This window comes from Chaetodon auriga, chromosome 3, assembly GCF_051107435.1.
Source record: "Chaetodon auriga isolate fChaAug3 chromosome 3, fChaAug3.hap1, whole genome shotgun sequence".
Classification (NCBI taxonomy): Eukaryota; Metazoa; Chordata; class Actinopteri; order Chaetodontiformes; family Chaetodontidae; genus Chaetodon; species Chaetodon auriga.
The window spans coordinates 13,772,487-14,060,844 of NC_135076.1; the positions used below are offsets into that span (position 1 = coordinate 13,772,487).

General features: G+C 41.4%; 12 protein-coding genes, 1 long non-coding RNA gene and 2 pseudogenes across 17 annotated transcripts; 13 read left to right on the plus strand and 2 right to left on the minus strand.

Annotated features, from left to right (window-relative positions):
• Positions 1–2,792: 2,792 nt before the first annotated feature.
• On the minus strand, positions 2,793–5,587 carry LOC143318684 (uncharacterized). Its single transcript, XR_013077023.1, has 3 exons — positions 5,510–5,587; positions 3,238–3,290; positions 2,793–3,154 (listed from the first exon to the last, which is right to left on the minus strand). It is a non-coding gene; the product is annotated as an uncharacterized LOC143318684 (long non-coding RNA).
• Positions 5,588–16,357: 10,770 nt separating this feature from the next.
• Positions 16,358–50,422, plus strand: mast3b (microtubule associated serine/threonine kinase 3b). 2 transcript variants are annotated; one of them, XM_076725182.1, is made up of 28 exons: positions 16,358–16,670; positions 19,360–19,449; positions 27,242–27,330; positions 29,832–29,904; positions 32,198–32,218; positions 32,521–32,599; positions 33,719–33,876; positions 35,487–35,562; positions 35,930–36,139; positions 38,257–38,358; positions 39,331–39,463; positions 39,832–39,899; positions 40,432–40,523; positions 41,184–41,392; positions 41,577–41,715; positions 41,810–41,942; positions 42,065–42,230; positions 42,480–42,581; positions 42,945–43,067; positions 43,224–43,336; positions 43,454–43,620; positions 43,849–43,970; positions 44,097–44,297; positions 44,633–44,856; positions 45,054–45,176; positions 45,304–45,440; positions 45,908–46,092; positions 46,272–50,422. In XM_076725182.1, exons 1-28 carry the CDS (start codon positions 16,624–16,626, stop codon positions 47,222–47,224), a joined length of 4,335 nt encoding a protein of 1,444 aa, XP_076581297.1. In that variant the 5' UTR covers positions 16,358–16,623; the 3' UTR covers positions 47,225–50,422. The 2 variants fall into 2 exon arrangements, with proteins under 2 accessions (XP_076581297.1, XP_076581306.1); XM_076725191.1 differs by lacking the exons at positions 16,358–16,670; positions 19,360–19,449 and adding an exon at positions 23,610–24,041.
• Positions 50,423–51,088: 666 nt separating this feature from the next.
• ndufa7 (NADH:ubiquinone oxidoreductase subunit A7) lies at positions 51,089–54,507 on the plus strand. The gene is made up of 4 exons (XM_076722305.1): positions 51,089–51,194; positions 51,473–51,522; positions 53,341–53,478; positions 54,290–54,507. Exons 1-4 carry the CDS (start codon positions 51,144–51,146, stop codon positions 54,375–54,377), a joined length of 327 nt encoding a protein of 108 aa, XP_076578420.1. The 5' UTR covers positions 51,089–51,143; the 3' UTR covers positions 54,378–54,507.
• Positions 54,508–55,240: 733 nt separating this feature from the next.
• LOC143318739 (low-density lipoprotein receptor-related protein 8-like) lies at positions 55,241–75,224 on the plus strand. Its single transcript, XM_076727212.1, has 13 exons — positions 55,241–55,417; positions 56,093–56,218; positions 58,340–58,711; positions 60,696–60,815; positions 61,010–61,135; positions 63,897–64,068; positions 66,157–66,372; positions 67,027–67,145; positions 67,415–67,554; positions 68,062–68,203; positions 68,881–69,078; positions 69,933–70,093; positions 73,250–75,224. The coding sequence occupies exons 1-13, from the start codon at positions 55,333–55,335 to the stop codon at positions 73,283–73,285; spliced, it is 2,013 nt and encodes a 670-aa protein (XP_076583327.1). The 5' UTR covers positions 55,241–55,332; the 3' UTR covers positions 73,286–75,224.
• Positions 75,225–77,761: 2,537 nt separating this feature from the next.
• LOC143318819 (potassium voltage-gated channel subfamily V member 2-like) lies at positions 77,762–84,954 on the plus strand. The gene is made up of 2 exons (XM_076727324.1): positions 77,762–79,285; positions 80,588–84,954. The coding sequence occupies exons 1-2, from the start codon at positions 78,023–78,025 to the stop codon at positions 80,870–80,872; spliced, it is 1,548 nt and encodes a 515-aa protein (XP_076583439.1). The 5' UTR covers positions 77,762–78,022; the 3' UTR covers positions 80,873–84,954.
• Positions 84,955–88,767: 3,813 nt separating this feature from the next.
• LOC143314997 (N-acetyllactosaminide beta-1,3-N-acetylglucosaminyltransferase 3 pseudogene) lies at positions 88,768–97,805 on the plus strand (annotated as a pseudogene). Its single transcript, XR_013075860.1, has 2 exons — positions 88,768–88,852; positions 94,335–97,805. The product of XR_013075860.1 is annotated as an N-acetyllactosaminide beta-1,3-N-acetylglucosaminyltransferase 3 pseudogene (transcript).
• A 2,318-nt stretch (positions 97,806–100,123) lies between these two features.
• On the plus strand, positions 100,124–104,198 carry LOC143318322 (N-acetyllactosaminide beta-1,3-N-acetylglucosaminyltransferase 3-like). The gene is made up of 2 exons (XM_076726530.1): positions 100,124–100,239; positions 101,827–104,198. Exons 1-2 carry the CDS (start codon positions 100,232–100,234, stop codon positions 103,034–103,036), a joined length of 1,218 nt encoding a protein of 405 aa, XP_076582645.1. The 5' UTR covers positions 100,124–100,231; the 3' UTR covers positions 103,037–104,198.
• A 4,026-nt stretch (positions 104,199–108,224) lies between these two features.
• LOC143317994 (N-acetyllactosaminide beta-1,3-N-acetylglucosaminyltransferase 3 pseudogene) lies at positions 108,225–110,405 on the plus strand (annotated as a pseudogene).
• jak3 (Janus kinase 3 (a protein tyrosine kinase, leukocyte)) lies at positions 109,771–125,477 on the minus strand. Of its 2 annotated transcripts, XM_076727095.1 has the most exons (24): positions 125,395–125,477; positions 123,667–123,873; positions 123,388–123,505; positions 122,738–122,855; positions 122,151–122,296; positions 121,703–122,006; positions 121,082–121,201; positions 120,822–120,979; positions 120,624–120,735; positions 120,042–120,222; positions 118,686–118,810; positions 117,657–117,788; positions 117,460–117,547; positions 116,867–116,991; positions 116,489–116,627; positions 115,459–115,610; positions 114,316–114,466; positions 113,640–113,767; positions 113,098–113,287; positions 112,733–112,857; positions 112,106–112,278; positions 111,673–111,790; positions 111,341–111,454; positions 109,771–110,935 (listed from the first exon to the last, which is right to left on the minus strand). In XM_076727095.1, the coding sequence occupies exons 2-24, from the start codon at positions 123,863–123,865 to the stop codon at positions 110,816–110,818; spliced, it is 3,336 nt and encodes a 1,111-aa protein (XP_076583210.1). In that variant the 5' UTR covers positions 123,866–123,873; positions 125,395–125,477; the 3' UTR covers positions 109,771–110,815. The 2 variants fall into 2 exon arrangements, with proteins under 2 accessions (XP_076583210.1, XP_076583211.1); XM_076727096.1 differs by lacking the exons at positions 109,771–110,935; positions 111,341–111,454 and having other exon boundaries at positions 111,782–111,833.
• A 6,607-nt stretch (positions 125,478–132,084) lies between these two features.
• On the plus strand, positions 132,085–142,965 carry slc5a5 (solute carrier family 5 member 5). Its single transcript, XM_076726361.1, has 17 exons — positions 132,085–132,431; positions 135,133–135,553; positions 135,891–135,956; positions 136,173–136,224; positions 136,832–136,899; positions 137,268–137,422; positions 137,849–137,989; positions 138,537–138,666; positions 138,951–139,039; positions 140,039–140,151; positions 140,397–140,467; positions 140,753–140,839; positions 141,083–141,285; positions 141,532–141,629; positions 141,864–141,949; positions 142,396–142,479; positions 142,672–142,965. Exons 2-17 carry the CDS (start codon positions 135,188–135,190, stop codon positions 142,792–142,794), a joined length of 1,932 nt encoding a protein of 643 aa, XP_076582476.1. The 5' UTR covers positions 132,085–132,431; positions 135,133–135,187; the 3' UTR covers positions 142,795–142,965.
• Positions 142,966–151,805: 8,840 nt separating this feature from the next.
• On the plus strand, positions 151,806–157,215 carry cluap1 (clusterin associated protein 1). Of its 2 annotated transcripts, none has more exons than XM_076727316.1 (13): positions 151,806–151,900; positions 152,433–152,506; positions 152,610–152,721; positions 153,101–153,185; positions 153,289–153,468; positions 153,862–153,957; positions 154,366–154,449; positions 154,552–154,685; positions 154,889–155,030; positions 155,443–155,515; positions 155,622–155,732; positions 155,891–155,940; positions 156,834–157,215. In XM_076727316.1, the coding sequence occupies exons 2-13, from the start codon at positions 152,485–152,487 to the stop codon at positions 157,008–157,010; spliced, it is 1,266 nt and encodes a 421-aa protein (XP_076583431.1). In that variant the 5' UTR covers positions 151,806–151,900; positions 152,433–152,484; the 3' UTR covers positions 157,011–157,215. The 2 variants fall into 2 exon arrangements, with proteins under 2 accessions (XP_076583431.1, XP_076583432.1); XM_076727317.1 differs by having other exon boundaries at positions 151,883–151,900; positions 152,438–152,506.
• A 592-nt stretch (positions 157,216–157,807) lies between these two features.
• Positions 157,808–160,097, plus strand: ccdc124 (coiled-coil domain containing 124). Its single transcript, XM_076727276.1, has 5 exons — positions 157,808–157,895; positions 158,520–158,698; positions 159,005–159,203; positions 159,331–159,436; positions 159,523–160,097. Exons 2-5 carry the CDS (start codon positions 158,540–158,542, stop codon positions 159,725–159,727), a joined length of 669 nt encoding a protein of 222 aa, XP_076583391.1. The 5' UTR covers positions 157,808–157,895; positions 158,520–158,539; the 3' UTR covers positions 159,728–160,097.
• A 5,123-nt stretch (positions 160,098–165,220) lies between these two features.
• On the plus strand, positions 165,221–169,607 carry kcnn1b (potassium intermediate/small conductance calcium-activated channel, subfamily N, member 1b). Its single transcript, XM_076726718.1, has 8 exons — positions 165,221–165,308; positions 165,656–165,751; positions 166,122–166,540; positions 166,728–166,869; positions 167,731–167,841; positions 168,067–168,194; positions 168,400–168,469; positions 169,003–169,607. The coding sequence occupies exons 1-8, from the start codon at positions 165,249–165,251 to the stop codon at positions 169,288–169,290; spliced, it is 1,314 nt and encodes a 437-aa protein (XP_076582833.1). The 5' UTR covers positions 165,221–165,248; the 3' UTR covers positions 169,291–169,607.
• A 1,907-nt stretch (positions 169,608–171,514) lies between these two features.
• On the plus strand, positions 171,515–182,093 carry uhrf1 (ubiquitin-like with PHD and ring finger domains 1). Its single transcript, XM_076725266.1, has 17 exons — positions 171,515–171,531; positions 173,498–173,655; positions 173,933–174,199; positions 174,973–175,127; positions 175,405–175,620; positions 176,037–176,152; positions 176,291–176,477; positions 176,680–176,803; positions 177,089–177,196; positions 177,321–177,425; positions 177,565–177,671; positions 177,774–177,936; positions 178,192–178,329; positions 178,839–178,941; positions 179,064–179,209; positions 179,818–179,916; positions 180,222–182,093. The coding sequence occupies exons 2-17, from the start codon at positions 173,503–173,505 to the stop codon at positions 180,366–180,368; spliced, it is 2,334 nt and encodes a 777-aa protein (XP_076581381.1). The 5' UTR covers positions 171,515–171,531; positions 173,498–173,502; the 3' UTR covers positions 180,369–182,093.
• Positions 182,094–182,729: 636 nt separating this feature from the next.
• kdm4b (lysine (K)-specific demethylase 4B) lies at positions 182,730–227,300 on the plus strand. The gene is made up of 22 exons (XM_076725255.1): positions 182,730–182,857; positions 188,215–188,655; positions 188,900–189,075; positions 189,647–189,761; positions 190,159–190,352; positions 197,967–198,016; positions 202,208–202,311; positions 204,118–204,255; positions 210,044–210,240; positions 211,922–212,169; positions 213,205–213,455; positions 213,931–214,051; positions 214,937–215,097; positions 215,263–215,467; positions 217,282–217,358; positions 217,502–217,557; positions 217,836–217,944; positions 220,727–220,915; positions 221,456–221,632; positions 222,225–222,344; positions 223,764–223,856; positions 224,422–227,300. The coding sequence occupies exons 2-22, from the start codon at positions 188,242–188,244 to the stop codon at positions 225,073–225,075; spliced, it is 3,849 nt and encodes a 1,282-aa protein (XP_076581370.1). The 5' UTR covers positions 182,730–182,857; positions 188,215–188,241; the 3' UTR covers positions 225,076–227,300.
• Positions 227,301–288,358: the final 61,058 nt, after the last annotated feature.

Here is a 288,358-nt window from a genome sequence, read left to right on the forward strand (position 1 = left end):
CCACTGTCAGATGACTATAAGAACTATCAAAGTGAAGGAAACTGATGAATTTTACGGGGCTTACCCTCTTCTACATGCCTGGGCTGTGAGAGAAATTGGCTGGCCATTCATTTAGTTATCTCTCTTGCTTTTCCTTATGTGGGGTGCTTATCCAGTTTTATCACGAAATGAAACTGTCTTTACAACTCTGCAAGCTATTACAGATGAGGTAAAGACTTTGTTTAATGTGAATTAATCATTATCACTTCTCAATCGGTCCCAGCAGGGTTGCACTTTGTGTTAACTTGACATCTGTGCTAATAGAGTGCCTAATTTGAAGGCACCCTACTACATGAGTCTACTGTGACAAGCCCAGGTATAAGATACAATATTAGGATATGCTTCACCTCCTCTGTCTTTCAAGGTCTTCATACTTAATCCACGCTTTTTCCCTTCTGAATGAACATTGACAAGTAACATCTGCATAAGAAAGAGCAGCACAGTCATTTATCTTAAATGTATTCTACCGATCCATGATGCCTTTATGTACTCTGTAAAAATTTAGTCTCAATAAATTTCTAATATTTGTGGTTATGGTAATCCCTAAGTACAAAATCCTGAGGTAGACCAGGAAAACAGAAAATCAGGCAGGTTTGGTAAATTCATAACATATGAAACTGGCACAGCCATTCATCAAAGTTAATCTTATATCCCAACAGGGACCCAAAGGTCAAAGGTCTGGTATGGCTGGTGATAAACAGCAAAACATCATCAACATATAAAGCAATCTTATCTGATAACCTGCTATATTGCTGTGACTTCTAATGGCCTCTGGTGCTTTCCATGGCCAGTGCAAAAGTGGGAATATAGGGGCCCCTTGGTGAGTAGATCTATGTAGATAATATATTAAAATAATGAAGTTAACAAAACCTTCCCTAAGGCCTGAATTGAGTTGCTCTCTCAGAGCTCCCCGTTTCCTGGCTGTACTATGAGAAATTATGGTTCCCTTCATGTAGGCTTTGAGTGTATCCCAAAGTGTTGATAGATTTGTGTCTTCATTATCATTGCTTGACAGAAAAAGTTCAATTTGGTCTTTCATAAAGGTCACAAATGAATGATTATTTAAAAATGAAGGATTTAGATGCCAGTGGCATGAGATGGTCTGAGGGTGGGGAAACTGTGATATAAGTGTCTGCATGGTCACATAGAAGTGTTGGTTTTGATCTAACTCTGTCTCATTTGCCTTGAGCCATCAAAGGAAAACACATTTCTTTGTGTGTTTTACTTACATGAGACTCACAGATCAAACACTGATAAACAAAATACATTATTTACACACAAGACATAAAGTTTATTGCAGTATTTTGACATTAATTTCAAAATAATATATGCGCTCAAGAAACAGGTCAGTAGTATGTAAAATGACAACACGTGGCAGGGAAAGAGCCCTGGTAGGCTGGCAGATTTCAAAACTGACTTTTGCTATTTTATCAATAAGGTTTTCAGAGCAGAGAAGAAACATAGATTCTGTGTATGATTGTGTGCCATTGTGGGCACCCACTGAAAAAAACACACATCATCATTTGCTATCATGGCTTGTTATTTTCCTTCCTGGGTAATAACCAAAATCCACACTGAATAACTAGCCTGTTTGTCTGCCACTGATATGTGGGTGAGTTTAATTCTATATAATACATGAATAACACACATTGAAAATATCAATACGTGGGATTGAGAACATCAATCAATACTTTGTCTGACAAATCTATCAAAACATCAGAAAGCACCTGCCAGAAGAGAACTTCAGAGGCCTTGCAGGGGAAAATGGCAGTGAGATAGTGTCAGATTGTGACTGTTTGTGTAAAATGGGTGCAACAGTGTCAAAGTATCAGTATACAGTAAATGGAAAGTCACGTCTGTGATCTGTGGATATACAGTACTGTTGAGCTGGTAACGGATCTCTATAAATAAAAATGTCAAATGTGTCATCTCACTAATGATTCTTAGTTTTGTTTACTTTGAGATAGGAAAGGCGATGAGTCAGAACTATGATAAACGCAAAGATGAAAAACAGATGAAAATGACTAAAATTGAAACTCAATGGGAGCGTGTAAAGCCATCACACCTACTCGCTGAAGGTAAAAATATTCATTAAAAAGGCTTAAAGGACGAGGCTGGCCTTATTCTGTATTTTTCTTATTATTAACAAATGAAAAGACCAAAACATTCAGAGTTAATCTGTCTCTCAGCACTTTCAGACTTCCCTACCCTGTCTGTTGCACTCGACCCCGAGCAGCTGGACACTGTCGAATGCAGTGAATGCTACTCAAACAGGAATAAATTGTGCATTTTGGGGGGTACCACTTTTAGTCGAGCATTTGGGTCTCCGGTATGTATTTACAACAGCAGGATGGTGAATGTGCAACTCAAATTAAACTGCAGAGCCCATGTTCATCATAATGAAGTTCCCCAGTGCAACAGTGTGGCTGGTTGATGTGCAGTGGAGGTCTACAGACACAGAGGAATAAGATATGCCACTTTGGATACACAGGAGTCACTTTTTAGTCGGATGAATTTGTTGTTGGTTTTAGTCTTTTTATGGCAGTTGTTAACGCTAAGAGAAGTACATAATTTCACTAGGCTTTTCTTTAAATTTCTGAAAGAAATAAAGAGAAAACAAAAACCAAAACAAGTCAAGAAGTTCTTACTGTAACATCATGTGTGCTGTTTTGTGGTATGCCGCAGCAGCTGTCAACATTTCAAACCTTGAGACCACTGAGAACAAAGTGACACCTACATACTTGCAGCCCATGCAGAACAGTGATTCTCCTCCACACTCATGTTTGTTATTGCAAGGAGCCCTCAGGCTGGAAGGATTCAGCATTGTTTTATAAAAGATGTTCATCACACTTACTAGATCTGTATTTTTAGATTATATCAGCCACCTAGCATACCTTTACTCAAAGAAAGAAAGATCAGCTGCTTTACATTCAACTGTGCGTCACACTTATCTTTTCTGGGAGATGACAGACTGCATGGGACTGACAGCAGCATACTCTGTATCACTTGGATTAACCTTCAAATCTTCCAGAGGTCTCTTGGGAAAGTCCAGGACACTGTAGATCAGTGAGGATGCAGGCACATCTTCAGATGTCTCAGCTCTTTCCTGCAAAGACTGTCAGGCCGAAGAATTTCTGTAGATGTTTTAAATATTTGCTTTGACATTTATATCTTTAAAGATGAGATAAGTGTTCTTACTTTGACTGTGGGATGAGAGCTTTGTTGTTGTTGTGGTGGTTGTCGTTGTTCATCTGCATAGGAAGCAAAGCAGGTCAAATATTGAATCAGTCAAGCAAATAATCATCTTAACTAGTGCAAGATGTGGATTTGAATTTTTACCACAGATCAACATTGTTGATTTATTATAAGGTCTGAAAATTTAAAGTTAGTCAAAGGGAAAGAGGATCAATTTCGCAATAATTCCTGGATTCAATGTGTGTTTGCCAGGTTTGTTATCAACATGCATCTATAAAGATCTTTGCTAAAACCTCTGCTGAGCGACCATATCTGTCAACATATCGCTGGAGACACTGCAAAGAAGTACTGGCCAAACAGATACTGTAGTTTGTCCAGCACATACTGTAAATAGTACCAGCATGTAATTTCCATAACACCACAAATTATTGTTTTTTTTATTACAAAACAAAGAGTTACAGCGTGGTAATGGTAGGTAGATTTTTCTATTTTGGACACAGCCAGGCTAGCTGTTTCCACATCCTTCCAGTCTTTATGCTAAGATAAGCTAATTGTCTCCTGACTCCAAGTCTAAATAAGAAAAATGCTAACACTAGTCAAGGTATTCATGCATTAACCGGTGCTCAGGTAAATGGATTAACGGCCATTGCAGTAGAAATGCTGAACGATAAGCAGCAAACATTTCTGTGTTGAATTAGGCTGTGATCAGATAAAGGACAGTTTATGCACATCTGGGAGCGTCACACACAGACGCACATGATGCCTGCAGGCGTGCTGGAGTGCAAACTGCATTACGTCATTATGTGATTTGCCGTCCTTCCAGCTGACATGAATCACAGTAGGCTGTTAACACAAATGGACAAGAGAAAGTTTGCATTTGCTCTTGTTTCCCTTCAAGAGGAGGAGGAGGAACCCTTTCCAAAATGCAGGATGTGGGTACATGATATTCTCCTTGGGAAACCTGACCATGGAGAGTTTTATCACTTTGTCTCAGAGCTCCATCTGGATAGCGCCTGTTTCAAAGGCTATTGTCTCTTTACAGTTGAGCAGTTTGACTGGCTTGTGGAGCTTGTGAAACCGATGATTTATACGCAGACAGATGCAGGGACTTTTCCACACAAGATAAATTAGTTGTTCCTCCATCTTGCCCAGATTCAGAAACACCACTTTCTACCGCTCAGATTTTAGTCCCTCCCTTCCGGCAATTTCATTGGCTGTTGATCACAGAGGGACAGTTGACATGCAGTTCACTCTGCCAAAAGTAGCTACAATTTCGACTTGGTGCACACTGTTGTGTTTTAGTGTCGTTCCACATTTTACATGACCCCTCAGCAGGACTTTCAAAACTAATAGGGATGAATGTACTATAAAGAGCATGAAGGTCCATGTATAGAGGTGGCCTTCATGAGCTGGCAGTGCATATAAGGTAAACAGAAGAGCAGAGAACTCTTCTGCAGAAGAGTACATTTTATGTGCACCATCTGTCACTTTGCTGAGTTGTTCATGGGCCTGTTTGAGGAGTGCTGTTTGCGGATAACGGTTGGACGAGGTTAGCATGACATGATACAGCAGTGCACAGTCAGCAAAAGCCTGCATTTGTGTTTCTTGTCTTCATTCCCGTACGTGTACGAGAAATCATGAAGTGTGGTATCTGAGGTCACAGTGGATATCAAAATATTTCAAAGAGGCAATGTTCCTACTCAAAGTAGGCCAGAAAGTTTGTCTCTGAAGTGAAAGTGCCTTGGAGATAGTGAACAAATAATGCACTTTTTTTCCTCCCACCCCTCCATGATAGTAGGCTCACGCATTTGCGTGCATGGAAGGAGGACTTCTTTTAAAAAGCTGTGAGTCATCAGCTGTATCAAAAGGATGTGAAACTGCAGTCTAGTTTGCATTTTTTGAGCATCTAACCACAACAACTGCACATTTTTTTTCCATACAATAACACTTACTCTTCGCACCTTCACTTTGTTAGCTTGAAAAAATGTAAAAAACACAAAAAAAACCTGAAAAACAATCTACTGAGCGTAGCCCAAAACAGATAAAATAACACTGGCCTGTCTCTGGGTTTAAATTAATCCCAGTGATAATTTATATCCGATATTGGATTAAAGTTCATTGGTCTATCTGGTCAAACATTATTATATATTTAGATTTCAAAGAACAGAAAGTACAGAAATAAACTTAAATTCTTATTTTAACTATATTAGACACAACACAATATCCCCAAGAACCATGATTTATCAGTTGTGGCAGAGTATATTTGAGTCCTTACCTTTGGTTCTCACAAGACACCAGATCAAACATGTAAGAAACACAGTCAACAGCACTGCAGGTGAAACCACAAGGACAGTGACGATGTAAGAGGAACTTCCACTGCCTTCAGGTACTGGGACGGTACTCTGCATGGGAGGAACTGTAGGAGTCAAAGGAATTTATGAAAATATACACTCAGTGTCGCCATTGTTACCACAGAATTTCTTTATATCTCAAAGTATGTCTCAAAGTAGACGATGAAGTTAAAGCACAGACACCTTTGACTAACCACCTTAGCAGCAGGCATATGAGTCTATAACCAGCACAGGCACTGACTCACAGCTGAGTGTCATAAAGGCAGCTTTAACTTAAGCTTTAATTAATTGTTATTCTATAGTTTTCTTATTGTCAACAGTTTCCATCAATAGACAAAGAATAACAATGCATTCATCCATCTCTCATTACTGTCTGACTTCCCTTTGGACGCCCATTCCCTCACCCTGAAGATGTAAATCCCTTAAGATGGTCACAAAAATACTTGCTGGTCTCAGCTGGGTACCATAGCATGAATCCATGGATGGCAATGTCATTTTGTTAGTTGGTCAGTCCACCACTTTTGCCCAGACAGAAGCCAAGATGACAAATCTGTCCGACTGGCGATCCCCTGACTTTTCCTGTTTCACTGCTGTGAGGTTGACACTTGTGGTTTTGAGTGAAATTCATAAACCTCCAAAAATAATGAGATCCCCACAGCCTCAGTTGTATTTTGTATTTAGTACTAAGTGGCAAATATAGCTTGTCAGGTATTTCATTTGTTGCAACAAACAGAACAGGTTGTCCATTAATCACAGGTTTGGTGGTTTGATCTCCAGCTCATCCTGAGTGTCCGTGCAAGGCAGCTCTATCAGTGTGTGAGTGTGTGTGTGAATGGGTGAATGAGAGCTAATGTTAACCACTTTGCCCTGCTGAGGTAGAAAACCACTATAAGTGCAGTCCATTCATAACATCTTGATATATATTAATATAGCAATATAATATTATGTATGCCATGATAGAATGAAGCTATATCATACACAGGAAATACTTGTAAGCAGGCTCAATACATTGATGGTTCTGGTCTTTTTGTTGGATTTGTTGACAATAAGAAAAAAAAAAGAGAACACTACCCACCTCATCCTTTAAAAGATTTTGAGCGTGGTCTGGTAAATCATAGGACAGGTAAATATTTACTTTGAAAATGAGACAAAAAGTGGGACAAACAAACAAACAGGGCTTTTTCTCTGTTTGCATATGAAGTGAAGGAGGTGGGCGATTTGTAACTGTGTGATCTGCAGCAAACGAGTACATGTCAGCTAAATTTAGCTAATGTATATGTATAAATCCAACCACTATAATAAAAATGGGATGTCTTTGCAGTCTCAAAAGGTTAGTGTTCTCATGCTGCAGACTTCAAACTGTCCTCCTTTAGTATTGATCTGTACTGGTGTCATTTCCTGGAAGTGTAGCCAATCATAGAGTACCTGTGCTGCTCCTGTCCTCCTCTTGAACGATCAGCTGCACCTTGTTGCTTTCTTGGGGCAGGCCTGACTCGATGAACAAAGTGGCCCAGTACCTTCCACTGTCATTTAGCTTGAGATTTTTAATGTGCCAAAATACAGAACTATTTGTAGGGTAAATGTCAAAAATGCCTCTTTCTTTGCCCTCTATATACTGAGCAATCTTTTTCTGGTCTGTTGCATAAACTCCGAAGTGACTTTTTTTCGTCAGGCTGACGTTAAATGTGAATTGAAGGCTGATGTTGGCACCGACAATCCCAGTGACCTCCGCTCGGCTGGGGACTGTATGGAGACAAAACAAGAGATGAGTCAGAGAATGCAAAAGCAGCATCTAGTAATTACAAAACAGGGCTAAAAAAAACAAGCTAAACTGCAGTGAATGCACACTAGCTGGTGAGATAGCCACTAGCCTACTAGCTTTCTAAAGGTATAAACTTCTTACTGGTTTCAAGCTGTTATCTGGAGTTGATAATATGAAGTTTCATCAACATTGTGGTAAAACAGATTGCTATCATATCTAAATGAGGAAGTGGCTAAATTCATAACAGAGATTAAAAACCTCTCTAAACTCCCATTAAAGCTAACGTAACATTAGCTAAGTGGTGTAACTGCCATTTCAGCTTTTGACTTTAGTAGAATGAATGTGATTTGGTGAGATTAAACCACCTTTAAATGACATTATAGTGTAATAATCATAATAATAAATATAAGTGATGTATTACATGTATTTCAGTGTAAATATTAGCGGCGGCCTAGATGCACAGACACCTACTGTAGCTAAACAGACATTATGAAATGTGAACAGTAAGTGATCAAATGAAGGTTTGTTTTCTTAAACGTAACAACGTAATCAACCTAAAACAGTCATTCCACTGCATGTGAGGACGTACGTCACGGATGTCAGTATGTGCTGTTAAAATGTTAAAAAGTAATGCTCTCACTAACCATGTACACTGTCCTGTCTATAGTTTACTTTTTATGAGCCGGAATTTGTTTTATTTAAAACTGAAGGAGTTAAAGCTATAATTTAAACTACCAGACTTTTCACAGTGTTTCAAACACCTGAAAAAAAGCAATCAAAATAATTTTTCTGTATTACCTGATTTCACATCTCAGTGAGTTTTAATGTAAACGTTTAATAAAATTTCACAAAATGATTGTCGCCTCAATGCAATTATCTCAAACACAAGCATCCAGTTTTAGGAGGAAGACGCTACAAATTAGTGCACTGGACATGTGTTAAGTGCATTTCCCCCATTTTAATTTCCTTTCACACTGGCAAACCAATAACAGACTCCAAAGTCAAACTGAGACCACATCACCTCAGAGAAGACTGACTGTGTGGAACTCCTCAATACCATTCAGTACAGGTAATTCATTAATTGCAGTGGGAAGATTGAGATATCATTAGCGGCATAATAACAAGAACAGACAATATAATTCTAACAGAACAACGAAGAAACACAAAAACAAGTTCAAGAAAACAGTAAAAATAAACCACCAGCAGGTGAAAACCAACAAAACCTCACGTGTCAGAGAGAAAAAAAAAAAAAACAACAGAAGATATCTTACCATTGAATACCATGTGAGCTGCGACGATCAACATTAACTCGACAGGCTTTGTGACGATGTTGTCAATCATGATAGAAGAGCTGTGTTGCTTCAGGCCTGGCGAGCCGGCCCTTGAGTCCTCGAATTTTCTGATTTTTATGAGTCGCCTCGGTAAGCTGAAAGCTCTTTCTACTGAAGTAGCAGTTCGTGTGCCTGAGAAGAGGAAACTGCAGACAGGAACTCAAAAAAACACCGATTTATCTGCTTATAGCATCACAAGCACCTCCTGTAAAGGAAGACTTCGAAGAGGTTCATGGACATGTGGTTCAGACTGAGTAACTCAGCTGAGGAGGCTGTCACTCACATGATGTGTGTAAAGAGCAGATGGTTTCCCTCCTACTTTACTTCGTATTTGTTTGTTAGGAAAGCGAGAGTTGTACGTGTTCTTTCACCAACAGATCGTAGTTGAACTATACAGCAAATCATTCTACTTTATTTTTCTTTTTGAGGTTTGTTTCACATAAATTACGAACAAAAACACATACTTTTCCACATATGCTTAGACGTGTAAATAGTTCCGGTTTTGAGTTTTGAGATATCCGTAAGATTTTTTGGTGACACCCCCGTCAGGTTCAACTTTATCTTTTGTTCTTTAATGAAACCAAGGAAATGGTCACATTGAAAGCAGTGGACTGCAAGCTTTCATTCACATTTCAGTTGTAAGAAGGATAGATAGATAGATAGATAGATGGATAGGCTGGCCCACATGCTAGTAAATCTGTAGTGTTCAGTAGTTTAATGGTCCGCCACTGTTTACCATAAGCCTACGGCAGCAAAGCTCTGAAAGCATTAGTCAGAGCTTCCAGCAGGTTGCCCCTTGAAGCATCAACCAGCTATCAGCGGTCAGTTTATGAGTAGATTTTTGTTTTTTAATAAAACTGCATTTATATCGTTGAAAAAAATTCTAGTTTTTGATGCTGCTGTGAGTCAGTCACACACGTGAGCAACACTTCAACCACAGGAAAGGAAGCCGGCAGCTTTGAAATCTCAATTTGCTGACTTTTAGGCCAAACATTGTCAGCATGTATCATGGGGGGATTTGGTGGGTGGGATGTTTGGTTTCGGTGGTTGATGGAGTTGGTCATTTCTTTGCAGCTCCTGCTCTCGGCCCTCCCACAGTATCACCACATCAAACTCAGTCTGACTTTGTGCAGAGGAAGACCCCAGATCTTAAACCACTAAAGCTGATGCCTCAGCATCTGTCAGTCACAGCCGTGCTGGCAGGCTTCGGCTTCTGGGACAAATCTCTTAACAGCTGAATGTGTCTCAGTTGATTATTTTGTAAATCAGGACCCCTGTGGCTTACGTAGCCAGTTGTTGGTTTTTCAGAACAAAGGACATGTAATATTCTTCTTCTTAAGACTCTTATTTTGACAAGTGATACAAAAGCACTTTGAACCTCATGTGCCACCATAGCTTTGTTTTTATCTCTTCTGCAGGCTTTCTGTACAGCTTGAGCTAACGGCTTTGTTTTCATACACACTACTAGCAGGGTAAAATGTTATCTGCTTATCTGAGATTCTTCACCAGATGAGTTGGAGGTGCAGAAAGTCTTCATCTAAGCAGCTGACTGTGACTGCTCTGTTCAACCATAAGCACTTTGCAATATCAAAAACTGGTTTGAAACAAAAATGCACAGAACAGATAGCTGTTGGTAATAACCTCTGTGACAAAGATGGCTGCATTTCCTGCTTTTTCTTCACAATACAAGCAGTGGTCTACCAGTGGAGAGCTTTTCAGTTAAAGCAGCATCAGCAGGAAAACTGGTTCATGTCAGAAGTTGCTTAACATGTGTGTTTTTTTTTTTTTCTGTGAGAGCGCAGGGAGATGCAGCCAAACATACTTACAGTGTGTTATACCATGTTCATGAAACAGCAGCATTGTTCTCCTCATGTGCAGCTCTCAGCTGTGCAGCACCTGAATTGAAACCCGCTTGTCCATAGGAGGACGGTGCTCATAGGAAAGAGCTTCTTCTCACTTTGAAGTTGTTGTGTGTCTGTTTGTCTTAGTTTAGAGGTAGATTCCCACATTGCGTGCACCCCATCTCTTGTTCTTCCCACTTTGTTCACACGCTATTGTCCGCAGCCTCTCAAGTCCATTTTGAGGGATGTACCAACAAATAAGACTCATCCAAAAGCTCGACTGAACTGTCTTATTTGCTACAATAGAATCCGTGACCCTTTTTAAATCTGGATTGAATCATTTAAAATGCCTGCGTTCAGTATATCATAGAAAGTGTCAAACTTAAACCTGTTTTTATGATAATGAGTAAAACAGATGCTCCTCCGAAGGTTTAACACTCACTGCCTTATAATGACTCAAATGGAGGTCAAAGTGTAGTTTAACTGTGTTTTGTGTCCCGTGTTTCATTCTTACATCCGCCATTCAGGGCCAATATGTCCAATCAGAGTGTTCAAGAGCAATTGATCTGTGTCTGGGATACCAAATCTTGAACACTTTGATACTGATGGGATTATTCCGCTGTCATTATTGTCTTTCAACGCCATCTTGTGGACTTACCAGTATGATGCAAATCACTTGCAAAGCCTTCTGACACGTGACTCACACAAACACACATGCTCACACTCACTTGCTTCCCCTGTGATGTTATTTGCGCCACATCTCTTACACCATGTTGCTGCTGTCACTTCTGATTTCCATATTTTTTTTTTGGTTGTTAAATAAGGTGCCTGTGCGAGTCCTTTTCATCAGCTGTTCGTCTTGCCGTGGTATTCTGATCCTCAGCTCATCCATTTTTCCTCTATGATTTATTCCTTTTCAAGTGAAGTCAAAACATAGAAATCACTCTGCAGCATATTTGCAGCAAATACACAACAGACAAGGTTTCAATGGTTTGTAATAGAGTCAGTGAAGGAATAAATGGAGCCCTCAGGTTATGTGCCTACAGCGCCTCCATCTGAAGACTGGAGCCATTATTCTGTCATCAAGGGAAGCATATTCAGTTCACTGTGTGTGTGAGTGTGTGTGTGTATATATATCGAGCATATATGAGACGTTAACTCACGTGGGGGTGCTGCTTTCCAAAATGGAGGCATCAGCTGTATGGCAGTAAAGGAGGGCATTAACAGATAAACCTGCATATGGATGCTACCGAGCAGTGTAAACAGTATGCTCTCAGGGGCGTGTGACAGGATAGACTGTGGAAGAAAAAGACAGCACACTTATTTTTGGATGGCAAGGTTGCCATGTTTTGTGCATGTGTGTTGTTCCAATTAGATGTATGTGCTGTTATTATGCTTTGTTCAGCATAAACTATTTGCATGCTGTTAATCTACTGTGGTTTGCTTTAAGCATCTTATGCATCTATCACCGGCTATGAGGACGTGCCTTCAATGATTCTTCGAGATTTAATTAAAGGTTGAATCAATGCATGAATAGTTTATCAGCCACAGCTTTAATCTCCAGTTACACAGTCTGCTGTTTTCCTCTCTTTTCCTGCAGCGGCACCAACAGAAACAATGCCTCACCTCACGTTTCTCAGGTGTTGGTGCACAGTGATTCCTGCCTGAGTCCTCTTGCTTATTATTGAAGCCTTTGGTATCTGTGGGTGAGATGTGGGTTGTGTGTAAACCTCAATATGCAATCTGCGGTTTCCTAGAAAACCCTATTCTGAGTTTCTGTGAAAAGGTGTTTGAAAGAGGAACTCACCAAAACATTTTTGTGCTGTACATGTAATCACATATAGATTGTTTCTGGCATATGATGTTGATACAGCTGATTTTTTTTTATCAACAATACACAAAACAGTATAGAATGTTAAAAATTGCTCTTTTGCTAATCTATACTGTCGATTAATACCAACGCAGTCTCACAGCAGTTCATGCAATAGTCATGAAATTTAATCTACAGGGATGTTCTGTTACTTTTCATGACACTCACTCGACTTTCAAACTGATGTAATTCAGTTGAGAGTATCTGTGGCGCCTGCACCACATCCACTGTCATTCTCATTCTGCAGTGAAGTCAGGAGTAATAAACGTGCAATCCGGTTAGACTTCCAAAATAAAGCTTGCTGAGACACATTTCAGATGATGGTCACAGTTTGGTGAAGTGCAGGGAAAGATTATGGTTTGGGTTAAAATAACTACCTTAAAATGAGCAACACTGACTTTTGGTTTTACATGAAGACAGACAGTCTTTAGTCCATGTACACAAATCTATGGATTCAATTTTGTGGCTAACTCTCAAACTGTCCTGATAATGGGCTGCAACACCCAGCGCTCTCTCACAGAGCCTTGGCTGTCGATGCTCCACCAGACTCTCCGTCTTTCCAGCACAAATACAGAGTCTGATAGTAGCTTTTCATGACAGGTTCACTCCAGCTCTAATGGCTGTGCATGCCCCGCTGAGCGGTGGTCAGTCAGTGTCCCCTGAAGGCTGTAACCATGAAAGCTCCTGCAGTCTTTGCTCCCTCACTTTTCTGGTGTCTTTTTAAATAACTGGGAGGGAGGGCTCAGGATTGGAGCAGAATTTGAGGGTGTAATAACATGTTTTCACAGAATCACATTTTAATGTATAATGTATGTATGTATGATGTAACATACAGACAATTTTGTTACTTATATCGTATCAGAAATATGTCATATATAGTACTAACTTGCACTTTGCAGTCATTTACTGTGTTCTCTTCAGTTTCTACTGAAGTGTAACACCGTTTTCTCTGTATTTTTACATGGGTGGTTCAGCAGAGAAGCCAAAATAAAACATGATGTAATGGTAGAAACAGTCCAGTTCACTGGAGGCGGATTAAAGCATGTTCAACCCAAAATCTGACTTGGCTGCCATTTGCTGAGGGACATTTGTTGAAACAGCGTTCAGCTAAGCCTCATCTCACACAGCAGAGATGGAAGGAAGCACAAAGGCTGATGGGTAGGGAAGAGCAGGAAAGCCCTTATCGCCATGGTAACTGAGAAAATGACTCTCCTATGAAATGCTGCTCTGGCAAAACAATTACCATGGATTCAGGGATGGAAACTCCCCTCCTCACCAACGCCACCACCAGTAAACACCACCCGATACCCACTGCCTACTACCTAACAGCATGCACATACAAACACATAGACGTAGCGATCCAGCGACATCGCACTTCAGACAGATGCCGTTTCATGTTAGTCGTCTAACAGACGATTGACCATTCTGTAAAGAGGAAGGAAAAACTAGCTGCCTGGTGATTTCAATGAGCAGGTGCAATATTTAGCTTGTGAGGAAATCAGTTTTGTGTCACATGCTGTTGAGGATATGCAGGTTATCGCTGTTAGTTTCCTTCAAAACAAGACACCAAACCTGGTGTTTATTGACTGAGGCGAGAAATAGGCCATGTGGCTGCTGAATCGTGTTTTTCATGCCAACAATGCTTAAATTAAATAGCTGTTATCAAGGTTTGAGAGCTCGGACTGGTGATGAGTCACTTAATTGTTGAAATATCTGCTGATTGGTTGGTATGTATCTGCCAATCCTGAAGCAGTTATAATCAGCATTTTTGAAAATAATGTATCAGTGTGACAGTTTCAAAGTGGTGACTTGTAGTGATGAGCCTGAAGAGAGTTACCACCTAAATCTGCTGCTCCCCTCTGCTTTGCAGGGTTTTATAACAATTTTCAGCTCATTATTTAACTGTCACTGCTCTCATAGCATTGTTTTCGGTGAAAACCCTCTAAAAGCTCACTGTACACTACCTGCTCAGCACCAAACATCAGACAGACACCGTTGGCGAGTAGCTGGTGAACATATGGACCATTTAAGTGTGAAGCGCTCACGTGGTCCATGTGATTTCTTTGTTATAAAGCACTTTGAGCTGCAATTCCTGTATGAAAGGTGCTACACAAATAAAGTTTATTATTATCATTATTTAACAGCTACAGACTCAGATGTGATATTTCCCCGAGGACTTGGTGGAGACCAAAGCAGAACGAAAAGAGAGTGAATGTTGGATTTATATTCAGGTGGACAGATGCATGAGTTAGATTTATTCTTGACAGGATGTAAAACCCAAGTCATCGGACACTGAAACTCCTCAGCGAAACCAAACTACTAGTTTAAGGATCCCCACAGTAAACAAGCAGCACGGTGAATCCAACAAGTAATATGCTGCATCATGTCAATCATGCTGGAGGAAGACACTGGCCCACTCACGCTGTGTGCGTGTGTGTGTGCGTGCGTGTGCGTGTTTGTGTGTTTTGACACTTTTTGCAGATCAGCTTGGTTTCTGCAGAATGCCTTCATCTCCAATGGCAACCAGTGACGGTGATGACACTAGTGTCTTCCTGGTTGCTAGGGAGCTGGTGATGGTTGGACTGGTTTCTAGTAGCTTGACCAAAGTACAGCGCGCACACACACAGACACACACAGACACACAGACACACACACACACACACACACACACACACACACACATAAAGAGAGAGCGAGAGAGATTGGCTGCTCACAAATTGACTTTCAAGTGTGCAATTACTGGATATCGCCACACACACACGCATACACACACACCTGCAGTATAAGTAGGAGAATTGACTTTCAAGCATGCACTTGCAAACACATACACAACGCAGTCACACACAAACACACTCCTACACGTGCTTAGGAGGTCTACTTTCAAGCATGCTGCAAACATGTGTAAAGACCTCATGTTGCGCGCGCACAGACAGAGGAGCCTCGAATAAGCTACAGATGCTCACAAACGTGATTTAGTTACACATGCATAGTGGCTGCATTCACACACACACACACACACACACACACACACACACACACACACACACACACACCCCTACATAAATACGGTCCATTTACCATAACCATAACCACTACTTGCCTAACCCTTACCCTCACCTTAACTTCAGTCTAATGTAATGATTTACATTATGGGGACCTGCATTTTGTCCCCACAGGTACCTGGTAAGCGAGTCCCCATAATGTGACTGTGTAAACACAAGTATGTCCCCACAACGTGAGTAATACATTATCACACACACACACACACACACACACACACACACACACACACACACACACACACATTCACAGAGTGAGACTCCCTCCCTCCTTGGGGAAATTCACTCTGTCCATGCAATTAATGGCTTCCTACACCACAGTCAGAAAATAAAAGCTTACAAGACAGAGCCTACACACACACACACACACACACACACACACACACACACACACACACAGAGCGCGCGGCAGAGTGAGAAACGCATCCTGTGTGGCAGCTGTCACGGGCTCCAGCGGAGGTATTCCCCAGCCTCATCACGACCAGCCGCCTGCCAGTGTTCACGGCTGCGCGCACAGAGAAAGACTGAATTCACAGATGAAGCTCAAGTCTCACCAAACAACATTAGTGAAAACTTTTATCTTGGCGTCGTGTCACCGTGGTGTTAAAAGATGCTTCATGACAGAAACACACAGATGAGAAACAGTATGGTGAGACATTGTGTCACGCGAACTGACCAAGCCCTGAGTGTCCCCCTTCTTTTGTCATGTGAACCGGAATCATCACGTTTGAGAATTCCTGCTCATCCCCAACGCCAACTTTCCCTCCGTCCTCAACCAGCCTCCCAAATTGATTTAGCCACCCCCCTCCATCACACTCCCCCTTTCCTCCCTCCCTCTCTTCCTCCCTCCCCGCCAGTCACATGGAGGTTCGCGGTGACCCGTCGCTCCCTCGGTTTTGTGGCAGTCGCCCTCCGGTGCGCCTCGGAGACAGACGACAAGCGAAGCGCGCAAAACTGCCGCGGCACCTCATTTGTTTTTAGACGTAACAGCCTTTTATTTCATCTATTCCCACGGAAAATCTCCCCGGAATCCGCTGAAGCCGCTGGTAAACGATACTCTGTTAAACGGGTTATTTTTAGTCACCCACCGCAGCGATGAGTGGCTGGAAGCCGGCTGTGAGACCCAGTGGTGCTGCGCTCTGGTAAATGAAGCCCCCGCTTGGTGTTCAGCGAAAATGAAGTCGAGGCGAGATAAGCTGAAGATCCCCTCTCTGACTCTGGAGTAAGTTCCTCTTTTTATTTGCATCTTATGGCGCAGGTGTGACACCGCAAGCTGTCACGTGAAACTGCTGTATTTTAAAGTTGTGATAGAAAGAGTAAAATAATATTCCTGTACTCATCTAGTCTTCATGGTACCCCAGTGTACTCAAGAGTCAACAGACTTTTACACTGAAAGTGCCTGTTGTTCAAACCCACAACAGGACTATCACTAAAGCTGTGAGACCAAAACAGCCAGATGGAAATGCAAACAGCCCCTTATGGTGTCTCCCTGGGTGATGACATTTGCTTGAGGCTTCATTTTCTAGTTTACAGCTTCATCATAGGCTTTTATTTTGCAGTTTGAAGACAGGACTGCACTTAGCAGATTAGAGAAGTTACAGGTGTCTCATCAGTTGCCTGTTTCTTATGAAAACTAAGTGTTCTCATTTTAACAGTAACACAGCGGCTCAACGCTGCCAGTTTTCCTGTTTGCCTATTAATCTTTAAACTAATTTACTGCACAGTATGTAGAAAAATCCAGTTTCCCAACCTTGAACTGAAACTGTGTTTGCACAAGTCATGGCTGGATAAACTTGGGAACTTGTGAAGAGTTATTTTATTGAATGTTTTTAAAATGTCGGTGGGATTACTTCTTTCAGTTTCTCAGCACTGTTCGGTTTTACAGATCTTTTGCTTTAATCATGCCAAATGTTTCACTCTGCCACAGTGTGAATTCTATCTTCATGATGTTTTGTGTTTTTCCAGCTCTTTTTTTTTAAACCTCACATGAAGTCCTCACTCGATGCCTGCATGAATCACATGCTCCCCCTCACAGCACCAAGGCAGACAAATGGCTTTCAGTCTGTGGGAGAACAGATATTTTATTTCAGTATAATTGCTAACCTGTGAATCCCATCTCCATCAAAGGACATGGCTGCAGTCTTATATCCGCCCACTCTTCCTCCAGAGTGAATGTAAGCTTTTTTTTTGTGGGGAGGGGGGGGAAGGGGCAGTATTTGCTGCCCATTAGATGCTGATCCATAAGGCGTAGGAGCTCCCTGCTCACATGCTCATTCCCTGATCCATCCATCTACCTCCTCCATGGATCATCTCAGTAAAGCATGCGCCTTTTTCGCTTAATTTTGAGGCACTTAGCTGCTCCCGCGCAGTGATACAAGGGGGTTTCGCTCTGGTCATGCAGGGAGGGGTTCAGGGTTTTATTAGTGGCTGTTGACAGGTGGCATCACCAGGCACACATTTGCTTGAAACAAATCTGTGACATATAGGTTTAAGGGTCTTTCACCACCACCACTCCAAAAATGGCAAGCATGGCATAAAATATTTGTTTGCAGTCAGACTTATATGTTGCAGAGAATTGTTCTTCAGTATTCAGGGACACAGCTTTTTAGAAATGGACTTTCTGCCAGCTATTACGGCCTGTTAGAGCATACTTAAGCAAGTAATTTAAATCCTTGTTAGGTGACAATGTCAATCTTTTAATCTGCAACTGAGGCGCTGTAATATATTGGAACAAGCCAATACTTCTGAATACAATTCTCCATTTGCTTGCCATTGTTGTTATAATCCTGCTGCTGTCTTATCACAGCAAGGTTGCAGCTGCGACCGCACACAATTTCATAGTCTCCCTGAATGACCAGAACATCTGAGCAGAAATTCAGTGTGAATGTCACCAATGAGTCAGTCTGAGATTTTCTACTCAGTTTACACTCTGAACCGGAGTGTCCACCAAGTGCCGTTAAAATGGAAATGATGGACGATTACTCACTCGAGCACCGCTGAGTGCTTTGGTTGAGGGGTCTGAGGGAGACACGTCAAGACGAAACACAGCGTAATGAGCTGCATGTGTTGTGTAATTATGAGCCGACACTACAGAATGAGGAGTCTTGGTGCAAGGAGTTGTTTTTCCTACCATCCTCCCTGCATTACTATGACAACACGTTCATTAGTGCTTTGGTAGCCAGTCCTGTGTTTAGCACTGAGAAGCCTCTGCAGCACTGAGACAATAGCGGCGCCGTTGAGCCCACAAGGTAGAGCTTACATCTGAGCACGGAAATCAATAGAAAACTGTTTGGGCGCTGGGTCAGCATCAAGGAGTTTTAGACCTTAGGATGGCTGAGCATGCATATCTTGATGCAAAAATAGTGTGGTAAGATAAGAAAAAGTAACAAAGCACAGTGTGAGGGTGTTTTTCTGTAGGGCGCACAGGAACCCAAAGCGTATTGCTCTTGGGAATCCTGGGAATTTGAAGAACATGGTCCTTGTTGAGTTTCATCGTTATCAACATCATAGCAAACAGTGTCTTGAGAGATGTCAGACACTTCCTAACACTGTTAAAGGTTGCATTAGATGTTCGGCAAACAAGTGCTGCACGATGAAACTTCCCCTCGGCTGTGTTGACATCCAGCTGCCAGCTTCCTGTGGTGTAAGAGCTCATGAGAGGTTAGAAGTCAGCTAATCGGATACACCCAGTGTTGCATCCAACCACCCTGTAACAAACAATGCTAATGGAGAGGCAGCAGCATCACCCTGCAGAGACTTGGTGAGCGGCTGGCTGTTGACGTCAGCCAATGAGATGCAGGCATCGACCTTGAACACTCGACCGAAGCTCTGCTGCTGAAAGATGAGGGACGCCGGTGTGCTGAGGTGCTGAGTCAGCGCACTAATCCATGCGAACATGTCTTGCCTTGCAGTTTGTCGCCCACTTGCCAGAGCCCCACCCTCCTGAGCCCATGCAGCCCCTGCAGCCCCTGCAGCCCTTTACAAACCCTTCATCCCTGGAGGTAAGACCGGTCACACGCAGACTGTTTCTATGGACTGAATATGTCACAGTAAGTGGATTTAATAAAGATGGACACTGTAGTTTATTTTGATTCATTCCAACATACACCATCCTGCTACCACAAATACCCACCAGAGCACCAAGTGTTTATTCTTCTGAAAATAGTCCCCAACAAACTATTTACTCCCGTTTGAGTCACATTGGCTAAAACCCACAATGGCCAGCTGAAATTCTTAAAAAATGAAGCAATAAATTGTTGTCAATCTTATTTTCTTGGGACTTATTGGCAATAACAAAAGTATGTTTCTGGCCTTGTTCCTCTCACCCCGTTTGTTCTTGGTCTGTGCTGGTGAATGTCCACTAATTCCTGCTGCTATCAGCAGGAGAATGCCACACTATTTGTAACGTTACAAAAAAATGAAGTGATAAGACATTATTATTATTATTATTATTATTATTATTATTATTATTATTATTATTCTACATTTTTTATTGTGGTTCTTTGGTAAAAAATATTGAAATGAAACGTAAACTTTGAAACAGCGAACAGTCTCACCACAAGAACTATTTAGTCGCTGTCCTGGTGCTCTCAGTCGTATCACACAATCTTGTCATTTGAACTTAGATGATTTCATGTCAACAGGGACAAACTCCATCCGCTGAAGAAGACAGTGTGATATGACTGAAAGCTCCAGCACAGCTGTCAAATGGAGCTTACAGCATTACCCCATTAAAAAAGTGTGAAATATACATGGAAATATGGAATGAATACGAGTTGTTTTCCGTACGTTGAGGTGCTTCTGTTTCACCAGTGAAGACTTATCATTTATTAGTTGTCTCTCAGTCTATGTGGGTTGCTTGGCAACGGTGCTGGGTGCTGTGGAGGAAGGCAACACAGCAAACAGAGGCGGCTGCATCCAGCATGTTTCTGGATGCGTGAGCAGCGCTAGGCTGTCACACTGCACACCGTGCAGTAATGAATCCCATTCTGTCCACAGAAGCGCTAATGGGAATGCAAAAGTCTCTCAGAAGCGATGACAATGAATTCCTTAACACAACTCACTTTACACACAGTCTAAGTGATCTGGTGCCACATTATGGCAGGTGGCACATTTGTTGGCATCATTCTTCACAGCATTTTGCAGTGTTTACCATCCAGACACATGTTCATTCTCTTGCATCAGATTCTGTTTTTGTATGCAAGTAAATTGCCTCCCTTCATCAACTTTTGATTCTGAGACACTGAATATGGAAAGGTTGTCTTGCTGGCATGGATGTGTTTACAACATACGTGTTTACATCAGCATTCATGTTAAGGGTGTAGGGAGAGTGCAATATGTATTAATATATATAGTATTATATTAACAACATGACAATACAGTAAAAATGCACAACATTGGAAAAACATTTCCACAGTTTAGCAGCCATGACCAAAGCCGAGAACTGATGACTTCTTTGGATTATGGTTGATATACGTCTGTAGCAGATTACCATGATTTTACCTTACCATGCAGATGTGATTGCAGATGTGAGAAGAATTTTGAACTGAGTTCTAAATTTGATAGGAAGCCAGTGGAGGACTACAAGAGGGACTTACAATAACCAAAGTGAGATCAAAAAAGCAGGAAAAATCATTCCCATCTGAATTTGGGGTACAATGAGCCATATGTTTGCAAAATAGGAGCCTAGACATTTAGGCCTGGTCAAAACTGACGCTGAAATAGCTCCAGTTAAAAGTGAGCAAGGATAAGTCTGACCAGGAGGAGAAAGAGTGAAGGTTTGTTTAGGCAGGACAGGATTATGGTTTGTGTTTGTAAAGATATCAGGGAACTGTTGATGGCAGAGACCACACAAGGATGAACAGACCCAAGAACATTTTTAACTGTGAATTTGTTATAACCAGAGGACTAGAAAATTCATTAGTCCTGAGACACTGGGAAAAACAAGCTCTCAAGGACTGTTGCAGTGAAGAGGACAGAATTAGGGTAGCGAACGGATCATTCGACAGAACGGACACTATGATGGTATTGTTTATAGCATCAAATAAGGTTTATCTGTACTAAAAATGAAGATCCAGATGTGAAAAGATTCCAATCCTGTTTGATTCCACAAATGTGCAGCTTTTTCATTACAATCATCATACATACAGCACACATACAGCTCTCCTCACACAATAAATACATCTGTATATAGAGAGCATAATGTATAATACTTTTAATTTAGGTATTCCTATTTTTTTTATGTATCTGCATCAGTTCCTAAAGTGAGAGGCTTCATTATGACAACTTTTTGGAATTGACCTTTACTTTAAAATATTGTATCTTTATATATTACTTTTGTTCTGATATTATTATTCTATTCTATTATTATTAAAATGCGTAATTACATCCTGGGCTACAAACAGTATAATCACTAGAGGTAGGATATGCAGTGGAATATACCACTCTTTCAAAGTTTTGCCAGGATTCATCCTTTATCAGACTCCTGGTGGTATAACCCAACAGCATTTTATGCTGCATTAAGGTTCTGTAGGAAATTACCAAGACAGTGTGAGTGGCCGAAAAGGTAAACCTGAAGAGTGTTTCTATAGCAATGGCTCTATTATTAACTTTGACCAAATAGTCTGCAGTCAATCAAACATTGTATCAGGGGTTGTACTATAACCTCGATGGTAATGTGAGTGTGCACAGGTTGCTGTATACATGACATATATTGCTTTTTTCAAGATGTACGAATTGCTCTCAACACATTATTTATGCTTCATTTGGCCAAAAAGTTAAATACAATAACAAAATCCTTTGAGCGATGTCTCAAAACAGGTAACATCCAATATATATTTGAACAAGACTGCTGCTGGTGCAGATGGATGACATCGACTGATTGTGCTTATTGTGTGAAGATTTCACATCCAGTTCATTCAGAAGAGTTCAGACGGTGAAATTCACACAACCTATTGCTTACATATTCATCACAGGATTGCATCGCAGTTTTTCATTATTCATTCAATTTCTGAGATTAACAGTTGTATAAATGTGCGGAGGGGTAGCCATACTTATCACCCATGGTGTGAATCTGCTGAAGAAAACGATAAAGATAAGATAAGTTAGAGCAGAGCTATGATCATCTCCACCACGCAGCTGTGGTATATTGTCCAACGAATGAAGTCTATAAATAGTCAAGATGTTAAGTAGAGAAAAAGTTTCTGGCTGTATTCAGCTTTTAGTTGTTTTGTAGCACTTGTGCGATGTAGGAGTCACTGAGGCGTGGAGCTTAGTTTCACTCCTACAGTCTTTAGCAGCTTCAGTTCTTTGGTCTGCCCTCCTTTGCAGAGCGATGAGAGCTGGAACAAAACATGTTAATGTCTTAAACTGCTGGAAAGCAAACTGAAAACCACCCCACTGTTGCTTCCAAACATTCAGTAAATAACTCAGGTAAAGCTGAAACAATTGATTAATTGATCAGTTGATAAATGCATGGACAGTAAAATGTGTCTTTGCATGATATTTTTCATTGTTGTATGTCTGAATGATGGTAATGTTGCACTGCTCTATTTTTGAAAAGCCTTTTAAAATCTACCTGGAGACAACAGAGACTAACTCTGTTTTTTTTCTTGTTAATAAATGAACATCCTAATTAACTTATACAGTTACAGTAGTCCCAAACCTTATGACACTATGGCCAAAGTGTTTGCAGGTTTACGCTATAACCAAAGACTACACATTACATATATGTCCTATTTTAATGTTGTAAGTAATTCTTTCATCCTAATTATTGTTCTCTATGTATTCTTTGGGGTCCATGGTCCATTTTAGTCTATATATATAAATATATTCAATCAAAAGCACAAGTCATTTATCAAGTAGAAATGCCAAACATTTGAGCCAGCTTTTCAAACGTGAAGAGTTGTTGCTTTTTCTATTTGGTTTTAAAACCTTAGAAATGTACTATCATCAGGATTTTGACTGTTGGTGAGGCAAAACAACCAACTGGCGCTTGTTATGGTAAATTGTAATGACCATTTTGTCTTAGATATTTCCTGTCACCATACAGACTAATTGGTTTATTTAGCAGATTTTTTTTTTTTACTTTTATTTTTTGCAGCAGCGAGCAGGCGGAGGTAACGAGCAGCACTTGAACGCAGCATTAGGCTCGCGCCTGCTCACATTGATTCACACGCAGCCAAGCAGCGTCTGTTCGGTCAAACTAAAGTGTTACCGTTGCTGTGTGAACGGTATTACACACCAAACAAACCGACATGGAGGCGATGTTTCGCTGACAGGACCGCGGGCACAGAGCCCATCGGAGGATGTAACGACAGCCCCCGAACCGCCGGGACCGCACGAGGCAGACGACCTCGGTGTGAATACAAAAGGAACCGCCGAGGAGGAGAGACGATGGTGGGGAGAGCAGCGGTAGCAGCAGCAGGGCGAGCGGGTTTCTCATCGAGCCCAGCTTCAGTTTTCTGAAATCACCATTAACTTTGTAATATACAAGAAAGTCCTCCAGCATGTCGGATCCCAGTCACTGGTCTGCGGTGCCGAGCCAGAACAAGTCCCATTTTGTTCCAGGAGCGTTGCTGAAGCGCTCGAAAAGGTAGTTATGAAGAGTTGGAAAAGGCTACGGAGGTTAAGCTAGTTTAGCACTTTATTTTGATCTTTTGTGGTGTTGGAGATGCTGTCACGGTTAACTTTATGACTCTCGGCTGCTCTTCGTGTAACGTTACACTCACACGTCTGTCTCAGTGTTCACGCGTTCACAGGCACGTTATGTCCAGCAGAAGCTAACTTAGCTCCTCTCAGAAAGCCGATTGCTCTGTCGCTCGTAGACGTTAATCCCGTGTTTGTGTTGATACGCGGCTTTTGTCCAGAAAATAACAGCAGCTCACACACTCAGTTGTCAGTTTTTGCTCTTAAATGAATAGAAATGAATGCATATCAGACATGATGTACAGCGCGGATGAACCAGTGAAAGTTACAGACACAAAAACGTCTTTTTTGTTTGCACTTCTGTTTGTATTTGGTGACTATCGTTGTGATGATGATGGTGATGATGATAGTGATGGTGATGATAACTGACTGCAGGTCACAGTTAAGCGTTTGTCTTAATTACTGATGGCTGGAGATAAAACCTGCAGCTGTTGACTCTCTGGTGGATGCCACTACACCGAATGAGCTGATTCCTGTCCTGTTTATTGATTGTTGATTTGTCCGTGAATTATCCTTTCGATTTGTATTATATAAAATGTCGGAAGTAAATGAAAAATGGCCATTACAATCTCCCAGAGGCCAGGTGCTTAGAGAGCTGGTTTTGTCCGACTGGCAGCCCAAAGCATGACGGTTTTAATGTGCAATCATTTAAAGGAGAGAAAATCAGCAAATACTCACATTTGAGAAACTGGAAACTGCAAATATTTGACACTTTTGGGGTTATTTTATTGATTAATCTGCACATTAGTTTCTAGATTACTGTCATGGTCTATAAAACGTTCATCACGATTTCCCAGAGCCGAGGTCTTCAGATTCCAGTCGAAAAGCTTAAAGATATTCAGTTTGCGGCTATAAAACAGAGAAAAACAGCAAATATTCTCATTGCACGAGACAATGTTTGACCTTTTTGCCTCGAAAATGGCAGACTATTCATCGATTATCAAAAAAGTTTGCTCGTGTTCAGGCAGTCTAATAATCAATTCATTGACTCGTCACTGGGACGGTTGTGGACTTTACACCCTGGTGTCACAGTAAAAGCTGCTCAGTTGAATGTTATTGGTCAAAGTTTTCCCCCTTCTTTTCAGAACCAGAGGGTTATTTAGCAGTCCCTCCCTTTACTCACACAGACACACACACACACACACACACACACACACAGACTTGGACATCTGTGGCTCAAGCTGCGCCTGCTGTTGCTGTCTGTGCACACAGTCCCTTCAGCCTTGAATCTGTTGACGGGAGGTTTCCTCTTCATGTTTTGGCTCTCATCAGTTCTCTCTCCTCAGCGGACTCAGCCATGCTGGTGTGTCACGCATCTGCCTGCAGATTAGAGTAGTAGTTACGTAAACATTTCTCAAGGCAGAGCTGCTCTGAGTGAGGGCGGAAATAATCTCATGGGTTGAGTTAAATCTCAGTGGGCAGAGACAAAGAAATCTCAGTTCTTCTAGCGAAGTATCTGAAGCCTCATCTGTACCAGACTGTGAAGTTTGCGTTTTTGGTTCTTGCAGAAAGTGCAGGTGTTCAAAGGATTTTCAGAAACTTAAGTTCTGCTTGCGGTTGACAGCATCATCCTGTCCATCACATGAATGCATCGCTCTTCACAGCTCAAAATGTCAATGTAGTAAAGTTGAAACGAACTTTGTGAGCTTTGGATGGCCAGCAGAGACGGTCTCCTACGCATGTGTTTGATGGATATGCTAGAAGCAGATATTATGAAGCCTTGCGTTCAGCTACTGTCTGAAAAACCTTCCAGTATCTATTGAGTAGATCTGAAACAGGCTGTAACTATTTTGGTAATCGATGAACAGTTTGGAATTTTTCTGGCGGAAATAGTGAAAGATGCTGCACGTTCTCAGGTTCCAGTGTCTGTAACAACAGTGTTTCTTGCTTTTCACATTCACACATTTGAAGATGTCACCTTGGCCTCTGGCGAATTGGAATTTTATTGACCAAGTGATTGATCAAAAACATCATTGATGAAAATAATCGTTCGCAGCCTGCAGCCCTAAAATTCAGCCGAAAAAAAGAAGGTACTGAAATTTCTACATCTTCACCAAAGACAGTAACGCTTCTCTGGTTTTATCAAACCTGTGTCAGTAAGGATCACCGTGCACACGCTTGTTGGTGCAGTTCAACCAGCAAAATCTGTCCATGAGAAACCAAACTGTTTCTGCTCTTTTGGAAACTGGTCTGCAGGTTACATTTGTGCTGTAACAGTGCAGAACAAAAGTTTTAAAGAGTTAAAAAACTAAAATACAAAAAAACGAAAATTATGATCAACTTAATTACAAGTAAATTAAAGCATCAATGAAATCATATAAACTCTTAAAACTAATTTAAAAAGTGCAGATAGGATGAGGATAGCAAACAGTATTACGCAGCAAACTGGACATCCCTGCCTGTTTCCACCACTCCCAGTTTGTACCCATCTTACCGGTTTGCCCACAAACACAGATGTGTTTTGGTGTTATTCAGCCTTATTGTGTGCAACAGAACAGTGACAGTTTAGTGGATCACAGTCTGCTGCTTCAGAGGTCAGTTGTCTTCTTAATCTGCCCAGTGCTGCACTGTCATTAAATGTCTTTTGTGTCCTCGAGCTGCTGCTGAACACACTCACAAACACGCACTTACTGTATATTTAAATACATGCTGATGGATTGCATGACAAAATGACTATACTCTGCGTAAAGGAATACACCAGGTTGTTTTATTTCTAGATTGTCTTATCGTTCAGCTTAACCGATTAAAAGCAAGACCAGAATCATCCATGTGCTCCCAGTAAATCCTCTCCGTCAGTGCTCGGTGCTAACATCTTAGCAGTGCCACAGTGCTCTAAGTGATAGTTTTAGGTTGTTAATATTGATTTAGAGGTGAGAAGATGTAGACATTTAGCAGGAACCTGCTTGGGAAGAACAATTGGACAAGAAGACAGTGTTATGCACAAAGATTAGAATGACTGATAATGAATACAACAGAAACACTGCAACCCATATGGCCGAATAACCTGACAGAAGTTGTGATTGAGGTGCAGATGAGTGATGTGTGTTGAGGTTGGCAGTCTGTTGACTTTCACTCTTTGTGCTCCAGCTGTCGCAGCAGCAACAGGAAGAGCCTCGGTGTCGGGACGCCATCACCCACGCTGTCCCGGCCGCTCTCCCCGCTCTCACTCCACACTGGTAAGATCTGTTATGAAATTTGGAAACTTTCAATCCCAACAAGTCCTGACAGGAGCACTGCAACTGAACACACGATAGCATTGACTCTGCAGTGTAATGCAGTGTCATCAAGCAACTTGCTGCACTGACCAATCAAATGGATGCATGTGCACAAAGCAGCTGAACTACCTTGTAGCGTTGTGCTCATTTCCATTTCATCAAGCGTTGAGACAAAGGAGAAAATTATTGCTGTGCTGATAACCACAGTTTCCTCCAAATGGTATAAACTGCAGTATGGTTTCTCTGCATTTAATTAAGCTTTAAACTTGACTTCCTGGTTTGTATTGCAGCTGTGCCCCGTGGAAACTTTTCCACACCGATGCAGCCTGTTGTTTTCTGATTCCAGCTCCTGTAATTTAAAACCATCTTTGCTCTCCTGCATGCTCATACTGTGTAAGGACAGATTCAGATATTATAAATATGAGTCCAGATGACTCCAAAGTTTAAATGGTGTCAGTCTCACTTGACCAACCACTGGAAATGAATTGGCAGTATGGAAACACTGAATTTCACTCTGTTTGATTAATGACATCTAAGGAAGTTGCAAATGAACACGTCACTGTTCAGTGTGCAGCTTAAGTATCAGCTCCGCTCACGTTAAGGTTTATAAGCTGGAGGGCACCTTGTGCTGCCACACTAATACAAGATTAAGCCTGTTCAACCAACCTGTAAGCTGCACCATAGCTAGTATCTGGTTGGCACTGCAGAATGTTTGGACATATTCAGATGACCTGCAGCACACTTAACTGAAGGGAGCACACGAAGAGAGGGAATGCAATGGATGTACTGCAGATGGGACATTATTTTTTATGCAGAAAATAAAGGTGAAATTAAGACTGAATAAAGAAATGAAATGCTTTATTTTCATAATTCAACCAGACAAACAAACAGTGTTCATTCCCCAATGAATCCTAAATTCTTGTGGCAAACACTGTGATGGTTGATGATGGTATAAAATACAACAAATTGCCGTAAAGTTCCCTTCCAGGCATTGATTAAACCTCTCATCTTAGCCCTGTTCATCAAAATCACATATTTTATAAGTTTGTTGATAATATGATAAAAAACAGCCTCATATTGGCTTCGATGTGACTCTACAACTTTGCCTTCATGTAGTATGTGGAGATCTGGTCCCCACCTCTGTCTCCACCCACCCCTCTGCTGCTCAAACACACAAACCTCATCCGAGACTTAACTCTCTGACAAATTCATTTGAATAATGTTTGCCACAACTTTCTTTGTCAACACCCCCCAAGCCATGTAAAATGTCCTGTCAACATTTGACATGAATCAGCATGTAACTTGGCAGATTGCCATTTTGACACACTGCAGATTTGTTTGGATACAGTCAGCGGATAAGACACGGTGAAGTAGACTTACCGGTTGACCAACATGTTGGCTTCTCCTCGCTGAGTCCCTGGATAACTGGATGGAACAGTGTCAGGCTTCAGTGTAAGCTGGCCACAGTTTGGCTCTTGGACTGTCAGATCCTTTGATTTTACATGGAAGCTCACCATTTCACCTGTCTGCCATCATTTTTAAAAAGTGAAACTTACCTACCAAAATACCAATACATAGCTACACCCAGCTTCACCCTGGACAACCCTCCTTTCACCTGAGCCCCACCCTGTAAAGTGATGGGATTAATTTCTAAGGTGTGTGATGTGTGAAACACTGGCTGTCTGAATCTATGATGGTGAGACTGTCATCCACTGCAGTTCCAACGTGGACATGCTCAGTCATGGCGCTGACGACACGTCTTATGTATAAAAATGACTGTATGGACATGTTAACGAGGCCAAAAAATAACTGACACCGACTGACACTTAACATTTTGAGGCTAATACTGATATTAATCTCTGGGAGTTAACTAACAATGTATCTGCCGATTTTGCAATTTGTTTAATTTGAGGCAAATGGTTTCTAAATGGTTGGCGTCCTTCTGCTTTGTGAATCAACAATAGTAAGACCGTGTATAACCCCTTAATGCCATGAAGCAGCTGCACTCTATGAAAAGAGTTTTGCTCGAGAGCTCCTCATACCCGCAGTCTGTGGATGTGATCCCTTTTGAACTCAATCACGCCGAGGATTATCTATTCACTGAGTGCAGTCGGGCTCTAATTGGGTCTCTCTCTTGTGTCCTAATTGGTACTCAACCACTTGCATGTAAACAAACCACAGACTCTGGCGAGACCGAACTGAATGAGGCCTCCCCCTGAATTAAGAATGTTTGTGGATGGGTGCAGCAGTGTTTGGGAAAGTAATACCAAGATGATGTGAGGTGCTGGTTGGTGCCGCGGGGTTTTGCAGTGATTGAGAGTTCCTGCGTAGACACGATGTCATCCTTTTTGGAACATTTCCACTTGTAAATTCAGCCATGTGGTCGTCTCAGTTCTATTTTCATGGGTTTATTATTACAGTTGTGAGTAGTACCCATAGTAACTTTGCCCTTCCTCTTTCAGCGGCGAGCAGCCCTCTAGACAGTCCTCGAAATGTGTCGACCAGCGGCTGCCTCAACTTTCCATTTGCCCGAAGGTACGTCAGCACTGCTGTCTTGAACCCTTTTCCCCTTGGAGTGATATATTTGCTTTGCCACATCTGAAAGACCTCAGATTATTCAATTTAAATGCTTAGTAAAACAGGTAACACTTTCAATTCACAGATCAGGTAATTTTCTCAGAAATCTTTAGAAAGTTTCTTTTTGACAGACTAACTATAGATTAGTTATTAATCATTGGAAACTATATTTTGGATTGTGTGTTTTGCTGTGGACAAACCCCACTTTGCTGCACACACAGCTGACCCGCAGCGTGCTGACAAAAGGGCCTCTCTGTTACCTCTCAGTTTATCTCCAATAAATAGAATAAGCTTTTTGGAAATTAGGTCAAATAAAGTGTTACAGTGAGTTACATAAAGGGATTTTAATGGAAGACTTTCTTTTCGCTGTTTTGCGCGTGAACAAAAGGCTGAAGTTCAGATTCAGTTTTCAGCCAACAGCAGCACTTAGTTTGTTTTCATAACCAAAACTCTTAAAGCGAACGAGAGTGAGGATTTCACGAGCTGAATTTCCTGGTGGCCATTTATTTATTTGTCTGGCATCCCTGCTCAAATAGAATTTCAGAAGACTGTACAAAACTTTTGGACTGAGTTGATCAAATATTAAGATTCTCAGACAGATTTGGGCTGTGCACCACGTTGAGTTACAATTACAGGAACTTCAGTCTCTTTTGATTCCCGACTGTATGTTTGCACACCCTGGATCTTTGTCACGTGAACCCAAATGAACCAAGTACAAATTTACAACCTCACCAATGAAGTAAATCTAATGCGTGATCACACTGTGAGGGTTTCCTGTGAGATTGGGTGTGTGTGCTGGGACAGAGGCAGACGTTCTGGAAGCGGAGGAAAAACAGCAGCAAGGTGACTGAGGCTGACTCAGCCTGGAGCGTTCACACCTCAGGTCTCCTTACATCCTCTGCAGGATGAGTGCAGTTAGATGGAGGGTACCCCCGAAGCCCACTCAAGCATCATTCGACCTGGTTCCTATGGCAACGTGCTTGTCTCGCTCCAGGCATGTGTTGCTTGCGAGTGAGGCAGCACCTTGAAGACACCCAAGAACAGCCATTAGAAACTAATGAGAATGCTGGCATCAGTGTAACGCACACACAGTGGCTTTCTGTCAAGGTCACAGGTAATCTATGAATAAACCTTGAACCTGGCAGTTGTATCGATGAGCGATGTCTGAAGAATTGTCCCATGATGACGTCCAAATTGAAACATGACAATCTCAGTGAACCGTGCAGGGCGAGACGTGCTGAAAAATGACAGTGGCATGATTAGGACTTATGGGTTTAAGAGTGGAGGGTGTAGCACTGTGCTTCATGTTTGGTAGATTCCTTTCTGAGATGTCGGTTCGTAGGAGAGAGTGGGAGAATTCGCTCTTTAGGTGAGGCTTAATCCTCAGTGTAGAGAGTCAAATGAACGCTCCCCCTCTGATTTAGTAAAGCACGTGCAAACCAGGTAGATTTAAAAATAACTTTTATGTTTTAATGTGAATGAAACCCTTCTTTTACTGCGTGGTAAATAGTGTGTTTACATTAGCTGGTGTTCCTTTAGTAAAGCAGGTGCAAGAGGCTACAGTGTTAGAATAGTTAGAATAAAGCTGCCCATTTCTGAGCTCTCTGGCTGATGCTTTCATCGCTTCTAAGGCGCTAAATGTTTTTGATAAATTGCTCCAAATACTGGCTTTTTATTCACAAAGCTTTTATTGCATTTGCAGTGGAGAGATTTTACTCGCCAAATGGAAAATCTGCCTGCATTTGGAGCTTGAATGGGTGCTAATTTCATACTGTGTGTGTGTGTGTGTGTGTGTGTGTGTGTGTGTGTGTGTGTGTCAGAGTCTGAGTAGATCATTGTTGTTAGAATGCAGTTACACCTTTTTAAGCCCTTATTGAAGCCTTAATTTACAAGTACATTTTTCACCTGTGAGTTTCCACTGAGAGTTTCATTGTCTCCCTGCAAGTAACCTTTATTTTATTTATTTTATTTCTGACTGTGTGTTTGCTGCTGCAAAATCCAAAGTGGAGACAAGATCCTTTCTCTGGTCGTGCTTTCAAGTGTTTGTTATGTAAAGTATATCTTCGAATTAATTGAGTTTGCTAGCTGCTCCTCGCATCTAGACAAAATGAAAACTGGCAAGGAAGGCAACATTGTCAGAACCAATCTCTCAACGAAATGCTAAGGGTCACACGATCACTCGCGCAAATATCCCCAAACTCACTGAAACCACTGTCTTTGCCTCTCTCTCTCTCTCTGCTGCTGATCTCAGTCACCTGGCCCGCGCCGACAGGTAGCTTCTTTTCAAATTCTTGCATCGTGTCTGTTTAAAGCTTGTATTTTGTACGTTTGTTTTGTGATGTGAAGATGTTGCTTGATTTGCATAAAGCAAAAACCTGAAGAGCTGCTGTGAATCAAGTGAGGACACGGGAGACAGAGCACCCTATTATATATGATTTGGAAAAAGGATATTAATTTCATGCTCTCGTAGTCACAGGACTCCTCCGTCTGTTATGTAAGGAGTTTCACATATGAAATGCTAACTAATGCCAATACTGCTGAGGCTTATGTAACACGCATGTCTGTTCCTCTCAGAGCTGAGGGCCGGAGATGGTCCCTGGCATCCCTCCCCTCGTCTGGCTATGGAACAAACCCGCCGAGCTCCACTGTCTCTGTAAGTCATCCCAAAACATGGCACTATCCTCCCTGGTCGATATGTGGCGGCCAGGCAATTCTAACACCTCACTCAGCCCAAATAGCACTTTCATGCTAATGCGTGCGAACGCCAAGCCCGAGATGACAAACTGTTAATTGTTTTCCTCCATCATCTGCTTGAGTTAGTCATTCTCCCAGTCTGTGGAACTCAGTGTTAGAAGTAATACACACAGTCTCTGCATGTTAATGAGATAGGAATTAAGTGTGTGTGTGTGTGTGTGTGAGCCTGCTCTCGCTGTTTGAGTTATTAGATCAAATACTTTAAGTGACAGTATTTTATGACAGGTTTTCCACAAAACCTCACATCACATATTTGTCATATTCACAGTTTTGTTGTTTTTTTTTGTTTTTTTTAGTTTTTGAGCTTTGGTAATTATGCTAACTTGGCCTCATCTGATGTTAATTGTGTAGTATTTGAAAAGTATTGTTGAATGACTGTTGAAGGTTTTTGGGATGATAAATGTGATAGAATATTAAATCAAACATCTTACAGAGAATGAAGCTGTAGTTGTATTAGTTTGTCGAATGATGTAACGAAACTGCGTTCAAATGAGCTGTTTGGGGGGGGGGGGGTCTGCTGCCTCTGTGGTGAAAGTCTGCCATGTGCAGCTATTATTAGGACGTTTATTGGGTAGACCCAGGCCCAGGCTCAGAGGTCAGTGGGGACAATGGGGCTCTTCAGTGGCCCTTACTTCCCTCTTTATACTGAGGCATTAAAAAGAGACTTCACAGATGCTGTCCTGCTGACCCTCTTCTGTTCAGGACACATGGGCTGAGAAGTGCAATAGATTGTCGACAGCCTTCACCATGTCCCGTTCAGCTTGAAAGGAGTTTACTCAGTGTCTCAGGCGTATTATCAGTTGGTCGTTGGCCTCTTGTTGGCACAGAGTGCACGATTCTGCTGTCGTCATTAACTAGAAAATAACATAAAGGGATTTTGAGTCGTTGGTTTTTTGAAAATGATTTCTGACTTTTTTTCTGTCGCTGAGGCCTTTTCAGTCTGAAATTCAATAATAGATCACTTGACGGTAAAAATCAGGTGAAATTTGCTTGACTGACAGATTGTTTGCATCTGCAGTCCTCCTCGTCCTCCCAGGAGCGCCTTCACCAGCTCCCCTACCAGCCGACACAAGATGAGCTGCACTTCCTCTTCAAACACTTCCGCAGCACAGACAGTATGACCGACGAGGATGGGCGGCCCACGACGGTCATACGACCTCGATCTCGGAGCCTCAGGTAGCTGATGCTGAATCCACCTTGCATTGGAATAAGTCTTGTCGGCAGCTAGACTGTTTCCTTCTATAATGCTATGTATTAATTTTAGAAAAATGTGCTTGCAAGGTAATTACTGCTCAATATATCAAAGATTTAGATGATTACATTTGTGAAATCAATCATGAAACTCTTGCTTAATGTTTATCCTGTCTGATCACTTGTCCAACCATGAGTCCAAAAACGCTGGGATGCTGTATAAAACATAAGTAAAGCAGAATGTGATCATTTCCTGATTGTTTTTGACTCACACTCAGTGGAGTTGGGGTTGTAAAGGGAATGTGACAGTGAATCGTACCTTTTCAAGTCTCTGTTCTTATGCCATAGATCCACTCTGAGATGGGAAACGTGATAATGGTTTGGTCTCGTATATTCTCATCAAAACCACTTGTTTCACAGTCCAGACTGAACCAAGTCTAAACATCTGTTTTACATTGTTTCTTGGCCTGTCATTAAACTAATGACAGTAATATTTTATACAGATGAAATGCAGTAATCCTGCATAAGGGATTAACTACCTCTTTGTTGTGGAAAACATTTTAGATTAACTTTGGACAGAGATTGCATGTTTTGCTCTGTTCATGAGGACCTTGGTGTCATTATGTACCAGTAGACTTTCAGATGTCATGATGTCTGTGCGTTGGTATGACCAAAACATTTTGCGTCTCAAGTGCCACAGATCGAGTGCACATGCCTGTTGGCTGGCAGGCAGGTGGAGATCTGGCTGCAGAGCTGTGTGGTTTTGACAACTTTTGTCTATTGGTGCTGCTCTGAGCTGTTTGTGCGATGCCTGAATGCTCTGTGTTCTGGCACCATGGTGTGCCGTGCGTGGGCATGCTAGCAAGCAGAGCGCCTCAGGGATCTAGCTGATGAACTGTAGTCGACGGTGGGGGCGGTTTAGGGGGGTGAGGGGCCTGATGCAGAGAGCCACAGTGAACTGCAGCAGTGTGTGCTGGGCAGCAGCCAGCCAGGCTAACAGAGGTGTCTTTCATGACAAAAAATGGCTTAGGGAGCCTGTTTGCATGTGATAGGTTTTCCCTCCATCTGTTCTGTTTGAAGCTTCATCAAGCAAGGTTTTCTGTACAAAATGCACACCTCTTACTGCCTAAATACTGAAGTGGTTTTGCAGTAAATGACTAATCAGGCAGTGTTTCTTGTTTACACGGTTTGACCAGAAGAAACCTCTGCTGTCGATGTAGAAACCTCTAAAAGGAAAACATCAAAACCTGACCGTGAATCCGCTTTGAATGTAGCTTTACCAGCTTAAGAACTACTGAAATCGAATGTTGGCTCACAGTGTTGGTTTGGCAGCTTGGATCAAAAGTACAAGTGTAGATGTTGACCTCAAAAAAACTCTTCCATCAAACCCAAGCTGTGAGGTTCGAGTTGATGTTTGTATGTTTGGGTGGGTTGAGCTGAATTGACTGATGGCCTCGATGACATAACCACTTTCACACGCGTCCTATCTCAGTAGGCCAGAGGAGAGTTGGATTTGATTGTGTATTTGGTAAAAATCAAAATGCATTTGCTGATCAATTCAAGTATACTAATCTATTGTTTTGTCTCTGTTGCAGCCCTGGGCGGTCGACTGTCTCTGTTGATAATGAGATTGTCATGATGAACCATGTTTACAGAGAACGTTTTCCAAAGGTACGCACTAGAAGATTGCAGCAAAGACATGCATGTGCTCATTTCCCAGTTTGTTGAACATGTGTTGTCCCACCATCACAAAAACATTGGTTGTTAATCCACTTGAAAGACGTACTGTAGACATAGTGAAGTGTCTTTACACACAGCATGTTGGACAGTTATTGTTTAAATATCAGAATACTGGATGGAAAACTGAGCTTGGAAAGCCACAAACATCAGCAGGTGGCTAAATGATCACTCGGTCAACAGCATATGAATCCACCCACGGAAATATTACGGACATTTGGTGCCACGCAGAGTAAAAATCCGAATTACTGGTCCCTTTAAATACCCTGACTGTGTGTTTGTGTGCTTGTCCTCCCTGCAGGCCACAGCCCAGATGGAGGAGCGCTTGTTTGAGATTATCACCCACTGCTCTCCAGACAGCTCCCTCCCTTTGGCTGACGGGGTGCTGGGCTTCATCCAGCACCAGTTAGTTGAGCTGGTCAGAGACTGTCTGGACAAGTCCCAGAAAGGCCTGGTTACTTCCCGCTACTTCGCTGAGTTGCAGGAGAAGCTGGAGAAGCTGCTTCACGAGGTGAGGAAACAGCCAGGTGATTTGTGATGGAGAAATCATGTGGGTCAAAATGGCTTTTTTAGTTGCTTTAAGCATCAGCTGATGAGCTACCACACGTGAACTCTTCATCTGGACACTTGGATGTGAGGAAGTTATGAAAGGTGATCGATCGAGCTGCGGCGAAATGTGCATCGAGGCACGTCACTCGATAACTGTCTGATAGCCAAAGGCGCATACAATAGATCTGGTAGTGGAAATTGTCAGAGACGGTGAGAGGTACTTTTTGTCACACATCTTATCTGTGTTGTGATAAAATGTTAGTTTCTATAGCAACCTCTCCCCCTGTTCCTCTGCATGCTGTCAGACAGAAGGCACGGCCGACTCGCTGTACCTCCAGCTGAACTGATAAGTCTGTTCCCATACAGTGGAACAAATGCTGTCTCACACACACACACACACACACGCGCAAACCTGTAGATTCACTCTGTGTGCCAAGGTCATTTTGTTAGCAAGTGTTGGGTAAAATGACACACATACATGTATGAAGTAATGCAAATGACTTTCAGTTTATGACAGCTGTGATGCTTTATTTTAGAGACTTCATCAGAGAAAATCTAAACTAGAAGAACATAGCAACTTAAACAGTTAATCCACCAACCTCAAAAACACCAATATTTTACATATTATCTGCACTACTGCACTACTGCATCTGAAACTGCACAAATTTTTTGCTGTAAATACTTGTTTATATTCTTAGTTCTATTATATTTTTATTATAAAATTATATAATATGTATTATACATTAAAATACATATTATACAACTGTATATGTAGTTAAACTTATGTTTTAACAAACTAGTGTTATTCCTGTTTATATTTTTTTATTACTTTTTTGTATACATTCTGTGCTTGTCTGTATGTTTAATTGCTACTGCAACAAAATAATTTCCCAAATTGGGATCAATAAAGAAGCAGACTAAAGTCTAAAGTGTAAAGATCTGTGGGAATTGAGAACAGCGACAATAAAACGGCTTAACAAAACTTTTACCACTTAACCAGATTCCTACTGACGGCACACTGAGCATGTGAGGACTCTGTGTTTTCAGTCGTATAATACACAGTTGTTTGAGTAATTGGCTTTGTGGCTTTCTTGTAAAAAGACTTTCTTGTCTTTCTCTTCCATATTCTGACATTCACATTGGATTACGGGTCTGGCTTGACCGAGAAAGTTAAAGGAAAAGTTTGACATTTTTGGAGGTGCTCGTTGACAGACTTTGTTGGCTCTTGGCAGAGCCAGGCGAGCTGTTTCCTCCTGTCTCCAGTCATTATGCTAAGCTGAGATAACCGCACTGTAGCCTTATATTTAACAGACGGACAAGAGTAGTATTAGTCTCACCATGGTCCTGGCTGTACGTGACTTGGACACAAATGCGTAGTGCACCATGAAGGCACCGTTTCATTAGTACAGACTGTCCAGTGGTCTGAAAGAGAGGCTGTGGGTGACTCCACCCAGTAATTTTTCTAATTATTCCCTTTGTTTAACGTGATGTCTTCTCTGATGCAACTGTAAAGCAGTGTCTGTGCTCATATTTCTTCTAAAGCCGTCGCCATCTGAACACTTGAACAGACGCTTTTATATATTTGTATTTCCTGTTTTGGTACGAAGCAGTGCTTCTGCTATAATCTTTTTTTTTTTTCAGAGGTGGAGGAGGTGGCACTGGGTGGTGGAAAAGTGTGCCCCATCCTTTTGATCTCTTATTTTCCACTAACACAACTAAGCCCTAATGACAAAGAAGGTTCACATCCTTTTTGCGTAGTTTTTTCCTTTTGTGAACATTTTACAAACAGCATCAAAATGCACAGACATTTCTTATTAATGAAGTGTATTTGAAAACATTTTGTAGACATCAGACAGAGAATTTCAGCATTTTATCATCAAAGATGCAGAGATGCCATCTTTGACACCATGTCTCAAAATATGGTAACATGAAAATAACCATTTCCCTTTTTCTCTTTTACTTTTCTTGTCACTCCATTTTAAGAATTTTGTTGTAACAACACTTGAACAAACTCTAAAGTTGGTCAAGAGTACTGCATCAATAAACTTGGCCCTTTGTTGCCCCTGTTCTGTTCTCCAGGCCTATGAGCGCTCTGAAAGTGAGGAGGTGACCATCATCATCCAGCTGGTCAGGAAGATCCTCATCATAATCTCTCGGCCCGCTCGCCTCCTGGAGTGTCTGGTAAGCTGAGGAAGAGAAAATCTCTTCTTCATCGAAAATGAGATTACTTTGATTGAAATGAGTAGAAATTGGTTCTTCTTAAAGAAGGATTGAAATGAGATTCTGAGATTTGTTTTCTTAGAAAGTGAATGTGTGTCACCAGAACATGAACTGATGATCTCTACAGTATTACTAAACTTTCACTCTTTCCCCTTCAGTTGATAAAGGCTCAGATATCTCAAAACCTCAACCCATGAATCCAAAAATATCCACATGGCTTAATACCACCAGAGCGTAATAACCTCCACCAGGGAGGTTATGTTGTTGGTTCAGTTTGTTTGTTTGTCAGCAGGACTAAAGAAAAACTACTGTCCTGATTTTCATGAAACTTGGTGGAAGGGTTAAACATGGGCCAAGGAAGAGTCTATTCAGTGTTGGAGCATATACACAAAGATTTTTTCACTTTCATTAACATTGTGAAAATGGACATTTGGCCCTGACAGAATAAATACCAGACATCTTAAAATCCAGTTGATAGTCGTGAAGCTCAGTAGTGACAAAACGCCATATCACAGTCCACATTCACAGGTACCAGTAATCCTCTTGGTAATCGACACATGTAGCTGCTCAAACTTTGTACAGAAAGCAGTCTTCATGAGATGAGATGAGATTATGAGGCTTCAGCTTTTGATATAACTCTGTTTATCCACACATGTATAGTCGTGGCACTTGCAGATTTGCGTATTATAGAGGAGTGAACTCTTGGCCTTGGCGGAGGTCTGTGCTTCTTAATTATGTGAGTAAATTGACTGGACTTGAAGCCTCTTGGATGGAAAGCTGGTCATCCTTAAGGCTGCAGTTTTCTACCCTTTGACTTGTACCCGTCATACAGATGAAACACTTGCCTTTTCCTGTTTCCTGCTTTGAGTTCAGTCTGGTAGGATATATTTTTTCAGCAAGTCCACTTTAATGAGACTTGAATGCTGTTCACAGGAGTTTGACCCAGAAGAGTTTTACCACTTACTCGAGGCTGCAGAGGGTCATGCCAAAGTTGGGCAGGGAATCAAGACGGACATCCCGCGGTACATCATCAGCCAGCTGGGTTTGACTCGGGACCCATTAGAAGGTAAAGCTCTGTCATGGAGGGAAGCCTTACGCTCAGCTCACTCTGCAGTGGAGGGAACCCTTGTTCCCTTACACGTGGCTCAGAGTTGATAGCACACCTGGCAGCACAAGCTGTAACAGAAATGAGTTTGTTAATTTATTGTTCTGACTGGGGAAAGTAGTCCTGCAGCCTGAACGGAACCTGAAATTCAGGTTCACTCAGAGTCGGTTTAAAGATTTCGTCCAGCTTGTACCGCCACATAAATATGCTGATGGTGTAGTAGTACATCAGGTTCACTGAAATAGTTCGAGGAGGAAAGGTTAATGGTGAGAGCTGAAGACTCTTTACAGTAACCTTAAACACTGTCTGTCGTGCTCTGTTATTTCTAGACATGGTACAGCTCGAACAGTATGATGCCAGTGCGTCCGTGTCCGTGGAACCCGACGCTCACGTGGAGGTAAACTTTCACTTTTTTCCCAACTACCAGAACGCGCGCACAGTGTTTGAATAGATGCACTCTGAACACATGCCTTCTTCTTCATCTTTTGTTTTAAACTGTTTTCAGCCACCTCTGATTGCTGTGCTCAGTGTGTTTCCAGAGGACACTTTATTTTTCTCTGGTTTCCAGTGACCCATTTTAGTGTGAAAGGAAACCATGGGTATTTAAAATCAGAGAGTTCTTTTTATTTTATTTTTCGCTTGGGCAACAGAAAGCCAAGACATGTTTAAAGTGAAAATAAATCTCAAACTTGCTCTGAAATGGGTCGTATCAAAAGTCAGGCATCAAGTCAGTTCAGTTTTATTTATATTTCGGAGATATGGACAAAAATGTGAAAACCATGAAATCAGGACTACAAGTTCGTCCAGGCCCTTGAATAGTAATTATACTGTAATAAACCAACTAACTATTGATTGCTTCTATGTGTGTCTATATTTTTAATTTGCCCATAAACAGCCACTAGCAAAACATTTCTGCTTCTTCTCTCTAGAGTAAGGCCCCACAGACGCTGACACCAACTCGAAGGAAACCTCTTGAGAGTGACTTTGAAACCATCAAGCTAATCAGTAATGGAGCTTACGGGTAAGAAAGGGCCATTGTTTCAGCTTTCTTTGTTTTGTCTAGGCTTTATTATCAGTTTTCTATTTATTTTTTTTAATGAATTGGTTTAAAAGCTCCAAATACTTCCAAGATTGAAAATAAGTTGAAAGGCAGGAAATATACCACCGATGTTCCTTGAAAATCTGCTGCATTGTGGCCTCAGCGTGTTTATTCATCACATTAAATCATTACAAATGATTCATTACATTGTCCCCCGACAAGGTGTCTTTCAGCTTATTACATGGCAGCATGTGACCTTATTCTGCGAGTACTGGACTTACCCCCACTGCCCCACGTGAGACAGGCAAGAATTTCAGAGAGAAAAATACCAAAATTTCATTCAAATTTCATCCACTTTGCCTGTAAGGGAGGCGGTGGATTGATCGTGACAAAGCAAAGGCAGCTTCATGCAGAGATATCCCACATATGCAGCCGTGGGTTGAATTAGAATAAGGTGAAGGGAATTTTTAATCACAGAAGTAAAAGTTACACTTGTACTTAAAAGTATCTGCAAGTAGTCAGTGAGAAAAACTTCAACCCCTTATCTTTGCCCATGTTTCCGGTGAGGGTAGTTTCCTTGAAGCCTTTTGACTGTTAAGTGTAAAATAGTAGGTCTAATGTGGCTCCTGTGGTTTCTGACAGGGCCGTGTATCTGGTCCGCCACAAGGACACCCGCCAACGGTTTGCCATGAAGAAGATAAATCGTCAGAACCTGGTCCTAAGGAACCAGATCCAGCAGGCTTTCGTGGAGCGAGACATCCTAACTTTTGCAGAGAACCCCTTTGTTGTCTCCATGTTCTGCTCGTTCGAGACGCGACGACACCTCTGCATGGTCATGGAGTATGTGGAAGGTAAAGCAGAGGGACTGCTGTTGGCTGTTTTATATGTATGTTTGCAATTTGGACATTTGTGTCTGTATAATCTGTATAATGGAAATGTACAACTACAAATAAGAGCTGATTATAGATCAGTCCGAGCAGCAGGAATGAAAATGAACACAGTGCTTATGGTTATCTGTATTTCTGTGTCATTAAGGTGGAGATTGTGCCAACCTGCTGAAGAACATGGGCCCACTGCCTGTAGAAATGACAAGGATGTACTTCGCTGAAACAGTCCTGGCCCTGGAGTACCTTCACAACTATGGCATTGTGCATCGGGATCTCAAACCTGACAAGTGAGAACACAAACCAGCTCCCACTTAACGAACTGCTTACGTTGACGATGGATCTATTTATTTATTAATTTTGTACTTGTTCTTCACCCAACAGTTTATTGATTACATCCATGGGCCACATCAAGCTGACAGACTTTGGCCTGTCCAAAATTGGCTTGATGAACATGACCACCAACCTGTACGAGGGCCACATAGAGAAAGACACCAGAGAGTTTGTTGACAAGCAGGTGAGGCTGGTTCAAAACATCTTTTCGCAGTGAGTCAAACAACACTAATTTGGGGCAGCAGTGATAATGGAAGCAGCTGTTTCTGTTCCCCAAAACTTACCTGTGTGGGTGTGCTTGTGCAGGTGTGCGGCACTCCAGAGTACATTGCCCCAGAGGTGATCCTCAGGCAGGGCTATGGGAAGCCAGTGGACTGGTGGGCGATGGGGATCATCCTCTATGAATTCCTGGTCGGCTGTGTTCCGTTCTTTGGAGACACTCCTGAAGAGCTTTTTGGACAAGTTGTCAGTGGTGAGCTCTGAAATGAGTTAAATCTTTGGAGGCAGAGGAGTTAAGTTTACAATCTGTCGCCAAACTTAAAAACCTTGAGCTTGTTTTCATCAGAAACAATGTTTTGTTGTATGCCAATAACAAGATATGGAAATGATTTGCCAGCACAGATTGTATTTGTACAAAAATGGAGCTTAGCTGTTTTTGTTTTCAGAAGCTATGTTATCATTTCATGCTCATCACTCCAGCTTCTCTGTCATGTTTTTTCAGATGACATAATTTGGCCAGAAGGAGACGATGCGTTACCTACTGATGCCCAGGACCTGATCACCCGCCTGCTCAGACAGAGTCCTTTAGACCGACTTGGAACCGGTATTGCTCAGTTTACTGCTGATTAACACATGAGAAAAGCTGCAGATGGCGTTTGATACAGGCTGATACTGAAAAATGAGGGTGTTTTCTCACAATCCTAAAACTCTGTACAAGATTTTGTAGCAGCAGTAGGGAAGTAGGACATAGTTATATTGATTAGTTTTATTAATTGCAAATGTAAATCCAGAATTGAAAGAATGACCCAACAAAAAACGGAATTTAGAAGATAAAGTTGGAGATGCAAATGAGAAACACAAATCAAGTTGATTTTAAGCCTTGTGTCAAATGCAATTTACCTCTTGACTTTTATGAAACTCTTAAAGTCACAAAATGTCAAAAGTCGTGTAAACTGTGTGGTTGTAGGTGGAGCCTCGGAGGTCAAACAGCACCCCTTCTTCCTGGGTTTTGACTGGAATGGACTCCTGAGGCAGAAAGCTGAATTCATCCCCCAGCTGGAGGCGGAGGATGACACCAGCTACTTTGACAGTAGGTTGCAGTTGTGATTATCTTAATTCTAACTGGTGCTGAATTCAGGCTTAAAGAGTGGGGTTTTTTTGTCCCACATTAAAACACATTAGACCAAAATACGGTATCTGCTAGCATACAGCCAACAATTTGAGTGTCTTCTCTTCCTGTTCTCAGCTCGCTCAGAGCGTTACCATCATTTGGCCTCTGATGAGGATGAGGAAACCAATGACGAAGAGTCTTCCTTGGAAATCAGACAGTTTGCCTCCTGGTCACATCGCTTCAGCAAGGTAAGGGCTAAAAGGGGTGGAGGGCCTCTAGCCTGGCTGCTAGATGATACATTACTTCATCTTAAAACTCTTCAACACTCAGCTCAGCTCTCTATTCCACACCCTCTCTCCTTACAGGTTTACAGCAGCACAGAACATCTGGCGACACCATCCAACCTGAGTTTCTCCTCTGACCGCAGCCACAGTGAGGACAAGGAGGACCGCGGGGACGTGGGAGGACTCAGCCCCTCCCCGAGCCCAGCAGAGGGCAGTGTGGAGCGCAGACATGCGGGACGCATGGCCAGGTAGGCACAGGTGTCATATTGAGTATCATAAGCTGCTTTCTTTTTATTGATGATTGAATTGCTGCTGAAAAACCAGCCATAGTAACTGTTAGCCGTCCAATAAGAATCCTCTTGTGTTTGTGTAAATTCAGCAAGCAATCAAAACACTGTGTTTGTGTGCTGTTGTGTGATTACTTGGACTCTTGACTCTCTGATTTACTCCTCCAACTGGTCTTTCTCTGTTTGTAGCCTTCGCCCTCGGGCCTCCTCCAGCTCCTCCCAGTCTGAGAGGAGCACCAGTCCTCTGGTGATGAGCAGCACCCACAGCCTGGAGACCATGCCCCGTTTTGCCCTCTCCACAGATGATGAAGGTAAATCCAGACTGACGATGATGTTTTTGACTTTTCTGTTCACAACATGTGTCAGTGCTTCGATTAGATGCATGAACTTTGAACATTTTTACACGTTGTTTACCTTTTAACCCCTGTTTCCTGCAGCTGAGGTGGTGGTGTCAAACCTCCGCAGGATCAGGATTCGCAGCAACAGCACTGGGGCCAAACACTCATCACCCAAAGAGCCGACCGGCCCCCGACGCTTCGGTAACCAGCTGGAGACTCCGGACAGACAGAGGCTTCCCTGCGGAGGGAAGGTTCCCAAATCAGCCTCTGTGTCAGCCCTGTCTCTCATCATCACTACAGGTGCGTGAAGTTATTATCAACACCTCAGAGTCAAGCAGACGACAGAATTAACGTGACAGTGTGCCACTGGTGTTAAGTGGTACACACAGAAATAGCACCTCCAGATCCAGAACCTAGTGTCACCCTTATGTGTCTGAATAGATAGACTAACAAAATATAAGCATGTAATATCTTCTAATATTTGTAATTATGGAAGTAAAACATGTAAAAATAATTAAAGTAACTGACCAGAGACAAATATTAACAGCTCAGTTTACTATTTACATTTCAATCGTAGCACTCTTGATAAAAAGCCCTTTCTGAGGCAGGAAGCTATGATCCTGTGTTTCCTTTAGACGACTCTGGCGGCCTCCAGCCCAGTCCCATCTCCCCACGCTCCCTGTCCTCCAACCCTTCGTCCCGTGACTCCTCCCCCAGCCGTGACCTGTCACTCAGCCCTGGCAGCCTGAGGCCTCCCATTGTCATTCACACCTCAGGGAAGAAGTACGGCTTCACCCTGCAGGCCATCCGGGTCTACATGGGCGACAGCGACGTCTACACGGTGCATCACATGGTGTCGGTAGGTGTCACCACAAGATTTACAACTGCCGTCCGCCTCACAAGACACGCTGTTTTAATTAGGCCTGAGGTGTTTTAAATGTCATGTCCTTGTCAAGTAATGTGCTTTACTCTGATTACATTAAGCCGGAAGAGAGATATAACAATGGTTATGTAATGCTCAAACGAAACTCACTCGCTGTGTTGCTGTTTTAACAGAGTGTGGAGGAGGACAGCCCAGCTCACCAGGCAGGTCTCCGTGCTGGAGACCTCATCACCCACATGAACGGAGAGTCTGTCCAAGGCCTGGCCCATCCTGAGATGATAGAACTGCTGCTGAAGGTACAGCAACTCACTCAGACTGCTGCGGCAGGTTGTCATCATCTGTTTATTTTGGGATTCACTTCAAGTTGAGTTGTGTCGCCCTTAACACAAATGAATCATTCTTTGCCTCCTATGAAATGTGCAGAGTGGCAGCAAGGTGGCGCTTCAGACCATAGCACTTGAGAACACGTCAATCAAAGTGGGTCCAGCTCGAAAGACCAAACACAAAGGCAAAATGGCTCGTCGCAGCAAGAAGAGCAAGAGGAGAGATAATTATGACAGGTGAAAATCTGAGGTTTGCTTTTCTGTCCGTCCCTTCTGCTCTGCAGTGTTACTCATCGCTTGTTTACTTTTTCAGGTCTGCAGGAAAGCTAACCTGCAAACGTCAGTGCTGTGTCTCCCTCTAGTGTTAGACACTGCTCAGTGAAGTTTAGCAGCAATGTAATATTGCTTTGATTACGTTCACTGCATGGTACAGTCTATTGTACTGGTGAATATTTTTACTCAAAATATATAGGTTTTTATTGTCATTAATCATTTGAAAATGTGTACAGGGATTGGCAAAAGATTAATAGTCAGTACATACAGATCACCAGTATGCACTCTTGTAATACCGAAAATAAAGCAGATAAAGCAGTTCATTTACAAAAAAATCAAGATAAAGCTGATAACAGAAATTCACAATGTCCTAAATGCTGTACTCATAGTGTGACGTAATATCACATATCTGAGTGTTCGTCTTCCTCCAGGCGACGGAGCATCTTGAAGAAACTGTCCAAGCAGAGCACAGTGATGCACAGCAGTCGCAGCTTCTCCTCAGGTCTCCACCACTCTGTTTCCTCCAGCGAAAGTCTCCCAGGCTCCCCAACACACAGCCTCTCCCCTGGCCCCTCAACACCCTGCCGGAGCCCCGCACCCGACCATCAGGCGTTTGGTGAGCTCAGTGTGACTGCAGACGCACTGTTGACTTTAAGATGTGAAAACAGGCGGCACTCGAGGCTTTATGGTTGCATTATGGATAGTGCTGTTGTGAGCTTCTGTGTGTAAATATGGTCAGATGTTGAGGTTTTCTTGTGATGTGCAATATTTGAAAGTTTTTCCTCTCCTTCCCAGACAATATCTCCCCTCAGAGCACGTCTCCTTGCTCCAGTTCTCCCAGTTCCCCCGCTGCACACATCCGGCCCAGCTCTCTCCACGGCCTGGGCTCTAAACTCAGCACGCAGCGCTACACCAAGGTGGGCCGCCGGAAGTCAACCAGCAACATTCCCCCCTCGCCCCTGGCCTGCAACTCCTCTTCAGCCTCCACCCAGCCTCTTTCTCCACAGCGCTCTCCCTCTCCGCTCTCTGGCTTTGCCAAAACCCTTCACACCTACCATGGCAAAACCCTGTCCCCGCCCACCATCGTTAGACACATTGTCCGGCCCCGCAGCGCCGAGCCACCTCGATCTCCTCTGCTGAAGAGGGTACAGTCAGCCGAGAAGCTGTCTGGTGTGTATCATGCTGATAAGAAGTCATACGCCCCCCGAAGGCACACTCTAGAAGTGCCCTTTTACGGTGAGGGGGACCTGCTGGGTGACTCGGAGGCAGAGGGCGCCTGCGGAGGCTCCTACATTGGTGCCGATCACAGCAGGCTGGGGGGATACATCGGCCAGAGGATGAGGGATTCTGGGATTGAACGATCGGAGCAGCTGGTCGTGATGCGAAAACTCAACCTGTCAGAGCGGCGGGACTCTTTTAAGAAACAGGAGGCGGTGCAGGAGGTGAGCTTTGATGAGCCAGAGGAGAAAACCAACACCACCGTTACAGTAACAACCACAACCCCAGGAGCCCAAACACAACACGAGCAGCAGCAGCAGCACAGGATGGCCTGGATGCTCACGCAACCCCAAACCAGCGAGGATGTGGAGCAGGAGGTTCCAGTGGTGAGGAGGTTCACACTGGTGCCCCAGATCGCCGTGCAGGGATCAACGGAGAGTGAGCAGGATGAGTGGGAGCCGTGTTCAGACGGAGAGGAGACCAGCCAGAAGCCTGAGCAGGAGGTGGGCGTCACCTCATCTCAGGCGTAGCAGGCAGGACGTCCTCTTGCCGACTGCAGTCAGGCAGCAGAGCCCAGCTCCGCCGGTCCTCAGGTTGGTCGTTCAACAGAGAGCAACGCAGAGGAGACTCCACAAAAAGGGCATCTGAGAAAGTGACAACTCACAACTACACTCACTTCAACTGCCCGTATTTTTTTTTTTCTTTCAAAAGTTGTGAACTCATTTACCAACTTGTCTGGCTGAGAGCAAGTGGACAAGATTTTACTTGAATTTTGTAATTGTAAATATTTGCCTCAAGACATTGCAGATGTTTTGGTCTTATTTATTACATTTGTAAACTATGATGAGTTCGTAACAGGGAAAGAGGGAAGTTCTCATTGGTTGAATAGCCAAGGCTCAGCATTTTTGTATCCATGAAATGTGGTTTTATGTCTTTTGACTGGATTGTCTTTTTCTTAATAAATGTCTATTTTTTAAATAGTCACCGCACAGAGTAGTTTGATAACGCTGGGTATAATTGTTGAAGGACCAAAAGGTGCGAGAAGCCATTTTAGAAGCTGAAGTTGTGGTTCATTTTTTTTTTCTCCTTCTTGCTGTCAGTTTAGATCTGAACAATGCAGCTTCCAATAAGTGTGATACTGCGACTATCTCGATCTCCATAAACCTCACAATGATCTCTGGTTCACACTGTGAGCAGCATGGCTGATGTGTGATTTTCTGATCAATAGTCAGCCAGACTCCTCTGTGGTGTTTACAGTATACAGCTACAGTATTGATGTTTTTGCTGCTTTGCTTCAGCCTACAATAGCACCGCATCCTGGACAAAAGTGGCAAAGCCATCAAGCACTACTTCGCATGCAGCAAGTTTGAAAGTTTCTCTTCACTTCGAAGCTTTGCACAGTTTTAATTCTAACAATTTGCAAAACTATTGTTCATGAAACGAGTAGGGACAGAAGACGTGCTGAACTGTGCTCGTCTTATAGGAGACGGACGTGAACAGATTAGCTGTGTGGCCCAAGTTTCTCTGAAACCTTCCTCAATAGAAGTACTTCCATTGACTTGTTGGTCATGTTCCTTGCAGTGTGAATTCACGGTCACGACATCGTTCTCCTTACATGTGGAAGCAGTCAGTGCAGGGTCATTTTGCACGCTGACGCTGTAAGAGGAAGACTTTAAAGTACAATCATAAAGCTGATTTGAACGGGGTATTATGTGCCATGATGTCAGTGCAGTTTCCTCTAAGCCATATCTCTGACAACAAATGTCCGTTGAAATCATTTGTATAGTTTGGAATCTCAACCCATACTTTCTACCCCAAGTGTGTGTGTGTGTGTGTTTTTATGCACTGTTGTCTTGACAACCTCTCATGAAAAATGAAGTTCTCACATCTGTAAACATCTGTAAACACTGACTCAGCGTTGTGCTGTAATAACATGTTGTACCCAACGTGTACGGGAAGAACGAAGAGCAGCTAAGTCAAAGTCGATGTCGATGTTTTCTTCTTCGGAGCCTGGAGGGAAAATCTCTCAGTGTAAAACATTTTGGTATTTATTTTTTGGTCTCTTCTTACTTGTAGTAACAAGACATGTTGCACCTGGGAATGTGTTGGATCCTCATGAGTCTGTTTTTTTTTCCTGAAACTGTAGCTTTGATTTTTTTTTTTTCCCCCTCACCCCTACATGAGCATGTAAGCGATGCCACGCGTAAAAGTCCTACTTCTTCTACTGTGTAGTGATGTTTACATCCAGGGGAAACGTGCACTAATGTATTTTACCGTGAATGTTAAAGGTCAACTGAAAATGGCAGAGGGAAACTCGTACATCGAATCCAAACCCAGGGCTTCTTTGAACAAATGTTTGATGTCTTTGTATTGTACAAATATTGATGTTTATTTTGATAATGAGGATGTATAATTCCAAATGTGTTGAAGGACATGATATGCACAATGACAATTTCAGGCGCCAGGATTTTGGGAAGTCTGCCTTGAGGGAATGGGCTGTTTTTACAAAAATAGGTAACAGTGTTTTACACCCGGTACAGACTGGATGTGCGTCACGGTTTTTCCACTACAGAGACAGATTTTTGATGTTAACCGTCTTATCCATGGTGGCCGGTCCTGTATTTTGTACCAACTTTCTCTTGAGTCGTCACTTTATAAGATGGGAATTGTTGATGTGTTAAATCCTTCTTCCTCCTTGAAAACTAATGTCATGATGACCTTTACAGGATGCCGTTGTCGTGTCAGCGCGGTGAGATAATGTGTCGCTAAACGGCTCGGTTGTTTTTGCAGTCTGACAGAATTGTTTACATTGAACAAACATGCTTTGAACTGTACAGACATTTTGTATCCTGTGGCTGTATATGATGAAACTCCCCTCTTTGATACAATGAAAGAAAACAGCACTCAGACATATCTGGTTTTGCTTTGTTCTTTTGAAACTGTTCATAAAGAGTAATTTAGCACCAAGCTGAGACGCGTTCAGTGCTTTACATGCACTTAAACTTACTGGTTTATCGTCAGCTTTTTGAAAATACCTGCTTTCATAGATGTCACGTAAAGGAGCAACCTAGTTTTCAGGATGAAAGGAAACCAGGTTAACGGCTTGATTTCTGCTGGAAAACCCTGATTTCTTAGCCATGTGCACACTTAACCTGATTTGCAATGTTTCTATTTTCACATGTGCATATTTGCATGAAAATTATGTCATACAGGGAAAGTAATGCTGCAGAGGGATGAGTAAAACAGTATGAATGTAGAAGTGCATTCATTCTTTATGAAATTTATACAGTCAGATTTGCACAATAAGAGACAACTTGTACTCTAAACTGTACTGTAAACAGGCTTCATGGTAAAATAATAGATCACTAACACAGAAAATATGATTTACTTCCAAAATGATTTGACAGGAGGTTTGGGAGATGCATGCATGCACACCGGATTTCTCCAAATAACCTGGTTTCTTCCGTGAATGTAAATGTAGTCAATGCTTGCTCACTGGAGGTCAGCAAAGACTAGAGTCTCAGCTGGTGTTAAACTCACTCTCAGAAAACAAATAGGCACGACATACTGTTGTTCACGTGCGTGTGTTCTCCTGTGGACTCTTCTGTTCGGTGCATGCTGCATGAGACGAGCACACATCTGTAAGACTTGATCGCATGGTATATCGGCGTTGTCGCCCCTGTACTGTGTTTTCTTGTGCAACAAATAAAATTTGTATTTCTCCTTGACTCATCCTTAGTCTGACTTCACTGATGATGAATTTTCTTTAATCACATCTAGTGCTCTTACACAGCTCTGATGTGGGAAGATAATTGGGCAATATGCAGGCTGTAATGAATTTAAGAGGTATTTCAAACGTGATACTCGGCAACACACTGCTAGACTTCTTTTATCTCTCACATTTTTTTCCACCATATGCAATCATCTGACAAAAAAATATCCTGAACGAGGTAAATATATGTAATTCAGCATACAGTAATCATACCAAATGCTTCATTTTTGCCAGCAATTTGCTTTTAATATTTACTGATGAACACCAACCACACAAATACACAATTCTCTTTATAATCATAGCACTGACATGTCCATGTGTTGTCAAAAAATGAATAAATTGAACTTTGAAAATGAAAAACATCAATTTGCAAAACGTTTTTAAACATTTATATTGTATAAAGGTTTTTATATTTGAAACAGAAGTCCATACAGCTGTTATAAGCGTAATTGCCCTGAAAATAAAGGCCATTATTTCAGCTAGAATTAACAGTGTAAATGTCCTGTTGATCGTTTGTAACATTTTACAACTAACTATTTTAAAGCGGCTTTGCTCTGTGTGAGGCTGCTGTCCATGTTTGTAATGCAGCAGTTTCCCCTCCGGGCCGCCAGGTGTCAGTAACGTGCTGAGAAACGTGATTCCCCTGAAGACGTCCTGTGTCCTTCACAACAGCAAACATGGCGACTGCTACCAGATTCATCCAGAGGCTGAGGAATTTTTTATCTGGGGTAAGAAACACCGCCACTGACGAAGTTTATTTCCGTGCCGGGACGTACTGTGAACTAAACAACCGGATGATTTGAAGTTGCTAATTTAACAAACGGGTTGACGATTCTAGCCGCCTTTTAAGAGCTAACGTTAGCCAGTCGAGCTAGTTGGATGATAGTTAGCTAAGATACATATAAATAAAGGTTAGTGATAATTTGCTAGTGTGTATTGATAGTGTGTTTTTCAGCAGATATCACTAATACTTAGAGTAGTTAATCCAATTGTGTTTCTTTTTCAGCGCGACCTGCAAGCCAAACTGCAGCTGAGATATGAGGAGGTTGCAAAGAGGTAACTGTAAAGGATTCCCTGATTGTCGACCCCAACGCGGGACTATCCCCGGTCGGCACTCTCCCGCTAGCCAGACTATCGAGCCCACCGACATATAACGGAGCTAGTTATCTTTTTTATGTTAGTTTTTTGTTACGTACAAGTGTATTTGACATATAATTAGTGACATATTGTTTCAAATACACCTACAGTATGACCATTAGCCTATGAATTGACTTTGTCGTTACGTTTTAACAAGTGGTGGATAAATCCTCTTTCCGTTTCCGGTCAGTTAACGTCACATCACAGATACTCTTGAGTTCGCCATGCCTCTGGTTTGGTAGTACGATGTACTGTATCCTTCGTTCAGTATCTGTGGTAGTAGTTGTAGTAGTAGTAGTAGTTGTTGTTGTTGTTGTAGGCCTAGTAATCAGGGATGGGCAAAGATACATCTAAAAGTATTCCCAAATACAATGCTATGATAATACGTGAAATCTTACTGGAGTGGTGTGTTAAGAAATAATACGTGTGCCAATACATAATATATGCTATAAATGACACGAATACGTGAAATATAATCAGGGGTTAAGAAATAATACGTGTGCCAATACATAATATATGCTATAAATGACACGAATACGTGAAATATAATCAGGGGGCAGTGTATATATATGATAATACGTGAAATATAATCCGGCGGGATAGATCGTCTAAACCACCTGGGGCTACGCGTCCGTGAGCGAACTCAGTTGGGAGTCCCCGTCTGTCGACCCTGTAAAGACTACATGCACTTGTCACTGTTAGCCAGGTGAACTCAGCTTCCCCACAGTGCCCTTAACGTTGCTCATCTTAAGACAGTTTTATTGTCTCCCGAAACACCTAAAGTCCAGTTAATACCGGCGGGTCAGAGCAGGAACTGGCACAACAGCTTCGACGTCCTAATTTGGAGCATTATCCAGCTAGTATAGTTTGTTAACTCGACGGCAGCTAATCAGGGCTTGTACTTGAAACACTGCGCTGCAGTAGGTTTACCACCACCTGTGGAGGTCATCCTAAGAGTTTTGAGGTCTGAAACTTACCTTGATTTCATTTTTGCTACGCTAAAGTGGACTAGTTATGGCGTATGTACTCTGAAAATTGCCTCTCAGGCAGCACCTGCTCTACCAGACCATGTACTGTGTTAGTCTAATTAAATGCTCCTGTTAAGTTTTTAAAGCTTGTGCAGTGATTTTGCATCCATTAAGCTCTCAAAATCACGGATCTATAACCAAAATGGACCCTGCTGGATACTATTTTGTCATCTCACTAGAACCTGTGACAGCATCCCCCCACAAATGAGGGCTGCAATAAACTAAGTAGTGCTGGTGCTGCTGAAACATAGCAATACAATTCATCTGAAGTGATGATATCAATGAAGCCAACTAAGTGCCAAACCTGCAGTTTCTCGAATGGCCCCTTGAGGAAGTCTCCTCCAGAATATGGCAGAAATTGAATCTAATTCTCATAAGTATGTTTTCATTAGTGCATAATCACCTGAAAATAAGAATAGTGTTTTTGTTAACTTGGAATGAGCTCTTTATATCTACAGAGAGAGCTGGTCCTCTTCCCTGGAGACCATGATGGACAAACCAAACACTGGCTCCACAGGGTGTTTTTATTTTTTGCGAGTTCTGTGGCCTTTTACACACTTGAAAAGGGAGGGTGAGGTGAGGGTATACACGAGGCTGCAATCTGCGACCTCACTGCTAGATGCCACTAAAACATACAAACTGTCCAGTTGACCTTTCATTCACAGCAGAAATGCAGTTACATTCTGTTTAAAATGCTTTTTTTCTACAGGACACAGCCACCTCCAAAGCTGCCTGTAGGTCCAAGCCATAAGTACGCAAGCAACTACTACTACACCAGAGATGGACGCAGAGAGTCTGTGCCCGCCACAGTTGTCATGTCTTCACAGAAAGCTCTTACTGCTGGCAGGTAAATGCAAGACAGTGAAACCCAAATTGCACCCAATGGTCCGCATGCACATGTTAAACATGTTGTATAAATGCAGCCATTTACCCCTTTCTTTACGTACATGTATTAAGGTAAGAAGCGGAGCACACAAACCTGATGATCACAGCTGGATTACTCATCCATTTCTTAACAGTGACCTGTTTTCTGTCTATGAAGAGAAAGCTTATATGGTCATAGAGTGAAAACCAGTTGGTGATGGGAAATGTAATTTATTTATGCTGCATTAAACACCTACAGCTTCTCAGCTAACCAAAACCGTACTTACAGCTATTGGAAAGTGATGAAAAATGTACAAATGTGGGCTTAGATTTTCTGACCTGCTGTGAGTGACTCACTCACATGACAGAAAAATATTATTCTGACCTGACCGCACAATGAAGGCAGTAATGTGAGTAAGATGGGACCCATGGAAACAACCAGGAGCAGGAGGAGTCGTCGTGGTTTGAGTGTGGCTGTAGTAAAACACCAATATTAGATTGGATTTTTAAGGTCATTCTAACCATGGAAACACGTAAATCCAACTTTACAGGTGTGCATCAGAAATTTCTTCACATTTTTGCCACACACACACACACACACTCACACACACACACACACACAGAGTAATCCTTACTGTTTGATTACACCTGCCAGAGATGCTCACAGTGACCTGTTGCTGCTGAAGTGGGAATTTACTCAAACAACTATATTACTACTGATAACTGAAATATTCTGTTTGCAATGAATATTTAAGCACCCTCTGTACTTTGTCGACTCTTCTGGTTGCTTCTAGTCAAGTTGCTGAGGCCCCAAAGCTTCCAGTGACCCCAGGTGCCACGTATAAGGCGCCAGCCCTCTCCACGGACCAGCCATACCTCTGAGCAGCAGGATTAACCCCTTCAGCTTCAACAACCTAAATTCTCCAGCCAATCCTGCTGTAGAGGCCTGACCATTGTGTGTGTTGGCTTTATCCTGTACAATAGAAAGTGTGAATAAAATGTCTTCTATTTATGTTTTTTTTTGTCCAACTGGTTATTCTGGTTATATTATGAACTGATCAAATGTGACATGTATGTGTGTAAATGGAAAAATAGTTTGGACTCACAGGGTGTGAGGTGAGTGCAGATGTAGACAGATGACTGTTAACCTAGACTATCAGACTGATGCACGCATGTTTAAGCAGGTTTTGCTTTTGTAGTTGGTTGAGTTGGAGCTGACGTTTCACAAGCTGTTCACATGTACTGTTTGCACTTACAGTACCTGAGTGAGTGTATTTTTACTACGTTCTGGTTCATGGGGCTTCGTGACGTCAACAGACTGCATCTACTTCAGCCTCGAGGAGCTCAAATCAGCGAACGTGGCCGAAAACACCTGTGTCGGTGTGTAGACAGTTAACACACATACATACAAACACAGAGGCTGTCTGATGACAGAAGTTCCTCTGAAAGGTGAGCAGTTTCAATATTTTTCCACCCAAAACGTTATTTGTGTATTGTGTACAGTGTGCAATATATTAGTGCTAGACCAAAGAAGTACTCCATTTTGAAGCGGGTGCTTATTTCAAGGCCATATTCAGCAGTATTTGTAGTGTTTATTTATGCATTAAAAACAAACAGACGTTTAAGGAACGTCTTAAAGAACCATATCATGTATTAAACTACGTCACATCACCGAATAGGTGAACAAAGTAAATACCCAGCATGTTGGACACTGTTCTTGTCTGAAAGCATGGCGGCAGCGAGCGGTTAAGGTGCTGTCGGTCGCTCCGGTAACGACTTCATTCACTAACCTGTCTGACAGCAGCAGCTCGTGCGTCATATTTCCGCGCCGCGTGCGATGCAGCCGTGGAGGACATCGAGCATGGGACACCTTGGCGGCTTCTTTCTTCTGGTCTTCCCTCTAACCTGCCGTCTTATCTGGGGTAACGTGCTTGAATTCCTTGTGCATGTGTGTGACATTAAAGAGCTGTTCGTTCGTTCGTTCGTTTGTTTTTTAATGGCGGGACGAAGTGAGAGTGTCAGTCGAGCAGACCGCCTGTCGCTTTGAATGCGGTCTGTTTACCGGCAAGTCGATGGTGAAATGCTTTTTTAGTTAGTTAGAAATAGCCAAGTTGTTTACCGTCTGAACCCCTGACAGGATTATTTTCAGATTTGGACAAAAATGTATTCAACGTTTTGTAACTTTTTTAGTTTTATCCGGTTTTATGATCTAAAATGTTATGGAACACGTGTGATGAGCGCAAAACTGCACAGAAAAAGGTCTATTTTGTCCATTTATGGAATAACTTCAGACTGAACCCAATAGGCTTTATGCCACCACGTGACATATAAGGGCGTAGTTCTCAAAATAAGACTGAAAATATCACAGTTCTGCAGAAAATTTCAGTATTTTGATACGAATTTGTTTTTGCTGCTCAGCATATGCTCCCTTTTTTGGGTTGTTTATTGACAGTATTTTTGTTGTAAAGTACAAGCTGTGGTGATTTTTGCCTGAGATATGTAATTACTTTAATGTCCCTCAGAGTACCTTTGAGTCTTGCTGGCTGACGTGCGGGACAGTAACAGTGTTGTCTGTCTGTTTGCTTCACGTGCTGCAGGCCACTCTCTGCCCGCCTGCCACGAGCAGCTGCAGTTCAGGTGCAGCGATGGCTCGTGCATCCCGAGCCTGAGTGTGTGTGATGGACACACAGACTGTGAGGACGGAGCAGATGAGCAACGTTGTGGTGAGTGTATAGTCAACAGCGTGATGCCATCCCAAACCGTGAACACACACAGGAACACTGGTTTGGTGTTCTTGGCAAGGAAAGGGAAGATTATTTAGGTAGCACATCTCAACACTAACGCAAAGTGCTTTTCAAAAATACGTTAAAAGGCAGACAGGAGTGTATAGATAGGATTTAAAAGGAGGAAAATAAAACAGAAGCACTTTCCTCTTTAGTTGAGAGATAGATGATAAACCGATGGTTGCATTGTTTTGACAATAATAAAGGTAAATGTGCTACTGACACCATCCATTCGTCATATACAGGTGAAGCTAGAACCAGGATGTCTGATAATATGGTGCAGTATCATGAGGACTGAACTCCCTAAAACACACTCTCAGCTAAGTTCACACTGGCTGCTGACTGGAGATCAAAGGTGTTTATCAGTGGCATCACCAGCACAAATGGTATCAAAGTCTAATAAAGTCTAATGGGGTCAGTCTAATTGTTGTGCTGTGCCCTTTTACCTGCACTTGTTGTACTTTTCAACCATCAGTATTGCAGAATGGAGTATTGGCTGATTAGAAATGACTTTAAAGCAGAGTTGTGTTTGGTCCTGCTGACTGTTTCAAAGCAGAACGTGACATAGTTTGCCATAAACTCACAAAACCTTGATTGTGCACTAATGTCAATAAATCTTGATATACAGTAATGCTAATTTTTATCTTAACTCATTGACCTTGGGCATACAGCATGTTGATCCAATTTCTTTCATTTCTGTGTTGCAAAGATATCTAATATTCTTGCACTGTGTGTGGAAAATACCGCTGCAGATTTTGTCTTGTAATCCCGTTTCAGTCATTAGAGACGTTGATATTGAATTCCTGTGGGATTGGTGTTGGATTTGGTGTTCAGTATGAACCTCATGCTCCACAGTGTTTGCAAAGAAAAACCCTGCAGGAGAAAGGCCTCAATGTCACCGGCGGTGTTAAACACAAACATTGCTGTTGTGAGGAATGCCAGCAGGCATGAATATTGGCAGTGTTGCCTCGAGGTAGAGAGGCCTACACCTGAAAGTCGCTGGTTTGAATGCCAGCCAGGAAAATGAAGAGCGTGAGCAATACGTCCTTTCTCCAACTCAGAAGACAGACATACCAACGCAATGTCAGTCATGTTTATCTGTGTAGTCACACCATGTCTTACACAGGCGTGTCCCCTGATGGAGTGAACACACTGGTGGCGTTGTAGACCTGAGGAAGATGAAACTGTGGGCGGGCAGTATGTTATGATACTGTGGCAGCTATGGCTTCAGTAACTCTGGGTCTGATAGGCAATTACGCAAAACAGTCAGCATCCTGACAATATTGGATCTTTATATAATCTTGATTTTATCCATACATTTATCCGTTGACCTTCTAGAGAGTATACCATAATCATATATATTCTATATATTAAAAGTGGTTTTCTTCTTGTTCCTGAATGTTTGAGCCTCACTGTGCATATTGATGTAAGTGGAGGGTTGTTGGCAGATTCATTGCTGAAAGTGTAAAGTTTCCCTGTTTTGATTTTAAGAGGCGGGCCTATGAGCACGATTTGTAAGCCAATCCTGGTCCAGTATTCAACTTACACAAGTGTGATGTGGAGACCTGTTAATTTTAGTGGTGTGAAAAAAGCTGACATGTCACCAACACCTGAAACACTCTTGTAGGAGCCATTCTTCATTTATGTTTTGTGCAAGTACCTTATTTAACCACAAGAGTGTAGCATATTTCTGTTTCTGTTTTATTGGTAACTGTCTGGCAGCAGGTGAATGAAAATCAGTATGAGTTAGATGGTGGGAGGGAAGTACAACAGTTCTTACCGACATCCAGAGGACAGCCAGTGTTTTTGAGCTTCAGTTCACATCAGCTTTCATGGTAATGTTCTGTTCACCCATAGGAGAACAGCTTTGCACAGTACTTTGTTTTACCTGGAATCGAGTTAAGTTCAGTCCTCAACCCACCATTATGTGACTAATTAAATTGATTTTTTGGATAGTCCCCACAACTCTGTTTGTTCAAGCCATTCAGATCCAAAGTGAAGCATTTAGAGACTCATTAAAGGCTGTGCAGATTGTTTAACTGTGACTCTCACTCTTCACAGGCCACCTGTGGTGTAAGAAAGGTGAATTTGCCTGCCGCAGCAGACGCTGCATATCTCGTCATTTCCTTTGCGATGGTGTGGACAACTGTGGAGACGGGAGTGACGAGGCTGCCTGCCACAACTGCACCACCTTCTCCTGCGGGCTGTCCGCCACCTGCCTGCCCGCGAACAGGCTGTGTGATGGGCGAACTGACTGCGAAGACGGGCGGGACGAGTCTCGGGAGCTGTGTGCTTTGTCTCGGCCACGTCCGCAGACGTCTCCCATGTGTTCGGCGTCTGAGTTTCAGTGTGGAGACGGGCGGTGCATCCGCCAGACCTGGAGGTGTGACAACTCAACAGACTGCTCTGATGGCAGCGATGAGGACAACTGTGGTGAGTGATAACATCTTCAGAGGCAGAAGAAGATCAGCTGTGTAAGGGTCACATACAAAAACAGACGGCCCTGTCCACATACCTCTGTGTTCGTTCCAATTAGGGAAATATTACAGACATTTTAGACCACAGTGTGCTTTCAACCATGTGGCAACAGTTGGGGGAATGCCCGTCATTTAAGTTTCATTTTGACAATGCTGCCGTGCACAAAACCAAGTCCATAAGTACATTTTTTTTCTATTAATACGGGCAACAATACAGAAGTGACAATATAATGACTTGACAATATGACTGCACGATAAGAAGACAAGAAAGAAAATATTTCAGAGTAATTTATGAAGTGTTACACTCAGTTGTACACATGAAAGTGAGTAGCTGTGTGACTAATGAGAAGAAGCCTTCGTACTGTCTCACCTCTGCAGACGCTGTGTGAAGTGGGTGTGAATGTCAGATTGTCGGTTTTGAAAAGTGAGAAAAAGTATTAAGACACTGCCTCTGTAGCCCCGTTGTGATGTCTGTCAAAGCATCCTGACACCTGTGCTGCCGAGGCTGACTGAGAGCGAATACCTGCAGTCAGGTTCCCAAATCCGCTGAAGTTATAGCAGCGAATTAATGCCTTCTTGTATGAAACAGTGTCTGTTTTATGAGTGTCCACATATAGGACTTTGTGGTTGATATTCTACCAGCCAGCCAGCAGAGGGCAGTGTAGGACTGCTCCGTACTGCAGGACTCTGGTCCTCTCCCATTGGCCTGTAGAAATACATCAGCAACAGCAGTAAATGTTGATGAACTTATCGTTGGTTGGAAGAAAATATTGCTGAGCTGTGACAAAAGTCTCCATTGGTGAGATCACATTTCATTGAGTCCAGAATTACTCATTCAAAGACGACTGTTGTTTGAGCATCATTAGTTAAGACCGCCACAGTCAGAATATATGTGAGGGTTTTGTTTAATAGTGATGAGGTAGCACAGCAGTCTTACAGCAAAATATTGAAGAATGAAGAAAAGTGCAGCTCATGTTGCAGCTTCTACGAGGTGATGATTTGTTGTTTTTTTTCTCTGTTTTACACCATTATAGATTATTTTTGTGTTGAACAAGACATTTGCTGACGTCACCATTGACTCAGTAACAGCCATCAGATTAATCAATAATGAAAATTAGTGCACAAATTTCATACAGCTTTGCTTTTCACAGTTTCTGTATAAGTCACTGTATGTATCCTTGTGAACAATCTGTACCGTGGTAATTCAGGGCTGGGATGCCGATCAAAGCCCTGTGTCTTTTTACTGTGTCACCTGGCTTGGATGTCATCCAGCATTAGTCTAATTTGTTGCTCGTCCTTATCAACAAAAGGAACTCAGTGTGGAAAAAGCATTAACAAACAACACACATACCCTTATTCAAAGTGTGAATTAGCTTGTGGTGAAGCACAACATTTTCAGACAGCATATGCTCAGTGTGCTTGTTTGGAAGCTGTGTCTTTATCCTGATTATTCACACATCTGATACTGAAAGGATGCCTTTATTTTATGGTATTGATGCTTTTCTTAAATTTGAGATGTACCGTAGGTTGTTCTTTGGTTCCTTTCAGAACTCTGCCTTTGCCTTCTGACATGTTAAATTCAGAGCTAAATGGATAAACCACATATTTTCTGCATTTTCATATAACTTAAAAAAGTGTTGCTATACTACTAAAAAAAATGTTCCAAAACAAACATACGGTTATAGATCCAGGTGGTTACTGTGTTGTTGTTAATGGACTCGTGAAACCGTAGCCAACCTTTATGGGCCCAGTGAATACGATCCACTTTTCTTTCACGCATGGGGCACGTACTGTATGCGTGATGGACTCCTCTGACTCAACTCAAGTGGTTGTTCTGCACAGGGACACCAAACAAAGCAACTTCTCATTTGTCATTCAAGCAAACAGCCGCGTACTTCCTTGTATGAAACCACTGATGATGCAATGTTTGGTTTTTGCAGATCAGGACGAGTGTAAGGTCAATAATGGAGGCTGTTCTCACCGGTGTGTGGACCAGCCGATGGGTTTTGTCTGCGCCTGCCCCGACAACATGAGGCTGGTCAGGGACAGCCAGTGTGAGGGTGAGCAGCTCCCTGATGGAGCAGCTTGATTCCTGCTGACTGCTGCTCGGTTTAGTTTTGCATCACCTGCTGTAAAGAATTGTCCTGACGCATCTCACAACATGGCCTTATTATACATGAGCCGCACTTTTTTTAACACATCCCTGTGCTGTTTCCTTGAAACTCCTTTTCAAGTAGCTGTTCTCTTCATCTAGAGGTGGACGCGTGTCTGGAGAGAGATGTGTGTGATCAGTTGTGTGTCGACATGAATGGGAGCCTCAGCTGCGACTGCCATGAGGACTACCAGATGAATCCAACAACCAGAGAGTGCAAGGCCAAAGGTGAGGGATAATGATCAGTGCTCCTGCTAACCAGCCACTGACACCATAAATGTTTGAGATGGTTTTGTGCTCCACAGAGATCCTGGGCTTGATCACAGGGCTTTCCCATGAGCGTGTTTTTGTTTGTTGAGTCGTAAAGTTGTAATGCATATCATATCATTTCAGGCATATTGCCAATTTGGCCACAGACACAAATGAAATAAATAATGTTTAAGCTGCCCATTAATCCCAAACACCAACCGCACATCAGCTTGTCTGTCCAACTCCATGATAACTATATTACGCATTGGGTGGGCGGCTCGCGGCCCCCACGTACCGTTTGTAATTACGTTTGGTTATAAAAACTTCAAACAAGACGGCACCAACAAAAGAAGCGCTGACTGCAAAGTCTGTGGTACCAAGATTAAGGACGCTGGGTCAACCACATCAAATGTTATCAGGCACCTAAAACTCACCCGGGTAAGTCACATTAGCGCATATGGACAGTTAGCCAACATATTTAGCTCAGCATCAGCTATGTTTAACTTAGCTTGCTGTCAGTTTTGTAACTGAATATTTGAATAGATGAGTGAATGTTAGTTTGCTTGTCACACTTATTTGCATGGAGTCATGGCGTTAACATGACGTTAATTGGGTGACGTTATTCATCTACGTTCCTACAGTGCCTACAATGCCTTTGACTGGGTGAGGTGTAACATTTTCTATATTTTTGTTCTTATTATGGTCCGACTGAGCCTGCACAACAGGGGGCAAGAGATAATGTAACTGTATGTTCATGTTGGAAGAATACAGTCTCCTTTAAAGGAAATCACTCATTTTGTGTTTTCTTCATATTGCCTTGCAGTACCCTGTTTGAAGTGATCATATAACAAACAACTAATCAGTACTGATACTTTATGCTAATAGATACAGGAGAGATAATAATACAGTAGATGCTTTGAATTTCTTAGATATAGCTGTGCAGTTTTCTTAGTAGACCGAATAGCAGCAGATGATAGAAGGCTCATTAAAACAAGAAGAGACGTGAGAGATTTATTTTTTAGAGACTTGAGACTTGACTTGGACTCGTGACCAAAGACTTGAGACTTGACTTGGACTTGCAAAAAAAAAAAGACTTGTGAACATCTCTGCTGCTAATTCTACTGGGTGAAACACCTGTCCAGCTAATGATTAACAAGCTGAATTAGGTCTGCAGTCAAAGCTTCAAAGCAGCTGTGAGTTTCTCATCAAATATCCCCGTCTAACTGTGACTGAATGAGGTCGTTTTTCTCCCACCGAGCTCAATCAGACAGATCCCGACACATCACATTGTCATTATCAGTGTAGTTACTGCAGTCGATGGCTCCCACTCATTGACCTTTGTTTTGTGATGAGGTGCCTCGGTTTGTTTTCCCTGAAGCTTAATATTTTATCATAGTGTAATAATTTCCTTTCACGCTAGCTGAGGCGAGACAGCGTGCCTCCACTGTAATACTCGGATGGAAACTCTGCAAACTAGTGCCGTAACACAAAGCTGTTTAGACAAAAAAGTAATAGCATATTTTAACCATGTGCCTACATTAATCCAATAATAAAATATGTCTGAACCCCACCATCAGAAATGAAATAAATACATAAAAAAGTACGCCTAAACTAGCCTAAATAAGAGCTGTTACTGGTCCCAGTGGAACCTGAAGGTGGAAATGGAACGCATGAGGTTAGTGGAAAATATAAGTCAGAATTGCATTCAGCTGTATGACGTGTTTTTCTTGCGAGACTAGACGTTGTGTTTATGATGAGAGGAGGCCCAAATAAATGTAATGTTGAAGTGTCTGTGATGAAAAATGAGAAGGCTCATGGGGCCTGCGTAAACCCATCGACAATGACGCTTTTGTTTTGCTCTGCTGTCAGAACTCTAATGAAGTCTGAATCTTCTCCAGAATGCCCTGAACAGGAGGCAGAGCACAGCCTGGACAGGTCACTCCTACCTTTTACCTGTCCCAGACAAGCTTTTCAGGACACAGAATCTGTCCCCGTGCTGGCCAGGACGTGTCTACTTTGAGCTGTTCTGAGATCTTGACTGTGCTACGAGCTGACTCAGATGCTACAGCAGTTTTCAAACATATTTGATTCTGTTGGAACCAAAAACTAGATGGCAAACACATTTAGTTATTGTGTGTTTTTATTATATATGTGAGTGTCACTCCAGTCATGGATCTCTCAAAATGGAGACAAACAAGACAAATAAAAAAAAAAATGCATAAGAACTCACTGGAATGCATGCCTGCTAACTGTGTTTTATGGCATTAGTGGCATGTGGCGCTCTTGTATACTTAGTCATGAAGCGCAGCCTGGTCCCACCTTAATAAACTTTGACTTATTTGCACTGTCAAGGAGTGTGGCTGTACAAACAAATTAGCACAAGTTATTACAGTATGACGTCCTTTGCATTGTATTAGTGAATATTTACAGCCGGGTTGGGTTGGGTTGTTGAGATTTGGCACGGATGCCAAAATATGAACTTGAAGTTTTGCACACTTCAACTGACCTTATCACAGCTTTGAGTGTGGTACCGTATATTCAAGTCCGTTGATGTGTTAAAGTAAACACTGATGATGACAGCTGCTTTCAGTTTCCAGGTTTCAGTGATTCCAAATATTTAAACAGCATGTCTTATGGCCACTTGGCATAGATGATGTTCGTTTGAAGTTCCTTTCTTGTAGTGAAAGGGCACAAAACAAACAATTTTTAATTTCATTGGTGTGTCTGTGTGTATTTCCAGGGGATGAGGCTAGGCTGGTTTTCACCTCTTCGAAAGGAATGCGGTGGATAAGCACCACTGGCACTGAATACAGGGAGCCAGCTCCACATTTACCAGGACCGGGGCCGGTGGCGGCCTTGGCCTCTAACCGAACACTCTACTGGGCCCGGCAAGGACAAGGCTCCATATACAGGTAACAGAGTGGAGCTGAGGCTGCTGCAACCACCACACACTGCTCTGTATTAGCTTCCAAAGCTGAGGCAATGCTTGAGGGATTTGAGAGAGACAACTCCTGTCCAAAGCACAACCTGTGATCCGTATGTAAACAAATGGATAACAGCATCCATCCATTTCCTACATTTATGTGGCTCTGTGGCAGCAGGGACAAGCAAGATAACCCAGACATCCTCTTCCCTGCTTTCACACAGCTTTTTTATCACATGCATTCTTCTTCCTTGTCAGTACCTGACACCAAAATTACCCACAATGCAACCTGACTGCCATCAGTTCAGTTGGAGAGTCGGGTGCATTGCTAATAGTGTGCTAACAGCGAAGCAGGCTGCAGAAGTCTCTCATTCAGGTCTTCAGATGACTTGATTTCATGCTGCTCCCTGTGGAGCCGCAAAAGGTCTTATATGACTTTTTTCCACATATGCAGTCAAACTCCCCAAGACTCGTAAACAGACTTATGTGCAAAATCGGTGGAGTTCCCCAACGAGGGTGAGTGCAGCCACTGTGAAAATCTTCTGAGTATCATTCAAACTCAAACAGTGACTGTAAGAAGTTTGCAGTTTTCATAGCGCGGCATGGTGGCTGTGGTCAGTTTGTATACATGTTACTTACAGTGTGTGATATTTGTCATGCATCAAAATAATCATAGAAACGTCTTGAACCACATGTACTTCCTACCTGTTCATCTGTGAGCTCAGTATGTCGCAAGTCCCTTTCATTTTGACAGATTTTGTTTCAGTCAGTACAAATAACCCAGTTGAGCTCGTTAGCAGGCGAGTGTGTCACTTTGTACACATTAAAACATGTTCTGAAAAGTAACGAAGAGCGTTTGGAGACATTTCTTCACAGTTTTCACAAGTTCACCAACACAATAATTATTATTACAATTATTCACAAATGGCTAAAAATTCACGACTTAGAATTTCCTGTTGTTTTAAAATTCACTTCAGTCTAAACAGTAGAAGAACAAACATTTCACTCCTCCCTCTATTAATCCTGTCAATGTTCTCAGTGTATAAAAGCTTTCAGCAGGTGTGTCTGTCTGATCTTCTAATCTGTTTGAGCCCTTACACACAAAGAAACGGAAACTTCTTGTTCTTTGTTCTTTATTGTACCACTTATGTGTAGCTGCTAATTGTTCAACGATAAGAATTTAAAGGGTGGATGGTGATATTTAATCCTGTGTTGTGTTAATCCTGCACACAACATTCCTTTGCAAACATGAAGGCTTTTAACACTTTAACCAAAAGATTCATCTTACAGAAGTACCTGACAGGAAGTTGAGGTTGCACACGTCAAGATGAGAAAAGAAGGCTGTTGTCTGTTGTTTGTCTGTCTTGAGAAGGGAAGTGAACGTCATACTGTAGATGAATGCAAAGCATTGAGACTCAACAGAAGATGAATCGCTGACAGCTGCGACATGCGTCTAACATCCGTTAGACTCTCGTTTGTCCTGATTTTCAATTTGTGACATAATACAAACTAAAAAAAAAACCACACTGCTCAACCAACGACAGAAAGAGAGCCTCATTCATGCAAGTTTCAATTTTGACCTGATCATGCTGCTGGATGAAAAGTCAGAGGATTACCCAAATTATTACAGTTCATCCTTAGAGGAACATGAATATATGAACCACATTTCATGGCAGTCCATCTAACAGTTAAGATATTTCACTTAAATCCCAAAATGTGAAAGTCAAGGTGACACTGGAGGAAAAATATTGAGGATTACCAAAGTGTGGGGACCATGAATATCTGTACTTAATATGTCAGACCAATCCAGCAAGGAAGTGATGAGTCAGTTCAGTCTGGACCAAAGTGGTGGCCTGACCACACATGGCTAATAACAAACATGGAGGACTGTAGTTTATTGGGTCGCTTTCTGCTTGAGTCTGCAGTCATAATTGGAGCAGATGAATGAACCCACTGAAGGATGTGGTTGTGCCTGTCATGGTGTGGATGTGGATGGATTGGGTAGAACAGAACTTTGAATAAACACCATTTGTTTTATCTATTATGTATGTTCTTTTCACCCCTGGATGTTTATCAGGGTCTCCATGGATGGAAAGCCGCAGGATTCAGTGGTGGTGCTGAAAGTTCAAGGTTCAGTGTCAGGCCTGGCTGTAGACTGGATCCACCAGCTCCTCTACTGGACCAGTGTGGAGAGTGGTTCTGTTAATGTTGGCCTGCTGGACGGTTCGGCTCAGCGTCCGCTTATCACAGGTCTGGACAGACCTTCTGCAGTAGCTGTGGATCCTCTCCAAGGGTAGGAGGGCCCCAGCATTTACTATTCATTTAAGTTAATAGTTAAAAGCATCATCAAGGATGTTTACTGTACTCAAGTCAGCAGAACTATTGAAAGCTTTATCTGTGACGACATGTTCTTCAAATTCCAGATGATGTTTGTCTGCAGGTTTTTATGAGCTAACACAACATCACTTAGGGTGCAGTGAGAGGTGGTTAAACACAAGATTTTAATCATGTATTTACCCAGGGATGGGAAATATAGTACATAGTAATACATACGTACATGAACAGATGGCAGATACACGATAAAGAGAGCTGTGTTGGGTTCCTCCATGCATATTGCTCAATAAAAACGTGTCCAGTCACATGGGTTTAGGTTAGCTTGGGCACTACTTACTCTATGTATGCCTGTTTTTTCGGACTTAAAACACTATTTGTTTGCCAACTGAGAGGAAAAAGCACAGTCTGAATAACTTTCCCCTCCAGTTTTTAAAGCATAGAGCCTCTGCCAGCCAATAAAAATGATAAGGTATATGTAGAGTGTTTTTGTAGAAACGGGTGCAATACAGTCTGCTTCACAAAAATGAACAATACACACAAAAAGACATGCAAGAAATCTGAACTTTAAAAAACCTTAAAATGCATTTTTAATCAGCTGCTTCTGTTTTCTCAGGCTGCTCTTCTGGGCTCAGTCTGGCAGCTCCGCAAACATCGCGAGGGCTAGCTTGGACGGCGGGGACAGGATGGAACTGGTCACGCACTTAATACGCCACCCCGTCGCCCTCTCTCTGGGTATGCTCTGAAATTTTACTGAGATATGTGTTCTGTGAGTTTTTGATTGGGATTGGGATTTTCATAGTCAAATCTATGTAAATTGCATAGAGAAGTTCGAAGATGGGTAAAGCCCCACAGCTTCCTTATCAATACAGGAACAATGTATGTGTTTGTGTCTGTATGCACTTCCAGCTGAAGTCAGAGGGCTGATTGCCACCACAGTTCAGCTGAATACGCCTACAAGTTCCTCAGTGCTTCAGGTCATGATGCGGGTCATGTTTTTCTAGATATGCCTCGCCAGCTGCTGTACTGGGTTGACCAGGGAATGAAAAGCATCTCCAGAGTAAATCTAGAGGGACGTCACCGTAAAACAGTGGTGGAGTCTAACGGTTATCTGGACCGGCCCTTTGGACTGGCTGTGTTTGAGGTAAGACAAGCACATCACAGACCTATGATGGCTTTCACCCAGTGCATCTTGGGACAGGCTGGAGAATTAATGTAACTGCATGTGTGGTGCATGCAAGTGTTAAAGCACGAAAGGAGGACGCTGAAACATCTAAAGATGGGATGAAAAATCTCACCTGCTGCAAGCCAGGCCTGCACGTGATGGTGAATGAAACTGCTGTTTACCTTAAAGATCATCCTCTTCTATCAAATGAAAGGGGACGATATGACATCCCTCGTGATGGTAAAATCTGACTGATGAAGATCCTTGTAACAAAGTGTCATCAATACATTTCCTTGATTCTAAGCGTAAAGCATAGTGTTCTGCTGTGATGACCCATGCTCTTCATCTATGCACCTGTCCATCTACAGGTGTGCAAAAGTGTTGCTCCTCTTAAAATCTAGAATATAGACAGCACCTTTTACTCAGCCTTCAACTGATAATAAAAGTAATTAAACAGTTCTGCTAAGTCTGTCCTTTCTGCTTCAGGGTTTTGTATATTGGAGTGAAGAAGTGACACACTCCATCTGCCGAGCCAACAAACACAACGGCAGGAACCTCCAGGTGCTGCTGTCAAACGCCACCTCAGCGGGTGGCGTGGCCATCGTTCAGCCTGTACTTCAGCCAAACGGTATGACCACTCAGAGGAATTAAACATACTGTATGTCTCAGATTTTACGGTGGTTTTGCTAAAGGGTGAAACATTTTGTTTTTGTACAACCCCGATTCCAAAAAAAAGTTTGGACAACGTGTAAAACATAAAAAAACAGAACTGTGTTTACTGTAAACAGTTTTCCAAAGTGTCCCTGAGTCCATGTAGTAATCTCCTTTATACAATCATGTGTTCACAAAGTGGTGAACCTCTCTCCATCCTCGCTTGAGAATGACTGAGCCTTTCCAGGATGCCTCTTTCATACCCAATCATGATACTATCACCTGTTACCAATCAACCTGTTTACCTGTGGAATGTTCCAAACAGGTGTTTCTGGATCATTCCACATCTTTCCCAGTCTTTAGTTGCTCCTGTCCCAACATGTTTGAAACATGTTGCTGCATCAAATTCAGAATGAGCATACATTTACAAAAATCAGTGAAGCTGATGAGGTCAGACATTGAATATATTATCTTGATACTGTTTATGGCAAAAAGGATTAGCAAATAATCACAGTCTGTTTTATTTGTGCTTTACACATCATCCCAACATTTTTTGGAATCAGGGTTGTTGAGTCTATGTCCTTTGACTCACAGTAATGTCACCTCACGCTCACTGATTCCTTTCAAATGATTGTACATCTGCCTGGTTCTTAGGGCCATCTGTGTGCGGACATACCAGGACGGTGTGCCAGCACGGGTGCGTTGTTGACCTGCTGTCTGCGAGTCCAGAGTTTAGTTGCGCTCCTCCAGGAACAGGACAAAACAAATCTCAAGAAATTCCTACCATATCTCGCACAGTACCTGCATCAAACCTATCTGATCCTACATTTGCTGGAATCCTCTCTCTCATCAGTAAGAATCTCCTCTTTTTTTAAAAAAAAAAATGTTTTGTCAAAACAAATCCTCACCACATTAGTGAAAAACCTCCTGTGCTCATCTGTCTTCAGTGTTCGCACCACCGATCAAAATAGCCACTCTCCTGTCACACAGGGTGGGTCAACACAAGTCTGGCAATAAAGTTCAGTGGTCAAACAGAAATGTAGGCACACTTTGGCAACTGAGAGTTTGTCACTGGCGTAGCATTGCTGTAAAGATTACTCCTCATCAAATATTGACAGTGAAAGATAAATATTGATGTAACTCCCTTCACTCACAGTCAGAGCTGTGTCCCAACATGAGCTTGAAATGATCTACTGCAAGATTGAGGATATAAATGTGATGTCACCATACACTGAGGTTGCCATGATCACTCCCTGCTTAGTCATAAACATGCCACAGACAGCATCTGTCACTGCATTCACGCTGGTACAGAGCGCTGGAGCAATTGGTTCCACATGCAGATTTCTAAAGAATTCAGGCTTGTACAGACTCCTAAAGGCTAAAAAGAAGAGACGCAATGTGAAGAAGTGCTTTCTCTGTTGCTAAATTTAACAGTTTGCTAAATAACACATGCAATTAAATGTTGATATTTTCATTTATATATATATACATATATAGTATACATAATATACATGTTTTCCTCTTGGTATTGCAGCTTTATTCAGTCACAACAGCCACCTGTTTGTTTGCCCACTCAGAGGAGGTGAGGGGGTGGAACAAAGTTGATGTCAACCTCTTAGACTCCATCATGTCTGCAGAGGCTCCAGAAAGTGATTCAAGTTGTGTGTGTGCGTGTGTGTTTGTGTATGCACGTGTGTGTTTCCCAGTGTTTCTCACTGTGCTGCTGGTGGGAATGGCTCTGTGGTGGTGGAGAGAGGAGTTCAGGCCGGCCAGGTCTCTCACAGAGCAGAGCTTCTCCCTCAAAGAGTCCCAGGACCCGCTCATCATCCAGGGGCCACCCATGGATCCAAACACATGTCTCGTCAAGGCAAGAGAAGTCTGCGCGCGCACACACACACACACACACACACACACACAAAAGAGCTGACAGTTCATTTCATTCACCCTCAGAGAGGAAATATCATTCGTTCAGCTGCATGTGTGTACACTTGAGATATAGCTGTTTTAAAAAGGTGTTGATTTTCCACTTCATGGTTATTTTAGAGGCTGTGTTGATGATGTGGCGAACACTTACACAGAAAAAGCACGACAGGAACCTTTCAAGTTGAAACAAGAAGGCTTTTAAAAGTGTCTCTAAAAACACGCATTTTTCCCACCATCCTCCTGAATCCCTCTGTGATCTTTGGAATTGATGTTGGTGCAGCCATTGTTTCTGCCCCAGTACTGAAGAACAGCTGCTGCTCATGAAGCTACAGGATCCACAGGTGTTTCCTCTTCAGGAAGTCTTGCTTTTCCCAAAATTTGGGGTTAGAGGCTACTTCGTTGTGACTATGCTGACAGTAAGACACCAGTCCCAGAATGTGTTTACCAGTTTACAAGTTTACCAGCTCGTTTCTGAAGAGATGCTTTTTGGTAAAATTTATGTTGACTGCTGGCCACTATCCGTGTCACTCACTTGAACCACAAAACCTAGGGTTGATGCCTGTGGTTCAGCAAGCAAATGCCACAGCTGCAGAGTGTGAAAGCCTGAGATGTCTGTCAGTCAGACCATAAAACTGCTCAAGCTGTGGCTTCTTAATTCAATATTCCTTTATTAGTCCCGCGAGGGGAAATTCCAAAATGAAGTAATGAAGCGGTCACTTAAAAAATGTCCACCAAAACATGGCAGAAATGAAATGAAACAGCAGACAATGTCAAAATTATCAGAATATTTCAGTTAAAACATGCTGCAGTCAGGATGAAAAGTCAGTGGATCACCAGCGTCAGTCAGAATTTCATGGTGATCCAGCGAACAGTTCAGAAGTTTTAGTCTGGACCAAAGTGGTGGATCAGTCTTTCTTCTTCTTCTTGTAAAAACAGAACGTCTGAAGTTACACTAAATATCAGATCATTTAAAAATTGCTGTTATGGCTTTTCTCAGTGAAGCTCAGATGCCACGATGGTAGCCACATTTGTAGATGCAAATGAAATCAAGAATTAATGCAAATGGCCGCAAGGGCCCAAACCAAAGTTTCCATGGTGATACACAAACTCAGCACAAAGTGTAAAGGAAACAAAGGCGTCCCATAAACCCAGAAACTGCTGAGCGAGATAAGTATTTATCAACACGCTCTTTGTAATGCTGATTCCCAGGAACCTGAAACTGCTCACACGTCACAGCCGACACCCAGGACAGAGCCGTGCACATATTTGGACACATGTCCATGAGAAAACACTTGAGCAGCAGGCCCGGCGGTTAAAGGGTTAGCACTGTCGCCTCACAGCAAGAAGGTCTGGGGTTGAAATCCACAACTGGTTAGGGGTGTTATTTCGCTTATTTTGCAATAATGTGAGGCTGTTTACAGTTTTCTCCCTGTGTCTGCAGTGGCTTCCTCTTAGTGCTCTAGTTTCCTCCCTCAGTCCTAACACATGCAGGTTAAGTTGATTTAAGACTTACCCAGACACTGCTGTGACCCGCTGTGACCCGCTGTGACCTGCTATAGACTCCACATCTCTGCAAGTCTGCACAGGATAAGCAGGCACACTGTAGATAACGGATGGACACATGATTACAAGATCATCTCCGTAATGACCATCCAGCTACATACTCACAATTTCACGTTTCCTCTACCTTTTAACACCAGCAGCTCCATGTTAATGTGCAGTACATGAAGGCTTGGGCAGGCTCAGGCCCACTCAGTTGTCATGCATTGCTGGCATCTTTTTGGTGATCCAGTCCTAACTGACCCCTACCTGCATTAACTGCTGCATAACCAATCAAACTTCTAATGACTGACTATTTCAAAGGGCATCACATATTGTTCACGGGTCATTAAATATGACTGATACATCAGCCAAGCCAATATCTGCTGATTTTACATTATTGCAGACATCAGTGCAGGTGTATTTGTCGGCTGATAAGTAACAAGAAGCTGCAGTACAGAAGTGCCCCAGAAGTGCTGGTATATGAAAGATAAACTGATAATTATAATAAGAAATATTTGTAGAGCACCTTTCATACAGGAATTGCAGCTCAAAGTGCTTTGCAAGAAAGAAATCGCATGCACCAAGTGAGTGCTTTACATAGAAAAGACAGAATGGATGTAAACTAAGATTCAAATAAGGATGAAAATAAAAATAAAGACAATGCATAAAACCACACAATAAAATATTAAAATCTAGATAAAAATAGAGTTGAATCAGGACAAGAAGTCAAGTCTTTGTCTGGTGTCTCTCTCTCGCTCTCTGCTTTCTGTGGCTGTCAGACACAACAGAATCTCTTTCCTTCTCTACAGATACTGATTCACCACAGGTCTCGATTACACTGAAGCAGCTGCCTCAGAACATTTTCTTGTGGATGTAATCTCACTGTGGGTCTTATCTGCCTGTAGGGCACAACCCAGTATTGCCCAGAGACCAGCGTATAACAGGATGTACGTGAAAACAGATAAAAACTGAAAGTAAATTAAGATGGAATAAAGACAATGCATAAAACTAAAGAAAGATAGAGTGAAATAAGGTGAATCACAGCATAAAATGAAAAGAAATGCAGCAGTGTGTAAGCGCGAGGCAAAGCACAAAAGGTTCAGGCCCCTATCAGGAAGTCACAGCTAGTGAAAGGCAAAAGTGAAGAGATCAGTTTTTAGCTTTCTTTTGAAAATATTCAGGGAGCTTCTTCCCTGACATCTGTAGGTACAGTGTTCCAGAGCTTTGGGCCGTGATGGACAAAGGCTGCATCCCCAGTTTTCTTTCGACTGTTGCCAGAAACCTCCAACTGATGCATAAAATATTATTCGAGCTGAAGAGATAAGCCAATAATCAATTAGTTGATTAGCAGTTTCTGAATTGGAAATGATAACCCGATCACCTTTTTTACTAGCCAAATATTGGACGATGTATCTGATGTTTCAACACACAAATATAAATGTTGTACTGCCCTCAAAAATCCAGCATCAGCTGGACTGAACACAGCTTGAGCGGCTCTCTTCAGGTTAAAGTCTTATGTGCAGTATGTCGACTAAGCCGGGTGTCTCTCCACCGCCAGGAAACTCTGCTTAAGCTGGACTTGGATGGTGAATGAAGAAGGAGGGACACATAAGGCCAGGTTTCACCTGGTGGCACCTCAACCCCCGCATGGCCCCGGGGCTGACGGGACAACAGGACAACAAACCAGCTGATCAGCCTGTGGTGTCCCAGGGAGGTTAAAGTCACTCAAGAACTGACTTGGTGGTAAATATCAGAGTTCAGGTGGGGAAAAGGCTTAAACAGTGATTTTAGTTTTGATGACGTAGCACTTTCAGCCCTGGCGTCTCCAAAATTCTCCTTGGTTATTGATGAGGATGTTTGTTGTACTCACTCTAAACGCTGAGAGCAGCAGTGAATATCAGCACTGATGAATTCTTCAATATTTTGCCTTATTTCTTGAAGCCTGTTACCAGTCATTAAGTTAATCACACTCTGCATTTTCACTATTTTCGGAGATTTCATAGACCAAACAGTCAGTTGATTGAAAATCATAAGTTAGCTGCAGTCCTAATGTAGATTTTTATTTTAATGTTTCCTCATACTTGCTCTCTCAGCTGTATGGATGTTTATTTCATCTTATTGCGGTACCCACAACTCTCCTTTTGCTGTATTATGGATGTTTTTTGAACAATAAGCGATACCATGAATAATTTGACTGCATTTTCTGAAGGAACGAAGTGACCTTCCACTGGTTTGTTCTTGGCCTTCGGGACTTTTTTTTTGGCCTTTTCACACTCTTAGTTTGTCAGTCAGACAAATGCATTGTTGCCTTGTGAATGTATGCTGCAGTTTCCTTAATGAACAGCCTGATCGGATTATGTATTGGAAGAAAAATAGTGTCCATGCACTGGATTATATTAATAGTTCATCTTTGTAAATACGCTGAAGACTTAGATGAGAAGATTGATGCCACTCTCATATCTGTAGGGTAACTATGAAGCTGTAAGTCTCAGCCTTATGGCGACAACCAGGAGGTCACTGCTCCTGGTCAAATGACGAGACATAAGAAGTAAGACTACAAAATGTTAAATTGAAGCCACAGTGAGCAGCCAGTTAGCTTAGGACAAAGGCTGCAAACAGGGGGACACAGCTAGCCTGTCAAATGGAGACAAAATCCACCTCCCAGCACCTCTAAAGCTCACTCATCAACACGCTATAACTGGTTTGTCTGTTGTATTTCTTGTCAGGGAGTGACTTTAACAGACAAGTGACAGTGCTGGTTGCCTGAGAAGACTCCAGGAAGTCACTATAAACCACAAGCTGTCATTGTCACACTTGTTTTTTTTGTACAAATGAAACAAAGGAGGTGCTGTGTGTTTAGAGATGGCAGTAGGCGGTTTTGAACGGAGCCAGGCTAGCTGTCGTCCCCGTCTCCAGTATTTATGCAAAGCTAAGCTAACTCTGCTGGCTGTATTTATGTTGTCTAACTGCAAGAAAGCGTATTTCCCCGAACATTGAACTATTCCTTTAAGCAAAGATCTGCCACTGCTGCTTGGAAAAAGAAAACTGAAATACAGCCCGGCTTGGCCAGAGGCAGTAATACTGTAATACAGTTGGTGAAGTCAGTGCCAGTAAAGAGGTAAAGAGGATTTGTTGAGCTGCAGGTTTGGTGCTTTGGTGTCTCCTGAACACTGGTGCTACGCTGGGATCAAATATGTGTTTTGTTGAGTTAAGTGTCTTTGGTTTGCTTTTGCTGTTGAGCACAGAGCCTGGTTAGTGTTGGCGTGGATGTTTGGTTGATGGACCTGCCTTGTTTGAATGAATTGTTTTGGTGTTAATTCTCGTTATTAACGTTTGCCTGTTGGACCGTTAAGAAATCCATCGGCTAAGTGAGAGATGAATCTGTAAGAGTGCTCAAACTGCTGAGTTGTGTGTTTGGTATTTATTTATTTTTGGGCAGAATTACAGTCACTGTGTGCTGCTGTATTTGCACCCTGGATAAAACTGTTAGATGCTGTAAATGAATCAAATAAAGTATTTATGTTTTTTCTCCATAGTTGTGTTCATATCCTCTCTTTTCTGCCTCTGAGACTATAAAATTACATTGACAGAAGTCTGTACTTCATTAACCGTTGTGTAAACATGATTACCTGAGTAATTGTGTGTGTGTGTGTGTGTGTGTGTGTGAGTGTGAGTGTGTGAGTGGGCGAAGTGAACGTGGTGCGTCATGAGCCTCAGCACAGGGAAACAGCCTGGGCCTTAATCACTTTATTATCTAAAACTCAATGATACAGAGGATTGTGTTTGACCCATCACTGTGAGCGTTTCAACAGGTGAAACATCAGGAAAGATCCAAACAAAAAGAATAAATCATCCTCTGTTTTCTGTTCTTTTCCACAGAGCACAGTCAGTGTATCCAGTGTTGGTACATTAACCACCTGTTGACCAACCTGCATTAAGTAAACTTTGTCCTGTTTCTTAAGTGACTGCTTCAACTATTCCTCAACTGATTGCCCACACACTTACATATACATACTTCTAGAAATATTTTACAGCCTTTATCTGTGTTGAAAATCATCCATGAGCCCCATCGCTGCTTTGCATTTTCACTTGTTGCAGCTAAGCTAAGCTAAGCTAACAGCGCATTTGGGTTAAACAATGCTAATGAAGTTACACATGCTACGTCTAAAATGTTGTCCCTACTGAGCATTTGTAAGCAACACATAAACATTTAAATGGTTAATGATACACTAATATAATAGTGAGAAGATAAACATGTATAGTAATGTTTTTGTATCATATGTGTCCATATGTGGACATCCAGGACTGCAGGCTGGTTTATGAACAGATGGATGACAATATAAGAAAACAGTGGTAATAATATAAATATGTTGTTAGAGAAGTTCTAATTGTTGATAATTACTGTACAATGATAAACATTTTAAAATGTCCTTGGATCTGCTTACAGCTACATTATAGTCAGTTATCAACCATTAAATGTTTGCATACCTTTGATAAAGGCTAAGTCGGTCAATTTAATGCAAGGTGTTAATTAAATGGTAGGTTATAAAATGAGATGATAACATCTGAAGCAAATTCTCAACAGAAGAAACAGGGCCATAAGGAAACAGCAGTGACGTATGGCTGCGTGAGACTGTCGGGCAGGAAGCTCCACAGCTGAAGCAATCAGACCAGAGAGTCTTGATTTTGAACCACTAGAGGAGCCCTGCCCCACTTTTCTCACTGCGACTGACTGCAGCACGTCACAGTTTTAAGCCAACGGTTCAAGGCCGTTCAAAATGAAATAATAAGAGTGACCAGTGGGGAGGATTTGTGCAATATGAATTCTTCCTGTTAAAAGCCTTGCAGTAGTGTTTTGTATTTGCTGAAGTCAGCAGATATTTTGACTGCTGTGAGTAGAACAAGACCAAGAGTCTATAGGCATGCTCGTCGCTCTGTGAGGCTGTGCTTTGCCACATTTGAGCTAAATGCTAACACATCTTACTTTACTCTGTAGGTATGCTAACACTACAATTCACCCTGTATTCTGTGCCAATCCATCCAGCCAATATTGAGGTATTTCACAGAATAAGTGCAAATTTTGGTGGCACTACAGGAAGTCACGGGGTCACCAGAGTCATTAGTATTCATCCTCTGGGCACCATGAATATCTGTACAAAATGCCATCTTAATCCATCCAGTACCATCGTGATTATACTGTAAGTTTGGTACTGCTGCAGGACTTGGTGTTCTGCTGTAGCCTCAAAGTCATTCATTCCATCTGCTTTAGAGTTTGTGATTAAATGTTTAGATTTTTGAATGCAGTTTAAACGGCACTCAGGTGCTTAAAAATCTGTAAATTTACTGAAGCACATGTTTTTAAGACACAAACAAAAAACCAAACCGTTATTTATCCAGCCCATGTAGTAACATCCTTTGTTCAACCATGCTGGTTTTTAATGCAGTGCTGCCTGGGGGAGCGAAGGTCACAGGCAGTCATGTTTGGTGTCAGCCTCGCCCTTTTCTCCAGATTGAATTAATTAAAATAATGCGTAAACAGACTAAATAAATAAATAAAGCTTACAGGCCTGTAAAACTAAACTGGCCATAAATTGAGCAATGCTAGAAAAGTGGCCTATGCTTGAACCTACAGCAACTGTCAACACCTGCTTTATGTTGATGTACAGATATGTGATATTATGAATTTAAAACCAAATGATAACCGACAGTGAAACACCACAAAGCATATGAGAAGTGATTTATTTTTACATGACTCTACATCTGTGAGAACTCCATACTTCCCCTTCTGTTCCCCTTCTTGGAAGTGATGTGAAGAAATGAAAGAAGATATAATCATGTCATTTAAAAAAGGAGTAAGAAGAAACCGCCAACTCTACATAAGACCTCACTTGGCCCCTTTTCTCGTCACTTCAAAATCCTTAAATCAACTTTGTTTCCTAATCCCACCTCCCTCCTATATTTACAACTGCTTAAGGAAACCTGGAAAGGCACCAATGAGATTAAATGGATGACATCCCTGCTGCTTGCCCTTGATCTCTTCGTCTGATGAATTAAATGCCGATGTGTTGTCTTCACAATAACAGTCAGACAGGGGAATCTCTTCCTCTCACTGTGACTCTGTAGACTAAAATTTCAGCCACAAGTGAGCCAGAAAAACAGGAAGAGCTGCTATTTGCTGGGATATCAGTTCCTGCAGGATCAGACGCATACTTTCTGATGGCTCAGCAGGATAGTGTGTGTTGCTAGAATCATTTTCCTGTAGTGTTTCCTGTTATGCTTTTTTCTCTTTTTCTTCTGTTTAATCGGATTCCCGCCTTGAACCGCAGCTGCTATGGCGTCAGAGAAGATCCAGCTGCAGAGATGTTTGCAAAACCGCCGCTCCACTGTCAACTTTCTGCCAAAGGGTGTAGAGGACAACAAAACGTTCCCATTTTCTCAGGAGAAAACGGTCAAAGCATGGAGATCTCTGGAGAATCTGGACAGTCCTGGCGGCAAAACAGAGTGCCCCAAAGCAGAGGACAGGCTGGAAGGACAACACAGCATCAACGTTAATGTAGGGGGCAAAGTGTTTCATATCCCCAAACAGTGTGTCGTTAAATATCCTCAAACCCGGATCGGCTCATTGGCCCTGTGCAGAGACCGAGCAAAACTCCTCAAGCTGTGCGACGACTACTCTGTGCGGAAGAACGAGTTCTTCTTTGACCGTGACCCTGCCTTCTTCCACCACATCTTCCATTTCTACACAAGTGGGGTGCTGTGGATCATACGGGAAATGTGCCCCATCAACTTCGAAGAGGAGGTCGCATACTGGGGTCTGAGCCTAAAGGACACCCAGCTCTGCTGCTGGATGGTGTTTGAGGAGAAGGTTGATGAGGTGAAGGACAACCTGAAGGTGGACAGGGAGCTGATGGCTGAGATCGAGGTGAAGTATGACGACGAGTGTTTCAAGGACATGGCTTTTGGGAACATTCGGAAGACTTTGTGGAACCTTGTGGAGAATCCGTACTCCTCAACTCTGGCGAAGGCTTTCAGTGTGATCTCCAACCTGTTAGTGCTCTTCTCCATTCTCGCAATGACTCTCAACACTGTGGAGGAACTCCAAAAGTATAGGATTAAAGGCAAAACGCACATGGAGTGGGTGGAGGTCATCACCATTGTCTTCTTCACCTTTGAATATTTAATTCGCCTTGTCACCACTCCTAACATCACAATGTTTTTAACGAGTGGACTCAACTTTGTGGACATGATAGCAGTCATGCCTTATTTTATCCAGATTGTCTTTCAAGTCTTTGCTGACGCTGAGGACATGAATGCACAGGAAGACCTCAGGGCCATTGCACAAGTCAGCAAGCTCAGCCACGTTCTCAAAGTCATCAAGCTGCTGCGGATCTTTAGGATTTTGAAGCTGGCTCGACACTCCACCGGCATGAGAGCGTTTGGATTCACTTTACGGCAGTGCTACCAACAGGCCTCTTGCATTTTCCTCTTCATTGCGATGGGGATCTTCACTTTCTCTGCTCTTCTTCATTCAGCTGAGAGGGAAACTGAGGGATCTCCTATCAGCAGTATCCCATATGCCTGGTGGTGGGCTGCAGTGAGTATCAGTGGTTGAATCCCCAAGCTAACCCGCAAACATCTGCCCCTCTATGCATGTTGTGCTGTGATCAATAAAGGATTCTTCTTCTTCTTCTTCTTCTTCTTCTTCTTCTGTATAAACCTGCTGTAGAAGATAAAGATGTGATACAATCAGCAATACTTCCACAAAGCAAAGGAAATTAATATGAAAGTAATGTTTTCTTTTCCAACCTGATACCACAGCAGCTTGTTTGACTGGTTCCATTCTCTGCTTTCAGCTGCAGAAGTTATTTGGTTGAGCAGGAAACCGACTAAAGTGATTGCTTAATGAAAATTGAATCCACGGGCTATGGTAAATCATTGGTTGCAAAACTCTGAGACTTGATTTATATGTTTGGATGAGCTGCGGTAGAAATAGTTTTTGCAAAACACAGGAATATGCAGCCATTTGCAACATGAAACCATGTCTTACTGCGTTCATTCTGACAAACAATATTGCACATGTAAATTATATCTCCCTCTTCTAATTTCTTTTTCATTGCATGATGACAAATAGGTCTCTGCACTTAAATAGTACAATTTCTAACCGGGACAAATTTTAGACTGTATCAGGAGCATGGAAATGTAATCATTGACCTAAACCAAGATTTTGTCTCTATCCTCCCTTCTCTCGCTGTCTAGTGGAGAAAGAAAAGCATTTATCACAATGACTTTCAGTTACCCAAGCCAGTTTGCATGTTTGTTTCAAGTCATTACAGGTGGCTGCTTGCTAGTAAATCCTGCTGTTCCTTGTGGAAAGCAGCTAAAAATCACCTATGTGAAACTGCTTGAATCACCTGCTTGGATTTTAACCTCCAGCATTGAAATTCTGTATGTCAATAACTCTTAATGGGGCCATGACAGCAAAACATTAGCTCATTTGAAACTTGCAGCTGACTCCTTTCCCTGCTGTGTGTGGCACTGGCAGGCATGTTGTGAGCACCAGCTGGAGGCAGAGAGGCTATGTTGCAGACCTGAGAACAGACATGTCTTCTTCTGTCACTCTCTGATTCGGTGGGTTTAGATGAAAGTTGCATCCTGGTTGTTTGGAGTGCAGTCTCAGAAAGTTCTGGACTTGATTTGCTTCCTGCACTAAACAATTGATAAGATCCTTCCATTGATACCAGTTCAACAGCATTTCAACTAGAAAGTGTCAGCTGTATTCCTTTGATCTATCTCACTCACTTTAGCTCCTTCTTGTACTCATCATGAAGAATCATTATAGTGAAGAAAATGTTGATGAACACCGAATAATAAGGAACTGTTCACGTTTCTCTCTTAGGTCAGTATCTCCACTGTGGGCTATGGGGATGTGGTTCCTGTAACTACCCTGGGCCGCCTTGTGGCTTTTGGCTGCATCTCATTTGGAATCATCCTCAACGGCATGCCGATCTCTTTCCTCTTTAACAAGTTCTCTGATTACTATGCCAAGCTAAAAGCCCAAGAGTACAACACTACCTTGGTGCAGCGGCGCTTTCAGCTAAAGAGACGCCTCCGACGCAAAATGGACATGTGTTTTCATCCCACGCAGGACGACAATAGTACAGACAACCACTGTGAATCTTAAAATGACTTGATAAATTATGGGTCTTCAGTGTGAGCGTGTTGCTTGGTAAACTTGAAACTGAGTCTTCATGGGTGATGGTGTGTATGATACAAAGTAGGGATATCAGACACTCATTAATTGGTAACTAACTGGTTAATTTTGAGCTGGAGAGCACGCTGGACTGCATCTCCCAGTCAGCAGTGGTGCAGGTACAACCTCGTTTAGCAAAAAAAGTTGGGACAAAAAACAACACATCAAATGTTAAAACTGAGAAATTTCATTGTTTTTGAATATATCCTACCAGCAACACATTTCAAAAAAGTTGGGACAGCAGCAACAAAAGGCTGGAAAGGTTGTGAAATGCTGAAAGCAAACAGCTGGTGGAAACTCTCACAGTTAATTAGGTTAACTGGCAACAGGTGAGTCACATGGTTGGGTATAAAAAGAGCCTCCCAGAGAGGCTGAGTCTGCCTGAAGTAAGGATGGGGAGGGGCTGACCACTCTGTGACAGACTGTGATGAGAAACAGTGCAACAATTTAGAATTTGGGGATTTCATTGTCTGCAGTACATAATGTCATTAAAAGATTCAGAAATTTCAGTCCACATTCAAAATGGCAGCAGGTGGTCTCCTCAGTTCTCAAACACTTACAGGGTGTTGTTAAAAGGAGAAGTGATGCAACAGAAACGTGACCATTTGATATGTTGCCTGTGTGTTTTTTTCAATTAAATATAGTGTTTCAGTGTATTGCAAATCATCACATTCTTTCTCTTTTGACACGTGTCCCAACTTTTTTGGAAACAGGAACGTAATTGAGCTGTCCAGCAGTCGGTGGTCACAGCTAGCTCTCCTGCTCAGGCTAGCTCGACTTTTAGCTCATGCTTTTTCCTCTCAAATTGTTTTTCTGTGCGTGTAGTCACAGTGGCTCTCGATGGCATTGGGCTTGAGGTACTGAATCAGCTCTTTGAATCCCTCACCCTCCACCACACTGATTGACTGTCTCAATAATTCGGCCTCCTCAGACGTTAAAGTGATGCTACCACTAAACTGAAGAGCAGCATCACACATTTTTTATGTTGCCTTTCTGGAGGAAATGTTCCCACAACGAGCTTCATTTAGTGCGCTTCATTTTTTAGCTGAAAGGCTTTTCACGCTGCACTTAGCCTCAGGCTTGGAAAAGCTATTACTGGAGTATGTGTGTGTGTATACTACTACACGTGCAGCCAGTCAAAAAAATATTCTCAGCAGTTAACAGCTGACATCCCCTGTACTGAGAAAACAACCTGACATGAAATAAAAGTAAGCAACAAAGAGGATGTGGCTGAGAAAGAATGCAGGAAGAGGAAGTGGATGGTTTCTTGGCACTGACGCAGTGTCACCATCAACCCTTTTGCATTGGCAAACAGTAACCATAATTTTCAATCAGACAGACAGAGAAGCACAGAAGAAAGCTTTGGAGGAACTCATGGTCATTTTCAGGACGAGTGTCAGGAACAGGGCCCTAAGTCTGTAACACTCTCAAGTCAAGCATAGATTGCATCCACCGACTGACTAACTTGAATTATTTGAAACTTAAGACTTGTCAACTGTAAACAATGAGTGCCTGTAAATGAATAATGCTCTACATTAGTGAATGTTTCAACATCTAAACATACACTCATGCGTCCTGTCAATGCTGTGTAAGGACGTGATCACTTTCTGGTGAAAGCAGACTAATGACTTGCATTAAATTTCTGGTAAGTATTGACTTGCAAACACACTTGTCAATGTGTGAAGACTCCTCGTGATTACACTGACAAACCAGCAACACATATACCAACCGACAAAAGATCCCCCATTTGGGACACTGAAGAGACATTTTAGTTCAAAGTGTAAATTGAGTTGGTCACAAGACATTCTATTGGTTATATATGGATTTTTTAACATACTGTTTTTCTTTTGGCTTGAATTTGTTTTTATAATTATTGGAGTTAGCTTGCCTCACGTGTCCTGTTAATAATACTTTGCTTGAATATTTTGTCATGTTTCTACATTAAGATAAATTAAACCCGAACACTTACCATCACCTACTGACATCTGATGACTAGTTTGTCGAACTGTGGTGGAACACCCTACTTGAGGTTTCCTCTGTTAACTGTCAAGCATTCAAAAGTCATTTGTTGTGATCTGACAGCTGCGCACAACGAAAGTCTCTCACGGCATGTAAACAGCTGTGCGTTAAAGTGCCTGAAATGTAAGATTGGATTGGTGAAATCTGGAGACGCAACATTTTGTGCAGATTTCTATTAATTCTAATTTACTTACTTCCACTCTCATCTCTTTGTGTTGAGTATGAAGGTACAAAATGTCATTGCAACTATTATATATAAGGTAACTAAACCTGCAATAATTTATTTTTTGGCCTCTTGGGGAGAAGCTCAGTGAGCTTTAACACGTAACCTCCAGCAGACACGGAGCAACATTAGGATTCATGTGCAGTTGAGCTTCTGGATACCTGAAAGTTCAATATTCACTTATTTTAGTGGAAAGATAAATAAGCCAGGTGAGCAAGTCAGCAACTTTGTCTTTCTGCTAGTTAGAGCTGAGCAGATTTTTTTTATTTTTTTCAGAAATACTTATGTCTCAAAATGATCCTAATGAGAGTGGTGAGATTATTACAACCAAGACAATGAGCTGAAAGACACAATACAGCTCTGTTTGTTCACTTGATCTATTGCTAATAGATTAATATTGATCATAACAGTTTTAAGGAACCTATTAATTTGCTCATGTATTACAGAGGATTAGATTTTTGTCACCTGTCCTCTGTTGAACAGTTTGGTTTCTAAATGCTGAGCTGAATAAAGCAGAGTAAGCAGCATCTGAGACCAGTGGACCGGGACACACCTCAATGTATTATTAAGGCAAAGCCTGACTTGGTTGCATCCTTCTTACATAGAGGATCTCTTGTTCTATTTATGTGAGGTCAAAGATCTTTGAGTAAATATTGAGTTAGGATGCCATTATCAGTATTAGTTCATTATTTTCCGGGTAATGTTACAGACAAACTGCCAAACTGTTCGGCGTTGTTTGTCCTCTTTGAATGTTTCCCTGAGTTGAGTTTACCAGTGTGAAATTGTCTGGCGTATCAGTTTTGTTTCTGGATCAGTCCATATCGCATGTGATCAGATATATGACCTAAATTTAACATGAATCAACAGTGTGAGTATCCGAGACACCCATGGACAACTATTTCTACTGTATAATGAACAATCAGGGTGTGGGCGGAATTAGACTGTGGCAACATTTTGTCTCGGCCACCTCCTCCGATCTTTAACAACCTTGACATTTAGCCCAGCTAGCACTAACCCAGACTAAGTGTATTAATTCATTGTTGTAATTGCCTTTATAGAGCTATCTAAAGGAGCTTAACTTTTAAGCCAACATGAACAAGAAGTCCTTAAATGAGTACTCTGCATTTAAGCATTGTACATCTAATATTGTTGGACTCACGATGGACAATCAGAGAAACCGTTTTTTATTGTTTTTTTTCCCCACACATTCTTCTTCCTTGTCAAAACCTGGTGCCTACATTACCCACAGTGCAACTCATCAGTTCAGTAACATAAAGGACTACACAATGAAATGGAGCTGGAGCCCACCCGTGCTATTTTAGAGAAACTCTTAATAAGGTGCTGAGCCACTAGTCTCACTACTCTGAGTCTCAGAAACTGGAGGGATTAAACTGCATTTTTCCAGAATATTCTCTGTCCTTTGGTGTTTTGATGATGGTGGTGGAGAGCGCTGTCTAATGCACAGTTTCAGAATCTCACATCGATTCATCTAACCTTCATTAGATTAGCTGATTTGAGTGGCTCTGGGTGTACATTCTCTCAAAAGCTCCCAACACATCAATTGCTCCAGACCCAGATCAAGCTTAGAGGGAGCCAGATGACAGTCCGTTTGTCAGAGCCTGGCACTGGGCCTTGTCACCACCCTGCTCAGCTCCCGCCCAGCTGTCCCAGAGTGACGCAACTGCATTTGGACGTGAAGTCATTCTATGTCATTCTGGGCAATTACATTTCTGCTGTTTATACCACATTAAATCTTTAGCTTGCTGAGTTTTATCTGTATTTCATTACAGAGAAGTGTATTGCTCTCGTGTGCTCCCTGCACCTCTCCCTTTCCTCCCTTTTTTCAGATTTAAGTTTGCTGAACTGGCAATGCTTATGCCTGTGTTTAGTGAGGTGATAGAAGGAAAGTGAGATCGCACAACAATGTACGCTATTTTTGAACAAGCCGCCCCAAGTGTGTTTCTGCCATCTAGGTGTAAATTATAATCAGCGAATGGGACATGGCACTGAAGCTAAAACAAGGTTATACACACACATACGAGAAAGCATCCACTTCCTTCTATTCCAGATTATGTTTTTACAGTTTAAATGCACCATTTTTTATCACATGCACTGTACTTAGCTGTAATGTTTATTCCTACCAGAAATGATGGACTCTTACTGTAAAACTCTTCTTATTCACCAGCTAACTCTCTCATTCTTACCACTGATTTTGTGGCTGCTTTAACTCCTTCCAAAGTCATTATTATCATAAATTGGCCTTAGAAATTACTTGAGCATGCTTTTGGGCTGTTTTACCCTCAGAAACTGATCATCTTCATTCGTTTTCAGAGCTACGTCTAGTTCAGCTTTAAAACCATCATTGGTTTTTGGAGGGTATTTTAGGCAACAACATTCACAGAGTGTCTCCTCCTCTGTTCTGCAACTTTCATTAACTAAAACTTACTGTATTGTTTTTCATTCAGTCTGTGCGCTCTTTAAAAGTCAAGGGAAAGCTGGTATCATGCTTCGGTTGTATTGTCACGGTGGTATTTGAGTTATCTCAGACTCCATCAGTATTACACACACACACACAAAAAAAAAACAGTTTGACACATTCAGCAGGTCGAGGAGGACCGTTGTCGGTTGTGTAATATGAAGACAAATGAGTGTGTGTAGCAATTTGTGTTAAGTGAAACTGTCTTGTGTATGGAATACCTTGTGTTATGTCCTTCAAATTGAGACCCACAACCTGGATGTGGGAGATTTTTTAAAGACCCAAGCAGCAAAGTACCAGTACAGTGCTACTTACTTACTTATGAAAATAATCAGTGACTGGATAAATTAAAACTCATGCATGTGCGCAGACTCAGGAAAGTCTAAAAAAAAAAAAAAGGCATACATTTCTGTCTTTTTGCATATACAGCGTTTAGTCAATGATGAGCTTTGAGCCGACAGTCTGTCAAACCTGTGGTGGAAATAAGTATTCAGATCCTTTAATTAAGTAAAAGTACCCATACCACAGTGTGAAAATACTGCATTCCAAAAAAAATTCAACATTCAAAATTTTACTAGTAAAAGAACGTGTGTGTGTGTGTGTGTGTGTGTGTGTGTGTTTGTGTATACCATATGGCATGGCGTAGCTAACAATATCACATAATGACCCTGAACACAGTACATTAGCCAACAATAGCTTAACGTAACTGCCACAGGGGAAGCCTGATGTGTCATGAATTGAGCAATTCCACTTTGTATTGTTCTCTCATGTGCTGCTCAGACATTTCAGTCCTCTGCTGAATGTTGCTTCAGGTTGCACAGTCCACCATGTGGGACAGTAAAGACTCTGACAAACTACAGTTTGCCTGGTACTCATCCCCACTAACAGCACTGACCCACCTTCAGCCTGTCTGCCATTCATATCTATTGGACAGCCTCTTCCTTTTTACAGGCTTGAGCATGAGGTATTTGCCAGCTTTTTAAAAAAAATGCTCGTCTGAGCACAGAGGAAGCTCCTGTGTGAGAAAGACTTTACATGAGAGTGAAATAAAATGCCATTGAACAGAGATGAAGGAAAGAAATGTTTCCTTTACGGGCACATGCCATATGACCCTAATGACCAAAAATACAAAAAATTGTGGCAAAGAAGGCCACGTTCTGAGAGTACATGAAACAGAAAAAGCACAAAAATTAGAGAGAAAGAGGAAACCGTGAGAGGAAATACAACACTGCTCAGAAAAGGACAGAAATGACTCCGAGAGGCTCAAAAAAACTTACTGACTGTGAAGAATTGTTCATGACAGGAACAGGAGCACTTCAGGGCATGAAGGCAAAGATTGAGAAGATGTATATTGAAAAAATTCACAAAAACAGACCAGTTCCCTACGCAATCTGTCCCACAATAGAAGCATAACTGAAAAATCTGGAGCAGGCCAAGGTCCTGTCAAATCTGGACTGGAGTGAATGGGCCACACCAGAAAACCACAAAACCAGGAAGACCGAGCAAGCTGCTGATATGTGGAGATTTTTGAGTGACTGTTAACCTCGTTCTCCTCATAGACCGTATCCTCTACCTCGTACTGAGGACATCTTTACTTCCCTTCTGAAAGAGAACTTTTCACAAAAATCAATTTGGCCAAGGCTTATCTTCAAATCCATGATGCATCCAAGAAGTATTTGACAATGAATACACACAAAGGACTTCAGTAGTACAACAGGTTTGTGTCTGGGATAACATCAGCCCCTGCAACCTGGCAAAGGGCAGTGGACCAGGTCCTGCAGGGGATTCCAGGGGCTCAGTGTCACCTGGATGGCGTCACTGTCACTGGGAGAGACGATGACAAACATCTTTCTAACCTTAAACAAATGCTCATGAGGTTACGAATATATGGGCTCAAAGCTAACTGACAGGAATGTGAGTTTTTGAAAAAGGAAATCTCATACTGTGGACATGTTAAAGTTTGTGAAGACCAGTGAAATGAAACACTTTACATATGACCCTTACTTTACTTGGCTTGGCAGAAACATTTGTGCAGACATTCAAGAAAGCCATTAAAGCAATGGGAAGAGAAAATCAACCACGCCAACAGAAGACAGACAACTTCCTCATTGCCCATCATAATGGAGCACAAGCAAACACTGCTCAGACTCCAGCAATGATGATACTGAACTGGAACCTAAGTCCCTCATGGGGCTCGTCAAATCAGATGTATGCCATAATGCTGACAACAGACTGTTCAAACACTTGCTAAGTCAACACGGAGCTACAGTGTGGGATAGATTACACGACTGAAAGGTAGGCAGGCAGGTACAATTTCCACCATACATGGGCCACCGATATATACATTGGAGCTGATAATAGTATTATTGACAGACTGTGAGATATCTTTCAGTCAGTCTCAGCGAGAGTCTATTTGTCACGTCAGCGCTGATGACTGATCACCCGATGAACTGGGAGACTCATTCACCAACGTAAATGCTTCAGGACAGATGTGGAAAGGCAGAAAAGACCTCCCCACAAACCTGAGATCTAAGTAAGGTAAAAACCAAAGAAAAAAGACGTGTTATAATTTGATATTATTCAATTACTTTGTTATAATTTGATGTTATTAAGCTCCTGAGGAATCAGATAGAAGGAGTTTGTATGTTAGCAGTAAACAATGTGTGTACATGTATATATATACATGTCTTGTGCTCCGTGGATTAGGATTCATCATGTGGTGGATACATGTTGCCAAATGGACCCCGATATACATATATCAGAATGAGTACATGACTGAATCATTAACATGTAAGAAGCATGTAATGTTATCTGAATGTTGTCTGATTGATTGAGTTTATGGTAAAGTTTATTTTATTCATACACTTATTTTAGGATTTTAAGGATTTTAAAATCTTATTCAGCAAAATAACTAATCACTACATTTAAGTGCCTGTTCAAATATACACTACATGCTTGTAATAGCTTTGATACATAGATAGATAGATAGATAGATAGATAGATAGATAGATAGAGGGATGGATGGGTGGATGGATAGATGGATGGCCCTCTGTGGGACCCCTGACGCAGCAGTCGACACCGCCCAGCGCGCTGCCCAGCGGTGCGGACTACAGAGTCATGCTGCTGCACATTGGACTAATTAACAATCTGTGTCGCTGCAGAGAGAGACGACAGGATCGATCTCCTTTTATCGGTGAGAGCACTTTGGTTATCGTCAGTTATACGAACAAACCTCTTATAGTACTGTTTATCCACGACGCGACTCACTTTTGAGTTTCCGTGTTCGAGTAAGGGGAAATATTTCGGAGAGCAGTCGAGGTTTTATCGATGCGTTATCCCATCTAATTGGGACACTTGACTGAATAACATACACATCTATGGCACATCAACGATGGGAGTCATAAACGGAAGAAGTATTTCAAATGTGTCTTGTTTGTATAACATTCATTTCTTTTATTTTTTAGAGTCTATATTCTCTAATGTTGTCGCCTTCATCGTGATGCATAATTCCTTATGGCAGCAAATATAATTGTCACCTGATCCTTTATGAGCGCACCGGCCAACATGTTACGGGTGTATGGCCGGTGGTGCCGGTATTATCATTATTTCATTCTATATTTTTTTGGTTCCTGTAAGGAAAACTTTGATGCCATATAGGAAATGGTTTATGGAATCACACGATGGTGTGACAGACGGTGTGACAACAGCTACTCTTTTGTCTAATTATTATTTAATAGTGGTGGTAAAAGTACTATAATTGTTTAAATTCTTTATTTGAAATACTCAGTTACTAGTAAAAGTCCTGCATTACAAATCCTACTTCAGGAAAAGTGCGCGAGTATTTTAGGATAAATTATCTTCAAGTAAAAGTACTTGTTTTGCAGTAAAACGTAACTGTATATTGTATATTGATATATATGGTATATATCTATATATATTTATACATGCTAAATTTTACTCAAGTACAGTTCGCAAGTAGGTCTACTTTGTTATTTTCCGCTACTGTTTATAAATGACTGAGAGAGCTTTCTGTTTCCACTCTGATGCAGGTTATGCATTAAAGAGATTACTATAACCCCCATGAGGATTACAGCAGGAACAACATACAGATACAGAAACTGAAAGTCTTAACATGTTTATGTATGATGCTGAAAGCTGGGAGCTTATTAGAAAGACAGATCTTTAGACTTGTTCAGTTACAGTTCCTGAGCTGATCACTGAGAACCGAAAGTTAAATAAAACAAAATAAAAACAGGCCACCATCTCACGGGAATTAAAACCTGAGGTGAATTTTCCATCACTGTGTTATCTGTTGCCATAAAATATCCTAATAGGTGTCTGGTGGTAATCTTGTTCCCTGTAACACTGCTTATAGGAAGGTTTGCCGAAGTTTATGACATTATGCAAAACACAATAAACAAGCATAGAAAAGAGGGCAGTAGTTTTGTAGTCTACGATAATACTGCCACACTATATGCATAATATATGACCTGCTATTGATTTGGCGAAGAATATACTCTATTAACTGAATTGCATAGGCATGTAGATAAAATAAATGCACTCAAAGCTTTTATGTTGGCCTGAATGTGACAGACTGTAAAGGTTTCATGCAATCAGTCAGTTGTGTGTTTTGCTGCATGATTTCCTCATGCTGAGCGCGGCTAGTGTTAAGTGCAGGCGTGTCATTTGTCTGCCATTTTTACAGTAAATGTTAACGTTGGGTTGGGAGTTTCCCTTTTTTCACATTTCACCAAATGAATAGTTTGTTCTAATGACTAAATCTCTGACATCACCTATTCCACCCATTTGGAAGAGACTTGACAGCTTTTGATTTGTTGCCACCCCACACCCAATGTAAGCGTACAGCATGAGGATTCTGCAGGCAGATGCCAGGCCACCTCATGTCTGCTCTCTCCTGTTGGCTTGGCGTTCAAAGCAGTGAGGTGGAAATGCGACAGGTTTAATCTATTGGCCTCATACTCTATGACTAAGCCTAAACAGCCATCAGTCAAGAAGACTGTCTTTCCCATTAATCTGTGTTTTTCTTTAATGCAATGTTTTCTAGAGAGGACAGCTCAATACAATCTGTTGATGCTTAAAGCCTGTGAAGCCTGCAAATTTAACTGAGCTTGTATTTCAGGGGCAATTTCATATTGTAGATATAAAATGAAGTATAACTCCTATATTTCTCTTTCCTTTTTGGATCATTTTATAACCACATCCAGACTATTTGTTGTATCTCCAGCAGTTCACTTGTTGGTTGAAAGGATGCTGTCATCTGCAGAATGAGCATTATACCATGCAGTCATTGAAGAGCAGAGATGCATTTTGACTAGTGGTAAACCAGTTCATCTTTTTTTAAACGGTTAATTAATTAATTGGAGCTGTATCTGGCGTTTTGAGATAATTGCCATTGGTTGATGTTGCTCTCTGGAGGCCAGTTAAACAAAAAAGCTTACAAAGTTTTGTTCTCTCTCAGAAACAATGCGATGTTGTTATTTGCTGATAAATTCTGGTGTTAAGTGCACTAAAGCCCTGCTCTCTATATATCGGCATCAGTATCAGCCATTGACACAACACATATCGCTCAACCACTGGTTTTGACTTCAAGCAGACCTGAATCGAAGTACTCTGCTGTGTGCTAACTTTAACTTTAGTGTTTAAACTGGTACTGACCGTGACACTTTCTAAAGTTAACTATGGAGCTGGATATCTGATAGCAAGTGTCAGGAGACACCACTGGATTTGTTATTCTGCTAACATACTTGAGTTGGAGGGAGTGGATCGGGTATGCTAAAAGTGGCACAGCAGCAGCTTTGCTTACAAAACAAACAACACTGCAAATTAAAGAAGCACTGTCTCATTAGGTTTTCCAGGACTATCCCTATTACAACAATTTTTATGCATATGCGCTTTGCATTAGATGTGTTTTCTTCTGTGATTGGTCCAAAGAATGTATTGTGTCCATAATTACTGCACTTCACAGTTTGTTAACACGATCACAATGTAGTCATACAACACTTACGGACACATGATCATAGGGAACAAAGCGACAAGAGCCTGCCATCATGTTAACGACCAAACGCTGATACCACAAGAGCTTAACAGTGTTTCAGTTCTGATGAGTCATAAAGACTCACACAAAGACTTTCACTCACATGCATACAGGCTGTAATGTTAATGTGATAACATATGAGGTTCTCAGCCTGAAATTGAAAGTGTCTATAGAGTATGGCCTCCTGAATGGGCAGTTGTACATTATTCCACAGAAGTGGGGCTCAGTGGGCAATGGTGCAAACAAATTATGAAATTGATGAATAGCTAACAAACCAGCATCGAGACAGTGTAAAGGACGCAATGGAGTATATGGGAGATTATTTTGAGCCTCAAGAAGGACCATTTTGAAATGCTTTTGTTGATGTCTTAGTAAACCGGAGAAAAGCACATTACAGTCTATTACAGAAGTCTATTCTCGACTTGATAATTAGATTATTCTAGAGTTTAAGAGGGTTTCAACCTCTGATTTTGATCAACTGGAGAGTATTTGTGTTATTTTATGAAGGTAGAAGAAGTCGGTTCATGTTATATACTTGATGTGTGGCTCAAATGTAAGTGAGGGATTGAATACTATTTCCAGATTCTTAACTTTATAGGTCTGACAAACCAACCATCCATCCATGCAGCCATCAAGGTTTATGGAACAAACTATAAAATGCGACATGAAGCACATACATACTTAAACAGCTGAGAACAATCCTTATCTGTCATTGGAAGATAGATTTGTGAGTCATTACCGTAGCAGTGACACATTACGTTGTGTTTTTTGAAGAGGTGACCCAAAGGCAGCAAGTAAGCACAAGTGTGGCCCGAGCACTGATGCCTGTGGAACACTGTATTTGACCTTAGAGCAGGAAGACATTATTATTATTGTATGCAGTGCTTTTTGTCAAATTACTTGCCAGCCCCCTGAGACCTATAAGGTTCCCAAGAGATGGTAGGAGGGTGTCATCTTCCAGAGTGTCAAAGGCGGCTCTTAAATGTAGTAACAGAAAGACAGATGGAAGATCAGAATCCTTTGCAATTAGGCAGTCTTTAGCTATCTCAGCACAGTTTCAGTAGAGTGTTTGGGTGTGAAACCAGACTGAAACTCATCAAGAAGGTCATCACTGGATAGATGGGCTTGGATGGGTTTGGACACGAAGGAGAGCTTTCAGATCGGTCTATAAATGTTAAAAGTGTGTGGGTCAAAGTAAGGTCTTTTTGATAAGGGTGTAATTACTGCTGTTTTAAAAGCAGTGGGATCGATACCAGAATTGAGGGATTTGCTGATATAGAGAAGAGCGTTTGCTTCTATATTGAAGAGGTCTTTCATGAGGTTTCCAGGAACGGGATCCAGAACACATGTTTTTGGTTTGGAGCTAGCGACAATTTGGGAGGGAACGTTTAAATTAACTGGATAAAGCTGAAAAAGGTGGCTGATGGTTCGATGAACAGTATGAGAAAGATGTAGAGGGCGGGAGGGATCAAAGGAGATGGACACTGCCTCACCAGTAGCACCATTCCTGATTAGCTCAATCTTTTCAGTGAAATAGTTATTAAAAACCGGTGGGGGTGGTCTTGTTTTAGTGAACTTATCCAGGCAAACAGGAAGCAAACCATACTGAACACATAAACGCAGGTGGACCTTGAATTTCCTGAAAGCATATTGTTCTCTGTGGGGTTTTCTCATTTCTCCCCTTGTTAAACTTTTACAGAACATTTTAAAACGGTAAGTAGAAAAACGTTCCTGATCATTCATGGATCAAAGAGTCAAATTTTCTGATTTGGCTTTAAAAGGCTGCACAACAGGCACTGACTCTTGTAAAGAAAAATTTGAACAATTTACTGTCAAAGACAAATTTCTCTTTGCTCAAAATGTGCTAGCCAATTCTGATCCCTTAATTTCAGGAATGACAAAGTTGTGTGTATAATGTCTTTTTTTCCCTTCAGGTTAGCAATGATAGATTCATAATGTGAGCAATGAATAAAATCAGTGCTAAGAAGAAACTTTTATGGGCCAGTGTTTCCCTTTCCAGACATTTAACAGAGAGCTTCAAAATGAGATCCCCTGGCTTTGTTTGACCTGTTCATGTAAATGTGTTTTAATCACTTCATATCATATAAAATTGACAGCACAACGTAGGTGTTGTTGTGTTGTATCTCAATCCAGGTTTCAAGTTGTACTTCAACTGCTCCAAAACAAACACCAACAGCCCTTGATACTACATCACCTTATCAAGTTCTGACAAATGTGTGTGTAATTTACCTACTTACACATCAAGCAGAGCAACACATGTATCTTGGTGTAATCAATCTCTCAAATGTCAGCCCAGCATTCAGCCATCTTTTGATTTTTTTTGGTCCACCAACTCCTGAGAAAAAGAATATCTGTGTCTGTTTAGCATAGTATGATACCAGCTGCTCATTTACTTTGTACTGGACTCGTAGAATACAAACCTATGAGACTGTGACTCCCCACATTTCCTCCTGTGAAGCTGGTGTGGTGTGACAGTGGCAGCAGTGTGTCCAGGAATGATTTATTAATCATACCTATTTATTAATTTTATTAATTTATCTGAGTCATGTCATAATGAAATGTTTTGGTAAGAAAACTCTGTTTTGTTTTGTCACTGCAGAGTTTCAAGGATGAAAAACATCAGAGCAAAAACTTTTTTGCTGGCAGTAGCCCTTGGTGTGTTGGTGCTCCATCTCTGTAAAGATTTTATTGACCACAAAACCATCCCCCTTCATGAACATGTGAGAGTGGCTGACAGTCAAATAAGACAACGCACTAAAGACACCTCTTATGTGTACTCCTGGCCGAAATGTCAGCAAAATATGGCTGCTGCCAACATCACAGGCTTCAGCTCACTTCCTGGTAACATAAAAGACTTTCTCTACTATCGACACTGTCGCCATTTCCCCATGCTTTTGGACCCTCCTGACAAATGTGGAGGAGCTGATAAATCAGCAGAAGTCTTCCTTCTGCTGGTCATCAAAAGCTCTCCTGGAAACTACGACCGCAGAGAGGTGCTGCGTAAAACCTGGGCCAAAGAGAGGCGACACAATGGTGTGTGGATCCGAAGGATCTTCATCTCAGGAACAACAGCTTCTGGTTTTGAGAAAAAGAGGCTGAACAAACTTCTGGAGCTGGAGCAACAAGAGTACGGTGACATCCTCCAGTGGGACTTCAGCGACACCTTCTACAACCTCACCTTGAAGCAGATACTCTTCCTGGAGTGGATGGAAAGAAACTGTCCAAAGGCTCGCTTCCTGCTAAATGGTGATGACGACGTCTTTGCCAACACAGACAACATGGTGGAGTATCTTCAAAGCCTCAAGGACAATGATGGAAGCAAGCACCTCTTTACTGGCCATCTCATCCAGAATGTTGGGCCCATTAGATGGTCAGGGAGCAAGTATTTTATCCCAGTTCAGGTACAAGAGTCAAACTCATATCCCCCTTACTGTGGTGGTGGGGGCTTCCTCTTGTCTGGCTATACAGCTTTGGTCATATACAATATGTCCCAGTCCATTCCTATTCTTCCCATTGACGATGTTTACATGGGGATGTGCCTGGCCAAAGCAGGACTTGGTCCTACTTCCCATATGGGTGTGAAGACAGCAGGACTGTACATTCCTTCCACCACACTAGACGGATATGATCCTTGCTATTATAAAGAAATTTTATTGGTACACAGATTCCTCTCAGCCGACATGTATCTTATGTGGCACAGAATACATGATCCTAATCTGATATGTCGTCCCTCCCAGAAAAGGCTTTAACAACACCCAGCTGTAACTTACAGATGGTGACAGAGCTTGATGGCACTTTGCTTCCTGCTCCAGCTTCAGACTGTGAGTGCAAGTATGACTGTCTTCATTCTACCATCAGAAAAGGTTTGGACTGTTTTTGTGCCTCTGTTCAATGGAAGTTTTTTATTCTCCAAGTCATCATTGTGGGCGAGCAGTCAGGCAGCGAGCAGTCAGGCAGACAACCCCCCATACTGAATGAAGGGCCTGATATGTTTCCTTCCTTCATATCAATGTTCATCCAAGCTGACAGATCCACAGCACTGATAAATGATTACCTATACATTTCTTATTTCATGAATAATATGTTCTAAAATAATTACTTGCTTATCCATCCAGCAGATATGGAGCATTATTATCATGTTTCTGACAAATGTCCAGAATTCACTGGCCTTTTTTTATTGGTTGGACTCCATCAACTCTACTAACTTTGTCTTTAGCTCGCCAAATGCTACACTTCTCTTTGATGTTTGTTGCTGTGCAGGTACCATGCAGTTGTTTTTTTTAGAGCTTGATTGATCAAAACAGCTGCTTACTGCTGGAGACAAGGTTGACGAGAGCCATGAGATCCAACCATACAGTCGATTTTCAGGCCAGACACAAAATAAAACACAACAACAACAACAACCGAAGAGGCTCAAAGCTAGTCAGAGCTGTTGAGATGGGTGACTGCGAGCGTCTTTCAGTCTACTGTCTTACTAACTGCAGCTGTTATTGAACCCAGCACTACCTCCAAGGCCAAGGAGCATTTCCATACATCCTACATTGCATGTAGGCTAATGTTAGCAACTCCAGCTCTTTATTGGACAATCAGCACCAGCCTCAGTCTGTTAGCACAATATCACGTATGTAGCCATCAAGTGCAAATAAGACCCTTTTACTTGGATCTCACTTAAAAATGTGTCAGCTGAAAACAGGTAGAAGGCAGTTGGTGACAGGGTTTTGAACCAGCTCATGGATCTAACATGAGCTTAACTATCTGCTAATAAAAGCTATTTTTTCTGTATCTGTCTGAAAATGACGGACCTGTTGTTTCAATAAGAAAGAATTTTGAGTGCCTCTGTTATCGCTGTAAACTGAGTATGTGCCATGTATGAACGAAAAGCACAGCAACAGTAAGTAAGGGGGGATGGGGGGTGGTGGGACTGAGCTATTGGTCAGTTCATCACAAAATTTTTAGTGAATATTAATTCAAATTTCATTGGTTTCCTTACTGTAACCTCACAATAACTGAACACAGGTGTTTTTAGTTATTCTGGCTGTTTCGACCTCTGCTCAGGTTGCTGTTGGACGGAACAGTATGTGGGTACTACTAAGCATGCAAAGTGTAAATTGCCACCCATTGGTGTGCAGGGCCTTTAAGTTACCGCTTTTCTGTAGACACACAGTCCAGTCATATCTATGGCAAAGTGTCTGACACAGTATTTGTTGAAGATCACAGATCGTGTCAGTGTATCTGTGGGTGGAATTTCCCTTTAATGATGACTGTATTGGTTAGTGTGTTGTGTTTATTATATATTTATATCATTGCTGTCAGCTTGGGATTGTGATTGTGTTGTGAGTAGGGCTGGGTATTGATTCAAAATACATTCTGACTGCTGACTCAGATCCATTGCACATAGATGTCACAAAAACAGTGAAATTCCAAACATTTGCACCAAACTCTTCTGAGTTGTGTTTATTTTTTGATCAATAAGATATTGCATATTTTAAATACATGGAAAACCGTTTGAACAATACCCAGCTTTAGGTGTGAATGGTGCAGGACTATGAAATAAAATGTGGTGTTCGTGGTCTTAAAAAAAAAAAAATCCTCAGGGTTTCTTATATTACTTCATCTTCTGCTTAAGTTAATAAGTTTGGAGTTTCCTTCTATTTTGTTTTATTTTATTTTTTTTGTATAGCCTGTATATTTGTTTTAGAACAACATTTTCAGAAGTAGATTCATGTATGTTGTTGTGCCTTATATCAGTGCTTCTCAACCAGATACCACTTACAGAATTGCAAAAAGATGTTTTGGAGGACTGGAAGCATTTAAGTACTGTCAAATAGTCATTAAAAGGGGTCTCCTGTCAGAATTTAATGTATGATTACTGTATGCTTTAAGGACTCTGGAAGTTGAAAAAAGGTGATTGCCATGTCTTTTTTAAAATGTCATACATACTGTACAGATACTCAAAATGTTCAAATATATTTTATTTTCATGCTGCTAAGAAGAGGTTATATATTGTTATTTTGTGATTACTGGCTTTGAGATGAAATTGTGTCTTGCATATATAAACATGTATTTAATATAAACCAAAGACTAAGCATTGTTGTCCTCATTGTGCCCTTAGACCATTACAGCACACCTGTTGGGAAACATGTGGTAGGTGTTCTTGTATGTCTATATGTATACATATGTATTGACACATATATGTGAGAGCCCTATTCAATTCAATTCAGTTCAATTCAGTTTTATTTGTATAGCGCCAAACCACAACAGAAGTTGTCTTAGGACACTTTCCATATAGAGCTGGTACAGGCTGAGCTCTTTTATCACCTATGCACAGCTGTATACTTTCCAACACCAGTCAGTTAATTTTTACAACTGACCTCAAATTAAAGGCAGTAAACAGATTAAAAACACATCATAATAATAATAATAATAATAATAGAACAGTTCAGTTATCAGCCAGGGAACATGAAAACAGACGCACTGACTTCTTTATAACTCTTTGTAACTCCTCGTCAGACCTGATTGCAGCTGCAGCTGTCAACTCACTGTTTGCGTAGAAAGGAATACTGAACTGTGCTTCCATCTTGCATCCAAAATATGTAACTGCAAGTGTTCAAAAACTACATGCATTGAGGCAGTATGTGCTTAAGTTTATCTCAACCCAAACTTTTGACACTGGAGTAGTTTTCAGATCTGGTACAATAACTCATAATAGTAAATTATACTAACCGGTCTTTCTGCTCAAGACCAGCGGCAGCTGATGAAACATGTTTGTAGGTGGAGCTTTGCAACATTCAAAACAGTTGGGTTATCATTTTATCATCTTGAACCTGTATGTAGCACTCTCTGCTGGCCTCAAGGCCCTGGTCGTGGGTCATTTAACACTTCACCTTTAATATCCTCTGTTCACTGATGCAATAAATCTTTCTGCCCATTCTTGTAGTTCTTGCTTAGTCGTTCCTGGTCAGTTCGCATATTTTCAACATATTTCTCATCAGGTGTTGCATGAAATGTCTGACACTTGTGTAAATCCTATAGGCAATAGTAAGAACATTCAATGGATTTATTATGGACATGAATCTTTTATATTGAAGGTCCAGAGTATGTAACTTGTAGAAATATAAAAAAAACTTACATCAGCGACATTATCAGCTACTGCCACTATCTCTGTGTCAACAATTGACTGTGTTTACATTTCAAAAGGAAATTGCTTTTGATGTCGGGTGATCATTGATAGTAATGTTCATTAGATAATGATAGAGTGTTGATAACTACTTATATCCTTCTTCATTGTCTGAGGCCTCTCCAGGGAGCTGTCCAAGGCCTGTAAATCCTTCCAAATATCATATTGGCACAGTAGCGTACGTTTTTTTTTGTTTTTTTTTTTAATCAGGAAAGCCAAATCCAATCACTATCTTATAAGCGCTCACTCTAATATGTCTGTCAAGGCTGGGATTTGAAAATAGGAAATATCTAACCTGGGCAAAGAGGTGGAGCGTGGGTGGAGCTGAGATGAGCAGGATGTGGTCTGGTTGCTGAAATCTAGTAGCTAGCTCTTACTCAAAGTGGCCATGCACATAATTCTGCATAACTTTAAGCCTTAATGTAATTTTAACGAGTGAGTTACCTTAAGAAAACGTGTTAAAGCGAGAATGTCCACTAATTTGTTTGTACCGGAGAAGACATAGCGGACCAAAGCAGGCAATTTCATCTTGATAAACATAATTTAAGCCATGTAAATCCCATATTTTATTTAACAGGCTACTCTACAATGGAACAAAGGGACAAAGAAATAAGAGCATGTCCAGTAATTAACCCTCGTGCTCAGCAGCCAATGGGAACTTGAGACGCTCCCCGTTAAACTGGAGAAGCGGCAAAAAGGCTCAAAATGTGTGACACTGACCTCTGTCCACGTGTTGTTACCTTGTGATGAATCATTCATTTTTACCTGCTTATCTCATCATAGCTCGGGAGTGGCAGCTCTGATAGCGCGCACATATCTATAACATACCTAGAATAATCACAGCAGGTTTACTCTTCCCGGCCAGGTGGGTTGTCCAAATGTCTGTGATTGGTTGGTGATATGTCATGTATGGGCATCTTACGGTCTGTGAGTTCACAGAAATTCCCCCCGCCCCATGTCCTGCTCTCTTTATCTGAAATTCCGGCTCTGCTGTCGACAGGTGTTGCTCAGTTTGTCGTACAGGAAACGAAACACAACACACTGCAACTTCTGGTGGTTTGATTTGCTGCCATCACCTGTCTGCTCAGGAAGCGTTGACCTTTATCTGTGGACCACCTTCAGCAAATTCAAGTGATCATTTGTTTTGTGTAGCTGTTAGAGAGCATGCTGTGACTTACCCTGAGGGCTGGTCTGACTGGTCTGACTCAGGGCCAACTTTCCTTTTAGCATTGTACGTCACATTTACCTTTAAAACCTGCACAGACTGTCAGACGACCATTCAAGGGATATCCAAGCGGCGCGCGCACTGATCTGCAAATATGCTCAGGTATTCGCCGAATTCAATTAATTATTTTCTACAGGTTTCTGCGAATTTCTTTCTAAAATAGATCCCTGTCCTACAAGATGTATATATTGTATGCTTTTAAGTTAATTTGAAAACGAGCTGAGGTGTTACTGGAAGATGTCTGGTTTGATTTCACTTGTAAAACTGAAATTCTGGAGTCATTCATTCACTCTCAGAAAACACCACAGCAGCCTGCATGTCACACGTTGTCTATATGTATTGTCGTGATCAACCATGAAGACTGTGTGGCGTTTGCTTGAGTGAACGGCCGCTTTTGTGTCGGTATATTCTACCCTCACTGCGTCCACATCCCGTCGCAGCTCCGCAGATAATCAAAACAACTCTCCGCTAAAGACACGCAAAACTGTGGGTGGACTGAAACAGATAACACATTCTGATTATTAACGTCGAGATGAATATTTCCATTAATGATGTCGTCTGATAGGCTAAATGTCTCATCTTGGGAGATGTGGAATTAGTTATTTCCATGCAAAACACACACACACACACACACACACACACACACACACACACACACATTTATTTATTTATTTATATAAATATTTTACCTCATCAACTTCAGTGATTTTTGTAAATATCTGCTCATTCTGAATTTGATACAGCAACATGTATCAAACAAGTTGGGACAGGAGCGACTAAAGATTGGCAAAGATGTGGAATGACCTGTTTGGAACATTCCACAGGTAAACAGGTTCATTGGTGACAGGTGATAGTATCATGATTGGGTATGAAAGGGGCATCCTTTGGAAAACTGCTGTAGGTAAACACAGTAGGCAAATGATTGTATTCTGTGTTTATTTATATCTTACACAGTCCCAACTTTTTGGAATTGGGCCTGTGTGTTCTCTGAGTTTCTACGTTTGCTTGAAAAAGTGAACATTTTAGTCTTTACATTGCGATTATATAATGCTATAATGTTAATGGAATAAACTTACAAATGAAAAAGATACTGACAGATATTTGGGGCTGATGCCGACACAGATATAGGGATTAGAAAATTCCAATAACGGTATCTTAGCATATCTATCCATCTATGTCTGTATTGACCAATCTAGCAGCATACATAGCAACATACACCAGTGTAACTGCTAACTGCCGCTCATTATATTTTTTGAGTACTACTAGCTGCCATTAGCCTGTTAGCTCAGTTAGCTGTGCAGCTAATGATCTTATCAGTGCACTTAGCTATACATTTGGACTGTCACTTCTTGACGTACAAAGTGGTATTACAAGACAGGGAGGCTGGGGCTAGCTGATTAGCATGCTAAATTCAGTAGACATCTCTGCAACACAACTTAACATCAAAACTGTTATTTCTTCACATCCTGTAGATAATTTTAGTTAATTTTGGAGCACTTTAAACTAAAATTAGTACATCTTCCCTGATTCGTATGTGAATCTCAGAGTTTCAAAGTTAGCATGACCTATAGAGTCACAATAGCCACCAAATCCTTCGTACTTTAGGAACTAAATAGTCCTCGATATATTAAGTTATTTCTGACTGAGATCATGTGTTGATGAGGAAACTGTTTTATTTTCTCACTGCAGAGTTTTAATGGCACGAGGTGTCCGAATAGGAGCTTTCCTGTTGCTGCTGGGAACAGCTGTCTTGGTTGTTTATCTTCGCCAAGACATCCATGAAGGCATCCTTAGTGTCCAAGAAGTGACAGACGATGACAGTCAAATGAAGCCACCCACTGAAAACAACTCTTATGTGTACTCCTGGCCAAAATGTCAACAAGATACGGCTGCTGCCAACATTGCTGGCTTCAGCTTGCTTCCTGGTAACATACAAGACTTTCTCTACTATCGACACTGTCGCCATTTCCCCATGCTGTTGGACCCTCCTGACAAATGTGGTGGAGTTAATAAATCAGCAGAAGTCTTCCTTCTGCTGGTTATTAAAAGCTCTCCTGGAAACTACGACCGCAGAGAGGTGCTGCGTAAAACCTGGGCCAAAGAGAGGCGACACAATGGTGTGTGGATCCGAAGGATCTTCATCTCAGGAACAACAGCTTCTGGCTTTGAGAAAAAGAGGCTGAACAAACTTCTGGAGCTGGAGCAACAAGAGTACGGTGACATCCTCCAGTGGGACTTCAGCGACACCTTCTACAACCTCACCTTGAAGCAGATACTCTTCCTGGAGTGGATGGAAAGAAACTGTCCAAAGGCTCGCTTCCTGCTAAATGGTGATGACGACGTCTTTGCCAACACAGACAACATGGTGGAGTATCTTCAAAGCCTCAAGGACAATGATGGAAGCAAGCACCTCTTTACCGGTCATCTCATCATATATGCGAGTCCCATTAGATGGTCAGGGAGTAAATATTTTGTCCCAGTTGAAGTGCACACGCCAAACTCATATCCCCCTTACTGTGGTGGTGGGGGCTTCCTTTTGTCTGGCTATACAGCTTTGGTCATATACAGTATGTCCCAGTCCATTCCTATTCTTCCCATTGATGATGTTTACATGGGGATGTGCCTGGCCAAAGCAGGACTTGGTCCTGCTTCCCATATGGGTGTGAAGACACTGGGATTTTACATACCCTCCAGCACACAGGATGCATATGATCCTTGCTATTTCAGAGAACTGCTACTAGTACACAAATTCCTTCCAGCTCAAATGTATTTTATGTGGCACAGAATACATGATCCTAATTTGAAATGTGGCTTGAATAAAGTACCAAACAAAAGCTTAAAGGTAGGGGCAGGGCATGTTAACACTAAAATCCCTTCAGTGACCACTTTAGTGCCGTAGGTACAGTCAACGCAGTGCAATAAAACAACAACAGCTCTGCTTCAACGTTTCCAGAGTGTAAAATGTTCTGTTTTTGTTGACACTATCACAGCGATTGTTGTTAATGCATCCTTATTTTCATTATTGAGGTCAAAGGTGTTGGACTTAGCTACATTATCCTGTAAAGTGTTTAGAATATTCTGGCCACAGGATATGGAAACAGTAAAATAAAGCAGTTCTCACATTTCCCACAGTCCCCACATTTTGAATGTAATCACAAAGTGAAGTATTGGGTAAGCAAGCTGTAAAATGTAGAATTATTTAATATTTACACTGTAATCGCAAGTGTTCCTGAAACTAATCATTTGCCATCTTCTTGATAGCAGATATAAATACTGTTTCCTTTTTTAAAATGCAGATATTATCAGTGGTGGCAAGATATAACACATTATTACTTCCTGGTTGTTCTGCTGCTTATTTTTTTCTTTCTTTGTAGTTTGATGAATGTGATAACCTCCACCTGTATATTTCTATTTCAGTCAGTGAGGTAAAATTCAAGGAAAAATCCAATGATGACTTGTGGAGCATATACTGTATTTACGTCATGATCAATGGATTACAAACATATTTCAAAGAGTAAATCATGACTTAATCTAAAAGACAAGAGGTCCCATTAGATGAACGCTGTCTTCACTGTTAAACTCACTGATCAGTTTCATACTGGTCACTGGTGGGGAAGCCATTTTTCCACATGAGGTCTGGAGTGAAAAGAAACCTTTTTCTCTGTTTGTTAGTTTGCTGTCTTACATGCTTTTATTTCTTATTCTTCCAGACTGATGTACGTCTCATTGTTTTGAAATCAGTCAGTCATCTCTGTCTCACCTGCAGCTCATTTAAAAAGTAAAAGCGAGGCTCCTCATTGGTGAGAGGCGAGACCATGTGCTCTAGTGCTGGTTACTAGTGAAATACAGAATTCATTTTAAGATTTTGCACAAGGATTTTCTGTCAAAATAATAACAGTTTAGGGTTTCTCAATCAGGACAATTGTGTATTTGTTTTTTTGTCTGAGCTCTACTCACTAATTTAAAGCGGATGGGGTGCACTTTGTAAAAGATCATGTATTACACATCAGAGATCAGAAATACGCGAATCAAAATGTGATTTGAACTTTTCAGGGACTTGAAGGGCTAATTTATTTATTTATTTAGTGTGTGTTTTTTTTTTTTTTTTTCCTGTAAGGTACTCAGGTGACATTTTTGTTTGTTAATATGATCTACTGTGAAAACACACTTGACTTAAACGAATTAAAGTGATTATTGAAGACGATGTCTTTTTCATATAGCAGCACTGTACAGACACTGTGACTTTTCATTCATTACTTTTTTGTATGGAAATGCTGTAGATCCAACGCTCTATGGAAGTGTGGATGTTTTTCATCAAGCATTCACTGTAATTTGATTTTAAAGAAAAAGATTTGAAGCATATTTTAATCAACAGTGATTAACTGAAGGTTAAAGTGAAGGTGAAAGAGGCACCTTCAGTTATACGTTTGTCACTGTGGCAATTGGCACCATTGCACTCCCTCACTGGCACTCCCTAAAAATTCCCCCATGCCATTAATGCAGAACATATGAGGAAGACAAGTATTAAATCTCACACTCATGCAATGTGGCAAAACTGGCTTTCCGTTTTCCACGAAACAATAAAACCTCAACGTCTGATCGGCAGGTGAGTAAGTGGACTGCAGACAGAACAATGAGTCCTTTTCAGTGTACGGATTCTATATGCTTTGTTGATATATGACCCCCCCCCTTTTTTTCTTTCTTTATCTCTCTTCTCTCTCTCAGTCTCTGCATTTCTGGCAGTCCACAGACACAATAAAACAGTTTAGGCGATCTTGGTCTTGGTGATAGTTGGCAATTTCAGCATCCAGCCACAAGAGAATACTTATTCTTCTCATTGGTCCACCACTCACGTTCATGCATTGAATTTGTCCTCGCCAGCAACTCTATTATATCTAATTAATCAGACTCAAATATCCACTCTGTCATCACAAACAGTCACATGTCCGTAACGCTTACATGGAATACAAAAACCTAACACCAGATGGCACTTTAACACTTCTCTTCTCAAGGACCCTGAGTCTCATTAAAAAGGAGTGGGCATCTCTCCTAGAAACAAATGATTCCCCAAAGTCATCACCAGCTCTTCCACAGAGAACAGGTAAAACAATTTTATGAGGTATAACAATTTAATTCTCTGTTTCGAAAAAAAAAAAAAAAGAAAGTAAAAAGTAAGAAAAACAAGAAGCAGCCAATTAACGCTCCTTGTACCTCATTCTGTTTCACTGATTCTCATCAAGCAGAAAACATCGCACCTCTCTGCTGCTGCTGCTCGATGTCTAACATACAACACTGTTTTGTTGAAATGTCAACTGTCTCTGACATTCACCAGCAGGTGAAAGAAGGCCGACCTAAGCCAGCACAATGGCAACTGCGCGACCTCAAGCCAGGTGAGTGGGTGGTGGTCAAAGACCTCAGGTGAAAGAACTGGCGCTCCAAACGGTGAACAGGTCTGTTCCAGGTGCTCCTCAGAAGACAGACACCTCTTCAAGTTGCAGAGCCAACTTGATCCACGCAAGTCACCGCAAATGAGTTCAGGAACCACATGATGATTTTAGTCCAAGACAAAATTAATATCCCAACATTGCGCTGAGGAATCGACTGGGGTGTAGGAGGATCACCGCCCCAAAGGGGACCAGTGGATGACAAACTGCACTGACGAATCAAAGCCTTTGCAACCACCAATCATGAGTCCTAAAAAACGACCTTGGCATCCCTTCTGAAGACTGCAGTCTGAGAGGCGGCCTCTGCAGCCTCTTGTTCAGCCTCTCATTGTAGTCATTCCTATAATCCCCATCCATAAACACCAACAAACACTCCCAAACACTACACACTGTCACAATCACAGTAGACATAAAAGACATGTATCTTTGCCATGGAAAGCAAACAAACAACTCCAGCCTGTGGCAAACAAATTGACTAAAACACAATCTTTGGGCAGCTTAAGCTCCATTTTAGCTATGGTGTTTATCATTTGTCTGTAGCACCATTCATCTGTAACACCTGTTAATTCCCACTTCTCACTGACACACCTGACTCCTTTTCAGGACACCATGGACTCTGAGGACCTTAAATCCTCCATGTAAAAAACTTTGGACCACATTTTTACAGAGAGAGGAACAGAGGAAGTTCTATTTCCACAAAAAACAGCATTTTTCTTATCCTTCTGTTTGTGATGAATACAATTAAACTTTTTGATATGATAAGAAGGGATACATGTAATAGAAAGGCCCTCATATGATAATCTTGTATGACCCTCACATAATCCCAGATGTGTGTAACACAATGGAAAACGACTCGACTCCTGTTCTGTATTCTTTCACTCCTTACACGGTCTTGTTGACCACTGTTTCAAATTATGTATTAGGAAGTTACTATGTATGTATTGGACTGGGCGGTTCCCTGATATCATGGCTCACCCACACCTGCTCTCCATGCCCATCAGCCGTCACAGCTGAAGCCAATCCATAATCACCAGCCACAGGATAAAAACTGGATCTCTTCACCAGTCAGATTGTTGTGTTCACATGCCTGGTGACACTCTTTGTGCTTTGTTCTGTGCTGTATTTTTTTTTTTTGCTTGCCTGTTCATGTCACTAGGTTTGCTCTCCTTGTGTCTCAGGATCATCTTCTTGTGCCTAGACCTGCCGAGTTTGCCCAGCTCCAGTTCACCACTTGAAATTGTACTGACTAATCTCACCTGCCTTCCCGCTCCTTTCTGGATCTACAGAGATTATCTCCCAGTGACCATAACCCTCTTTGTAACACTTTATTATTATTTCAGCCATTATCATGCTCACTTCCTCCATCTCACACTGGTTTCTTAACCTTTGAACTAAACTAGAAAGACACTGAAATTCTCGGTATTCTTGTACTTTGAGTCTTATCTATATGTTTGAATATATTACAAGGCCATAATAAAACTCTCAGGAGCAAGCTTGCTTCAGCGACCTTTGTCCCGTTTATGCAGTGTGCTGTCAGAAGAAATATAAGGGGAAAAGACCTGTGTTTTTGTTGGGCAAATTCATGATTAAAGAATGTTATTAAAAAAAAAAAAAAAAATAGTGAAGGTTCTTGTAAGCAGAAAGCTGGAACCCTATTTGACTCTACATTCAACCTTTGCATTGTTTAATTTGCTTTGCACTCTAGTGAGGTGGTGTTAAATATTAAATAATATACATAACCACATAGAAAAACGAAAATCATGAAAAAAAAAAAAAAGCTTGACACCTTAATCCACAGTATTTGTTTATTTCCTCCATCGAGTATCACACAAGAAAACCTGTTTACCGTTACTGGTTAACTTGTGGGAGGGTCAGTCGAGGAAACCTACCAGCAATCATCTTGCAGCACTTGCTTGCAGTAAGCCTCAGGAATCGACTCTCCAAAAAGCCAACCTGCTCCATGTGTACTGACAAATACCCGTTTGGATTCATTTTTGATCACCAGCAAACACTTGACATCGTATCAGAGCTTATAATTTAAGGTTTGTACAGCTTAACACTTTTAAAAGGATTTAAAAAAAACGTAACAGGTGAATCTATGAGGATACATATTTTTGTCTACTCAAATGATTAATGCTGATGATAATAAGTTTACGGTGGCAAAGCCATCATTATCTGCTTTGTGGTGTTTTGAAGTTTTTTAGTTGAACTGTTTTATAATTGACACTGCAGAAATGATTAAATAAAGTCTCAACATAAATATTCACAAAAAGGATTTGAACGTTTTTGTGATTCATAGAAATGAGGAGAGAATATATTTGCCTTTGCAAATTATTTAAGAAGGTAGTGAGCATATAGTTTCACAGAAAGATCAACTAATCCTTAATGATCATCATCAGCTCATAGCTGATGATTCACAGTATCTTACAGTCTGTGCTCAGGTAACTTATGAGCATCTGCTTGTCTTTGGCCAATGCTTATTGCGTCTCTCCATGCTAACTATTCACTATGACCTGCTTCATGTTTACAGGTACCTATAATCTACATAAAAGTGATCACCTTTATTTCTTAAATGCATCATTTTGTCATAATTTCTGCTGTCAGACTTGATAAAAAACTTTTTTGAATTTTGCAGTGTGGAGGATGAGAACTATCATGAGAAAAAAAACTCTCCTAATATCTGGACTTCTTGGCCTGTTGCTTTTCCATCTCTGTAAAGTAATTTTTATTTTGCATGTGAAAAGGGACGGCAGTCAAAATAGGTCAATTGCCAAAAAGACGTCCTTTGTTCATTCAAGATGTCAGCTAAATATGACTGCTGCCAACATCACAGGCTTCAGCTCACTTCCTGGTAACCTAAAAGACTTTCTCTACTATCGACACTGTCGCCATTTCCCCATGCTGTTGGACCTTCCTAATAAATGTGGAGGAGCTGATAAATCAGCAGAAGTCTTCCTTCTGCTGGTCATCAAAAGCTCTCCTGAAAACTACGACCGCAGAGAGGTGCTGCGTAAAACCTGGGCCAAAGAGAGGCGACACAATGGTGTGTGGATCCGAAGGATCTTCATCTCAGGAACAACAGCTTCTGGTTTTGAGAAAAATAGACTGAATAAACAAGTTGAGTTGGAGCAACAAGAGTACGGTGACATCCTCCAGTGGGACTTCAGTGAATCATTCTACAACCTCACCTTGAAGCAGATACTCTTCCTGGAGTGGATGGAAAGAAACTGTCCAAAGGCTCGCTTCCTGCTAAATGGTGATGATGACGTCTTTGCCAACACAGACAACATGGTGGAGTATCTTCAAAGCCTCAAGGGCAATGATGGAAGTAAGCACCTCTTCATTGGTCATCTGATGCCAAATATGGAGCCCATTAGAACACCGGGGAGCAAGTACTTTGTCCCAGTTGAGGTACATGAGTCGAACTCATATCCCCTCTATTGTAGTGGTGGGGGCTACCTCTTGTCTGGCTATACAGCTTTGGTCATATTCAGTATGTCCCAGTCCATTCCTATTCTTCCCATCGATGACGCTTACATGGGGATGTGCCTGGCTAAAGCAGGACTTCGTCCTGCTTCCCATATGGGCTTCAAGCCTCTGGGACTGTACATCCCCTCAAAGAAAGTAGACCTATATGACCCTTGTCATTATAAAGATCTTTTATTGGTACACAGATTCCTACCAGCTAAAATATATTTTATGTGGTATAAATTAAATGATCCTAATCTGAAATGTGGCATTAAAAATAAGAAAATTAAGTAATATTGAAATTAAAATGAATAATGTATTTTTATATAAATATAAATATAAATATAAATTGTGTGAGTGCTGGAGCTTTAACAGTGACTTCACTGAATGTTGTTTGGAGAACATGGATGTCAGTAACAGTTTCTAGAAAATTAATCAATAACCCAACCAACAGAGCAACACTGTCATCTCCATGATGCCAGAACGACTAATAAGACTGATAACCATCAGTAACGTGGACTTATGCCCTTTAGCTTTCCTATCTGGCATAACATTGCTGAACTGTCCAGTTGCCATTTATTTAAGAATTCTGTTTCCAGTTTTTTTGTACTTTGTAAACTCCTCAAAGATACATTTTGAATGAACATAATACATTTATTCAGTTTTTTTTTGTTTGTTTGTTTTAGACACGTCAGTACTTCAGAGAACAACTTATTTCAGTTGTCAGAAAACAGTTACAGTCTAAAGGTTGCTGCCACAAAACATATATATAAACAATACAGCAAAAGACAACAAATTCTTCGTTACAGAATGATATTACCACAGTATAAATGCAGAAAGGAGAATATTAGATGCAAAATATATTTCTCAAAACATTTTCAGAAAAGAAATTACCCCTCCACAAAACTTTAAATCTCTTTTTTCCAGTTTCTGTAGTTCTTCTATGCCTTTATACAGATGTGAAAAAAGTCATATATGTTGTCTGTACCTGCTTTCAGTGCCCAGTACAATGTGCCTTATATTTTCTTACAGTAATAAGTTATTGTTCTGGTATGAGGGATGAGTTGTGGTTAAATGTCTTTCACCTGTTGTTGGCCAAAATAGCAATGTCATATTCTTGGAGTCTGTAGAAATATGAGCCTTAAGCCTTTACGCAGCACAAAGTTTTTCTGCTTGTTGAACATGAACACTGTAATATATTTGACTATGAGCAATGTACCAAATTAAGATTGTAGGCATTGTGTATCGGTTTATAAGGTGAGCAGGAAATCTTAAAGTATGGTGTAAGAAGAGGTTTTCAGAGCTCTGTCACTGTGAACAATAAATGTTCTGTTTCATATGTGCCCAGCCCTCTAATGGTTTACACATTTACTCATAGAACTGAAGTTACATCCAGGTAACTTCTATTTTTCACCTGCCTTAACGAAATTTTGCCACTTTTTGTGGCGAGGCAGGGTTTTGCACAATATCTGCTAGTTTGAAAATCGTACTGGTCACCGAAAACAGTGTTTGATTACAACTTAACCAACAGAAAATATTAGCTTTACCTGAGTGCCAAGGGAATAGCCTCGATGAGATTTATGAGAGCCCAACACCCAGAAATTCTATTATCAGTCTGTCAATGTTTACATGATTGGATGAGTGTCCGCTGCTGTGAGCATGAACATTGTGTAAAATGAATTTCAACAAGAAGAGTAAATGAAATTGCATTATTTCATACTGTTGCTTTCAAAAGTTCAACTGTGGGGGTGCAAAGAGGCTCCTTGTCAGCCTTTCGGGTTCTCTCTCTCGTCCTGCAGGATGCTTTCAATTTGGTTTCCCAGGCTAGTGAAACAAGGCCGCTCCGTGAAGTCGTATGCCCAGCACTCCTTCATCAAACCGTATACCTGGTGTCACAGTGAGAAAAATATAATAATCTGTTTTGCCTGGAGATACAGAGCAAAGAACTGTTGATATTTGCATGCGTTTGCCAAACTGAAGGACAAAAGATGTTCAATATAAATCATGACCATCGTGGAGAAGATTGCCAGACTCTTCCACATATTAGCAGGAGATGGTGGAATAAAGACGCTGTCACATTGTCACTGATATAAGACAGAGGCCACATGCATCTTGCTAGTGGGCTCATTGATTTACAGTGCGATTCTCATAGCATCACAACATACTTGTGAGGGATGTGTGAATGTAGAAAAGTGGCAGATAAAAGACCTTTAATTTAATCAGAATCAAGATGAGAGATTTCCAAAATGGCTACTGTTTTTCAGCAACTGACCCATATACAGTGAACGTACCTTGGGTGGGCAGTTTGGAGGAGCCGGCAGCCTCCAGTTATTCTTTAGAATATTTGCCAGATGCACTGAAATGGATGGGCTCTGCACATTGTGTCCAATCTCCTGCATGCATAGCTAAAAGAACGGTATTAGTGAAATATTTTGGTTAAACAAGTCTTGCTAAATGAAAAGAGATATGATAGATAAGACTTTATTGATCCCACACTGGGGAAATTCAGTCATTACAGCCAGTAAGTATTACAAAGAGCAAACACAGTGGCATAAAGGGATCAAAATAAAAAAGCATTGAAATATTGTTCATACAGGTATGTGTGGACAGTAAGCCTTCTTACTCTTTTCGGGTTGGAATTCATGTCACAGTAAGAGAAGAGCTCGTGAAGAACGACTCCAAAACTCCAGACGTCTGACTTGTGGGAGAATCTGGACTCACTGATGGACTCTGGGGCGTACCTGCATTAGATGAGCAGTGTGTGGTCAGGTAGACCTCCAGGAACTGAACACAAGATAATCTCCGTTTGAAGGATGGCTACTTATCAAAGCAAAACAACACAGTAATCTTCTTTAATGCCTGATCTGGGAGAAAAAGCTGGCCTCCTTCAGTCTTTAATTGCCAAATTATGACGCCATTTCAAACAGCAGACTGTCTTTTATGAGAATGACTCATTCAAACAAACAGGAGGCTTCCACACTGCAGAAAGCTACGGATCTCTGCTTCAACACTTTGGATTAAAGAGTATTTCAGTTTTCAGACATGAGGTACACTACCAGAAAATGGGGCTCTCTCCGGGCTGTGTGACTCGGTAGTATTCCTTGTCCAAAGGAATAATCTTGGTCAGTCCAAAATCAGCAATTTTCACTAGCGACTCACTGGCCACAAGGATATTTCTAGCTGCGAGATCTCTGTGCACGTAACGCAGGGTCTGCAGGTACTCCATCCCCTGGGAAAATTTCAAACAGTAAAACATTTTATGTATATATATATATATATAACACAGACAAGATAAGCTGGTGTACTTTGTACATCATGCAACAATAAAACACATCCCTTCAGCACTCTGGCTTTGACTCTTGAAATCTTTATTATTGGTTTGAATGGAATGTTTGGAAAGCATGGGAGGTGGTTCACATTCCTCTTAAGGATGGTACCATGCAGGGAGAATGACCGTTATATTCTCCTGGAGGATTTTTTGATGACCGAGACACCCACACTTTCTGGCAAAAGTCACATTATAGTGAATATGTTTAGGACACGACTCAGTCACAGAACTGAAAATCAATGTTAAACTTTTTGCCAACCAGTAATTAAACGAGAGTCCAGTCAAACCTTGCTTACGTTTAAATTTTGTGATGACAGCCATTTGCATGAGTTTAGCTCATATTTCCGACTCTTACCTTACAGATCTGAGAAGCAAAAAGCAGCATTCGCCTGGTGTTAACATTATGTCGTTTATTCTCCAAGTAGCCAATGAGGCTGCCGTAGGGCAGGTATTCCATCACCAAGCTCATGCTGAGGCGACCTGTGAACAGATTAACATTAAACTCATTCAGCAGATGAAAACTTTCGATACTGAGAAGACACTCCAGATCGTTGCGTCGTTTCTTGAATCAGTCAGTCCAGACAAGAGACTCTGATTTTAAAGTTAATCCAGGATTATGAAGGGATGCACTAATATCATGAGTGCACTGTATGTTTACTGACGCTGATTATTTGGGTACATCGTGTGCTATGTTTGCAGTGAGTGTTTTTTTTTTTATACCCATGCTGTAGCAGACTCCTCTGTATTTGACGATGTAGTCGCACTCAAGAACGCTGAGGGTTTTGATCTCCTTCTTGAAGTCCTCCAGGGTCGACTGCTTGTTGGGCTGCAGCTTCTTTACAGCAACCAGCTCACCCGTGTTATCACCCAGCGGGTCATAACGGCAAAGTTCAACGCTGCCAAAGTTTCCCTGGTAAAAATGTTTTGAGTCAGTCAGGGCACAAATGAGGTGAAAAGGTGAAAATGTTTGTTGGGCAAGAAAAAATGGGGTCATAAAACTCCTTTTCATTTCATGTGAAGCACAACAGCAGCTTTAGTTAATATCCTGTCGTGTCCGCCTTCGTCAGTTTGTCCATTAAACACAATGTCATGGGCAGCAAAAAAAAAAGGCCATGATATTGTAATTGTCTATACATCATGGGCATACAGGCAATGACCTGGAAAAGGCCTCTCAAACAGATGAGTCATGATCATTAAAGTGCACTGTTTGGTCCAAAGGGCTCTGCTTTATGAACATGCTGTCATCTTGCTTGTACACTCACTTTTCCCAGAAGGGAGATGTAGCGCAGGTGTCTCTCCTCAAGCAATGTCTGGGTGTGTTGAGCAGGGCTGAGGGCTGTGCACACAGGGCTCTGTGTGACCAGCTCAGTGGCGTGTAGTATCACATAGTCTGCCATGAAACAGGAGAAATTCTCAGTAATGGTTTTTGGTTTTCTGATGTAACCGAACAGCATGATTCCACCACCAACACCCATTCTGACCAAGACTTACAGGACCAAACTGAGAGGCAAAGACCTTTGACTTTCAATTTGTTGAAATCCTAAATAAATTTGTCAGTGCTCATTTGCACTCAGACTTTTCTTTATTTCATAATGACCCCTTAAAGAACTCTATTGACATTTACACATGAAACTGGGCAAATATAATATACTAAAGAAGAAATTGATAAGTAAATAAATTAACATGCCAACCAACTGACATGCTTGTTTCTCAGTTTTGACATTGAAAGTCTCTCCTTGGTATATTTAATATATTTTGTATAATGGTATCATTTTTATAAATGCACCACTATTTCAAAGGACAAAATTGATGAGAAAAGCTTCATCTGGGTCAATTTTTTATTGACCTGAAATTAAAAAAACATGAAGCTGACATATTTTTAGATATGTGGTTTATACTGTCTGTGTGTATCAGCTGAATAATGATCCACATCATTACCTGAAGTGATCAGACTGTTGAGTTGACGAATAATACTGCGGCAGGAAGGTCTGAAAGCCGCCTGGTAGTCCATACACTGACTGATCAGATCAGCCAGCTCAGTCCACTGGGAGGGAGGCAGCTGCTGGAAGGTCTCATAAAACTGCCGCTTCTACAGTAAACACATCAGTAGTTGACATCATCAGAGCTTCATTCTAACCTTTATTGAAGTCTCTGTCGCTTGTCATTGCTATATTTTGTTGTTTATGTGCCTTCTTTCTTTTACAGGAATTTTTGTTTCATTTTTGTCATTTGATGAAATCTTTGCTAAACTTCAAAAATGTATCATCTAGTACAGTGTGATACCAGAGGGCTTATTCTGTTCATTTTGATGTTGAAACAGTGTGTAAAATGAATAATTTCTTCTGTGTCTCAAATCAGGTGTTCTAATGTCAGTTCTTCCTAATAAACTCTCTCTCTCTAAGATCTCTCTTGAAAAAGAGACAGACTGTAACCTGGTTAGATAAATGAGGAAAAGTTGCTGGATCTACAAAAGACAACAAACCAGATCAATCAGTCTGAAGCTATGGTTCCACAGAGCCCAAAACTAACCTGAATTAGCTTTGCTGATTGATTCTGAATATCATCAGATTTATTGCCTATAAAGCCAGATATTCACAGTTCCATCTCCAGGTACTTGTCATCAAACAGCTATCAAAGTGTAATCACCAAGGTTAAACATAAGTGGATAACAATGTACCATGTAAATTTCAAATGCAGTATCTCTGTACAGTATATTGGAGCTTTGTTGTACCTCTAACACCCACTAAGTAGCAACGTATCCAGGCTGCTAACAGCAGTGACCGCCGGTTTTCATCATCTACGAAATTTTTTTGTTGCCCCGGTTAATTGCCATGATGAATCATTAGATAGCTCATGGTAAAAAGCACACAGCACACCAACTGTCTTTTTCAGATTTATGAGTTAATGATAATGAACGCACCACTAAACAACTGATGGGAACACAATGACTTATGGGACAATGAGGGCTGTAAAAGTAAAATAGTACACCAATTGTGCCATAAATTACAGCTCTTGACAGTACTTTGACTGCCTGTTCGATCAGCGTTTAGTGCATAGTTTACTCAACAGAAGAGGGCGTACCTGGTGTAGTTCCCAGCCCTGCAGTGGATTGTTCCCACTGTTGAAGATCTCCCACACAGTGGCACCAAAGCTCCATTTATCACACTCTAGAGTCAGGTTGTCCGGGGCATCTACAACCTCAGGGGCCACCCAGGGGATCCTGTCCAGAATCACTAAACAAACACACACAGATATTATATATCTGCATGAATTACTCACACATTCATGAAGGATGCTAAGAATATCTGTGAAGATTCTCAGTCATCGAGGTCATGGTTATCCAAGAAGGGCTGAGCTCTGGGCAACTGGACTTCACCTCTCATCCACCATCCATTCATTGAGGGGGCTCCTTCAGTTCTCGCACCAGAGTGGTTTCAACAACTGTGATAACAACCCCACAGGCTAAGTACCTGGGTCTCCCCACCAGCCAGTTAGAACTGAAGAAGCAGCTTGGAGGACAGGTAAATAAAATGTTTTCAAGTTTCTACAACCAAGTCCAGTTGCCCTGGATTCAACCCTCCTTGGATAATGCTAACATTAGGTATCATATTTTAAATGTGTTACACTTTCTTGGGTGATACAAACTAAAAACAGTTTATATTGTGAAGACCATTTCATTTATGTATTTATTCTTAGATTTTATCTTGTGCTTGGCTATCTATTCTAACTATTCTGTTCCTCTCCTGTGAGAAACCAAAAGTCAACGTTGACTTTATCCCAAACATAATCTTTTCCTACACCTGACCAAGCGGCGACTGTTGCATGGTAATCATGTGTTTATCATCACTACCATGACGACAAAGGTCACTTGACTATGACGATGAATGGTGAAGGTCACCTGATTTTGCCCCTTCTTGTACTTTCCTGCACTAAATGACATGCAAAAAGCTTAACCTGAGTAAATGCACGAAATGTCCTTAAAAGCAGCATCCTAGTTATACGCCGGCCAGTGAGATCACATTGCTGCGTTTGTCTCCTGACTATTATATACAGTATATGCACTATAAATTGATCTGATGGTGTCAGACATGGAAGACCCTCCTTGATTTACCATCCTTGCCCAGCATGACTACACTGATGCCCGGGTCGCTCAGCTTGATGAAAGGAGAGCTGCCCTTCGACAGGTCACCTTCTCTGGCCAGCAGCAGATTCTTTGCACAGATATTTCCATGAACGATGTTTTTTTCTTCCTGCAAGACAGTTACATGCAAATGTTGACTCATTATAGTGTCGTCATCAGTACTGATCAACTGTTATTACACTGTTATTTTGGCACTTGTGATCTTCAGACATGGAAATAAAAATTGGAAATGTATTGATGTTTTATGGTTTTAAATCATGCACGCTTAGATACACACACAGGGAACTAAATCTCCTCCTAGACTGGGTTTTCATCATTACTTTTGAAAGATCAGCAAGTTTGTCTTACCAGAAAGTTTAGGACAGACGCCAGCTGTTTGGCTACGTCAAGTTTCCAGCTCACTGACACAGATCTCCCTCTCTTCAAGTAAAGGTCGAGGGCCCCGTACTCGACAAACTCCTGCACCATGATGTCTGTAAGGCACAGCAAGGGTTGTTTCTACAGCTGAACTTCAAACCAAGCACCAACATTCAAATGCTCGCCCACAGACAAGGGACTGAGTCAAGGTCACATGAGGATTTAATGTGAAGATAGTTATTCTTTTCGATTATGATGGGAATGATTTAATGTGTCTATTCATTCATTCATTCATTCACTGATTCATTCTTTCAGTTCATTTTGTTTTTGCTGTTTGCAGGTGCAGGCCTATAGATTTTTTATCAGAACAGAGCTTGTAAATGCTTTTAGACTGAGCCAAAGTGAACCAAACGTGATCTGATTTCAGTGTCTCCTTGTGTAGAATAATCTTAGAATAATCACAAGTATTTCTATTTGCACAACTGATATTATTCACAGAACAGTAATACATATAGAAAGCACATTAGCATCTTGAAGCAAATAAAGACATGGTATCAAAAAACTGCAGTTTGGTTTGAACTTACTTTTTACTCCATGAACACTGACACCATATACAAGGAGGAGGTGTTTGTGAGAAATCTGACTCATCAAGCTGGCAGCTTCAAAGAATGACTGAGAGAGGGCAAAGACAAGCAAATAACATGTACAAAATGTTAAAAGGGATGAGTTAGATGACAGAAAAATTCAACATTTAAGTGTATTTCAATCTGAAGAAACCCACCTCCCAGCATTTTTTGTGAGCGGCATCAAGCTCTTTCAGGAAAACGTCTGTCACGTGCTTCTCCCCATCACGAAAATCTGTTTTGTGGCCTTTGAAAATTCGCGTGAAGGATCCCTGTCCAAGGCTTTCACCCTTATAGAGAAAATACACACTACTAAGTTTTACTACTAAGTTTCTCCATCATAAAAAAAACATTTAACCTTTGAAGGACCTTTCATATTATTTCACTACAGTACAGTATCAGTGTATTTGCAGTAGTAGCAGCATTTGTCGTGTAGTTGTACACAGCTGTAATAGTGAAAGGGTCAGTTGAGCAACAGCGGTAATAGTGTAGTAGAAGAACTGGAAAGAGAGTAGCAAAAATAATGTTGATACCAAAACGTGAAAGACGAGCATTAATATTCACATTAGTGGCAGTATTTTGGTACTGGAAGTCTACACAGGTAGACCCAAAACCAAGGGCCCAAGACCGGACTCAGGACTGGTAAGATCAACATTTTATGCAGTCAGTTGGGCAATGCTAACATTAGCAGCCATGGCAATAAATGAGCAATTGGTATTAAAGTTCAAAAAGACAAACAGTCCAACTTATCTTTATTTTGCTCGATGCAACAGATCTACAAAGCTGATTCTTCAATTTTTAGATTTGATTCTTCGATTTGTTATCCGTCACCAAGTGGACTTTTATGGTAAAATAAGGAGTGTTTTGTGTCACGGCCAGACAGAGTGGAGAAGGCGAATCACATTAGATTCAGTAAGACACAATGGTCTGTTTGGACAACTTGTAATTTAATGTTAAAGTGTAAATAGCAATCAATTGTAAATTCAGTGCTGATCAGGTCTGTGCCTCCCTGCTGGGTTCAGGTAGGACATTTCTCGGTTCTGCATGGGTCTGGGTGCCAGCTTTGAAATCATACACAGGTCTGGTTCAGTTCCATGCAGTGCATTTTCATGTCTTTTCAGGTTCAGACACAAATTTTTGGACCTGTGAAGAATTCTACATGGTACATTTAGTGTCTGCGTACTCACCCATGTCAAGTCTTCGTATTTGATCATGTGGAACTGGATATGACTGAATTTGTTCCTGTCAGCTGTGGGGGACCCTTGTTCTTCCACAGAGCTGTTGTTGCGTATGATGATCAGATTTGTGAGCTCTGTAGGAACAGCAGAAAATGACGGCACATATCTCAGTTCAAGCAAGAAATTTAAGTATTAAGTTGAATGAATGAATGAAGGTTTTATTTCAAACACGTCGAAGCAATACAAAACAGCAAAATCAAAAACGAAACAATATTAACTTCACATGCTCGAAAAGGAGTAGGAAGAAGCAAAAGCTTATTTAATCCTAGCCCTTCACCACTTAGTAATTAATGTGCCTACTTCCTGTGCATCCTGTTTTTTGTTTTTTTTTTTGTTCGTTTTTTTGCAATCACACACTCACAAACACAATAGATAATCATATTTTTCGTCTATAATTACACCGAGAAATTTGTTTACATGAACCCCCACAATGTCAACCCCATCTCCCTGTATTAATGCTTGAGTATTCCTTTTACAATTTCCAAATCATATGAGTTTAGTTTTATTTAGATTTAACAATAACTTGTTTTTATCAAAGCACTTCTTTAATTTACACATTTCTGCAGTAATCATCCCAAGAAGCTCCTGTAAATTCCCTCCTGCACAAAAATATTTGTATCATCTGCAAATAAAACTAATTTTAATACTTCAGAGACTTTACAGATGTCATTTATATAAAGGATGAACAGTTTTGGACCCAGTACTGACCCCTGGGGGACACCACAAGCAATGCCCAAGCATGAGGAAGTGTAGTCTCCCAACTTCACAAATTGTCTCCTGTCCGTTAAGTAACTCTTCACCCAGTGCAAAACTATCCCCCTGATCCCATAATGTTCCCGTTTATTGATTAATACATCATGATTGATGTGTCAAAAGCTTTCTTGAGGTCCATGTAAATTCCAATTACGTACTATTTATGATCTATAGCGTTAGTGAAGTTGATACAGTAGTATTGGTGAGTGACAGTCAATTAATTTACATGTAGAGTCTTTCTTTCCCTTTGACATTAGAGAGTAATAATATTACTTCAACATGTACATTTTTTAGATATTTATTATCTTTTTGTTGCTTGTTCGTTTATTGAACTACTACATGGCTTGAAATGATCAGAAACCTGGATATGGTGTTCGTAAGCAAATGACACTGTGCTCCTTTCTTTCAAATTTGGTTTGTCAAAACAATGACATGATAGCTACATGAACACAAATGTAAATATTATATTGTCCACACTGGTGCAGACATAAACATACACATGAAATGAATTACACACACACACACACACACACACACACTTGGGAAACACACCTTGGGGTCGGGGTGGACAGCAGCAGGCCAACTGCACAGGTACTTCAGCCAGTACCAGCTTGTTGTGTTGGTAATAGCTGGTGAGCTCTCTCAAGCTGGAAAATGTTTTCTGGACACCAGGAAGACTGTACTTCTCATTCTTAATAATGAGACAGTCTTTATAATCAAGTCCAAGTGGAGTCTGCAGAAATATAATTGTTACATAAAACTTCCACAGCACTTCAGAAACAATTTGAGACACTTTAATCTGTGTAGAAATTGTGAGTGCACAAATTTGAGTGACATGCAAATGACTTTTGCACACTTTTGAGTATGTTGATGCTTCTCTCATACATTTGTTTCTGTTCAGTAACATTATTTGGAAAAACAAGTTTATCATCTGCATAGAAAACTTCTATTCTCCTGAGCCTTGTGATTTCCAGAAACGGTGCTTGCAGTCACAATTAAAGGACATCATAATATTTTTTTTCTCGTTGTCAGGTCCGTGAAGTAAATAAAAATGTGCACAGACATAGCTAGTAAATTACTCTTCAGAGTAAAATTTAAATCAGTCTGTTATGTTGCTTCAATGGGAAACTTTACCTGAACACAAACAGTGAGGAAGAAGTTGTCATAGTTCTTAGGACTCTGCCGCAGAAGGAACGTACCACCTTTAAATCCTGACTTTTTCAGCTTGTTGACTGCAAACTCTGATCTGATCAAACAAGATACGAAGGAAAAATCTAAAACAGGTGCATATGAATGGTGGTTTTGGTTTTCATATGTGTTAAAGTGACTCACGTGATTGGGCCGTGACAATGGTTTTTTATCCCCTCCAGAATACTTGGAGGAGCAATGTCTTGACAGAAGTAGTGGCTCGAGTCTGTGGTCAGTCTGAAGTAGCCATCAACAAGTGACACAAATGAAAGTGCTTCCTTGAGACTCTGGAACTTTGCTTCCTGTAGAGAGAAAAACAGTAAATTCTGAATAAAATAAACAATGTTGTCAATAAACGGTAAGCAAGGATTGTGGAAGTGCTGAATGACAGGTATGTCCCTTACTAAGCATCTGTCATCCTTGCGGGTTATTGTCACCATCCTGCTGTCTTGGGGAACCTGCTCATGGCATGACCTTTTTATACTGATGTCGATGATATCTTTGAAATCACAGAAGGTCTGCCACTGTAAAAAGACAAAAAAAAACAAAAAAAAGAAGAGGACGATTGAACACGGCACAACATGGCACTACTTTTTATCAAACAGATATTCAGCAGGACAGCCTCCATATGCACAACAGGTAAGTGGGTCTGACGGAGGCTACTCTCATGTTCTGGCATGCTCCTCCTTGTTGACTGAAGCAGATGGAGTGTTTTCATCGTTTCCAAAAGAATATCTGACTCCATGCATACAGCCCCGAAGTCTTCAACCAACTCGCATCTCACATCTGATGTGTTTGTACTTCTGAGACTCTGCTGAAGTAATAAACTCTTGCTAGCGCACTGTCTTTATTTTTCTTAGAAGGCATCTTTGACATGACTGTGTGTGTGCATTTGAGACACTAAAACACAGAAGCGTTTTTTTCTGCTCATTCAGCTTAGGCACTGTGAAAAAAAGTTACAATGGTAAAGAAAATCCTGATTTTCTGCATCATGGAAATCACAGGGCCCTAGAACTTGTTCTTACCTGGGCATCATCAGGATGACAACTTCCACTGGTTTGAATCCCAGTTCCCCCAGTGACCCGCACAAGAGAGAAAGCTGACTCCGAATGGGAGGACGAACGATTCACTTGGAAGGTTTCACTTCCCAAAGAAGGTTCAATGCCAGCGAGTTCAATCAGGTACTTGAGCTTCAAGCTGCACTCGTCTACTGAGCAGTTACCAAGCTTCTTTAAGAAATGCTTGAGGGTGTTTCGGATTCGATAACGATCCAGGCGGTTTCGTTTCTGGATGTCGTGACGATGTGACGTAGGAAGGCATGACTTGTAGCTGAAAAAAGAGAACAGCACAGTATTTGCTCTTATGACTGCAAACTATACAAAACATCACAAATCACTTGAAGAGAAATGTTCTAACATTAACTTGTGAGGTCAAATTTTGGCTAAATGAAACATTATCCAAATGTCAGTTTACCTAACAGTCTTGCAGAGCTCCTTTACACTCTGATGGCGCTCTTTAGCCAGTCTCCACAAGTCCAGCACTGCAAGGCCAAGGCATTCCTCCTGGGCACTCAAAGGTGGAGACACTCCCGCCTCACTAGCAATAAAGTCGCTTCGTGACTATGAACAATAAGAAATCAGTCATGGGCATAGTTTTTTAATACATGGACAATGCATGCAGCTATTTCTGGCATTTAACTGTTTGACACCAAATTCAAAACAAGCGACACTTGTGGCATAGTATTAGAAGACAATGAGAGTGTTTACTGAAACTATAACTACGTGGGTGGTGTGAGTCAAACCTTAATGTACATGAAAAGAACATCAGATCTTCTGTACTTTCTCCCTTAATGTGATCATTCTTTGTTCTGTGCTAAAGTTCAGATGTCTCACACTGTATTTTGGTGTGTCAGATTTAATATGATAAATAATCATCAAACCATATTGTTGATGTGTATCCAACCAAATTCCAAATACTGATATGATTATGCGTTGTACTGAAATAAAATAAAATGAAATGATGTATCTCAGTGAGTCATTAAATAACATGTAATACTTTACCTGAGCAAAGAGATAATCCATGACACTGTAGTCAAGAACTGGGCTGATTCTGTCTCGGGTCAGACTATAGCGGTATGATGCTCTCGGCCCTTGTCCAAACCAGTTTTGAAAGAAAAACCTTGATACCAGAAATAAATCCATTATTCATCATAGTATCACACCATAACAAACCACAAAGTTAATCACTTTTTATACATACATTGTGTGAGCGTGCCTCTACACACAGCTTTGGACGTGATCATTTGGTAACAAAATTCCTCATTTATGTTCTTACAAAAACTGTTTAAATAATTCACCTATGACATGCAGTAAGTAGTATTTCTAAAACTGTTATCACATCTGAACTAAAATGAGTATTGGGAGTACAAATGTGTGATTTTTACCTTTCTGTAAGATGACAAGAAAGGAATAAGAATGTTGTTTTTTTGCTTTTGTTACAAGCTACCTGTTAGGATGCCTCTGCCTCCTCCTCCCCTACCTTGTGTCGTGAGTCCTCTTCTTGTCTCTATCATGGTTTGCTGTTTCTGGCTGTTATTCTTATTTACGGATTAGCTTTATATCCCATTCCAAAAAACATCTTAAAGTGTGATGTACACTGCTTGCTGAGGTAAATGAGTAAATGTATGATTCCTCAATAATTTGTCACCTACCTGACTCTGAAGTGTACTTGTAAGTTTTCCTCTGTGTTGAACATGTGTGATGGCGGATACCAGAATGAGAGATCGGCCGATGCCAAACCAAAAAGACTTTGGTACACTGGTAAGATTCCTAGAGAAAGAGATGACATATCATTACAGCATGACTGGTGATGCTATAGTGACTAACCCTACCCAACAAGTAGCCTCTTAGACACTTAAAAAAACAAATTCACAAACAAAATGCTAAATATGTGCAGTTTCATGACTCATGACTTTTCAGTGAAATCCTACCACATTTTTTGCCTGCTTGGACGCAGACATTTTCAGCAGAGATTTGGCCAGATGAAATCTGTAGTGTTGTTGCATCCTTTGTGGTTGGAAAGAAGTAAAGGTGTACTTGTAAACTGGGACCAGTGCTAGAACTGGACTTCTGGCTGCCTCCCCGGTCTCTGATCACCAGAGGGGCAGACTCCTCCTCGCTGAGATCCATGGGTGCCTCTAAGGAAATCAACAAATGTGTCATTATTTTCAGACAGCTATAAGAGGAAACTGATACTTCAAGTGGGGTGACATCATTTCATTGGTGTCAGCGCAAATTAAGTTGTTGGATGATATTGAAAAATGGTATAACCCTCTGTTTTTGCTTCATATTATTAGAAATAATTAAAAGTTCAGGAAAATAAACAAATATGTGCCTGGTAGTTTGTTGAACTTGCATGTGGAAAATGATCTCTGCCCACAGGAGGTGACTGCAACTGCAAACAAGTACTCGAAGGTTCATACTTTCCTCGCCCGACACACATTATGTGCAGCGTTGCACACAGTGCTCTTTAATAAACACGAACATGCTGTGTGAGGTTTGCAGCCCTTCACTGTTTCACACCACTGTAGCTGGGTTTGGCTTCAAATTAAATACAGAAAAAATGTATGTTTTCTAAAATGACAATAAGAAGTTTGCTATATAATAGTAAACAATAACAACTGTATACATACAGGAGAAAACTAGAATTTTATTTTAATAACTATTCCTGATGAAAGACCTTTGCTCTACCAGCTCCTAATGTAGCCATAGTAAACATCAGCTAATTGAAACATTGCCACATGTACACATTAATTTCGACTTATTTCCAGATATAAAGGTTTAACTGTGCAGCTTTGTAAAACCCACTGAGTGAGTGACAGTCATTACGAACCACAGCAGGTTTTTTTGAACTGATACAAATTCAAGTCATGTAGGTTTTGTTGTATGACTTGCTCACAGGCGCATCTGCAGTTACTGAGACAAGTGATTAAGGGCAGTGTTGCCCACCAAAACTATGAAGCTATGAGCTATGAAGTTTAAAAAAATCCCAGTCAACACAGCTACGACTCAAACTCAGACAGTGTGAGATGTATTATAATGTTTCCAGTATATAAATGTCACGTCATCTTCGTATAAAACTTTGCATGTTTGTAAACTAAAGTGTGTGTGTTATGACATGTGAGGAGAATTCCCACCGTGACTCTGAATGGTGTTTTAAAATGTCAAATGTAGATTTGTGGGGATTCCCATTATATCAGAGGAAACTGCTCGTCATGTTCTGCTCTGGCTGAATCAGGAACACAGTATGTGAAATACATAATACTGTGTAAGAGTACATAACGTTGTCTCATGTCCTTATTTGGTTTTAAAATACTTGCTTTGTTTACTTTGACAACAACATAGACCAAATTACTTTCACTTTGCAGATGATTGTTAACATAAACAGAACTGAAATAAGGATTAGCACTGTAATCTGTTGTAATGTACAGCTAACCCTTCATGAAATGAACATACAGTCTTTGTCATGGCCAGCTGAATACAAGTTGAAAAGTAGCTACAGACAAAGCTAGAACATAGAGTAAGCACATTCACCACATTGCACTGTGGGTTTAGACTATATAAAATGAAACTCTGACATTTCTCAACAAAGCACAACTGCATTATACTTATTTTAGAGCTAAAGATCAATATTATGTCTTGTTAAAGGTATTTGTTACCTTTTCATTTATAGGGCAGAAGTCCTCATCTCGATCATTTGTTCCTCTGAACTGAACTTTCTTCTTTGACATCTGCGCTTACGCTGTGCGTGTGTGTTGACAGGAAGTTCAATAGGATTTCCTGATTTAGACAAGCAGATGCGACACAATCGACAGTTCCTTGTCATCTCTGTCAAACTCTTTTCATCCCACTGACTGAACTGACACAGTTACAACATTAAACAGTGAAATGTTTGACAAAGTCCTTCACCTTTCACATTAAATGGATTGGAAATGTCATGGTATACAGTATATTTCTGCTGACTTTACGAAATGCCACACATAAACTTTGAGAAAATATGATTTTGAGCTATTAAACATTTAACTGCAAAAGGGACGATGAAGATGTTAAAGTACTTTCTTTGCCTCGATAGCTGTGGCTGTAAGGGCAGCTGTGCCTGTCCAACACTTCCATTGGAAGGTACTGTGTGTCAACAATGGCCGACCAGATCAATGGGAAATTCTCTCTGGATATTTATGGTTCCAGGAGTTTCTTCTGCGTGTGTAAAAGGCAACTGAACTTGCTTGACATTCTCAGGAACTCACGCAAGTCCAGTTGACTTAAGCACTGAGATGTACCATGACTCCTCATAGACGTACTTCCATCAGTTTCAGTTCCTTTCCTCATGCACCACCATAATGACAAAATTTTATTTTTCTGTGATCCATGACAAGGTATCTTCTCTTTCTAATAATTTACTGACCAACGTTAACAATTCCAACTCCAAAAAAGTAGGGGCGCTGCGTAAAATGTAAGTAAAACACAATATGATAATAAGAATATGATAATTTGACACATACTCAATTGAAAACAGCAACAAAGACAAAATACCAGCAGCATGTTGGGACAGGAGCAACAAAAGACTGGGAAAGTTGTGGAATGCTCCAAAAACACCTGTCTGGAACATTCCACAGGTAAACAGGTTCATTGGTGACAGGTGATAGTATCATGATTGGGTATGAATGAGGCATCCTGGAAAGACTCAGTCATTCACAAACAAGGATGGAGCGAGGTTCACCACTTTGTGAACACATGATTGTATAAAGGAGATTACTAAATTACAGTCAGCAGGTTCCTGTCAAAGGATACTAAAATCAATTCTAAATCAAATGGGCAGCCAGTGTAAGGTCATTAAAATTGGAGTAACGTTCTGCCACATTTTGTACAATTTGGAGTCTGATGATTTCTGATTTACACCTTTCAAAGGACCATTACAACAGTCCCACTGTAAGGAAATAAAGGCCTAATGATAGCTGGAGTGTTGTCTTGATTGTATTCTGGGAATGTTTCTCAGATGGTAGTAACACTGTTTTTGCAACACTGAATTTTTTTATGTTTAGCATTAGCCAATACACATTACATCCATGCAAAAATCCTGTGCAATATTACATATTTCTTAACTATGCTTCTATATTATTTCTACTGTGTATATATTTTCTGCTGTGCAATAGTAAACACTGTATTTTATTATCACTACTATCCTACCACTTATACACTTTTTGTCTGTAATGTGTGTGAGTATCTTGCTGTTATTGCTGCATGTAACAACATAATTGCCCCGGCATGGGATCAACAAAATTATATCTCATCTAACATGACTTGTTAACCTCGTTAGTGTGTTTCTCAAAAGTGAGGTTAGAGACAAAGAGCACACCCAGGTTCCTCCATTTGGTTTATCATTAACTGATAAGGTACTGTGAGAGAACTGGATACTGGCATGTAGGTTGAAGGATGAATGATGTTTTATCAGACTTTAAGTTAGGAACATTTGCTGACGTCCATTTTGTGATACCTGCAAGACAATTTGTGAGACTGGAGAGGTTTGTGGTGTCAGTAGGCTTTACTTGAAGATACAGCTGCGTATTATCCATGTACCAGTGGAATAAAATGTTGTGTCTCTCTATAATGTGGCCATGAGGGAGCATATACAGCAAAAATAAAACTGATCCCATTATTGACCCCTGGGGAACTCCACAATTTACTAAGGGTTAGGGTTAAGGTTTAAGGACTAAGGGGAGATATGACCACCAGTAGAAACAAAAAATGTACAATTTGTCAAGAACAGAACCTTGTCAGATATACTAACCCAGTACTGCAGCCTCTCCATCAGAATTTTCAGGTCAACTGTATCAAAAGCTGTGTTTAAGTGGGCCAGCACAACAGATCATTTGTTACTCTAATATGCACAGTCTCAGTACTGTGATGCTGACTGAAATTTTTCAGAAATGTTGTTTAGTCTCAACGCATCAAAGAGTTGTATGGAGACAGTCAGGAGTTTTGCAATAAACAGTCATTTTGAAATTGGTCCACTTGCGTTCTGGATCAACTTGGAATGGCCAATCAGATTTCAGCGGTGGCCAATGCCACCTCAGGCCACCCGCTGACCATGCTCCTGTTCCCCTACCACCACCATCATGGAAAAATATCAAATTGCTATGAAATTCACATAGCCCTTATATTACTCCCAAGGGGGGTAAACTTATTTGATTTGATTTTAACTTGACCGCATGACCTTTCCTCACAAGTCACGTTTTACTCGAAGAAAAGTGCAGAAATATTTTTAAAAAGCAGAATCAACAGTATTTCTTTTATTTAACATTTCAGCTCCCATGGGCTAGCATAGTGAAGCTTTACATTGCGCTTTAAATTAGAATAACAGATTCATTAAGAATAAAGTCCTCATTCGTGTCTTGGTGTGATTATGGAGAGAAATCAGTGTGCAAAACAAGCACACGTCTTTCATTGTCAGCTAGTCCATGTGAAACAAAAATTTTGGAGAGAAGCTTTATTAAAACACATAAGGCAGCAAGCACAGTCACAATGAATTACAGTCTTCCTCGAGTGAAAGGAAATGCAACTTTAATACAGAAACTCTGACATTACAGGAAAAGAGAAGCAGCTGACTGCTGTGGTTTCCCTGTTCAGCAGTGCGGGTTTTAGCAGTTTCCTGTTAGAGCTGTTTGAAAACCACCTGGTCTGAACTGCAAACATTTTAATGTTTGGATTACATGTCCCTTTAATAACAGATTTTTCTTCTGACTCAGTTTTTGTCCCACGTTTAAATTTTCTGCCTTGCTCCTCTTAATGATATTGCTGTTTTTCTATGTTCATGCCTTTTCAGGGTACACAATAAATGATGGTTTTAGTAAATACATTTAAGTGATACATGATAAATGATAAATAAATAAATTTTAATCTTAAAAATAGTCTTTCACTTGAGTATCAGGCATTATAACCAACATCCATATAAAATCTTCAAACTTCTTCTGCAGTTTAACCAACTTCTCCTCTATGTAGATTAAATGTTGAGCCAGAATTCACGTAATGACTCAGCTTCTGGCACAGATTTAGATCATTGATGAGGATGATAACACAATATCAAAGCAGCATATTTGAGCCCAGTCTCTTTCCCAGTGTGTCAGATACCGGACACAAAGTACCCTTCAGTGTCTGTATGAGATGCACCAGGCTTTCAACTAAAGGGGTAGAGGTTGGGGTAGAGTGGTTGTGGTGCTTTTAGCTGAATGTTAACATGCGGATATTTAGCAAGCACAATGTTTATCATGCCGGCAATTTAAGTTTTGGCATGTTAGCATGCTAACATTTGCTAATTAGTACTAAACACAAAGCACAGCTGAGGCCGATGGGAATATCATTGATTTTAAAGTATTCAACAAATTCAAAAGATTTGATCTCATGGTGGTGCACAATGAAAAGATATTGGGATTCATCGTGAGGGGGACATGAATGTCAATGGCAAATATCATGGCGATCCATCCAATAGTTGCTGAGACATTTCACGCAACTTTAACTTCATGGTGGTGCTAGAGAAAAGGTATGAGTAGATCCAAAATCAGTAGGATTTATCTTTCAGGGACCATGCACAAAAGTACAAAATTTTATGAAAATAGCTGGTGAGAAATTTCAGCCTTGACGTGAAATGATGGACAACTGACAAAGCCGACATTGCCATTCCAAGAATCATGCCACAATTAGCCAAATTCAAGAGTTTAAGAGATGAAATGCTTATTATAGAAGTCAAAGTTTGTCTTTTAGGTCGAAGCTTAGTTTTGAATAAATACCGTATCATTGCTCATTGACATGTATTGTTGGTCTGTCAGTGTCTGACAATGTCACTGAGACACCAAGATTTCTACTTAGTAATAAATAATAAACGTTATTTATATAGCACTTTTATTAATGCTACAAAGGAAAAAATAAAACCAGATACAGCAGATAAATTTAGAAAAAGGCCAAGTAAATGAGCACAGAGGAAGTAAAAAAGATTAAAATAAACTGAATAAGTTCAAGTAGGAATAAAACTAAATAAAATAAAAATAAAATAAAAGCAAGAAGAAAATTAATAAAATCATACACAACCAGTTTGGAGATGAGCAACGACAATTCTTAGCATCAGGTGTTAAACCCTTGATTCCTAACAGTCTGCATAATATTATATAAAATTTGGAGGACTTCCGATTTATCTGAAGGATTTGTTATCAGAGAGGCAGGTTGTGAGATTAGCTAGGCTGCCAGGATCTGAGGGTTTTAAAGGCTGAGTGTCATCTGCATAAAAACAGTAAAACACATCATGATTTTGAATAATCTGGCCAAGAAGTAGCATGTATATAGAAAACAGAAGGGGACCGAGAATTGAGCCTTGGGGACACCACAAACCATCTGAGCCACCAAGGAAGAAGAGTAACCCAGTGTGAGTGACAAATGTTCTTTTGAAGAGTTATGTGTAAGATCCAAATCTAATGAGCAGTTTGCCTCTCTGTGGTACTACCTGCAGGTCAGTTAGTCAAAAGAAGCAACTTAATCACAAGTACAATTTTTTAGCACTCTTGCTGCCAGAAATTACATAAATTTTGCCAGCTTTTTAGAAAATCTTGTTATTTTGCAAGAAATAGTTGTAATTTTTAGAAACTGCAAGTCCTCCAGATGATAATTGCAATTATTTTGGTGGGGTTTGTTGTGGTCACCATTCACATTGTTGCTTTTTGCTGTGACGGATATTGTTGGATTCATGCTCGTGGATTCTGACTGTTGTCCTGAATGAACTGAATCACACTATTTCTTAATTGTACAACATGCTCCCACTGCAACGTGACTGCAACTTTTATAGGCTCGAGAATATCCTTCAGGTGTCCAATATCTATATAAACCTTTCTGAATCAATCTGTTAATCTTCTATCACTGTTATAAGGCAATATGGCTGACAAAGCCATCTTTTTCTCAGGGTTCATAAATTCAGTGATGTTTTCCTGTATTAATGTGTCATGAGTGATGACATTCCTTCATAATTTGATATGAATCGATGTTATTATGTCCTTTGTCTTCATCTCTGCAGAATTGATTTTAAGATTTAATACAGAACCCATTTTCAGCCTCCTTCAACCCACCTTATGTAATAGACCCATGTTCAGCCATAGATCTCATAACAGTATACTTGTGGGTGTTTCAAGGTCCAGAATAGCGACCAAAGATAACAGAGGTTTTGCAGTCAAACACTCAGAGCTTTGGATCATCCTCACAGGCATTCATGCCAACAAAATCAGTTCTATCATTTAAATCTTCTTAAAAACTACAACATGTGCAAGCATCCTTTAAGATTTTGGAGGAACTCTAGTCTGGTGGTTTTTTAATTTACTTAGCCAACAAACTAAACCACTTGCATAGATGAACTGTATGAACTTTAACTTTTATTTCAGAGAATGTACTTTTATAGACTTGTTTTATGATTTTTATTGTGTTTCAGTTTTATGGTTTACTTTATTTGATATGTAAAGGCATTTGCTGAACGTTGTGTGATGCCATGATGGGTTTGGATAATGCCACAGCAATACTTGATCTTCACCATTTTTTGAGGGGCTATATGCTGGACTATTTCTCTGCAGTGAGTAAAAAGCTGCTGCTACTTGCCAAGAAATGCTCCTAAGCTAAGCTAAGCTAAGCTAGGCGCCTGTTGTACGTTGCCTGTGTTGGACAAACAGGATCAGATATTGAACTACAGAAAGTGTACAAGAAAAGAAAAAAAAAGTAAAAGTAAGAAACATCAGTAAGACAAGATCAAGTACCACTGTGTCATTGTCGACACCCATCATAACAGGATACAGTTGCCAAACAGCCAAATCAGGTCAAGTCAAACGTTATTATAGGTCAGTATCACAAGCAAGCCTCAAATGGCTGTAATGAGCAACGTCAGCAAAAAAATGGTCACATTTGACTGCATGTTCAGTGCTGCTGAAACAATTAGTTCATTAATTAGTTATCAATTCATTGTTTTTAAGATTTTTTTTAAGCAAAAATGTCAAGATTTCTCTTGGTACAACTTCTCACAAGAATATTTTCACATTTTCTTTGATGGTAAACTGAATATCTTTTTTGTTCTGTTGGTCAGACAAAACAAGACATCTAAGACATTTTGAAGTTGTCAATTTGATTGCTGTGAAATTATGATTTTGCAGACTTTAACACTATCAATGATTCTAATTGTTACTTGCAGCCCTCTAATAACAACTAGTACAGTATGTAGCAAGAAGACAATACAGTAATTCATATTTTAAACACACAAAGTAATCAATACATTATTACTGAATAATTTCTATCTGCCTCAAGCACACACACACACACACACACACACACACACACACACACACACACACCACAAGGGTCATGTGCTGCAGAAAGTAGGTTACTTTAATTCTCCAGCAGGTCCCTGCATTCCTCAACAGCTCCTTCACCATCCTTTGGTTTTTGGTCATGCACCTCTGGGTGTACACCCAATCTGACACTCTCACCATACACACCTGAGTGGCTTTTTTGAGGGAGGAACCTTGAAGGGAATTTTCATGGCACGTGCACACCTCACATGCATGTGCACGCTCATAAAGAAGGTGTATGGAGGCGAAGCAGCTGCTGAGTATTGAAGAAGGCTGTCAGCACATTCCTCTTTCACTGAGTGGAAGCAACTGGACTGAATGGAGTAGCAGTGGTGAGTCTTTCGTGATTTTAATTCAGCGTTCTTATTAGAATAAAACACTGCAGATTAATCACTGGTAGAGTGTTTTACAAAACTCTAATCAGCTGAATCAGACACATTAGTAGACTATTCAGATATTATAGATTATTATTATCAGATATTTTAGATTATTCACAATAATGTACCAAATTAAATTCTACCATTGATTACACATATAAAAATATATTGAAGATCAAGATCCCACTTTCTCCAGTTTGTATTTACAGTTGAAAGAAATCAAATGAGGACAGGTTTCAATCAGAGAAAAAATATTCATAAATAAATATTCATTATTTATTTATTTTTTTGTCACCTGAAACTACTCTGAGTCATACATTTTAAATTACTCCTGGAGAATAATACTCAAAGCAATCTTTTCAATCATTACTTTACTGGAGCACTTATTATATTAATGCACACACAGCATTTGTCAGCAGCCCATATGAGCATCTCTCTGGTCAGGTTCAGCTATAGTAAGATGAAGACACGCAGTAAATTTAATGAAAGGTTGTGGTCTTGTTTTGCCATGGTGGGGATTAAGTAAGGAAAGCTTGGTTCAGGGAAAGATCATCATTGTTAATGCTGGGAAAATATCGATCAAAACAAAGCACTGACTGCATTGGATTGATTGCGTGTCAGAGTCAGATGCTTCGTATGTCCAAACTCCTCTTGTCTTTTGCGGCGGTATAAGAATGTGAGGCTACTTTGTAGCTAGTTCTGTGCTAGTTCTGACCATAATCACAGGCATTTTAAGTTTTCTATGATGTAATAGATGCTGTTGCTTAACTAAGAAAATATTCAAAGATTTTCATGACAGGAAGCAAAAGAATTGATGGGAAGAAGGAAATGTGGTCATAAAGGAGGTCTTTAATTTATCCTGAAGGTTTAAATCATTAATTAATTGTTGGTTAAAAAAAAAAAAAAAAAAAAATCAGCAAAAATACATTATTTTATTTTACATCATTCAATTCAATTCTGTGCTCGTGACCTTTGTTTGATAAAATTCCTTCGTACACACAGGAAGGCTAAAACAATTCCAATACCACATCCAAGCTAGCATGCCGGGCCAGTAGGTGGCGATAAAGTCAACATTAAGGATGCGTCAACTACTGGAGAAGAACATTCTGAGCATGTGTAGTGATCTTATTTTTGGGGGGGGAAAAGTGACTAAAAATAATGAAACAAAAAAAAAAAAAAATTATTTATTTGTATATTTTTTTTAGTCGTTGATCCATACATGAACCAACAATGGCCATGTTCAAATTGAGGTGATGACATCATTTTCGTACCTAAAATGGCCCTTGTGTGTGAACAAGAGGTTCAAACCAGATGACCAATGTAGTAAAATATCTGTTTGTGTGTGGTCAAGACCTTAGTTTGGCTTCCCAATGTATCTTTCCAGTGTACAAACAAAGCAGCTACTCTGTGGGTGAAAGTTAAAGACACCTTTCAACCACCAGTAGCACTAAGGAACAACGTTTTTATGAGCAGATCCACTTTCCACCCAGTTTGGCAACAAGATCCGCATTCCCGGCAACAGTTTTATTCCACTAATTTAGAGTCAGTAATGTGCCACAAAACATAACTATGCGCCAACAAAGGCAAGGAACAAGGAAATGGAAAAAGGTTTTAACATGTTTGTTTCGTGGAAACTCCCCAGAGAACGTTCAAAAGCACCCTGTGGAGTATTTGACCACTTGTAGCTGGAGTGAGCAATCTAATAACAAGTGGGTTTTGGTTGAGCATGCACACACACATGGCGACATGACAGACATTGCTCCCGCCAGCTTCATGCTCTTCTAGTGACGGACAGTTGTTGGCAGTGACAGTCAAAGAAATGCAGCCGTGCATCAGCAAAGGCACTGAAGAAGACTGCAATCTTCCAAAAAATGGCTGTGAACGGCACACACTCAAACAGGCTTTGCAGATGTTTTGGAAGGAAAATGGGTTCAAGATTTTGTTTACAAGAAAATTTCACCGGATAATTTTTGGTTCGAGTCTGTAAATGGTCAATGGACTGAAATCCAAAGCTGGGGATTGAACTGCCAACCATACGGAAGTCAAGGATAAAATATGATTTGTTTGTTTACTTCTAACTTAATTACTTTATTTTGTCTTTGTCTCTGGGGAAATTACATGAAGCAACAAATATTAAACGTTATTCTTTCACACTTCAAACTAAGTAAGTAAAGTTTTAATTATATAACACTTTCTAGCTGCTTCACACACAAAAAATGAATAAAGAAGGAAGAATACATCACATTATAAAACACAGAACAATGAGAGACAGACCAGACAAAAAATAATAATGACATTAAAATAAACCAAAACAGGACTCCAGTCCTGGAGTCTTGCCTGCAAAGATGAGTCTTTAGAAGCAGCTTGAAAACAGCCCAAAGATTCAGCACATCTGACCGAGCGGGGACGATGATTCCAGAGGGCTGGGACAGAAACAGCAAAGACTCCATCAGCTTTTGTTTCCAGGTAGATCAGGGCATGGATAACCAGTGCCTTTTTACCACTAACTCATCTACTTCCTGTCACAAGGTATCACATTTGAGATGTCGAAATCCTCAGGCTATCACCTATAATAGATTACAAACAGTATGCTGAAGGGTTTGTGTTTCCATCAGTTGTTCAGTGGTCACTGATTGACTCTCATTCACTCTGACAGATTCCAAACATCTGGATCCGCCAAACTACAAGACAAAGTGCACCAAAGTAGAATCATGGAAAAGCAGTCTGCCAGTGAGCCATCCAGTTCAGGCTTCGTCTGGGCTGACTACGCAGTCTTTGCTGCCATGTTGTTCGTGTCTATGGCCATCGGAATCTTCCAGGCCCTGAGGAAGAGCCGCACAGAGGCCAGAGCTGATGACTTCTTCACTGGTGGTCGGAGCATGCCAGCAGTGCCTGTTGGGCTGTCGCTCTGTGCTAGTTTTATGTCAGCAGTCCAGGTTCTGGGTGTTCCTTCTGAGACTTCTCGTTACGGCTTTAAATTCCTCTACATGTGTCTGGGACAAAGCATCAACTCCCTGCTGACAGCTTATCTCTTCCTGCCAGTTTTCTTTCGACTGGGCATCACCAGCACCAATCAGGTTATAATGAACAGTACCCCGGTTAATTTCAGATTCTTCTAACCTGATCTAAAGACTGCAGTTTTGTGTTGTTTAGAAATAATATATTCTAAAGGAATTATCAAAGGAACAGCGACATTTTATTAGTTTTCAATGATAGTGCACTTGTCAGGAGAACCATTAAAGACAGAGGAGGTATTTCTAACCAGTGCAGAGACAGGGTCGACATTTCTCTCACACGGTGTTGAAATGCACCTGTGGGTCATTAAACATGATGAATAGAAGAGGTGGGGAAGGATGAGGGATGCGTGCAGAGATACTCTGCTGTGTTATAACTCCAGCCTTCTGTCTGTCACAGTACCTGAAGATGAGATTTGGCAGAGGGATGCAGCTGTTGGGGAGTATCCAGTTTATTGTGGCGACGGTAAGACAGACATGACTGTGTTCTCTCATACTCTGCGCTATAAGTTGAATGTCACCTTGTCTCGACTTTAATCATGCAAATATTTGCTTTGGCTCAGAGTCACACTGTGTTTGCCAAGTCAACTCCAGGGAAGCAGTCCTTTGATTTGCACAAGCCAAGCATGACTCCAAAGCTTCTTTAATCCAGTGACTATCACTGTTGTTTCCTTTGTCTTAGCTGCTTTACACAGGGATCGTCATCTATGCACCTGCCTTGATCCTCAACCAAGGTAAGAGACATCACCTGTTGCCCCTCTGTCTGTATGCATCAATGGAATGTCTTCAACCATTTGGATCTTTTATTTTGGCCTATCACTCACAAACAATAGCCGACTATCTCCAACAACACACAACTTAATCACAGCATATACGTGTATTACTACTCAGACACCAAGACATGGCAAAGGGTGGAGTAGCTGGACACAGAGGAATATAAATCTGTTTATCATCTGTGTAATCGTTGTAACAGATTATTTGATCAGATCTTTTCCTGTCCTTAGTTTAGGGCAAGGTGCAACAAAAATTAACTAAACTGCTTATTGCAAGAATAGGATGTGTGAAGAGACTTTGGAGAAATATGAGCCAAAGAAGTTATTTTAATTGTATTGTTATGTTTCTGACATGCTCAAAGCAACATTGCACCATTTCTGTCTGCTATTAGCTGTACTGTATGAGGTTAACCTTAAGGTTAACCCCATTACTGCTTCATCTAAATATTGAGCAGTGTGGACGAAGCTTGTTTTCAGGTGAGGGCTGTCAACATCAGTTATTAGTTATCAATAAGATGTTAAATACTCCATATAACACATTATCACCTGTGTTTCTTTGTCATTTCAGCTACTGGACTCAACTTGTGGGTGTCTCTGTTTTCTACTGGGATCATTTGCACCCTGTACACCACGCTGGTGAGGACACTTGTTTATTTACATCTCATCAACCCGATATTGTGCTTAGAGTATGCACTCTTAAACAAACAGGACTGGGTTCTGCTCAAACCCAAAAGTGCATCCAGATATGCGTATTGGCACGGTGCAGCACGGTCTGTCCTCTGACAGACCTCTTAACAACGCCACAGGCCTCTTCCCCAGGGACTTGGACAAATGTACAGAATTTCTTAAAGTTAATAGTAAGGTTATTGGGACTCATTACTGATATGATATGAAGTGTGAATGTAATGTGAACAGTACTGGAACTACTGGAACAGCATAAGAAATGAATACATGTTGCCCTTAATCTGCTTTTGTCTGTCTCTCCCATAATCTGTCTGTAACAGGGTGGCATGAAAGCTGTGATCTGGACTGATGTGTTCCAGATTCTTGTCATGTTGTCGGGCTTTGTGGCTGTTTTCATTCATGGCACAGTCCTGGTTGGTGGTCCTGCACGGGTACTGGACATCGCCAAGAATGGATCGCGCATTAATTTCAATGAGTAAAAACACTGTTTTTTTCCGATTTGACTGAAGAAACAGACATTTGACTAAAGAAATCTCAACTCCAGTCCACGTAGCAGCTTTTTCAAGAGCTTTCAACCAAATCTCACACTTTGGTGGACAGACTTTGCTCATAGGTTGTCACAGAACCAAAGTATGCAACTTTGGTTTTGTGACAGGTTGAACTGCATCAGTTACATTTCTGTTCAAAGACGGTCTTCACGAGATATTGTGAAAAGCTCTGGAAAAAGCTCGTACGTGGACCTGGAGTTAAGAGTTTTTGTCAAACTATACTTAGAGGTTATGACCACAGAATATGACCATATTTAAATGTACTGAATATGGAAAATATTTTTATATGTACAATGCAAAGAGGCTGTAAAGAGTGGAGTGTCACTGATTTGTTCAATCATGTTTTCTACTAGCTTTGACCTTGATCCGCGGCAGCGCTATACTTTCTGGAGCCTGACTGTTGGGGGTTCAATGGTTTGGCTGTCCATGTATGGAGTGAACCAAGCTCAAGTCCAGCGTTACATCTCCTGCAGATCAGAAAGAGAGGCTCAGTGGTGAGTGAGTGGAGCCCTGTTAGTACTTGAAGATCTACTGTATTAAAAGCTTTCATGAAGTTGACTTTATAGAATTAGAAAAGCAGCTACAGGTTTCTAGAGACATTCTGAGGCTTGGTCAAGGCCAAGACATGAATCAACCCACCTCTGCATTGTGATCATTGTGAGGAATGTCACATCAAAAAGGCAGGCAGGGGTCAAAACCAGGAGATGAAGCAGTGCAGGCAAACAGATCCAATGAGGAGCAGGTGAGGAAATCTAAGCTCCAAGAGTGAGGCAATACAGCACAAAACAAGCAGGTCAGACAAACAGCTGAACAAACCATTGGAAAGCTCGGCAATGCACACTATACAATCCTGAGGAGCAAAGCATTTTATAGGCAAGGCATTGGTAAAGATCTAATTTTTCAGAAATGACATTAAAAAACATACAGCAGCCTGCCAGGCTTCACCAGATTGCTTGAAATAATAGATTTTATGATTATTGAACCATCATCGGGGCATTCTTCTCTTTCCTGGTGGGTAAATGATGTTGCTTTTGATTGCAGGGCGATGTTTGTGAACCAAGTGGGTCTGCTCCTGATTGTGTCCAGTGCAGGAATCTGTGGAATTGTCATGTTTGCTTATTACTTCAACTGTGATCCACTGCAGTCTGGGAGGATTTCTGCCCCTGACCTGGTACTCAAGACACTCCAGAATAAATATTCCTACTGATGCAAGACTTTGGCATGATGTGTTTAGAAATGTGATTATGGTCAAATCCGCTGAAAGCCGAAGAGTAATTTATAGATTGTAAGCAGGATTACCTTTTATTGTTTGGTGCCTCAGGAATATGAGAAAATCATTCATTTGCAAAATGAACAGTGAATTGATTTTATTTAATGAACAGGAAATCATTTCTTTTTTACCCAACACAGACATTTACTTTGTCTCTATTTCCCCCTCTCTCTTGTCTGATGAAGTATATGCCGTACTTTGTGTTGGACATATTCAGAAGTCACCCTGGCTTTCCGGGTCTTTTCCTCGCCTGTGCATACAGCGGGACTCTGAGGTATTTCAGACTTGGTTTCTAAACTTATGACAGGTTTCCCCCGAACACTGTAGGAAAAATTAAACAGTAGAATTTTCAATTTTCTGCTACTTTTTTCTTACACAGAGGGAAATATTGTGCTTTTCACTCCACCACATTTATTTGACAGCTATAGTTAGTAGTAACTTTTCAGGTTAAGATTAATCTGTTTTGACTATTTGAGATTCAAAGAGGGACATTTAACCATTGTGTGTTTTTCACACACAAAAAAGCAAAAATTAAAGTCAGGAATATGAATGCAAATTTATGAACAGAAGGTAGTTTTTCTTATTTCCTGCTGCATTAATCATCTCACTGCCCCTCAGATTTATCCTGTGACCCTTTGGAGGGGCCTGACCCCTAGTTTAGGAACCACTGGACTAAACTACCTGACTGCACTGTATATAAAATATTTATAAACTAACTTCACCATGAGTGGCTACAACTGTGAAATGTTACGTATACATACATTACACAACGCATTTTTGTAGGTACATTTACTTTTTATACTTTAAATACATTTTTCTGCAGATACTTCTGTATTTTTAGTAAGATTTATTATTCATTATTCAATAATAATAGGACTGAAAGGACTTTTGCTTATAATAGAGTATATTTTAACACTGTTGCATTAGTACTTTTCATTTTTTGAAATAGCAGGATGCCACTACAGGGAACTATTTCCATACAACAAAAATAGGAGAATTTGAAATTTTCTAATTATGGCGACCCCTAGTGGTAGTGCCAAAAATACTGTGGCAGGAGCCTGTGCCTGCTGCTGTCTTATTGGCTCTATATTTGGTACAGTCTCATAGCTTTTTGCATTTACTTTTCTTCAGAACTTTTAAAGTAGTACTTTGTGTAGTTTCAGGATGTTAAAAAAAAAAAAAAAAAGAGCATTGTGCCTGATAATCTAATGTCTAAACATGGCCAGTGTGCTGCTGTAGTAGGACAACTGTTGACCACAAGTCTTTTTCACAGCACTGCCTCCACGAGTATCAACGCAATGGCTGCAGTAACGATGGAGGACCTGCTGCGGCCTCATCTGCTCCACATGAGCCAGAAGAAACTGATCCTCATTTCCAGAGGACTGTGTAGGCTGACTCTCTCTGACTTTATCCACTTCATTCAGTTGTTTTACTCTCGCATGTATTCTTAAACCCACCTTTGTTTTAAAACCAAAAGATCATGATATTAGGCAGAAAAGTGTCATATTACATTTCACATTGACTCAGTGGGAGATGATACCCCTTCCTGTTTATTTTGGTACCACGTTGGATGCAAAAGATAACATTTTGATGGTTCGTTACCTTAGTATTAATTCTGTTTTTTCTCAAAGCCTTGCTGTATGGAGTTGGTTGCATCACAGTTGCTGCTCTCTCCTCCTTCCTGGACTGGGGAGTACTTCAGGTATATTAACTAAATAATACCATATTGCATGATATTTAATGAATTGTGCAACCTCCAGTCCTTTGTACAAATGCAGCTTTGACAGAGCTTTAAGTAGAACACAATGTGCAGTCCTCACACAAACCATAGTGAAAGCAAGAACTCTGTGGGTAAGTTAATTTTCTGACCTCTGGGTTGATGGTCAATGGTTCAGGTTGAACTCCAGTTTAAGATTTACTTTATATTGTGTCGTAATGTGGAATGTTTGGCTGCGTGTCCAAAACTGCTTGTGTCTTCTCTGCTCAGGGCTCTTTCACTGTCATGGGTGTGGTCAGCGGTCCATTACTGGGCGTATTCATTTTGGGTATCTTTGTCCCAGCAACAAACAGGCTGGTGAGTGAGTAGATCTGTCCTGTGTTGTACCCCGTAGTTCTTTGATTATCCAGGAAAACTCAGAAACTTTCATCATGGAGCGTGCTTTAAATCCTTAAAGTAAAAAACAGAAGCAAGGAGTGTGCTCTGTTTGACAAAAATAACTTGCGATAGATCACAAAATTTGTTAACACAGATGTGCCACATCCCATTTTCCTCAAACCGCCTCACGTCATCTGTGACAGCTTGTACTTGATCTTTCAGGGAGCGTTCCTGGGAATATTGATGGGCTTCTGCGTCTCTCTGTGGCTGGCTGTTGGTTCAACTCTTTACCCGCCCAGTGAGGAGACCATGGGTGTCCTGCCCAGCTTTGTAGGCGAGTGTGGACCCAGCAACATCACTCAGAGCAGCAGCTCTACCCAGGATCAAAACTCCATCTCCATCCAGCTGCGCCCCAATAACCAGGGGTCAGTGAGTCCAACAAGGCCACGCAACTGCTTTTTCCCCATGTGGTTTGCATTGATTAAACATGGAGATCAATATCAGTAATCGCAATTTCTTTGTGCTGAAACAAAGTCAAGTTGAAATAGGAAATGTGAAATTTAGCCTGAATTGTGTAATTTACATATTAAATCAGATTAAATAAAGAAAATAAGTCCTGAGACAGGCCTAGATAGAAGTTAGAGCAATAAAACTGCCTTTTCCAAAACTAGGGGCCTGCATAACTTCTACTCCATGTCCTACCTCTACTTCGGTGCCATGGCGACAAGTGCGGTGGTGATAGCTGGGCTGATAGTGAGCTATGCAACAGGTAAGAAGATACAAACACTAAAGTCACAATTGAAAACTGTTGACACACACTGGCACATTATTCAGAACCTGTTTTAATTGCCAGTGTTTTAGATTTCTCAACCAACATTCAAGGAAACCCAACACTGCTGCTATACAATAAAAGCCTATAAAGTTCTGTTTATGATACTATATTAGAAGAGCGTGATTCAGCTCGGAAAGCTGAACAAGAACTGTTGTGTCTCTCCACACACAGGGCCAACAAAGAGGGATCATATTAAAGAGGGCTTGTTATGGTGGGATCTGAACAAAAAGCAAGTAGAGGTCCCATCAGGGTCCAGAGTAAGTACTATATCACAAGCCTGTGACTTAGCTGCCCCTTGTTTCATTTGTGAGGTGCAGAAAAGTAGGAGAACTGAAGTAGGAGAACAGGATGAACCAAACATCTCAATGAAAGCAGGCGATTTGTTATCTATTTGTTATCTTCAGCTACTCAGCACACTGGACTGATGGCTTCACATCTTCTGCATGAGGCTGCATATTTTCCCAGTTTAATGTGGATTTCCTCCAGCTGCTCTTTCTGTCTTCCACTGTTCAAACACACCTGAGATTCTTAATGAAGGGTTTTGTTCCAAACTGGTATATATCCATTTTGTAAATTGTACAGCAAAATGTCCCAACTCAGACTCTAACCCCTGTATTTATCAATAGATCATTTTGGAGCAGATTTATATTGACGCAGCATGGATGAATGTGAATGTGTTGGCTGACTGTGTTTGTTTTAAAAGACTAGAACAATGTCCAAGATGTTTCCATGCCTTCCGCACAATGCATGCTGGGATACACATCAGAGCCTGGATAGCAATAACCAGGTAAAGAAATAAATGATTAAATTATAAATTATCACTTAGGGAATGTGTGATTCTTTTAAGTTGGAAGCATACTGAAGGTATGGATGTAATGTAATGAATGGCAGATGTGTGTGTAGCATCATATCTAAAGCTTCTCTGGAAGATCAGTTCAGTTTTTCTGGTTTAAAAGCAGCATCTTGGTCTTTTTTGCAGGGTGACAAGGCAGCAGATAAACCACACCTTGTGCCTCTGAGGGACCTGCATAAAGAAGATTCAAATGAAAACGAGGAAGGACTAACAGATGTTGGGAATATTAAATCACCACTCACAGTTTAGATGTTGGACAACTGATGACATTTCCTGCCTTGTAGCCGTAACCTTTCTCAGTACTTGTCTTTTCTTTTCCATTCAATTCAGCTCTTAAATCCTAAAATCCGCCATATAATAACAGTTCTGTTTAGTTAAAACAAAAGACAATTTAATAAAAAAATCTTTTCCTTAAAATGTGAATGAAGGTCTTTCTAATGTGCTAAGGAATGTATAGACTCTACTCAAATACCCTCTGGTGTTGCTTGAATTCCTTTAATGTTGGAAGACTCTTTCATCAGGACATTCAACCTGGTATGTCCCATATCTGGAGCAAAGCACACCTGTGCTTCAACCAGTGTTCATGGATATGTGACAGGAAGAGTCTGGGCTGTGTGTGCATTAACAGTAAGTCAGCTCTTGTTTCCTTGTTCTCCACTCTGAGCTCAGGTCTTCTCTTTATGTTCTCTTAAGCTTCCTCTTAAATGCACAACGAAGTAGTTTGACTATGTTGATATGACTCCTGTAAATGGGAGATCTCCCTGCCAGTTATGGCTTTCCACATAAATGTGGAGTGCAGAAGGAGTTGTAAAGATATCTGATGCATTTTCAGCCACAGTAGGTCTTATAAAAGCTAACAAGTTCATAGTTCAATGCTCATCCAGCCCGTACACAGCCAGCATCTGTCAGCATGTGTTGCACTAAGATAAGTGGTAGGCAGCCCCCTCATTACAATGATTCAACCCAATTCACTATAAACAGCAGCGTTATATGCGAACAAACTCTACTATATCCTGAAGTGGATGCACAGAAGCAAATGAAGAGACATGAAAGACATCTTCTGTTGTGTGAATAGTTTATTACTATGACTATGTGGATATAAGGTGCTCCCTTGAGCTTGACTGATTGCTGCTGCTCACGTCTGCTCAGCCAATGATCGGCTCCAGTTTCAGTTAAAGTAACCGGTAACTTTTTTTTTATTCTCTTTGTTTATTAACTCATTTTATCCATCCAACTAGTAACTAAAGCTGTCAGACAAGTGTAGTGGTATAAAACTTTGACTCGGAAATGTAGTGGAGTAGAATTATGAAGTTGCGTAAAATGGAAATACTCAAGTATAAGTATCTCCAATTTGTACCTAAGTACAGTACTTGAATCCATGTAGTTAGTTAGATTCCGCCACTGTGAAGGATCCAGTTTTATGAATTTGTATTTTGTGTCATGAAGTCAGGAGACGGATGCAGAGAGCAGCTTCAAGAGGTTTAATTTTATTTATCTCTACATTAATATCATATCTGACTATTGCTTCATGGCTGCTTCTGATTCATTCACATCTCAGTGTTATATAACTTTATTTTTGTGAATCTCTATCATCTTGAAGTTTTTTAGTTTATTTTCTGGTAAACACTTTGATATTTAAACTAAATATGAGACCAAAAATGTAACACTGGATACATCAAACTGAGAATAGCAGTTAGAGTAACATGAGAGACATAGTATTATGTCTTTTTATTGTAAATATGTAGCTTTTTATGTGCTTGCATTTTTAGGAGTATGTTACCAATACAGCATATATTTTTTTCACCTGCAAGTGAATTTTTAAACTGAAATACTGCCATAATTTTTTGGCTCGCTTTCCACGTTAATGAAAGATGCTTACGTATTTGGAGAGGATCCCTTCCTTGGAGGAGTGGTTTTGTTTCTATTTATGCAGTTATGAACATTAATTTTCAAAACAGGCTCACAGGAAGCAACGTAATTTCAACTCTGGTGCTTTTCTACAAAAGTACATTTACGTCATTTTATGTCACGTATAGAAGAAAATAACCATACATATGTAGGACACGCGTTTAAACCACTGTCTCACATCTGCATTGAGTTTTTGCAGTTCCCCTTCAGAGTACTGTGCTGTATTAAAGTATACTTTAGCGTATACTGACACCTGCTGACTGGATGTCACGCCTCAATTCAGACGCACACACATGACTTCCACACATCCATTATGGCTGCCGTTCACATGAAACCAATGAGTACAAAAGCGCCTCATATCACAGGATGGTCATTTATTGCATTTTCTTCAGCTTTCACCCATTCTCACTATACAAAAGTAAGCATAACATTTCCAGACAATCTATCTTCCACAATGAATTAGAAGGCCTAACAGAAGGTCTGTCTTAGATGTTGTGGGATTGTGCTTCCGTGCACATTGGTCCTGAATCCCTCAGCCACCTCCATGTTGCTGCTGCGGTTCTTCAGCCCGGTGCCTCACCACTCATCTGCGGCCCTGTTAGAGTCCTCGTCCGCTACAGCGCAGTCCAGGCGCTGAACACCGGGAAGCGCCAGGTCCCTTTCGTTAAGCTTCTCCAGAAACGAGGAGAGCAGCCGTTTGTTCAAATGGTCCGTCAGGGTCCTTTCTTCTTCGACACGCTCCTTGACGACGTTGCTACCGGACTCCACTTCCTCCGCCTCGGTGTCCGCGCTGAGCTGCGGTGGGGCCGACCGGTGGTTCAAGGACACGCCGTTCGACTGCTCGCCCTCCCCGGACTGCTGCGCCGTCCAGCTCCCGGCGTCCGCCCCAGATTCCGTCTCCATCCGTGATATTAAAGTGGTTTGCAGGGCGGCATTCTCCAGCTCTTTCAGGCGTTTACTGTGGAGGCCGCAGGCAGGAGGTTCATTTCCAGTCGGGTTGTTGTTGTTGTGTGGTGGCTCACCAGTTTGCTCCATCATGCTCTGCGTCAGGAGTGCAGCCCATAGATATGAACGGCTTCTGACGCAGAGGGAGAGGTGTCGCCTCCCTGTGGTCACAGATATTACTGCACCATTAACGGGCACTGAAGCCCCTCACCAGAGGAAAAGATGCAGGAAATACTCAGTGTCCATTCACTCAGTTAAAAGTGTACTACTGGGTATTTTTTCTTATAGCAGTTGCAATTTGAAAGCAAATCTTTGCAGCTTTTATTTAAAAGCTTAATTTGCATTTTAGTAACAATGTGTATATTTCCTTCTGCAGTTTAGTGCAGAATAAGTATAAAGTACCTTAAAATGGAACATGAATACCATGAAATGGTGGTATACTAATAGTTGATACATGAAGAGCATGTAGCTGCTTTCTACAACTGCTAATAATTACAATATCACTATTATAATCTAAAAATGTAGACATTGATGTGTCATGAAGCCATGAAGATTATCCTGGAGGTCGTGCAGACCCAGCCAGCCTTTGTTCAGAAGTGGTCTCTCGTCTCAACGGTCAAACCCACAACTGATTTAGTGATTTCTAATCTCAGATATGATAAAGAGATGAGGCATCACCCACATTGTGTAATGTTTAAATTCCTTGCATTTAGTTTTTTTATTGCCTGAATCAGTGGGGAATTAGAATTAAAATAAAATTTTCACTATGATGGGAAAAGCAAAAAGTCCCACTTAATGCACGTGTTCCAAAAACAGAGGGGAAAAATGTAAAATAATGAGAAATCAGAGAGTCCAGAACAGATGCATTAAAGGAGAAGAGTGAAAGAAAGAGGAGTTAAGTGATTTAAATTACTCTCAGCTTTGCACGTGACTTTTTAACAGGAATTAAATCTTTTCTAATAACATACATTTAATCTCTGTTTGGGGATAGAACTGTTTGTTTGTCCATTAATAAATTACTCAGAGGTCTGTGCTTCATAAATTACACATTTGATTATTTGGTAATTTAACTATAAATTCTATATTTTTTATTTTCTGATATGATTCTTCCTTAAACTGTGCCTATGACTGTACTTGCTGCAATAATATCTTTACCTAACACAAATACATCCAATATAAAAATCCTGGCTCAAACAAATTCATTTTATACATGAAGGTGTATTTGTTTGGCAACTTTTTTATTTTGCTGTTTAATGTCTGAGTGTAATTATACTTAATTCCACTCAATTACATTAAAACAGCCGCCCTGTCTGTCCTTCATCATCCCCACTTCGACTCCTTCTTTGCATTCCTCAGGATCCTCTCCAGCGGACGTCGATGTTTATCTGTGACGATGTCCTTCCACAGATTCACAAAGTCCCTGTGAAGGGCCAGACTCTGGAGGATGGCATGTCCGTGGGGCCTGTAGAGAGACACGCTTCTTATTTCAGTGTACAAAGCACAAGATTGAAAAAAGAGAATTTATCACAAAGCAGAAGGCATCAGGTCATACACTTCTGAGCCTTGTGAACCAATGCACAGCATGATAACTGACCTGACTTCGGCAGCAGCGTCCATAGATATTTTACAGACAGCCCCGAGGAACCGCTGGGTGAAGGTCTTCCCTTTGCTAAAGACTGCATCTGGTCCCAGTATGTCAGCCAGTGAGTGGAGCTGCTGAGCTGTGCTGGCCCTCACTGCAGCGCTCAGGTGGCTGAGGAAGGACAAAGAAAAATTCACTCCCTTTGTTTCATTTCATTTCCTTTGAATGCTGCTGCTAGCGCACTTATTTATAGATTCTGATCTGCCGCTGTGGTCTTACCTCAGCCCTGTATTCAGTAGCACGTTCAGGACTCGACGTGGGCTGCAATTCTGCACCATGGCTGCCAGGGCAACGTTGGCCTGCTGCTGAACGAAGATGTTTGCATGCGACTGTGCGATCTTCAGCAGCAGAGCACGGCCTGTCCCTTCCACCTGCGTGTCCATATACCTCTGCAGATAGACATATAGATACACCAAGGTGTCCATCGCAGCACAGGCCATTGAGGAGCGTAGGTTTTTAACCTAGAGAAAAAGAAAGAATCACCAGCCCGTACTCATACCTCTGTCACAGATGCACTGGATCGTGCACATCCATAGACATGTGGAAACAAACAAGAACAGCATGAAACACAGAGAGACAACGAGGAAAATGTCTTCACATACCTCCTCGATCACAGCCAGACACACTTGGTGAAGTTTCACCGTCAGTACGTCCGGGTCGTGCTGGGCCAGAGCTTGGACACTTTGCAGTCCTTCGATCTTCTTCTCCCTGTGTTGAGGGGACACAGTTATTAAACTGTGCCAGTTTTTTGCTTTACTAAAATGATTTGAGCTAATATTAGACTACACAGCTTAAACAAAGCTGAAGTAAAAATTGTTGGCACAGGTATCTGCAGGTATAAAATCTTTTTCTTCCTCTGTCTTACCAGTCCTCTGAGCTGAGCAGCTTGAGGCAGAGAGACAGACCCTCAACAGGGCTACACAGTGGCTGCAGTTCTTCAAGGTTGCATGTGTTGTCTGTCTTCTTGCCTCCACTGACAGTCTTTATTGGGCACAGGAACGTCCTATGACAAGTCCTCGTATTCCTTGGTGGAGCAGGTTTTGGGGGAGGAGCTGGAGCGAAAGGTCTTGCTCCAGTGTTGCTCCGAGGTGCCTTCAGGGGTTGAGGTAAATGAATGACTTGGTTTTGCCGAAAGTTCTCCAGTCGTCTATGGACTGCCTCCAGCTGATGTTTAGCTGTCTGGATTCTGCATCCACTGACTACCTCTTTGTCTGTTCAGATTAAGATATTCATCAGTCATAGTTCCACCTCTTTACTGTGTTCACACCATCACCATTAACACATCTGTGCTCAGGACTTGAGACGATATGAGAATATACAATCTTTGTGACTCCAACAGAGACAGAAACAAAAAAGGTTTAAACAATTGTCAACAATAATAGAAATGTCTACTTCCTGTTTACCATTTCTTCAAACTCCATAGCTCTGCCATTATGACTCATCAGCTGATCTACTGAAGACCTTACCTGCTCCACTGAGGCTCGCCGACATGATTGGGAGAAGCGACACTCTTCTGCTGAATCGGACGGCAGCTCGAGGAGGAGGAGGACAACGAGTAACAGGTGTCTGAGGAGGGGACGCCTCAACAGGACTTGCAATCAGTCCAATAGCCCTCAGCTGATCAGGAGTGTGAAGATCGACTGAGCTGAGGGAGCTCTGGTCACTCCAGAGATGCACCTCCTCTACCTCCTCATCCTGTGTCTCAGGACTCCACTCCTGTCTCTGGGTCCTGGACGCCCAGCCATTGCTGACGTGTGGCACTTGTACTACACGTCTGAGACTCCGTCCTGTGACAGATGATTCAGGCCTTTGTCTGGGACCGGCTGGTGGCTGAGGTGAAGACAGGGGGTCCTGCTGGATGGAGAGGCCCAGTCTCTTCAGGACTGCAGTGTTGCGTTCTTGTTCTGCAGTATACAGCCTCTGTGCTTGACGGATCAGAGTCTCCCTGTCAGCCCTCTGGAACTGACTGCTGAAAGCACCAGGACTGTCTCGTCTCTGGTGACTCTCAGTACCCTATGATTGAAAAAAAAGAAAGAAAAGAAAAAACAAAATAACTGAGATATTTGAACAGTTGAGTTCAAATAAAAATACACTGTCTCATAGCTGGTTTCACTATGTCCTCATAACAGTTTCAGTGTGCTCAACTGACTAAAAGACCTTTGAACACGTTCTTACACAAAGTGCAAAGCATTACCTTGCATGCTCAGTTGCATGCTGTATGGGATTTCAAGCCAAAAACTGTTCTAATAACCAAGTAGTACAAAAGTAAAAATACTGTTGTTTTATTTGGACCACTAATTACACACTCAAACCAGTTAAGCCAATCATATGCACTGTATGCATACATTAATAACATTGAGGCATGAACAGCGCAAAGTTTAGAGGATAAAACAGTTGGTTGTACTTACATGGTCATCACCATCAGACCAGAACTGAGAGAAAGTATTTGAAGTCATAACTTTCAGTAAACATTCACTAAGTTTCACCAACAAAAACACAAGAATGTGTTTTGTCGCTGAACCAGATGAATGCGTGATTAGCTGCTGAGTCTACAGCTTGAGTTTGTACATGTTGCATGTGATGTCCCAGTAAGGCCTGAATAGATTAGAACTCTGCAATAGAATCTATGTATCACAAGAAAATGTCCTTATAAGGAGGAGACTGATTTTTGATTAAAAACAAACATTTCTGTTGCTGTGTGAAACTGAAAACCTGGTTTTATTTCAGAAAGTGGTTGATATTCAAAAACAGGGAGTCATCTGCCTCACACTCTGCTTATAGTATATTTACATCCTCCCATCTATTTTTTATTATCCGATTGTCTGGATTCAGGTTGTGGTGAGACTTGAGAATGCGATCCCTAAATAGGGCTACAGGCTGATTCAGAGGAGTCTTTGTAATAGCCTAATTTAAATGACTTTAATCACTAGAAAGCGATAACTAATGTTGTTTCTATGGTTGATACATTGTTTAAGAATGATTTATAGATTAGTTAAAATGCATTAACGGGCTGCAAGTTCTTAATGAGTCAACATGCTTTTTATTAGTGTCAGAATGTGTGCATTCGGTTTTTGGTTTGTTTTTGGATTTGCTACAACCAATTGTGCTTGCTGCTTTCCTGCAGCTCCATTTTTCTTAAAGTAATGCAACAACTGTGTCAGGATACTAATATAGAGTGTCATTAGCATGTTTAGCCATCAAATTTGAATTAAAAATTTCTAAATGTGAGCAGTATTCAGACATTCAGAAGTTAGTAAATGTTCTCATCTGTCAACTTTTTCTTCAGTCCCCAGACAATATGTCTGTGATTACAAATTTATATTAGTTGAAATATTTACCTTAAATACTTGGCTGCATGCTGCTAATGTCTTCTGAAACCTGCAGCAAATGCAAAATGTTATGCTGATAATCATGTTAGTGATTAGCACATTAGTCCATTTCAATAGTTTTTCTTAATGTTAACATAAGGATAATCTCTAGTTCAAACTATTATTTATTTATAATTAAAATCTTATTTAAACCTTATTTTACCAGCCAAGACATTAAAAACAATTTCTCATCCACAATGATGGCTTTGTTAATGCTCATGATAAATTCTAATTTGAGTGATTGAGCTGTGCAGACTTTGTGTGTGTGTGTGTGTGTGTGTGTGTGTGTGTGTGTGTGTGTGTGTTTGTGATGATGTAAGTAAAAGAGTCAGAGACACGTTTGTAAAGCCCTCTTACTTATTGGCAGAAGGATTTTAAGCCTGATGGTATTACAGAACTCGGCATATTGTGTGTGTGAAGGGATATGTTATCCTTTCAGTTTCTGCATGCTTTCCAGAACTGAACAAGGGTTTGAGTGCTAAGATTCAATGTTCTTTGTGGTGTTAATATATAGTGGAAACTGATGGGAATGATGAGCTTACAAATGATATCTTGCCAAAATAGCTGGAATTATCACCAAACCTGAACCTGAAAATTATTGAAAGTAGATTTTCAAATATTGATTCCTGACTTAACTTGAAGGTCCCAATAAAAGTCGAGTCAACGAGTCAAGGAGGTGAGGCAGGTGATTATCCTGTACCTGTGTCTGAATCTCCTGAGCCATTGAATTCATCAACCTCTGATAAGTGTAACAAGGCACTTTTTATCCACAGCACCTTTGCAACATACTTGGAGCTGTGTTGGATCGTGCTTCCCCAACAAGTGTTTCATAGGATCATCATTAAGCCCTTGACCCAGATCAAGTTAAATGTAACATAGCTGAGGCTCAACCTCTGTCTTTGGATTGTTGATTCAGAAGTTATATATTTTAACTGGCCTTTGTCTCATGACTGTGAATACCTATGTGACATGAGAAAATGGCAGACAGGAAATGTAACGTGGTGTGGAGCTTCTTCTCACCTGCAGGTTAAATAAAGCATGTGGCATTATTTCTGCTGAGACAGTGCCACGCAGCAACACACACAAGTAACCTCCTCAAACATTCAATGTCAATGAACCCTGAAAGTTCTGCGGAGGCTGAACGGAAACAAGAAGATGCACAAACATCCAAGCTGCTTGCACCACCCTCTGTCCAACAAGGGGAGTGTCTGAAAATAGATTTTGTTGTGGTTGCATGACTTTGTTTATTATTATAAATATTATACACTTTAAGAGAATCCATTAAGTTAATCAAAGTCCATCAATCAATTCGTATACCCCAATGACGATTATCAGAAATTTAGAAGCAATGGTCTTGGTGCCACTGTACAAAAATGTCGTCGCCAGTCTTTTTGACCACCTTAAGCTTCCGTAGACAAGAGTCGGTTTCCATAGAGACCATCTGCGGTAGAGGCGAACTAAAGCTAAGCTAGCTCAGCTACGCCAACGGCAGGTAACAAAGCCATTTTCAGGCACACAAACACGATATGCCACATTTATCAACCGCTAACCAGGTATTACAGCAAAATATTATCTGCTAACAGACTAACTTGCTGTTAACCATCGGCTACACCAAACGTTAGCTTTTTGCTAACTTCCATCTAGCCACAATCTAACGTTAGCTAAGCTATGTGGAGACAGGTCTTCAAAGATAGTTACATTGACGTTACATTCACACACTCGTTTGCTGGTTAAACATAAATTATTTAGCATTAATACCCTAATTGTTTAGTTACTAAAGATTCTGTTAGCGCACGCTAAGGATCATTTTTTAGCTTCTGCCACCCTAAAATGCTGATGATCAGAATTTTTAGTCAGCTGTGTTCATGTAACAGTTAACCTGAGCCCCAAATTACAGATTTGCTTGAGAGGACATAACTACGACACCTTGGATCCTTATCTTTGACCGACTCTCTAAGACAGATTGATGAGCAGAGTCAGTTGCTTGGTTGACTGTAAAGACATCCTTTCTCCTTTTCCGCCAGACAAGGAACCAGCGCATGTATCGCTGTAACGTTACAGTCCTCTCAGGTCAAAATGTCCTTCAGAGACTTAAGAAGTAAGTGATGCTCCGTATCAGCTCCTCGTTGTATCTAATGATAAACATGATATGGTGTTTTGTGTCTGTATACGTGTGGTAATTGTTGAATTTCATTTGACAGATTTCACAGAAATGATGAGGGCCTTGGGCTATCCTCGGCTGATATCTATGGAGAACTTCAGAACACCAAATTTCACTTTAGTGGCAGAAATCCTAATATGGCTTGTAAAGAGGTATGATTGAACTGAACAACTTCCCAATTCAAGTAAAAAATCCCATCTTAAAATCTGGGACAGTCACTTCACACCACCGCCTGATCCATCAGCAAGTAGCCACTCAATGTTCTCTGTTTTCAGTATATTTTTGCACACATTGTTTGGCATTAATTGAATGTACTTTGTAATATATGGACTCCAGGATGTACATTGTCTACATTTGCTCTGTACTTTATTTTTTGTTTTGTTTTGCCTGCCCCTAGTTTGGAGCAAATGTCTGTTTTTACTTACTGTAGAACAGCCAAAGATCTGTATAGGCATTATGCATGGAATGGAGGATACTGTGATGGATTTTGCTCTTTGTCTTTTGCTCCTCTCTCTCTCCCATTACTTGTAGATATGAGCCTCAGATGGACATTCCCACTGATGTAGATACAGAGTCAGACAGAATATTCTTCATCAAGGCCGTGGCCCAGTTCATGGTGACGTCTTTTCTCAAGTTTACACAGAATGTACAGATCACGCTTAGCTATTGAAGCCTGCCGTTAGTCAGTTTGTCTTAATCAGTGTCTCATACGATTGCAGGCAACGAAGGCTCATATCAAGTTGAACACCAAGCGTCTCTACCAGGCTGATGGCTACGCAGTGAGAGAGATGCTGAAGATCACCTCAGTGCTGTACAGCGCCATGAAAACCAAGCAGATGGCCCTGGGAGACCGAATCGAGGAAGATAACAGCAAGTTCAAGTTCGACCTCGGCTCACGGGTGACTTTTTTACACTGTGTAATGTTATATTACGCATATGTCATGTGTGACCTCATTTATAAGCTTACTTAATAAACTATCAGCTCCAAGAAGCTTAAGTGAGAGTGATATTTAAGTTGAGTCATTGTAGGAAACTAAGACAAATAAAATTAAGCAGATGCCATACTTTGTGCAGTTTAGCAGATGTGAATGTGCCCCGCATTGGCATCACATTGGTTTTATTAACTTCTGTTAATTTTGTATTTTTGTATTTTTTTCCTCTATATAAATAAATATATAGCCTTTTCAGTTTTCTGTTCAGTTTCCTGTTTGCTGTTTCCCTTCCTTTTATCAAATTCTAGGTAAGAGAAAACTGTTTGTTGCTGATTAAGTCTCCCTCTGTCTTCACTTCAGATTTCAGACCTTAAAGCAGCTCGGCAACTAGCATCCGAAGTCACGTCTAAAGGAGCATCTCTGTATGATTTACTGGGGAAAGAGGTGGACCTAAGGGTGAGGGGAAACACAGATATAATACACAAACTTGCTTCCATTTTCCTTGATCCTCAGTCCTCACAATCCTTGACAGTAATAAAAAAATTATGTTAATAATAATCCTTCAGTAAGGTCAAAATTCAGAATTGACCCTTAGAGTAAATTTTCGTGGGTTTTCTTTGCATGCATTACACCCAGACCAGAGAGAAGGTTTTGCTGTAATAGTAACAGCTTGGTCTACAAAGGCATGATTATTCCGCTGTGAGTGCTGATGAGGCTGGTAGCATAATGTGGCTTTGTTTTCCAGCAGTGAACCAAAGCTGAGATGATAACAGTCACTCAATTGTAATGCAGTCCGTTTGGAAAGATGTCAGTGACAGTGATGTAGGTGTTGCAGGAGTTTACTCATATTCAGTGTTCCCACAGGAAATGAGAACCGCAGCCATCGCCAGACCTCTGGAAATCAATGAGACTGAAAAGGCCCTGAGAGCCTCCATCAAGGAGGTTTTAGTATGTATTTATCTTGACAACCCTCATTTTAAAAAATTCATACAGGACTTGTTTTTATCTATGAAACGGCTCTGAATTTTCTATCATGGCTTTGTTGTCAAGGAAAGCGTGGAGAAGACCAAAGACATGCTGGGCAACGTTGTTTCTGATGAAAGCAGTCTGGACAATAAGATAGAAAAGAAGAAGCAGGAGCTGGAGAGGAATCGAAAGAGGCTCCAGACACTGCAGAGTGTCAGGTCAGTGCACAAACCGACAGGTAACACACAGGAATGATTCCTCAATGATTTGGGTAAATTAGTTGAATTATTTGCACTCTTTGCTCACTTTACATTGAGCTCTTTCTTTGACTCGCAAAGAAACAAAACTTTAACCTACAAGTAAATACGTCTGTGCTCATACCGGAGTGCTTGTTTTCATTCCTCTCTCTTTTTTTTTTTAGGCCGGCCTTCATGGATGAATATGAGAAGATTGAGGAAGACCTGCAGAAGCAATACGACACCTTTGTGGAGAAGTTCAGGAACCTGTGTTTCCTGGAGTCTCAGCTGGATGAATACCACAGACTGGAGCAGGAAAGGTTTGAGGTGCGTGTGTGCGTGCGGTTTTGCATCATTTTGCTTAAACATGCTTATACTTTGCCTCAGTAATCCTCAGCAGACGTGTCGGAGACCTGTATTGGTTTACAGAAATGTGTTTGAAACACACAAATATCTGAAATTGTCAAATAAAAAACATGGAAATTGTTTTTCCTGTGAATGGAATAAAGAACTTTGCTTACATTTAGCCTCACTTTCTGGCCTAAGGAGAGCTTAATCAATCCTTCTCAGTCTGTTTAAACTATTGTTAAACCATGGTTCTACTACTGTATTATACTAAGCCAAGACATTTTCCAATAAAGTGGATCTGACAGATGTATAAAGGTTCGTACAAAAGTAAACTTCTCACCGGCCCTCTGGATTACAGGCTGCATGTATTTGTCCATTTCTTTCCTTACAGGAGGCTGAAAACACACTGAAGATGATGCAGCACAAATTAAGGGAGGAGGAGAGGGATCTGATGAGGAGTTCTTGTGAGACAACCAATATCACATACTGTGAAAGCAAAGCAGTTGTCACAAAATCTCAACCGCTTTTTAGTATTTCACACACGTCGCTCATAAAAGGTGTTTTCTGCAGTGAAAGATGAGGATTCTGACATGGACGTTCCAGAGGATGAAGGGTCAGACAGCGACATGGAAGAGTGTCGACCTTCGAAGCCACGGCCCACAAGAAACGGCATCATGGCAGGTACACAGACAAGGAAGAGCTTTCAAAGATTCTGATTGGTTTCATATGGTGTCTGCGGTTCATAAAAATAAGTGCTTAATATACTTAAACATATCATCAAACTTAACCTGACAACATCCTTTCACGTAAATTGACTGTTTCTTCTCTTTTCTTCATAGGAAGAGGAGCTCGATTCATTGGGAACATGCAAGGTGGTGACAGCGATGAGGTTGGTGCTGTCATAACAACATCAATACAATCAATACGTCCTTCTTCTTTCTTCTTAAACTAAGCCTGATGTGGCAAGTGTCTCTTCACTTAGTGTGTTCCAGCTTAGAGAAATGAAACACCTGTTTGCTGATTTTGCTCCCAGTGACTCTAGATGGCGCCCTCTGTGCTGTTTTTCTTACTACAGAATTTCATGCTGCTCACTTTTTGTCATTTTTGGTGTCCTGTGCACCAGCTCTGATATAGCTTATTTCATCTCAGACTCTGTTCTGTATCTTACCTTTCTGTGTTATTCACTTGTATTTTAAAAGCCCTCTTTAGCTGTTTCCAGAAGATCAAACCTGTATGCCAAAAAACAACAGAAAGGAAAGGTTTGTCCAGGACCAGGATCTAGTCCACTCCTTGTTCTTCTGTGTATTTAAAGGAAAAATCCATTCTGATATTCACTTACACAGAAGAGATGGTTCACATTGGACAGGGATTTAATCCTCATTAGTCCTCATTAGAGTGTGCATACAGTAATGAGGTAGAGCAGAAGTTGGTACTGCTGTTTTTATGCAGAAATTTGGAAAGGATTTTTCCTTTAAATTAGGTAAATGGTTTAACTGGTTGCTGCATTTATGTGGCTCCAGGTGGACATGTCCCAGTTCAGATTCACTGTTAAAGCAGTTCTGTGTTTTCATTACAGTCGAAGAAGTGATTCAGTGATTAGATTGATGTGTTTGTGAGACTTTAGCTGGGTCCGTGCTTACATCCCTGTTGTAGTTATACATTATGTGTTGAGTAATTGCCGCTGAAAGTAAAGTTGACATATTTAATCATTTGACTGCACTGAAAACTATCGCTTCTTGTAATTGTTGTCGCCACTGTGTTCCTGCTTGCCTGCTGTTTCAGACTGAAGACAGTGAGATTGATGTGGACGAGGATGACGAGGAAGATGAGGATGGCGAAGAGGGGGAGAGCAAGGATTTGGAGGATGACAGTCTGGAGGGCCCTGTGTCCAGGGGTGCTCGTCCCTCCAGAGGGGGCATGGGACCACCTCTGCTGGAAGAGAGTGACAATGACTTCTGAGTGAAGAACACACACACACACACACACACACACACACATACAGATGATTTCCAGCTCAGATCAGACCATCTTATTACTTCTCAGAAATATCCATAAAATATTACATACACCCTGTACATCACCTTGTTATTGCAAGTATCAATATAGTTCCTATTTTTGAATATTTGTGTAAACTGTTTATTCCAATAAAATATTAAAAATGTAATATCTCTTCTGTGTTCCTTGACTCAGTATTTCAGCAGCATACAGTTTAGAGTCAATCAATCATATAATGAGGATGAGTATTTCAAATTTGAACAATTTTCTACTTAATGTTTTTTGAAGGAAAACACTGTACATTTAACTCCACTGTAGCCTTAAGATAAAAACTAGATTTCATAATTATATCAAAATGAGATATATATATTTTCACTGACTCTAAAGCAACTGGTAGTTTTATACTGTTGGGATGGTCAATATGTGGCAGAAAATTCCTTCAAGTGGGAAAAAAAAATCAGATAGAATAGGACAGGTTACAACAAGATAAAGTGTAATAACAGATATGAACTCGAGATGCAAAATTTACTGTCTAGGACCTTTTGGTTGTTGCGTTTTGGAAGAAATGGAAGAAATTCATATTTCTTGACATTTAGATATTAATGAAAATTTAACAGCTAAGTAGTACTTATCTCAATGCTACAGCACAGTTAAAAACACAGTGTTTTCCTCTAAAATGTAGTGCAGTATAACGTCATAAGTGCCCAAAAATTGTTTGTTGAGCGGTGTGGCCTCAGGGGAAGCTACGTCATCACAGTGCGCGGTGGTTTGAGAGAGGAGGTGGCAGATGCCTCTTCGAAACAACAATCAGCAGTCGTCTGTTTACGACCTGTTTTTCCTCTAAAACTGGTATGAAACCTTGTTTGTCCTCGAATATTTGTCAGTTAGGATTATTGTCCTCTTAGCTAAATTTCGGCAAAATTGAATAGGGAATGGCTGACGAGCAAACCAGTCTAGTTTATCAGGCTAACATCAGCTAGCTATAGCTACCTAGCTACACTGACAAGCTAGACTGGACATGCAAGGGAGGACTGCTGCCGTTGGTATGATAGAGAATTTACCAAAGGTTTGGTAAACTTTCGCTTTGCCAACTCGCCCGTTAACCTCGTTTTTGCTGACCCACATTTTCAAACTGATGCTTAGTTGTGGTCGCCACCTAGCAAGAATAATTGGCTTGCGTTACTTTGTTCACACGTTATACGATATTAGTTTAGATTCAGATAGACACCTATTCATCCAGCTATCGTAGAAGAGCACCGCTGAACATAGTTTTTTTTTTCCAAGGTAACGAACACCAAAAAGAGAAGTCTTTGACAAAAATAAAATAAAAATAAAAAAATTAGGTAGTGTTTTGAATCATTTTAAGTATTTGCTTGGTTGAATTGAATGATATTAAAACTGACTACATCAGTATTTGGCATCAGCCCTGATGTCTTGTCAGTCAAGCTCTTTTGGATTTCCTGTGTTTCTCAGCTGAAGAGCAGCTCTTTGTGATGCCAAAGAAGTTCCAGGGCGAGAACTCTAAGGCGGCCTCAGCCAGAGCCCGCAAGGCAGAGGCCAAGGCAGTGGCAGATGCCCGCAAGAAGCAGCAGGAAGAGGATGCTCTGTGGCAGGAAACTGACAAACATGTACTCAAAAAAGAGCAGAGAAAGGTGAGCTTCTCTCAGTGTGGTGTTATGTGCAAATGTGGGAAGTTTCATAGGTGTGCTGCATCTTTTGGCTTCGAGAATTTGCAATATGGAGTTTATTTTAGCATTTTTATTAACCTCATAGTATTTGGTACAGAATGCTGTAAATAGTCTTAGTCTTTATCCTCAGTGATGTCAGGAGAATATCAGTGAGGCTTGCGGAGTGGTGCAACAATTGCATAAGTTATAACATGTAGTGGCCAAACTACTTTAAAACACCATCATTTTTAAAGTGCAAAAGTCTGATGAGACGGCTTTCTGCTGTTGCAGGACGACAAGGAGAAGAAGAGGCTCGAGCTTCTGGAGAGGAAAAAAGAAAACCAGCGACTTCTGGATGAGGAGTCTGCTAAACTGAAAGGCAAATCCCAGAAAGAGACTGCATCTGGAGGAAAAGTGACTCGTGCCCAGATCGAAGAGGTGCTTCAGAATGAGCAGCTGCAAAAGGAGCAGCAGGAGCTCAAGCCGAAAGGTAAAGTTCAGGTTGAATATGACGATAAAGAGATACAATGAATACACTGTTTGGAAGATCAAATCAATACATTTTCTTTACCATGACACCACCTTTTATATTTTTCAATTAAAATTTCATCCCACAGAAAAGAGCCACCTGGAGGCTCCATTGGAGGAGAACGTCAACAGAATTATCCCTGATGAAGGAACCATAGAAGCCAGAACAATAGAAGACGCCATTGCTGCGCTCAGGTCCCGATCGTTACCTGTACTTGATTTAAAGTTCCTTAGGTCCATAAAATATGTGAATGTTAACAGTCTTGCCTTCCTGACTACAGCACGGAGCCTGTGGACCTGGACCATCACCCAGAGCGGAGGATGAAAGCAGCGTTTGCTGCCTATGAGGAGGCAAACATGCCTCGCCTTAAAAAAGAGAACCCCAACATGAGGTTGTCGCAGCTGAAGCAGCAGCTGAAGAAGGAGTGGATGAAGGCGCCAGAGAACCCTCTGAACCAACGCTTTGCCACCTACAACTCAAAGTGAATGCACTCTTTTCCCCCATAACTCCATCTGAGAACTGTCTGCCTATGCACATTGGAGACTTCCATCGCAAAATCAAATCATGTCATATAAAAATTAGTTGTGCTGATGAGAGCTTCACCACTACCTACCCAGAAACTGTCTCTCCAACGCCGGAGGACTCAGCTTTGTGGGTCCATTCGCTAGCAAGGAAAAGCTGACTTTCCACCAGTCAAGGTCCCAACTGATCATCATGTCTGTGTCACGGCCTCGAATGAGGTTTTTCATCATCTAATGATTTTAATTACATCATCTTTTTTTCTAGCACTTCTGGGGAGGTGGGAAGGCAGATATTTTGAGAGTAACTTATTAAAGTTCACCACTCGATCATCAACATCTCTTGTTGCTTTTAAATGCCAGACTTCTCGCTCGTTTATTAGGAGGCATCAAGTCAAACACCCTGAAGTCAAACATTTTGGCCAGCTGCTGCCGTCGTGCGATGCCTGTTCTGAAAAGAAGAGGAAGTTACAGAGTTCAAAAGTGTCATCAATGGAGAGAGTTGACTACAGTTTTGTGTCCAGGGTAAAAAATGCTCACCAACCATCGGCAAAAATAGTAAATTTAAAATAATGATGGCTGGAATGACTTTTTTCAGTCCTTTAAGTTTCTTTGGCAAGTGAATAACCAGTTTCTTCAAAGGAGCTTCTTGCTTAAATAATAAAACAGTTTGGCATTGAATATTGAATCTACTGTTGTGTGTCAAGAGTCTTGCCAAGAGAATGCACAATAAGATATTCTTACTGTGTGTTTTAGGCATACAGCTGCATTCAATCTAAATGTGGCTCGACTGCTAAATAGTTAGAGAGATTAACTGTAGAGAGATTAACTCTGGAAGAGAGCAAATGCTGACACGCAAGTTTTCACACAAGTATGATTTCTTTACTGGTTATTCAGCCTTGTGAATGCCTGTTAGGATAGTTGGTGCCTCCCTGCCAGTGTTTTAGGGTGTTGTCCTCAGCAGAGGCCAGTTTTATCAGCTTTTACCAATAATAGAAACTGTCACGTCATTGTCTTTAACTCTACTGCAGAAATATAGATGTGATCCAGCAACGTTTATGGGTTGACAGAAGCTCTAATATTTTAACCATCTCAAGGCCTCAGACTGTGGATTAATTTGGTCCCCTTCTCCTGCAGAACGTTTGGCCTTTAGCTAGCTCTTCAAGGTCCTACTATCTTCATAAATGTACTGGGCTTGCTGACTGATTGAAAACAGAAGACTTGGGATCCAAACACTCAGAGCTCTGTTGGTGTTGTGTTTGAATTGTGGGCTCGTGCTGTGCATGGATGCAACTCTCCTTTATAAGTCACTCCAAGTACAGAACTGGGTCATAAACTGCTGTTAAGAGAAATGTCTGTGGTTACTAAAACAAATCAACTAAAATCCAGTTAACACAATAACAAAATGAAATACCTCCTGTTTGCTTTTTATACCCTAAACATTCCAGCATTTTTTATGTATGATGTTGATTGAACACATACATGGTAGCAGTCATTGCTTTTGAATTAGTTTTGTATTCATTTATACAGCCAGCAATGGTGTCCACTGCTGCCGTTCGTCACAAAGGTTTTCTCCAGCGAAGCAACATTTATATACTGAGCTGCTGAGGCAGCAAGCTGAAGCCTTTGTAGGTTTGTCTGATGCCAGTCAGACAGACAGAAAGCAGGGATAAAACTGAGCTTTAGCACCCTAAATGTAAGTAACATAAGGGTAAAATGAGTTAAACTAAAATATCTGCAGTGTGATTTGGGAAATCCACACAATAAGGCTCCTCCACAGGCCTGAGAATGAAAGGAAAATATGCAGAGCAAGTGTTTATTAAAGGTGTTAAATGATTAGGGAATATAAAATCAGACTTGTTTCATGTCTGCAGGTCTTCATTCCTAAATGTCAAAAAACAAAACACTTGGTTCTCACTTAATCAACGGGTATATTTTCAATCTATCTTTTCAGAGAATGATTGCAAAGTTGTTCATGTTGTTACAGTTGTTAGTTCACACAGGACACATCTGAGGAGGCCTTGCGCTCACTGGCTTGATTCATTCAGAACCAGATTTAAAAATGGCCACCTTTGTCCAGCCAGGCTCTTGTGACGGAGGAGATAAGAGACTGTGGGAAGGCCTTTGAACCACAGAGCTTCAATGACAAGTTCAGCTGACCTTTTATTTTCCTTTTTGCATTGAATGCGACCAGTTCCTTTGCTTTCTCCTAGCAACCAATCACTCCACTCCTAATTTATAGGGAGTTCTTTGAGCTTGGGCGTGTGATGTTCCGCCTTAAAACTCTGGTCTGATGTTGCAGGTTTTGTTTTTCTGCATCCTGACCTGTTGCTGCGCCCTCCCACTCCCTGGCCATTTGCATGGCAACCCTTTACCAGGCCAGCTGCTGCTGCCCTTTTCTTTCTTCATGTTGAATTCTAATCATTACTTTCAAAGGAAAGCGACTCCAAAGCTCCTTTATCAAGTGTTCGTACTGGGAGGAGGCAAGCCGCTGTCCAACACCCACTCAGGCTGCTTTTCTTCCTCGTTACACTTCTGTTCTGCAGACTGGGAGCATTTCCTTCTAGTAACCTGCTTTTTCAAGTTTGGAGAAAAATAACAAGGTAAGGATCATTGGTAGTAGTGGGAATTTGTTCATGTATTAGTTTTTATTTATTAAGGTGAAATTTCAAAAAATTGAGATCTTAATTTGCACTTGAAGGGTAATATTTTATAATAAGATGACCATCATCTGGAATACTAAGGTTCATGCTCTTGGAAAATAAGTAGCCCCAATGGAAAATGTTATCTAAGGTGTGAAGCATGTTAAGATGAACTGTTACAGTTCTCATGCTGATCTCTTTGAATATCTATATTTACTGGGGTTAATTTCAGATTGAACACACTTTGATGCTGTTGGCCCACTTTTTATTTGCAGGATTGCAACATATTCATCTTTTAGGGCCGAGTTTCATGAATTAAACAGATGGCGCACATCAGGTAGAATCAGTCTTAGAAATAAAATAACTGTATAAATCAGTACTTGTTAAAAAAGTGGGTTTCAGTGGTTGAAAGATAATCACTGATGAGAGGTCTTAATTTGAGATGCTTTTTCACTGTGGTTTTCTCAGTAAAATGATCAAATATTAGACAACACGTCATTGCATCCACTTAAACCTTTGTAGTGATTTAAGACATCAGAGGGGGGTCTCATATGCTTCTGACAGTGTTTCACATTCATAGCCAGCTGAACACAGTTTGAGATTAAACAAATCATTGCTCTTATAACAGTGCTGATTTTACCTCGAATAAATACACCACATGTGAGCACAGGAGCGTGTATTATTAGTTAAATAACCCACTGTTATGTTTACTTTTGATTAACTGTGTTTCACATTTCACATTGAGCAAAGGTCATTATTGAGGCCAAAGACATCACAGTTTTAAAATACTGCACAAATGGCTGTAGTTTTTATGTTTCTTCTGTTGCCTGTGATTGCAACACTTTTCTACTTTTCTAAGAATTAAGAACATTTGGCTGCAATTTTAGATGTTTCTCTTCCTCCTGGCTCATTCGAGAATCCTTCTGCAGACCAGCCTTCATACCTTATGTAGCAAAAAGGAGAAAAAAACATCAGCTGATGGATACTGTGTGCATTCAACCATAGGATCAGTCAATGAAATATATTTCAGAATCTTTGATGGATATTATTCTCTTTCTCATCTTTCCTCTTTCTCCTCATTTCAGCTCTGCAGTGATGCCATGAGGTTGATTCTGGTTAAACCCACCAATGCAACGCGACGTCTTGACTCAACGGGTGAAGTCTTCCATGATGGGGGCCGTGAGCATTGCACCTCAGGAGGTCCATCACCTCTGACAAACTCTCCTGAGGGGAGGCACGATCGATACTCTGGTACCTCTGTGGATGCATCGTCTTCCCCGCAGGAGACGAGTCTGTGCTGTGTTTCATCTTCACCCCACGAAAGGTCTAATGGAATCAGTCCACCAAGAGTTTCAGCCCAGATGTCACCACTGAAAACCCGAAACCTCACCTTGTCACAGCTGAGCGATCAGGACTGGCTGCTGCTTTGTGGCCAGGTTAGCAGCGTAGGAGATGATTCACCCTCAGCAGAGAGAGCAGGGACCAGTGTGGGACATCCAAACCACAATGACAGATGTGGTTGTTCCTGTCCTGATGCACACCAACATTCAGAGGCTTCTAGTTTTCATGTGCAATCAAAACAGGGCACTGTCCAAGACTGCCTCTCCAGAGTTTCAAACAAGAGAAACCTTTCATCCTCACCACACAGCCAGCCTTTCTCTCAGAGCACCCAAGCTCTGACCACTTGCCAGGTTTTACCACAGCAAACAAACCAAAGGGATCTTTTGAAACCTGCACCAAACCACCCACTGGATAATTTCACGCTTCAGTGCAGTGACCAAGAAGGTCGGAAGGAGATATTGCAGCAACAGCCTTGCAATCATTTTAAACTTAAAGACAGCAGCCAAGCAACTTTGTTCAACATCCCTCTGAACTCCATCGAGCGTGCTGAGACAAATCAGGAACTTCACCAACATCCTCAGCCTGCTGTCACAGCAGACCTCAATTGGAGAGAGCTTTTTGGTAAAGAGCCGCTGTTGGTTCAGCAATGTCAAAAGCGAGACTCTCACTGCTCGATGAGTGGCGATCAAACCTGCAAGACATCTGGAGATCCCTCCATTGTCCTCAAGTGCCGTCACCTCCCTTACAACCCCTTAACCAGCAACCCTGGAGTGAAGAGGTTGCCTACTGCAGCCAGTAATAAAACTGTCCAGTCCTTGTCCACCAGCCAGTATAGTTCACTGGAGAACCAGGATTTTGTGGAGGAGAGAGCTAGACAGCGACAGAGTCAGGTACATGAATTTTCTTTAAGTGCTGTAGCTTCCTGACCCAGAGTGGGAGGTCATTTCCTGACATTTTTAAATAAATCTTAGGGAAATGTTGGGCAACTTGTCAAATGGCAAGATTATAGCTGAACTTTATGACCTGTACATCTTCAAACACATCCTGAAAGCTGTCTTACCAGTCTATAAATAAAAGGAAGTGAAGCGTTTAGTATGTTGCCCGCTTTATTACATTCCCTGTGCTGACTGTCTTACTTTCTTCTACAGACAACCTCTCAGCACTTCAGTGGACCCAAACACACTCCTCCACCTTCTGACACCTTGGAAACTGGTGATGTAGTTAACGGGGATGCAGTGCGGCCGCTGAGCAGCCACGGCACGTCTAGATCCAGCCTTGCAGATGTGCACTCAGGCCAGCAGCCTCTTCAGCTTCTTCACAGTGCCATCCTGGAGGACGCCTTCTCCAAAGTCATCAGAGAAGATTCCATTAAGGCCAACGATGAGACCAGGGAGGAAGGCAGCGTCCCACAAAAGAAGACCAAGGATATTAGCTACAGGCTGGGTCAGAGGAAAGCTCTCTTTGGGAAGCGGAAACAGTTGAGCGACTATGCGTTGGTCTGTGGGATGTTTGGCATTATTGTCATGGTGATCGAGACGGAGTTGTCGAGGGGATTTTACAGCAAGGTACTGTCTTCAGACTCACTTTATTCATTCAGAAAAATATTTCATTTTGACACTTTGAACAAGGAGAGCAGGCTGTTATCAATGTGAGCTTTTAAATTACCCTATTTATGCCAACATTGAATAGCCAGGTGACATGATACATGGCTGTATGTACCACCAGACTCAAGGACAGGTTCTACCATCAGGCCACCAGGCATCTGAACTCATACTTCTCATAATAACACTATTTGTAATATTAAAAAAGGGCCAAGTGACACCTTTTGTGGACAGAATTCACCTACTTTATTTGTTTGGTCATTCAGTGTGTCCTCACAACAGGCTGCACTCTCCATGTTTTTGTCTTCCAGGAATCCATATATTCATATGTACTGAAAGGCCTGATCAGCCTCTCTACTGTTATCCTTCTTGGACTCATTATGATGTACCATGCAAGGGAAATCCAGGTATGTGGATGAATTAAGAGAACTCCATGCAGGTCCTGTGGTAGACCTTATTGTTATCCAGGACCGCCTAACATTGGGGTTCTCTTATTACTCTGACTGGGAAAAACTGGCCAGATCAACCATGTGGTTTGTCTGATCTGTGATACAACTTAAGTCACAAAGGTGGATGATCTATTGGTTTAGTTTGATTAGATGCCAGAAAATCTTATCGATAAAAAAAGGCAAACAATTCTTAAGTGAAATATTGAAATTAACAAAAAATACAGTCCAAACAAGTAAATGCATCATTAAATTCCTCCATTCTTTTGCAGTCATTGGGGGGATTCAGTATGCAAATTCATCACCCTAAAATCTTCACTTCATTCAACAGCTCTTCATGGTGGACAACGGAGCAGATGATTGGAGGATAGCTATGACAATTGAGCGGATTCTCTTTGTTGTGTTGGAGCTCCTCATCTGTGCCATCCATCCGATCCCGGGCCAGTACGTGTTCACCTGGACCACTCGACTGGCCTTCAGCTACACAGCATCAGTAGCGGACGCCGATGTCGACATCATCCTCTCCGTGCCAATGTTCCTGCGGCTCTACCTGATTGGCCGGGTCATGCTGCTCCACAGCAAACTGTTCACAGACGCCTCGTCCCGCAGCATCGGGGCCCTCAACAAAATCAGCTTTGACACCCGCTTTGTCATGAAGACTCTGATGACCATCTGCCCCGGCACAGTCCTGCTGGTCTTCAGTGTGTCGTGTTGGATCATCGCAGCATGGACCGTGCGTGTGTGTGAGAGGTATCAACTCAAAACTTCAGCATCAGAGCTTTGTGCGATTCCTGTGCTATTCAAACAATTATTCTTAAATCAGTGATACTCTACTTGTAACAGATCTTACTTGGTATGACTGAGAAAAGACACAGTTTCTCTCAGTGTTTAGGATTTCCATCGGCTGCTGCTATAGCCAGGAGTCATGTCTCTACAGGTATCATGATGCACAGGAGGTGACCAGTACCTTCCTTGGAGCAATGTGGCTGATCTCCATCACGTTTCTGTCCATCGGCTATGGCGACATGGTCCCTCACACCTACTGTGGGAAGGGGGTTTGCCTGCTGACAGGAATCATGGTGAGATTTATACAGACACAGTTCAACCAGACCTGCAAATGGAGGGTAATTATAAATAGTGTACTACAGTACAGCAACATTTTTGGGCCATAATTTTCTAATACACCTCATGAAATGTAAATATATGTGTCTAATTTATTTAAAACCCAAAAAAAGGCAGTTATTATGTGACGAGAGGTTTTAACACAGTAAAAGATATTTGTAGCTAACACCCTTGCATTATACATGACTGTTTTTGATTGGTTTTGTTTTTATAAGTGTCACTTAAAAATACTACAGGGAGTCAGGTAATGAGACTCAATTTAATACTGATGCCTCTATATGATCTACATAAGCAAATGAGACCATCAGCGAGAACACTGGCTGTTTCTATATACTTATTCTTAATGCCTGTCACTGCTCTGATTATATGAGAAATCAGACGAAACCATTAATGGCATGCAGTCCAGAGGAGCCTATCCTCACATTTTCTCAGGCAGTGAGTGTGCTAGCCAGTTGAGAGGAAGCAGGAGGAGATTTTCCTCAAGAGAATTTTATTTCCGACACTATAGTTATGGCTGAGACTAGCACAGGATCTGCAAAAAGAAAAAGAAAACAACCAAGAAACTGAAAGGGACAGTGAGAGAGCACGGGCCAAAAAGAGTCGATCTTGGTTGGTCATTCAACAAATGCAGAGAATGACTGAATTTGAAAGGATTCATAATTTTAGCTTTCTCAACAGAATTATTATGAACGGTTCTAAAACAAAGCTTACTTTATTTCACAATTGTCATATTACAGTTAGTAATTTTACAAACCACAGTAGATACGTTCTTTACCACAGTACGCCACACTGTCAGTAAGCACTGCTGTCCTCCTCAGGGAGCGGGCTGCACAGCCTTAGTGGTCGCTGTTGTCGCAAGGAAGTCAGAACTCACCAGAGCCGAGAAACACGTCCATAACTTCATGATGGACACTCAGCTCTACAAAAAGGTCTCTTTGCATGTGCACATTTATTTTACGTTATTTTTAGTATTAACAGTAGTTCAGTCTGAACAGTAATATTACTTTTGCTTTTTTGCCCCTTTTTTGTGATACAGTAGGTAAACAAAATACAATAAAGATGACACAAACGTCACTTACTGTAAATGCTATTGAAAACACTTCGTCACATTCCTGTTCTGCTGTGTCATCTGCATGTTGTTATATCCTCCTCAGATAAAAAACACAGCAGCAAATGTGTTAAGGGAGACGTGGCTCATCTACAAAAACACCAAGCTGGTCAAGAAGATTGACCGTGCCAGAGTACGCCACCATCAGCGTAAATTCCTGCAAGCCATCCACCAGTAGGTATAAATGTGTCATCACCAGGGAGTGAAGACAAACAGAGAAGTCATTCACTTTCTACCATCGCAGTTCAGAATGAGAATAAGAATAATATGAAGATTGATGGGTACTGTTTGGTTATGGCTTCAAATGAAGACAAACTGTGCAAACATTTATTTAATTGCAGGCACAAAAGCTTCTTTGGTTCTGATTTTCTGATTTTAGACTGCGGACAGTCAAAATGGAGCAAAGGAAACTGATGGATCAGGCCAATACAGTTGCTGACCTTGCCAAGGTTTGTATATGGATTATCTTTCAAATTTCTAAAAATTCCTTAAAGTCCATCTCCACTCAAAAAAATGTTTTACTTTTTGTTCCTTCAGAGGTTGACACCAGAGGGCTGTTTTCACCCTCGAAGCGCTCACCGTAAATCTGAGTTTAACATGCATGTGTACGAGTAGAATTTTGTTACATCACAGCTAATGTGGAAACCAGCCATGGTCCAATGTGCAGCGTACACAAGTGTGCTGTGGAAACATGAAGCCTCCAGAATGCATTCTAATTTAATATATTTTTAGATCAGACTCCCTTTACTTTTATTTCCTGGAATATAGAATATCTGGTATGTATGTTATTTCCGACCATATTAATAGACACACCACCAACAAACATCCCCTCTGACAAACCTTTCTTTTTGTTTAGCCCATGACTGCAGCAAGTAGATAAAATCCTAGTGTTATACATTTCTAATCTGTATGTAGCATTATGACATAATTTGGAAAAACAGGTTCCCTACTCCCCTTAACTGTCCTCCTTGTTTCTTTCCAGACTCAGAACATGATGTATGATCTGGTGTCTGAGCTGCAGCATCGTAGCGAGGAGCTGGACAGGAGGATTGTAGGTCTGGAGGAGAAACTGGACTCCATCCTCCTCAGTGTGGAGTCGCTGCCCGTTGTGCTTTCTCAAGCAATAACAAAGCTACAAAAGGATTTCCTGGACGACTTGGCCTGTCGGGTCCACTTCCTGTCATCCTCCCTGAGCTCTGAGTGCTGTTCAGTCCCTGCCAGGCAGCTCTATCCAGGATCCACCACAACAGAGACACCATACAGCTCCTAGTCCTCGCTCAGTGGTTTTCCTCTTAGTCTGCAACCTTTTTTCATGCTGGGAAGGATTTTCTCAACATGTACACTTTTTTTTTTGTAGTACTAGTAGTAGTGCTCTGCTACACATTCATCCAGTTATACACATTCACCCAGGGGAGTTACTGAGCAGCTCCAATGAGAAGGGAAGTGCCTCAATTGGGGGATTCTAGAGGAAGGGGAGATCATTATTACTTCATTTCCTCTGCTCAGAGTTTCACAGTCGGTCCAGGGTGAGGGTTTCACCTACAAATAAGCCAACCAGCAGTGCATAGAGCCTCCTTTGATCCACATAGGAAGATCATTTATAAGCTATGGCTTCACAGAGAATTCTGATATAAATATCACTGTCAGTAACATCTATGGTTAAAACAGCTAATCTTATACAATCTAACTGCATTCATTCCTGAACAATTAAATGAACTTGGAAACAAGTTTTTCCTAATTTTTCAAGGACATTTGCTCACAGATCTCATCAGGATAAGCCTTTCATGTGTTTCAACTTTCTCACATTCCTTAATTGTGAAAACCTAATGTTGTGGAACTGGAAAGGGTTCTTGAAATATTCTGGATGGCAGCTTTAATTACTAGTTATCAATACTTGTCTCATAAATGTGCTTGTCTCCGTCTGATTCCTATGCTGGACTGGCTGTCAAAGTGATGAGAAAAGCTGCGTCCCCCTGATGGCAGAGGCTGTGCAGGGCAGGTCCAATGAGTGGATGCGTGAAACTCTACACATGAAAAACAGAGCAGGACAGTAAAAGGACAAGAAAGGTTGAAATGAAAGTTTTAAACATTTAAATACAATCTATGATTCATTCATTTGAGACCTAATTTACTTATGGTGAGTTGCTGCTTCTTGTAATCGTTCCTGTGTGGGCCTTCTATCAGTATTTTTTATGTTGTAAACTTACAAATCTTAAGAAACATAAAATAGAGATAAAATGTATTTAGATTTAATTAGTTGGGGACATCATAGTTGTGAAACCTTCCTTTGTGTTTCAGTGTCCTTATCCTACACAACATTAATATTTTAGTCTGTGTGTAAGAAGCAGTTTAGACATAAACACATCCTGCACTCTGTCATAGGTGATGTATACTTCATCTATACTTCTATTGTACTACTTCAAAACTTTTTGTAGCAATCACAAATTATTATAGACTTCTTTGAATACAGTCACTGATAAAACTCAACATTTCTGTGTTGTTCTACTTAATAAATCAAAAATACATGTACAGGTTTCTTAATGTTTGGCAAGACTCATGAGTAAAATTTGTTTTAGATGGATTAAATTAATTTGTGTTTATCCCAGCCATAAAGCTATGCACACCATTCTTGGACCAGAAAATTTACGTATTTGAAATATTATTTTTCTGACATGTTGCTCATAATTGATAGTTGACTGGCCAGACTTGAGGATGGAGATGCTGTGCTCTCCTGGATCAGTTGGCCACAAGACACCCCAACCACAAGTTTATTGTATAGTCACTAAAAAAAGCAGAAGTGACAGAGACAAAGTCTTGTGCCGTGTATATGTAATTTTACAAGCAAACACAATCTCTCCTATGGGCCCAAATACAGGTTTTCCTCTCACTCAAACGCCTACATCTGATTTTCAGTGCTCCCGTTTGGCCCGAGTTGGCCTCATCTACTTTCAGCTCCCGCCAAAGTGAACGGGAGGTAATTGCAGATCATTAATTGAATAGCATCATTGAGTCAATCAGGGGGTTCACATTAAAGTCTGGCGTATTCAGGCGATTCGTTTGAAGAATCAAGCTCATTGTGAAACCAAATAGCGAAGCAGTCATACGTTAGGCATGTCAGACAACACTATGAGGGAGGTTGTTTACCAGAACCACCATCTGTCCCTCTGGGTTACCGGTTTACAGGGCACTGCGTAATCTCGCGATAAAAGTCCGGAGGGCAGCGGCACCCACGAGAATGTCGTTTCGCGCGCTGAGGCTAAGCTCCAGTCACATTCTTGATTGACAGCTCTGTTACCCAATGAACTCGATTTCCTTAGAGGAACTCGCCCAATGGTGAAACAGACTTTTTAGAGCAGGCGGGATATGAAAGTCTTGAAGAATAACTCATTGATCAATCTCCAACAAGGCATAGAGTTGGTCGTGCAAAGCTTGCATAGAAATTATTTTGGGGAAAACGTGCGCTTTACTCCTTGAACGTCAATTTATTGGTTTCACTTGGACGAACAAACAGGTAAAGTAGTCCTTTTCTCATGTTATAATAACTTTTAAAATTGTACTCATTGATATCTTCACTCAGTAGCTAGCTTACTATAGTTAGCTAACTTGACAAAGTCCTACCTCGTTTCTGTTTGGCTTAACGTACTACACCAAATTCCAAAGCCAGCCAAACGGAGAATTCAAAATGAATCCCAAAGCTTTGGTCACCGGGGCAGTTTTCATGCTGTTGAATGCACTCTGTTTTTTATTGGGAACATACCAGTTGAAAGCTCTCCAACAATAAGTTGTAACGTGGTTGCTGTAGCTAAGCATTAATGGGTGGGTGATGAACTTGACTGCCGCGAGCTGTTAATCTTGTGTTGTTTATCTGTAGTGTACCTCCATAATGTGCAGCACATGGTGACATTTCTACTAGCTTTGCCACTCCGCTGCTTCCTGTGAAGCAAAACAAATAAGCTAACCTTTAACAGATTGCTTATTTTCGTGTTTTCCGTATTGGCTTGTGATTAGCTCGTGTTTTCGTCTGCGTTTTGAAAAAAAATGAATGGTGTCGGTGAAATAACGCATCTCAGGTGGGAGGAAATAGTTTGTTTTCGGTGTTATTACTCGTGTTTTGTTCCCCGGTGTTGGTTTATTTCGAGCCAGCAGAGCGAACAGGACCTCAGCTGAGAGCGCAAAAGTAAAAGCCAAGCAGCCGTCGAGCTCGCTGCTCACCACTTAGTAAGAACAAAGCACAGTCCATGCGGGCAAAGAACGGTTTTAGTATCAAAATGATCGTTTCCAAACTGCTTAGAAGGAATTATTTCGGTATGTTTTATTGTCAGAGAGCGAAGGCACATTGTTTGCTAGCGCTCCCTCCCGTCCGGATGTGCTTGCTTTTAAAAGAACTGGGAGTGGCCTGCAGCTCAGTTTCCCGCACTGTATTTAAATCAGCTTGTTCCCTCCCTTTCTGATATTCTGTTGAAGTGACAGCCCAGTGCTGACAGCAGTACAATACACGGACAAGCATAATCATATTTCTGCTGATGATAATCATTCAATTCGTTCTTTCAATAAAGTTGATTCGGTTTAGACCTGAAAGTAAAGCGGCCAAATTTTTAATGATGGAATTGGAAATCAAAACGCTTACACAATGTCTACAGAGTGCTTTTGGAAACGGATAATCCAGGATGTTAAATCGTTCGTTGTGTATGGATTGAATTGTACAGAAGTGAAAAAGGAAAAAGAGCCTCAATAGCTACAGTTGCAGGTTCAGAAACGGTGACTTTTCATTGACCATTACAAGAAAACAAGGAACTGTGCCTTTTACACGGTTCGCAAGAATTAAAAAAAACAAAACAAAACACAACACAGTGTACAAGTAAACACAACAGTGCATAGGGAGTAAGGGCATGTTGAATTTCTGTGTTCATTTTAAACCTGCAAAATAATGTTTGGCCTCTTGCTAAGTATCACTTCACATTATCTGAATGCAAATGCATGTCATGAATTTTATTTCAGTATTTTGATATCGCTCTAGTAATGTGTGCAATTAGCAGAGAAAGTCAAGACTTATTTTTTTGCAAAACAAATTGAAAAACCTACACTACTGTGCTGCTTCCAGCACAAAATCCCCCAAACAAAGAACGCACTGACTGAACTGACAGATCTTATCAGACTGTTTATTAGGGTTAATCTATGCATTTATTTAATCTATGACTTTTGTCTAAAAATGTTATTTGCCTAACAGTTTTGCTTTGGATGCATTTAAGAAGTTCTCTTAATAAATACAAATGTTATGCAAATCTTGTTGCTGCTCACTGTTGATAAATTCAACAAAACTGGATAGCTTCTGAACACTGCTGAAAGTGAAAGTTTCTACAATTAAATCATTTATCAAACAAGACCGATTACTGTATTTATTTACAGTATGTAGTAAAATGATTGCAATGGTTGTTGTGACAACAATGGGTCATGGTTTGACTGTTGACACAGGGCAGCTGCAATGTGGATTCAAGTGCGCACGATGGATGGAAAGGAAACCCACAGGGTGGATTCCTTGTCCAAACTCACCAAGGTGGATGAGCTGCGTGTCAAAATCATGGAGCTCTTCAAGGTGGAGCCAGAGAGGCAGAGACTGTTCTACCGTGGCAAGCAGGTGAGGTGACAGGGTTAAATGGGATTATGGGTGATGGTTGTACTTCATTTATGATTACTGCTAACATTTACTCATGAATAAACCAAAGTGCAAAAATACAAAACATGCTCTAACTTAAAGGCTTTTGATGAATACATATTAAAATTTCCTATTATGAAAAATAACTCTTATTTGAGTGAGCACCAGCAGGTAAATGAGTCATCACTGGAACAAACAAAAAATAAGAAATGCTGTTTTTCTCCTTTTAACCATGTCAAATATTTTTGTGTTGTCTCAGATGGAGGATGGCCATACCATATTTGACTACAATGTGGGCCTAAATGACATAGTGCAGCTGCTTGTTAGGCAGAAGCTGGCCCCTGTCGATGTCATCAAAAGCAAGGACAAAGAAGCTGAGCTCTCTGACTCTGATTCTGGTTGTGGCTCAACCCAGAGTGAGTCTGACAAGAGTTCAACTCACGGCGAGGTAGAAGGTCAGACCGCTGGCACCTCTTCCCAGACAAATACCCCAGAGCTCATCGACCCGGGGTTTGGATTTTACAAGGTGGGTTTTAAAGGTGATAGTTGGGATCAATTTCAAGTATTTATATTAGTGGTTACAGGTTACTTTTGTATGATGTGTTCAGCATAGGTTGGGAAGAGACCATGAAGGATGGTCAAAAGTCGTGTTGACCAAATTAGATCAATGACCAGTGCGCGTCTAATATGCTGGATTGCATCTAACTTTTCGTATATTTTAGACATGTTTCATTCTGAGGTGATTTTTATCTCTTTTTCTCGCTTACTCTACATTAAGTTGTGCTCATTTGTGAAGGCCACATTGTATGAAGGGGAGGGCATAGATAAATGAAAATATTGTGCGATGCTTTTTCCACCCTTCACTATAAGCAGAAAACATCCATTCTGTCTGTCAGATTGTCGAATAGCTTCGGAAACCGACATTTCTGAAATGGATGATCCAACGTTCTTGTCCGCTTTATGCAGTGGATGGCTGGTTTTGCAGAAGTGAGAAAGGGTCCAGGGATTGAACTTCTCTTTAGCCCCTTTTTTTTATTCTGACAAAGGACATTTGGATAAAGTGGGGGTATAGTGACTGGAATGTGTTCTTCTCCGTTTCTTCGCCCAGCTGCTTAAAGACATTGTGGAAATGTGTAATTTGACCCCATCTTTTGAAATTCTGTGTATATAAGGATGAAAGCTTGACAAGACTAGATATTGAGAGCAGCCATTTTGGTTGTTTCACTAACTGAAAAAATAACAGCTTATGCAATGTCTCTGACGATCTTCCTGCCTTTTTTTTGTCTGTGTGTTTTGAAGATCAATGAGCTGGTTGATGCAAGGGACTTGAACATGGGGGCGTGGTTTGAGGCCCAAATTGTGAATGTTACTAAAACAGCAAAGGTGCCTAAAGAAGAGGCTGCAGAGGCACATCCGGCAGAGGAGGAGATACTGTACCACGTTAAATATGAAGAGTAAGAGTCCTTTTTCTGTTACGCATGATCAATTTTCCAAAGAACTTTTTTTCCACAATAAGCCTGCAGATAAGGTGAAAACAAACATAACATCTATCAATAATCATCCACCTACAATGAAGAACATTGGTTTCCACACGAATAATTTTATCATCCAATCATTACATACTTTCAGTTACACTCTAGACAGCACCGGCAAAATGTAGGAAGCACCTGTGGTGGTGTGTGACTTGCCTCTGAACTGCAAACTGATAAGATACCACATTTATGATCACAGCTACCCAGAGAATGGGGTCATTCAGTTGCTGGCTAAGGATGTTCGTCCGCGGGCCCGTACGGTGTACCAGTGGCACCAGTTGGAGCCAGGAATGATCATTATGGTCAACTACAATCCGGACGACCCCAAGGAGCGTGGCTACTGGTACGATGCTGAGATCCAGAGGAAGAGGGAGACGCGCACTCTGCGAGAGGTCTACTGCAAGATTATCCTTGGGTAAGGGCTTTGTTGCATGCTACGGTTTGTTTGTAGCATTTTGTGGTCGTACACAGAGTAGAAGGAACTGCCACAAGTCAAATATCTGCTCAACCTGCTGCAGTGGCAGGTGATCAGCGTCTTGTGGTCCCATTTTTATCTACATATCAAAATTTGTTTGGTTTTTGGATGACACAGTAGCAGGTGGGCAGGTATTAATTTCCTGCTGTGGTATCAAAGAATATGTTGCTTTGTACTGGCAACAGCTTAACTTCTGGGTGTGTTCACCACTGTCTGCGGATTTGGATCCTTTTGATACTTAGAGGGAAAGTGGTACATTTGTCACATTTGATGATTTTGTATATCGCCTTAGCAAGCAGCATTTCTGTCTGTGCAGTTTTCTATTATCTCTGCTAAGTTTCATGTTTAATTTGCAGTGATGCTGGTGACTCTCTCAATGACTGCCGGATCATGTTCCTGACTGAAATCTACAAAATCGAGGAACCTGGTTCTCTGAGTGACACCCCAGCTGGATCTGAGAGTCCCCTAAAAAGTAGGTTTGTTGATGAAATGCTTAAATTAAGTAAGTTCAGTTAATTAGTACATATGAAACCTGCCTTACCCCATCCTATTCAAAATGCTTTATAATGATATACAAGATATAGAATAATTAAACGTTTGTGTTCTGCAGGATCAAATGGACCCGAGTGCAAGTACTGCAAGGATGACCCAAGAAAAACCTGTCAGTGGTGTAACTGCCATATCTGTGGCATCAAGCAGGATCCTGACAAGCAGTTGCTGTGTGATGAATGTGACATGGCCTATCACACTTACTGCCTCAACCCTCCGCTGACCTCCATCCCAGAAGACGAGGACTGGTCAGTAGGATCAGTATTTGTTATACAGTTGTGACCTGTAGTTGTGTTGCACTCAATACTGGCCTGAATGATGCTGAGTCTGTTTGTTACTCAGAAATCAACAGGCCAAACACCTGAATTCCAGGTCATCTTTTTAATCATCACTTATTATTAGTGCATTGTGCTTGACTTGACCTCTACTCCACATGTCATACTGTCTCAGGTATTGCCCAGGTTGCCGTAATGACGCCAGTGAGGTTGTGTTGGCTGGAGAGAAGCTGAAAGAGAGCAAGAAGAAAGCTAAGATGGCTTCTGCCAGCTCCTCCAGCCAGAGGGACTGGGGCAAGGTGAGTGCTGAGACAATGCTGCCATATAGTCAGTCTTACTTCATACAGAGTCGCAGAAACATTTGTGATCATAGTTACATATTTAAAATTATGATTTTAAATGGAAAAAGCAACTTTGTAAATCAAATGACCAACAACGAACGTTTTATACCAAGGTGATTTTCTAAATATTTTTATATCAGCACTGGTTACAGTATATAACTTACATGCTTGGTGTCCTTGTTGACAATATTATACTTGATAAACAACCTTTTAAAATACCAATGATGTACTCCTCCCCTCCAGGGAATGGCCTGTGTTGGTCGAACCAAGCAGTGCACCATCGTCCCGTCCAACCACTACGGCCCAATCCCCGGCATCCCCGTCGGCTCCCTATGGAAGTTCAGAGTGCAGGTCAGCCCGTGCAGCTGGACAGTTGAATTCGTCTGTTGGAGAAACTGTGCATAAACAATACAAAGGTTTTGTGGTCATTTGTTGCAATGGCCAGCAGTAATGTTTCAGTTCTTTGCCTCTGTAGGTCAGTGAATCTGGCGTCCACAGGCCACATGTCGCTGGGATTCATGGCAGGAGCAATGATGGTGCCTACTCTCTGGTCCTGGCCGGAGGCTATGAGGATGATGTGGTATGTTTTGTCTTTTTCTTTTATGTATATGTATTTTTGATAGGTAGTAATAAATATAAGTTGGTGAGAGTATCTTTCAGAATTTTACCTCAACGCAGTCTTGACGTGTGTCATATTTGTGATGTGTCTCTCATTGTAGGATGATGGTAATGAGTTCACGTACACTGGCTCTGGAGGGCGAGATCTTTCAGGCAACAAGAGAACTGCAGAGCAGTCATGTGATCAGACACTTACCCACATGAACCGGTATGGATGGATAGAACATACTATGACTGCCTTTTAATCAACAGGATTTCTGAATTTGTTTGTATTTGTTTTTGTATATCTAAATTGTCTGGTTCTCACCAGAGCGCTGGCTCTCAACTGCAACGTCCCTGTCAACGAAAAAAACGGAGCTGAGGCAAAGAACTGGAAGGAGGGCAAACCGGTTAGAGTTGTACGCAGCTGCAAGGGACGCAAGCACAGTAAATACTCTCCTGAGGAAGGAAACCGATATGATGGCATATATAAGGTATGCAGAAACACTGGTTTCTGTATGTGCTGTGTGGTTGTCAAATTGGCTGAACAATTATGCTGCCTGTTAAACTACTAATCAAGGGGTGTGACAGTCATTTCATTATGTTGATCAGTTGAATGATTCAACTGCAAAGATCTGCTAAAATAGATAGAATGAAGTTGAACTTTATATTGCTTGTGTTTGATTTAATAATCGTGTGACTCTGAGCATCTATTTGTAGTCTTACTTGGTGTCACTGACTTCTTTCAGGTGGTGAAGTACTGGCCAGACAAGGGCAAGTCTGGCTTCTTGGTCTGGCGGTATCTGCTGAAGCGTGATGATGATGAGCCGGCACCGTGGACCAGAGATGGCAAGGAACGCATCAAGAAGCTCGCTCTCACAATGCAGGTACAGATGATCATTCAGTATATACCGAGAGAGGTTTTTCTATCAAAAGCTCTCGATTACGTTCACAATGCAGGATTCACAGTTCAGAGCTAAAGATAAATTTTAACACTTGGTTTGACTGAAAACTCCTTAGCCCCCCTTTCGTAATTTTGAGCTTGAAATATATAAAAAGCTTTTCATAGTTTTTCTTAGATTTTTGTATAGAATGCAAAAATAAATAGTTCTATGAATAAAACAATTGCCTTGTTTTTATAAGCAGATTCTGAACTTAAACTTGGATTAACACTCAAACATGCTAATGTTAGCATTATACTAACACTATGTACACTCACATTTAGCCTGCTAATATCCATTTGATCATTTTTAACTGGTGCGTGTTGGAGTGATAAGATCGAATAGTTTTTAAAATCCACGGTAAGCTTCAAAGGGACACGTTAATGAGTATGCAAATGTGTGCTGATCGCTAACAAGACCCCAATTTGACTTAAATGGACTTGATGTTGTTCCAGTATCCTGCTGGTTATCAGAAAGAGAAAGAGAACAAGAACGAAGTGGAGGAGGAAGCTGCAACACCCAGCAAGGCAAAGAGGAAGAGAAAATCTCAGGGCAGCGGTAAGTTCTCTGTGCTCGTGGGTGTTGATGTTGGGGGGTTTTTTATTACGTACTATTCAACAGAAGTTCGTAGGAGACTGCTATAAGTTAAAAAGTGTATTTAAAATGTGTTTCTTTGTCAGAATCCTCCCACACCACGCCAGAGAAGAAGAAGAAGATAAAGGTGGAGGTGTACAAGCTTACCAAGGTGCAGAAAGACCTCATCAAGAATGATGAGGCAAACAAGAAAGTGTGGGATGAAGCCATGGAGTCACTGTCACTTGGACCGGTGAGGATGGCTGTTAATTTGGTCCATCTTAAGCTTACGTTTGCAGGGCTGAAGGACCTGCGTGCGGATGAGAACAACAAAGCAGTTAATTGAGCTTGGAATTTCTAAACCACTTCAACACCTTTCATTGTGTGACATTTCGGTGATAATAGTTTGTGGTGTACAAAGCAAAGCAAATACTTAATGCAGCACGTTGGTGTGAGTTGAAATGAAAAAGCCACATATGTCCAGTACATTATACCATGGGAATGAAGAAATATGTTGCCAGCAACACATGGTCCTCACAACAACTCAACTGAACAAGAAATTGCAACAGTGCTCTGTTGTGTATTTTTTTTTTAACTAAAAATAGGTAGAATGAATGAAAAGTTGGGTTTGTGTGCTGCTTTTGTGGAGCTTTCAGTGTTGGATTTTCCTGCTCCTTGAAACCAGTCTGAAGGAGTTGTCTCAAGCTGGGTGTTTTGTTTTGGAGCAACAGAGAAGCAAATAACTGAAGTACTCAGGAAATATCTCACTCTGGCTGTGTCTGTCAGTAAAAGCTTTAAACCTCTTGCTCTGGATAATTTACAACTGTTTGTAATGTCTTTTCACGTGTTTTGTTTGTGTAGAAATTCTTGAACAAAGTTGAAGAAGTTTTCCTCTGCATTTGCTGCCAAGAAGTGGTCTATCAGCCCATCACCACAGAGTGCCAACACAATGTCTGCAGGGTAAGAAACTATCGTCGTTACTTTGGGGATTCAGATTGACTATAGAAACCACAGATGGCTGATGGATTTACAGCTCAATAGTGCATGACCATTTCAGTGCATTGCACTTAAATAGATACGCTCTCAGCCTGTCGATACATTTACATATTTAAAATACAGGGAGCAGGGTAAGCACTGGAAAGTCTGTTTTTGTTTTTTAATATGACTTCATCGTTTGCGGTTTTTCAATCTTACCTCTTCAACTGTCCAAGGCACTTTCAATGAATGATACGACCTTAAAGATGCCTTTTCATTTTATTTGTCAGGAATGCCTTCAGCGGTCCTTCAAAGCAGAGGTGTACACCTGCCCAGCCTGTAGGCACGACCTGGGCAAAAACTACTCCATGGCTGTCAACAAATCCCTGCAAGACATTCTAAATCAGTTTTTCCCAGGGTACAGCAATGGCCGATGATCATTGGTTCTGCCTACTCAGCCCTCGAGGAAATGCGACATAAACTGTAAGGGGAATTTTCAGTAAAGGCAATAAAGAATCAGTTTCTCTTAATATATTTTTTGTGATTGTAAAACTGCAATTTTTGTGGACTTCAATGCTACCATTTTTCACCTTTTATCTGCCGTGATGTGTAGTTAACGATAAATTGAAAGTTCTTTGTAACTGTACCATGACTCCGTTAATACCGTCAACCGTGATTTTACGCCCAGTATTTTGTTTTGTTCCATTAACTAATGCTAATGTTATCCATAATGTAAAATGTTTGTTACTTTTAACAAAATCCCTCCATGTTTAGCACTCCTAAAGAGAACGTTAAGTCGGAAGTGGTTTAGCCGTTTTAAGCCCAAATTGGTTGGAGATTCTTTTGTAAATGGCTGTTATTAGAATCTGGATCTTTGCTGGTCTGCTGTCAGTTTGGCTGCGGTCGGTCGTCGTGTTGGTGCAGTTTTATTTTATCTGATCATGCAGTTGGTGGTCTGTATTCACACCTGACCTGGAGATCCCTGTTATACCTCCCGCAGCTCGTTGTTTGTCTCACTGTTTACACAATGCAGCTCAAGGTTGTTGTTTTTTTTTTGTTTTGTTTTGTTTTGTTTTGTTTTGTTTTTTAAGGTCAGTTGACAAACAAACTATCAGGTCCTGCCAGGCTTCAAAATATGACACTTCTGTCCCGGCATGATCAGGCAATTGAAATTGCACCAACATGACGTTATTTGACAAAAGGGGCGTTCTGAAACTAAAGCCACTCTATAAAATGTAGTTGAGATCGAAGATGCAAGCACAAAGTAAACCAGTTTAAGTTTTCTGCAATCTGAGAGGAAGTGTCTTGTCGGGGAGTGCTGTCATCAGACGTGGTTGGCTTCTCTAACCTGTGAATTAGTTCACGAATATTTTTACGCAGTAAAGTCATATTTGTCTTTGAAATTTGTTGATTTAACAGTTACTGTGATTTTGAAAGAAGACAATTGAAAGCTCTTTACGATAGATTCTAAAAGTCCTGATTATTCTGTGTTTTAGATTTGGATATCCCCTGTTTTGAAAAGGTTCATTTTGATAAAGTCCAAAGAAACAAGTGCTTAACCAAGAGTAGAACCCCCCATCTATCTAGATCTTTAGAAACTGTCCCTGACACTGAAACCTAATTGAGTCTAGAAACTTTATTTGTATTTTTTGCTAAAATTAAAATTTGTACTTTTTCATCTTTTTATAATCTATTACTGCCATTTGTGGGGTGGGGGGAGGGGGCTGCTCAGTCAGAATTTTGTGTCTCCTGTGGTCACTTGTAAAACCTGACCTCATTTAAAAAAACAGAAAAAAAGAGAGATTTCTGGCATTATGTTGAAATGTTTAGGAAATTCCTCACACTGCTCCTGAAATTTGATACTGATTCAGCTAAATTATCTGATTTTTTTTTTTTTTGTTTTGTTTTTTTTTGTTTTTATATATATATATTACTTTTGCCGTTGCCTTTGTCTTTTATGAATACTTGGTGCTGAATTTCAACAGCAGTGTGTGTCAGTGTCCATCCACATGCCAGCATTGGAGTTTTAATGGAGAATCAAAGATTTGCATAGACTGGGAAATGTATATTTTCAGAAATTGTATAATTTTTGGTCCGTTTTAGTTTTGATATGTAGTTTTAGAATTGTTTGCACATGTTCGGTGCAAAGATTTGTCAATACATTTTCAGTGTTACTCAATAAAAAAGTGAGAGGTATATTATTGTGTTTGTTTGTTTGGGGGGGGGGGGGGGCGACGACTCTGTCTCGATGAAAATTGCAAGTAATCTTGATCTTCCACATCTGTCTTGACGGTTTTAGCCATGACCTTGAACTAAGAAATGAACTGGTTGTGCCTTTTTAATTATGACAAAAATCAAAGAGCCTTACAATGATGGAGAGGCTGTAAGGCTTGTTTTATTCTACGAGGCTTATTTTTAAACTTGATTCTTATTTTAAAAGGTAAAACGTTAGAAAAAAAACTGAAGAAGGAACAACATTATAGAGAATGATGTTAAGGATTTTGGACTAACTCCTGGGCACATACAGGGATCGTGATAATTCTGGTAAAATGTTTTCTTGCACTGGGGGTATTTTATTTTTCAACAGGACATAACAGCCTTTAGCGAACCCGGCAGTGTCTACGTGAGAGGCGTGCACGCTGTATAGGTACGAGCACCAAGGGCAAGTTGTCGTGAGCGCCTACTTTCATTGGTTGATATGTGAGTCCGTAACCGAATAAACCAACCATATCATTGAGCTTGTGACCAAGACTGCTATCATCCGGGTGATTCAACCAATCGCAAGGCGTAATTTCTGAAGTGGGTGTAACTCCAAATAGCTTCAGACCGCTTGCTAATGCTAGAAGAAAATCGATCCAGGGAATTTTTAGCAAACGAGACCAAATCGGTTGAACAAAACTGAGAGGACAGTATCTCGCTGCAGGAGGTAATATCTCTGAAACCAGATTTTTTTTTTTTTCCAATTACGAAGACCGTGTTCTTGTGTTGTAGTGATGTGTGGTGTCTGTCGTCGCGGTGTTTTGTTTTTTCTAAATGCAGATATGGAAGTAGCTAGCTAGAAGCTAGCGTATGTTAGCTAATAATACACAAACGTTAAGATACGTTGGTGTGTAGTTCTGTTTAAACGGTTGTTTGCGCGCATTTGTAGATTCCACTGAAGGTTAATGTGAGTCTTAGGTTGTAGTAATGTTGAAGCGCGTCATCTTAGATAAAATGCTATCAGTTAATGTCTGCTGTGCAGAGCCATCGTCGCCTTTAGCAGCACCAGCAGCAGCCTGTCAGCTCCTTTTAAATCGAGCAGCGTCGTTTTGCTCTCACCAAGCCAAGAAATGAATATAGCTAGCCAAACGCGATTTGTAAGTATTAGCGTCTCAGTAGTTGTTACAGAGGGCAGCGACCTGCAATATTGACACAAGTTGCAGGCCCAGATGGAGTTAAATGGGACTGTGTAGGCCCCTTTTTGTTATGGTTAGACAGCTGGGGGTCATGTGGCCTTCCGTCTCCCGAACAGGTCAGTCCCGGTTCGAAAGAGGGTCCTTGATTGTGAGATAACGTTTCAAAATTTTGCATGTGTGACTGATAATTGTTTAGCATTAAGTGAAACTAGCTGTTGTTAAAAACATTAGATAGTATTGATTATCCTTTCTCAGTCACTGAGCAGGAAAATGAAACGTTAAATTCAGCTTAACATACTCCAACTCCTCCTTTTTCATTCAGCTTCTTGAAACCTGACTGTCGTTTTAAGCCCTAGGCATGTTTCTTGCATGCCAGGGCGTTTGTGCCTCATGCAAATGACTTGTTGAATTGCCTCCGTTTGCCTCGCCATGTAGTAGGACCTCACAGTACAACTAAAAAGAAACGTCCTGCAGCCTGTGTGTGTTTGTGTGTGTGTGTGTGTCTGTGTGTGTCTGTGTCTGTGTCTGTGTGTGTGTGTGTGTGTGTGTGTTTATGCCTAAACATTGGGTTGCAAAGCAAATGTAGATAAATAATGGGTTCATATTTGCTGACAATGCATATCTTTAAGCTAAATTCTTTTAATAAATTATTATAAGTCAAGTGTAATGAAGCACTAAAAGTGGCACATTTTTTTTTGCAGTTGGGGACAGTCATTGAGAAAATGTTGATTGAGGTTTTGGCTGTGTGATTGACAGCGCCATTGTCATTGAAGTTCATCTTTAAACTGATCTCGTCACTGGTTTGTGTGAAACAATCAAGTTATTGTCACCTTTTTGTTTGGAGATGGGAACAATTACAAAAATAATTGAGTGTTTGATGCATTGTAATTCTCTTTTGATGGATTTGGGGTCTTTCAAGATCACAAAACTATGTGTTGTGCTGAAAATCAGAAAATACACAAGTTGAATCTCCCTGTATTCAAAAGCTGCACGTTGTGTATCTGTTAAGGAAATTGTCATTGTGGATATGCTCAGACTCAGCCAGTTCATAATAATAATAATGATGATAATGGCTGATAGTAATAATAATGATAACATAATATAATAATCATGCTGTTTGTTCAATCAACCCATTGAAGGTTACAATACATGTAGAGCTGGATGATATGATTGAAAACATTATAATGATATTAATCAGGATATTTTCCCATTTTAATGTCATTTTATTGCAAATATCTGGAAGCGCAATTCTGCCAATGTAATGGAGAAAAAAATCTGCAAGTGATTGTAATGAGAAACTTGCTCGACGAAATAATGCTTAGTATCTCAAAATAATGAGTTATTGTTTGGCTCGTGGCGATTAGAGATTGGATCATATATATTGACGACTGAAGGAATGAATTGATGTTTGTTTTCTTTCACGCCGACATCAGGGCAATTTTTAATGAACTTACAGTCAGAACTACTTACCATCTGAGCTAAGATGTTTCTGGTGGAGCGGCATGTATGCTGGCTGAGTCCCATTAATCAGATTGAATTTCTAATCCTCCAGTACAAACCAGTTTGTTGTCTCTTTTCCGTTGATCCGATAATCACCATCTCCCTTCTCTATACCTGCTCACCAAAACTTTGCTTCGTGCTCAGTACATATGTGCGCAATACAGGTAAGGAGGTAATAAAATACAATAGAATAGAGAAAAATATGAGCACTGGCACACAGGACTCATATTTTTCTCTTTGCTGTTGTATTTTATTGTATCTTATTACCTTTTTACTTGTATTGCTTTGAGCTGCTGGAACTCCAATTTCCCTGAGGGGTCCTCCCGAGGGGATCAATAAAGTGCAATCTAATCTAATCTAATCTAATCTAATCAATAAGAATAGTTTCTGTTACAGTTGTAAGATAATGTGAAACGGAATAGGATGCTGTGATATGGCCACACTGAACACAGATTTATTTTGTTTCTGTCACATTTGAATGAAGTGTGTTTGACAATGATAAAATGACTGTTTTTGTGAATGGAGTCTGGTGGCTTTGGCGAGAGAAATATAAAAGCTGTTTCTGGTTAAACAAAACAAATTGTACTCTTTAACAAAAAGGTCTATCTCTGTAGGGATCCTTTCCATAATACTGTCAGACATTTATTTTTACAATCTGAGCCTGTCAGTCGCAAAAACACTTTTAGTGGATTGATGGTTTTTTGTTTTTTTGATTTTTTTGGTTTTGTTGTTTGAATGTCATTTTTGGCCACATTTGACAGTCCTAATAGCTACGATCATTGAACACTACTTTAGATGTGGATTCACAAATTTTGAAATTTGAGTGGTTTTGGATGAATTGCGTAGTATCAGTAAAGCCTCCAGCCCCTGGAGAGAAAGCTAGAGAAGACCCAGCTTTGTTTTGAGATACTAAGTTATCAGTTTGTGTTACTAAGTCATTATTTTGAAAGTTCATCATATTGTGATACAAAGTCATTTTGAGATAACAAATCATTATTTTCAGAAAGTCTTTCATTTTGAGATACTAAGTCATTATTTCAAGAAAGCTTGTCATTATAATGACTTAAAGGATCTTTTTTCATCACATTGGAGGAAATGGTCTTCCATACAAGGAACGCAAAAACAGGTAACATTATAAAAGTGATGTTCAAAGCAATAAAATGTTGCCTAACAAGATTTTAAACAGAATCCAGGAAACAGAGATGGCAGCAACACATTTCGGATTTCATGAAGTGGATGGTGAAGGCAAAGGAAAAACAACCTGTTGATTTTGATGCTGAACAGAGAACCTTTAAGCAAGTGTTAAGACATGTCCCAGTTTAGTTTTTTAAAAACACCCTACAACCTTTTTAAGAAGTCAGGAACTCCATCTGCATTTTTACTGGTCAGATATATGTAGGGCTGCAACTAACAGTGAAACAATCAGTTAATTGGTCAATTATTGTTATTAGTATTATTATTACAATGAATCATTTTTGTTCATAAAATGTCAGAATGTAAACACCTGTCACATGTTCCCAGAGTGACATCTTATTATGGCTTTGTTTGTCAGAACAACAGTCCAAATCCCAAACTGTACTAAAATATAAAGAACAACTGCAAATCCTCAGATTGGAGAAGCTGGAGCCAGAGGTGCTATTGCTTCAGAAAATAACATCAACTATTAACAGTTGGTAGCCTGGAAATGCCTGTGTCTTAAGTAGCTCTTTCAGTTGGCCTCGGAGCTCTCAGGATGGAGTCTGCTGTGGTTGGTGTTACTGATTGTTCAAACACAAACTTCGGGGCTGCTACAACTTGTACAACCTTCGTTCACACAGTAAGCAAGTAGTAGTTGCCAGTAGTATCAGTATTAGGTCTAGGAGTGGAAATGTCACGCAAAGTTAAGTAATCTCGTTCCTGTCTAAAAGTCTAAAAAGAGTGCAGTAAAGAGAGATAGTCACCTCAGTCATGACTGAGGTGAGAGATGCAAAATTTAATTTATTTGCTGTTTGTTTATACGCTAATGCAAAAGCAAATAACTCTACTACCAATCCTTTGCAACATCCAAGTCGACTCGTGCAGCAGTGAACTAGAGCACACCCAGCTTTGGTGCTGGGTGTGGTCAGGCGTGGTCTGTTGGGACTGCATCCAGCTGTGCGCATTGTAGTGCCCTCCGAAGCAGATGATGCTACAATCACTAAATGACTTGGATCCAAAGTAAGACTATTAGCTGCTCTTGGAAGCATGGTTGAAAGCTTCGTTTAATCATAAAAGCACATAAAATATTCCAAGTTGTTGAAAAAATATTCAGAAAGGCTACGTTTTATTTTGTTTCAAATACTATTTCATTCCTTACACCTAACTATAGCTATTTCTGTCCCAATGCCACATTAGAGGAACTTGGTTTGTTCTTGGTTTTGTTTCTCACAGCAGTTTACCTCTTAACTGTCACTGCAAGCGGTTTGTTCATGTAGGATGTGTGTGTGTACTGAAAGTGATGATTGTTTTTATTTTCAATTGAATACTGATTGAAATGCCAGAAAAATAACTTGTTTTGTCTGCACAAAATTCCAAGACCTGAAGATATTTAGTTTACTGCCCGTTTACTGTCACCAAAGGCAAAAAAGCAGCAATTTAGTCGAGAAGTTGCAACAAGGGGTGTTCCCCAGAAAAATGACCTAAATGATCAATCGGTTGTTAAAGCAGTTACTCTTCATTAATTGACTAATTATTTCAACTTCATGATAAAGACTATCATGATATGCATCTTGTTTCCAAGATCGCGGTGACAAAAAGTATTTCTGTCCAAATGTCAAGCAGAAACTAGAACAACATACCCGCTTCTGCTGCCATGATCTGTTTTTTGTATCAGTGCTTCATGTTCATTCTTCTGGCCTTCACTCTGTTTGCTTGGTTAGCTCTTAAGAAGCCACCTGTGTCTTCTGGTCATGCTGGAAAATGTTTTGTTATTTGAGTTTAACCCTCTGAAACTGTAAAAAATAGAAATAATTGAAGGATTATGAAATTTTCATGTATCATGTGCCCTGAATGCTTCTGTTCGTAGAAGTTGTAAGCAGTGAAACTGTATGTATAGCGTGGGGAACTCCCCCTCTTTTCCAATATTGGTAACACTTGTTGCCACGTGGAAAAACGTGCTGTGTGTATATAAATCCGTTTTTGACTTCTAGCCATGATAGCACTGTTTCCATAGAGGTGGAGCAAAAAATACTCAGAAACTGCTGAGGGTTCGGAGGGTTAAGAGATCGCTCGGCACTCTTTTAAAAACTTCTAGATGTTTAATCCTGTGAACACTTCCATGTCGTCCAGCTTGCAGCAGTTTGCAGAAAGGTCGCGGCAGGTTGAAAGAATCTGAAACAGACTGAATATTTGCCCATGCTCTCCCCTCCAGGTTTACCTGCAACCCTTTAAAGACCCAATGGCTACCGACATGCCCATGGACACGGTGCCAGCTCCTCACCCTGCCCCAGCCTCCCCCCCTGACACCGCCCCAGCCTCCCCTCCTCCTCTCAGCTCCAGCGCAGCCCAAGACCAGATTCCCACCCAGGAGCCAGCAATAGCTGAAACCCCCGACACAGCAGTGACCTCAGAACACAATGCTGGTCCAGATCTCACCCTGGCTCAGCCAACAGACCCAGACGTGGCCCCAGGCCTTGTTCCAGGTTCCGAACTGCCCCCAACCTCTCTGCTGCCACCAGTGCCGCCAGTCAGCGCCAAGAACCCCAGCTGCAAGATCATGACCTTCCGGCCCACCATGGAGGAGTTCAAAGACTTCGCTAAATACATTGTCTACATGGAGAGTCAAGGGGCTCACCGTGCTGGCCTGGCCAAAGTGAGGATGGCACACACACACACACACACACACACACACACACACACACACACACACACATACACATATATATACTCACTCAGAGTGGAGATAGATATTCTGCCAGTTTAGAGAGCTGTACTAACCCTAAATAATGAGCAATGAGACTTGAATGGGCTCTTGATAATGTTCTCGTTTAGTGTAAAGTTTTAGCTGCATGTCGATGTAAAACATGATGTCAGTGTTAACAATAAGTCTCCATCAGGTGATTCCCCCGGAGGGCTGGAAGCCGCGGAGGTCCTATGACACCATCGAGGACATGGTCATTCCAGCTCCCATCATGCAAGTGGTGACTGGACAGTCGGGTCTGTTCACTCAGTACAATATTCAGAAGAAGTCTATGACCGTGAGCGAGTACCGCAAGCTGGCCAACAGCAAGAAGTAAGTTACTGGTCCAGAGGTTTCATTTATAGACGTGGTTGCTGTTAGACGTTTGTGAATATCATCAACCACGTGTGAAGGAGGGATTGAGACTAATGATGTGAGGCTTCTATGTTACTTTTGTAAGATTGATGAGCTCTGACACAACCTTTGTAAGAATTTTTAATCAATCAAATTTAAGCATTAGTTGCTTCTGTAGGAGCTGTATGAAGCCTTGTTGCTGTCGGTTTGTTTTGGAGTATCTCTTCTGCCCTCTAGTGGTCATAAAGTGTGCAAAGCACCACCACTAATAATCAGAAATCATAGTAATGTTGATGTGTTGCATATATGTCCTCATTCTGTTTCTTTTTCTCCTGTTAAGAAGCGATTTGTAAAGCACCTGTGATTAGAATGTATTTATCCTGCGTGGGTCCTTTGGCCCCTGTTCATCAGTTTTCAATCACTAGCATGTAGCTTGTTATACAAACAGAAAGTGCTCATAATGTCAGATGCTTGTCAACATAGTGGTTTAGTTAAAGGGCCTTCTCCCTGCCCACTGCTTACAAGATGACTGTTTCTGTGTCGTTTGCAGGTACTGCACACCCCGGCACAAAGACTTTGATGACCTGGAGAGGAAGTACTGGAAGAACCTCACATTTGTGTCACCCATTTACGGGGCCGATGTCAGTGGCTCCATCTATGATGAGGTGAGGGTTGTGTCTGTAAGTGGTTATTGGTTCAGGGCTGACTTGCTGTTTGGGTTAGGGTTAGATACAATTTGTGATTAACTAATCCACTGAAGGGATTTGTATTTTAGATAAATGAATTTATAGATAATTGTTAATTGTAATATTGTATTCTTAATATAGGAACGCCACTTTAAAAGTTGTGTTTTTATGAAACGTTGCCAGCATCAAAAATGGTTTGCACACAATCAATGCTGTTACTTTAATACCCTGCATAAGGAGCACAGTCAATACATTTCTGTTGACTACAGCACCATCTAGTGGTCACAGATAGACTTTGAGGTCCACTTTGAGTGGAGTGTGTAGAATATTCACCACATGCGTTACAATAATAAAAATGCCTCTTTTCTCCATTCAGGACATTCAAGAGTGGAACATTGGCCACCTCAACACGTTGCTGGATATGGTGGAGCAGGAGTGTGGCATTGTCATCGAGGGCGTGAACACCCCCTACCTGTACTTTGGCATGTGGAAGACCACCTTTGCCTGGCACACGGAGGACATGGACCTCTACAGCATCAACTACCTGCACTTTGGACAATCCAAGTCCTGGTGAGTCGCTGTTGTCTTTGTTTTCTTGAGGCTTTCTGCAAAGCGTCAGTCCTGTCACTTGTAGTTTTATGCTTGGCATTGGTTTAAGTCTGGTTGTGTGTCTGTCAGGAATTCATTCATTACAGCAGCTCAGGCCCATGCAAGAACACCGGCCTTGGCAGTACTGCTTTTTCACAATCAAAAATTAATTTTCACAATCAGATGTCCATTTTTTTTCTTTTACAATTTGATTGTTACTTTTTTGTGTGTAAACTGTAGCTGCTGATTATATTCAAAGGATAGAGGCAATGCTTTAGAAGTCAGCAGTAGAATTCTGCTGCTATTTCGTGCTGCAGAGCATGATTGCCCATCGAAGGTTTCAGAATATCCAAAGCCACTCTTGGACCGTGCTGTGATCTGACTTCTCAGGGTTTATTTCTGATCTCTGCTTGAATTGAATCACTGATTATAGAGTCTTGCACAAGGGACCCTTCAAAAACTTGACCTTGTGTCCAAGTGTTTTATTTATTTTCAGAGCATTTCTTCCATACTACTAGTTGCACAATTTGGAAGTGATTTCATGCTCCTTGCACTATTGCGTCCAGCAGCTTCATCTTCTTACCTTTTAAATTCTGGACAGGTCTCTCTGCACTGCAGATTCCCTCTTTGAATTCTCACAAAATAGCTTGAAAAATCAGATGATGAAAACATACATTTTTACATTTCTTTCACTGCTAAAACTGCAAAAGAAGAAGCCCAAAACACGTATCTAAAGTCCAGCAGTACCTAATTGGAACATAATCTGCCATGTGGTGTAGATTGAGCAGCTATGATGAATCAGGCAGAGTCATTTGTAATGAAGACCAGCTCATTATGATTGGTTGGTCTAATTGGCCAGAGCTTTCTTCATGTCATGCATTTTTTTTTATTTGTAGATGCAAACATTTGTTCCAGTCTAGAGCTGCAAATAACAATTATTTATGATTCCAGATTAATTGGTGACTTATTTCCTCGATAAATGGATTAACTGTTTGGTTCATGGAATGTCAGGTTATTGTCAAAAAAGCCTTTTCCTGTTTCTCTGAGTTCAAGCTGTGGTCTGCACAGCGGTGGGTTTGCAAAGGTGGACGATGAAGGAGACCAGCGAATGTTCGCATTGGAAAAGTTAGAATCAGAGAATTTGATCTTTTTTGCTGAAAATGACTCAAACAGCTCAATCATCAGAATAGTTACTGCTTAATTTCTCGACTCATCAACTACAGTAATCAGCTAATCGTTGAAGCCCCATGACACTGTTGAGCACATTTTTAAATGAGCAGTTTTCTCTCTGAGTTTTGTATTAAATCGATCATTTGGAAATGGTACTTTAGTTGGAACGTGGCTGTGGAGGGACTGATATGAAGATACAGACACACACACACACAAGCTGAACGATCAACAGAGCGTGGTCGTCAGGACGGGATCTTTCACTTGAATCTCCAGTCCCAGTGGCGCACGTTCTTCCTCTGTCACTTTTCCTGCTTTTTCATTGGCTCTGTATTGTACACCAGGGGCCCTCAACCCATTTAACTCAGTGAATCAGTCCAACATGCTCATGACAGACCAGAGTGGAAAGTTTCTGTTAGGTAGTAGACATCACAACTCTATGCCAACTACATCATTCACAGTTCTCAGATTCTCTTTATGCGCGTTTTTTCAGGAGCAGCAAGCTTTAAATATGTATACATTTATTGGGAATCTCTGTTTTTCTGTGCTGCTTTGACAGAGGTGCACATAACCTGTATGCAGGTGAGGTTACGCGATAGAAATTAGAAAGTCTTTGTCTGTCTTTGTGTACCAGGCTGCAACTGAGTTGGGTCTTGGTTTTAGAATGGACAGTGTTGTGAATAGGATCACTTTGGGTGGCCAGTGTAAATAGTTTGCACTGTGAAGCAGTTACAACCCAGCAGATGGCAGTAATGCAACACTTATGGATGCCAACTGCCAAAAACAGAAGAAGAAGGAGGCAGCGACTGTCATTGGTCATCGATACACACTTCTTGTCTAAATGCGCTTCCTGTCTACATATTTGACCCACTGAAGTAACCTACAGTGCAAGGGGCACTGAAGTGTCACACAGGCTATTGCTAACAAACAAGCTAGTCGAGCTGAAGAGTCGTCTGCTTGATAAATGGCAAAACTAGCTGAGGCAAGCTCTGTGTGGTGTTTTTCTCCGAGCATGTCGTAAAGCTTTTTCAGTCTTGTGATTTTCTGTTGTTTGTATGTGCTCTCTGTCACCTGCTTTACCTACAGGGTTTCCTTCCATGAAACCACAGGTGGTGAGCAGAGCCAACCCAGCCCCAGTTCAGAAGTACAGTGTTACCTGTGCGTGTGTGCGTGCGTGCGTGCGAGCGTGTGTGCGTGTGAGTTTGCTCTCTCACCTGTGTTTTCTTTTTGTCACAGCATGCTTCCCGTCTACCTTTCCCCCCTCTTGTCAGGAGTGGTGTGCTATGTGTGTGTGTTCGTGCGTGAATGCGTGCGTGCACATGTGTTCCCTCAGTCTGTGATGTGATCTCATTAAAATCACCTATCTGGCTCTTTTTCACAGTTCTCGCTGAGAGCACAAAGGTATCATCACAACCTGCTGTCACCGTGTATTTGTGTGTTCTTGCGTGCGTGTGCACATAAAGATATCTTCAGTGTGGCGTTCAAAGTGCTGAGCCTAGCGGTGACACCATGCTAATGGAGCACAGTACAGGTTTACACATGTATTCTTCTTTAGCCTGGATGGCCACAGTCAGCACCGAACCCCCAATCTGGGAAAATGTTGAACTGATGCAGTGTTACATTGGCAAGTAGCAGGTAGGCAGGGTGTTACTGTGTTGCTCATTGACACAACACAACACATGGTCGTAGCAGTGATTCAATCAGTGACTTAGAGAAGAACTGTCTAAGAACTAGAGGACAGCAGAAGCAGTCGTATAGAGTAAATGTAAGAAGTGCAGCGAATGTGATAACGATGTTGCATTGCTTTAAAGTTTGTGTGTGTTGTGGCACTGGGAGATATGACTGTAGGGTCTTGTGGAGCATCAACCTGCATTAAAAGACGCCGTCAGTGAGCTGTCTTACACAGAAAACAGCTGGTGCGGTATAGGCCACCAGTGTGTGTTTCCTGTAAGATACACAGATCATTGTTTTTGGAAGAATCTCAATACAAATCAAGCTTTTCAAACATGCCTGTCATAGTATACAGTAAGTAAAGTGTATATTTACAAAGAAAAGTGCATCTTAGTTTCTTTCTGTGATTAATTGGACAGATTATTTCTTCATGTATCTGTCACACTGTCTGTCTTTTTAAAGCTGATATCTGCCCATGCTGAGTCTGCTCTTTGCCGAGACATTAATGCATATTAACTTGCTTGCTTCTGAGCTTGCTCTCGTCCTCTTTGTACTTCCACTTACTTTGCCCATACCCATCCTCCCAATCATTTGTTAAGTCTAATTCACCCTTGGATTGATGCACACCATTCATTTCTTTTCTTTTTTTTTTTTTTTAAATGTGCCTTTTCCTCTTCTTCTCTTTTCCTCTCCTCCTTTTAATTCTCTTGGTTTTGTCCTCTCTCTGTCACCCTCTCTTGGTGCTCACCAAGCCTTCCCTCCTTCATTTTTCTGAAATTGAATCATTTTCACTTTTACACTTGTGTGTGGTAATTACAGGCAGTTAAACAGAGCATGCCCCCTTAAAACACACACGCACGCACGCATACACTCTCTCTCTCTCTCTCCTCCCTCCCTGCTTTCATGGTGCAGCCGTTTGTGAAATTAAGTCCATTCCCCCTGCAACTCCGCTCCCATCAAAGTCAGACCCCACCATAACGACTGCTCCTGCTACACACACATACACACACAATAGCGGATCTGTAAAACACTTCACTGTCACTTTCTCCCTGCCTTCATCCCTCCGTCATTCCTTTTCTCTTCATTTTCATTGCCAAAACCCTCTCAATAACCCCTCTACCCCAACACACAGCAGTGGATCTGCTGTCAGATGAAAGATCAGCCTTTGAGCATGTGGGGGGAGGAAAGAATGACGAAAGAGAACTGAAAGGGATATGTTGAAGTGCATCCTGGCTGCAACTTCCCGGGAAGGGAGGAGTTTATTATGAATCCATCAGTCCTCAAGCTCCTCTGTAGTCTAAAGGTTTTGAACCTTTCTCATTTGACAATTTTTTTTTTTTAATCCCAGGGGAGAGAAGTCGAGAGCTGGAGATCTGCATGAAGCATTAGTTGGGTTGAAACTGCAGTTTGGATGTTGGATGTTAACGTTAATGTTCAGACTGTTGTTACAGGCAGACAGACGTTACCGTGGGTCTCCCAGTTGTGATTTGGAGTCTTAGATATCTGGAAGCGACAGTGTCTAACTCACCTGGCATCATCAGGGCAATTTACAAAGTGTGGAGCCTCTCAGTTCATTTTCCATTTCCAAACGTCGTTATCAACGGACGCAGGCCAAAATGATTCTGGACGTAATTGGATAAACTTTACAAGCAGTTACAACAATGAAATGTGTGATGTAGTGCTGAGTGATGGAAAAATAGAAATAAACTACAGCGTGGAGAGATGAGCTGTGAAGCTGTGTGTAGCAAAGGGCTGTCAGCAAATATTCTAAATTCAAACATATACATAAATGGACATTGTAAAAAAATCCAGACATTCAGGTTCGATGTGAAATACTCCGGCTCTTCCCCCCACCAAGAAGGTTTTGGGGAGTTTCGTTTGGTCGAGTTTGAGTGTGTTTTATGATGGTAAAATGACTGTTCGTGACTTTGGTGAAGTGGAGTAGTAGCTGTTTCTGAACACTTAACAAAGCAAAAGCAGGAAATATAAGCAGTTTATCTGGTTTGAGTGGGAGTGACTGCCCTGAATATCGTATGACCTGTCCTAAATTGAACAGGAGATTTTCTTGTCCCTAGTTAGTTTCTTTGTTCTGTGCAAATGCATTATAATACTGGTATTATTTGGTCACATTTTTATTGAATAAAACTAGACTAAATGTAGACTTTTTTTTTTTTTTTTTTTTGCTTTGTTTTCATTTCCGAGCTTCTCCTACAGCAGAGGATCACATTGTTCTGGCTGACCTGCCAATCATAAAACAAAGCACCTTACGTGTGTGTTCTGGCAGACGTGCAATCAGCACTTGAGGTATGAGTAAAGACAGTTGTGAGTGGGAACTGGAATTGCATGTAGTTTTCCTCACAACTCACATGTTAAACAAAAGAAACTTTCAGTTTTGTGCAGCAATAACTAATGTCTCTAATCTTCATTCATGTGGCCATAAACTACAAATCAGCAAATTACAAGAATGCACATGTAACGTGTCTGTAGAGGTGGAAAACACGCACACACATGCACACATGTGTCACTTCTCATTCTGTTCTGACAGCTTAGTTCTACCTGCCAGCAGCCCTGTCTGGCCATAGGTAAATTATACTAGGTGGAAAAGTTCAAGCCTTCATTTGCTGTGTGTTGTTTTATTTGTGCAAGTCTCTCTGCTGCTGGAGTGACAGACGTGTTGGTGCCATGGCAACTGTGGCCTTGCGAAGGAGGGAGCAGGAGGAGATGCGCTGATCGGCTGATTTGTTGAGTTTGATGCTGGGATGGAAGGGATCATCTGAGGGATGTTCTCCGGTGTGAGCTGCTCTGATGTGTGCACATTTACACAGAGACCGCTGCAATGGGATGCTTCCCGAGGATAAAGACACCTTTTAAAGGAATACTCTGATGTATTCCTTATTTACTGTTTGACCAAGTGTTTTATGAGAAGATCAATATTAATTTCATCTTCAAAACGGTGTATCACAGACTTGTCTAGAGTAGCTAAGCAAAAGCACTATAACACACATTACTTTACCTCCACCTCGTTTTATCCTCCTGGTATGTTTGAGCCCCAGCGTTACATCCAGTCTGACATCATAATGATCAGTGCGGTGGGAGTTTAATCTAGTCAAGTTGTAAAATGTGTTTTGAGCCACATGGCTATAAACGTGACATGTGCTACTAATGCACACAGGTGCTGACAACACACAGCATATGACACAAAATTGCTTTGTGACAATTTCTTCGGTAACGTGACAGCAGAAAGATTCTCTGAGTTTTACCAGGACAGCGATGCAGAGGGTAGTTAACTGCATATGTGCGCACTAAAACAGGCTAGTTACAACCTGAATTTCAATACGTTTCTTCCTTGTCGAATGTCGCTTGCTTACTCCCAGATGGCATGAGCCGCTCTGGTCACGAGCCTCTGATGTGTGGATCCAGGCTGGACTGTTGAACAGGAGAAGAGGCTGCACCTCTCTGAAGCTCTGAGCTTTGGTCCACAGGTGGCAGTGTGGCACCATGTCTTTGCATGTCTGACTGCAATTGACTTTGTCTTCTACTTCCTTTGCGTTTGTTATTGCTGTCTCTCCCTCCCTCTCTGTCTTATGCTCTCTCTCATTCCTTTTCTGCCTCCCCTTAAGTGCTGTTGCTTCTCACCATCTCTACACCTTTGCTCTTTCATTCTTCATTTTCACCTCTCTTTTCCCCTTTGTTTCAAACATACTTGCGGTTGTTGAGGCTCGAGGAAGGATGGCGACATGTCGGCTGTTTTTTCCACCTACAGTTCATTGCCCGATGTCTCTGGTGGGTTAGGCAACGTAGTGGAAATAATTGCAGTAATAAAGAGCATTGTGATAAGTTCACAAATGAACGAGTGATATTTGAGCTTTGCCAGCTCCCTCCCACTCTGTTTTACAAATAAACTCGCTTTCTAAATGTAGCATCTGACATTTGTTGTAATGCTACATGCTTTACAGTGCCTGCTTCATTATATTGACTTTTTGCTCAGTTAGGTTAGTCCCTTGCTCTGCCTGTGATGACTGAACCAGCGCTTTAGAGCCGCTTTATTTGCAGAGTAATAAAAGAGAAGCAGAGATATCAAGGCAGGAAAAACAGTAAAATAAGATAAAACACTTAACTGCTAATTTTCACAGATACACCGGCCACCAAACATTGATAAGAGTAGTGATTGGCCTGCATGATGAGTGCATGTGTAATAGAGAAGGTGCTGAGGAGTACGTCATGGGTAATTTCATTTCTTAAAACAGTGAGTGCTGAGGGCAGTGAAAAAACCCAGCACTCCCAAAACAGTCGTTTCTCCTTGTCCCGCCCTTCACCGGTCATTTAATCTTTCCCATCACCCTCCCTTTTCCCCTTCTTCTCCCCTTCAAATTAGAACTTTTTCAAGTACACAGCGCCGTTATGTAGGGCAGAATTAGTGATTGATACTAATGTGTCAGCTGAGTTTACATCCTGTGATGCAGCTTCTAAAATTTGCTTTACGTTTGAACAGACCTTTAATGGAAGACTCTTAAGTTGTTTAATGTGGCTTCTGCTTCATTCATTGTCATTAGAGGTTGCAAAATGAGAAGTGTTTTGGTGATATCTTGAATGCCAAGAAGGCAGCGCAGTGGCGATCTGACAGTCCTACACTTTCCTTATTGGAACTTTCCGATGGCGCTACAGATGTCATAATTGCGTCCCGGTAATAAGACAACATTTCTTATAACAGGACAATCCTTCACTAATTTGATCACCTTGTTTCCCTTCTGTCTGCAGGTACGCCATCCCACCAGAGCACGGCAAGAGGCTGGAGAGGCTGGCACAAGGTGAGGCCCTGATAATGCTTTCAATTAGAATCCATTGGTTTTTTCCCATGTCACCCTTCCACACTGTGTTTTGGCTGTCACAGTAAGCGAAGAAGAAAGCGTTTCACACTGTTCAACACACCCCATGAACTCATACACATGCTACACACTTAGCACACATTCAAAGCACACTGTCGTGTTCCCCCTTTCACAGGAGAATAGAAAATAAAGTAGCACATCTTTGTGCACCATGCCTCATTCCTCTTGAGCACAGCATGTATAACAGTGTTAGGAGCCCTTTGCCATTCACAATAAACAACCTTTCTGCAGTTCCTCGTCTGGAAAACACAGTGGTCCTCACAACGAACAGTGTGTCATGCGCTGTGGGCCACACATTGAAAATTCCTTTGCAAGTACTCAGTGGGTGAGAAACTTTGATATCCCACTTTCTCACCACATACAACAACATAGATTTCTTTGTCACCTGGCTGTGCTTAAATGGAGCTTGAGAAGCAGAAGCAGCTTGAAGCACTTAGTGTGTGCAGCCAGTTGTACCAAAAAGATCAGGAGAGGCTGGTTGAACTGATGCCAGCAGCATCAACTGTGCATTCTGCAGAATGAGTTGGAGGAAACTTTCAAAGCCCAACAGTGAAGTCAAATGAGTCCGGACTGCGCGTTGATGCTCACTGTGCAAGCGTCGGCTGGTGCTGTTTGCTGCGTTGCGTTCTTGTGTGTCACATCCCAAGAGCATTGCAGATTTGAAATCAATTCCATTAGAAGCACTTTTAAATGAGCGTCAGACTGCTTCTCTGATTTCTTTCAACATTACACGCTTTGCTGAATATTATAACGAGAGTTGGTTCTGACACAAGGGTTTTGTCTGAAGTTCTGCAAATCTTGTGGGACTCAGATAAATAAGGCCTGAAGTGAATAGTCTTTAACCACTCTGCCCTTAGTGTTTCTTCAACCATCTGACCTCTGATACAAGACATCTCCTTGCATCTCTCCTGCGTATTTCCACCACTCATGTTCTCCTCCTCCTCCTCCTCCTCTGATCCACTCTTTTGATCAATGAGGATTAACTTGTGCATTGCATGTTGCTCAGAGTGAGGTATACGATGTGGGGATGATGATGGACAGATGCCCAATCCCATACTACATTATGTAGACACGCCGTCTGTCCTTGTTGTTGTGAAGAGCTGAGAACAAATCGATAAGCACTTACTATCATTCTTTTGATCCAGAGTGGCTCGAATATGTAACGCACAATATGCGACAGACAAGCAATCTCTTATAAAAGCAAAACAAAAAAGCCCCAGCACCCTCCAGGTGATATTAAACACACAATTCACAGTGTAATTGATGTTAAAACAGGCTGTTAGGGAGGTCAGATATCTACCTGTATGCACATGGAATTACATCACAATCGTCTAAGTGTATGGCTCGAATTATATGAATGGAAATCACAGGCGTAACAATGGCTCCACTTCAGGTATATTTTCCAGGAGGTCACGGCAGGCTTACTGGAACTGGTCCACCTGAATCGCATGCAGCCGCTATTCATGTTGTTAGTCACACCTGTTACGCTCAATTCTGATCATCAACAGTGAGAGATCCTCATTTCCTTTCACTGCAGCCCTCCAATCAGTGCTGATTCCCACTCACATGTAAGTTAAGTACTTGGTGAAAGACCTCCAAAAATCAGTTCACGCCTTAAAAAGAACCACTGATTTGGATAAAGGAGATCACATCCACAACAGGCATTAATAATGGCTGCGCTCTGTTTAGCTGTTTCAGTGTTGTTTACGTGGACGTACTGGTCCATCTAAATGGGATGCAGTCACATTTAGTGTTATTATTTCTAGCCTATTTTATTGGCCACCTAAGTCACAGAATGCAGAAAGGTCTTTGCTGATGAAGAATCCTCGTTGACTGGTTCAAGTATTTTTAATATTATTGTTTTAAACTTATCAACCGAACAGACCTCCAATAATCATAACAACTGGTTTGAGTCAGTGAAGCTAACATTTCCTCTGTGGCTGAAATACAAATGTAAGTTTTATTTCATTTATATCATGTTTTCTATTGTATGTATGATTTTCAAGGAGATTGACTTGATAAAGGACTCAAAAGGGTTCTGATTTGATAGTGAATTCAGAACTGGATTTTAAAATACACACTGTAGACATTTTTTTTTTTATCACTCTCTATCACTATCACTGTTGGCATTGGGCTTTTATTCACAGTCAGATTGCAGCCTCCCTCTCTCCTCCTATTTAAGCAGCTGGCAGTGGGAGGAAAGCAATGCCAACGTTATTTAACAGGCATCCGCTGACCTATCAAAGCCGTCGTCAGCACAGGTAGCCAACTGTTTACGAGGTCCTAAAAAGACAGTTATGAGCGCAATAGGAATGCCTAATGGGGCCGGGACAACGGTCTTGTTACGTGAACACTCCTCTCCAAACATTTGACAGAGCGACAGCCGTTGTTCTTATCGCTCCTCATCTCTGCATTATTTTAGTCATGGCTTCAGACACCCCCATTGGGTGGGGGGGGGACTGGGAGAAGAGGGTGCAGGGTTGGAGGCAGGAACTTAATTTTCAAACTCAAAAGGACAGAATGAAGCCTTTAAGTTAATATTACCCCGCGGAGAGCTCAGAGAGCCAGCTGCATTTTAATGGGGATTAATACCCGGGCTCTGACGGCACATTATTCACCTTTATCAGCTCCAACAAGCAGGCAGGCGATGAGAGAATAGAGGCCCCCTCTCCCCTCTCTTGCTTTGTAGGGTGGAACAGAGGCTGAAACAATGCAGTGAAAATGAAGGATGAAATGGGTGCCGATTATACTGTCAGTCACATTAAAGTTTAACTGGGTGGAGGCTTGGACGGACCCCCCTTTGAGGCACTGGTGGGTACAGACAGTAAAGAGTCAGAGAGTGAGTGATGGAGGAGAAATTCTTGCTTTTGATTATGCTGTCTGAGTCTCCCTGTCTTCAAGAGCAAAAGCGAGCCTTTGTTTTAGAGGGAGAGTTGGGCCTTTGAAAACCCAAAATGTCAGAGGGCTATATTATGGTCTCACAGCAGTGTGTGTTTTTAAGAAAGCGGGGCAGTTATTTTGCAACACAAAAGGTAACGGTGCTAAGTTTCAGCAGCTTATGCAAGTGTGCCTGTGCCTGCATTTTTGTTGTGTAATTTCAATCCCAAAACAGATCGGACGCTGTATTAACCACAATTCAAACAGAATGGGCTCATTTGCTCAACTGAAAACAGTACAAAGACAATATATTTAATCAATTTTGATGTCCAAACACGTTGGGACAGGAGCAGCTCAGGACTGGGAAAGTTGTGGAATGCTCCAGAAACACCTGTTTGGAACATTCCACAGGTAAACAGGTTGATTGGTAACAGGTGATAGTATCATGACGGGGTTTGATGGTGATGGTTAAGACAGTTGGTCGCCTGTCTTCCATCTTGTTTGTGCTGCTTTTCCTTAAAATGAACAGAGCAATGTTTATGTTAATGTTTAATGGTTTTCTCTTTGGTCGTGCTGAATGGGATAAAGATTTTTGTCAGAGACAGCACCCACCCCCAGTTTTGTGCTGTAGGCTTTCTTTGTGACATACAGTAATACAATTCACCACATACCCCTGAAATGCCACCTGGAGGCACACAAACAATGCATTTACATGCACCGCGGTAATGTGATTATTCCACACTTTAGGCAGTAAATTAATTCACACCAATGTCAGTGGGAAACCGGATTTCCTTTTCGAGGTTGTGGGATTAACAATAATATCGTAGACACAGCTACAGCTCTGCAGGAGAAATCAGTATAATTAGCAGTGCTTATCTGGCATTCTTTAAATACTCACCTGCCAACTAATCCCTCCTCCAAAACTTAAAAAAAAAAAAAAAAAATCTCTCACAAAGCAGCATCCCATCATTAAACGGTTTTCTTACAGAACCATTACAGATCAAAATACATTTAGAAATATTCCAACACATATATGAAAACAACCTCATGTACAGCACAGTATGATGGAAAGCCTTTGTTCAGGACAGGTGTACTGCACATATGGCTGCATGCTGCGTGTTGTCGTAAAGCCTCAGTGTTCGTATTTCTCATTATTTCTATCACACAATGTGACTTTCTCTGGACCGTCGGTGAAATAACTTGAATATCCCGCGTTTGCTGCACCCCCTCCTCCAGGCTTCTTCCCTGGCAGCTCCCAAGGCTGTGATGCCTTTCTTCGCCACAAGATGACGCTGATATCTCCATCCATCCTGAAGAAATACGGCATTCCCTTCGACAGGGTGAGTGGGAACTGGACATTTTATGGGTCTCCATGACACGGGGTTCATACAAAGTCTTAAAATTTGGAAAATGCTTCATTTGAACTGTTTTCAAGGTTTGAAGATCCAGTTGTCATAATTTGTTTGTCTAAATTAGCAATCATTAAGTAATCATGATCAAAATATACAATCAAAGTTCATATGAACAGCTGGTAAAAGGAATAATGTGACAATAGACATTGATTGCTGTGGATATAAAGAAGTTCAGAATCTTTATTTTTTCACAAAAGAATTTATTCTAACAATTTAGTGGCGATGGTAAAGGCTCAGAGAGTCAGGAGATATTGGGTTTAGGCACCTTGAAAGTGCTTGAATGACATTAGTTTTCTGTAGAAAATCATTCAAAGTTCACAGGCCACAGGATGATTTTATTACATATGACAGATTAGTGCACCCCAGGTGATTCTAATAGTCTCTAACATGAGCCCATGCATGTATACCTCCACAATAAGGTCTACACATGCATCCTCAGGCGCCATGGCAAACACACTGATATTAGACTAATAGAAGAGCTTAAAGTGTATCATGTTTGAAAGAGGAATGCAGGTTTTGTATTCCAGTACTTACTGCCAGGTCTCTTCTGACATTTGTGGGTCTTGTGCAAACGGCAGAAGATGTGGGCTTATTTTGAATGACGAATGACAACGCAAGGGAGGTCAGTGACTCAGCTTTGATGCGAACATCCCAACTGCTACAAGCTGTGGTAATGATACACTGAGAGTAATGATCTTCTCGTGTCTGTCATAGGAAATTAATTGGCTTTTTGTTCTATTCAGTAGGTAATCTAAATCCTCACCGTGCGAAGATTAATGGAAGATTGAAGGAAAAAAGAAAAAAACTAGCACAGAGCAGACATGCTCTCTTCATTCCCCCCCTCAGGATGTCATTATCACAGCGAGCGAACATGTTACTTGTTACACACCTACAGTACCTCTCTCGATTCATGTGTAAAAATAAAACCGTCTTCTTGCGTTCTTGCAAGAGCAAAAAAAAAAGGGATGTTTGATATCTGAACCACTGCCTTTAGTTGAGGAAGTTTATCTCCTTCTCTCAGCCCTCTACCCCTGTTTCTCCCCTCATGCCTGTCACCTTGTCTGGCTTGATGTGTCTCTTGATTGCCTGGATCCAGGCTTCTCAAAGACGTCGAGATCCACTGCCAGACATATAGGGCTTAAGTTTTGGGGGCAACGCATTAAAAAAGAATGCGCTTAACTTGTCCTCACATTTTTAAACAATCTCAGAATAACACTGAGCTCATGGGGAGACGCTCAGCGCTTGCAGCAGCAGTCGTGTTAGGCTGAATTAATTTTGCTCGCAAGTCTCAAAAGTTTAGAGAAAAGTTGTTGCTGAGGAGTTGAACTCTTAAACCCTCAATGGCAAGCGTTATGGATGTGAGACTCATGAGTGATAATGGCAATATATATTTCGAATTAAGATCAAGTGATATTTTAAGAGTCAGAAAATTGTGAGTAACAGCTGCGTGTTGTAATATGATAAAAAACGATTGCGAGCAATGCATCCTGAATAAGACAAAGGCAAAGGGGAGCACACACACACACAGCATTGCAGTAATTCATTTCTATTTAACCAGCTAGTTTATGAGATGCATAGTCGGCTTTTTTCTGCTTCTTAAGCTGAATTTAATGGAGATTCAGTTGGAATCACGTCCACAGAATACAAAAGCTAAAGCTGAATTAAAAAGCTAACATTCGTCACATGTTGCATGACTAAATTTGTCAATTTGTGTTTTTTGCTCTCTGTGAACAGATAACTCAGAATGAAGGGGAGTTTATGATCACTTTTCCTTATGGCTACCATGCTGGCTTCAACCACGGCTTCAACTGCGCAGAGTCCACAAACTTTGCCACCCTGCGCTGGGTGGACTATGGCAAGATGGCTACCCAGGTAAGATGAGACTGTCTTACAATATTCAGTCCTGCAGCAATGAGATAAAGATGGAATCTTTTGGCATCGGTGGCGTGAATCTGTTAGAACCGAGGTATGAAATTGTGAGGTGAAAGAAAGCATATCTTACATATGGTACGAGACACACATCTAACACTCCACGAAGACGATTGATCCGATGTGTGATTCAGCAGCAACTTCATACCCTTCCTGCTCTGGCTGTTTGGTTCTCTGAAGGTATGAAGTAATAGATCACACTGAAATATAAAAGCAGCGTCTGGTTCTCTGCTGCACACCATCTGTTACCGACACTAACTGCACGCTCGCATCCTTCCGTTGACGCACACTGCGGCTTTGCCTGTGGGCTGCTGAGCATGAAATTGACGGGGCATGGGTTGGTTGTGGACGGGAGCCCAACTACAATGTCCTCTGGAAGAACCTCCCCCCTCGTCTCTTTTCTATACATTCCACTTCATTTTCCTCTTCAGTTCCCTCTCTCTTCCCTTGCGTGCAGTCTTCACATGTACATGTGTGTGCGCGTGTCTTTTCTACTTGGCTGCATGTCAGATTTATGAGGTGCCAGTTTGCAGAAGTACATCTCCCTCCCGTCTTCCTCGCTCTCATTTTCGGTCTTCCTCCTTTACCCGTGTGGCTGCTTGTAATTTAGGAACCAGCAGTCTGGGCTCCAGCAGCCTTCCCTCCAACCAGCCCAGTGCTCAAGGGAGCGTCTCCACTGCACTTGTCTCAGTCTGATAAAGAAGAGTGGTCCACTCTGCGCTGCTAATCCGAGCCTACAAACCGACAGCACAGCGCCGCACTCAGTCAGAGGAATGTGAAAGAGAACGGCTCGGCTGATGAGACGGCCTCTCTCCGCCAGTCCATCTCTTTCCCCCTCCTTTGTCTTTCACACAGATATTTCCCCTTTTTGCCACAGTGTGTGGTTGCATGCTGGTTACGGAGTGACTGACGCTTAAACCAGGCCTGCTTAAATGCGTCCCAACAGCAGTCGTACTGTATGTCCTCGAGCAAAACCCAGAAGCCATTCAGGCTCAACACTCCTTCACTGGAAATGGTGACAAAAACACAACTATTTGTATTTTCGAGTGATTACACACATATGAAAACATACTTGTGAATATTATATTCAATTTCTGCCAGTCGAGCCCCTTAAATAGATATTTTACTGTAACTGAAAGGAGTTTTTCCATGTTTTGGCATTTTCAAGTCAGCATGAACTTTTAATGGTTGCATGGTGTCATAGTTTGGCTTTAAGTATAGTCTTAAAAGTATTGAGCTGCATTTTCAGTGAGAAATTGGGCCGTGAGTTTATATCCACTCCATTTCTGTTTTATTTGAATCATTTCTTATTTGTAAACAGTTATAGTTTTGTGAAACTGGCCTACACCAGCCTCATGCTTGGTAGCAATGAAGTCTCTCATTCTCTCGTGGTCTTTAACTTAAGTCCCCCCATCTTTCTTTCCTTTGGCTCAAGCAGTCGTCTGTTAACTCGTTTGGCTGTGTCCCACCTCCTCTCCCGCCCTCCCCCTGCCGAGCTTTATTCTGTCAGCCCCAAACAGGACAGTGAACGATGGGGCTCGGGATTGAATTTGTCACTGTTTGGGGGCTGCCAGCACACGACAGAGAGGAGAAAAGAGTGAACTTGGGCGTGCTTCATGTCTCAGTCTTCTTAAATACAAGCTTCCCAACTGCTGACCCATCTGTCTGAACACACACCTGCAGTCGAAGCAGGCCTACTGTCAGCACTCCTTCCGTGCTGTGTGTGCATGTAATTCGACTTCTATTATTTCAGACATTGCAGTATTAATTAACCTTCACCTCAACTTTTCTGACTATGCATTAGGTGCCTCAGCTTTCTTTTTTGTAATCCAGGGGCTCAACATCTCACTCACATTACTTCAGGCATGGCTGTTGATTCTAATTGATAATTGTAGGGGTCATCTTAAAAAAAACATATCATTACAGCATCTGTCCACATAACATCACCTTCCCAATAGACGCCAGGGACATCTAGTGCTTAGAAAAAAAGTCTGTTCACCGATTTAACAAGTGCCATTACACTAATGGTTACGTACTGTACATGCAATTTTTTTGCAAATTTGGTTGAAATCGGCTCAGCAATGAGCCTGCCGCAGCACTGAGGCTAGCAAAAAGGATCTTGCAGACTATTCCTGAATATTTTTCTGTCTGCAGCACCATTATGCTGCTGAATATTAACAGTTTCTGTGTTCTGGGTCTGTAGTATTCTCAATGAAAGCCTCTCTCCATTCGTTAGGTGCTCAGTCACACTTCGCCGCTGTTCCCGCAGGCCTCCACGGTGATTTCTCCGTCTGGGAGCCGAGCAGAAATCATCCTCCCAGTTCCCAGACTTAATCACATCACTTTTTCATCTTGAGAGTGAATCGGAGAGGACTCACTCTGTGTTTCTGATGTTTGTTTGCATCTTGTCTTGGTGGGCCCAGGCATGCTGTGATTGGACATACTGAATTTTTTTAGACTTTGTTTATATGCGACCTGTGTCCACGATAACCAATATACAAAATGCATTCTTTTAGTCGTGTGGTAGGTGCACTGCATTATTAAACAGATAAAAGAGTATGATTGTTCTTGGAGAGCCCAAGCCAAGTTGTGTCCACACTCACAAAAACAGCATTATTCGACACACAAATCTAGTAACGGAAAATAATTCCCAGAGTTCTTTCGGTGAGTTTACAAGGTCAGTTCACAAACATGTATATGCACGTATTGAACACCAGTGCATCACAGATCAGACTTTAAGCAGTTTAAATATGCAATTTCTGATAACCCTGCTTTCATTTCTTAAAGCAGCACACGTACAACATGTCCAGAGCTTTCATTGTGCCCTGATGACGGTGAAAGCTGCTAGTCCAGGACGGTTTCTAATTCATTTACATCTTATGTAGTAGCCTGTGGTAGACTGATGATCTGAAGAATGGATGTTGTAGCCGTGTTGTCATGAAGGACAGTCTTTAGTTGTGAGGAGAGCAGACCAGAGACTTGTGGCCTCACAGTAAGATTAGTGGGAACAGTTTCATCACAGCTGAAATATTGCTGACATTTACCACCAAAAACTTGGTGCAATTAACTAGCCAAATACAATACAGTGCTGTTCATACTGTTTGTTAGGCTCACAGTCAGGTCGACAGGTGTGAAAGCCATACACCGCTGAGTACTTGATATTTCTGCATCACTTACTGTTTTTTTTTTTAATCTACCCCTTTCTGTTCTGCATATTAAGCAGCTGTTGTTGAATGGGGGTGTATTTTAGAAGATAAAGAAGGTAAATAAGTAGGAGGGTGAGAAAAATGAGAGCAATTTAGTCATTAGTTAAACTTGGTCAGCATTTTTTTCTCCAGCATGCGTCTCAGTGAAAAACTTTCGAAATGTTTGTGGAACTGACACAAGAAAGTAAAACTTCAGGCAAGTTTTCGCCTCAACTCGCAGTAGGTCTTAACAGCATGGTGATGTACGGCCCAGCTGTGTCATATATACTGCAATTCCCATTTTAACGCATTTTAATAGGTTGTTTGCAGTCATGTGACGTTAAATTCAGACGGAGGGCCGGAAGTGAAAACTGTAATGGACGAGATGAAGGAAAGTTCTTGCTGTGCTAGTGTAGATGAAAGTATGAGAGAAAGGTGCTCACAGGAAAGCAGAACCTCGGTACCAAAGCGCTCCGGGATGACCGTCTACAGACCTTATTTTCCTGTGGATTAACCAAACAACAAACGTTCAGCGCCGCGCTGCTGAATGTTGACATCAGTCCTCGTCAGCGACCGTGATCGAAGCAAGCATAAAGAATTTTGTATAATCAAAATTTTCCGGTCACACAGGTCAGACTAAAACCCTGTTTTGCTATTAGTACTTGGCACATCCACAGAGTCCAGTGATCCATAGAGAGTCCCCAGGCTCTAGGTTTTCTGTGACTCCAACAATTTAGCTTCATTACGAGCCCAAGTATACTTCAGGGCTCATTGACTGCCTGCCTCAGGGTGAGTTTTTGTTTTCCCAGATCTTGTGCATCCCCGAATTTGTTTCCCTGCTCCGATTAAGTTTTATTGTCATAATCAACTGTAACTGGCCCCGGCCCTTGAGGATGGCAACAATCTCCATAACATCTTAATAGTTAAAAAAAAAACAAAAACAAAAACAAAAAACAGAGCCTTTGTATCCTTTTGCAAATGAAAATTTGTTAGCCATGTCAGTGTAGGAGCAATATTTATCTCGTTTTCTTTTGTGTGCCATGTTGCTGTTTTTACAAAAGGTTTCATGGTGGCAACAGTCAGCTATACCCATACTCACTTGCCCCCCCCCCCCCCCCCCCGTTCCCCCATTGCCTCGCACTTTCCGCTCCACCACCACCACCATATTTTAATGTTTCTGTCTATCAAGTGGCGTCCCGATGAGATGTAGGTTGGATATTGTTTTGCTGGGCAGGGTGAGCTGCTGTGTTTCTAGTAATTGAACATAAGAACATAAGGCTCGCAGTACAACTCAGGAAATAATAGCGGCAGAATGTCATACAGCAAGCAAGGCACAGAAGAAAATATTTCCACCCCCTCTCCTTTGCTTGTTTCATCTCCCTCCTTTTGCGTCCTTCATTCCCAAACTTCTTTCTGTTGTACTTGCCATTTCCTCTCAGATTGAGCGCTGTGGTTTCATTTAACAGCTCTGTCTCTCCCCCTCCCTTCTCCAGTCAGCAGAATGATTCATGGACTTGCAGTGTCATTACAGTGTGACGGTTTGTGGAATCATCTTGAGGTGTGAGTGTTGATAGGATGCAGATATCACTCTCATTTACCCCTGGGCTATCTGCACAAGTCTTATTACTTGTCATATTTTACTCACTAGCTTATTTCGCAAAATTACAACCTCATGGGACACCAATTATTGCCCACTACCCTGTATACTCATGGCCTGTCTGATGTGTGGGTTATGTTTTTCCAAATGAGCCCAGATAACTCACAGAGATGGAGATTAGAATGATGCATCATCCAAACCCTTTCAGCCCAGTTAGTGTCCCTCTTAAGCTGCCCTCATAAGCATTTTGCTTTAAAAGTGACCAAACGCAGCACTTTAAACTGTTTGCATGCTGCTGTTTCCATGGTAAATTGTAGCAAAACATGTAGAGACTGCAGTCATCTCCATGTTTTATGAACTGATGGTCTTTTGGTTTTCCTCATCTGAAATCAAAAGCATTCAAAATCACTCTCATGAGTAAAATAGTAAATTAACCAGTAATACACTGACTGCATGGACATGGCCTTGTTAATGTCTCTCTCCAAACTGTGGCTCTGTTTAGGGTGAAATAAAGGTATGCCAGGTGTATAAATAGTGTTATTTACACACATGAATATAGTAATACACTCATAAATTCTTGATATGAACACATAAAATCGAAGTTTACGAACCATCTCTCTGCTAAGTGTCATTGCTGCTGCTGCTCTCCCCCGCTGTTCTTTAACACCCTCTTCCATGCTGTTTTTTGGGCTTCTTCATCAGTTTGCCACAGACTGTTACCTCCTCTTTTGATCACTCACTGCAGAGTTTGCCGTCACAAATCAGTGAAGTGTAACTAAACTTGTCATCTGCCACACCAGCTCCATATGTAGACAAACAGCAGTGTTCTGCCACTGTGGAGGATTAGCCTTGTTTGTTTACTGTGGAACCTAGAGTTTGCATCATGTCCTATCTGCAGCTATTCTCTAACATACAGTCATGTCTTCCTTCTCTGCTTGTTTTTCTCTAGTGTACCTGTCGTAAGGACATGGTGAAGATCTCCATGGATGTGTTTGTGCGCTGCCTGCAGCCGGATCGCTACGAGCTGTGGAAGCAGGGCAAGGACAGCGCGGTGTTGGACCACCTTAAGGCCACTGAGCTGAACAGCCCTGAACTAGAGCGCTGGAGGGAGCATCGTGTAACACAAAGAGCAAACCTCCTGCGAAGGTGAGAGGTCAAACTCAACAAGCATTATCGTGCGTCTCGGGTGATCCAATCACAAGTGGAATGCTCTATGTGCGCGAGTCCACACCTGCCATTAGGATGCATCTCCAGTCACCACTTGTGATGGGATCTCATTTCCCAGAGCTATATGCCGATAAACATGTACAGCGCATTTGCAAACACCAAATGTGCTGTTGTTTTTAATTGGCAGCCCAATATTAGTAACTAACATGGTGGGACAAACAAACACAACTGAAAGAAATAACTGGAAAAGCTGAATTTACTCGAAGGCCCAATTAACTAAGAATTTGTCATAGACAGTGACTCACAAAGTTTCTATCAACTTAACGACTTAAAGTTACACAATTTTTTAAGGAATTCTGGGGACTTTGTCCACGGGCGAAAAACAAGTGGCCTGTATCATTTACTAATTACTGAATTAGTAAAATTAGCGATGCCACAGTAAACTGATCCGATGCTTTTACACAGATAGAAACAACTTAATGTATTGCATTTAATGCCGAATTTACAAGAAGGCATGAATCACTAAGACTTTGTCATCGGCAAATTTCATTAGGTTCTTCCTTGCTCAACAACTATCACGATTGCTTGATTGTTTTTTATTAAAGGAGTCTGGGGATAATCCTTTTTCTATTTCAATGGTGAAATCAGTTGAAACAGACAGTGTGTTCACAAACATCTGCTGCTTATCTTGGCTGCTTACAGAGCCCAAACATTACAGTGAACCAAATGGATATCAGACAGCATGTTTCGTGTGTACTTACACAGAGGACATCAGTTGAGCAGGCAGTCCTTCAGTGTGTCCCAGGTGTGTATCGGGCCCAGACCACCTCCAAATATGGTCTGAACGGTCGGATCACAACGCGTCCTGGGTGCGTTCACACCTGTGCTTAGAGCTGTTCACTTGTGATCGGATCACCCAAGACACATATTAATGGCAGGTGTGAATAGAGCCAGAGACCCCTCCCCGTGTGACTGTTTCAAACTATCCAATTTGCATATCAACTGCATGACAACTGTTGCCAGGTGAAGACTGCAAGCATGTAAAGACAGGGGAGAAGAGGGCGAGCAAGGAGGAGAAGCACAGATGGTAGAAGAGAGCGTTATGAGAAACAGCACTCTGGAGGGACCGGAGACCAGGTGTCCTGTCGCCTGTGTTCTCGGCTGTACTGTGAAGCAGGTTCGACAGAGCTGGCCTTTCTTTGCGTGAGCTGGCTCAAAAAAAACCCTCAAACCTCAAACCCCAGTCAGAAAAAAGCAGCACTGTTGCTACAAATAAGGCAAGAAAGGAACGCTGACCACTCAGTGTGCTTGTAATACCTCCTCTTTATCTCTAATGTCACAACTGCACATTGTAGACCTCTTAATTAAAGACAATATAACATATTTAAATATTATACTCAGGAATTGCAATTAGGTCTGACACTGTCCCCTACTGAAGGATAGGTGGAAATCACATGGCCAAACCAAAGTGAAATATCATGTGAGTGATATCAGAGAGATATCAAGTATAAGCTGCTGCAAAGTAACAGTTTCTCTTCAGTGCCATGTGTGTCTTCCCCAGACATACGTGGAAGCTCTTGTTTAGTAGTAAATAATCCTGGATATGTTTTTTATACATATTATATGAATTTATTTACTGTTTCTTTTTGCCCAACCTCAGGGCCATGCAGAAGATGAAGCAGGTCCGTCGTTTAAAGCTCGGGGAGGTGAAGGTGCTGGCGGAGGAAGGCATTGAGCTGAATGCTGCTGAATACCAGCGTCAGGTGGAGGAGCGCGAGGCCCAGCGGAAGCAGGAGAGGGAGGAGCGTCTAGCCAGAGAGGCCATGATGACCCTAGAGGCCATGGAGCGTGAGGAGCAGGAGGCCGCCAGGGCCGCTGCTAAAGCAGCAGAGACCGCAGCTGTAAAGGGTGAGTGTGATATGAGCAGTAAGGGATTGCAGTCTGTGTTTTTGTGTGTGCTGTAATGGGAGTTGTTTAAAATGTTCATGTGCTTATAAGATACAAGAAAATATGCACCCATACCATGAAACCAGAGAGTCTAACTTCCTCATTCTGAGTGTGTCTGTGAAAACACATTTGGATGCATTTGCATGCAGTATAAGCATAATGCAGCATAATTCTGCATCAGCCTGTTTGAGCTTTCATAACCCATGAAGCTGCTAAAGCAGGAGAGGGTAAGAGCAGGGGTGAGTGCGACTCACCCTCCCCAGCTTGTGTCACCGCTTAGTAGAAACTTAGGGAACTCTATGTGAAGAATATAAACTTCTGGTTCGGGTTTTCATTATTAGCATCCACTAGAACAGAGACCACAGTAACCAGGTGTCAATTGAATATCGCGCTTGAAGAAGAGAGATTAAGATGGACGGAAAAATCCTGCCCAGGGAGAGCCTGTAAGTAACATGTCAGAGGAAACGTGCTTCTGAAACAGCGGTAAATAATCAACAATCAGTGATTAAGGTGCACACTGGATCCAGTGATGGGTGCCAAGTCAGTGGATTCTATTCATTTTCTGTGGAGCGTAGGAGATGCAGCCGCATGGTGCATCATGGGCACGGCACAGCGAGTCAACGAACCAACTGCTGTATCAGAATTTGCATAATCTCGACTCGTCTGCGACTTCATAGAAATGAGTGCGTTCAGGGTGACACAACTGTCAAACAAGGCAGCGCTGCTAAAATCTGAATCAAGATTCTGTCACTGCCTGTTTTTCACCACAAATGTTTTCAGAAACGGTTAGTGTGGTGTTTAGCTGTAATCATATGAGAAAGTTTGTGAACGGCATGTGGAAAACAGACAAGTCAAAAGTCCAGATTCTCTTGAACTCTCTGCAGCTAAAATATGGAAAACTCATATCTGCTAAATTTAGAAAACATTCCAAATCCAAAAACTCATCATGGCTGTGGTTCTGATGAGCCATCACCGCTCCTCTCTTCCCTTTGCCAGCTCCAGAACCTGAGGCCAAACCACAGAACTTGGCAGAGGACATTGACAAAAAGAAGCACAAAAAGCCAAAGAAGATGTCAAATACCAACAACGCCATCACTGGGTTTGAGGAAGCGTTCGAGCAGTTTGCCACAGCCAGCATAAAGAATTCAAAGAAAGCTGTAGTCAGTCACACAGAGGTGGGAAACCTGCTTAGCCCAAGACAGAGCAGCATCCCCGCAGACAGCAAGCTGGACGTGAGTCCCACCCAGGTAAGACTTTTCAGCTCAACGTCCATCGATTTGTCCTTCGAGTTGTTATTTTTGTCCAACAGGGCAGCACGCTTTTATTATTCTAAAGCCACAGTCGCTGCTGTTTTACTGCACAAATATGCAGCTGTTTGATCTGAAAATGGAGTCGAACCTCTAAATTTTAATCGGTTTGTCCGCCACATTTGCAAGTAAAGCAGTTTAATTTAGGATGGCAGAAAGTTGCTGATATCAGTTTAATACGCAAATCAAATCCACAAAGAGAAAATGAATGTGAAAACTTACAGCTGCACTAATAATAGATTTCTATTAAGTGCTCGCCCACAGCAAAAAAAAGGAAAAAAAAAAACAGTTTACAAAATGAATGTCAACTTTTTGAATATATTGATTCATTTGTTGTTGCATTTCTGAAGGTTAAAATCATTGAACCAAAAAAAAAAGGATTTGGTCAATATGAAGCAATCTTGTGTTTTATCAGGCGTGCTACTCCAAGATGAAGATGCCAACAGAGGTAAAAAAGAGTCGCCGTCACCCGCTCAGCAAGCCACCCATGCGCTCCCCCTTATCCATCTTAAAGCAAGATCCAACCAGTGACAAAGGTGTGTGTCTGTCTTCGTACATCCGTTTAACCTTGAGTGTGTTTTATTCTAAGTATTTGTTTTGTTATAAAATCAGGAGCATTTGCACAGACAGGTTACTGTTAAAGTGGAATCCCTTTTTTTTTAAACAATCAAGGTTTATGGTTAGTAATACGGTTACATTTATTCACCCACATTATCCGTTCCACTCATTGTCCTCTCCATCACGCTACTTAAAATGAACAAGACACCAGTTTTTGTTTTGAATATCGATCTTGAGACAGAAAAACAAATGGGACTAAAACTCCCTGTGGGGATGATGAAATCAAGGCTTCAAGGCCTCACTTCGCTCTCCACCCTTCCGTCTTTTTCTTTTCATTTTCTGACTGACACGTATTGATCCGGGGATCATGACTTCCAATTACCTGCTTTCAAAGTCACTTTAAGTCGGCGGCAGGGGACCCGACTCGGGGCCTGTCCTTCAGAAGGGTGGATGTGGGACAAGGAGAAAGAGGGAGTTAAATGGCGAGCTTGTGAAGAGTTCCTCCTGCCTTCTGTCCAGGTTTAACAAACAGTCTGCATCAGTAGCTTCAGAGGCTTCACTGAGAAATTGATTCCAGACCCACTACAGCAAGTTGTTGATGGCCTGCGCTATTTGTGCTCATCAGGCAATTATATCAGAAGTGGTGCTGTTATTGTCTGGAACACAATGTGCTATTTTTGTCTGCTGGCAAGGGCTCCCTTATTAAAACCCTGCTGCTTTTCCAAAAAATGCCTCACGTGCATTTTCAGAGAGAAATAAAATCCTAACCAATAATGAATCCTCCAACATCTCTTCACTGTGCTTCACTTACTTAAGATTGTGGATGCAGAACATCCTTCATGCATTTTATTTTTTACCTGCAGAGCTCTCCTCCCCCATGCCGCTGGACAGTGACATGAAGAAGCAGGAGCACCTGTGGCAGAATCAGTCGCCCAACTTCCTGGCAGAGAAGGCCTTCAATGCTGCAGTGGCAGCACTCCAACCGCACTGTGCTATCTGTTCACTCTTCTGTCCCTACACAAAGGTACAGCCACCCAATGCACCAGAAGCACATACAGTCTGTGACAGTGACAGTAATGGGCAGTGATTGTAGTAACAGTTCTGAAATCAGTCCCGACTGGTGTAAAGGCTGACCAATAATCAGCACTGATACAATCCACTAACTGTATTATCTTTTTTTCCTCTCCAGTCACACAAAGGCAGCTTCACTTCAAACGACCCCCACTGCAGCCCCATTCCCCGCCATGGCAGTCTGACTCGTCCGCTGGTCCCAGAGATGTGCTTCAGTGTCGGTGCATGCAACACTGAGCCTCCACCCACCAACTACCACATCGGAGAGGATGGCACCAGTGTTCTGCTCCGCTGTTCGTCTTGCCACATGCAGGTTCATGCCAGTAAGTATGAAGCAGCAGGAAAGAGTGCTGGCTGGTTTTTGAGTAACTCTTGGGACCAAACGTAGTGTGTCGTGGAGTAGTGACACCCCGGAACAGCTGCACCAATTTAAAAGGTGGGGTTTTTGCTGCACAACACAGTGTGCTCGGACTCACAATGTTTGCTGTTAATGAAAAGTCAACACTGCAGCTGCGGGAAGCTTTCTAGCATAGAGAACTTAATTACAACTTTAACACTGAAGCAGCTCCAGGATTTGTGAGTGCAGTCAGTGAGAGCAGCCTCGGGTTTACTCAGGTTTTAAAGGATGTTAGAAGTTGGTCTAAATCTACATTTTGACATTTTTTGCCATGTATTTAGGTTATTTATTTAATCCAGGTTAAAAAAAGAACTATTAAGGGGATGGCTGCCGCTGCAAGCATACAATAAAATTAAGTTATTATCTTTATTTTGTGGATTTAAAAAATGAAAAAAATCCTTCTTCTGTAGAGGTTGGAGACGAGCAGCTGTGGGCACACTGCAGCGTTTGATTTCTACCACACAATCGTGGTCTCAGCCAGCTACAAACCCTCTACATGGACTCACAAGCTTTACAGACAGGCTCTGCTGGGCATTTCGCCATTCTTCTCTATTCACAACTTTTTCTTTTTTTTTCTTTTTTTTTCCTCTGGACCCCTGAGAATAGAGTTGGGAAAATAGGAGGCACAGAAGATGAGACTTCACTACAGCAGTGCAGCAACCTGTCTGCTCAATTCCCCTGTTTCCACTCTGAGTGAGGCTCCATAGTTTAGCTCTCCTTGACTCAGGTTAAACTAGCTAAGTGGCTGCTCAAGCAACGCAATGGCCTCTCTGAAGGCATCATACCGTAAGCTTCTGCAGCTCTTTTTTTTTTTTTTACCCTGATTTCTGCACATAATCATTTTTCACAAAGAAAGTCCACTTTTTGGAGCGTAAGGCTGCCGTCGAAGCAAAGCATGAAAGGACGTGCATCTTGTTAGCTTGTATATGAGCCATGGGATCTCTGTGCTTGTCTCTACCGCTCATTGACAAACATGAAAACTAGTCATGGTGCAGATAAACAAAATAAATGCTCATTTAGTGGCATTTGTTCAAAAAAAAAAAAAGTTTTACAATGATACCCATATATCTGCTCATAATGTCCATGTGTGGATATTTTGCTGTCAGATGGCACATAGAACCAGATAATTGCAGCATGGACATGTGCACATATGCCCAATCAGGAACACACACACACACACGCACACACATTTGTCAACCCTCCTGGGTTCTTATTATCCCTAAAGCTGGAGTGCACCTTCAAAAAGGCCAGTTCATTAGTCATCCAGGGATGAGCTGGGCTCAGCTGGGGAAGCAGTGCTGCTATTGATAAGAGGACGTGAAGCAGAAAGAGCTCTTGTCAAAAACAGCAGCTCTGTGCTCCATTCCTCTGCTCCTCATTGTTTTGGATTGAACATTCAGCTAAAAATCATCCCGACCTGTCTAGGTGTTACATAAACGGGGGAGCCTTTTGGTTCAGAAGCTCAAATTGGAGATGGTGACAAGAAGATTGGACAAGTTCTGAAGAAAGTGCAAACAAACCGCTTGGTTTTGTCAAGCGCTTTGCAGAAAAGGACATGAAAAAAGCAATTATGAAAATTCAGAAGTATTTTAAGAAATACTGAATTTATAGCAGAGCCTGACTCAGGTTGCCATGGATCCCACCGTTAATGCATATTAATACCAGAGTGTGCTTTGTAAACACTAAGTGAAAAGGTTACATGAAAGATATGTGAAACTGTTAATATCTGCTCTCTTACAGGTTGTTACGGTGTAAAGCCAGACTCTGTCAGTGAATCCTGGATGTGCACCAGGTGTGCTGAAGGAGCCTGGACAGTGGTGAGCAGCAGCATCACTTTACACAAGAAATAAATAACTTTGGGTCCCAACACAAGTCTAGAAAAACAGTTTGATCTGTCCCGTCGTGTCTTCTGTGTTCCTCGCTGCCTGAACTCAATCCTTCCTTGCTTTGTGTTTTTCAGGAGTGTTGTCTCTGTAACTTGAGGGGAGGAGCTCTGAAGACTACCACAGACGATCGGTTAGTGGCTTACAACAGAACCTCCAGAGCATATTAAAGTGTCATTCCCCAGTAAACAAAAAAACAACTCACTATGACGGGAATATAATTTAGATTTTACTGACTTTCCAGCTCCAGAGGATTTCTCTGATACAGAAATTTCTTCCTAAAAATAAATGTGTGGATATGTCATATTTTTTTCTCCAGCAAATTCAATCTAGTTCTGCAGATTGCTGTTGAAACAGAGTTTGTAAAGAAAGTGCAGAAAATGCAGAATCTCTCCCTCTCTCTGTAACCAGGTGGGTCCATGTTATCTGTGCCATCGCTGTGGCTGAAGCTCACTTCGTCAACGCCATTGAGAGGGAGCCAGTCGACGTCACTGCCATTCCAGAATCACGCAAGAATCTGGTAAGTGTCATCATGGTGTGGTGTGATGTCAGACTGGCAGTGGCCAACATTTAAACCCAAGAAGGACCACAAGTTACTGCTCACCGCCACCGTGTTATTTAATTTGCCCTGTCTCGGTTTTATGTCTTGAATCCTTTCTTATTCCCTCATCTCATTGTCTCACTCCTGCGGCCTTTTCCCTACGTTTAAGCGTCTTCCTGTCTTTCCTGCTCACCGCCCCTGTATCTGTCACTCTCTCCGTTATCCTCTCTCCTTCCCTGGTGGATGGATAGCTTGTGTTTTCTGTGGAAGACATGGGGTAAAACATACGTGTTGAGGGGAATGGCTGAATAATCAGCTGTCATTTCTCACAGCGCCAAATGAACTGAATCGATCCCATGGGCAAGAGGCAATTTCCCTACTGCTGCCACTTCTTTGAACACAACTTATGCCCTCCCTCCCCTCCTTTCTCTCCGTCCCCGCTTCCCAGTCTCTGCTACGCTCCATTCACCTGATCCCACTTCACAGGCAACGCAGTGCTTGCTGGTGCGTTATCACAAATCTGCAAATAATGTCACCTCTTTGACTCCCCTTCTCTCTGAATAATCTATCAAAGAGAAGCTGGGTGACATTTGCATCTGAGTGCTGTCAAAGCAGGTTTCCTCCATGTCTTCTTAAAAGGCCATGAGAAGAAGCTCTGCAGTCTAATGATTCGGATGGCTGGGCTGATAAAATGTGAACACGCACCCTTGAAACCAGTTAATATTGCGCCGTGTGCAGCAGTCTCCTCCATCTTTGAACGTTTGGTTTACAGGGACGGAGAGATTTCACACAAGCTTTTGTCTTAGGCGTTTCAGAATTTCTCAGACACAGCAACACTGCGCAAAACCTCAAAAGTCGTACCTTTCCCAAAGGTAGCGCTGCACCTCGCACCTCGAGGTACTGCGTTTTATTTTCTTGTGAGAAAACAGCCTCAAGTTTGGAAAAGCAAGCTGCTTAAATAAGTCATCGTGCGGTCTTTAAAACTGTTTTCCACCTATCATTCCAAGTCCATTCTCCTGTCACATGCAGCAGCACACAAACCAAAACAATGATTTCATCAATTATCAACCACCGTTCTAATTTTGGTTTACTTCAGAGGGTGGATTTAGTGTGCACTGCTGTGCAGAGGTTCTTGTATGCTACCATTTAAAAATTCTGCAAGTGGAGGCTTAAAATGCACAAAAAGATGAAAATAAATGATTTCTTTAAACATGTCACTGATTTTGAGTTAGAGATTAAATGTACATATAAAACCAGCAGGATGAAGGAGATATAACCAAACAAAAGGACACACGACTCGTGTTTCTTACTGCTTTTTTTTTGTTTCTCTGGTGTCATGTCACTACTTGCCTCTGATTTCAGCTGTAGAAAAATAGACCAGCCTGGAGAGAACTATAAACCATACCAGCCGGTGAAATATCACACAGCACAGCTCTGTTGAGAGCTGTTGTACATTTTTTTTCCTGCACCAGTACAAAAATGAAGTATTGGCAATTTAATAAAGAATTTTTATTTTTTATTGATCGGCCATGCGCCGCGCTACAGCTGCCCGCAGTGTGATTTGTCAGGAGGAGGAGGATGGAGAAGGAAGGAAGGATGAGAGAGAAAGCATGAGGGATTGGGAAGACATAGTGTGTGTGATGATAGATAATCACAATAAGACAAGTGCACAGAAAGATAGCCGTCACACACAGGAGATGAGAGAGCTGCTCGCAAAGCTGTCGGGGTAATAGGTTGAGTCTGCCTGTTAGATCGAAGCATGTCGCCACGAGTTAAACATAAGGAATGCCACCTTTCTCTCATCTGATGTATTTATTATCAGATAATATCTTAATAGATTATGTTTAGGATTTTTCAGGGAGATAATGTTTCTTAAACGCACCTACCTCGGTGTATTGAGAAGATATGACAGGCCAAATTCCCACACATGTGGTCATTCTTTCCTTGTTTCCATCCAAGCCTTTTGTCCATCTCTCCCTTGCTCTCTTGGTTTTAACTGAATCGAGTGACGGGGAAGGAGAGTGTAAAGACTTAGAGGGGTGGATGTGAAGGTTAGAAGGACTGTAAATGAATTGAAAATGAAGAGTGAAGTTTGTGGGTTTGCTTGTGCAGGGCAATACATGTCAAAGTCTCTTGGTGGAGAGTAGACGAGCTTCCTGGCCAAAGGCAAAGATTTGGCTGGCTGGTGGTAATTTCACACTCAGGATGTGGGGATGGAATCAAGGGATTTGACAAGCAAAGTGCCCCAAGGGAGGGGAGCAAATTCCTTGTATGGTTGTGAAAGAGCAGAAGTTGAACAAGTGATGCAAGACACCAAAAAGGATGCAGGGGAAAAAGGAAATTCTGTTTTTCGTTCTGTTTTCACCTCCTCAGAATAGCAGGGTGCGGTTTTAGGAAGTCAGGCGCTAGAAACAAGATTCAGCAACTGTTAAATGGTTTAATGCTCATTCTTGAAGATGATCTGAGGTCATTGCTTTCAGACACCTCTTTTCCAAACCTGCCATGGTCCCTTTGAACATCGTCAACACCAGCGTTCACCCAGTAGCTTTCTGTGCTGTCCCTTTGGAATAAACGAGATGTTTACTTTCACTGGCTTTGAAAGCCACAACCAGCAGGTGCTTCCAGTCTGAACCACAGTGCCATAATGACACTCCTGTGAGCCTTCAGTGTCCATGAAAGAGAATGCATGAAAAAGATATCAGCTTTGGACCTCAAGGGGAAAATGACCAATTAAAGTCCTTCTTTTCTGTGTCCATTGTAGAAATGTATGTTCTGCCACAGCAAGAATGCCAATCAGAACCGCGGCGCTTGCATCCAGTGCTCATACGAGAAATGCGCCACCTCCTTCCACGTCACCTGCGCCCAGATCGCTGGAGTCATCATGATGCCCGCCGACTGGCCCTATGTGGTATCCGTCACCTGCCACAAACATAAAAGGGTCCCTCCAAAGGTAAGTGCACATCAAGAGAAATAGTCAGAGGTTAAAATGCGTGTTCTTTATCGTCCAGTATTTCAGATGTGACGGGAGGTTTTCGGATTTCCTGACCAAAGTGATGCAACTTGTTTCTGATTCCGCTGACCAAAGAGAACTTTACTCTGTTTCTTTTATGTCCATGGAGCGTTGAGATTCGTGTCGCAGAAGCATAAAAATTGGTCAAAGGGGTTAATGAGCAGAAGAGTCACTGGTTTGACTTAACATGGCGTGCTTTAACTCGTTGAGAGTAACGACAGATGACGCGCATCTGGCTGCGTAAACCCTTGAGAACACAATTACTCAAGAACCACGGATAGGTTCCCTTCACAGAGCACATGATTTGAACGTATTTCAGAGCTCCTTCCCGCACGAATATGAATGTTTTACATCTGAGTTCCTGTGTGAAGACACAGGACGATCTGCATCACTGCTACTTGAACAGACGCACACAAACCGTCGTGAGGTCTGACCTCTTTTCATCCCTGTCCTCTAACTGTGCGGGTTTTCTCCCCCCAGCCTCGGACAACACCCAAAGGCCCCCCGGGTCTGACCCTAGGCCAGAAGGTGATTGGTCGCAACAGCGACGGCTGGCACTACCACTGTACCATCATCGGCATGGCAACACAGACGTTCTACGAGGTCAACTTCGATGACGGCTCATATTGTGACAACCTGCACCCAGAAAACATATTAGTGAGTATTTTTACAGCTTCGTTAGACGCCCACCTGTGTACAGTTTATAGCGATAACGTCAACAAATTTAATTCTCCTCTTTAAAGCCAGGAGGAAATATCCTAGCAACTGCCATAATGCTTTGTTGCTGGAGCCCTTTTGTCAAATGAAAATATAATAACTAAACGTAACTTCAGATAACCTTTGAAGACTCACTGCCATATGATAACAACTAACACAACTCTAATAACAAATGATAAAGAATTAAGTTCTGTGATGAAGAAGAGGTTGAACTTTAGATGAATCCTCTGCTGCCTACTCAAACTCCTCGAAGCATTTTGAATTGTCTTCGTCAAACTTCACCGAACATCAGGGACCTGATGAAAATCCTGTCAAAAAACTCTTTATTACTCAGAGTTCTTTGCTCTGTGTACAGTCTGTCTGTGAGCTGCCTCAGGTCAGCTTATTGGAATATTCCTCGTGAATCAGAAGAAGCAAAATGACACATACAGATCTCTTAATTGCAATTTCATTCTTCTCTCCATCTACTCTCTCTATTCCTGTCCGTCCTCTTCCTCTTTTGTCTACGTCATCTTCCCCCCTGCTCCTCCAGAGTCATGACTGCCTGCGCACTGGTCCCCCCGAGGCGGGGGAGTTGCTTGTGGTCGGCACGCCAGAGGGTCAAGTCCTCAACGCTTCCTTTGTCAGACAGCACACCCAGAAGGTCTACCAGGTGAGGGAAAACACAACTTTTAGATATTAGCCTCGCTCATTTGCAGTCAAACCTGCTAAAATGTCTGTGATGAAAACTCCAAAGTCATCTAGAGGTTAGAGACTCAGGTCTGAGGCTAGAAAGTCACCGCTTTAACTCTGAATCTCTGAACAGACTGACGTTCAGTCCTTTTTCCTACAGAGATTTATCCACTGTTCGTACAACTGATACGCAACTCTGTTATAAGAAGGAGTAGAAAACAGACACATTGCTGAGCCACTGCTGCTCAGATGTCTTCAAGCAGTGTTTGGAATTCCCAGCTGCGGTGTGTGCAAGTGCATGAACCTTTACACGTCGAGAAAGCACGCACAGTTTCAAAGGTGAAAAAACTGAGTGACGGCGTCATTTACATACATCATCTGATGCTCTTCTGCCGAGTGACTCGGAAGTGATTGAACCTGTGAACTTTTGGGAACGGGGTGGTCTGTGCAATTGCTTTGCCACCCTCTGGTTTGGCTCATGCGTAAAGCTTGGCTGCTCTTGTAGTTTACGGTGAAGCAGTTTGACACAGTGTGGCATTAAAACATAAAGTGGAGCCATTTAGCATCACTGGTGCATGCTGGGGAATTTATAGGGCAAATATGCAGAGTGCTTAAAAAGTGGAAAATGTAAAATTGAAGAAGATTCTCCGGCCTAGAGTGAGGGAGGCTTGATCTTGATCTTGACAGTCACTTACATAGATACAGGCATGTACGAGCAGACAAGGTTAAGTGAGGTCATTAATCTTAGATCTTACCATGACACTGGTTTTGTAAGTGTTTCCAAGTGTTTCTGACACATGCGCACACACAAAACAGAGACAGAGTTTATGGAGACTGCTTCATAACCCTTAATATCAGTTGCTGGATGAGCTGCTCAGCCCTGTCTGTAAATCTGCACCGTATCTCTTTCCCTTCGTGTCCCCGTGTAGCCTGCTGGCTGTGGCACTGAGAGTCGTGTTAGAGCCGAGGAGCACGGTTACAATGCATTAAAAACGAGCCTCCAGCTGGTCACCGTGTCAGGGCCGAAACCCTGACCGTGGTTTTTTTTTTTTAACATTTGAAATACTTAGCTGATGCTCCCATGCAGTCAGTGAGCAGCTTTGGGGTTCAGTGCCGTGGTCAAGGGCATTTTGACAGAACACATGGTTGCTGATGGAACCATTTATAATGGCTGAGATCCCATCTGTGACTTCTGGGTACAAGTTTGTATTTTTGCACACTAAGCCACCCTGCTACTCTTTTCTTCACTACCCACGGATGGGTCTTCTTTTGCTCTGCTAACGATGTATTTTCCTGCTGAGTTGAGTGTATTTGCATATATATGTTTATTGCTTATATTTGACAAACCAATTGGAAATGTTAGTTTATTCATCCAAAGGTTTTTTTTGTGTCTGCCCAGGTTGAGTTTCAGGACCAGAATCAACTAATGCTAAAACACTCAGAGATCCATCAGCTGGATCAGGAACTGCCCAAGAGGGTCCGAGCCAGACTGGTGAGTACATTACTGAAAGTCTGCTCTCTACTCTGCTCACACAGCACACATAGGGGGTTCAGTCTTGTCTTACACGCTTCAGTTTGGCAGGTGAGATTTTAGAACTGGTTGCAGCAGCAGCAACCAAACGATAGCTTGTATTGTACAATAAGCAGTAAGAAGTTGCAGATAAAACAACTATTTGTTCAAGCGAACAGCCAACGCTTTGCAGCCTACAGAGCATAAAGGCCTGCGTTTGGGCCAAAATGTGTAGGTTGTTAGATGTAATATTATTTGATGTGGAAAGAAAAGCTGTCGGCAGACTTCTGAAACGCCAGAGAAGCTGTCCATGAAAATTTGTGTCAGAAGGAGACTGTGTTGACTGTTCAAATCCTAATCACTCTTGAAGACACGCAAAAGACTTCATAGATTGTATTCTTAAACCGACCGCACCGGGTGATTAAGTAAAACAGACCGTCAGCTGTGCATGCAGTGTAGTACGTGGGGAGTGATGTTTGGACACAGCCTGTGGACACATGGGCCTTATGAGGAGTGTGTGGCTAAGTCTGCATCTGTCTGTTTTCAGGCCATACCTGTGACACAGGAGGAAGTTCCCTCAGCAGATGAAGCCCAAGCAGCCAAACGCCGCTGCCTGCCCTCAGGTTCAGCCCCACCCGCTGAAACCCCAATGGAGACAAGCAATGAGCCCGCCTGCCCCATAACTACAGCCCCAATAGCAGCAACAGCAGCAGCAGAACAAGCAGCCAAACGCCGCTGTGTGTCCTCAGGTTCAGCCCTGACCGCTGAGACCCCCATGGAGGCACCCGATGAGCCCGCCTGCCCCCTGACTGCAGCCCCGGTAGCAGCACCAGCAGCAGAACATCACAGTATTAGTACACCGCTGACCTCATGTCTGTCTCAGCCCGACACAAGCCCACAGGACGCCCCCGCTCCAATCAGTGGGATTCAGATGGACGCTGAGACCCCAATGGACGCAGGTGTTGCCCTCACCGACGCCCCGACGGAGTCAACCCCGGCCGCAGACCCTGCGCTGACTCCGCAGTCGACCCCTTTTCAGTCGACGTTGAACTCGGACCCCCTCCTGTCCACCCCATCCCCGCCTCCACCCCCCCAGCACATGTCTGAAAGCTACATGCCGAGCAGCGGCTACGTTTCCTACATGGAGGCCCTCCTCCATTCACATTTCCCTCAGGACGATGGCCCTGGACCCCTGTATTAAAAACCGATTCCACTATATTATTACTCGGCCAGTGGAGGCTGAGCCCATAGGAAGTAAGCTAATGGAGGTGGATTCTACTGAGTGCTGTAATGGACAGAACACATTTCCTCCACCTGCTCTGAGAGCTCAGGGCAGGAGCAGGAAAAGACAGGGATGCACGAGCACTCCTTTAATGCATGTTACTTTTCTGTTTTTAATGTATTTGCAGTGGTGCTTTAGCCTGCTCTGAAGCAGCAGCAGCTAAAGAGGACAAGTTTTTATTTTTAACTTTATTATTATTATTATTATTATTATTATTATTATTATTTGTCGTCCTTTTTTAAAGTTTAGGCCTTTTTGCGTTTTTTTTTTTTCTTTTTTTTTTTCTGTTTTTGCTCAGCTGCTGTGCTTTTCTCCTCCATCTTAATATGAATACGTCTCTGGGTGGTATCAACTCCATACCTCGTTGCATTAATTCAGTAACAGCACACTCCCGTTTTCTTTGTACTGGAAGCCAATAACTATGACTATGCCTCTCAACACTGAGGCCCTGGTGGACTTCACTACTTTTTTTTTTTTTCTTTTTTAAAAACAAGTAACCAGCAACAAAGTCTATTTTTCAATCCGGCCACTTGTGGCTTTGAAACTGGTGGAACGCAAGTGTCACATTGTCCATCTACAGGATATTTTCAGCAAGGTGTTTTATTGTACTGTCGCAAGAGGTAAATGGGGGGAAATGGGGTAAAAAAAGAAATGTATTGTAAGGGGAACTCAGTATTTAAATGTCTTAGTCAAATATTGAAAGAATTATTTGTAATAGAAGAAACCTGTTGAATGCAAACGCTAGTAGATTGCAATGAATCTTTGTGAAGATGTGTCACAGTAGTTAACAGATAAGACCTTTTATGTATTGATGTCATTCAGTCATTTGGTGGCTCCACTTTTCACACCCAAACTGTCTCAGGGTTCCTACATGTGGAAAATGAATTCCGTTTTAACATCCGAGTCCTCACACAGTTAACGAAGTACAGAACAGCCCAGAAAACTGCCTCAAATGTTACTCAGTCATAATTGGCACTTTGGGTATCCGTTGCTTATATTGTCATATTTGCTCCTGTTAATGTTTGTCCATTATACTGAGTGATATCTTCGTCTACTGTCGCATTTCTCTGATTCGCTCATGAATTATGAAGTCAGTTTAAAGGACGGAAGCATGGAAAGTGACATTTGCAAAAATAGGAAAATATGTAGGAACCCTAAAAATCTGGAATTTTTTGTACCATTCTTGGTTGAAATTGTGTGTATAAATCAATATTGTATATTAATAATGTTGTCTGTTTTTTCTATTACTGTATCCTTTGTATGTTCATTTTCAGAAATGAATTCACAGACTTGGCCAATCCAAAATATTAATACCTTTTATTTGTGACAGACTGTCCGAGGCGTTTTACTCAGTTTGTACTGGTAAACACAGCTTTGTTTTCTTTGATATGGCCATTTTGTGCTACAGAGGTGCTACAGAGATATTAAACTGCTGACAAACTGGGTTTCCTCACACACTCACCTTGTACATACTGCAGGCCTTCTGTATTGTGAATGAAATTTGTAAATGTCGCACATACCTTTTCTTTCTGTCATCACAACTGAGATGTTGTGTCCCAATGATATCATCATGAAAATCTTATTTCATAGGGATTAAAGTGGGTTGCTAGTCGCCAGCTCTTCTGTGTTCTGTGTGTTCAGTAACCTGGAGATTCAAAAAGTCGTTTCTGGGTCAAAATCGTGAGACCAACTGTGAAAAGACAATGAAAAAGTCTCAGTGTCATCTAACTCCTTGTGATTAGTAGATGTCATATTGAGGGGTGGGCATGGGGATAAAAATGACCACTTTATATGTACATTCATGTTGTGATATCAGTCAAGATAATCAATTTTCTGGAAACTCAGTTCTCATATGTATAAACTAACCGGGTAAGAATGTCTGGTTTTGGATAATCCAGTGAATTAAACTGACAAATAAAGGTGCTTCATCATATTTATGTGGCAATCCTGTAACTCCAGTTACACCATGAAACTGATCTGTTCATTGATATGCAACATGACCCACAAAGGCCCAATGCCTGCCTACCTTTGGACAGAGCCAGGTGAGCTGTTTCCTCCTGCTGTCAGTCTCATGGCTGTAGTGACATACAACCCCGATTCCAAAAAACGTGGGATGCTGTGTAAAACATAAATAAAACAGAATGCAATGATTTGCAAATACTTTTCAACCTGTATTCAATGGAAGACAGATAACAATGGGAGAGGGAAAGGACTCGATCCTCCGAATCACAGCAGTCCATGCATAAGCAGTAATGGTCCGGGGTGTATGATTTAAGGGGATCTCTTGGCACAAAATGGAATATAAATATATATTTAATAAATATAATTTTAGTATCTTTTCATCATGTTTTTGTTTCCTAAGAATGACATTTTAATATCTGCATCAGGATCTGGCCTTCTTCCTGAGAGTCTGCCATGCACCTCCATATTTCAACAGCGACCCAGAACAGACCAATCAAATATGCTCAAATTTAACCTCCATAATAGCCAGAGAAAAAAGAAATTTGGGGTCCACCACCACGGCCCTGAGTCCAAACAGCGGGTGACTTGTAGCTGATGGCATCTGTGGAGAAGGCTCATCTCATCCAACCACCCCTGAAGACTCGAGGGTCTGCTCCTGAAGACACGAGGGTCTCCTCAACACACTGATTTTCTTTTTGTGGTGCAATTCTTTGTAATTGACTGTGGTTCGTTTTCAGATTCGTAGTTGTCCCTCAGACATCATATCCAAAGTTGACTGAATTACACAGTATATTTGAACAATTCAGACATTTGCTTCAGCTGTTGGAAAAACAAAATTCTAATGAGATCGATAAAGTTATAATTTAAGAGTCTAATTTTCATCTTCTTAAGAAGCAGATCCCTCCACCTCCACAGCACAGCTTACCTCAATAAGACGCTGTTCAGCATGGCTTAGACTGAAAATAAGTGGAGGTAGCACTGTGTAATTCAATGTCATTATTTTTGTTTCTGTAGCTCTCTGTGAAACACATGTACAAAGTGTACTTAAGGAAACAAATTGAAAAATCCAATTTAGAAATGGACCACACAAGGCTGCACATGCAAAAGACAAAAATGGAATTCACTGAGTGTTGTTAAAAGAAAAGGATGAAACACAGCGGCAAACACGACCCTGAGCCAACTTTTTTGAACTCGTTGAAGGTATCAAATTCAGAATGAGTGTAAATTTACAAAAAAAGCAACATTTATCAGTTTAAACAGTAAATATTAGGGATGAGCGAGTACACCGCTGTATCTGTATCTGTTCAACCATCTAAATTATCTGTATCCGTATCTGTCCTCGGGGTGGGCGGGGCCTAACGGAAATGGGTGGGGCTTAAATTGGTACATTATTTTAAGTCTGAAATTGATATACAACAAAAATATTAATATAGGCTACTTTGTGTGTTCAGCTATATGTGTGTAAGTGTGTAAGTGGTCTGTAAGACTGTTTATTTTTTAATGATCTGTGTGAACTTGGTGATTCATGTAAACATCCAGTGATGGCAAATAGGGAAATAATATGTCAGCCTTGTTCACTGTATTCTTCTCAAAAGCACCGTGTTCAGTACGAGCAAAGTTTTCCAACTGACTTTATGTCACCAGCCAAACTAAGAGCAAGCTGACGGTAAAAAAAAACAAAAAAAAACGACCGGAGTGGAGGCAGTGACCGACGCGACACGAGCCGTTTTCAGCTCTGTCTTGTGAAATGCACCGCGTACGTTATGAAACAAGTTCACTTAGTAACTTTAAATATCATACAAACCGAAATAGAAGCGAGCTGAAGAAACCCTATGGATTACCGAAGAGAGCAACGTGAGCTAGAGACGCGTCTGTGTAGGGAAGGGCGGGCGCTGTGTGTGACTGGCCAATCACAGAGCGTGAAGATAGTCAGTTACCCAATGAGGATTTTCCTTCAGCACGAGCACGGATAGTGGCGAGTTTTACTAGTATCATGCTCGTACTCGTGAAAAATATTTTATCCGTATCGGATACTCTTCTGAAATGAGTATCCGGTTCAGCCCTAGTAAATATATTGCATTTGCACTGTATTCAATTGAATTGAAGCCAGCAGGTGTGTCAGGAGACCTGTGTGAACAAGAGGCAGGGCGACTAAGAGGGAAAGTAAAAGAAGCCAACAGTAAGCATGTGACCTATCACAGCTGCCCGTGTCCAATATCACACGCTAAGTTGCAGTGAGGAGTCGAGGATTCAAATATCTCATTAACAAGGTTTGCTTTCCTAGATTTGCACAAACGTCCTGGATCTTGAGCAGCAAACCTCGCTAAAATGTTGGAATCCAGCTGAGAGAAATTAGCTGTCGTGACATTTGCAATTTAGAAGTAGACTTTCCCAGAGATGATTTGGGGGGAAACAGACTAAACAAGACAAAGAGCACAAAGTGAACTTTTTATCTAAATTTTTAAAGTCTCAGATTAAGTCAAGCCCGAAGTCTGCACAATTTATAGTCTAGTGTTGTTCTGAAGTCCCACCAGTGTTCTTCTTTAACCGCACAAACCCTGACCCAACCAACTGTAATACAAACTCAAACACAGCGATTTCAGCTTTATGTTCAACCCATTAATAAACAATAACTTACTTGAATCTTTTATACCTAAACACGACCTTCTGGGTTGGAGGCCTGTGGGGATCCAGTGTTTTGCTTCTTAAAGAAAATGGGACCAGATTCAGCATTACATTTACTTTATTTTTGAAATGCTTATCCCTAAAGGCCTCGGGGGAAACTGTATATGTTTTTTTTTTTCCATTTAGTAATGGTAAAATTTAATTACGGGTACCAGGGTTGCCGCGGGTCTGTGGTGTGTAATCAGCTTTTTAAGACCTGATCTTCTGCTCCTCCTCAGACGAAGTGATTGTAAGTGTATTTTCAGTAATTGGCAGTGCAAACAGCAGCACTGCTGTTTATTCCTCACCGCAGTGTCTCTGGCAGGATTTCTGGATTTGCACATTAAGCACTCGGCGGGGAAGTATGTTTTTGTGCTTCTCTGCTGGGTTCGTCACACAATTTATTTTTAGATGATCTGGATGGTGGTTCCTGCTAATTATACCACCTGACACTCCCTCCAAATAAATTACACTTTTCATATATTTTTGGGAACTGAATACATCTCCCTAGAGGAACTATACTTATGTTTTCATGTGACTGTGGATGAGGGGTAAATGAAGTAAGTTTAACTACCAATTATTTAAGCATTTCATCTGAATAGGAAAAGTGCTCTTTTGTATTTTTGTGTTTGGGATTTGAAAATACAGGAAATTTTCCAGCACCCCACCCTGAGCCATCCCACCACCATTACCACTGTCCACATACCCCTTACATTTAGACAGGGGGACACACAGTGAATCCTAAAATCAGCACTTGCCACCACTTCCTTTAAAATATCAGAGCAACAAGGATCGTGTTTACTGGTTCCTACATTAAGTGACTACAGTTAGGTGGTCAGAATGAAAGTGAAAAGCTGTGAACATCCCTGTATTATATCAATGAACACACAGAAGGGCAGATAAATTCAGCACTTAGTTTATTTATGTATTCCTTTAAGGAAATGTACACATCACTTACAAACTATTCTTCACTTGTGATTTTGAGAGAGGCTACTGAGAAGAGAGACAATTGCTTTTTGGCAGGTACTCCATCACTCCAACACTCAGTCTTCTTCTGAATGAGTTCTCATCTCTAGATGTTACAGCGAATATACTGAATACTGTGTTTTTCTTCTTTGGAAAAGTTAAAAATACAGGAGATTTAGAGAAAAATATTTAAATAGGACAGTGGGAGAGACAGATAAATTATGGTAGAATCCCAGGGAAAATGGGAGGGTTGACAGGTAAAAATACACGAGTAACCAACACTACGGGATCATTAGGAGCCCTTTTTAAGTGTTTTCCCCTTCATGTCCTCAGACTCGAGGATTCGCTTTGACTCTTCAGTGTTAAGAGCTTCTAAATTTGGAAGAAGTCCAGGGAGAAGAGGATAGAAGTGGATCGAGAGAAGGTCACTGAAAGAACACGAAATCTGTGTCTTATAGTCAAATCGTTAATTTGGGCATGTGCTCACACGTGCACACACGCACGCACACACACACACACACTAGCTGTGCATTTGCCAAGGCTGCATCGCCCTCGCTGGATCACGGTGGCCATTAACATTCTGAAGTGCCCGCTGTGTCTTTGGAGAGGAACTGGGGATGTGCCAGCTTGGCAATTACTTTAACAACTCCAGCGTTTGATTTCTTTATTCAGTTGAACCCAGCCAGAGGTAAAACTAAGGAGAAACACGAGGAAGAGGACTCCAAAGGAAAAAAAAAAAAAAAAAGTTTCAGCTGAAAGGAACAAGGAACATTTGGTATTTTAATAATATTTAACCAGGAGGGTATTGCTATAGCATGTGTCCTTGTGGCTGTCGAGACTGACCACACACACATGCACACACACACACACACGCGCGCGCACACACACACACACACATATCTGTAAGTTCAAAGTTTGTGACAGCCAGTGAGAGTCCATCTCCTCCAACATGTCCTTGAGGACGACACTGAAACCTCTAACCCGTTGGATGACTATCAGACAGCTGAATGGCTCACATGGAAATGGAAATTAGTGAATGCAGTGGGATCTAATTGCAGATGGAAGTGGCAATTATGTTGACAAGCTGGTTGATATGACAGGCTCCATTATAGCCTTAAGCTTTTATTACATTTCTGCCTAGTAAATCACATCACTGAAGCAGTATTACCATAATGACTTAGTGGAGCTCAGTCTGTCAACACTGTCCCTGGTTTCAAGGGGAGTCAACTGAGGAGTTGGAGGTGCCTGGTCTTTATGAACTTCTCCACACAGCGGTATGCAGTGCCTCTAGATTTTTCTCATTTGTCTCTCCGTCTGCTAGAACTCTTCTCTGAATGGATATCACCATATCAGGTTCTCTGGGCGATTCATAAATAAACTGCATTACCCAGGGGGCACTGGGTGACGCTCACCCCCTCAGAATGTAAATACTGCAATGACTGGCTGATACACACGGCAGCATGTGAATGAGACTTGCAGTCTGTGGAGGCCATATTGGATACCAGCTCTCGGGTAACACCGGCCGTGAAAAGCAGTCGAAGACAATCAACTGGTTTTTAATGGTAGATGTCCCTGCTGTTTGCGTCTAGTTAGCTCCACTGCTGCACTGTTGTTGACACAGCTGGTTTGTATGTTAATTCATTCATCAAGCAGATGAGTTAGAGCAGCGAGAGCGTATCATTCATCTGCTGGGAAACTGCTCAAGCCACTACGAGTGTTTTTCACTAGTGAGACGGATGTGGGTGAGGGGATGGCGCCTAACGTGGAATCTTGAAGTGAAGGTTTCATTGATACAGGGTAATGTTGGCTGTAAGTGTGATTTATATAGCAGTGGTCCTCGTACACGAGCAAAGGAAGCCGGTTTGTCACTGATAAATGATTTAAGTGCTTTAAAGTAAATGAATAAATTCTTGCTCATAATTCATCTGCATCCACACATCTGAGTTCTTGCTTCCTGGTTGGATTTGCAGAAACATTTCTTCATGTGGAAGAGATGAAATTAAACCTGCATTAAGTGATTTTTGGCCAGTTGGGTGCAGTGGAAACGAACCAATTTACACATGCAGTAGATATACGGAAAAAACTGCTGTTCACTTGGAGTCGTGTTTTTGGTCCTTTGGTGAATTTAAGCTTAATGTTAAATATCCTTTTAGCTCTGTTTTGGTCTCCACCGACTCCCGAGGAACATATGTAGCTCTTAATATTCTAAATGCTCCACCATGTTCATGTTGGCATTTGGTGCATGACACAAATCATATTTTCCAAAACTTGGTCTAATTAATTACAATTAGTCATTTGGCAGAAGCTTTTATCCAAAGTGATGTACATATGAATTCACACACCAATGGCGCAACTTCTGGGGCAGTTTTGGGGTTCAGTATCTTGCCCAAGGATACTTCGGCATGTAGACTGCCGAGGCCAGGGATCGAACCACCGACCTCCTGATTGGCAGATGGCCGCTCTACCTCATGAGCCACAGCCGCCCCTTAACCAAAACTTACCACAGAGTTGCTTTAGTAACTCTACATCGTGTACTTTGGCCTACATGCTGCCATTCTTATACTGACGTCACTGTGCCGTGTTGCCAGTGGGAACATGTTTGAGTATCTGTACACACTGCAGCTCTGACTTCTTTGACAGTTTTTGCTTGGAAAGTTTACATTTATCTCCCACTATCTGCTCTGTAAACACATACATATATGGCCTAAAAATGAACAAAAAAACCACAAACATTCATTTCCAAACTACAACTGCAAGAGGTCTGATCAACACAACCAACATAATCCATCAGCAGAATTGCTCTCCGTGTGTTTTAGCTGTCTTTTGTGGTCTTGGGACGCTCGATGCTGTACATCCTGTGGTGTGAATGTTGCAGGAAACAATCCTTTAAAACCCTCAATCTCTTAAATACAAAAACAAACTTAAGCCGTCCTTCCATCATTCCTCTTGTAATACTTACGCCTGATGAAAAAACACTTCTCCATATCTGGAGCTGAAATAAGTCACATTGCCTGAGAGCTTTATTGTCTTCGGGGGAGTGCATCTGTTTCAAAGTGTCATGTTTTTTAATCACGCCTGTACAGATTTATCATTCGTATCTCCTTTGAAGATTGTTTTTATTTGCTACTGTTTGCACTTGCATCTAATGTTTTATAACCATGTACATGCAACTAAAAGGGCTGTAAATGGAAGATGGTGATGGATTCGAATGGTTAGTTAAGCTTTTTAGAGGAAGTGCGCCGTAAGTTGCTGCTAAGATGGAGGAGGCAGTCGGCTCAGGGATTCTCAGATAACTGAAAGTAATAAAAAGGCAAGTGGCTATACCTCACACATCGCTCCATAAGGATTAATCGTCTGTTTACATGTTGCGTTTTCATCACCGTTTGCAAGAGCAAACAACACTTTTTCAAGCGTGGAAGCTCTCCGTTCTTTAGGAAGGGAACTTTTTGTCCTGAATGTCTTGTTGTGGTGATGCAGCTCTTTCGCTCTGCTGCTGTTTTGTCCCCATTTGTTTTCTTGGGCTCCAGACACGATTAAGTGAAAAGGAGAGAGAGAGAGGCTTGTTGGAGAGCGCAAGGGAAAAAAAACACAATGTTGGTAAGTGCCGGGCCTTATTAATGAAGTGAATCTTCATCCAGTCACACACAACAAATAAATGGCCGCCCCCTTGAAGCTCTTAATCGGCCCATTAGTCTTCGAGCGACCGCAGCCTCCTCTTTTTTTTCCCCCCAGCTTTGGCTTGTTCCCTTTAGACCAGACCAGATACATCCATCACCTCGTATTTGCATGCCGACCACACACGCTGACAGAGCTGAGTGCACAGCTGGAGATGCTACATCATATTTAGTCCCTTACTTGTGCAATAAGCACTGTTCTCCACATCTCGAGCCCGTCTTCTTTCTCTCCTTCCATCATTTAAATATTCACATTAGTCCTTTTCACAAGTACCCTGAAAACTCATCTGTTCAAGAAGCTCTGTTGCATCCTCACTTGTATCCCCTCTGCTTCCACGAAAAATACGGCTGCTATGCTTCTTTATCCTTGCACCTCTTTACCCTACACAATCATGTTCAGGCAAGATTTTGTTCCATCTGTTGTCAGGCTGCAGTGACTTTAATTTGCTGATCTATGAATTCAGTTGTATTGACTCACTGTAAACCGCTCTGCAGAGGAGTGTGTCTAAATGACTGAAATGAAAAATGAATACGCTAAGTAATGACAGGGTTTGCTCTTCGAAGTCAGCCTAATTAATCACCAGACGGCGTCCTGTGTGGTTTAAAGAGCTGCACAAACACAGATTCAGACTCACAGAGAGCTGGCATGCTTATCTGCATGTGACCTGCGCTTATTTTCCCTCCATCTTCTTTCCATTTCTCAGCTGCCACGCGCTGCACCCTCTGCTAATTCAGCCGCTTAAAATCTCATTTCCGATACAATTAGCCTTTAGCCCATCCAAGTGCCGTCGCCTGTGGTGTTTTTTTTTTTCCCCCTTTCATCCTTTGTGAATATTTCCTCTTTCACTCCCTGATAAAGATCATTATTGAGGTTACTGAAAAGGAGTTTTGATCATTTACAGGAGAAAACACATTAAAGGGCCTTTTAGCGGGCCCATTAGGAGACTGTTAAAGCCCTTGCTTGTTGCCACGCCAGGGTTATCAATGCTACTGGGAGCCTTTAATTCACGCCTTCGCCAGAAGTTTTTTAATTACATTTGAAGGGAGAGATTTCACTGCAGCAGCGCCCGGCCCTGCTGCTGTTATTTATTTTTTGTGAAACTCTCAACTGCAGAGCTTGCAGAACGAGGACGCTCATCATTTTTACTTTGCAGGCTAGTCACAACATAATTTTACTGTGCCTGCTCTGCAGCTGCCTCTAAATGGGTTTATTTTTCAAATGCACATTTGGGTAATTTTTGTTTGGCTAAGTGTGTGTGTGTGTGTGTGTGTTTATTTATTTTTTTCTTTTACCAGATTTGTCTCTGAAGTTTCTGAGAGGAAAGTCATTCAGCTGCCTAATTATGTTTAATATGACCTTTCATCAAAGTCCTCAGCATCACAGGCTTTTGAAGTGGGCTTGATAATGTGGCCCAGTGATTACAGGTTGTCCTAAACTCTCAGTGTCAGTTATATCCTCTCAGGCTAACTCAAGCTCGGGCTAATGATAACCCTTAGGCTTAGGGTTTTTAGTTTTTCATTTTCTCCACTAATCTCTATAATTTTCTCTATTATTTTCTGATATTCATTCATACAGTTTTTCATTTATGGACTGATTTTGCGCTACAGCTAACTCCATGTAAATTCCCCCAGCAGCCACTACTGCAGACGTCTTGAGAACTGCTCCGTGGTCGCTCCTGTTGACTTGCCTGGCTTCCTGAAGACAGAAACATAATATTGACAAAATATATATTTAACTACACAACTTGACTCCCAACAAGCTTGATCAGGAGCCTTTGATTCACTTTTTGAGGCACTGGGTACAAGGTCAGTGGTGTTTTTCAGTGTGCAGGGTAGTCAGATAGACTTCTATAGACAACCAGCATCAAATGACCTAGTATACAGAGCAAGAAAAGTCCACATATGGATGGATTTGGGGTGGTTGGATGGGTAAAGCAAAGGGCTAACCTTTTTTTAAACCTCAAAAAGTTGTTTAAGAGTCTCAACTTTAAGGTAAAAGCGTCACTTTTCAGACTGAACTCTGCTCTATGGTAGGACTTTCCCCACTGCCTCATGACTGCTATTTCCTGTTGCCATTGGCAGTGTAAGCTGGTGAGCAAGATGGGAGCATATTAGTGTATCCAGGGAGGAGGGTGGGAGGTGCATGGTTTCAAGGCTGAAGGTAATTATGCACCGAGAGCTCAGCTACCACAAGGTGAGGAATCAGGAAGCCACCATAGAAGAAGACAGAGAGAGGGAAGGAGGCTCTGGAGGGTTGTGATGAAAGAGAGGAAGACGATACTGACAGGTGCATAAATAGGGTGAGAGACAGGGATGTGAGGAAAAAATGGGTTTGTGTGAGAAAGTTGGAAGTGAGCTTCTGAAAAGAAGCAGCATTGCAGTGGCTTTGATTGTTTCTGTACATTTCAGGCTGGTGCAGATGTTACACGCACAAGATCTACACTGAGGTCATAAGTCCAAGTCCCCCCCCCCCCCAAAAAAAAAACATGTCGAATGCAGTTAAACATCTCTAAAAGACAAAGGAATTGTATGTCTGCAGACATAAATGAGCATCAGCACAACTGGTTTTCTCAGCTTGTCTCTACATGATATATTACTACTCAGTGTTGTCACAGATGTTTAGACACACCAGAGGGTTTTAAGTATGAAGCCAAAAGCTTTGAATGTGTGATGGTTTTTGCCATCTTGCACCTCAGCATTGTGTCAAGAGTGTGGTGATATTCTAGACTGTTAAATTATACTTTCAGGTAGGTTTTATTTCAATACTTCATGGTCTAAATGCTTTTTCAAAGCATTCACCAGTGCAAGGACACGCCGGTGGAGAAATACAAATTTCATTTTATTCTGGAGGACTTGGTGCAACTATAAGGTCTGAGGACACTGAATGCAACTGTCAATAGACCAGGTGTGGAATATAAGCCAAGTGGGTCCACTGACACTCAACTGCTGATCTGGACCTCATAATCACTTCTGTCCTCTGAAATCAACTGTTCTCCTTTAAAATCAGACTACACAACCACATGACCTGGACAACCTGAAGGAACACCGTGCTGAGAGCTTTGCATGATGAGTAAAGACAACGGACAGGAAAACAGTCAAAACCAGCTCCTCACCAATCCCCACAAGGCTCAGATCAGACTCAACACCTGACACACGTCTCCACGTCAGTTTCTAAAAAAAAAAAAAGAAAAAAAAATGCACAGAGATGAGAGACATATCTATTGAAAAGAAACTATCCAGACTTGATGCCAGGATTTCTCTTATCGAAGCAGATGACCACTGAGAATTGCAGGCACCAAGGAAACATTGCAAACGTCTGTTTCCAGTCATGACGGAGGTGGCTCTATTGTTAAGAGACTGTTGAAGTAATGAAAGCACTGGTCAGTGATCGCTCCCCCCGGTGGCCCCATGTTTGAAAGAAATGCTGCAAGTGTGCCCTCTTGAATGCCCCCCTTGAAGATAAAACATGAAGTGCCCTCTAAGGTGCCCTTACAGTGAAGAAAATGTGAGGCAGTGTCACGTAGGCTGCTCTGAATGCTAGAAAATTTGGTGACCTATGTGCTTCTAAATGGTTAGATAGTTACACAAGTCACATAATAAAATCACTTTAATCTTTACATTGACTCTCTGCAAGCTGGTGCTGCACTGCACGCCAGTCCAGCATCAGGGCAGTTCATGAAATACTCAGAATTTTATTAGATTTGTGCACATGAATGTCCATTTTTTTCATGATACTCAGCACGACTTTTAACCTAAGGATGAACATATTGTGAACAGTGAGAATCAAACCAACATCTTCAAAACATTGAATTCACAGCTCAAAACACCAACGGACACAGTAACACAGTGGAGCAGTGTGATGGCTGCCACACAGCTTACCCCCTACACTCACCTTAGTTCTCATTACATTTAATTATTCACTTAGCTGACCTCATAACCTCCACACTGCACCCACAGACAGCAAACACACAACACTGCAGTTTGTCTTAAGTTCTAATAGTTTGTCTTTTGAGTTACCAGTGTTGGGGGTCCGGCTGCTGCTGGAGGGACATCTGACATCTGACCAGGCCTGAGCAAAGGGTGCCGCTGCTTGAACAGAGCTGTTAAATACAGGAAGTGGCCAATTGGACTGCACCAAGTGCCTGCAGGCAGGGGGGATTTAGAAGGTTTACTGTAGGATTTTCTTTATTCCTTTAAATTATAGTCAGGCTTTGGTATTTTTGTTTAGGTTATTTATTCAAATATTCCGACTGACAGACTAGTTGTCCTGTTTCGGTTAATTTGTAGTCTAGTTGGGAATGTTTGTTTTTTGTTATCCCCTTTGTCTCACAAATGGTCTGATCAGGCAGTAAATATGTTTCCCTTTGTGTGCAGCTTGTTGGGTAGTTTTAGTCTTTGCTAAGTTTGTGTTTGTGTTTGTCTGTTCAGTACAGTCTGTTTGAGTTGTAATAGCCTGAATTAAGTTCTAGTTGACATCTTTTATGGGCCCTGAACTTTTATGTATTGATAAATTTTTGTGCAGATAAACCTCTTCTTGTGAAAATCCACCTGGACTCCTCATGCCTGTCTGCTTGGTCCCTCAGAAGCAGCATGGCTTACAAATTCTGTCTTTGCATTCATTACAGTTCGGAGCACCACCTTCTTTTAACAGGTGGACAAGTGAACCAAATTAAACTGAGCTGAAAATTCTCGATACATTGATCCTCAGTACCTTTGTTTAAACATTTTGTGGTAAAAATTATTATTTACTGGACGTTTGCCTGTGTTGGACTGCTTTCCTGGTACTGACCCTTTGAATAGATATTGTTGTTGGACCATTCTTCAGATAAATGTGCTGAGTAACACTGGCTGGAATACTGACTGGATGACTAATTTACATTAATTCAGACTTTGGCCAAGAGCAGAAACACAGCAGAGTTAATTCAGACCCAGAATAGACTTTTAAATTCGTAGCAGGGTCTGGCAGGCATCTTATCACAGGCCAGAGAGAAGTGTGTGTGTGTGTGTGTGTGTGTGTGTGTGTGTGTGTGTGTGTGTGTGTGCGTGCGTGCGTGCGTGCGTGCGTGCGTGTGTGTGTGTGTGTGTGTGTGTGTGTGTGTGTGTGTGCGTGCGTGCGTGTGTGTGTGTGGACATGTATTACTCATGTTGCGGAGACATAAATCTGGTTACACGGTCACATTGTGGGGACTTAAGTCTCCATAACATAAATCATTAAATGTCAGGATGAAGACATGGTTCAAAGTTTGGGTTTGTCCATGTAATGTTCTCCGGAGTGATGGAAACACGACTGTGTGTGCGTGTGTGCGTGTGTGTGTGTGCATGACAGAGGTGGGGTTAGAGAGGCTGACACTGTCATGTGTTTATTGTCTTGATGTGACGTGTCCTCGGTCTCAGAGATGAAGAACTCTGTGTCCCCGGGAAACATAATCCTTTTAGTTTGTCTGCTGTATTCAGACCTTTCCCTGTGGTTTGTGGCCAGATGAGTCAAAGAGAGAGTCGTTGAGTGGTTCCAGTCTTGCCGTTAATCTTGTTATCATGACAAGACATACAGTACGTCTCTCAGGGGAGAGGGGAGTCGAGGCGAGTCGAGGCAATGCCACATTGACACTTCTACTGTTGCGAGGTGAAAAGCCAGTGCAGGACAATCATGGAAATCTTTGACATCACATGTTGTAGTTGCTTTGGGTTCAGCTCTTATCTTAGTGTCCTTCCTGGTTCACAGCTAATTCAGCACCTGCTGAAATCCTTACCGAACAAATGTTCTCACTAACAGGAACACGACGCCAACTCAGCCGCGATGGTGGACCTTGATGTGACGAATGTGTGTCTGTATTTGGTATGTTTGAATGAACACGCTCTGTTTCTGCATGTTTTTGCGCGCATGCCCTTATGTTCTTTTCTCTGTGTTTGTGTTGGTGTGTATGTGGTTGTGTGTATTCATATTGTGTATTTGTCAGTGTGAGTGTGAGAGAGAGACAATGAAGAGAGGTTTCTGTCCCGTAATTAAAAAAAAAAAAAGCTAAGACGCAGGAGGAACGGGAACACTTTAATGCCACTAATTATCCTCCTCTCCTCGCTCAGCACACTGTGCCACCAGTGCAGGGATTTCATTTGAATAAACCAAAATTAAATCAGCAGTCACAGAGAAAATGGTGTGTGTGTGTGTGTGTGTGATGTGTTTGTGTGTGCCATTGAGGCTCCGAGGGTCAACATTAACAACCAGGGAATTAATACAAGAGAACATATTTGTTCTATTTAAAAGAGTCACTCTCCTGTCAACAACACCAAATATGCTCCTTCGATTAATTGTGGACGGAGACAGCAGGAGAGACGATCTCTCCGTCCTTCACGTCTTCTCACAGAGGCTGTCGGCCAGCAGAGGGCGACAGAGCTTCAACGTGCACAATGGAAAAAACGCTTCATTAAACTCTTTCTTTTGATCAGCGGAACCGCGTTGGACGACATGCAAAATACATACTTGTCCCTGATCCCTATATGTGTGTTTACGTGCGTGTGTGCATGGGTGTTTTTGTTTAAACACTTTCTTGCTGTTTCATTATTATTTAAAGCGCTTTGCTCGATACAAATAACATTTGAATTGATCTGGTTGCTGTTGGTATTTTCCTCTCTTCATTCACTTTCTGTCGCCTGAATTTGGGATAATGGTCTTCCTCCAGTCAGAAAGCCTGGTTTCAAAGGCTCTGTGAACATTAACTTGCTAGCAGCCTCAGGCCAGTCTGTAAAGCAACATACCTACAGGGTGTAATAGAGCATCACACAGTAAAGACCTGCAATGAATGTGTGAATGGGACTTCTGTGGCAGAAGTATAAGCTACAACATGGTTTTACCACAGGTGTGTTTGCACTTATTTAAATGGCCACTCAGTACATTGGTGGATGACACTGATGTCTTCTGTGGAAAAGTAGAACCAGACTCTTTTTGCCCCCACACTTCACTGCGTTATTTATGATCCGCATGGCCCCGCGTTATTTTCAGACTGTCCCCTTATCTCATGATGACTAAGCAGCTCATCTGGAGCAGTTGGAGGTTTGAACATCAATTTGGCCAAAATATCAAGACAGTGTTTTATTCAGGAAAATTACACTTGAAAAACACAATCATCTGACACTGGAGGACTAGACAAAAACATCATGTAGAGTGCCCCAGATCTGACAGGGTCCTCTGTTATCTTGAATTACACAGCAGCGTGTGGGCACCGAGCAGCCGACGACAGCCAAGACAGAGCGCACAAAAAGCACTCAGGACAGACAATATAAATCTACGAGACAGTGGCAACGAATGTGGACACATTTAACAACTCGCCTCCTCATCTCTCATCACCTCAGTGTGCAGGTTACTTCACACATTTTATTGCGCATGTGGAGAATCTTATTACAACACACTTAATTACAGCCTATTACAACAGCCATCGTCTAATTTATTATTTAGTATCTCTGAAACATTAAAGAATTGCAGTATAAAAAGTTCGAACATTTTTCCAAAAAATGTTACCAAAAAAAAAAAAAAAAAAAGACTTCAGTGGGTTTCTCTCCTTAGAAATGAACCATAACTTCTGTTTTACTTTTAGACCTGGTCTCACAATCTCATTTCAGAGAGAAAAATTACTTTTCTTGTTCCTTCATGCACGCACACACACACACACACACACACACACACACACACACACACACACACACACACACACCTATCAGGCTAACACCATGTTTGATGTATTAACAGTGTAAAAGAGGGCCAAATCCATCATTTTGAAAGCGTAGGTGACATCTCTCTCAAATGGCAGATCCCATTTTGCAAAACGAAACATCCAATCCATACACAAATCGATTTACTCCAGCTGTTATCAAAGCCGCCGTGAGCATCGGTCTGTGAAGAGAGCTACATCTGCAGCGCTGATGCAACAGATGATGAGCCGGCAGCGCGGAAGCTGAAAATGGAGACATCAACCTTCACCGTATCTGATTGGCCGCCCCTCCTTAAACATCTGACAGAGGCGCACCCCAGGAGAAACCACCCCTCACTGCACTGACATGTCCTCATCAGCCCTCCCTCTCCGTCTCCTCCTGCGTCATCCCCTGGATCATTATCAAATCCAACACCCCAACCTCAGCCTCCTTCAGTGAGGAGCCTTTTATTTTTCTTGCTAATTGAAAGTAACACTTCCTCTTCGCTGCTGCAAACTCGCTTGGCATCCTCAGTGTGTGGGGTTTCCTCGTTTGTTCTTCCAACGCCTCAAACTGAAACAGTAAACTTATTGTTTACTTTTCCCATTGAGGAACCCTGAAACTTCCATCATGAACATCTGAGAGGTTTATGAAAGCAAGACTGGACTTTATAATTCTTTCATATGTGGAGGAGCTTCAGCTTCAAGAGGCTCTGTGCTGTCACTTCTCTGTGGAAATGGAGCGCTGCTCTCTTTGAGTTGGATTCCCTATTAGTCTTCAGATGACAGTCACTAGTCCTCATCAGATTCCCATTTTTAAAAATAGACAGCCATGAGTCAACACAGTCCCAATATCTGGCACAGAAACAACAGGAAGCTGAAGACAACTATACTAAACTGAAACAATCAGCATAAAACAAGAGCTACAGCTCCAATAACAAATACTCACTCATGTCTGCCAGATTCTGGTAATTATAAACTCTGACCTTAACTTTGTGGTGACCCTCATAATGTCAGCCCACCACCTCCAATCTGCTCAGTGAAATGTTTAATCAATAAACCATTACCACATTAATTTAGAGACATGAATATGGATTTTGATATTGATTTAAAATACTAAATATAGTTAATCAGAATCAGAAGGGCGGTGGTTCGATTTCCAGCTCCTACAGTCCGCATGTCAAAGTGTCCTTGGTCGAGATGAATTGCTCCAGATGCTGTGTCTAAGGTGGTGTAGGTGTGTGTGAGAGAGGGTGACGTAAACTGTGGGGCAGGGTTGGGTATCATTTGTGTGTTTCGATTCCAGTACCAATGCATTACATTACCACAACACAACACAACACCATCCCCGACAACATTAGTCAAAATAAAAAGGCCTAACACTAGCACAATTATTAATATGGAAATAAAATCAAAGAATGAACTAAAAGACTGAAAATCTGACCGAACATTCAGTGTCAACTTCCTTTCTCAGTCATTTTTGTTACCTTGTGCTGTGGATGTATTTTGGTCAGTGCTTAAGTTTCTACCCAGTCATCACCAGTAACTCCAGTCCTCATATTAGCCTAATGGGACAGTCCACCATTAGCTCTGACCTTTACTTACAATACTTCAGTCTGAGAAGTATACATTTATAAGGTCAACGATAGGCCGTTATCTCATACAACTGAGTTCACATTTATTTTATGCTAATTTGATTCCTTCCTCTCTCCTGTCACCTTTGTAAACTTACCTTTCGCTTGCATTTTTCCAAGTTTTAATGTTTGTCTTTATGTTCCATTTTTGCTTTTGTGCACAGGCACCCATGCAAGGGATGAACTGCTCTCACTGAACACAACCTGTAATGTATGAATGAAGAGATATTTGTCGGCTTATTGCTGCTGCTGCTGCTGCTGCTTTGGCTGCCCCATAATCCACAGTTAATCAGTTTCTGAACGTGTGCTGCTTGGGAAACACCGTGCGGCAGGAGGAGCGTCGGAGGACTAAACAAAGAGCCCAGCAGCCACATCGGCGTCCCTGTGAACAACAGCTCTTATTTTCCCTCTTCAAAACAAACATGTCGATGTGAGAAAGATGAAGGAGCCTGATCGTCCTCTTTGCAGCAACTCTTGCATTGCACTGACAGTATCACAGCTGTTAATGTCAGCAAATCAAACTCTTGCCTGTGGATTTATATTCAGTTTTGGCCACACAAGGTGATCTACTTCACAACGCCCCCTTTTTACTCATGCATCGATGTTCACTCTTCCAAATAAGCCACGGTTGCCTGGAAGCTCTGCCCTCTTTTCCTCCATCATTAAAACTAAATCCATTAGTTCAACAAAAGGCCACAGCCTGTTTCCCCTCCCTGTCCTTCCTGCAGTGGTGGCTGCTGCTGCTGCATGTCACCACACGGTTACTTTACAAATGGAGCCGGGCATTCACATAATTAAAACCAAGATGCTGGGACATAATTCTTAATTAAACGCTAATGTGATAAAGTGTTATAGCGGGACAGAACTCTCCTTTAAGGGAAGTAAGGCCTTTGTAATGAGGTGATTAATGGACTTAAGAACGGAAGAAGATGTAATTGGCTGGTCGTCCCTCCCAGCTGTAGAGCAGGACACTGCTCATCATCTGCTGCAGAGGGCGGCGTGCAGAACAGAAAGTGATGCTTTCTGTCTGCGAGGAAAGGCTTCTTTAATCACAAATGCCTGTCAAATCGTAGCCCCCCCGTCCCCCCCCCCGGTCACAAATGTGTTTCCTCTTGTTCCTACAGTTGGATGTTTGAATGTCACCATGTAGACAGATGTTCAATCATTGCTGAAAAGTGTCAGATTTCTGTGTTCTAATTGAAAATCTGTTTTTAAGAGAATCCTGGTCCAGTGTTTGGCATACATACATACATCAGTCCATATCAGACACACATTAGACAATTTTTGTGTGGAGAGGAGCTTTACAATTCGTTCCTTCAGTCATTTGGTTGTCTGTATCATCAGACTTCTGATGTGTGAACAGTTAGAGGTTTGACTTCGGCTCACCACATGCAGCACAGCAGGGCTCCCCCTGCACTGACTGTCACAAACACTCAGTTAACAGGTTTAACATTCAGACTTAAAAAGTCAATATATACTCAAAAAGAAACGCTGTTCCCAGAGTCTGAAACCCATAGCCAGACCAAACAGTGATGTCACAGTGTACCGACACACCCCAGAGTACACTTCTACATCAGTGCAGCAAGGTAAGAGCACCTGGAGGCCGACAAAACAAGGTTTTCAGATGCCTTTTTCCTGTGAACACACTAAAATTTATATTCAGTGTACCAAAGAGCACCGTGTGTATCACTGTGATCTAAAACACGCTGAATGCATTTTTGTCCACATGACAAAACTGATTTTGAAATGTTCATAAAAATTTGGCACTGTTTACATCCTTGGTTGTAAGTTGGCAGTCTTCTTTGTGTGCTTCCATCTTAACTCTTGATTAGTAGAACAGCATGAAACCACTGGCAGGAATGTACCAACGCTGCAATATGACAGCAGCTCAGTAAACTCATAAAAGCATGCAGATGAGGTCAAGTGGGAATCATTATATATATATCGTTTTGGGAGCCATCATTGTTTAGGTATGAAGACGTGCTCTTTATATTCTTGGTTGATAATTGCATGGCGAAATAACACAAGCAGCAGAGATGCTGTTTGGCTGTAGTGAGTGTAAAGGACAGCGGCAAAGGTTAATGGCAGGAAAATGTTTCTTAAAACGTTGTATAATTGACAGTTTTGTGGACCTCTGCTAGCCTGCTAGTCACGCCTGCTCCAGCACTTTATGTTTACAACCCTAATCATGCCATTTCCTGCCTCCTCCTGCTTCTGGCCACCCCGTGTGAGTCAGTTGACACCTGGCAGTACGTATATACTCCCACCCTCCTCTTAGCTGCTTGAATTTGCACTCCAGAACTTTCACTCACTATCCAAGCTGAGCGTCCTAATCAGTGTCCTGAAAGCCTCCGCAGGTGTTGAAGAGCAGATGGAAAACACAGCTGATCTGCAGCAAAATTTAATTCCATTTAATTACATTTACATCGGTGCCAAACTAACATTCAGAAAAAAGAAGGGAAGCTGGTTAAAAATTACAGGCTGCAGCTTAAGAGTTTTTTCTTAGGAGAAAATAATGCTTCATTGAATCATGAAGGGACCTTGGATATGCAATTTTAATAACCCTCATCATAAAGGTTGTAAATGATGCAGGGTTGTTCAGTGCCTGAATCACAATGTGTCTGTCTTTTTTTTTTTAACTACAGTCAGCAGCTGCTACTTTAATTTGGCCTTGTAAGCTAAAGACATGCCTGTTAGGCTTGTTTAAAACAACGGTTGAATTGTTTTGGTAAGAGGCAGAAGTGGACAGAGCAGACTAAGGAGGCATCATAACCAAACAAACCTATAAAGAGAGTTTAGATGGTCAGTGCAGCTGAAGTGAATGAAAGAAAAACAAAAGCTCGGGCTAAGCGATAAACTCTGCACAGGAGGGAGTGACGTCTGTGCCTGAGCAGAAAACCACACCTGAGCCTTTCACACCTGTCCACAGGTGACTTCTATGAGTAATCATCCATCCCTGGAGCCTGGACAGGTGGACCTAGAACTAGAATACACAGATTGAATTTTGGAGAAATGCTTGCTTTAACAGTGAATTGAAAATTAGAAAAAATAATATACAACAAATGAATCCTCATGAATATTCTTGCAAGGACAAATGGAAACATTACATTATTCCAATGGGAGAATTTGCTGCTTTTTTACTTTCATTTTACAGCATTATAAATTAAATATCATTAAGTTTTGGACAGAGCTGGTTGTTTAAAGATGGTTCTGAGTAACTGTGATGGTATTATCTGGCCTGTTTTTAGCAGCTGAATGAAAATGGCTGGACAGGCTGAACGTGGCAGTCCGTCACTGGAGCAGCGAAAATAACACAAAAACGTGACTCTCAACATTATACTTTAAATATTACAAACTGTGGGAAATTAACATCATGCAGTTTTTTCTTTCTTTCTTTCTTTTTTTTTTTTTTTAGTAATGTGCAGCTTCTGGAGAACTTCTAATGTTCTCATCTCACACATCACAGCTGGAGGCAAGTGAACGAGGAAGAAACTGCTCTGACCTTCATTGTCAGAAAACAATTTTACTCCCATTTTGTCTTAAAAAACCAAAGATGTGTCTGTTTTCCAGTCCTTGGATTTAATGGTAGCACCACTAAGATGTTTTTATAGTTTCATGTTTTTCTTGGCTATAAAACAACACGCCGATTGCCGCCGCAGAAGCCGTGCTTATCATTTGAAACAGTGCAGAAATGCCTCTCACACTTCTCGTCCTCTCTGCTCTAATGAAAATGTTATTTAACATCCTGCTGGAAGGGAATTTACAGCTTTCATGGAAAATCCAAGCCCAAACCTCTCAAATCCTGCTGTATGAAAGAACAAAGCAGCTCGATGTTGCTGCTGTTTCTCCCTGAATATTCTGCTGTTCAAAACTAAGAGTTTGCTTAGAAACAGTGGCGGCGAAAAGCTGCAGGATTTGCTGAATTTTGCTCACCATCGCGGTCGCTTTGATGGTGTTATATCAAGCAAGAACTCTAACCTGCAGAGCCTGTGAAGTCGACCGCAAGAGGTGAATGTGAAGGAGAAGCTCAGCCCCAAATATTCACACTCGACTGTTTTTCATTGATTCTTCAATCAAGAATTACAAATCAAAAAGTTTCAACTGCCATAAAATTTCAGTGAGGAATATAATTCATCTTATGAATTTTTTTCTCATATTTATTCACTTATTGTGAGGCCCTTTTGTGTCTTTTCTGCTCTTCTTATTGTATTTTTAGGCATCCTATATTATCAAAGGACGCTCCTTCCTGCATTCAATTAAACAGCTGGCTGGTGGATGTGATCTTTAAAGTAACTATTTTCCACTGAGGAGCCTCAATGAAAATTGTTGACAGCTGTGGTGTAGTGGTGTCTGAGCCGGTGGGTATACTGTGGCTGTTCTTTATTTTTATCTTTATCTAGTTTTGCATAGGCATAAGCCCCAGAGGTGGGTACACTATGTACTGTAACTGCATATCCGCATCACTCCACATCTGTTTGGCAGTGATGTCTACTGATGTGACAAACAAAAGAAAGAAAAAAAAAAAAAGTAGCTATAACTTTTGAATGCTTTGAACAGCACAAACAATATTCCACTTAGCTGACTGTAGTGAGTTTCAGACACAGATGTCTTCAGACTTTGCTGTGTAAAACCAACAATACCTGCATGGTTTGAATCCACTTGGGATAAGCGAGAAAATGCTTTTGTGAATCGGGTGAACCAACGTTTTAATCCCATCCACGGAATCAAAACCTGTTTCTGGTGCAATTTATGGTCGGCCACTCAGTGTTATTTCCACTCCATTTTCATTCTGTTATTTCCTCTTTATGTTGTAGTTTTCATTGTGTGTGGTGAAGTCCGCCATTCCCATGTGGGATTAAAATTGCCTTCGCTTATCGCCTCACTGTTTACTGTTCACTCTTCTAACACAATATCAGAGCTTTATCAAATTACTGATAAAGCAAACTAACATCAGGAAGCAGAGATGTCGCCACGTCAACCAGGACTGAAATCTAAAGGACAATTACTTTAGATTAATTGATAAATCCATTGCTATACTGTCCTAATGGACACAGCATTTGGTGGGATTTTGTACATCTTGTATTCTCTTATGCTCACATTGTTATGGGAGATTCATCTGAGAAAGAGGTTCCACTATAGCTGCTGCCTCTTCACCACTCCGAGCGTCTCCGCTTCAGGCTCTGGTTGTAACTCCTCTTCTTTTTCAGTGAAGCCTAATCACAGAAAGTTCCCCTCAAGATCACGCTGAAAAAAGTTTAAGACCTCAACATAAATTCTCCTTTTATATGAACTGAAAAATATTTGTGCTGGAACTTTTACAGGCAAATTGCACAGCTGCTAAAGTGACGGGGCATCCGGAGGTGATATTTGCATGTGAATGAGCAGGACTGCAGATGAGCACATCCAGAGATCCAGACCAGACAGACTCACAGACAGCTTGGCTTCCTCGCCTGCCAAGGAGAGCTTTTCCAACGTCCACAGAGATGCATCACGTGGGCTTAGACCGGCAGTGTTAGTTAAGTTTGAACGTGTTGGTCTCAGGCAGAACATAATGTTCCTCGAACACACATCAATCAGATGGACACTCGCTACTGTATCTGTGTAATTGCTGCAGACACTTAAAATTTGCATAAAGATGAGTTCAGCTCCTCTTTTGGCACCTCACCCGGACACTTACTTCACCTTTCTATAAACCCCTCCAAAACGTCTGCACCTGCTCTCATCCATTAACGTCTGTGAGCAGCGCTCCTGAATCCGCTTCACACAAATAAGCAGGAAAAGGAACGAAGAGTGAACAGCGCATGTGTGTGTCCGCTGCTCAGCTCCTCAGAGTTAAAGGGTCATCAACACTGTAAATCCTTTACACTGAAAGCCTAAATGCTATTATTATTTCTCTGCTCCTGTTCCTCTCTTCCTTTGTCTCCTCTTCATCTTGCTTTTTTCTGGCCCGCCTCCTGCGTCTTACGCCCTGTTTCAGAGAAATGATGTTTATATACAACTCATTTGCAACTGGAAATAGGTTTTGAAGGAAACGTAATGCCAACTGAATTATGTTTTATTAACGAGGAAATGTTGTTAATTAAAATACCTTGCAAGTCACAAAACTGTTAATACTGAAGGTATGTTTACTGGCAAAGTATTTCATTTGTCTTCCACCTAAATAGGCAATCTTGCAGCACATTATCTACTCGTCCTGACTCCAGAGTTATTGAAGTGTTTTATGGTTATGTTTAAGCACTTGGTAATGCCTTTCTGCTTTTTCTTTTATTGTTTTCCTCACGCTTATAAATTCTGTTTGTCCCTGTCTCCATCCCTCCATCTTTACTCTGCAGTCAGACCTGAACTTGTAATAGCGTGCTGAGACAAAAAGCAGACAGGACACGAACTGACAAGGGGAGAGTAGCCCTACGTTGGAAACACACTTTATTGTCTGTCAGTGTCCCTGCGCTCACATCCACCCATGCAGCGTGTCTGCTGTTGCTTGTTTTCTTTCAGTTATACACACAAGGATACAATCAATCAATGTTTCCTGAACAACAGGTCAGTCTCACCCTGTCCTCAAACTGGATGGACCCACTTTTTCCGCCACAAGGAAATCCTTTATTCTTGAATTTGTCGATGAATGAGAGCCGAAGCGAATGTTTGCAGAGACGGTTTCAAGTGTGACACAGCCTGTGCCCAGTCTGTCTGCTTTCTTCTTCTGAACCCACCTCCTTTTTCTGTCCTTTATTCTTGCTCTGTTTGTCGGCCACACACCTGCTGTCCTTCTCCTTCTGAATTTATCTCACTGCATCTCTCTCCCTCTCTCTTTCACACACACACAAACACACACACACACACACACACACACACACACACACACACACACACACACACACGGACTGCTGGCCCTCATATCAAAACTGGTCAACTCTGTCCATATGTTGCCACTAGGGGGCAGTAAAACTCCACATGTTCACACATGATAATGTTGCAGTAATGTGTCCACACCCTCTCTCTCTCTCTCTCTCTCTCTCTGTCTCTCTCTCTCTCTCTTGCTTGCTCTCTCTCTCTCACACACACACGTGCACACACATACACATACACGCAAAGTGAATATATGGTAGTGAGTAAGGACTTTGAATGTTTTAGTTTCAAATGAAAACAGTTATATTGGATGAATCACAGTGACTGTTTCTAATGAAGTTAGTTTCATTTTAAAAGCATCACAATCATTTTCTAAAATAAACTATGAAGCCGAGCTGTGTCGGTGGCAGAAGCGACTGCTGCACCATTTAAACAGGTGACTTGCAAATTATTAACTGCTCTGTTAAACTTGCTTTAAACTTTTGTCCAAGAACTTGAACTCAGATATTCTTCCCAAATTGTTTAGATAGTTTTACATTTCGCACCAGTATTATACAAGACCACATCTGTTTGTTTTAGCCAGTTATTAGATTTCTAACCTAGCACTGTTGGTCCTCTGGTTTTAATTTTGTTCACTGTAAACATGCAATGAAAGTGACAGGACAAGACCACTTCCTATGATAATAATTTAAAAGAGATCACTGTAATGCTTGTCAAGTGAAATATCAAATCAGTTTTGAATGCAAACCACAGTTTCTTCTTCTATCAGTTTTCTCACTTGTTTATTCACACACAGACACACAGGCTCTTTTACAAACTGAGGGCAGTAGGTTTTCATGCGTGTGTGTGTGTGTGTGTGTGTGCGTGCGTGTGCGTATGTGTGTGTGCGGGCTGTGAGCAGCCTTCTCGTTGGCTGCAGCATGGATCTCATTTCAGGAGTTGGAATTAAAGCTGGCTGAGACCTAATCCCAGCGTAATACCCCCCGTCTCCCCGCCCCATTTTATGAAGCAGGGAAAGAGGGTGGAGGAGGGTGAGAGAAATCAGAAAAGGAGGGAATGATTTGAGGGGTAGAGAGGTGAGTAAAGACGAGTGAGGAGGTGTTTAGGGTGAGAGGCAGAATGGGACATAGACCAGAGGCAGATGAGAGAAGATACTTCTGGCTCATACAGTGTAATGCTACTCGAGCTAAGTAGAAAATAACATAATGACTAGAAATAACAGAAATAAACAGATCTGCTGCGACAGCCAGTTCAATATGTACATATCTGTGATGTTTAGTGACGCCATCTGTATGTGTGGCAGGGAGAGTTTGGTCATTTCACATGTCAAGTGACGACATGTCTGTATACACTATGCTTAGTGACAGCAGGTGACTCAGTGTCTCAGAGGTCAGAAAATTAGAATAAAATAAAATGCATACAAATATGGTAGTTTTGCATTGTGCAATCTTCCGATTTGCATGAAATGTAATATATGCCAATGCTAGCATGTTGCCATGATTACATTAGCATGTCTGGCACCTAAAATGTGCTTTGTGATAGAAGATGTTAAGTCAGTCGTCAAGATTTACTGTGCACAGACATGAATGTCAGCAGCAAATTTAATGGAAATTCCACCGTAAGCTTGTCATGTTTTATTTTGATCAGTGTTGATATTTACTGTCAACTGGAGCTACTTTTAGTTTCTGGGAGGCTGAGAGTAGTCATTTTTTTTTTAATGTATGATTCTTCCAGCCATAAACTGTATAGTATTACTACTTGTTCCCATAAGGTCAAATTTCTATTATGTGTCTGAAGGAACAAATCCGCTTCCATTTTAAGCAGATATTCAGAGTGAAAACACACAGTGAAATGTTTAATTTGAGACTCCAACGTGCTGCACTGCTCACAGACAGGATGTTACGACTCTGGAGCGTTATAATGATGGTGGTGTTTTACCAGGGTAGAAATACAGTGTTCACATTACAAAGTAATGTGCCAGGGACGTGTGCTTGCATGTATTTGATTGGCCAAGCAGATCCTTGCTGGATGATGTCACATTGTGCTCAATATTTCTGCCAGACATCCCATAGACCCCTTTGTTGACACCCCAGCTGCCCAGTCAAGTCAAATGGGCTTCACTCTCTGTCCAGCAAACAACACTCTGTCCTCTGTCTGATCCAAAGCATGTTTTTGGTGGACTTTCCCAAAACCGATGTGTGTAAATTCATTTTCAAGCAAAGACACAATCTGATAGGGACCTGAGAACAGTCTGGGCTTTGTCTGAAACAGACTCGAGGATAATTAGACTTGAATAAATAAAATAAACAGACCTAAATAGAGAGAGAACACCAACATGGCAACAGCATGATGCACCACCAATTACTATAATGAGCAGCCGTGGAGGAAAGCAATACACACTTCACAGTTAACTCTGTCTTGTGCCAAAAGGCACATTTGTCTCTTGTGATGATTATGACACACCGTATTATCAGAACATTCATTTGGACAGGAACCGAGTGGACCTGGAGAGACCTTCACACCACAGAAAATGACATGGATTTTGGTGTTCCATGTACTTGATCACTTGATTGGAGAGTTGACCAATGCAGCGATTTCCCCAAACCTGAGGATGTGTTCCTTAATGATCCTGGCACGCAGAATGACAGAAAGTACAGGCCAAAGAAGAGAGGGAGAAATCAAGGTGAAAGGACAGAATCAATTTCTGCAGTCGTGGAGGTTTAGATGATGACAAGGTGTTTTGTGAAGGTCACTGATGTTGCACTCCTCTGTTATTTAGGCTTTCAGGGATGAGAGCCAATCAGATCGCTCTAAAGCCGTTTTCCCCAAATCCTCATCACATTATTTCGCAGCATAAGCCCTGTTGAATCAGCGGCTATTGGACTAGTAATCAGCTTAGCTTAGCCCCACTGTAAATATGCAAATAGTATTTGATGATTAATTGACCCCAGTTGGTGGTGCAGCCAAGCAGAGGGAGGGAGGGAGGGAGGGAGGCAGGGAGAGGAAGAGACAGACAGTGTGGAAAAAGAATATGTGAGGTACATGAGAGGAATGAATGTCAGAGAAAGTCATGAGAGTTAAATGAGTGGATGGCATGTAAGTGGAACAGTGAGGACATATTTGGGCCAGAATGTGTGTTAAAGGCCCAGTCAGTCATTTAAATGTATTTTTTTTAAAATACTTTTAAGAGCAACCAGGCTGAAAAACCATGTTTTACTGCTCCCTCTAGCTGAGCTGGGTGTGGTCAAAAGTGTGCTTTGTTGTGCCTGTAACATACCCAACAGTGACATCAGCAAGGTGAGAGGTTGAACCAGTAGAGGTCAGTGAACACAACATCTTCAGGGAGTGTTACTTTTTAGATGTAAACAAGTGTTTTTAGAAGAACACTGGCCAAACCTCATCTCAAGTTTTTCAGTGTGATGAAGTCAGTCCGGTGTCGTGCTCAGTGTTCCCAGCTGTAAAAACGACCGAGCCAATCAGAGCTTTGTGGGTGGGATTCTGTCCGAGCCACGGAAATGGTGAGAAGCGTAAATAAAATCAGCTCAGCTACGCAGGTATTTGGAAGTTAATGTTCATAAGCTTCAGCTTCAGAGCTGCAGTGATGAACTGGTTAATCAAATCGACAATTAAAAAGTATTTTTGGAATCAGTTCATCATTTTGACTCATTTTCTAAAAACAAAATGGCAACATTTTCCGGTTTTGGTATTAATTAATTCTGAATCAAATCATTAGCTGCAGCCCTAATCGGCTTATTTCTAGGTGACAAACGTTAATTATGCCTCATAACACCAGCTGGATGGATACTACAGTCATGACTGACTGATTGGGGCTAAATAAGTTCCCTCCTCCAAGAAACAGCTAACATGAAGACAAAAACCGAAGCAAAAATTAAATGAATGCTAAGGCTGAAAAATCACCTTTACAAGAGAGATTTTATTCCCACAGCAATCACAATCAGCGTGTGTGTGTGTGCATATGGGTGTGTGAATATGTGCTTTGATTTATTCACTATAATGTTAAATATGTGTCTGAGTAGAGCCTTAAGACAACGCTCTATAGCTCTAGCTGGGAAAAAAAAACTATTTTTTTAATGAATAATATATTAACACGTTTCTGTTCTCCACTGGAACTCAAAATATCCACTTGTTTTAATGTTGATGATGCCAACAGAGAACAGAGAGAAGGGGAAAAAGTGTGTTTAAGAGAGCATGAAGGTGCATCTCAGAGCAGAACCATAGAACCACCCTAACCATAACCACTACTTGCCTAACCCCTAACCCTAATCCAGACCCAGACCCAGACCCAGACCTAAACCCAAGCCTTCACTAAAATTTAATGATTCACATGGGGACTTGCGTTTTGTCCCCATAAGGAAGGTGAGTTCCCACATTGTGACTGTGTAAACAGATTTATGTCTCCACAATGTGAGTAATACACACACACACACACACACACACACACACACACACAAACAAACAGTGCCCCCACCTTTATGGCTCAAATGTCAACAAGGAAAATTGGAAATGAGTAATTCTTTCAGAGTGTGAAATAGATTGCTTCTCATATACGTACGTCCCTGAATATGACAAATTGATTCTTGGCGAGAGGCGAGCGGCAAATCCACCAGACAATTTTTATTGTATATTTTTTTGAATTATGATTATGATTATTTATTTATTTCGTTTTTTGCCAAACATGGCTCTCCATTGTAATTGAAGTCCCCTTGCCCGCAGGGGAAGTGTTCCTTCTCCAACCCTCTAATTTGTTCTTTTAGCAGCCTTGATTTTCATTCCGTCAATAAATCTGAGAGTCGGGGAAACTGTGTGTGTGTGTGTGTGTGTGTGTGTGTGTGTGTGTGTGTGTGTGACAGAGAGAGAGAGAGAGACAGAAAAATGAGGGCGTGATTATTCAATATTAACATGCTGGAGCCATCTGAGATGTTTCCTCCAATTACAGTATTCATAATGTACCCTGCTGTCATTCCCAGGGTGTGTGTGTGTGCGTGCGTGTGTGCGTGTGTGTGCAGCTTCAGCGGAGAATGAGGGAAATGAAATCGATTAAACGTCAGTACAACCCTCTGAAATTGTCTGCTTTCTGTTTGTGTGTGCGTTTGATTGTCCAATTTTCCATCCTCTCATTTTCTGTTGTGTTTCCATATATCCCACCCCCCACTCCCCCGAACACATGATCAATTCTTTCTGTTATTCCTCCTCTGCCAGCTTTCTTTCTGCCTCCTGCCTCTCACTGTCTCCCTGCACCTCTCTCTCTCTCTCTCAGCGTGTCTCTGGAGGATCAGTGTTTTATGAAGTTGGAAGCTTGTTGCTCTGTGGATGGCTGTAATTGGTTGGCAAAAATAACTCCAAATTGCCCGTTCTCTGGCTTCTGCCATTACCTGTTACTTTCAGAAAGCCAAATGTAAGCATTTCTATAAGGGGCAGAACACTAAGGCTGAGCTTGGTGTTATCGTTTTCTGTCTTTCCTTACCCTCTCTCTTGTATTCCTTTCTTTTTGTGATGGTACACAGAAATCACACAGAACAACTGTTTGATCCCTGTCCTAGAAATACCAGTGCACCGTTTGGCTGCACACATCAGCGGGAAGTTTTGAGCGAAGGATTCATTATCCGATACGACGGAAGTGCAGAAAGAAAGTGCAGAAAAGAGGTGAAAAGACGTAAACAGGGACTTATTCTTTTTCACATTTGGCCTTAATCTTTAACAGTTTTATAGCAAAGCAACACCCTCTCATCTGCTCTGTCCTGGGTCAAAAAACCAAGCTGCTCCACTCGGTGCTCCCCCTAGAGGACTGGAGCACTTCCCTTGTGTTGTCTGGAAGTGCAGCGTGTTTCTCTCGTATTTGCTGTCAGAGTTTGTTTTAGACTTTGCATGTTTTCTGTATTTGCAGCTTGGTTGCCGTAAATGTATTTGCTTGGGCTTTCTGCAACACGTTTTTTCATTTGCAGCACGTTTCCATTGTATTTGTTTTGAAATTTCACATGTGGTTTTGAATTGGCATTGTTTCTCAAGCTGCAGTATGTTTCTCCTAATGGAAATGTTTTGGGCTTTTGCAGCACATTTGCCCTTGTCAGCCACCATAGTAATCTGTCTGAAAGCGGATTTCAAAAAAAGATGGCCCTCTGAAAGCTTTTTAAATGTTCAATGACACACATCTTGTGTGCACACAAGGCTGAAAGAAAGCAAACTAGTCAGACCAGAGATATTAGATGATATCAGATCTCGCATTTCAGATACCAAAGACATGAACTGATAACATTAATATCATGAATGAATGAAGAGATGCAAAAATATGACCTTCAAAAAAACTGACTCAAAACTGTAAATCCTTAACTGAGCTTTTTACGCTTTTTACTCAGAGCAAAGGTTGAAAACGTAAGAGCTCCAAGAAGACAACTAATGTGGCAAATGAAATGCAAAATAGAAACAGCAGCCTCTCGTTAAAATGAAAGAAAACGTCAAAATGCATGAGTGAGGGGTCCAGGTTCCAGACCAGGGTCCAGAGAGTCTGTCAGAGTTAAACTGAAAGGCGAGTGAGGAGGAAGCTTTCATCTGTGGAAGTTCATGAATTACAGGATGAATCTCACTGCCGTGTGTTCAGGCCAAGGCGCAATTACTGATCCATTAGCAACCAATTTCCACCGTGTGTCTTAAAGACATGGAGAGTGCTTCATCCAATAACAATCGAAGTGAGAAAAAGAGGAAGAATGAGCCTCGTGTGGTCAGGGTACAAGCTCTAAAACTGTCATCTGTAGCACCGTGGGTATCTGGTGTGAGGAGTGTATTTAATTGGAAAGCTATGCCAATATGAATGTGATTTTTTTGTATTGAGTATCTGTGGCGGGATGTAAATAAGTGCATGCTCTCTGGAGTTATGTATATTTTTATTGAGTATTCAATTTTATGTTATGTAATATTTCGTCTCTTCTTAAAGGGAAATAGTTTTACTTTCCCCCCACACCAAACATATGATAAATTAATAATGATACATTTCTTTACTCCACCAGCTACAACATGCAAATGCTGCTTACACAGTAATTAATCAGTAATAATCCCCCACTAATACATAATATATGATACTGTAAGAGGGGTTTAATTAGAGGCGGTTTTTTAATTTGTGAACTGATTTGCAAACATTCGCAACAGTCTATATTTTTCTGTCTTTGCTGTTTTATTTGCACACAGTTAATTCTTCAGTGCATCTGCATGATAAAGCAGACGTAGCCGAGATTTGTGTCGCAGCTGCAAAGCCTCCGTCTGTGAGTGAGCAAAGCTAATGAAAGCTCTGAAACGACAGATCAACAGTGTAAGACAAAGGACAACAGCAGAATAAATGTTTAGCAACACCGTATCCGACAGCGCTTGCTTCGGCAGGTGGAGAGAAAACAAAATATGGCAGGCATGTTGTATCGTCGCTGTCTGCTAATCTGAGAGTGCACAAGCCTGTTGATAAGAACTTGCCGCAGATAACTGGAAGTGCAGAAATGTAGTGAAACATAAAACAAGACCGACAGCGCGGGTCGCTCCCAGTCACGTCTTCTGGTCAAACTGCGTGATTCATGTTTCTGATCTGTGGAAATTTGTCAGCGTTTTTGTCAAAACATGCATCTTCTTCCTAAAGGCTGTATTAATTCTGTTTGACAGCATTTTCAAGATAAACCTGGATGAAAAAAACAAGAAAAAAAAGCTTTGGATGTGAATGTGTTTTGAAGTTTTTATGGGCCTGCGTGTAATCATTTTAAGTAGTCAAGCAGATGATTTAACGGTAACATACACAAAGCATTCACTGCCAAACACACACACACACACACACACACACACACACACACACATTCGCATCTTCACTGTATTGACACTGTACTCCAGGGACGTTCACCTGGCTTTGCCGAGAGGCCACTTCTACAAAATGACAGGATGACAGTTAATAAACAAACATTTATCATATTTATCAGATGAAATGAATAAACATTAAAATGCCCATAACTCATCTTTCATTGATATTCTTTACTTGAAATGGCTGTCTTATTATCTTAACTCATTAGCGGGGTTGTCAGAATAATGTGTTCATTTTGATTCATCCGTCATAGAGAAGATGAATGCAGATTGGTGCCGCTCTCCGATGCCCCTTGAGCCCAGACGTCACTGAACATAAAAACATCAACAGTGGTAAAATGTGATGGAAGCGGAGGATGAATCATTGCTTGGCCCAGTTAATGGGAAATTTACATTTAAAAAACACCTGGAAGGAACTATTGATGTTTTATGCCATTTCTGCAGTCAGGATTTTTGTGCTGTTGGAGCACTTTAAGCCAAATGAGCCACTTAGCAGCGAACTCGGAGGTCAGAGCTAGCTCGGCTCCTGATGCTGCCGCGAGCAGCCAGTCTGGTCAAACCGCGCTCCAATTGGCATTCAGACGCAGACTGAGTAAATCTACCTGAGACAGATTATACGTTCGATTAATGTAGATGAACTAATCACAAATTATGCCACTAATTAGATACATTTCATCAATCGCTTGACAGCCCCGCTGATTGACTAAATTAACTTGGTACAAGAATTGGCCCTGTGCCACATTTCAATAGGTCCAACTGTGTTTTAGTTATATATACTTTGGTTACATTTCAAAGAGTTTGGGCAACATGAACGCAGCTGGAACCTCTTCCATCAATCACTCAAATGTTGGAATGATTCCTAAACATAAACCAGAAACATAAACTGCTGCTACCAGGGACCGAATGAACAGCATATTTAAGCTCTTTTAATGTGAAACACACATTGAGGGATCAGACTTGTGCGTAGCTCACCGTCTGATCCTACTGCACTTTGCAGCTCTCTGTCTGTTACTCACAGCCTAATCTCATCATACAAAAGTGCCATGCATCTGTCCGTCTGTACAGCCCTGACTCGTTAGTATACACAAACACAAAAATTCACAGCGGGATTCAAATTATTTTCAGTGTGAATTAGAAAATGGTCGGCAGGCCGCCCAGCACCCTGTTGTGGCCCACATTTGGTCCATGGACCGTAAGCTGAGTTTCACTGCCCTACTCCCTCCGTAATCCCTCTTGCCGGGGTTTCATATAGTGACAGGGTCGTATTTGGAGCTAAAACATTATCTTTCTGCTCATTAACCTTCGACAGGGTTTCCATTCCGCCCGGCTGATTCTCCCTCCTCTGCCACCTCTGTCTTCACCTCCATCTCTTTGCCCTGTCGTTCCTCTCCTCCCTATTTGTCGAGGCACTCACCCGGACGAGATGGGAGCCTTTTAAAATGTCTGGTGATGCTTCATGGTGCCTCTCCTTGGCATCGGGGATCGACTTATCTGGACAATTTGTCCCACGAGTTGCCGAGACACTAATGAGATCATCCACAGCAAAGTTTTTTGGGGGGTTGACGTGAAAAGGTTTCCTCTGATCTTTTTGCTGCCTTAAGCCATGGTGATCCCCTCTGCCCAGAAACTAAGTGCACCGGGCGAACAAGCACAATATTTATTACTTTAAATGAGCAATTCTTTCAAATTCTGAACAGGCATATGGTTGATGAAAGCTAAAGATCCCGATTCAGTGTGTAAATACTCGGAGATATTTTCATACCTAAAGAACCGAACAATACTCTAGTTTAAACTCAGCATCACCTCATCGAGTAATGCACTCTGTCGCTGCTGAAGTGGACTTGACCTACCTGTGCAGGTGCTGCCAGGTGCTGCCATTCTCAAACTGTCACAGGTCAGCTGGCCACTGCGGGTCAGCAGCAATTTTGAGTGAAGTACGTGGTGTGCAGTGTGGGCACTGGTTTATATAGAAATGAAGTGGGAGCATCAGGAGACTGCTGCCTTATAAATTAAGTTGATTTTTTTCTCCCCCTGCCTACACACACCTCAGACCTTTTAATCTTTTCCGACCTCCTCTGATGAAACTCTCAAGCTCTCTCAAACTCTCTAAGTGGGTGTTAATAGGATGATGCCCTTGCATGTTGATAGACAACTTTTGTTTTGCATCCTTTTGTTGTGGGCCGCAGCGCAGACAAACCACACCAGTTCTAAAAGCATATGCCGCTGAATTAGCCTTTCTCTCATAGAACATTACCATTGCTTTTCATACAAAAGGGTCAAAATTGATGTCACAGAACCAGAAATATCTCCTCTTTTATTCTCCCTTTCTCCTCCTGCGCCTCTGTCCACATTCACTGTCACATACTGCTTACCATGAACATAATATCATCTATTACTCACGATGACTTTGATGCTTTACACAACAAAGTATCTCAAATTTAGATCAGTTTTAGTTTGAAAAGAGTGGCTTGAAAGCAATATGAAATGATGTAAAACTGAACACATTCAAGACCCCTCAAGAGATAGACATGTCTGCTCTGCAGTGCAGCAGAAGTGAAAATGGATAAAATGTCCCTCCACTTTATATCCATGTGAGGACAAAAAGGCAGGCACACATTTGGATTTTACAAGAGAAACACACACACACACACACACACACACACACACACACACACACACACTATTCAGAAGCAGTTGAGGACATCACACCCGCAGGATGAGAAACGCAGAGGCATATAACAAGCAGACACCAATAATGGCTTTCCCCACTGCTGCGGCATGATGTCAGCGTCATCCTCATTTCACCTGGTGCTAAATGTGTCCATGTCATCACAGGTTTGTGTTCGTCTGTGGCTGCTGCGAGCGACGCTGCAGCAGGGACCAGCCTTTTTACTTCCTAAAAACATCTCAGCACTAAGAGCATCGTTTGAGTTCTGCTGGTTTACAACAGGAGCTGAGGATGATCTGATGCAGGTGCCACGCCGGGTCCGGTTCAGACCAGGACCTGTGCTAAAAAGCTGGCTCCTTTTCACGCGGAATGATTTAGTATAAATAAGAAACTTTTGGCTTCTTTCGGGCAAATAAATGTGCCATTACATTTACTAACTTGCATAACTCGTCACTGGGGTCACTTCTCGAAGGCAGGATGAGTGATTGAGGAACTCTCTTTCATTCCTAACCAACCTCTCAAGTTGCCCTTGAGCAAGGCATCTCCAGTGAAGCCTCTTAAGGATGGGACTTTGTCTGCATAGAAACCATTGTACACATCATTCTTCAGAGATGTTTATTTGACTGTTCGCATATACAGATTTTGGGTGTAATTCTTCTGACATATGAAACACTGAACACGTTTTTCTCTCATTTTTAGAAAAAAAACATAGGAAAAATGTGTTTGTTCTGTATGTGTTACAGTCATTTGTATTACACATATGTTTTTTTTTATATGCATAATTGATTGGATTGATGGCTCTTATTTTGTTCTGTGATTTAGGTGGCGCTGTCTTTTTGTCTGTGTATGTATTCTGTAACTTGCCTTTTGTGTTGCATTTGTGGGACCTTGTAAAATTCAGTGTGTGGACTACCTCTCTTTTTTCTCTTCTAATGTTAACATGCAAACTTCAGTTCCACTGAACCCACCTCACCCTGTTTACATGTATCTTCCCGGAACCACTGTTCCCTCTTCAGCGGTCACCTGCAGGAAGACTTTGGTCGCTGTGGGCAAGAAAAAGAGAAAACATATTCACTCAGCCTTCATTATTTCTTTATGGCATGCCCGGTGTGGCTTGAAAGATTACTGAAGAGCTTCCCTATGGGCACTGGAGATTTGACTTAATTTGCACTGAAATAAATCAACTTTAGAATTGACCTGAAGCTCATCTTTATTGACTTCAGACCAGAGTCTCCGACTTGTTAATAATGACATTTGAATGTCTCAAAATGTTGGTGAGACACTGTGACATTTCTGTGGAAGCAAAGTTTGTTTTTAAAACCTTCCCTCAGGCTGTAACACGTTAATGCTGCGGACGGCAGAAGCAAACACAACAAGCTGTGCTGGTCTCAGAACAGCTTTCAGTGGGAACTGTCCAAAAAGTTATAGAACAAATAACTTTAAAGATCTTGGGACAGACAAAACTAAGGTTTGTGCAGAATATGAGAGACTGACTTTATTCCACAGATTTCGCTTTTCACATCACTGGTCAAACACGTTTTCCACGTCCTGCAGCCCCAGAACTCGCTTCATACAGGATAAGGTCCTGGATAGACTTCATATCGCCACCCACAAAATGTACCTCTTGAGCTTCACAAATAACAACACATGCCCACACTGTGGGCCCTGTGGGAGCACCCTCAGCCATAACTGTGACATTTCTACTTCTACAACTCCATTTTATCCAGTTTTCTTCTTTTCCCACCACTACAACTGTCTTTATATAACTGTGTATTACAGAAAAGAGCAAATCCACCTTTAAATGTTATGCAGAGTTTATTCAGACAGGGTTGTCTCATACTAGTTTGTACACATTGCTTGTCAGTTTGATGATGAAGGTGACATTACCCCACTGAATAGGCTACAATAGAGTATAGAATTGAATGTTTATAATATATAGTTGAGAGAATATTATAGATCCAAGAAGATCTGACAGAAGAGCTGGCCTGAGAGAAAAAAGTGCAATTACAAATCCGTCTGCTCCTTCAGCACCACAGACAGCACCATGGATTTATCAATACACAGCACAGTTAGGCTGCTGATATTTCAGAGCTATGGTCGGGGTCATGGAGTCTAACTCAAACCTCAGTCAGATAAAGGATCAGTGAATCAGGCAGACTAACATATTCAGCTTCACCACCCCTCTGGCCCTGCACCGTCTCTGCTACTTGGGGGAATGAAAGCGTGTGTGCGTGTGTGTGTGTGTGTGGGTGAGTGGATATAGACATATTATTGAAAGTCTGACATGTTCAAAGACTTCACTCCACATCTCATTTGAAGAATTGCTACTCTCCTGTGTTGTGAACCGAGCTTTGCACATTTCCAAATGAATTAACCAGCTGATTAATGAATCAATTTATTCCTTCATGTTGAAAAAAAAAGGTTTAGTTATTTATTTATTTATTTATTTATTTTAACCGTGTTTCACTCAAGGTGCAAAGCATTTGGAAGGAGGAGCTCATCGACAACCTGGAGGATATGTATCGATGTGATCACTTTCACTTAGTGAGGGGAGCCGGTGAAGTGTGACTGTGAATAATCAGCCTCGGCACTACATCACCACCACATTTTCCACCGCCGTGGCTTTTACACGCCCTCTGGGATGGTTGTAAGCAAAACAGGAAACGGTAATGTTTTATCTGCTGGACACAGTGGCTGCTCGACTCCAGAGGTCAAGCAGAGACACAGACGAATAGGATTGCGCTTGGAGTACTCTCAGTCATAAGAATAAGATTTATATGTTTTGAATTCAAACACACGATAAGACGGGGACTGTGCATCCTTATGGCTGTCGACACATGTGAGCCCTGCATGGAATATTTGCACCATAAAAAATGTATAATGATTGAAACATGGAGCAGTGACCACAATAACAAAGTATGAATCATTAGACTGCAAACAACCATTTTACTATTCTTATTAATATGAAATAAGCTCATTTTAGTGCCATAACCAGCTGTTTATGTGTGTCTGTGAATGTGAATTTCTAAGCCGGTTTAGGTGGACGGCTTTTGCCTCATGAGGGTGATTTTTTTACCGCACAGTTCAGTCACATTTCTTAGAAGTGCCCCGATTGAGAGGTGCCAGGAAGCGTTACTCATCTACCCTCTTGTATTCACTCTCTCTCTCTCTCTCACACACACACACACACACACACACACACACACACACACACACACAAATACAGAGCGAGTCGTGCTTCCATCATTTTTGGGGACATTACATAGACTTACATTCATTTCCTGGAGACTTATCCTAACCTTAACCTCAGTCTTCATCCTAAAATTTAATAATCTACATTGTAGGGACCTGCATTTTGTCCCCATAAGGGCGGCGAGTCCCCACAATGTGACGGTGTTAACAGAATTATGTCCAGAAATCACGGCCAGGAAATCACATGTTGTTACATTACATTTCCAAAAACTGAAAGAATTTGTCCGCTGTAGTTTAGGGAAACACAGTATGGTTTTCCATTTTTGTGCTGCTGATGAAGTGGACCTGAAAAGATAATAAAACCTGAAATTTGATGCATATCACGGTGCATTTTCATTCCTGCTTTCACTCTTATTATTTTTATCATATGTTACTATGTTGGTTATTCATCAATGTTTTATGTGTAACAGTTTTTATGGTTGTTGTGTAACTCAGTTATACTTGTCGTCGTCATTGATTTTTACCTCTGCATTGCTCGTGGTCCTATTGTTACATCTGATGAGAAGATTTCATGACTCAATAAACTATTGAATCTCTTGTCAGTCAAATATTATTGCTATTGGCTAAATAAAGGGAACACCACTGGAGTCAATTCATATTTCAAGTGTCTCCTGTTGTGACGTGAGAGCTGTAATGTAGTGGAAAGCGAGAGCTCGATCGGCTCGTGCTTGTGATACTGAGTTGTAATTCTCCTCTCAGTGGGGATTGGTTTTTGCTGTTTGGATCATTATTTTCCTCATAAGTGTTTGCATTATGCCGATCCCTGCTTTCACTGTGCTCAGTTTCTGATGTCAAATGAGGGTTTGCTCAGCGATGGCAAACAGAGGGAAATGATTGTGAATGTTTTCATAAACGGTGATGCGTTACTGGAGGACTGACATCCCTTATGGCAGGATTATGTCTCCGTGTCTGTCAAGGATGCAAGAATGATTTTTTAATCTAACGCCCCGCATGACATTCATTCACTTCTACCTCTGTCCTCTACTGTTTTGGGTATTGAGTGCTTTTGGAGAGCTAATTGTTAAGCTGCTATCAGTGCTCTGTCCACTTCAAACATCAAATTAAACATAACATGCTCTTTTTTTAATGCCTGACACTCTTACTGGCCGCTGGAAATGCTCCCTCTTACTATATTTTAAAATGAACAGGATGTTTCATCAATTCGTTGAAAGGACACTGAAAGCTGTGCTTTAAGCAAAATGCTAACAACAGCATGCTAATATGTTCACAATGACAATGCTAATATGATGTTTCACATGTATAATGTTTACCATGTTCAATCTCTGAGTTTAGCATGTTAGCATGATAACATCACCTGAGCAGCTGATGTAGATGGAAATGTCATAAAATCGATATGATCATTTCACTTTATGAAAAGACTGGGAATCACAAAAGCGACCAATTGATGAATCGAATTTCATGACAATCAGTCCAATTGTTGTCAAGACATTTCACTCAAAAACATTAAATGTGATGTCATGGTGACGCACGAGGAAAAGTGAGAAGGTCCCACAATCAGGGTACATCATCTGGTAACCATAACCTTTTATGCCAATGGGTGAGATATTTTTCTAGCTGAGTGAAATCTTTGACCTAGTAGTGCTAAATGAAAGTCAAGGTATCACCAAAGTTGAGAGGATTCATCCATGGGGATAATGCATAGCTGTAATACAAATATGAAGGCAATCCATCCAATACTTGGTGAGACATTGTGCTACAGAAAAGTCAGGAGATCAGTCTGAACCAAACTGGTGGACTGGTGGACCTACGCTGCAATTTACTCTATGTGGCCTCAGTCTACTATAACTTACTTTCCAACAAACAGTAAAGTGGCTAAAACAAAGGATTCTCCTCAGGATTTTATCACTCTTTTCCCTGTATTACTGATCTCTCTACTATTCCTGCCCCTCAGCTCAACTCCCGCTTTGACTGCCAAACCTCAGTCACATCTCCGGTGGGTATAATTGAGAAGGAGTGTTGGAGTTACAGGATGACAGAAACTTCTTAGAGGACTGATTTCTCCAACCCCCCACCCTCTTTTCTATCAACCACTGCTCAGAGAAGTAGCCAGTCAGCAGAAAGTGAGCTGAGGGATTGCTTTGTGGCAGTGCAAGTAATGTGAATAAAAAAGGGGGACTCTTATCAGCTGTCAGCTTCGTGTTTTTTCATTCTGGTGACAGATAGAAGCGATGGAGGCTTTATCTGTGCTGCCTTGGCCAACGTAGGCACAGATTGCACTCTATGTATGTACAGTAGTAACACTGACTCACACATGCCTGCAGGCATACCTTTATACACAGGTACATTGTAGGCTCCAACGCATCTCTACAGACACTTATGCCACCCAGGAAGTGTGTTCTACCTCCCAGTCATTTCAAAAGAATTTTGGGAGTAAGGTTTTTCTGCAAACTCATTTAGAGCCAAACCAGAAGAAAACAGGGAAGAAAGGCAATTAAAGCTGGTTGTGATGGCGGCCGTGGTCTTGCATTATTCAGAGCTCAGCTGCTGGTCTTGAGGATGCTGTCCATGCTTTACTGACGAGCTCCTCTTTCAGGCTTTCCAGAGCATTAATTGCTTTGAGCTGACCAGTCAGACCACCACAAAATTCATGTCACTGACCAGCAAACAAAACAAAACTGACATCATTCATTTGGAGCAATTTTAATCCTCACAAAGCCTGTGAAGGAACATGAATGTCACCAGTCACGACACGACGGATCTGAGCCAACATGAATGATTGATGCCACTGAGACCGTGTGCCTACCAATGTTAAAGAACGTGGCTATTTATTTTCAGTTACTTAACATCTCTCCCTGGAAAGGAACAAAAACATAATGATGCAATAATATAAAAAAAATGAGATCATAAGATCTGGTTTTATTTCAATAAGCAAAACTCTCACATACATACTGTGCACATACAGTGCATCAAGCGGCCTTAGATCAGATTTTTTCCTTTATAGAAGTGATTCTGCTTAATCCCCACCAGTTATTAAATATTTATTGGTACGTATTAAATATTCAATATCAATATTTAAACATGCGGACAAAAATGAAACAACAGAAAAATAAAAGCAAGTATGGTCTAATCTTAATTTAAAGGAATATTGCATGCAATAAGGCTGTCATTATCATTCAATTTGAAAAACCCACAATAGAAAGTATCCTCATGCACGCACACACACACACACACACACACACACACACACACACACACACACACACACACTTATCAGACCAACACCACGCTCAAACTGCACCTCCTCATCACATTTATGCTGAGCTAAATGTTTAGTAACATCACCCTTGTCTTGTTTGCAAAATTTCTAAAAGCTTACAATTTGCAGAGGTTGTAAAAAGCCATTTTCTCCACTGATGAGGTTTTGTTTGTGAGCCTCGTCATTGAAATTGATTTCCCCACTGTCTCTGTTTCTGCGGTTGCCGAATGCTCTGCCACCTCAGCAAGTGTAAGAAAACATTGTTTCGAAGTGGCAAAGCGCTGCACACGAAGGCCTACATCTGGATTTAATGTCAGGGAAAACGAATGCTGCTTTATGTGCTTTTCTGAACTGAGAAAAAAGGTTTTTAAGAAGAGAAGGTCATTATGCATCTGTGATGGGAGAGATCGGGGAGAAGGGGGCTCACTTCAGGGGGGGCAGCAGTTGTATGAGGATGGCCTTAGCCCCCCTGGCCCCCTCTTGGCGGCGCCCCAGGCCATACTGAAGTATTGAATACATACATGGCACTAACCTCTGTGTTGACTGGAACTGCTTCTCTTTGGTGAGGCCTCTGATGTCAGATGGTAGTGATGATGATGATGATGATGCTGCTCACAGCAGGTTTTCCAGGTTAGGGTCAGTCAGTTTTAAGCAGAACTGAATCTTGATTCACGTTTGAAAAGAGTTGCTCACAGTAGTATATGCTATGCAGCTCAGTGGCTTCATGTTGTTGGTTGTCAGGAACATCAGCTGGTTCCACAGAAATATGTTCAGTTCATTTTGTTTACTTTTGATGTCCTGAAACCTCTCATTAAATGCCTTGAGGAGTTTTCACACTCAGCAGCATATTCAGATGTCATAGCAGGCTTTAGTTCTCGCAGAGTAGGAAAATGCAGTGTTTCCCCTTTCCAGCTGCACTTGCCACAGCTTTAATTTTACTTCAAATGATTTCACATTTGAAAGCAGAGAGCTGAGAAGCTGCTGCAGCTTGAGGTTCAGCTCTGAGAGGTTCTTGGTTAATGTCCATCATGAAGGCCAAATCACACACACGCTTGCTATCACAGCTTCCACAACAGGTTTTCCTTCATCTCCATATTCCAGACAAACCGACATTTTGGAACAGTTTTTCTTTGTCTGGTGCTCACAGCTCCACAGCAGCAACAAGGCACTCCTTCACAAATTCTCCCTTTGAATGAAGTTTCAGCTTCTTAGCTCTTAGCTCAGTCACCACAAAACCTGCATAACACTGTCCCTGTCAGAATGTGGTCTTGTGAAAGCTGCTTGTTGGCCATCCAAATCCAAACAGTTAACTTTATTCAAGCACATTTGTTCTTGCAGCCCTTCCAGTTTAGCATGTTTGTAGCTGTAATGTTGCTTGAGATTAACGCAGACAGACTGGCTTGCCTTTTACTTCAACAAATAATCAGTCAATCATGAATGTGCACACTGAAGTGTGACACCTCACTTCTTTTCAGAAGTGACCCGTTAATGAGGCATTCGTTCAATAACACATGGCTTTTCCATGATTGTACATTAGCTACTTTAAATTATTGGTGTTCTATCGGTGTCTGTTTTGGAAGTGGTATCACTTGGTATTGGATTGAAACTAACTTTTGTGATATCGCCCTCCTGTGTGTGAAGGTTTACCACCAACCATTCCACATGCAGGCAGCTTTCCAGTTAACCAGAAGCAGTAACACGTGCAGCGACAAGGCCAGGATGCCTCACCGGCATCTCACCCATATACTTTAACTGCTGTGTGAGCCTGGTCTCATTCCCAGGGTGTCAAATACTGACATTTTGTCATGTGCCTTGATGTCTCATACAGTCGTACAAGGTCTGTATGAGACGCACCAAGCTTTCAACCAACCGCACTGTAAAACTGCGGCAATATTAGACGCTCAGAGGAAGATGACATGAGTGTAAAGGTGGTGAGAGGTGGTTCATACACATTCACCCTGGAGGCTGGGGTTTGTGTCTCATGAAAAACCAAAAGTGATTTTTTCTGAAAACCTAACCAAGTACTTTTGATGCCTAAACTTAACCATTCTGGCTTTGTGTGTCACTGGGATGAGTGCGTGTTGGATGGCTGCAGCGCCTGCTCTGAGTGTCTAATATTGGGTTTACATTGGAGTAAGTTGAAAGCCTGGTGTGTCTTATCTATATACTAAAGGATACCTTGTGTATTTGACACAGAGAAGTGTGACGGGTTGGCTGTGTTTGGTAGATTTGAATCCAGGCATCTGTTGGGGTGAATGAGTGTTTTATTCCTCTACGCCACACAGCTGAGTAATCGTTGAGTTACTGATCAGTAATGGTATAAATATATTTTTACAATACAATATATTTATTTCTGATAACCTCCCAAAAATATATTGTGGGGATTTAGTGTTTAAGTGCACATCTTATATGGAATTTCTTTTGAATAGTCACAGGGAGTGAGTGTGGATGGATGAACCATGCTTCATGCATACAAACACTCAACCCATAACTTTCATATTTTAAATTGTGTTCAAGGTCAAGAACTTTAGACGTTAACTGTTGCATTGGTCAAAAGATCCCTTATGAAACAGAGCAGCTCTAAAAGATTTAACACTGAGTCAGTCTCTTGTTAAATGTTCTTTATTTTCTTGTTTTTTCCATTTTAACAGTGTTCAGGCACTTTTGGAAAGCACATGGTCACACAATGGTTATTATAAGAGCTTCATGGATACATTTGTCAAAAGCTGAGTCAGACTATCAAAATATCTTTGCAATGGTCACTGACACTTCTCGATTCCCTTTTATGAGCCTTCATAAATAGTGAATACAGAGTTGCCTGACATACAGACATGTTACATCACTCTGACATGCAGCCAAGGCCTTAGGAAAAGAAATGTCTCAGAAGTAAGTCCACATTATGCAGCGGGTTTTCACATTATACATTGGAGGAAATATTCATCCGCACAAATAATTCAATCATGTTTTGAATTGTTACACAAGGTGGAAAAAGGTTTCAAGTGGGACTTATTTGTCACAGTAAATCAAATCATTTAAAGTTTGTTTCATGTTGAAATGGTAGAATACTTCAATAGGATTAAGCTTATGTTAATTAATTCATAAAGAGTATTAAATTATGAAAAAATCACATTCAGTTTAATGATTGAAAATAATGATTTGGAATTTCATTAAATCACTTGCGGCCAGCTCTGCAATGGACTTTTTTCTCAGTTGTTCTGTCAGGTCCAATCCCATGGGCTCAATTAAATTAGACTAATGTGATTTTTTTTGATGACTGCTGGATATTAATCTTATACATCCACATTCTCAACCCCCCTCCGTGAAAGTCAGTGATTGGGGTCAGCTTCAGAACCGCATCCCTGAGCTGGGTGGGATTAATTACCTATTAAAGGGATATCTGATGCATCTTCTCCAATTTTTACTTTACTAAACAAAACATGTCTTAGCAGCCCTACTCACATCATCTATCCAAATCCCATCAGACACAATAGCCTGTATGTCGAATATGCATGATGCGCCCTTGTGGTTCTGCTTGACATTTAGGATTAAACCATCAAGTTAATGACAGCTTCAGCAATGCACTGCAGCTTGATGTTAGAGACACATACCACACATGTAAATGTAATGATGAAGACAGCGTCCAGTTTTTAAATATGGAACATGCATAGCTCTAGATGTGTTAATGTTTTTGTGTAAACCAATTAATGAAATTCATAAGTACAAGGTGCCTGATACTGTGCAGAGATGTTGGACAAAGTCAACATTTAGTGTGGTATTACATTATCTCTCACTAGCAGAGCTGAATAAAGCCAAAAGTAATCGTCTGAAGTACATCTTCATACATATTTTGCTCCTTTCTTCAACTTACACCACCATGATTTAGGTTTACAAGGTGTTTAAGTGCTGTTCCCAGTGTAAACCATCTGCTACATATGTCGTGACAGGATATATTTTATGACCAGCCTCTTTGTCTGACCACACAAAATCCAAGACAGAAGAGGCATCACAGCCGCTCCTACACTGTTGGAATGAAACGTGGAAACACTGTATCCACAGTGTTAACAGACTGAGGTGTAGACTATGCTCACCATCATCAATCATCACTGGCATGCTGCGTGTTAGCATGCTAACAGTTGATGATTGACACTAAACACAAAGTACAGCTGATGCTGATGGGAATGTCAGGTATTTAGCCATAAACCAAAGTATTGGACAGATTCAAATTTAGATCTGATGATAATTCTGGATGATGAAAAGACATTTCACTCAAAACCACAAATGTCAGCCTCACGGTGGCACAACATGAAGAGTCAGGAATCACCAAACTCATTAGGATGCATCATCTGGACACCATGAATTTCTGTACCAGATTTGGACCACTCACGTAAGATATATTGAAATATTTCACCCATTGGTGGACCAACCAAAGGATACTGCTACCCCTGGAACCCCAACTGGCACCATGGCAAAAAAAGATTCTCATTCAGTTTTCCCTCAAAACATGTAGATACAGTTATTTACACTTTCAGTTAACTTTCAATTGCACATTTTCTATAAAGATCAACATGACCACATTTTGGTACTAGACAGTGCTGCTCAAAACTGGCCTCACAGTGTGCTTAAGGAACAAACAACAGAGGCTGCATCTAGTATTTTTCTACATATATTAGTGGTGTGGGCCAGGATTGCCTATTCCTATTAGTTCCATTCATTACCCACTGGAGGGAGGCCTAATGTATCTTCTCCCTTGCCACCGTCATAAGCCTCAGATTGGTTCTGGGTGGTCGGTGGACTGCAGCCTGCCGCGGAGGAAGCATATTGAGCTTCTCCACAACTTTACTTGGGGTCATTTCATCAAAGAAGGGGCCTTCTGATTAACTTTCTCTCAGCCTCATTGCTTTGAATGCCAAACACATAGTTTTCATTGGGGGCTCTACTGTCCCCTGATTCTGTACATTAACATTACTCTGCTTGATGAGACGTTCAGAGAAATGTTCCAGTCAAAGTAAATTATGTAAACAGTCATCATGGATGGATTTTTAAAGAGTAGCTTCACTGAATAGCATTACAAAATACAGTGAAAGTTGATAATGAAATGATTGCAAAGTGCAACATATAGTTTACATTTGGTCAGCTGTTTATATAAATATCAAGGGCTCAGATGGGACACAGAGGCTGAGTGTCTGGCCTGCTGGCTCAGGGTTTTTGTATTTTTAGCCAAAGGCTGCTGATGAACTTTTGCTCAGCCTCATTGCTTTGAGAGCCAAACAGATTCCTCTTGGTCAGTCTTCTGTTTCAGACCTACACATTAGTGTTCCCCCACATGATGAGAAAAGAGTCAAAGTAATGAATTTTCTCCTGCACGAACTCCACTAACTTCCAACAATTTGTGGACAGCATGAATTCCACCAAACACTGTGGTCAACTCAAGTATTCACTTGTTAATCACAATGATTTATGTACGTAAGTAGTATTAAGGGCACATGCTTTGTATTGATTAAGAACAGCTAAAACTTCTATGCAGTTTCTTCTAAGTGCCAATGCCTCAGTCATGACCTGATATCCTCTATTTGATATCAGTGTTAGGATGAAATGTAAAGAAAGTGCCTTCTGTCTGACTGCTTGCCACATATTAAACCAGCCACAATTGTTTTGTTTGCCGGATGTTCATTTACTTTTTTAATTACAGAAAAGTATTATTCTCACAATGGGCTTAATGGCCTCATTTTGTAGAACATGACATTCATTGTCATTGTATCCTGTGAGTGGGAAGCCAGTGAGGGATCACTGACAGCGGTACTGGCCATTCAGATTGGGGAAAAAATGGCAGAGATTTCTGGCTTTGGGTACATTTACAGTTTTTCATTGGGAATCGGTTCATTGTAATGGTTCATTTTCTTAATGCTGACATTCGTTTTGGGATGAAATTCTTTAATTTATTTTAATGAAACAGTTCAGCATGCAGAATGATCGCCACTTTGAGTTACCCACAATAGCCGCTTATGTGCGTGACATTAGGTGGCTTTCAAATCATCAATTTATCATGGTGGTCTAAAACTTCATTTGTGAACACATTTTCCCGCAGGGAAAGCGTTGGAGGTTTGCAACCTTTGGATCTCCATCCGACAGTATAGATCTTCTTGTAACAACATAATATACATCCAGAAACACTTCAACCCCCTGGGCAGGGGGTGTCGCAGAGGTGGGTTACCTTTCTGCAGGGTATCACCATGCTCTTGACAGCAAATGGTGTCAGCTTTAATTGGAACAAGCACAACGTAATGGAGCGTGTCAGATGGCTTCCACTGTGCCTGAGAGGAGGTATGGCTTCTAGGTTTCTTCATGGTTGGGAGGTCAGAGAGGGAGGGGGAGATGCAAAAGTAAAACGCAAGCAGATGGAAATAGAAAGAAGGAAACATAAAACCAAAAGAAGATTTTATTCCACTTCATCATTGCAAATCAAAGCTGACATGAAAACCTGTACATTTCTCCACAGCGAAGGAGTTATGAGATATTGCAAGAAATTCAACAGCCTGCAACAGTGTCAGATGTCTTTTACTCGTTGCTTCTATGCACATAGGAATTAATAGGACAACAGTTATCTACATTTTAAGACATCCTGGTCATTTCACAACTTGGGAGACCAGAATGGTCAAACTAAATACTACAGAATAAAGTATGGAACTGAAAGAAAAAAAAAAAAAACTTTTGCAAAGGCTTACTGTAATGTTGCCCTCCCACACTGGAGAACAGTGCCTAAATACCTAAAATATTAAAGATGAAGTATGAGAGCAAAGGCAAGATGTAAAAGCCAGCGAGACTAGAAAGATGGAGGAGCTGAAAAAAGTTTAAGGTGTTGCAATTCGATGAAAGGAAAAAAAAGCCCATGGTTCTGATGCAAATATCAATGTAGATGGAAAAAGGTATAGTGGAAGATAAAGGGGCATCATTTAATTAGGAGAGGAGATATGGGGAGACAAATATAGCAATATAAGATACCCTTCTTCAAACTGCTATTCAATATTAATTTCCTGAAATGCAGTGGTAGAAAAAACACATTTGAATACCAAACAGTCTCGAAGGTACAAGCACTGTGCCGATGTTGAACAACTGTGCTCCAGGCGCCACTCCAGGGTAAACAAGTGAAACCTTGTACGTGTTTTTCTTTTCTTAGAACAAATTTTGTATTGTTGACTTAACCTAAATTCATGAATATCTTGTTGTTAGCAGAGTACGTGCCTATCTCCCATTTGTTGAATGATTTAATGTTTTTATTGGCCAACAGAAATGCCAGTGATACTGTTCTGACCTTCATTGTGTCTGTTGGGAGGGTAATGATACGCTGTAGGGTTCAGGTGGAGGATTCACAATGTTTGAGGCAAAGTCTAAACTTGAAAAATCCCATTTTAGGAATGAGACTTCTAGATTTCTGAGAGTTCTGTTTTACATGTTGCAAAATGGAACCAGGGAGAGTTCTCAATGAGCACTGCAAAGAGAAAATGCAGTAATTATAACATCCCTGAAACTAGATTCAAAGTAAAAATGTGACATGTTGACTCTGAAGCGCGCGTCTCTTACTGCACTGCACACAATCTTTGTCTTGCAAGATGTCTTTCTTTTGCTGATGTCTTCCTTTATTGGAAAGCCAAAATTCTGCCACACACAGACTTGAAATCCGCAGTGTCCTTGTGTTGTTTTAAGCCCATCTCGCCTGCAACATCCTTTTTTCGTAATGTAAATTTATTAATCATAAACGTTTATTAGATTGTTAGTCTCTACTGTCAGCAGAATATTAAAAACATCAAACAGACTTGATGCACTGGACTGTTTTTCCCCTTCTGTTTGAACAGCTGTGAAACTGTTATCCCAAGGTCATTTACATTTACGGATACAAAAAGCCTCACAGCCTGATCCTCTACATACCACTTGTACTTAAAGCCAGATACATTAAGATTCTCCTCACATGCAACATGCATAAATGATCTTAAGTAATATGAACTCGACTTAAGGTTAGAAATAATAGATCAAAGCGGGGAATTCGACTGCATCGATTTTGATTCATGTGTCACTCCTGATGGTAAAAACTGATGAGATGGATGCTGTGCTGTTGCGTCAGAGGTGTAGTGATGAAAATCACTGGCAAAAGAAGGAACGAGCGAAGAGGATTCCAGTATGACTAAATGATGAACGCATGAGGGCGCGGGCGGTTTTGCAAGGCCTGGCGCTGGGATGATCAAACTTTGAAACTAATCTCTCTTATATATTTATGTGTCTTTAAACTATCACTCTGGCTCGTCAGATGGGATTGCTCACTGCGATTGGGCCGTCAGGTACACAGCTGTAAAAATTCACAGATCCTGTGAAGCTTAGGTGGGGAAGAGAGTTTTACGGGTGTCCACTGGGTGTCGCTCTTCAGTCTTGGCTAAGAGATTCACCGCACCAAGACCACCTCCTAATGATGGAGGGATTATACATTACTGTAAATGCAGCATCTTCATTTTAGCTGTTAGTTACAGTAACAATTCTGTGGCATTAACCCAAACTAAATTTTTGCACTGTTTCTGCACACGGCTATGACACACACTGGAAATACTGGACTGGTACAATTACACATGCAGATACAACTGTTGATGTTCCAGTTATTTTTTTTACCAAACTGAAATAACATTGCACTTTGGCTCAATCAAAGAGAGACTGATGATTGATAATTTGCCTTCTTTGAATTCACAGGGATAGTCGTGGGCTCATACACCCAATGAAAAAGACAACGCTTCTCTTGCACAGTTCAGTTCAGTTCTAAAAAATAATCTGCTAAAGCATTAATGCAGGATTGTTTAAAGAGAAAATTCAACGGAGCTATGCAATGGCTCTGTATACAGTATTAAGGCAGGAAAGATATAGGACAGATGCAGCAATGTGAGGCTTCTACAGCAGCTACCTTTTCTGCACATCTTAAAGCAAAGGGTTATAAAAATCCATCTTTTCCTGGAACTTAAATGGAGACAGTGATGTGCTGTTTGCTCCCGTCCACCGTTTTTCTCCTCTGCTTCCTTGTTCCCTTGGCAGGAACAGGCGTTTAGCCTCTGTGCCTCCTGTTTGCTGAGGCAGTGACAGCTCGCTCCGCAGCACTGCTGTGGGAATAACTCCCAGCGTGGACCTTAACACCCTGGAGAGCTTCCACTGCAGGGTACAGCCAGTGAAGTCAGAAAGGGAGAGGAGGAATATGTCGTATACAGTAGATATATATTCTGTGGCTCCTGCAGATGGATTGTTACAGAGGACCGACAAATGTAAGACTTTGGTTCTGCTAACGGCTCGTTGCTTGCAGAGGTGTGGGTGTTTCGGAATGGGTGCGAGTTTGGGGTAAGACAGGATGAAAGAGAAGGGAGGAAAAAAAATAGTTGGAAGTTGGAGTTTTCTGTTGCATCATGTTTTGATGAGAGCCTCAGACTCGGCATTCAGCTCAGATACAGGGTGATAACAACTGAAAAGGAGGCTGCAAATCAGAAAGATCTTGATCATAACAAACCTCCGCTCCTGATATGTGATGTGAAACATTGTTAGTCTGTTGTGAGATTGCTTTAAAATATGCTTGGCACTGCTCCCATTAACCATGCAAACATTAAAGAGAATGACTGAAGGCTGGAGGTGCATGGCCCAACTTGTTTTAGTGAATTCAAAGAAACCACTTTAAATCTAATTCACTTGTCAGGAACTGGAGCAGAGCTGCTTCCTTTCTTTTGACAAATTCATTTAGGTCCATCAAGGTTGTCGGCTAATGCCATTGCTGCCGTTAATGTGGGCACTTGAGGCTGAACGGATGCCTGCTTGGCTGCCTTCAAGCTCAGCCACAGAACAGCTATTTTTCTTGTGTGTTTTTGCAGACTTCCAGTGGTTTAACATCTTAACGTGGCGCAGCGGTGCACAGGTGTACTTCATGACCCAATGACATCATTGATGGGTGTAGTTACAGTAAACACAAAGAGTTATGAAAGGATATTTCAAAACCATGAGTTGCAAAACACCCAGAGAGCAGCATGTAATTCTCAGTAACTTCATTGGTCCTTTTGGTTTGTGTTTTTTTTTAATAACATATGACTTTTCTTCAGTACACTTAAGATATTGGGTAAAAAAGGAAGTAGTACCCAGGAAGAATTAAAGGCACCGTACTCAATCAGTGGTCACTCAACAGGCTACAGTATAGTAAGGTCTATGGAGACTCAGGTGTTCCCAGTGACTTAAGTGTTCAATATTGATTATGTGATTGACTGGTCGCTCAAATACACTGAAGCAGCAATCAGTCACAAAACTGTTTGCTGACAAAGACTTGATGAAAAGTGGCATTATGAAATAAAAAATGTCGCTGGAGAAAATGATCCTGTTACAGGAAATCAAATTCAGTAATATCAAGCTGAGTTTTAAAGATGTGTTGAATTCTTTCCATTTCAGGGTTCTTCCTATCTTATATGTTCTTTGTACTTCTTTGCATGCTTATGTGTTTCATAGTGTCTTTAAACTGGGGGACTGTTGCATTAAAGATTGCTGAGAAACATTTTATTAGTTATGTGGTTGGTGTGGAAAAGTTTGGTTAGGTTTAGGCACTAAAAGTCATCATAGTTTGGGTTAAAATACCCATGTTATTTACATAAATGAAGTCATGGAACTTATGTAATGTAAATTAAATAGAAGTAAATGTTGACTATTATTATCACATGGCTGACGAAGACCCGTCTCCTGACTGACAGTCCTTTGTTTGACCCATCCAGCTCCCCTCCCGGCTACATGGGCTTTTCTCATTACATTAAGGTGGTGCCTGCAGAAATGATGCTAGTGGAGCAGCTACAGTGACATAGTCATAGTAACTGTAAGGCCACTGAACAAGCTGCCATATTTGACATGCTGGGAGTGAGATGGTGCTGCGCTGAGCAGCTTCCACTCAATCTGCTGGAGATGAAGAGCCGTACAAGAGCACTGAGCTGCAGGTGCGTAGAGCACTTTCATTCCTGTAGGAAAGGCGAGGATTTGAACTGGAAGCCCTCCGGTCACAAGCCCAGGGTCTCTATGGCTACCAGAAGTGCACACAAACTACACCAATAAATGTGTGTGCGCGTGTACCAAGGTATGTAGTACATGTGGTTGAACTAGCACGGACATATCATTGAGCTTGTGTGTCAGACGTGTGATTTAAGTGGGAGCTGTCGGGAGTGAGTCCATGCTGTTCTGATACTACGAGATCCATCTCCTGTCATATTCTCACTTCTGTCTTCTTTTCCACTTTCCTGCTTCACTTTGCCTTTTAATTGCTTACTCTCTTTCTTTTCACACTGTCCATTCACTTTTTCTGTCTCTGTTTTTCAGTTTTGGGCAAGTTATTTGACAAGTGTAGTTAGTTACTCACTACATGTTTCTGACTGAACAGCAGATATAATGCCATGTAGTTAAATAACATCATTTTTTACACATTACATCGGTATTATAGATATGTAGAAACAGAAAACAAGGCTTTGTGGTTCAGCACGCAGCCAGCCAATGGTTTTTAGGTATTTACTGGCCATCAACAGGTAGCCAAGGCCTGGTGACTACACACAGCTCATCAGAAGTAATAACCCAGGTGACTCCTGGAAATGGCCTTACGAGTGGTTGACTAGCCAACAAATAAGTTGACCAAAAATGTGTCAAAATGATGGAGTGTCAGGATGATTAGAGCAACAAATCAGAGCGAAGAAATGTATGGGAGCCCACCACAGCATACAGACATGAACTGTGACTGTGTGGCATTGGTGTGTCTGAGAACACACACCTGCATATTTTGGTGCATAAATGACTAAGAGGTAGCTGGCAGCTGTGAAACGTGCTGCAATAGCTGCACCGTAATTCTTGGGGGAAAATGCACCTGTCAAAGTGTGTCCACTAAGTGCTTGTTTTTGCCTCTGACAGGCTCAGACAGACTTAGATTATTCTAAGCGTCTGACAACATTACGGGAAGAATCTCTACCGAGAACGGCCTTTTTGTTTGACCAGAAACAGCTGCTGTATCGCTCTGTTCAAAGCTACTAGACTCATTTTACCTCACTGTTCACTGCACATCATTTAAATTTGACAGAAACAAAACAAAACTCACCAAAACCGTCTTGGTTAGTCTTTCCACTGTTTCAACAATCACTAACTCTGGTTAGGTCAAACCAGACGGAGACAGATGTGAAAATATTCTGCCTTTTAACACTTTCTCCACTGCTGCCTCTGATGCCTGATCTCCCTCTTGCAGCCATCTTGCTTGTTTCCTATCAAACCCACCTCATACTAGATAAATGTGATGGCCGGACACAGACTAGGATGGATAGAAAACCCAGGCTAGTGAAAGGTTACTAAGATGTGATTACTGAATTTCAAGCTGAATTGTGAAATTCAGTACTATCGCATGTTGCTCACGAATGCTTTCTTATCTTCTCTCTCTTCCTCACCGTGCAGCTGTCCCTCTCTTCTCTCTCTTTTCCTCCTTTTTTCTCTCCTTTTCTCCTCCCACTCTCCACTTGTGTCTCTGTCACTTCTTCCGCTTATTGTCACCCTCTCTGTCTCTCACTCTCACCCCTTCACTCCATCTGCCACCCCCCTCCGTTTCACTGTGCGTTGTTTGTCTGTCTCAGTCTCTCTGTGTCTTCACATCTTTTCTGGTCTTCCTCTCTCTACCTTCTTCTCACAGACAGTCCTCATTAGCAGCAGCAGCCTCTTTTTGCTCCCTGTTTGGAGCCAATGGGCCATTAGTCTGTTGTAGGCAGGGCAATAAATCGCATCAGGCAGGAACCCAAGCGCCCTGACTTCCTCTCCTTGTCGGCCAATCAGGACAATTTGCTATGGTTTGGTGAGCAGTGTGGATTTAGGAACAGTGGGCCTGGTGCTCAATCCAGTAAGGGTAAATGGAGCAGTAGTATAGTGTCAGTGATGCAATAATGAAGGATTTGTGTTAAGAAGATGCTTATACTGTACATCTATTTGATCACATCAGTTAATTCACTTAATTTGTGTTTAAAATATAGATGTCGTATCAGTTAAAAATATTACCATGGACACAAGCATCCCCACTAAGTGAAAATGCTTCAGATCCATATTTTCTCAAAAGCAATTCAGGTATTGACATTGCTCTGCACACAGTAAAAAAGAGAAGTGCAACAAAAATACAAAATACAAATTGTCTTTTAAATGGCAATAAGCAAATGAAACTGATTCTTCTCTCATGTGTTTGGCATCCTTTGAAGCAATGCTGCACAGATAAACTGGCACTGGGCAAAAATGAGCAACCAAATCATGAGTACAGATTGATTTTGAGCCTGATTCGTACCCAGTCTGCAGTGGTATATAATGACTCAAGTAAACCACCCTCTTACTCTGACAACAACTTTTTCTGGCTCCGCATACTCATAAAACACCAGGCAAACCACACTCTGCCAATGATTGCAAAAGAAGCAAAACAGCCTTAATTCAGTGTTGCAAACTAAGTCTACGCTGTCTGAGTTACTGTGACAAACTGTAGCTTACTTTTAGCTGTGTGGGTGGTGACACGTGTTTTTCCCTTGAGGCTTACCATAGCCATAAAAAGTCACTGCAGTGCGCTGAGACAATTCAATACGACTGGAAAACCAACCTGTATTGAGGACGCTCTGCTCGACTTGCATGCTGGGTCACATAAAGATGAAATTCTTGGCACCAGTTGACTTCTATGACCATGCTGTGTGCAGTTTACTTCTATCACGTTTGCAAGATATTTCAGAACTGAAGTAAAAACTTCAAACATGTTTCTCTTTCACTACTGTTTGGGGCTGCCAAGTTACACAGCTTTAATGATCCCTTTGGGGAAACTGCTGTTGCAGCAGCAAGTAGTAACAATAAGAAGAAGAGCAATGAAGAGTAGAGCATGAGATAAGGAAAATGAAAAATGGATGTATGAACACAGCATTTTTGACATCCCCAACAGTCAGTCATATTAAGCAGAAAATATGTAAATGAAAATCACCCAAACTGGGTTACAGTGTTCACATGAATGGCAAAATAACAGCAGCAGATAAGAACTTATTTAAACAAACGTTACAAAGTGTAGGATTTCTGCCAAACATCAACAGTATGCAACTGTATACAGAGTGTAACAAAGGACAATATGGAAAAGTCTGCAGCATATATTGAAGGCGTGCATGCTTATATTCACATTAAAAGGTCATATGACTCTATAATGTACTTAATTAACACTATTTATATTTAATTCAAAACTCAAATAGGCACTTTACATGCAAACATAGGCTATTCGGTGCCTCCCAGGGGAGACAATTAGTAGTTCTCAGCTGCACAAGTTATGACATTGTAAACATTCAATGCTTTACAATGCATGTAAAATATGAAAGAGACAGAAAGATGGAGTGAAACATTGATTCATATGTTGACACAATAGAATAACATACTTATTTATGACTTAACTAACTTATTTAATGTTTACTGTGTGCTGCTCACCTCAACCTTTTCTGGTCTGTGTATTGGAAAATTATCATAATGAATGCACAATGATCCAGGCAGTAACATTGTCTAGCAGCAGAGAACATGTCTGGAATACAAGTCTGCCTTTTTCAAGGATGAGGAACAAACATGCATGTATTTTGCTCCTCTGATCATATCGTTGCTAAGGACGGAGTTGACCTTTTAGGTTTGGGTAAGGCAGCGGTTGAATGTTGCAGAGACACTGCTACACCGATGGCTTCATTTCCATTCAGACTCATGCAATGTTGACTGGTGGCGTAATTATGACTGCAGTGGTACCGATGGCAGGCAATGACTAATTAATGTGTTGTGTACAATATGTGTATAGACTAAATGTGTACAGGGCATGTGTATTGAGCTAATCCCACATATGAGTACGCAGGAAAATTAATTTGAGAGGGTTTTGTTAGGGTGGTATATGTCTGCGCAAATGTCTGTGTTTGAGCTTTGTGTGTCTGCACATGTTCTTGAGGTGTGGATGCAAGTGAGAGGGAAATGTGAAGCTGTAGTCGTGCTGCTGCAGTGAAATCCTGAAGCAGAATCACTGAAAGCAAAGATTACACGACACACCCACCACTGACAGAAAAAAAAAATCAAAGCAATGCATCGCAAATTTAGCAGACTGGTCTGCTGGACAGCCTACATGTTCAAAAATAAGAAGACTGAAGATCCATTTGTGTCTCTACTGCAGATGAATGCAGTGTTAGCAGTATCATTCTGCAGTATCCTGTATTGTTGTCTGGGACTGTTTTGCACTGGCATTACATCAAAACTGAGATAATGAGAACTTGTAGCCGCTCAGAAGCTAAATGGTGACTAATCTCTCAATAAAATGGCATCGCACCTCCTTAATTTGATTTATTTCCTGTTGAAATTGAGGATGTCAGGGAAGGATATAACCTTGGAAGTGTAAAGCGATGGGATATTGGTTAGGCAGTTTTATTTGAAGGGCAGGGCAGAGGGGGCAGCATGGTTCAATGGTTTTACTGTTGACATTCTTTTTAAATGTAAAATCAGTTTTCTGGGCCAGATTGTGTGTGTCATGTCACATTTCCATGAAATAAAAACACATAACATGCATTTTAACACTCTAAGAGACCAGCTTTTTACTTTTTATTTTCATGAACACTCCCGCTCCTGCATGTAACATTTCACTTTCACAGTACAGGATGGGGAGAAGCAGGGAGTGACATCTAAAGCACCAGAGACTCTGAGGTCTTGCATTTTGCTCCCCGTGCCTTGTAAAAGGTTATGTGCTTCCCAGTCGCCAATTGTTAAAAAAAAATCCAAGCTTTTGTGTAAAGCCATCATACTGTTTACAAGTAGGTGTATGTACAAAGAATGGAGAGGGGAGGACGGAAATGTCAGAGAAATGTCAAATGCCTGCTGGCTCTGTCCGTTGTATTTCTCCCGCTGAAATGTTCTCTCCAGGGAAGAGGGTCCCGGCCAGGGTGACTGTGGTGGTCCAAGGTCACACTTGTTGGTGACTTTGAACAAAACCACAGCTTATGCTGTATGGATGGATTAAGAGAGAAATAGGAAAGGGTTAAGGGAGGAATTCATAAATTATTCATTGACGAATGGGCAGAAAAAATGCTGTAGATGGTTCAAAACAGTGGAGGGATTGATAGATGGATGGGCAAATGATTGATAGATGAAAGAGTGGATGAAAGGATGGTTGATAGGACAGTGAAAGAAGGAATGACAGATGGATAAGTAGCTAAAGGGGAAACTATTCATGAATGGGCAGATAGATGGATGAGTAAATGGAGGATAGGGTTACACAAATGGACAAAGAATAGACTGATGATGAATGATTTAGTGGATGGATGGATGATTGATGCATGGGTGGATGAGTCAGTGGATGACTATAAGTACTGTTGGATATGAACAGAAGTTTGGGGATAAATTAATGGAAAAGTTTATGGATTGATGCATGCAGGATAAATGGATGAATGGATGAATGAAGGGATAAATGACCATTTGTACATGAATACATAAATGATGGACAGTTGCATGATTTTTTTTTCTAAGTGAAGGAACACATAAAGGAGTGGAGAGAGAAGGAGTGGCTACTTGATGGATAAATGACAGACAGGATGTAGCTGAATAAACTGACAGTGGAAGGACAGACAAATATATGGACAGATGGGGATAAACAAGTGACTACATCTCTGTGCTAGACGATGGAAATTATTTTGATCACAGAACCAATATCACAAATCAAGCGCCTCTCCATACACCCCTCTCATTGCTGCTTCCCCTTCCTCTGGTGACATCCTGCGGCAGTGAGAAATTGCCTGTCTTCACTCTTTTGATTTGCTTGTTTGTGCGGTGCTAATTTATGGCTTAATCAATTATCCATTAAAGCCTCTTTCACATAAAGACTAGAGATGGTAGTTTCCAGCAATACTGTTGTGCTTAATATGCATTAGCATGCCTATCATCCACCACTTCCCCCTTTATCGTTAATGGGCCGAGGCACTGTTCCAGCTTTTATTATGTGTCATGCATCTGTAGATTTTTCTCCCCTTCTTCTTGCTTAATGGCTTAACTGAAGCACAGTACTGCACTAAATACTATGTATGAGATCTCCATTGAAAAGTGACAAATCATTTATTGCTGCACTACCACAACCACTTAAACTGGCAACAACAGCTTCAGTTGGTCTGGAACTGAAGTCAGTTCTTCGTGTTACCAAGCTAGGAGGAGGGCTTGTTTCAGGCCAAATTTTCAACTATGCTACTTTTGGACAAATAAAAACATTACATTAGGTACACTAAATTAAGACTCAATTTCTCAGCCCAAAACAAGATGGTCCCCATCAGCACGGGCAAGTCTACAAAGAGACAGAGCAGTGAGACGCTAACGGGCCAGACGACAATTTCTCATCAGTAAAAGTCATTACATATGTTGAAAATTAAGAACCACAGAATCTTTTTAGTAATATCAAAATACCTTATGTTAAAATACAGATTCAACCAACCCACTGGAAAATAACCACAAGTGACTGCAACAGAATGGTAATATTATCTAAATAAAAGGACTACTACTAGACCTGCGGGAGCTGCAGCTGAAAAGGGGGACTGTTAGGCAACAGGCCAGCTGATTCTACCGGAAAAACACTGGAACCAGGCCCGTTTTTTTGCAATATGTGGACTATGTGTTTGCATTATATAATATGATAATGAGATTTGCTTTCAGCAAGAAAACACATCTACGAACATATGCTACATCAACACAATAGACACGCTGCTTAGAAATTGCTTATGACAGGTTCCAGTGTATTTGTGACCAGCACAGACATTCCTGTTTTAGCTGCTCGTTGCTCAGGAACTGTACTGAGCTAACGCTAACACTAGCTAACATCAACTTTTACTATAGCTGACTGTTTCATGTCAAGTGTCGTTCTTTGTAAGAATCTCCCAAGTAGAGACAAAATATAATGTTGTCATGATGTTTCATAGTGTTCACTTTTATTCAAACAACCGGGGCAGCGGTCTAAACAAGGGATGTGACTTCATGGGCTGTGACTGAACACACAGTGCCTTGTAGGGGTTTCCATATTGTTTGTGTACTGTCTCATTAATCAAGATGTTGTTTACATGAGACATAGGCAGACAACAACAACAACAGTAACAGCAACAATAATAATAATAGTGAGGGACAGGTCAAACAAATCCATATTAAAAAGGTGGGAAAACACAGGAAGTGAAGCAAAAGATGGCACACGAGTAAAACTTTCAACATAAACCAAGAAATAATAAAACTAACAACCACCTAAAAAGAAAGTAGTAGGAAACAAAGTTGAATGAAAATAAAAGCAAAGCAGTGATGATTACGCCTGTAAGATGATGTGGGCAAAGCAAGCAGCAGTGGAAATCTCTGCAGTTAGTATTATAGCAGTAAAAATCTCAGGCCCAAGCTAAAACTCTTTAAGTGACCTGCAAGCGTCTACAGAGGGCACACTTCACAGGAAGGTAGCGCAGCATATAGGTAAGAGCAGGCATGTGTCAGAACAATGTTACCCCCTTTTGGATGAAAACAAGCGCTGTAAAAGAGTCCGAAAAATGAGTGGCACCATGTCTAAAAGCTGCTGCATTACATTCTGCAGGTCAAACAATTAAATTAAAGAATAAATAATGATGTGCTAATCAAGCAAACTGACCAAATTGCACTTATGAGGCACTGAGGCAGGCATGTCTATTTTACTTTAAAGTTGCCATGAAGTCAAAATGGATGACTAGACGTTTTCATCACCTATGTCTTTGAACTATAGAAAGTATCTAGCCCACCAATGGCAAAAAGTTGTTTTGAAGATTTTTGTGGTATTTACTTATATTAATGACTCATCCTGCACTCTGGAGTGTTTACAAATTTTGCATCCAATGAAATGGTTTCTGAATTTCTGTGACACTGCCATGGATGTATGAAGAGAAGGATGCTGCTGGAGTGGTGTTTCTGTTGGCGGGGTGTTATTGATTACTGTTCAAAAACACTTTAGAACATTATTCACTGATTTGGGTAGTACTGCTTTGCACTTGTCAAATTGACTATTTTTAGTTTCACCAAGATGAACTTTGGGGACTGAAGAAACTGCCAGTTTTGAGCTCAGGTTTTGGTTCGTCGTGGTAAGATATTTTGCAAAGCCAGCCCCAGAACATTTTGATATTCAATAGCTTTCACCATTTATGGCACGTTGAACGCAACTCTCCCAAAGCCCTGCTCCTTTCCATTCTAACCATCCAATCATGGAATGAATTACTCCTGGGAAGCCAGGCGAATGCTATGTGGTACTTTGCTACTTGGTAGGATAGAAAAGCAGCAGCAGCCTCAGTCCAGAGGACTTGGATAACCACTGTTGTATAACAGTATGCAGTCTGAATGGATTTATATAAAATGTGGAATGTCAACATTAATGTGCAGGGTTTTGTATTCTTTGCACTGTCCTTCAGGGACTTCAGTGCTCGAGGATTATACTCAAATAAAAGTAAAAGCACTGTACTTTCTTTAAAGTAAAATGTTGATCAGTGAGAGTGTACTTTGAGTATTACTCTGCAATGGAAGCCTCTTGAAATGTACCAGAGTACAATACTTCTGGTGAAAAGTGCTTCAGTAAAAGTAGAATTACAGATTTTTGTAAATACTCAAAAAAGCAAGTACCCAGAAAATTAGTTTGTTACACCAACGAGAATGAATTTTATTTGTTGCTTCCACCCCCGCTGTTCTGTATGCTCTATATTACAATGACACTTATGTTAATGTGTGTTTTACATTAAAATCATCCATGTAATAAGTAGACCAAGGTTTCTTTCCAGATAATGGAATATCTATGAAACACTGGCACACTCATCCATTTGTACAAAGGCAACATTTCAATGAGTGAGTCTATTGAAAAAGGATGCCCACAATTCTGAATTTATGCTTCTGTACGTGCAGAGCACCAGTCAACAACAGGCATATTTCAGCACTAAGCTGTCACCAGTGTTTACACTCTTACGGGGATGGACTTAGCACTAAAACATGCCCATTGTTGACTGCTGCTGTGCACATAAAGAAGCATTAAATCATTCTATGCAAGTGTAGACATCCTCTACAATATCCATGAGTCTACACCTTTTTCATATTCATTAGGCTTAGAGTTGCGAGTGCCTGTCTTTTGTGTAACATGTTAATGAGAAAATATTTTATTTCTGACTCACACAGCGGAGCTGCAGCTCTGTCAGTTCGTATTTGGCTACCTGAGCTGTGGAGCTGTTCGGGCAAGGTAAAACAGTATTTTCAGTGGTGAAAGACACAGTTGCATAGTAAGACCAGGAATAGCTTCACTATCACAGCTAAACTGCAGCTAAGTATTCTATAAAGATGCACAATGTGAGGATTGGGAGGGATGCCACTTGATGGTCTCTTAAAGCTGTATGTACAGTTTTTCTATGTCCTCTGGCAAACACATATGAGGTATATATGAGGTTTTTTTATTTTTAATCACAGACGTTTTTATTTTTTACGTCAGTCTGTGTGTGTGTGTGTGTGTGTGTGTGTGTGTGTGTGTGTGTGTGTGTATGTGTGGTTATATTGATTTAACGCTTTCGGCCAGTGACGCAGGAAATATTTTGACAGCTGTTGGATGAAAATGCTTTGAAAATTGATACAGGAATTCATGAAGGATGAATATGAATGACTCTAACTTTTTACATTAAGGATAACACACAGACATTGCAAACAGTTTTCATCTGGACTATTTCTTTGATAGAAGGTAACTTTAATGA

Bases quoted from the DNA above. Each gene is read 5' to 3' on its own strand.
- uhrf1 (XM_076725266.1), top strand. From the start codon at position 173,503: ATGTGGATTCAAGTGCGCACGATGGATGGAAAGGAAACCCACAGGGTG. The intron at 174,200-174,972 runs GTGGGTTTTAAA...TGTGTTTTGAAG, and splicing joins CGGGGTTTGGATTTTACAAG to ATCAATGAGCTGGTTGATGC. The intron at 179,917-180,221 runs GTAAGAAACTAT...TTTATTTGTCAG, and splicing joins GCCAACACAATGTCTGCAGG to GAATGCCTTCAGCGGTCCTT.
- LOC143318819 (XM_076727324.1), top strand. From the start codon at position 78,023: ATGGCGTCAGAGAAGATCCAGCTGCAGAGATGTTTGCAAAACCGCCGC. The intron at 79,286-80,587 runs GTGAGTATCAGT...TTTCTCTCTTAG, and splicing joins ATGCCTGGTGGTGGGCTGCA to GTCAGTATCTCCACTGTGGG.
- mast3b (XM_076725182.1), top strand. From the start codon at position 16,624: ATGAAGTCGAGGCGAGATAAGCTGAAGATCCCCTCTCTGACTCTGGA. The intron at 41,393-41,576 runs GTAAAGCAGAGG...TGTGTCATTAAG, and splicing joins GGTCATGGAGTATGTGGAAG to GTGGAGATTGTGCCAACCTG. The intron at 43,621-43,848 runs GTAGGCACAGGT...CTCTGTTTGTAG, and splicing joins CATGCGGGACGCATGGCCAG to CCTTCGCCCTCGGGCCTCCT.
- slc5a5 (XM_076726361.1), top strand. From the start codon at position 135,188: ATGGAAAAGCAGTCTGCCAGTGAGCCATCCAGTTCAGGCTTCGTCTGG. The intron at 135,554-135,890 runs GTTATAATGAAC...TGTCTGTCACAG, and splicing joins GCATCACCAGCACCAATCAG to TACCTGAAGATGAGATTTGG. The intron at 141,286-141,531 runs GTCAGTGAGTCC...TTCCAAAACTAG, and splicing joins CTGCGCCCCAATAACCAGGG to GGGCCTGCATAACTTCTACT.
- ccdc124 (XM_076727276.1), top strand. From the start codon at position 158,540: ATGCCAAAGAAGTTCCAGGGCGAGAACTCTAAGGCGGCCTCAGCCAGA. The intron at 158,699-159,004 runs GTGAGCTTCTCT...CTGCTGTTGCAG, and splicing joins TCAAAAAAGAGCAGAGAAAG to GACGACAAGGAGAAGAAGAG. The intron at 159,437-159,522 runs GTCCCGATCGTT...TCCTGACTACAG, and splicing joins GACGCCATTGCTGCGCTCAG to CACGGAGCCTGTGGACCTGG.
- jak3 (XM_076727095.1), bottom strand. From the start codon at position 123,865: ATGGATCTCAGCGAGGAGGAGTCTGCCCCTCTGGTGATCAGAGACCGG. The intron at 113,768-114,315 runs GTAATGATGTGG...GTTTCATGGCAG, and splicing joins CAACAGTCTGATCACTTCAG to ACTATGTGATACTACACGCC. The intron at 112,858-113,097 runs GTATAAAAAAAA...ATCTGTTCACAG, and splicing joins AGGAGTCTGCTACAGCATGG to GTCGCCTCAGCATGAGCTTG.
- LOC143318739 (XM_076727212.1), top strand. From the start codon at position 55,333: ATGCAGCCGTGGAGGACATCGAGCATGGGACACCTTGGCGGCTTCTTT. The intron at 61,136-63,896 runs GTGAGGGATAAT...GTGTATTTCCAG, and splicing joins CAGAGAGTGCAAGGCCAAAG to GGGATGAGGCTAGGCTGGTT. The intron at 66,373-67,026 runs GTAGGAGGGCCC...CTGTTTTCTCAG, and splicing joins GCTGTGGATCCTCTCCAAGG to GCTGCTCTTCTGGGCTCAGT.
- cluap1 (XM_076727316.1), top strand. From the start codon at position 152,485: ATGTCCTTCAGAGACTTAAGAA. The intron at 153,186-153,288 runs GTGACGTCTTTT...ATACGATTGCAG, and splicing joins AGGCCGTGGCCCAGTTCATG to GCAACGAAGGCTCATATCAA. The intron at 155,516-155,621 runs GTGAGACAACCA...TGTTTTCTGCAG, and splicing joins GGATCTGATGAGGAGTTCTT to TGAAAGATGAGGATTCTGAC.
- kdm4b (XM_076725255.1), top strand. From the start codon at position 188,242: ATGGCTACCGACATGCCCATGGACACGGTGCCAGCTCCTCACCCTGCC. The intron at 189,076-189,646 runs GTAAGTTACTGG...TGTCGTTTGCAG, and splicing joins AAGCTGGCCAACAGCAAGAA to GTACTGCACACCCCGGCACA. The intron at 190,353-197,966 runs GTGAGTCGCTGT...TTCTGTCTGCAG, and splicing joins TTTGGACAATCCAAGTCCTG to GTACGCCATCCCACCAGAGC.
- kcnn1b (XM_076726718.1), top strand. From the start codon at position 165,249: ATGTTTGGCATTATTGTCATGGTGATCGAGACGGAGTTGTCGAGGGGA. The intron at 166,541-166,727 runs GTATCAACTCAA...ATGTCTCTACAG, and splicing joins ACCGTGCGTGTGTGTGAGAG to GTATCATGATGCACAGGAGG. The intron at 167,842-168,066 runs GTCTCTTTGCAT...TATCCTCCTCAG, and splicing joins ACACTCAGCTCTACAAAAAG to ATAAAAAACACAGCAGCAAA.
- ndufa7 (XM_076722305.1), top strand. From the start codon at position 51,144: ATGGCGACTGCTACCAGATTCATCCAGAGGCTGAGGAATTTTTTATCT. The intron at 51,523-53,340 runs GTAACTGTAAAG...TTTTTTCTACAG, and splicing joins TATGAGGAGGTTGCAAAGAG to GACACAGCCACCTCCAAAGC. The intron at 53,479-54,289 runs GTAAATGCAAGA...GGTTGCTTCTAG, and splicing joins AAAGCTCTTACTGCTGGCAG to TCAAGTTGCTGAGGCCCCAA.